The sequence below is a fragment of the Microtus oregoni genome, unplaced genomic scaffold (genome assembly GCF_018167655.1).
Source record: "Microtus oregoni isolate MIOR12 unplaced genomic scaffold, Mior012 000013F_ref0000133, whole genome shotgun sequence".
In the NCBI taxonomy this organism is placed as follows: domain Eukaryota; kingdom Metazoa; phylum Chordata; class Mammalia; order Rodentia; family Cricetidae; genus Microtus; species Microtus oregoni.
Genome location: NW_024543072.1, coordinates 42,719,776 through 42,968,878, shown reverse-complemented (window position 1 = coordinate 42,968,878; position 249,103 = coordinate 42,719,776). Strand labels below are relative to the sequence as shown.

Sequence of the window (249,103 nt, the reverse complement as noted above, 5' to 3'; positions counted from 1 at the left end):
GCAGGAGCGGCCGTGACGTCGCTCTCCGCAGGGAAGCCCGCCCTCCAGCTTGTCCTCCCAACCTGGCAGCCGGCTGCAGACCCTCGGCTGACCAGAGTCGGGGGCGTTGGGGGTGGGGAAGTCCAGTAGCCCCGAGTGCGTTCGGAGGCGCTGGAGGGCGGGGCCGATCGCGGCGGGGCGGGGCCTCGCAGCCCCTCCCCCACCCCACCGTGCGGGCTCGCGCCCCGGTGTAAATACTGCGGCGGGCTGGGCCCAGGCAGCAGGTGGTCCCGGAGCTCGGCTTCCGCCCCTCGCAGGTTTCTGCGGGGTTTCGGGGATTCCCCGCTAGTCCTCAGCATCCTTCCTGTAGGATTCAGGGGAGAGGCGGGATGGGGTAGGGCCCCGCGGACCCTCGGTTGGAGCTCTGGGTTCCCGGCTTCTCCACCCGACCGAGCGTGTTCTGTAGCTGGATGATTCCACACATCCTCCACTTTTTTTTTTTTTCTTTTTCCTGGCCCATTCCTTTCCGGCCAGTACTAACCAGACCCTGCTCCCTCTCCCCCGCGTCCGGCTGAGGCTGGGCCAGGGACAGCCTGTACTCGGCCGGGAACGCGCGAGTCACGCAGCGGGCGGCCGCGGGGCCGGGTGCCGGAAGGCGACCTGGGCCGCGCCTGGAGGTGGCGGGGCACGCGGGTCTCCGTGGGCTCCCACTCTGGCCCCGGTCTCCGTCGCAGTTGGCACTCTCACCGCCCAGGGTCCAGTCCTGACCCCACCCTCCCCGCGGCGGGGCCTGGGTCTCCAGGCCGCTTCCACCCAGATCGGCCTTCTACTAGCTCCCAGAGACCGCTCAGCGGAGCCGGCTGCAACCGCGGGCGCTTTGAACTATTCCCGGCCACGTGTGCGCGGGGCAGAAGCGTGCACACGGCCCCCTGGGGCTGACCATCGAAAGGCGTGCGTTGCTATTATATTTACAAGACATACGAACACACACCCGCGCGCGCACATACACACACACACACACACACACACACACACACACACACACACACACGAATGTGCGCGCTGAAAGCCAATTCTCCTATGTTTATTCCCGGAGGAAATAAAGCAAGGATCAACGAAGTCTCTTCGAAGTCGCTAGCACTTTTCCAGACACTCGACGCCTCCTGACCGTGGGCGTGGGAAACCCACCGCGTCAGTCACCTCGACACCACCTTTTCTAATTTAGTATTTAGTTACCGGACTAGAAGTCAGATGGGTCTTTCCAGCCTAATGAGATCCCTCATGGGCCAGAACGGGGACTCATAATCTTCCTGGGAATTTTCTTTTAAAAAACTATTGGTGTTTTAGGGTTGGTGCTTGAGGAGGAACGTAGAGCTGTAAGAGGAGGGCGTGGCTGTGCCTGCTACTCAGTCTCCAGTGACTTCTGTGGGTGCTGGCATTAACTAGTGTCCTGTCTTGCTGTCTCCACAAATTTAGAGAAAAACTGCAAGGGGGTGGGGAGGCAAAGCACCTGGTGATATTTAAATGTTTACCAAAATGTTTTGTATAAACATGTACCTGGTAAATAAATGCGGTGAGATGCCAGCTTCATTAGCAACCAACACAGGGAAAACAAAGCAGTGTGGTCCACACCCCTCCCCCTTTTTAAATCGGTTTGTTTGTTAAATGACCACCTGGGAGGAAATTGGGAATTATTTGGTAAGGGTGTTTGTAAGTAGTTCTCTCACGGATACTGCTGGTGTCTTTATGAACTCTTAATATCCGTTTGGAAAGAAATTTAGGGATATTTATCACATCCATAAAGTTTTCCTATTTTTGAGTGTTTAATCCATAAAAGTAACCTAGAGTATTTTTAAAGGTTCATACATGAAAATGTCTATGACAGCATGATAGTTGGGAAGGGAAAATGACCTAAATACCCAACAGAAGAAAATAAGTTGGAAAAGTATCTTAAGTAATCGTTGAAATTAATTATAAAGTCCAGCAACATGGGAATGCTGTAACACCCGGTAAAAAGTTAATTAGAAAAGTAGGAGTAACATCCATTATTGGTGCGGGTGTGAAGAACATGGGGTGGGGGGAACCCTAGTGGAAATATAAATGTCTTCTAAGATCATTTTGACAATAGTTGTTTTGCACAGTTGGGGATAGAATGCAGGGCGTTGCACCTGCTGGGAAGTAAGCATGGGCTCTACCATGGACCTATATCCCTAGCCTAGGGCAGGACGTACCCTAAAAATGCCATGCATACAGAAATGTATTCAAAGAACATGATTAACAATGTTATGGACACATAGTTACAAGCCATTTGCACTTTAAAAAATTATATAGGGATTGAGAGTATAGCTCAGTCATAGGTGGTAGAAGACACAGGATTTGATTTCCAGGAAAAGAAAAAAGAGGAAAGGAGGGGAGAAAGAAAGTGGAAGAAAGAGACACGGGGAGTGATTTATCCAACACTATAGGCTTACTGGATAAATTAAAGCAAACTGAATGCTAAGAAGTCACTAGAAATAATAAAAGAATACCTGGTAATGTAGAAAATGTTGGCTCTATATTAGAAAATGGGGAAAGAGTTTATAAAGCAGTATGAATTTAAGAAATGTAAAAATCCTAACTAGAAAAATATGCTAAAATATAAAAGTGATTATCTCTATAGCAGATAGTTTTTTATTCTTTTTTGCCTTCTTAAAAGTTTTCTCAATAAGTGCATTACTTTACAAAGCAGGAAAAACTGATAAAATTGCTTTTAAAAAACAGGGGGGAAACCAGAAAGAAATATATCAAAATACTATTCAAAAAGTGTTTTCAGAGTAGATTAGAGAAATATATATGAAACAATATTTTTACTTTATAGATTTTCTGTTATGTCGCTATATTTTTCCAGTAATATCATAAAGGATATCCTATGCAATGAAATATACAACAAATATTCCTAACATGTGCAGGATGTCATGTAACCAGGACTGACCATGTTCCTGCTATGCAGCTGAAAATGACTTTGAATTCTTGATCCTCCTGCCTCTCACCTTCTAAGTGTTGACTTTATAGGTGCTCACCCCAATTCTTCAATCCATTCCCACCCCTACCCCCCACCTCTGAGACAGTGTCTCACTTGGCAGCCCAAGCTGGCCCAGAGTTACACTATGTAGCTCAGGCTAGTCTAGACTTGTGGAAATCCTCCTGCTTTCAGCCTTCTGTGTAATTATAATATAAAATTATACTTTAAGATGGGCAGTGTTGGCACATGCTTTAAATCCCAGCACTCAGGAGGCAGAGGCAGGTGGATCTCTGAGTTTGAGATGAGCTTGGTCTACAAAATGAGTACCAGGACAGCCAGGGTTACACAGGGGAATCCTGTCTCAAAATACCCAAAATAAATAAAATAATATTTTAAATCATCCTCTACAAGTCTTGTCCCCCTCTGGTATGAACTGCCTGGGCACTGCCTACTGCTCATTTGCAGGGTACTGGTCAGTCACTAAGGAGGGGATAAAGAGTTCTGGTGCTGGGATAGGGATTCTCTTGTCCTGGCACTAATGTAGGGAATGCCATTGTCATGTCTGTCCCTTGACAGAGATCTTGAACCTGTGGACAGCAGTCTCTCAATGCCGCCGGCACCCCCAAACCTACCCATAATGTACCTCAAGCCAATAAATACTCTCTTCCTGGGCATTTGTCCCTGGTACGAGCTGGGTCTTGTTCCCAAGGTTATTACATTTCACTTCCCTTTGGGAGGCCTCCGCTTTTGCGTCTGCCAATAGGGAAACATTAGTTAAAAGCTTTCCTTAAACTGAATGTTTAGCATCTAGTGCAGATGGCAGTGGCAATAACAACTGGTATTTATTGAAAGTTTACAACTGTACCACGCACCATGGTAAGTACTTCCACCTGCATACTGCCGAGTTTCCCCACCACAAGCCAAGACGTGGTACTTGGTGGCTGAACACACAGGCCAAGAGGGTCTAAGCAGCCTCTCAATGCCCTGTCCAGATGGGAGAATAGTCAACTCCTGCAGAGCCCCAATATGGAGAAGGGCCCAGAAAACCCTGGGTAGGACTCAGAATTTAGGCCTCCATTTTACTTTTTCTCACCAAGCACCCAGGCTGGACGGTGGTCACTCAGGAACAACACTCCTTAGAGCCAGCCACCTACTCTCAGACCCTAACTTTGGGCAAGGACTAGGTAATGGTGGCGTGGCTTTCGTGGGTCCGTCAGAGAAGTTAGTCGGCACAAAGAATCTAGTACTTTCTAGACATTTAAACAATACATTTCTGGGAACCAAATCTAACATGTCAGTGGGTCCGATTCCAAGGGGGGAGAAATCCAATTTGGGAGAACGATGATAGCTTGCAATTTGTCTAGCACTTACATTTTACAAAGGTCCTCCGTGTAGTTTATCTCATTTGATCTTCAACATTACGCTCGGACGTGGGTATGATTATCAGGCATCAGAGAGGTTAAGTGGTTTGCCTGAGGTCACATAGCTAATAAGCTGCAGAGCAGACTGGAAATTAAATCCAGCCTTTTGACTCCCAATCCGGTGCCCTTCAGTTTTAGGAGTTTCGTGGAGTGGGCAGGCTCACCCTTCACAGCTAGGAATCCTAGCAGTTTTCTCCACCGAGAAAAAGAATGGCGCTGCCCCTGCTCCCCGTCACCCATCTCGAATCATCTCCTTGTCCTCATTCCTCTTAAGCACTTTTATCATTTGCATTTTGAAACTGTTTCCTTAATTATTCTGCTGTAGCAAACCTGCTCTCCCCGGCTTTGTGGCATCCTTTGATTTATCTCTGTCTGGATAACAGCTCCCCAATTCTCCTCAGGGAATTCAATTTTCATTCATTTTTCTGTAGGACTAGATTGATATAGACCCTCTGCCCCGGTCCATATTACTCATCCCGGCAGAGAGAACCAGGGAGACCAACCCTCAGTCCAGCCCCCAGGGAGCGTCTGTCTTGTTCTGGGAGTTGTGAGGAGTCCTCCAATAAAAGGACAGGGGCCTTTGCTCTTCCGCATCTGTCCACCCAGTCCTTCCAGTCATTTGTCACTGGCCCTTTTGTGGACCCACCACTTTGTCATTTGTCTCCTTCTCTTCCCAGAACCTCAGCGGGATCTCTCCCAGCCAGGATGCTGAGCAGAAGGCCAGCCCTGCTCCTCGTAAACCTGCCCCATGTCCTTGACAAAGAAAGTTAAGGGACGTGGGAAAGACACAGCCCTGCATTTGGACATATAATTCTTACTCAGTAAGTAACCGAGAAGCAGGACAGGGACCCTAGGTTTCTTTGCGGAAACAGGAAAGCAGCAATTGTCAAGTTGTACGGTGTGTCCCTCTCTGCCGCTTATTTAATCCTCACAGATCTTCCCAGGCAGACTGTTGTCACCTGTCTTACAGACAAGTGACAGGGAGCACAGAAATCAAGGGACGTCCTTCAGGTTTACACAGGTGGTGAGCATATATATCCAGGTAGGCAGGCTCCATCCTTACCAGCCACCAAAGAAGTCTCTTTTGAGGATCACTGGGCATGGATCCATGCAGGGCACAGGACTCCACAAGGCTAGGGCTTCTAAGAACCATCTCTGCAGCCATCTTACCCTATGGACCCAGTACAGGCAGGGACTGGGCAGTGAATCTGGGCATTGGCCTTGTTCTACTGTCCAAGTTTATCATTTATATGTCTGTTCAGAAAATTAGATTACTAGATCATTCTCTTGGGCATTCACTGGACACCTGCCCTCTGCCAGACCCATGGTTGGCCCCGGAACGCAGGGACCTGTGGTGCCCAGTCCATAGCTTCTTTGAGAGCATGGAAGTCCATAGCTTACTCAGAGCACACCTGTGCACTGAGGCCTGCAAAGATCTCCTGAGCCTTCTGCCTTCTTTGCCTCCGATGGAATCAGAACTGGATTAAGTAGCAGGTTGTGATTCTCAACATTCAAATCTCAATTTAAATATTAGCCACCCTAGGGAAATTGATAGAAAGTTCCTGGCTTTTCTGACTTTTCATTGGCTAACTAGGAATAAAAGAACTCTCCTTGTGTAGCTATCCGGACCATGGAGGAGCACCTCCAGAAATATCAGTTAACATCACAATTGGACCCCTCTCTAGTATCTCCCCACCCCCAATTTTTCTTATCCTTGCTTTTGAGAGACATTAGAGGACAAGAAATTCTTTAGATTTTTAAAAATTATTATTTTATTTTCTTTTATGTGCATTGGTGTTTTGCCTGCATGTATGTCTGTGTGAGGCTGTCAGGTGCCCTGGAACTGGAGTTACAGACAGTTGTGAGCTTCTATGTGGGTGCTGGGAATTGAACTCAGGTCCTTTGGAAGAGCAGTCAGTGCTGTTAACCACTGAGGCATCTCTCCAGTCTCATGGACTTTTAAATTTTTTTAACAGGATCACGATTATACCAGGCTGGCTTAGAACTTGCTATGCAGCTGAGGATGACTTTGAACTTCTGGTCCTGCTGCCTCCACCTCCCCAGTGGAGAGATTACAGATTGTGTGCTCAATACATAGTTTACTCAATGCTGGGGAGTCACCCTGGGACACTGTGCATGCCGGGCAAGCACTCGGTCAATTGAGCTACATGTCTAGCCCTCCTATATGTTCCTGACTGAAGACTAGAATTTGGGAGATCACGGAGTTGACCCCACGGTCATGAACATTTTTGTCTTTCTCCTTTGGAGGTAGAGACTTGTTCTTTCCATTCATCCCATGGTCAGTGTGCCCAAATTCCTCCTTGGGTAAGCTCCTGCCTCACCATAAAACTGCCACTTTTACCTTTGCTTGATACAAAGGGAACAAGAAAATAGAGTTGGGCAGTGCATCTCCTCTCCAGGGTCTGTTGTGCTCTCTCTGTTGTGTGTTTTCTGAGTTACTTCATGCCCAGGTTTACTTGAAAATTTAGGGGCTACAGATACCTTCAGCTGAGCCTTCGTCCCCCTCTTTATCCCCCTCTTCACCCTCTGGGACTCAGAGACTCCTGAACTCAAGAACAATTCAAGGAACCAATTTGCGAAGAGCCCTTGCTCCTCTTTCCTTTCCTTTTTTTCTTCCATAGGGTGGTACAATTCTTTCTAAAGAGTCCGAAACTCAAGAAGGCCGGGGTATCGACCCGGAGGTGGGTCACAGAGGTTCTAAGGGCCGGATCCAGTTCCTCAGCTCCTGGAGAGGACACTGCCCATGGGGAGGAAGAGGAGAGGAGGCCCAGTCTGGCTGAATTTGAAATAGCTGCAGGTGTCAAAGCTAATCTATAAAACAAGCCCTTCATCATCTTGGAGAAAGATTTTTTACTGAAGGAGCTTAACTCAGCAGTTTCCTCTTAGGAGCTGACTTACAACCAAAAAGTGTAGATGTGTTTGATGTGCGCAGAGGTAACAGGAAAAGGCCCAACCAAAAAGTGTAGATGTGTTTGATGTGCGCAGAGGTAACAGGAAAAGGCCCAACCAAAAAGTGTAGATGTGTTTGATGTGTGCAGAGGTAACAGGAAAAGGCCCAGGAGGTCTGTGAGAGGAGAGACATGAGGCAGAAACCAGATTCCTGACACCAGAACTGGTTGGATTTCAGTGTTGATGCCAATTCAGCTCACTGCTGGAGGGTCAGTCACGCTGAGCCTTTACTTACCTGCTTGTGAAATGGGATTGTCATAATTCTAATCTGAGAATATCAACAAAGGGGGGCAGGCCTGCTAGGGCTACCCCTGCTCCCCTGTGGACAAAGGCAACTATCTTTGGTGTCCAAGAACAGGGAACAAAGCTGTCTCGTGACTTGGCCACCACTTTGCACGGCTCTGACTTGCTATGACAGGCTTGCTCTAGTTCACTAATATGGCTGCTTGAAAAGCCAGTCAGCAGAGAAGGGACCAGGACTGGGGTCTGTTGTAACCCTGGACAACCAAGGAGGAAATGTTGAGAGTCTAGGGGTAGGGGTAGGGGTAGGGAAGGGACATTAATCTTGGCTCTACTCATAGCTGAGTTTTGTGGGTGTGGAGAGTTAAACTCTCTAAGCCTGGCTTCCTGTGCTTAAACAGGTTAATACTCAGGAAAACCTAACTGTTAGGGAACTCACACATGATCCTGTATGAGAACATTCTAGCATCCGTATCCCTAATATGCCCTTCAGACATCCCTACTTCTGTAATCACATGGGGGGTAATTTAAATACTATGGATTCTGGCTTAGTAGAATTCTGTGATTCTAATGGCTTTCTGGGTGATGCTAGTGCTGCTGGCTCCCGGGTCACACCGAACGCATCCTCCTTGAGGACTCTGCCACACTGTCCAGTGGACACTGACCACATGTGGCCATGGAGCGCTGCAACGTGGCTGGTCAGAGCAAAGACGTATTACACATGTAAGTTATGCATGGGATTCTGAGGGCTTAATAAAGAAAAAGAATGAAGAACGGTTCATTAAGATTTTTTTTAAATGTGTGAATTGCAACAATTTTAGATATATTGTGTTAAGTAACATCTGCTGTTAACATTAATTGCATTTGTTTCTTCTTTTAGCATGGCCGATAAGGAATATAAAATGACTACATGGCTGGCATTTCCTTTGGGCAGTGCTGTTCTAGGCCTTTCTGACTTGCAAGGGGCTGTACACACTCATGTACACACTCATGTACACCCAACGCATACACAGGCATGGAGCCGTCTCTCTCCTCTCAGCACCTAACCCAGCCTCTAGCAATCAGTTAAGGACCAACTAAGCATTCACAGGGACAGATGAAGGGGGAGGATACCTACAAATGCTGCCCCAGGAGCAGGGGGGCCCACACATTGAGCAGAGACCCCAGCTGCACAAGATTGCCGCAGGAGCCGAGCAGGTGGCCAGCCTGAGGAATGACTGTCTCCCCTTTGCAGCTGACCCTGACCCATTCCCCATCCATTCTGTCGTCCTCAGTCCCACCCTCTGCTCTTTTCAAGGTTTTGACAGCAGAGAAATAGGAATTCCGGTGCTCTCACCCCAGAGCGACTAGATAAAGGGCACAGGCTAGAGAGGACCCTCTAGGACCGCTGGAGGGGAGGGTGCAGCTGCACCCTTGCCTCCCTGAAACCCACACCCCTCAGCTAACCCCAGGACCCTGCCCCTCTCTTCTGTTCTCTCTCCCAGGTCACATCATCCTCTGGGCTTTTCTCTGTGGTCCTGAGCCTCATCCTTGTCGTGACTAGGGGTTCAGGCCAGTGGGGACCTGCCCGGAACTCTACGATCCTGTCACTCAAGAGGTGGGGCTGCAAAAGGGAGCTCAAGCGAAGGACGAGGAGACTTCTGAAGATGACCCCGTGCACATCTAAACTGGGGTCCCCACACCTTCTGAGACTCACGGAGACCCAGGGTACCACAGTGGGGTCAGAAGTAGGGGACTTTGTCATAGGGACAGTTAACCTCAAGAGCAGCTCTGGTGAGCCAGAGGACCCCCAGGGCTCTGGGCAGCTGGATCACATCCCAAACCGCAGATCTCTGAGACGATCTCTGTCCCCTCCACTGAGGATGTGTGGGCCACACCCTCCCATCGCCATGTCTTCCACACCCCTTCCTGACCATTGTGGTCCCAAGCCTTTCTCACTCAGCAGGACAAAGGGAATTCTGGACCCACGTGAACTTACCAGAGGTCAAGGGAAGGATCTGTCTCCATGGCGTGGACTGGGGACCCTGATGGGAGCAGCTGTTCTCCCTGCTGTGGAAGGGAGCCAGAATCAGGAGAGGGGAGTGGGATCCCCATCCAGGGAGGGATGTGGGGGTGCTCACGTAGCGGGACAGAGCACAGAGGAGCCCTCTCCTCTTTCTCTGGTAGAAGGCTCTCTGCTCCCCCTCATAAGCTGGGAAAGTCTGGTCTGCCAAGGGGGAGGGTAGCAGAGGGACGGGACTGCCTCAGAGAAAATTAAATTGCACTTGAGGGCAAATTCTATTAGGGAATAGAGCCTGTCTCTCAACAGCCTGTGTCCATTTAGGTGATTAGCTAGTCCCGGCACCTCCACCTAGGGCTAGGCCAACTCAGTCCCTCTGCCTGGGGTACCAGGTGGGTGGCCTCTGGGGACCCAGCATCCTTGTCTCCAGCGCCCCAGCCTGCTCTGTGAGTACCCCTCCCTCACCACGTCCAGTGCCACAGGACCTTTTGAAGGTAGTGAAGAGTTCTAGAATGCTGACTGCCTGGCTGCCTGGAGGGGGACATGGAGCACATGCAACGACAGGCACATCAGAGGGACTGAGCAGGGTTTCCATGGCAGGTTTCCAACAGGGACCCGGGAGGACAGAGGTTTCTAGGGAGACAGTAAAGATGTGGAAAAGTAGAGAAAGTCATTGGTGGAGCAGGGTGGAGGGCAGGTATAGAAACAAGGAGGTGGATAAGAGTCAGAATCTGAGTCAGTAGGAATGGGAACCACGGAGCCAGCGGGGAGGACCACGAAGCTGGTGGTTGAAGAATATCAAATACAAAGGTAAATTAATTAATGAAATATAACAGCAGATGGTAAAACAAATTTTCTCTAAAATAAGTTTTATAACAGCACCATACACCTGTTATCTTTGGTAAAATTTCTTTCATGTACAAGGGATTCACAAACCCTGGGTCAGTAACTACTGAGTGTTGACTGTATACACACGCGCTTCTCGCTGTGATTTGGCCCAAGAGTCCAGAATTGACGTCCATTCTACATCTCTGGCCCCTGGGGCTCCTGAGGTTGAACTCTCTTAGCCATCTATGAAGAGATAGCTCTTCCTCTCCATATGACTGGTGAAAGAATCTTGCTTGGTGTGCTTGAAGTTCTGGTTATAAAATCATTCCTCCACTTAGCAAAACTTCATTTTGCACCTGCAGCGTGTTCTGAGAAGACGAGCTCCCAAGGCTCTAGAACAAGGAGAAATGGGCACAGACAAAATACAACGAGTTCTGAGAATATGTAACGATACACAAAGCATGGTCTTGGGGCTGGAGAGACGGCTTGGGGGTTAACAGCATTTCTTGCTCTTTTAGAGGACCTGAGTTCAAGTCTCAGCACCCATAAGGCAGATCACAACCATCTGTAACTCCAGCTCTGGGGGTGTTTGATGTCTCTGCCTTTGAGGGCATCTGCACTCACAAGCTCATATTACACATTATTAAAAATAATAAGAATAACATCTTTAAAAAATAAAGGATTGTCTCTGATGACTCACCCAAAGCATCTGGCTAGCGTGACTCTCTCAAGGCCACCCTGTTTCCTATCCTAAAGACACAAAATTTTGGGATGAAACCGGATTTTCTGAACATGGCGGACAATGAAGGCTGATGAGAAGCCAAGGACAATGGCACTAGGTTTTGATCCTAATACATGAACTGGCTTTGTGGGAGCCTAGCCTGTTTGGATGCTTACCTTCCTGGACCTGGATAGAAGTGGGAGGACCTTGGACTTCCCGCAGGGCAGGGAATCTGGACTGCTCTTCATTCTTGAGAGGGAGGGGGAAATGGAGTGGGGGGGAGAGGGAGAGGGGGAGGAGAGTGGGGAGAAGGGGCTGGCAATGTGTGGGAGAAGGGGGAGGGAAATGGGAAATGGGGAGGAGGTGGAAATTTTTTTTTCAACAACTAAAAAAAAAATAAACAAAAATAAATAAATAAGCAAAAACAAAAAGACACAAAATTTTAGCTTCAAGGATTAAGCCAAGTATTTATTTGCCAAGATAGCTGCATTCACCCCATATCCCATGGGTTAGTATTCTGGGTGGGCATGGGTTGTCAGAAAGTGATCACCCTGGGGGAGGGAAAAGAAGTGGGTGGCATGCTGGACAAGGGTGTCCCTAGGCTGCAGGTTGGTGACTTCCAGGCTTTAGTCCAAAGGGAAAACCCCAGGTCAGCCCTGCTCTTGACCCCGCTCACGGAGTGGAAGGGATACTGTTCCTGCCTGGCACTGGACTCCAAGGAGTCGTTTCCATCACTGACCTCTGCCCAGTCCCGTGGGTTCCCGGAGCTGGCTAGCGATGCGGATAACCCGGTACTCACCCAGTGGAGGCTGTTCACTCTCCCAGGATCTGGACTCTCTACCCCAGACACACCATAGAGTTGAAGAGTCACCTATTCCCCCGAGAATACTCTCTCCCCACCCCCACCCATCCACCATTAGCAAGAGGCCAGCTCTCTTCCTGGGGTTCATTCAGCTAGCAAGAACATTTCCTTGATAGGGCTTGGGTACATCTGCCTCATTCCAGTCACCCACTCATGGGGGTTACTCGGGGTGACTTTGAGAAGCTCTTGGGGACTGTGGAGTCCCCTTAGCTTCACTTCTCAAAGCGCTCAGTGCTGTAGCCCTGGGCAGACACTCAACCAGGCAGCCGCTGCCTGTCAGCATGGAATTACTGAGCTCTGCCCACCCTTGGACACACTACAGTCCGCCACAGTACTGTTCTGGACCCTTCTCTCTCCAGTCAGCCAGCTGCTGAGGAGTTGTTGTTCACTGCTGTGTTCCCGGTCCCAAGACTGCAGTCTAGCATATTATGGCTTCTTTGTAAGTATTTGTTCTGTGACTGAAACTAAGTAACTATAGAAACCCTCCTCTACTACAGCCCAAGAGTAAGGAAAAACCCAAGCATGAGGCTGCGGAAGTGGCATCCACTCCCTGGAGGGAGTAGCTCATGGTGGCTTTGTCAGCCCTGGTTAGGTTATGGGACTGGTTATTGGGGCAGTCAGCCAGCTAGATAGTCAGAGCTGTGCCCTGTCAGGGCCCGGCTTACCTCTCATCTGTAATGGTCTCTGGCTTTTTATATACTTCCTGCAGCACTCTGAGGATTTTATTACATTCGCACATGGTCTCCTGTGGCCAGAGCTACAAAGAAAAGGACCTCAGAAAATAATGAGGAAGCTGAAGCACTGGCCTTGGGCTTTAGAACTTGGTGGAAGTGAGCCTGGGGCTTCCTGCCTAAGAGCCCTCTCGGTGAGGCCCCCAGGCTAAGATGAATGCCTGCCTGGAGGCCCCCAGGCCTGTCCTCCCTCCCTCCCTCCCTCCCTCCCTCCCTCCCTCCCTCCCTTCCTTACTGCTTTCAAACTCCTAGTCATTTCCTGAAGCCAGACTCAGGAACAGTCTCATGGATCTGTTCTCACAGACTTCTATTCTTAGGTAGGAAGGCATTTTAGAGTCTTCTTGCCAAGCATCCAGCCTTGCAGACTTCTCTCAGCAGCATTGCCCAGGGCTGGCAGGTATCAGGCGCTGCTTACAGTCTGTCAGCATCACCTATAGGTCACCTATTGTCACAGGACACCTAGCCCCACAAAGGCTTTCTCTGAATAAATTCAATAGGTAGTTTGGTTTGCCCCTGGTTATATGTTATACAAGTTGGTGGTGGTGGTGGTGGTGGTGGTGGTGGTGGTGGTGGGTGTGTGGTTTTTCGAGACAAAGTTTCTCTTCCTAGCCCTGGCTGTCCCGGGGCTTTCTCTGTAGATCAGGCTGACCTTGAACTCACTGTGTCTACCTTTTGAGTGCCGGGATTAAAGGCGCGCGCCACCACTACCCGCGTTGTACAAGCTTTACAATAAGCATTTAACCTACTGAAAATGCTTCCAAAATGACTTTGCGTGGGAGGCTACGCGGTCTTCTCTGAAACCCATGATTCACAAGCCCCTTTTCTAGAGAGTGCTGGATTTTAATGGGATTTATAAGTTCTTAAGTTCTTTATAAGTTTCTTAAGGGACAAATATGAAATTTGGTTGTCAGTGACATGACCACATCCTAAAGATTATGGGTGGGCATTCAATACTTGTGAGACTTTCACGTGGAGAAGACCCTGGCGGCTTATATGGCCTGGCAGCACTACACAGGAGCCGCCAATAGTTTGCTCCTCTACAGAACCCCCTCCTGAGTTTGCGAGTTTCACCTGTAACTTGTCTTAATTAATAAAGACATATATAGGCCAGTGAAGCGGCTCAGTAGGTCAAGGTGCTTTCTTCCAAGGTCGACGACCCACTTTAATTCCTGTACATGGTAGAAGGAGAGTCGACTCCTGCAAGTTATACACATGCATGTATACAATAAATAAATGCAAATATAAAAAGTGCTTTTTAAAAGACACACAACGTAAGTAATAAGTAACACCATATATATAGTGTGTATATTGATGTATATACATATATTTCACGTGTGTGTGTGTGTGGAGAGAGAGAGAGAGAGAGAGAGAGAGAGAGAGAACACCCTCTATTTCGGCTAAGCCTAGCCTTTAGCCTGTGCATGAGCTGAACACAGCCACGTTAATAACCCTGGCAAGAGCTGCGGAACTGCTTGCTGGCATAGAGTCATACGCAAGAAAATGAGCACAGACTGAAGCCACGGCTGGGCAGTGGTTTGTCAGAAAGTTGTCAGTAACTGCAACAGACCACAACAGCATGTGATTAGACTTGGTGGCAGAACAGGCAGTGGCTGGCAGGAGGAACAAACATTGTTTCAAAATGTCTTCGAGAACACGTGGTTTCCTTGGTCACCTTGGTGGGTGAGACAGGAAGAGAAATCCCCTCCCTGGCGTTGGGCATTTGATTGCCCAACTGTCCTTTCCCCTCGTGTCTCATTGGCTGGAAGTAGTCACATGACTCGGTCTCCTGCAAGAGCCTGGAACTGGGGATCAAACAGACTCTGCCTCTGCCAGCGTTCTTGGACTTAATGTTCGAGTTCTCAAGACCAGCCAATGCCTTCCAGTTCTTTGGGAAGCAGTAATTAGTCATGTGACGGAAGCATAAATTGTCCCCATTGCATTTTGTGATGGAAGAAATATGCATGCTTTGCAAATAACCCAACCAGAAGACTATTTTGAGGTGATGACGCCTGACCCCTGGGAGAGTGACGGGGGAGCAAGGATCTGCAATGGGGACTCGCACGCTCCACCATCCCAGGTGGAGATGGCCGAATGCGCAGATGGAGAAACAGGCAAACATCAGAGTCAAGACGGGCAACCGCCCCCCAAGGTCGCGTGGTGGTACAGTCTAAGGAGAGCGTGGGCCTCAGGCACACTCCCGCGGACAGGACCTTCTCCTAAGGATATCAGAGGCTGTGTGCTCTTCTGCTGACTCCAGCGTCCCTTTCTGCAGGATCCAGCCCACACTTCCAGGCTGTTCTTCAGGTTCATTTCCTGCCCATTTGCTCTCTCCATGTCTGCTTCCTTACCTCACCATTCACGTTAATTTATTGGTGCACGCTCTGATTTTCCTATAAGATCTCCCCATACCTCACATCTATACCCCATACCCCACTTCGATACCCCACATCCATACTCATACCCCACATCCATACCCCACATCCATACCCCATGCCCCTCATCCATACCCCATACCCCACCAACTTTCACCTATCACGGGGAGAAGGTGACTGCCCACTTCTGAAGCAACTGTCCTTCTGTTTACACTCCATTCCCAGGTGAACTGTATGGGCCTCTACAAGATGGCATCCTTCAGGACAGAGAGTCCCATAAATGTTAGCTATGAGAGTAGCCTGCCCCTTTATCTCCCTCAGGGTAGCATACCACAACTGTCCTGGGAAGCACACAGAATTTCAGGAGACGTGGTTTGTAGGTAACTGTTTATTATTTGAATTGAAGCATCTGTGGTTGTTGCTTCTCATATACTACCTTCCAAAATACACCCACAAATTCTTTGAAATTGCCCCCCTCCCGACCCTAACACACACACAACATTGATTCCATTCGTTTCAGGGACTGTGGTGACCAGAAACGTTGCTTGGGCAACAAGCTGGACAACGAAAGGAATTTTTCCAGAGAGAAACCGAATTAGCCACACTGTGCCCCGTCCCACTCGGAAGGTGACAGCTTCCTTTAGGTTGGTAATCCACCATGAAGGCCGGTTTCACACTTGAGTTCTGAAACAGGTCCACAGGGAATTGCTCCCAGGGTTGAAAATTAGAACTCGCCAGGGTAATTTGTCCGTTTTTCCACACGACTTTCTGGGCTGGGGCCAGCCAGGATGGAAACTGGTCTCTGAGTTTCAGAGCATGCTGGACCTAGCCACCCCCGGCTGCTGGCCCTGGCGTGTCATTTCTCTGCTGTGTCGTTCCAGCTCCTGTCCCTCCCAGACAGAGGCAGGGAGCGTCTCCTGCCAGGTCTACCCCAGAGCTTCCTCCTGGGTTTGTCCAGGATGACAGTAACAGTAGGGTTAAGCGTTGAAAGTATTTTCTTCCAGATTGTGTTTTCCCTTACCTTGTCTATTTCTGACAGTTGCTTACTTACCAGGCTAGGCTCAAACACACTGTGTTGCCTGGACATCCTAAAAACTCTCCATTCTCCTGCCTCAGCCCCCAGTCTGGGTCCCAGAAGCTGGGATTACAGATGTATACCACAATGCCTTGGCTTGGGAACTTAGGAACAGAAAAACAAATTCATAAGAACTAAGACAAGTACTGAGTGATCATCGTGAGCGTATCTACCTCAGTGTGACTCCTGGTACTGGAGAACGATGCCAAGAGGCCAAGAACTGGCTAACCAATTCTACTTTCGAGGGATTGCTGGTGGTGCTGAGGCCCCGCAAGGAGCAGAGGAGGTAGGGACTTAATTGGATCCCAGGTGGCCATTGGGTGCTGCAGGGCTATTGATGACATTCAGTGAATGTCTTAATAGCCTGTTTATACATTTTATTTTTCGAGATAAGATTTCATGTATCCCAAGTTGGCCTAGAACTAGACATATATTAATCTCAAACTTCTTCTGATTCTCCTGCCTCCACCTTCTGACTGTTGGAATTTTAAGTGTGTGTCACCTGTCAAATTTAATCAATTTTCCATTTGGGGCTTTATTTTAATCTTATTTTGATATTATAATTATACATCATGTAGTAAATTGGTAAATAGCTCCAATTTTTTTCCTCAAGTTGAATTCTATAAAAAGAATCATTGGATCAAAGGTTACTCATATTAAGACTTATAAAATATTTTACCAGCTTTGTGGATTGGTGTATGTTTCCCAAAGGTTCAGTTTGTTTCTGGAAGTGAATGAGACAACCCAGGGACAGACTGTATTTTTAAGGATGGCCCCACAGCACCTCTATCTCGCATGGTTTTCCAGAACATTGTCACATCCTTCAGCTGGTGGTGATCTCTGACCCTTGAACCTTTGCAGGGTGCTGCTCTTGCAGCCGGGTCAGCCAGTAGGACACCAGCAACAGCATGGTTTACCCTCTGGGCTCAGCCCTGCTTTAAGTCTACTTTAATTTGGCTTCGTTTGGAACCACAGTTCCCACCGCAGAGTGTTAGCATGCTCCTCCAGGCTTTTTCTAGACCAGCATCGACAGACAACATAAACAAGTTCACACGTTCATCAAAACATGCTCTTAGACATTTCCAGAAAAGCACAGCTTAGACTCGAGCATCGGAGCACCCAGGTGCACAAAGGAAGATGAAGGCATGGAGGTCAAGCCTCACTTCAGGGGAGGCACAGGGGCACGTGCTCTTTCAGTAGCCTCCTGAAGCGTAGGTGAATGGCTGTAGCTGTGTGGTCTACAGCTGGGACTCCACCCGTTATCCACTGCATGGGGGAACACTAGGGGATGTGAACTGTGCCTAGTGCACAGCCTGCCTCAGGGCCACTACCAGCCCTTCCACAACTTGCTGGTCGAGGGTTCCTGTGGACACACAGCCCAAGAAAGCTTAGATACTGAGACACACACAGGGCCTCGAGGAATCTCATACTTAGGTGTGTGATTCTGTTTCTGAGAGTTCAGAGGCACGCGGTTGGCACATCCTAGATCTGCAGAGTTAGGAACCGAGGACCTGGAGTTTATGTACAAGATGGTATAGAATCTTTACCACGCCAATGACATAGCCAAGAAGAATCTTCAGCTGCTGCTGCCGCTTTCCAAAGGAATGGGATTCTGGAAGGATGCGTTTGTAGGGTGGACAGAGCACCAGGACAGACCCCTCATCAGCAGCGACCTTGTAGATCACGTGTGTTCTCTAGTTGTACAGTCTGCTCTCCGCTGCTCTAGTGAATTCACTGGTGAGGAATGTGCCCAGTGATATGGTTTGTCTGCTTGCCTGTGGTGCCAGTTGTAACAGTCTTCATGAGATCTTATGGCTGACACTTCCCATGCCTACCCGTCTGCACTTGCCTCAGTGAATTCCACTTCTGGGGCTCGTGGGGTTCCCTGTCTGCAGTAGTTTCTTCGTGGTTTCTCTCTAGAATGTCTACACTCCTGAGTGAGGGTTCAGCTGCCTATTTAGAGTGAAGGATGCACCATCCTGGCAGTGTGGACATATCCAAGTTAAAATCTGTAATAAGTCTTTTTCTGTCTTGCCAGCTAGCTCCCAAATAATGACACGGAGACTTATTACTAATTATGACAGCTCAGCCTTAGCTCAGGTTTGTTCCACTGACTTCTGTGACTTAAATTAACCCATTTCTCTCCATTCACGTTCTGTCACGCACCACCCATCCTGCTGCTTCTGTGTCTTCTGGCGTCTCTCTCACGCCTAACTCTGTCTCTCTTCTGAAGTCCCACCAATACCTCCTGCCTAGCTATTGGCCATTCAGCTTTTTTGTTTTGGTTTTTTTGAGACAGGGTACCTCTATAGCTTTGGAGCCTGTCCTGGAACTAGCTCTTGTAGACCAGGCTGGTCTCAAACTCACAGAGATGCACCTGCCTCTGCCTCCCAAGTGCTGGGATTAAAGGAGTGCGCCACTACTGCCTGGCAGTTGTTAAGCTTTTTATTGCAACAATCACAGCAGATACATCTTCACATAGTGTACAAATATTCCATAGCAAAAATTATTAGAATTTATTATTATTAATTTTTTGCTAACATATGGAAAACATAATTTTAAATTGGCAAAGTAGCACAATATTCTTCCCTATATTCCACTTGAATTTATATGCATTCCTACCAGTCATGAGCTTTTTTAAAAGTTAATTTCCTGCACACGCATGTGCGCTCTCTCTCTGTCTCTCTGTCTCTCTCTCACACACATACCACAGAATGCATATGGAGGCCAGATGACAATTTTTTGGGGGGGGGGTTGGTTTTTCGAGACAGGGTTTCTCTGTGGCTTTGGAGCCTGTCCTGGAACTCGCTCTGTAGACCAGGCTGGTCTCAAACTCACAGAGATCCGCCTGCCTCTGCCTCCCAAGTGCTGGGATTAAAGGCGTGCGCCACCATCGCCCAGCCAGATGACAATTTTTTAAAATATTTATTTATTTTTAAATATTTATTTATTATGTATACAGTATTCTGTCTGTGTGTATGCCTGCTGGCCAGAAGAGGACACCAGACCTCATTACAGATGGTTGTGAGCCACCATCTGTAGTTGCTGGGAATTGAACTCAGGACCTTTGGAAGAGCAGGCAATGCTCTTAACCTCTGAGCCATCTTTCCAGCCCCCAGAGGATAATTTTTGTGAATTGATTCTTACCTCCTATCTGGTTGAGGCAGTCTTCCTGACACTGTACGGTGTACCTCCGGCTAGCTGGCCCACAAGCTTCTGGCATATTCTCCAGCCTCTAGTTCCCGTTTTGTTATGGGAATGCTGATGGAAAGACAGGTCCACGTCACTGTGACTTTCTTTTTCTTTTTTAAACTATGCTCTAGGCATAGAACCAAGGCCATTAGGCTTGCACGGCTCGCATGACAAGCTCTTCTACCTGCTCAGCCAACATCCAGCCTGAGCTTCCCAAGTTTCCACATAGACTCTGAGTAAACGCCTAACAATTCTGAGTGAATTTTCCCATGTCATGAATTGCTCCTTTCTTTATAAGTGACTTTTTTGGAGCTCTGTTCCAGTGTAATGAATAGGTCCTAGGTCAACCAAGGGTTCTTTTTCTGTAGCAAGCTCTACAGATCTGATATGGAAATATTTGCTCTTAAAAACCATACCTTCTGGTCTCCAAAGACTGAAAAACAACAACAACAACAACAGGTTTTGGCTTCTAAAGAAATTAAATTAATTAACTCTAATGCAGGAAAGATTTTTGAAAGACAGAAGGAAAGGAGAAAAGGAGAATTCCATGCCCTGGAGTCATGTCCAGACCTTCGACTTTTGGGGAAAGAGTTGCGCATATGCTGGGCTCTCTGGCACCAGGCTGAGGGCTCCCAGATGAATTCTGATTTCAGATCTCCTTGATTCTAACGCCCCCTGGCTCCTCTTGACGTTTTTGGTAACTGAGTGTGAAGGGACGGATGTTGTGGTTTTAGTCTTTAAGTACACTGTCAAGAGGGAGCTCTGCCTAAGGAGCCCCCTGATTGGTTTAATAAAGAGCTGAATAGCCAATAGCTAGGCAAGAGAGAATAGGCGGGACTTCCATGGACAGAGAAGAACTGGGGAAGAATCTGAGGCCTGTGGGATTCGCCGATGAGACATGGAGTCAGATGTACAGAGTGGAGAAGTAAAAAGTCACATGGCAGAATGTATATTAATAGAAACATGTTAATTTAAGTTATAAGAGCTAGTTGGGAACAAGCCTAAGCTAAGGCCAAGCTTTTATAATTAATGATAAGCCTCTGTGTCATTATTTGGGGGCTGGTGGTTCAAAGAAAGTATGACAAGTCCAGCTCCAGAGAGCCTATATAGCCGCTTGTGTTCGTTTCCAAGACTCCCTACACTGATCCCCTCTGGTTCTCAGGTGAGCTAGCCTGCAAGTACCCTGTAGAGCTAACTTCTGACTCTGGGACTAGGCCTGTCACTTCTGCTGGGCATTTAAAACACAGTTGCTCTTACGAATGAAGCTTTAGATAGTCCGCTGTTTGTGTGCAGCAGCCTCACACTGCTCTAAACAACCGCCGCTTCATCACCCTTGTTAACCCCACAATGACCAAGGAGGCCACAAAGGGAAGCAATGAGGCAGTTTCTAGAAAGAGACGGAGAGGTGACTGGCTGACTCTTCCAGATGAGCTAGCAGTCGTCCGGTGTCTTTTCCTCCCAGTCAATTGCAGACTCAGACTTGAATTTGCCATCGTAACCGTGCATGGTAGGTACCTGAAGTCACAGGGTTTCACACTGTTCGTTTAAAGATAAAAATTAGTGACTGCAGAATTCACACACATGATGCGTTCCTGAAGAACCCCGGAGCAGCAGAGCCTTAAGTCAGGGATCTTTGAGTCATCCCAAAGACGAGTAGGATGGTTTTCCTTCTACAGGAGCGATGGCGTGTGTGCCACCAAAGCCTGACCTTAGTTTTAGTTTTATTTTGAGACAGCCTCTCAGGAAACCTTGAGCTCACAAGCTCAGCTAGACCAGCTGGGCAGTGAGCTCAGAGGACCCCTCCTTCTCCATTTCCCCAGCACTGCGATTACAGGATGGTGCTGGGCCCGGCTTTTTTAAGGGGGAGGAGGCTCTGGAGATGAGAACTCTGGGCCTCACCTTTGCACGACAAACAGTTCCTGACTGAGCCATCTCCCCAGTCCCAATATGTACATTTTTTCTTATGGGTTTTGGATTTATTATTGTTTTGGCTGTTAAAAAAGATTTGCTTCTGTTTTTAATTACATCTATCCCTGTGGAGGGGGGGCATGTGAGGCTGCTGCTGAGCTGGGGTTCCAGGTGGTTGCGAGTCAATGTGGGTTTTGCACACTGAACTCTAGGCTCCTTCAACAGGAGTATAAGATCCTAACACGGAGCCACCTCTGCAGCCTGTTTGCCTTTTTGAGCCAGGGTTTTGGTCTGACCTTGAATTTGTTATCCTCCTACCTCTGGCCTCTTGTGTGCTACAATTACAGGCCTAAGCCTGCATCTGGCTTTGTTTTTATTTATCAATTTAGCATAATTTAAAAATCTAAAACAGTGAAATCTATAATTGTATTTTCTTTTTCCTTCTTTTTTTTCCACATTAGATTAAGATATATTTTAAACTGGGCAGTAGTGGCACACACCTTTAATCCCAGCAATCAGGAGGCAGAGGCAGGCAGAGCTCTGTGTTCAAGGCCAGCCTGGTCTACAGAGTGAGTTCCAGAACAGCCAGAGCTACACAGAAAAACCTTGTCTCAAAGAAAAAACAACAACAAAAACCCAAAACAAACAAACAAAAAAAAAACCAAAAACAAAAAAAGATGTATTTTGGTCTGTTGGGGAATATTATTTTCAGGTGTGTGACTTTTGTTCACACTGCATTTGTTTAACCCTGTGAGGCTGTGTTACTGTGCCTTTCTAAAACACCTGGTGGTCTAATAAAGAGATGAATGACCAATAACGAGGCAGGAGCAAGGATGGGAGGTGGGACTGGCAGGCAGAGAGATCAGGAGAACAAGATGCAGCAACAGAGAATAAGGAAAGGGGACATTAGAGGCCAGCCACAGAGTAAGAAGGAAAGTAAGATATACAGAAACAGAGAAAGATAAAAGCCCAGAGGCAAAAGGTAGTCGGGATAACATAAGAAACAAGCTAAGGCTGGGCATTCATAATTAAGAATAAGCCTCTGTGTGATTTATTTGGGAGTTGGGTGGGGAACCCCCCCCCAAAAAAAAATAACCAAAAGAGTAGAACATTACACTACATTAGTGTTTGGTGTTAAAACAGGCTCTCAGCTGAATTTTCCAAGTAATATGCTTAGCATCATTGAACAATTCTTTCCTCAAGGCAGAACTCTGTGGCCATCAGAAACTTTGAGATAGCTGGGAACTTGATGGAGACATTGTAAGCAAATTCAAGCTGGGTTAGTGTTCAGTCTCTCCCAAGCCTAAGGTAGGTAGCTTCTGTGGTGGATGAAGGCTAGACAGACTGCAGCAGAGGGCTAATCATGCCACAGTACTGACATGGTGGGCTAGAAAGGTTAGCTCTTCTCTAGAAGCGCCTGGCAGCCCTAGGGAAAAGTCGATTGTTCTCTGCAGAGGTGAGAACAAAGTGCCCAGCTGTCACAGGCTGGAAGTAAGTGTCTCTGAATGAGCCTCACAGATGTTTGAGTCTCGCTCATGGTCTGCCAGTGCCTTGTGGCTTTGAAGCCCTTCTGTCTGTGACCCATGACTGGTACCTCATGGTTTATAAGGCAAAGAAAACTGGACAGAGGCCAGTGAAGGTGACTAAAAAGACTGGGCCCTCAGCCACCTGCATTTCCGTTACCCTCCCTGCAGCTGTCAGCTAGCTCACTTTCCAGAGTGCGTTCTTCCAGAGAAGGCCAACGATGCGGATCAGAGTTTTCTCAAGATCTAACCTGTTCTTCCAGCAAAGCGGAAACCCTACCTTGGGCTCTGCAGCAGCCCTTCCACTGGAGGCGTTTGGCAGTATGATGTGAGGTGTGAACGGGGTCAGGATGTCGGGAAAGCCACACCTGAGGAGGTTAACGGAGGCAGATTTGTGGAGTTTCATCAGAATAAAAACAACTGGGTTGTGGGGTCCTTCAGTCAGGACAACCTTTAGGAGGATGCTGTGTGCCTGGCTGACAGACATGGCTCACTACAGGCTTTCCTTTGAGGGATAGACCCCTTTCCCACCGCAGCTCTGCTTCCCCAGCTCTGCTTCCCCAGCCACTAAAATGTGAGAAGCCCACGTGGTCCTCAGCTCTGCCCCCAGGATGCCTTGCAGCAGAGCCAAGCACATCCCCTCTTGTTTCTGTCAGGGATTTTGCCACATTGTTGAGAAGGGCAACCAGTACAGAGGGTCAACAGGACAGGGACAGTCCCTCATGCCTGCTTGCCTTGCACAACATACCACCAGCATGGGAGGACCTTGGGGAGGCCTGTGAGCAAAGCCGAGGCCTAGAAGTGGATGATCTCCGGAGGTCATGGCCACCTGCCTACTGAGCCTTCAACACATTTGACAAGAGCCCCTTTCCCATCGAGGATCCATGGGCCTGAGACAGGGCACACCTACCTCGCACTAGCAAAGAACCCTCTTCGGGAGGGTGCCCCCACATCCTGCCAACATCACATGGCACACACATGGTTACATTTGCTCTTCGGGTGGGGCTTGGGGAAGCCTGCTGAGTTTCCCTCCTTTGAAGCATGCTGATCCCTAGCTCCTGCCCCCACCTCAGTCTGTAACTCAGGGACCACATCTGTGCTCTCTTGTGCTGATTCTAGCCTAACCAGGCACAGGAGATCCTAACATAATTATAATATTAATATGGGCTTTTTGTCTTTTGTTCTATAGCAACAATTTGTTAGACTGGGTGTGTGCTTTCTCTTCAGACTGTACATTTTTGTATTTTCTTTTTTTATTTAATTTTTATGTGTATTGGTGTTTGGTTTATGTGTTTGTCTGTGTGAGGGAGTCAAATATACAGGAACTTGAGTTACAGACATTTGGGAGCTGCTATGTGGGTGCTGGGAATTGAACCTGGGCTTTTTGGAGGAGCAGCCGATGCTGTTAACCACTGAGCCATCTCTCCAAGCCCCACATTTTCATATTTTCTTTGTTGGCACTTCATCCTTCAAAGCCCAACTTGGTGGTTACTTTAAGGACACCCTGACCTCCTCAAACATGACGTGCCAGACAGGTGGGTTTCTCTGTCCCATCCAGCAGAAGGAGTCTCTGCTTCGCAGGTCTCCCCTGCCAGAGAGCATTCCAGACAAACAGCCTAGAAAGGTCCAGATGACACAGAAGGCCCCAGTCCCCCCGAAGGCTGCACAAGCAGGGCAGGGGACCAGCTGGTGGGCAGGCTTGCTTATCCAAGCCATGGACAAGAGCCCTGGGGAAATCAAGGTAAAAGGCAGTGGGGCAGGAGGCCCACCCTCCCTATCAATCAGAAGGCCCCTGGATAGGGCCAAGGGGCTCACTGTGTGGAAGGAAACCCACACCACAAAGTGTCTCAAACAGGGACCTGCCTCTACTCTTAATCCTGCCGCTGAACATCGTAGAGCAGCCTGCACCAGCATTTTCTGCAGAGCCCCAATCCTACATTTGATCTGGGGAAGTATGGTTATTGGAGGTACAGGATTTGCTAACAGAAATTTTTACTTGACATTTTATGAGCGGCCAAGTGATAAGAAACCTCTTATTTTATGAGCGGCTCATTTAGTAAGAAACCTCTGAGGTCGTGGACACTGGTCCCGGAGCCTCTTTCAGAAACCCTGCTTGATCATGTGCTGGCCTGTCAGCCTCTCAAACCCTCAAGCAGGGTTCAGCAGGGAAGGACCAGTCTAAGCCAGGAGGATGTAGTGTGGGGCTCAGACATGGAGAGGGGAAGCACCCTTGGAGCCAGGCTGCTAAAGAGGTCAAATGCCTGCCAGCTGCACCTCCCCCACCCCAGCTGGCCCAGCACAGGCGGTGTCCTTGGCATTCCACCTGCTGCGCCAATGCCGAGGCCATTCGAGCCGAGTGAAGATGTCAGAGAAAACCCCAAATCGGATTGAGGCTTCTGCTCCCCCCCCTAATGAGGTTCATTATCGGCTGCTCTGATCCCTGTAAAACCCAGCAGGCTGGATTAGGGGCAAAATCTAATCCAGGCTGACTCCTCCTGGCTGGCCAGTCAGCGCAGGCTGGCTTGACAAACAAACCTGCCAGTCCTGGAGGAAGAGCTGAAGGTGGCAGCTGCAGACAGGCTCCTCTAACAGCCAGAGAGCAGGAGGTGGCAGGGCCAGCACCAAGGCCTGGGGTCCAAGAGTGTTCTGTGGGGAGTGAGGTGAGGGCCTGCTCCTGCGCCGTTAGTATAGACCTGTAGGTCTCCAGGGAACAAGTCAAACACACTATGCGTGACTTAACAAAAATAATTTTATTCCACACCCCTCTCAGGTGGGGGGAGCGTGGGAATGAAGCTTGTGTTCTAGACTTTTCCATTTCTACCTGTCTGCAGTGGAACTCAAAGAGGAAACCCTCCCCTCACTGCTCTCAACTCAGCACCTTCCACAGCCAACATGTAGCACTGATTTCAGGGAACAAAATCAAAAGACAAGAGCCCCAGCTCAGAGAGGAGAAGGCTGCCCTCTCGCAGCTAGCACAGGACTATCTGGACCTCAGCATTACCCACCCTTTGCCCCAGCCACCAAGTAAGCACTGCACCCCACAGACCAGCCACTGTCACCCACCCAGCCTGCCAAACCACACCACCCTCAAACTACACCCTTGCAGCAGAAACTCTAGTGTGAACCTGGGAGGCCAAAATCATTTCCTGAAGCTTCCAGCTCCACCCCTGGAGCCACACCCAGCCCAGGTCTGAGGCGCTGAGGCTGGGTAGGCCAGAAATGATGCTGCCTTTTCTTCACGTTGAGAGGGAGGGAAGTAGGCAGAGCCTCAGAATGCAGTGGGTCCGCTCCAGCCCACCCAGCCCAGGTCCTCTCTTCTGGATGGAAACTCTGGACTTGTCTGCCTCAATTTAAGGCCAAGGCCAAGCAGGAAACATTGAGACTTCAGCAGGAATGGGACAGGACTTCACATAAGCTGAAAAACAGGAATTGGGTGCTAAAGCCAGGGCCTGAGCCTCCCAGAACCCCCCTGACCCTGCCTTAGGCTGCCCCTTCCCCATGCTGGTCAGACGACACTGGAACCCTGTTCCTGTCTGGTCTATGGAGCCCTTCACAGTAGACCACGGGTTCACCCAACAACTAGCTTTCTTGGACTTGCTGCTCTCCTAAGTTAGAAAAAATGGAACCAGGAGTAGAGGGGAAGCAAAGGTGCCAGGGGGCCAAAAAATCTCCATTCCTGCCCTCTTCCTGGACAGTTCAGGCTATGTGGTGACTAGCATGGCCCTTCAGGGTCCTCATTCTGGCCCGGAAGTAGGTGTACATGGCTAGTAAGCCCATGAAGGACACAGAGTAGAGCCCCACACAGAGGCTAATGTCCAGGTGGGAAAAACCCCCTCCCAGAACCTGTAACCATGGGCCTTGGCCCTGTATAGCTCGGGCCTCTGGTTCCACTTCAGGTATGCTGGCTAGCTGCTTGGGGCTGCGGCTCCCTCGCCTTAGCTCTAAAGGGCCTTGGAGGTGCTTCACCTCAGGCAGCAATAAGGCCCCAGTGTCTCTCTTGCTCAAGTGCTGCCACCCCTGGGCATGTTCCTGCGTGTCTCTCTGAAGCTCTTCCACATGCTCAGGAGGGCCCTGCCCTGCTGGAGCTCCACTCATTCTGAGGCCTGTGTATAGTTCCTGGGGGCCACTTGCTTCAGGCTTCTCAGCTGGAACATCTAGGGCAGTAGCTCCAGGGGGCTCTGCAGAAGCAGCCCGCTCATGGCCCAGCACTGAATTTCTGCTCTCCAGTTCTACTGCATCCATTACCAGCTCTGGGGTAGCTTCATGATTCTGGGGACCCCTCTGGGCTGCTGGTCCAGCTGCAGGAGAGTCCATGACAATGTTTACTGGAGAGAAGTGAGCCTTGAGAAAGTTGAAGGTGGCATCTAGGTCCCACACAGGCTCCTGTCCATTGAGTTCATTATGGCAGGCTAAACATAGTTCACGGGGTGGCCACTGCAACTTGGGGAAGTAGGGGTCCTCACTTGGAGCACCTGGGGAGGGAACACATACAGTTTGCACAAGCCTTTAGAAAGATGGAAAATAAAATACAGATACAAAACAGAAACCAAAGCTACTTGGGGATGAGGTAGAAGGACTGCACATTCAAAGCCAGTCTGGGCCTCGGCCTCAAAATAAAGAAGGCAGAGGAGATTTTGGGGACATAGTTCAGTGAGCTAGGCCCCAGGTTCAATCCCCAGCACCATCCCAAACCCAAACGACTCCTGGACTAGTCTGCACAGTCCTGGCCCACAGTGTGATACAACCATTGCAGCATTTGGTGGGAGATCTGAGGCAAGGGGATGGGGAAGAGGCCGGCAGCTGGCAGGGAAGCTAAGCACATGTTTTCTTTCTAAATGCTACTAGGAGGCTCCTGGAGAGGGAACCAAGTGCATCTGTACCCTCCAGCTCCTGCCCTAGGGCTGTCTGGGAGGTACTCCCTGCTCTCCAGATAGGTAGTATCCGGTCTACAGAACGCTTTCCTCCCAGGCTCCCATGTGCAGGGAAGGCAAATAGTGTAAATAAGGGTAATGAGGAAGACACACTCCTTGTCTCTCTCCAGCCCACTCTCTGATGAGAATGGAAACCCCTGCTCTCTCCTCCCTATTAGTAGGATAAAACTAACAGTCAGAAAGCAGTGGGGGTGGGGGAGCTAGGCAGGAGAGAGCCTAAGGAGCCAGAGAGGGTCCTGGTTGAGTGGGGTAGGAGTTCCCTCCAGACCAGGGGCTAACGGTACTGGCCTGGTTAACAGGGCTGTCACTTAGGAGATAGTGAGAATACCCCCAGAATGCCACCTCCAGCCTTGGAAGCGGCCCTCCTTACCTGAGAGGCGAGCGTTAACCCTGTTGTGGCTGGTCCAGAGCCAGAGAACGGCATTTTTGGGATTTGTTACCCGGTGCATAGAGGCAGCAGCCATCTGCTCAAAATGGTCAGCGCAGTCTCTACAGCCAAAGAAGAACCGGACATAGTTCCGCATGGCTTGGAGGACCTCCTGGCCGTCAGCTGGAGGGAAAAGAGACACCACACAAAGGCCCTTCATGTTGCCAGTCTCTGCCTCTCCATCATGGATCGCCACAGGCTGCCCTGTCCTCCTCCTCTCTTCTGGGGTCACCCTGCACAGTGCCTCGCCTACTTCTCCCCTTCAGAGGGGTCCTATTTCCTCCAAAGCTCCTAAGCTGCAGTTCTTCCTCTTCAGGCCTCATCATTACATTTTTCAGAGGGACACTTGGGGATTATGTGACGTGGCCGGAGAGCTGGAAGGGACAGAGCGCTCATTCCAGTCCTATGATCCTCCCCTCCGACCTGCTTCAGGCTCGCCAGTGGGCCCTGCCTCTATGGGATACCCTTAGAAGTCCATCCTGAACTGGAATGAGTGCTTCCTACTTTCTCTTCATGTCCCTCAGGATTCTCACTCTGCCCTCCCATATATGCTGGCCCAGCAAGGGGCTCTGTGACTCTCACTTTATTCTCCTGAAGGTATGCCTCCCTGCACTTTCTGCACCTTCCCTCTTCCAGACCCCATAGACGGCAGGGGTTGCTTCCTGCTGCTTCTAAATGTTCCCTCCTCTGCCACCTCCAACCCTTTAGAAGGCAACCTCCTACCTCCATCCACCAGGACCTCATACACAGCGCTCTCTGTCTGTCTGTCTCTCTGTCTGTTTCTCTGTCTGTCTCTGTCTCTCTGTCTCTCTGTCTCTCTCTCTGTCTCTCTCTCTCTCTCTCTCTCTCTCTCTCTCTCTCTCTCTCTCTCTCTCACCAGTTGCCCCTAATACAGGATCATTCCAATGGGCTCCCCACAGAGGAATAGGGCAGTCTGAGGCACAGGATGAGCAGGCCTGGACTCACCTGGTTCTTGTGGATAAGTTTCACTATGCCGACTTGCCTGCACAGTCAGGAAGTGGAAGAGGACCCACAGGGAGCAGGGAAAGCCCCGAAAATGTGGCTCACTGCCCTGGCAGCCAACCCAGTTCACCTTCTCAACAAGAACAGCGTCCTAAGGGGTACATGTGAACATGAGTGCACAACAGAGATGAGAAAGGGTGGAAGGAGGGGACAAGGGAGGCTTCCAGCAGCATAGAGCACTGTAGCAAGAGAGGCCTCTTCTGGGCTATCACCTCAAAGGGGCACCGCTGCCATCTTTATCCACCAGAAGATTAGCCCACCTGAGAATCCATGGCAAACACCAAGTTCTAACTTTGAAACAGCACTGCTGATCTGATCACAGAGGTCCTGCAAGCCTGGACACCTTACAAATGCATGTGGTTTTGCATGACTATTGGGTGTGGCTCGCTGATAGGTACCCTGCTGTGGGCCATACTGAGGAAGCTGCTTGGAAGCAGGCAAGAGTTATGGTTAAGACTCTGGTGTCTTGCCAGGTGGTGGTGGTGCACACCTTTAATCTCAGCACTCAGGAGGCAGAGGCAGGCGGATCTCTGTGAGTTCGAGGCCAGCCTGGTGTAGTGTCTTCAATAAATGTGGTGGCTCATTCCTATAATATTTACATTTGGGAAGCAGACACGGGTGGACTGCTGTGAGTTTCAAGGTCATAACCTTGGATACAGAGAAAGATCCTATCTTAAAATAGGACTCCATCCTTCATTTTAGTCCCAATCACTGACAGGCCCGATGGGGTCTTAGACTAGAAAAGTTAGGTAACTGCCCCAACTTGGTTTCTTCGTCTGCTAAATGAAAATCCTGAAGTATGGGGAGGGGATTCAGTGAGACATTCTACAGAGCCCCATGAAGAACAGCTTATTAGAGGTAAATGGAATGACTTAGCGCAAACTGTGGAATAATAATAAATCTCAGCAGCGTCCCTCCAGTCCCATAACTGTCAGAACATTAGTGAGAGCTTCACGTGCCTTCCAGACTCACCTCCTTCCTGTTGTCCAGAGCAGTTCTAAAGAAACTATAGGGGATCTTCTTTCTCGGCTGCTTGTGAAGCCAGTCATTTATGGAGTGCAGGAAATTCTGGACCAAAGGCCGGCCAGGGAAGTACTGCAGGTAGGAACACGTGGCAATTGGAGAGTGAACAACAATTCTACAGAGGTTTACAGTCTTACAAGAGAAGGAAACTGCATAGAAGTGGACCAATGCAGGTTTACTAGAATGTTCCCAAACCAATAGGCACCAATGTGGCTCCCTAAGGTGTATTCTGGGCAGAGAGGAAGAGACTCTGTGTCTCTTAGGTCATGTGGGTCTCTCCTGTCAAGGCTCAGGCCCTAATGCTGACCTAACCACATGCAACCACTCAGGGGAAGAGGAAGGTACAAGCAGCATACTACTCCCCAGGACTGCTGTGAGCCCTGGACACAAGTCTTCTTTTCAGGTGGCCCTCTGATGGAGCGACTGGTTGACCAGCTGGGCTCTGGTGGGGTAGGCAAGGGGTTAGACATGGGGTGACAGAGGATAACCGCAGCTGCATCCTGGTGCTGTTTTCTGATGCTCAGAGCCCATCTTTTACAGCCCAGCACCCTCAGAGCAGCAGTTGGGCTCCTCAAAAGTTGAGATCCTAGGGCACTTTTCCCATGCTCACCCACGGCCAACAACAAACACCCTGGTGAATGTGGAAGGAAAAACTGCAGGGACATCTTGAGCCATTCTCAGTAGTGATATGAAAGGAAGATGGGCTCAAGGGAAAGGACTTTACAATGACATCACAAGAGGGAGTAACCATAAAAGTCTTTAAATCCCTAAGGCAGAACCCAGTGGGCTTCTGTCTGCCTCCCTTTGGAACACCCACTGCAAGCTGCCTGGAGTGTACTCTCTGCTTTGCTTTTGCTAAGTAAACTGTTTTAACTGCCTGTGTTTCTTGGCTCATTTCTTTATTTTGAAAAGACAAGAACCAAACTGAAGAGAAACCTTCATTGGTAATAGGCTGGCAAAAGACCTTTTGTTTTCAGTCCATGGGCTGCCAATGTGGACAGGCCAGCAGGGCTTAGGGCCAAGATCCAAATCTTGATGGTAACTCCCAAGAGCCTCAGAGGAACATGAAAAGCTACTTTGACAATAAGTCAATGCAAATCTGATTAGTATCAGCACTTTAAAACCACAAGGACTCGGGGGAGGAGAGAATATGTGCATATGTGCATATATGTGCATGACCAAGTGCACATGGGGTGCGGTGGGGAGAAAAGGGAATGGATGCAGCAGGGGAGCAGGGCAGATAAAACCATAGGGAGGCGAGAGGTAGGTGGAGACGATCCTGAGAAATGTGGCGAGAGGAGCACAGGGAAAACCATCTGAGGGAGGAATCCTGGAGATAAGAACGGCACAGAAAAGTCTGCTGCCAGACCCAGTCCTCTGAGAAGACATTAGACATCCTTACCAAACCTCATGCTGGCCATGCCCCAGAGTGAAAAATGGCTGCAAAGACTTGTGCTTTAGAATGCTTCTTCCTGCTTAGCTCCTGGGAGCTCTGGGTCCACACACTGATTTACAGCCCAAAGTCAGCATTTCTCACTGACCTCCGCCTGCCATCCTGACTTGGCACCTTTCTTCTGCCTTCTAAGGCCATGCATCAGAAGGAAGGATGACTTACAGGGCTCTGGACAGCAGAGAGCAGGGAAACCTTGGTGACCATACGCCACCCAGTGGCCAGCCCTGATAGCTGCCCACATGTGATAAGGCAGGCTGACAGAGGAGCCCTTTCTTTCCCTGCTTTCCTGTTCCTGGGTGCCCAGTTGTGAAAGGCAAGAGAGGAAGGTAGATGAGATGTGAGTGTGGCTTTCTCCTTGGACAAGGTGCTTCACTTCTCTGGGCTGTCATTCCAGCTCTAAAATGCTGGGTACCCACCCAGAGTTGAGGAACGGAGAATGGGCGAGGACCAGTGCACTGTACAGTCAGTGTGAGTACCCCCCAGTGCACTGTACAGTCGGTGTGAGTACCCCCCAGTGCACTGTACAGTCGGTGTGAGTACCCCCCAGTGCACTGTACAGTCGGTGTGAATACCCCCCAGTGCACTGTACAGTCGGTGTGAGTACCCCCCAGTGCACTGTACAGTCGGTGTGAGTACCCCCCCAGTGCACTGTACAGTCGGTGTGAGTACCCCCCAGTGCACTGTACAGTCGGTGTGAGTAACCCCCCCAGTGCACTGTACAGTCGCCTGCCAGAGCTCAAGGAAAGAGAACAGCTTTGACTCTTATTCTTCAGGAAAGAAGCCCCCAGCAAAGAAGGGCAGAACGCGACAGTCTTGCAGGCAAAGGTTAAATGGGTCTCTCCACCTGTGTCCCAGCTCACACTGCTCCCCCTGTGGGACATCTGTACAGCTGGCTTCCCTCAGTCCTCTGCTTCAACACCATTCTGTCTTTTCTGAGAGACCTGGCTTCAGGCTAACGGGCCACCTCCCCCATACCATCTCCTGCCCCACTGGGAATGTGCTGTTCAGGCCTCTATCTAACGTGGGTATTTTCTGTGTCTCCTCTCACATCAACCTCACACAGCACAAACTAAATACCAGATGGCCTACAGCTGCGAACAGACACAGGCAGCATGGGAGAAACTACTGCTTCAGAGGCCTCCTTTGGAGTAGGCTGTCCTGGGCTGGGTGTCCTCACTGAGGTCTGCAGGGGTAGGGAGCACACAGCGTTCCCGCACTTCAGTGGTAGAACAGTACAGAGGATCGCTCTAGATTTGTTCCCTCTCAATGCTCACACAAATTCTCTACCATGGGAATGACTCTGCCTTGCCTGCAGCATTTCTCACAGGTCCTCTGTGTACGGACACACAGGCCACCAAGCCAGGGTCGGGATGGCAGCAGAATGGGTGAGGTAGGGAGAAACCAGGAGGTTCCCAGAGACCTGGGAAGGGCGGGCTCAGATCTGCTGGGACTGAGGGAGGCTGAGTCAGCAAGCAGGCCCAGGGGACAGGCAGTCCTGACTCAACAATGAAGCAGGCTGGTGAGGAAGGGAAGCCGGATGGGGAGGAAAGGGAAAGGCAGCTCTGTACAGCAACGCCTCAGGCCTTGGGTTTGGTCCTGCTGACTATGTCAAGTTACTTAAGCCCCTGGGCCCTTTAAATGGCAGGGCCACCACTCTGCAAAGCAGGTGAGGAGATTAAATGCTGCCAGGAATTTAACCTTTGACAACCAGGGGCTTCACCGCAGGGAGCAACTGCCTTTCTGAGAAGCCGGGAGTACAGAGCAGGGTTAGCACTGTGGGTCTGGGCTAGACTGAGAAGACAGACAGCATGCAGAAAGCACCCTCTTTCACTCTGGTGGCCCAGAGTCCACTTCCCCAGTCACCATGCCACAGACTGGGGCTTGACTGAGGTGGAGAACTCAGATAAGCAGGCAGAGTAAGTCACTGGATGGCTGGCATATTCCCAGGTATTGGGCTATCTGGCCCCGTGTCTCTCACTCCTCTCCTCTACAGGGTGGCATGGTCTCTGGCAATGTGGAGCTGGTACAGAATATGGTTATGAGAGGAGGGCAGCAGCCTATGGGGGCCTGGACAGCTATGGGTCCAGGTGTCCAGTCAGACCTGAGTTCCTCAAGAAGGGGCTGGTGTGGTATATGGTAGACACACACACACTAATTACATGGGGAAATACAGGGACAAAGGAAGGTGCGGCCCTGCTCACCTTGGCCAATACTGCCACAAACTTTTTCAGGGCCATCAGGCGATGTCCCTCCAGAACTGAGAACTTCCCCACTTCTACACGCAGGATGTAATGTAGAGAGGATTCCAGGTCGGCCATGTAGATCTTGGAGCTGAGGACAAGAGGAAGCAGAAGAGAAGGAGCATTAACAGCACAGGCGCTCGAAGGAATGAAGAGAGGCACTCCGAGTGTCACAGAAGTGCGTAGACTTGGCTCTGGCAGCGATTTGCTGAGCACCTTAGATAAACGACCTTTCTAGGTCTCCATCCCCCATCTGTATAACAGACATAACACACGGCTCACAGATAGGTTGCTGACCGAAAACAGATGGAAACCAGCTTGGTGCAGGTGGGTAGGGCCTTCTCTCCAGGTCCAGAGCTAGCCCCTTCTGTAACTCATGAACCAGGCTCATTCTGTTTTGAGCAAAAAACCCTTAGGGGCAGACAAACAGCCTGACTGCATATACACAGGCTCGCACAAGGAAAGGGAAAGGCCTGGAGTTTAGCTACTCACCAAGGCTAGGAGCAGTGATGGCAGAGAGACAGGAAAGAAAACAGGTTCTCTACTTCATGCAGGGCTCGTATGCATACTGCTTCTAGACCTGTCAGGTCTTCTACCTCTCCAGCTAGCTGTCCCATCCCAGGTCCACCATGCTTCCATGGGGTCAGCTCAGGTACTGCTAGGAACGGCATTGAATGTTGGCTACTTCCCGACCTCTGCCTCCTGACACCGGGGCTCTGGCCTCAGCATGATAGTAAGCTAGTTTTCTGAGCTTAGGTAATTCCTACTCCATGGGTTATTTCACCTGTAGAACTAACAAATCATTCTGCCTCTTGAAGGTACAGAGCCAACAAGGTCAGCTACCAAGATGGGCAGTGACTCTACTCACACTTCACTCTCAGGCAAAATCTCCACTGTGGTGTCCTCTGGCCTCAGTTTACCTACCTCGCTATTCTGATGTTCTGCCTCAAGAAGTGACCTCATTGGTCTGGAGAGAGAGCTTAGCAGTTAAGAGACTGTGCTGCTCTTCAGAGAACCTTACATCAGTTCCTGGCACCCACACCAGGTGCTTCACAACCTCCTGAAACTCCAACTCCGAGGAATCTGATCACCTCTTCTGGGTACAACACACACACACACACACACACACACACAAATAATAATAAAAATAAAACCTTAAGAAGTGGCCTTATGATAGAATGAGATGATGTAAGATGCTGGCAAGCACAGATCTTGGTATAGCTCTTACAGTAATTTGGATAATCTGAATAAAAATGGTCAATGACACCTTTGTGTGCAGGCATGGGTGTGTAGTGTACACACGTGTGCATATGTGTGCAGTTGTGGCTGCAAGTGGAGACAAGAGGCTGGCATTGGGACATCTTCCTCAATTGCTTCTCCACTTTATTTGTGGAAACAGGATTTCCCCGCACTCAACTTCGAGTTCACCACTTCAGCTAGACTGGCTGTCTATAAAGCCTGAGATCTGCCTGTCTGCACACCTCAGTACTGGGGTTAGAGCTGGTCACTACATCCAGCATTCACATGGTACCAGTGATTTGAACTCCAGGCTCATCTTTTGCACAAGAACTTTACCCACTGAGCCACCTCCCAGGTATTCATTGTCACCTCATACGTTCATTTCCTTATCACTGGGTTTACTCTTTCCACTGCACTTTACCTATAAAGTCTGCTATTAGCTAGGATGTGAGATCCTTTCTGGATCTTTCTCCCGGTTCTCTGTGCATCCTCTACTTATAAGCTATCCTTTTGAACCAGCACTGAGCTGCCTGGTCAGACATCCTTGCTTAGTACACAGTTGGGTACATACTAAGCAAGAGGTCTCCATCTCCATGGACAGCATCATGGTGTTTACTATAAAAGTGAAGCCCAGGAGCCTCATAGAACAAGCAGTTCTTTCACACTTAACACTGTGCACAGACAAGGATACCTGAAAAGGCAGAGGACTCCCTGATACTTGTAGCATTCAGATGCAGTGGGGTGACTTTCTAGAAGGGATACTTTGAAGGGGACTATAAAGTCTATGAGCAGAGACGGCATCAGCCCTGTGTAGTCAGCAAAGCCAGCCATCAAGGCTAGCATAGTGACTGCCTGTGTCTCATGCAAAGGTGTTGAGCTTCATTTTGCTCTAAGCAAAAATTGTGTAGGAGCAGAAAACCAGATGGGCAGTGCACTCACACACTGCTCTAAAAAAGCTGGTCCTCTGCAAGAGAGAAAAGCTAAGGATCTGGCAACTCACCAAGGCTGGAGAACCAGTACAGCAGAAGGGCATGGGGGGCAACATGGGCAGCAGTTTGTCTCTTTCAGAGCTGATGTGCACACAGATGCCAGACCTCGGGTCTCATACTCCACTAGACAAATTGGAACCCACAGTGGTCTAGCACATGCGTGGCCCTGACGAAACAATTGCTCAGGACAGAAATTAGTGAAGACCCTCCTAGTAACCCTCCACACTGATTCGACTTCTCCTTTCCCTTTCCTCCCTCCTTGCCTTTTTCTCGTTCACACTCTTGATTTCTCCCTGGAATTCACAGTCCTGCCGCTGTGGCCTCCTAGGTACTGGCATTACTCGTGTCCAGCCCACACCTGACTTCTACTTGCTTTTGCGTAAAGTTGAGCTTATGCAATGAGAGCAATAGCCAGCATTCCTTCAATTATGAGGAATAACGTGCAACTTTTGTTTGGCAAACCCACATCTGGCACTGAGGCCCTGGCACACAAGAGAGGCCACAGCAAGATTCCTGAGCATGGTCAGCAGTCGGGGACCCCCAAAGGCCTAGTCTGCAGCAAGGCGTTACTCAGCTCGGGATGCAGTTCAATGGGGGAGTTTCTACCTAGCATATTCAAATCTTGGGTTGGATTCCCAGTAAAGACCCAAGGCCAGTCATGCAGGGACAGATGTAGGCTATCCCTGTGACAGGAACAGTGCTCATGGAGGGGGTGTGACCGTGGCCAGAGAAGAGGTAGGAGGAGGGATGGACGTGAGAAGCTGGTGCCCTTACTGGTCTGCAAACTTCCACACTGTGGGAGCTATGTTTTCAGCAGAGACTGGCGCAGCTGTGGTCGGGGGAGCCTCCCTGGTCGGTCCGGACAGTCCCCGCAGGTAGGATGTATAGAAAGGCCTGGACTCCATCAGCCTGGGAAGAAAGCAAAGGGAAGCAGTAAGTACAAAGGGAAAATTGCACAGCTGGCCAGTGTCAGGAGCGGAAAGAGAGTGGGCCCTCCAATAGCAAGGCTTAGCAAGAAATTCGATCTAAACTTGTTCTCATCTTGTTTTTGGCCCCTTAGGTCTCACTTTAACTCATCCATTCACTGTCCATGCTATGGAAACCCTTTTATATCAGCCAGATGTGGAACTCCTAACTGAAAAAGCAACTGGGCCTGAGAATTACTTGGCCATTGTCTTTAGGCAGGTGGGCTCCACTGGGAACAGCATCCATCCTGCCAAAGATAACTGGAGATACAGTTCATCAGAAAAGCTGTTTCCTACCTACCTTGTGCAAGTTCTGGGTTGGGTCCCCCTCACCACAAAGACAAAAATCTACCAACTTCTGCCCATGACAGGAATTGCTGGGTTTGACTGTCTTCCCTATAGACTAAAAGATGACTGGTCTCAAGGCAGTCACCCTCCCACAAATGTGTTCCAGGACATCACAAGGTGACATTACTCCCTAAGGAATTCAGAGTTTGGCGTGTAATTTTAAAAATAATATCAATAGCAGAGAACCAGGTTTGTCCAAATCTTCTTGATTTCTCTCTCCTAATACTGGAGTCTTAAGGGTAGGAAATATTTCCTCAAAAAGGTCTGGCCACGATAAGCATCAGTGACAGGATGTCCTACGGGAGCCAGCATCAGTAAGCATGGCTTCCCTGCTATGCCACCCCAGCTCAGTGTCTATCAACGAGCAGATGGCCCAGGAGCAGCATCGTCACAAACAATTTTCTCCTTCACCAACCTCAAGTGAGGAAACAATGCCTCCTCTCACCTCTAGGACTGGCACTCTCTGGGCCTGCCCAGGAACTAGCCTAACATTCCCCTTATGAGCATCCTGCTCTGGACTCTAGAGGCCTGCCTCAGGACACTGGTGACCTAGGCTATGGCAATAGCAAGAGGCTGCCTAGCTTAGCCTCAGTGTAGGCTGGTACTAACGGCCGCAAGAAGCAGATTTCTGGGTAGCTAGGGTAGCCTTGCGCTCTTTGGCCCCCTGAATTTCTGCCTGCAGGGCCAGGCTGACATCAATCATCTGCCTACAGAGGGCACCAAGGCACCATCTGCTGCCATTTAACAGGCCAGTCGGCAGCAGGAGTCTGACAAAGCAGCTGAGGCTGGCTTGATTGTTTTCTCCTGACATTTTGGAATGGGCTATTGTCTGGCTCCTAATGAACTTTTCTGCAATTAGAAAAGGAAAGGGAGGGAAGGTCCAGCATGTCTGAATCCTTGCAGGTCTGCACCCTGTCAGTGAACTCTGTGGACAGAGGGGATGGGTGTCACGGCTAGGGAGTGGTGTGGATGCCTTAGAAGCATTCGGGGTGAAGGCAGAAACCCTAAGCTGCAAGGTTGGAGGTCTTGTCTCACACCGAGGACCAGACATCTGCTTCTCCTGTTTGCCTGCTCTTCCTAGTGACATCTCTAGGCAGGAAGAATGAATAGATGGGGTGGGGGGAGAGATAGGGCGACATCACACTTACACAGGTACTCTGGAGATAGAGCCATTCCGAAACAGCAGGTAGCACGAGGGAAAGTCAGTGACATCAAACTTGCTCACCACGTCGCTCTCTGTATTTAAGACCCTGCGTACTGGTACACGGCGTTGGGAGAGGTCCAGAGCTACCTGGGGAGACAGCAGGATGTGGGGGGTTTACCTAGCGGGTAGAGAGCCTGAGTACCAGGACTGCTGCTCAGCAGTTAGCAGCTAGCAGCTGTATTCTATCTAGACTTAAAACTTGCCGAGCAAATCACTGTGAGAAAGCTCATACAACCCTGAGGTTATAACTACTAAACACCACCCAAGATAAGGGCCTTGGAACTGTGCAATGTCCTATGGCAGTACCAAATAAACAGGGTAAAATGCTGTTTATTTTTATTCTTATACGTATAAAGCTTTATATATGTATCCTAGGTTAGAAAAACTATATTGATCAGACACAGTCCTTTTGTTTTTAGGGAGAAATAATGGAAAACAGTATCTCCTGTTATGTACACTATGTATTAGAATGCCACATTAATCTTCAGAATAACACTGGGACAACAGCCTGTCAGGCAGGTGCGTCCTGATGCTACAGGACCAATCTGCCCTTGACTCGACCTCCTTACCTGCAGAATGATAATGATGACAACAGTAACAAACAGAAATCTTCAAGGGCTGTTATGAAGATTGCACTGACTAAACTCATTAAAATGCTTGTAATAATGGCCAGCACGTGGTAGACATATATGTTATTTATTAAAAATATATAATTTAGGCTGGGTAGATGGACTGGACTTCAGATGCCCAGAACTCATGTAAAAGAGGGGATGGTAGCAGGCATCTGTAACCCTATGCCTATGGGGAAATGGAGGTGAAGACAGGAAAAGCCACAGAAGCACACAGGCCAGCTAGTCTGGCACATGCAGTAGTGAACGAGAGACCCTGCCTCAAGTACACTAGAAGGTAAGGACTGACGTCTGAGCTTCCCTTCTGACTTCCACGTGTGCATTGTGGCATGCAGATGCCTGTGTGAACACACACACCAGGACATGGTGGGACATACCTGTCGTCCCAGCACTTGGGAGGTGGAGGCGAGAAAGGCATGAGTTCAAGGCCTGGAGTGGTCCAGTTGGTACCAGGGAGCAGGGCACTATGCTATGACAGACCTGACCCTGTTGCTTGTTGGCAAAATGGGACTTTGGATTAGGAAAGCAGCCGAACACAATAAGCAAGGCTTAATGGGCCATACTATACTAGTAGGGACGTGGAAGGCAGTGGGGCCGAAAGCAATGTAGGTTATAATGGTCCAGCACAAGAGGGTTCAGAGAAGAATATGAGTAAGTGTCCTAGAACTATTCTTGTGAAATGTTGGCAAACAATGTGGCTGTTTTCTGCACATGTCCAAAGAATCGACCTGAGGCTAAATAAGAGTTTTGGGTTAATGACTGGCAGAGGAGATTTCAAGGCAAGCTGGTATTGACTCTGACGTGTGGCTGTTAAGGGTCACTCTCAGTCCATCTATAATAAAAAAGAACAAGCTGAGCAAGGAAAAGATACAAAACATACAGTTTGAGGAGAAAAGGAGCAACCAGGAAGTGTAATGGAGCTAAGTCCTTTGCTCAAAGAGAAGGTTAAAGAAAAGCTGGACTTTAAAAAAATAAATAAATAAATAAAGGGAATGGCCTCAGGCCAGGCCCCCACCCAGCTAAGCTTCTGAAAAGGTCCAGCTGAGTGAAAGCTGAAGCAGCTAAGGAAACCGTGGAAATAGAAAGCTGTGAAGCTGTGACTGAAGGAGGGGGTTGGTTCCAAGTCCAGCAAACAGCAGAAGGGCAGCTTCAGAGTCGAGGACATAAGAAATGGGCTGTGTGGACTCTCTCCACAGCTAAGGAAAGCCTCTGAGGCCAGGTGTGTCAGCAGAGTCCTTGTATGGAGGCCCAGAGAGACGATTTCCTGAAGCTGTGAAGCTGAAGCCTGGGTTGCCTTCAAGAGATCCCAGGATGCTGGAGTTGCCAAGAGTCATGGGATACCTGCCAAGGAGAGCTGCGAACAGGGAGTGGAACCAGCCCAAGAGAGAGAAGTGGGTTTCAGTCAACACAGGTAAAAGGAGTGGAGATCTGAAGAGCAATTTGATATCAGACATGAAGAGCGGAGTTTGGAGTTTTCCCTGATGGTTTTCAGTCTTGTTTGGTCCAGTATTTCCTCACTATGCTCCTTTTCCTCTCTTTTGGAATGGTAATGTATATCCTGTGCCATTGTATGTTGGAAGCATGTAATCTGCTTTTTTATTTTGGTTCTACAGGGGGTTACAGTTAAGAGACTGCTATGAGTCTCAGAAGAGACTTTGACCTTCAGACTTTTAAACAGTGTTGAGACTATGGGGACTTCTGAAGTTGGACTGAATGCATCTTCACATTATGATATGGCAATAAGCCTGTGAGGGCCAGGGTGTGGAGTGGAATGTGGTGGTCGGAATAAGAATGGTCCCCATAAAAAAAAAAAAACAAAACAAAAAAAAAAAAGAATGGTCCCCATAGGTTCATATATTTAAACGCTTAAGGAGTGGCATTATTTAAAAGGTTTAGGAGGTGTGGCTTTGTTGGAAGAAGTGGAGGGGGGCAGTGAGGGAGATTTGAGGTTTCAAAAGTCCAAGCCAGGCCCAGGGCTCTGTCTTCCTGCTGCCTGTGGATCAGGATATAGAATCCTTTGTTACTTCACCACTACCCTCTCTGCCTGCATGCAGCCATGCCCCTGCTATGATGACAATGGACTAAACTTCTGAACTGTAAGCCAGCCCCAATTAAATGCTTTCTTTTATAAGAGTTGCTGTGATCATGGTGTCTCTTCACAGCAATAGAACACTGACCAAGACAAGGCCAGTCTCAGTTACCTAGTGAGTCATAGGTCTGCCTGAATTATGTGGAATTCTATCTCAACAAAACCAAATCAAACCCAATGCTATTCTGTAAGTAGGACAGTAATAGTAAACAGTCCTGTTTTGTAGCTGAGGAAGCACAGTGTAGAACTGAGTGATGTAGTGTGTGGTGAAGGGAGAACTGATTCTAATCAGCATCTGTCAACCACCTGTGTTTGACAGGCCTAATCAAGACACAGATAGGGACCCCGGAGGGCCAGGCACTCTAAGAGAACTGCTGGCAGTTCCCCTAACTACACTCTGAAGAGCTGAAAGGTCCCAGAGGTCATCAGCAAGGAAAGATCTAAGATCACCCCCTCAGGTTTCTTCTCCCAGCTTAGAACATGGTCTTGGAACAGCATGGTCTTGGCACACCCACCTGGCACCAAGAAAGGCTCCCAAGCCATCTGTGGTAAGTCCGTGAACCAGCACCATAGTGGGTGCTCTCTATGGCAGGCGAAGAGGTGAATCTTTATAAAGTCCCTCTGCAAGCTGGCCACTCATTCAAGCTCTTTATCTAAATTGCCTTACTGAGCTTTCTAATATGACTAAACATAGCTACTTCTATTCAATAGCTAGGAATAAGGCTCAGAAAAAGTTGGGCAACTTGACCAAAAATATTCCTTGAACTGCTGGCCAAGGATCCAGTTTCCTCAGGAAGGACCAGGTTAATTCTCATGTATCTGCTTTCCTCTCTCCCCTCCCCCCTTTTAATCCCAATTCTATGTAGTTAGGGCAGTGAAGGAACAATACAGGTTTTGAGTCAAAATGCCCTCTTCCACATTACTAGCCGTGTGATCCCAGACATATTATCCTGCTTTCTGAAGTTTAGGGATTAGCAGATATGTGTTGGTATCTAGTCCTAGATTCAATAAACAGCAGGTACTACTTTTAGTTTCAGAGAGAGGAGAGAACAGACACTAACTTTTCAAGTGGAAAGGTAGCTACACTTCCCATATGCCCCAGCAGGGGTCAGGCAGTGCCTAGCTAACAGGTGTACAAGGACCAGCTGTCTGCCCCAGGGACTCTTCTGAGACTCAGGGAGGCTGAGTAGCTCACCTCTCTGCCCACGTAGGAGTTTTTGTCTTCAAAGATCAGGGCCAGGTACTCTGTGTTATTTTTTGCAAAGAATTCTTTGATCTCCTTCATCCTGTAAGAGATGAATGGGGTCACTTTTCCTCCATAGCCCGATAGCCCGTGGAAATGAGGTGAAGACCCCCAAGGCTGAGGACTTCCAATGCAGCACACCATAACCCTGCGGCCTCCCTCTGCCAGCCCACAGTGGAAGGACACCAAACCTTCAGTTTCAGAGGATGCCACTCATGCTACCTAATCTTCTCATTTGACCCACCTTGGGTTTTATTGTCTTATATTTTTCTTTCTGTCCCTTTTAGGAGTCAGGAGTAAACAGGAGGCAGGCTGGGGAGAAGTGGTGGGGATGCTGGCAGACCAGCTGTCTCCACGTTCTGGGTAAGGCCCAAGCTTACTGAAGACGGTTTTACTGGTTCCCTAAGAGACTGGTGATTAGAACCCATTAAATGCAAGCCCTGGTCCACGGCAAGTCATGACCAGTGGGAGAGCAACGCTTTCCTCTCTGAACAGGGAAGCAATGACCTAGAGTCCTGGGTCTGGAGAATGTAGAAGCCAATGAATCCAACCTCTTCTGCTCAAGGTGAGGAGAATGAGGCCCAGCCTTCTTGGATAGAAATGATTAAGAAGGTAAATTCTATCTCTCAACCAGAGAACTAAGCTACAGGTGTTTTTAAAAACTCAAAGAAAATTACGTCTCTTCATTCCAGTTAAAAGACAGCACCCAGCATAGGCATGAGAGGAGGTCAGGCGACAAGGCACATGGGTAAGGGGAGATGCACCTTCCTTTATTCTCACCCTGGTGTCTTACTTCCCTGCTCTTAACCAAGGACATGGAGCACATACCTCCAAACAGAAAGGGTGATGTCAGGTCAATGCTAGAATCCAACCTGTTGTCAGTATGAACGGATATGCCAGAGAGACACAAAAGAAGTTCTGTAGATAACATCAACCTCTGGGTGGCATTAGGTGGCCAGTCTCTCTGACCACATCCTCATACCTACCCTAGGCTGGCAGAGGAGCAAGTCCTCAGCCTTCTGGAAGAGGCAGTTCAAGTTTCATCACGTGTATCTGCCTATATTCTTCCTAAGGGCATCAAAAGGATCACTTTGAGACAGGTTGACAGATTTGGCCAGTTTGTTGCTTTTAAGGTTCCCAGTACAGAAAATGTACTATAAAGGACCTCTCTCTCTCTCTCTCTCTCTCTCTCTCTCTCTCTCTCTCTCTCTGTGTGTGTGTGTGTGTGTGTGAATGTGTGTGTGTGTATATGGGTGTGGGTGTGGGTGTGTGTAAGAGAATGAGACAGAGACACAGCCATGAGGAAATGGAAAAAAGGAATGGGGTACAGGCTACTGTGCATTTTCTAGAGGGATGACGTTATGGCTTGGATATGAAATGTCCCCAGAAAAGATTCATGCATTGAAGGCTTAGTTCTCTGCCAGTGGTCCAATCACTGAGGTTCATGAGGGTTCTGATCAGTAGATCACCCAGCGTATGGCTTTGTATTTGATGGCAGAATCAGGAGGTAGGATCTAGTTGGAATAAATACACAACACAACTGTGCACATGTCCCTGGGGGTTATATTGTCCTGAACTCTTTTTTTTTTTTTTTGTTCTTGCTTGGCTGCCATGAGACGTGCAGCTCTGGCTACCATGATATTCTGTATCATCTCAGACCCCAAATAATGGCTCTTGTCACATGTGTTGAAACTTCTAAAATAATGAGTCAAAACAAATCCTCCCTTCTTTTAAAATGTTTATCTGGGGGGGCAACAGTCACCACAGATGGAGTCTAACCTACATTAGGAATATATACTTGGCCCAAGGTCTCTATAAGACCTTCCAGGAAGATAAGGAATTGGGGAAGATGATAAAGGAGTCAATACCAGCTGACCAGTTGACCATTTTCAGTTTACAAACAGGGCTTTACTCTTCTGAACATCCTAGCCTTTTCTTCCAAATCTGATCTCCTCTGTCCTCTCACTTGCCAGTGGCCTTCCCTGGACTAGGCCAGAGAAAACATCCTACACTCACAAACACTCCTGAGGATCCGACAGGAGCAGCAGCAGCATGATCTGGAGAACTCCATCACACACTTTTCTTCAGGCCCCTCAACCCTCAGCCAGCCCTCAAAGGAAGAAGTCACTACCAGCTGCTCTGCAGTATGTCTGGCATGTTGGTGTATCTACCCATGGGTAAAGGGCACAGGAAGAGTCAACGCGGGTCCTCTGCCCGTGGCTCCCAACACCTTCTCCATGCTAGGGCCCCTGGCCGATACTACTCTAAGCCTGCCCCAACCCAAAATACTTGGCAGGATGCAGAGGCGGACAGGCTGAGGGCCATTTGTCACGGTGGGACTCCAGAGCATCAATGAGCCTCCTACGTAGCATATGCACGTTAGCACCAGCCACTACAAATGAGAACAGAAAGAGGGCATCAGAACAGAACAGACTCCTGTATCCTTGTCAGTTTCACTCACAAACAAGGTTCCCCAAACCAATTCCAAGAAGAAGCACATGCCAGCCCTCCTCTGAGAAGAGGGTGGGGTGAGGGCTCTTGTGGCCTAAAGCAAAGCAAGAAGCCCCATCCCTGCCCATCGCACTGGGAGCTAACTAGTTAGCAAAGACACGTCACCGACGGAGGCCATCTGAAGATCAAGGTGACTCTTTGACACGTGTCAGCTTGCCCATGTGCCCCTGCTCCTTTTCCTGGAAATAGGTCTCTGAGGCTGGTGTCTCCTCAGTGAGAACTCCCAGCCTGTCATGGCACTCAGCCAAGGGTCAAGGATCCTGAGGACAGAATGATGTCCCTTAGAATTGGCTGCCAGTTTAGGGCTATTCTGGGAAGATGGTGTCCCACCCACAAACCCAGGACTTTGGAGGTCACACTTGAAGGGCTGCTCAAATGGGCTTTGCTGAGGCATCTCCCGGGCTGACTAAGGAGACATATGTGGGAAAACAGACTTCTCTTGGGGACCTCTTTACCTTTGTGAAGGGTTTCCTTGACCCCCTAAGGACCCAGGTAAAAGCAGAAGGGCTAGAGAGAAGATACTGGTAATGCCAACACAGCAGCCAGAGTCAGAGCACCCACCTTGCAATGTTGTTCCAGAACTATTCTTGGAGAAGGCCTTAAAAAACTGCAAACAAACAGACAAGAGTCAGCGGTGATGTCAGGTGGGCCTGTGTTTAAATTGGGTGACTTTGGACAGACTACTTATCTTTTTTCAGTCCCACCTTCTTCACCTGTAAGTGAGATCATTGAGATTTTGTTCTGGGACCTTATCTAGTGTCCTCACATTCAATCCCCCTCCAGTGCCAGAGCACTCTTCAAACCCGAGGCAGCAGCTCGGAAACTTCACTAGAGACCAGCTCCATGAAGCACTGGTACCTGCACATTGCTATGTAAGCTATTCAGTGAGAGAAAAGTCACCGATGGCCTTCATGCAGGCCATCTGAAGAAGAAAGTGACTCCTTGGCACATGTTAGCTTTCCATGTACCCATCTGTCCTTCTGCCTTTTCCTAGAAATGGGTCTCTGAGGCCAGTGTGTCCTCATTGAGACTCCCAGCCGTCATGGCACTAGGCCAAGGGTCAAGAATCCAGGACAGAACCTACAGAGTAGTGGACCTGTGCCCCAGAAAAACAAGACTGCAGCACATGGACCCCTTTCGACATCATGTTGTCCTCTTTCCCCATATGTGTGACAGTCTGTTGTCAGAGTGAGAGGGCAGAGAGAGCACTAGGCAACTTACAACCTGGGCTTCTGCCCAAGGGACAAGATGGCTGCAGGGCTCTTGCCTATGTCCACAAAGTGCATGATAAAGGAAGTTCTGTGCCATGACCACGTGGCCTTCTCAGCATTCAGAAGCTTCCTATCCACCTTCAGGACAGTATTATCCTCTGAGAAAGCGGCCTCCACACCTCTAATGTCTTTCTCATTACACCCTTTCTCTACCAGCTCCTCTCCTAGGCTATAAAGAGATCTTAAGAAGGCTCATGCAAACTGTAGCACAGAAGGGAAGAAGGGCGGGACAACAGGCAGGCCTTCCTTCTTTCTCCAGTCACTGCATTTCCTGTTCTCCTGCACTGCCAAATCTCTTCTGCTCCCCAAATCTCTCCCCACTCCTCAGAGCCCACCACTCAGCTGAAATCACTCAGGAAAGCTGTGTGGTGACTCTCCCTAGCCGGTCCCAAGCACCCCAGGCACTGCCTGTTCGCTGCTTCCCACCTCCCTGCCTCGCTTTGTTTCTAATGCACATTTTCTTGAAACTATCTCTTTCCTGTCTTCCTTCCTTCTTCTTTTCTCCCTCCCTTCTTCCTTCCCCCTCCCTCTCTTTTTCATGTTGCCACCCTCCCTGGTTGTTAGCCCTTCTTGGCTCTTAGCCCTTGTCCTAACTTTGCCCCTGGCTACTCTCCTGGGTCACTGTCATTACCACCAGCTTCTCTTAGTCTTTCTCCTGCTGCTACACATCAAATCATGTCATTCTTCATTTAAAAAGCCCTCAAAGGCCCCATCAGGAAGACGGGCTCAGTTTATACTTTCAAATGAATGAATGGAAGAATTAAAAACAAAGCTGCTGTTTCTCTACTGCCAAGTAGTTCACTTTGCTCAGCTGACTGACTATCTGAGCCTGTGTCTCAGGTCCTTACCTGTCCTAGACTTCTGGTTCCTCCTGGTAAACTCCACAGAGGTGTCAAGGCACCCCTACCCACACACCAACCTACTTCTGCACCTGTGTTTTATCTCGCCCAGCAATCAGTACTCCTCCCTGCTTCCCAAACTAGCGTGTCCCTTCCCTACAACCCCCATCCATCTAGTCATCTGGCGAGTCTTGTGCCTCTGCCTTGGGGATACCTCTTCAACAGCATTGTCACCTGCCAACAAAACCTCTCATCTTGTCTAGACCAGGGCCAATAAGTGAAAACTTAGTTCCTGATCTATTACATTAGTCCCTGTTTGCTTTCTCTTCATGAGTCAGAGATGTCAATCCTCAGCCAGCGAGGTGGCTCAATAGGCAAAGGAGCTCACAGCCAACTTTGACTGCCCAAGTTCAATCCCAGAATCTACATGGTAGGAGAGAACTGACTCCTGAAAGTACACACACACACACACACACACACACACACAGAGAGAGAGAGAGAGAGAGAGAGAGAGAGAGAGAGAGAGAGAGCGCCTCTCAATCTTGTATTCAATTGTCTTCCTCCTTGCCACTGTTTCCTTCTCTAAGGAATAATTATGGGATTCCTCTTCCCATTGCCATACGTCTACATGGGCTATGAGTAAGATCCAAACTCAATACATTTAAGGCATTTCTTTCCAGATTTGAACCCAAACTGACCTTCCACCATGCCATACACTTCAACCACAATGACCTTCTACCTGAACTTAGGTCTAGTAACTCACTGTGGTGGTTTGAATAAGAATGTCTTCCACAGGCTCATATGTATGAATGCTTAGTCAACAGAGACTGACATTATTTGAGAAGGATTAGAAGGTGTGGCCTTGTTGTCATGGGGATGGGGGAGGTGGGTGAGGAGGTGGGGATGGGCTTTGAGGTTTCAAAAGCCCATGCCAGGCCCAGTGTCTGTCTCCTCACCTCCCACAGGCTGCAGAGCAAGACATAGCCCTCAACTACTTTCCCAGCAGTGTGCCTGCCTACATGTCACCATGATGATGATGAACTAGCCCTCTGAAACTGTAAGCAAGGCCCAGTTAAATCTCTGTAAGAGTTGCCTGGTCATAGTGTCTCTTCAGAGCAACAGAACAGTGACTAAGGCGCCCACCCACCTGCCTGACTTGGGTAGTGCTAACAGCTTATACATCACTGCAAGCCCCACTGTGCCTGGTATAGTGTCTAGCATCCTAGCTGTCCAGTCCAGCAGCCATAGCCCTTTCATCATCTCGAAAGCTCAAGAGGAAATCTAGTCAGGGCACATTTTTGTCCTCTTAGGAAAATACATCCTTGTTAAGTCAGCCACTGGAGGTGTGTGCCTACTGAGGTCAATTACCCCTGAAAAGATGACAACAGGCAGCAGTTCATTTGTTCAGGGTCTCCCCCCGCCGCCCCGCCCCAATTTATGTTATGCGTATGTGTGTTTTCCCGCATGTATGTATATATACCATGCATGTGTTTGACACTTGCATTAGTCAGAAAAGGGCATTGGATACCCTGGGGCTAAGGGTGGTTTTAAGTCACCATGGAGGTAATGAGAGCTGAACCCGGGTCCTCTGTAAAAGCAACAAGGCTTTTAATCATTGAGGCATCTCTCCAGCCCTGAGACAGGAAGGCACTTCTGTCTCCCTAGACTTGCTGCTATGGTCTTTCCACAATAGCATGACAATTGTTAGCACAATACAAGACAACAGCTAAACAGAGTTCCAGGAAGACTGGTGATGGCACTGGAGTCAAGCATATAGGACCAGTTTTCAGAAACATAATCAAGTCTACAAGTATTTTATTCTGAGCTCAGAAAGACCAATTGCCTTAGCTTCTTAGCTTCTGTGCTGTGAAAGATCAGTGTAGAGGATGGCTGGATGACAGCGGAGGTAGGAGACCTGAATTCCCTCTCTCCTCCTGAAAACTCACCATCTGGCTACAGGCTTCTAGTAAGAGTTCTATAAAGCAACAGCCCAGACTCTGCACTCCACAGCGCTCCATACTCTGTCTGGCCTTCAAAGACCTGCCATTCTTGGGGTCCTACTTCCCTTGCCCTACTTCACCCCTGAACACGAGCCTCTGTGCAACATGCCACACAGTTCTGCCCATAAGAGGGGGCCATTTCTCACCTTCCCTGCCCAAGCTACTCTGTGCCTAGGATACACCCACCACACAGAAACTATCATTAGATCCAGGGGACAAGAAACAAGAAGAAAACTAACACTTACAAAGCCCCACAAAATGCCAGTACCTGGGCACTTCCACAAGTAAGGCCTTTCTTATACTTGGCGATCTTATTAATAGACAGTGTTCACCCATTTTTACAGACTGGAAATCTGAGACTCTGGTCGAGCCTGTAAGTGACTTCCTTTGCCACACACAGTGAGCAGTGGAACAGTAAGTTTGCATCTGCATTGGTGATCTTTTCAGAGACCACTAAGTAGGCCTTCACACCTAACGAGGGGCACTGCTCTGGCCTACTGCTTGTTCAGCCCAAACCCACTGCAAACTCACCTCCCTCCCCCCTGCGCCTTTCTTTTCTTCTACTCTGGCCTAATGGGGACCTGACGGAGCAAGATCCTGGCCTTCAGGGCTAGGGACTTTCTAAACTGGCTGGACCACTGGGAGACCAAAGTGTGCTCATTGGCAAGGGCCGGAGGCAGAGAAAAAGAGCACTGACCCATGTCACGCACTAGAATGGCATGTCCCACCGTGGTCCTCACCTCAGGCTCTCACAACCTGTAAGGGTAGTGAGCAAAGACAGGGCCTGGCCCCGGGAGGGCAGTAGTCAGGGCAGTAGTCAGGGCAGTAGTACCATCTGGCTGGAAGGCTGACTTTTCAAATGTGTTCTGCTTTTTAGGGAACCTGGCACTTTAGGTTTTCATAGCAAGACTGAGATCTGAAACGTGTGAGTACTGATTTAAAACATGCTAGAAACAACCTAGCAGTAAGCTGGAAAGTAGTCACTTTAGCGAGGGACAGTCATGTTTTTTTTTTTAAGTGAAACAAAAAATATCATTAAACTTTTACTTTACCAATAGTTAACACAAACCAAATTTAGGATCACAATGTAAAATACACACTTTTTTATTGATTTTATTAAGCTATATATTTTTCTCTGCTCTCCTCCCCTTCAGCCCTCTCCCATGGTCCCCATGCTCCCAATTTCCTCAGGAGATCTTGTCTTTCTACTTCCCATGTGCATTAGATCTTTGCATGTCTCTCTTAGGGTCCTCACTGTTGTCTAGGTTCCCTGGGGTTCTGAATTGTAAGCTGGTTTTCTTTGTTTTATTTCTAAAGCCATTTATGAGTGAGTACATATGATATTTGTCTTTCTGGGTCTGAGTTACCTCACTCAATATGATGTTTTCTAGCTCCATCCATTTGCTTGCAAATTTCAAGATGTCATTATTTTTTTCTGCTGTGTAGTACTCCAAATGTACCACATTTTTCTTACCTATTCTTTGGTAGAGGGACATTTAGATTGTTTCCAGGTTCTGGCTATGACAAACAAGGCTGCTATGAACATGGTTGAGCACATGTCCTTTTGTATATACCCAAAGTGGAAATGCACATTTCTTAGTGCAGGTCACAGTAGTCATTTAAAGAGGTCATCTAAAAGGCACTGCTTAGAGTATTGCAGCAGAGGCCCAGCAACAGCGTGAACCACCTGGCCATCTTCTAGAGCGCTAAGGACAGGGCACTGGGTGCTTCTTCTCAGATGAAACTAAGCAGCAGGTTCCTCAGGGAAGCAAAGCTGTGCCAAGGGAGGCCAGACAAGAGCTTAGGAAATGGACAGCTGTCTACTGAACTGGCCCAGTCAGGTGCTACCGGTCTGGAAATAAAGGAAAGCCAGAAGGACTAGGTAAGGTCCCTCCCAGGCTCTCCCACAGTCAGCTGGGCAGGTAAGGTGATTAGTCACTTAAGGCATCCAGGCTGCGTGTACTGCGTGACTTCAGTAGGTGCTGAGGAGCCTCTGAACCTGCACCTACCTGGCCTCCTCCTCACACCCTATATCTGGCCGCTCCCTGGCTGAACAGAAAGCTCCAGGTGTCAGGGCCTACTGAACCCCAACTCATGTCCTGAATGGTCTCCCTGTGAGCTATACAGTAGCTAACCCCCAGGGTTCAGGGCTCACTATGGATGATGGCTTCAGCTGCTACACTGGGGTTCCTACAGCTTCCCACTTAGTATCGCTCACTCTGGGTCTGCACAGAGCATCCCCACTGAAATACCTTGTTACACATCTTGGAGAAAAGGACAAGCAATGTCTTTGCCAGGGAGACTTTCTACTTAGAGGGGTGACTGCTAAGAGCATCCTGGGGGATGTGGCAGTAGACACTGTTTTGCCACACTGTTCCTCAAAGCAACCTGGTCTGAGAACATGGCCTGGGTCCTGATTTTAAGTGGTAACCATTTAGGAAGTGATGACTCTGGGGTGGGGAGCCTCTGAGTCCAGTGGGGGTCAGAGATGGGCACTCCTGCAGATGAAACTGCTAAGTGATCAGACTTGTAGACTGGACTGAAACTTGAGGTTCCTGAAATCAGAGATACATTGTCCCAGGGATAATATTCGGCATTTCAGCCTTCAAAGGCATCTCCTGATTACTCTTAGTGGTTATAGAGAAACTGCTTATGTAGCTGTCATTCTGTGGGCAGGGCTGAGCCCTGGGAGGACCCTTCCCCTAACTGCTACAACTGCATCATTCTGGACTTTTAAGAACCATGGTAACTGTCCAGACATTAACTTGTTGGGAGGCTGGAGAGATGGCTCAGAAGTTAAGGGCACTGGCTGCTCTTCCAGAGGACCTGGAATTCCCAGTCACACAGTAGTCCACAACTGTCTATAACTCTCTAGACTGTCTATAACTCCAGTTCTAGGGAATCAACAGCCTCACACATGCAGGCCAAACATCAAGGCACATAAAATTAAAAACTATTTTTTTCTTTTGTTTTTTTTGAGACAGGGTTTCTCTGTGTAGTCCTGGATGCCTTGGAACTCACTCTGCAGACCAGGCTGACCTTGAACCTGCCTCTGCCTCCTGAGCACTGGGATTAAAAGTGTGTGCTACCACTACCTGGATATTAAAAACTATTTTTTAAAAGAATCACTGGTCTCCTATGATCACTGACGGAGGATCATCAGAAAGCTCATGAGAATGTGTACTTCCAGAGCTGGAGTATGAGGACCCGCATGCCTTGGATGTTGGTGACTTCTGTCCCTGGAAACTCTGCCATCTGAATGAAGCACTGCACATTTCGACTATGGGGGTGAGGCGATCCCCTAAGCCACGCTGGCATATTTCTGTGTCAAAGCTTTTCCTTGATAAGGATGAAGTATCCCAGTGTCTCTGAAGAACAATAGGCCCAGAGGATGATCCTGTCTACAGAAAGGTTGTAGAGTATGATCAGGCCTCCAAGAGTGGGAGGTCAGAAGTGGGAACTGAAAATGACCTTGAGAGCTAGCAGCACTCACTAGCCTGTGTGATGACTACATTACAACACAACGCAGAAATCTTCCCACCCTAGCATTCCCACATGCCATCTCTGTCATAAAGACAGACTTTCTCAGGACGAAGAGCAAGCACCTCCTTTTCTGCCTCTCTCTAAAACAGTGCACCAGAGGGTGGACAGTACTCCAGAAGCCAGGACTTTAAAGACTCAGGCCCAGAAGCATCAGAGAGTTCATTGGAGCTCAGAAGCCCAGGGAGATAGCAGGGAATGCAGAGCAGGGGCTATCTGCTCAGCTGGAGCCATCCCCAGCTCCCCTCTTCGCCACATACCCTCACAGTAGGGAAGCCAGCGATGTTGAAGTCTCGGCAGACATCATTATTGGTCTCATCAGCACAGTCCAGGACAGCAAGATTCAGTACTGGCCTCCAGTCTGAAAGGACAGATAATTCCAGTAAGTGAGAGAAGCTAGCTCTTCCATCTAAAACCCCACAGCCATTAATCCCCCCAAACTCCTCTGAGGAAGGGCATATTCTCTTCAAAAACTGACCTCTGAGACAGTTCCCTCAGTCTTCATTTAGGCAGAGCCTCACGAGAAAGGCCCTAGACCTAGGATGCAGTTAAATAGCATGGTATGTTGCCTGGTAAAGGCATCTATGCTCCCTTTGTGCTTAGTGGGTGTGGCATGGGGCTGGAGGAGCTAAGAAAGACAAATAAGGAGTGTGGCCCCCAGGAAAGGCCCTAGTACTGCCTTTGTCCCTGAAGAGTCACCTAAGATGGGGATCAGCTCCCAAAAGTAGAACATACCTTGGGAGCTTATATTCCCCAGCAAGCTACCCCAAAACAGAGGCACAAATTCCAGAAAGAAATTTGTGGGGAGAAAGAAAGCAGGAGATCCAGGAACCCCAGGAGAGGAAGCCGCAGGGCAACCAACAGTCAGGAAGACTGGTCAAGTTTCCTCTTCAGGCCCCAGACCTAGCGACTTCTCCCTGAGAAGTAACTAGCAGAGCAAATAATGGCACAGACCAGAAACTGACAGAAAATCAATTCATACTAACAGCTCCCCGAGCTCTAACTCAGGTCAGGGGTGCCAGGTCTATTCCAGCACAGAGCAGAACACATATCCATGAGACCACATAAACCTTGGGGAAGCTGTGGTCAGTGTCAAATTATATAGCACAGACCTCCAAGCTTTGAGGCATTAAAGAGATTAGTCCTGTGGGTCAAGCCTCGCCCTACTGCTGGTAGGAACAGTCAATAGCCTGTCCACAGGGATTTGCTCACCTGACTCCAAATCCTGTCTACACTCCCTCCTGAGTATCTTCCCCTACTCGAGCCATCACTTCCTTGTCCTGCTCTAAGTGGCCTGGACACCTGATCTGGGTTCTTTACTCATTTCCCTTCTAAGCTACCCTCCACACCCAGTGAGCTGGTACTGCATCTCCCACAGGGCTCTTGGAATAACCACATACAACTTACTTCTAATGTGGTTCTGCATCACCAGCCTCTCCAGCTGCCAGTTCGTCTTTTCTCTCTGTGGTTCTAACTGTGCCACCCTCTACTCATACTCCTTGGCAGTTCTGAGGATCTTAGAAGATCTGGCCTCTTTCCACATATCTAATTCCCTCTCAGCATTACTCCAAAGCAAAGCCAAAGGTGTCCTCCCTCCCTGACAGCACGCTGCTCACATGTCTCCAGGTACTCCCTCTCTGCAGACTCCCCTGTCAGATCTGACTCAAATGGACTACTACTTTCTCCCAAGGAGAGCTGCCTCATGTGTCCAAAGTTCGGACCCACAATGACTGGTGTGTACACCTCTGTCTTTCGTTTTTTTAGACTCCTTGTTGCCAAACAACCTTTACCCAGCACACAGTAGGCACTCAACCCAGACCAGGGACCAGCTTTCAGCTCATGACTGCTCTGATCTTGGTACTTTCTCTTTATGTCCAGCCTCAATTTTATTATAGTCTAGGTAGCAGGTGAGGTTAAAGAAGTCTGTGATAATGCCTGAATTCATTCAATATTCACTCATCCTTCAAAGCAGTGGTTCTCAGCCTTCAACCCTTTAATACAGTTCCTCATGTAGTGATGACCCCCAACCATAAAATTAGTTCATTACTACTTTATTACTGTAATTTTGCTACTGTTACAAATAGTAATATAAACGTCTGTGTTTTCTGGTGACCTCAGTGAAAGGTTAAGAACCACTTCTTTACAGATAAAGGGTCACAGAAGAGCTCACCAATTGTCACCTCCAGCTTGAGTTCAGAGTTTCTCACGGAATAACAGATGATGGCACACTAAGTCCTTTCTGTGTCCCTGCCAGAGGGAGACCAAGGACTAGTGAGGTATACAGGTCATCTTCTAGGGCCATCTGGCACACTCTAAACTAGGCCCTTTTGTTCTGCCTCTAGGGAAGAACTTTGTTCTGGAGAGACTTACAGGAAAGGCCCAGCTATCCTTAAGAAATATCGGTACATACCACATAGGAAGAGGAAAGAACGGGACATTCTGTATCATCACACTCCACTGCCACCATGTGATGTGGCCACCACGCCCCCTTATCTGCAAATGAAGATAGGGACTCAGAAGCCTCCTACCTTGAGAGCCTAGGAGACTCGACAGACTTACTTGTTCCTCTGCCCACTGTACCAGGGTCAGGGCATTACCCTTATATGTATGTTCTTGCTCCAAGTATAGCCTTCTTAAGAGAAAACGGCAGAAATAGCAGAAATAGCTGTGCCTTCCAGTTAAACAGCCTCAATAACTGGCAGCAACCTGGGCTGCAGCCTTACTTGGAGGACTGTGCTATCAGCACGTGGAGTGAGTTTACTGTGTGCTCAATTTATCTAGTTCAGTGTTCTCAACAACCCGATCAGGAAGTACTAAGGCATTTATCTCCAAATCTGCTCTCCTTAACTAGAAAACAGATCAGATAACCATGCCTAAGACATGGTAAGCTAATTAGTGGTGAATCTAAAATCTGAACCCAGGATTTGAGCCTTGGAGCTAATTTCAAAAGGATTCAGACCAGAACAGACAGCTTCTACACTGGTTTTTCAATAGGGATGCAGGAAGACAAGGATGCAATGTAGATCAGAGGTGGAGGACCAAAGGGAAGATGATGCTTGGGTTGGTTGGCTTTTGTAACACCCCCCACATCCTCTTTGTAGACAGGGCCTCACTATGTAGCCTTAGCTGACCTGGAACTTGCTATGTGGACCAGTTGGCCTCTAACTCAGAGATCTGTATGCCCTTGCCTCCCAAGCGCTGAGATTAAAGGCATGTGCCACCAACTTGCCTTGCTTTCTTTATACCGTGATTAACTGTGCTCTATGAAATAAAACCAGTGCCTCTTCTGACCAGCATCAATCTCAATGGGTGGTGGAGGTGGGGGCTGGGGCAAGTTAGATGATGGTTAAGTTCTGACCAAGGGATGTGGTGTGGGAGGTTCTTCAGCCAACAGCCTTTAAGATACCAGCCCACTTGGGCATGGTTTCTTATACTGTAAATGTAGCTGTAAAGTGTGTGCTTGCTCTCTTGTTCCCGGCTCTGGCTTCCAGCTGCTAGACTCTATTCCTGTCAGTGCAGAGGACTGTTATCTAGGACAGTAATCTGTAAGTTTCCCTTAAATAAATAACCCTCTATTATTCATAAAAAAGAGAAAGAGGGTGAGCGCACGCTTTACAGCTGCATTTACAGTATAAGAGACCATGCCCAAGTGGGCTGGTATCTTAAATGCTATTAGCTGAAGGAGTGAAATGTCCCACAGCAGGAATGTTTTTCACAATGACATATACAGTTATGGTTCGCACTTTACACTAGATACTGAATGCCTGGATATTCATGATCCTAATGTGTTAAATATCATTTCCAGGAGCCCACTGGTTTGGACTGAGCTAAAGCACCAGGGGCAGGCAATAAGCCATACAAGATAGAATCAACTTATGCTTAAGTTCTAAGCTACTAAGTTGAAACCAAGTTATCGGACCTCCCAAGAGAGCAGGAAACAGATAACAGCCACATCCACAAAAGGCCAGCTTTAGCCAACATTATAATGAAGTCTAAAACAGTGGTTCTCAACCTGTGGGTCACCAACCCTTTGGGGGTCACATATAAAATACCCTGCATATTAGGTATTTATATTATGATTCATAACAATAGTAAAAATACACTTATGAAGTAAGTGCATGAAATAATTTTATGGTTGAGGGTCACCACACCATGAGGAACTGTATTAAAGGGCTGCAGCATTAGGAAGGGTGAGAACCCCTGCTCTAAAGCTTCCAAGGAAATAATTATGAAATGACCAATACATTTTTTTGGTTTGTCTTCTGTGTTCTCTTGTCCTCAGCCCTTTTGTCAGTAAGGCCACACCCTCACTCAGCTCATCAGGACTTTACAGGATTCTAGAATCACAAATAAAAGCCAATTAAGATATTTAAACTAAATTTTCTTTCTCTGGCTGTCTCATTGGTGCAGCATAGCTATGTGGTGGGACAGACAAGTACTCTGACGTCAGTGAGAGGGGCTTTCTGGTGTTTGGTTGCTCACACCCCAACTCGCTCTTGAGGAGAAGTACTCCCCACTACATTTCGACTTGGGCAGAATAATTTCTCTAGTAGCAACACAGTAAACTGGAAAATGGAGAGTAGAAAGGATGGATGGCAAGAGAAGCCAAGAGAGGTACAAATTTTGCATTGGTGGGTGAGGGGAAAACCTCCAGTGGGAACTCTGCTGTGTCCATACACAAGTGTCCTCTGGAGTCCCAGACAGAGTCACCTCCTCAGCTCCTTAGTGCAAGAAGAACACCGAGCCCAGAGGCAGAAGAATGACCCTCATAACTCCTGGCCAATGTATGTGTGCTCCATATGCCTCCTCTCCGGTACTCAGATCCGCATCGGTCGGAAGGCCAGGACCGTTGGTCTTCAATGCCCTTTGCAGCTCCAACAGAAAGTTTCCTTGCTCATGCTCTCATCTGGACTCCTGTGAGGCTTTGGTTACTGGCTGTCATGAGTGTGCTCCCACACTCTGTGGTAAGCATCACAGGGACACAAGGACAAGATGTCATCCATGCTCTCAAAGCCAGCAATGCTCACTAAAGTCAAATCTGCCAGCCTTACAAACGTCAGTTCTGTATGCGCTGCTCTCCTGCAGGGAGTCACCGCTCCTCCCGCCCAAGCTGTGAAGTCAGACACTACTAAGGCAAGAACCCACAAGGGTTGGAGAGATGGCTCAGGAGGTAAGAGCCATTGCTGTTCTTGTAAAGGGCCTGGGTTTGCTTTCCAGCACTGATATGGCAGCTCACAGCCATCTGATACTATGTCTCAGAGGACCCAATGTCCTTTTCGGTCTCCGCAGACACCAATTATACATGTGGTACACAGACACACATGCCAGGGAAACACTCACACACATAAAATAAAAACAAACAAATCTTTAAGGAGAAAAATAACCTTCCATCAGCATTTTTATAACCATACTTGCCTGCTGATTTTTTAAAGGACACATTTTTCTGTTTCTGGCTCAAACCGTAAACACTCACTCTGACCTACACTTGTGCCTTGCCAAAGACTCAAGACAATGGCCTACCCTATCTTGAATTTGAGCCTTCATAATCAAGAGCCAAAACAAATGGAGGATGTAGAGGTGAGGAATCTTCTTAGCAAAGAGCTGGCACAAGAGAAATGGGTAACAACTAGGCTGTCCTTCTGTGACTGTTCCCTCACTTCAATTCCTCCCATAAGAAATAGGTGAAGCACGCTTATCTTTTCAAACACGGTTTCATGCGTTTGCCCATTTTTCTGCTATATAGAGTTCACTGGCCCAGCTGCTATGCAATCAATGTTTTGTCATTAAACAAATATTTGCTGAATGATTAGCCAGGGAATAGTAATGAAGGTCCCAATTAGACCCAATCATTTCCTCAAACATATGGTAAGACAAGAGGATCTGCTCGGGAGCAGAAAGGGGCGAGTAAGCCCCCAGAAACAAGTGCTCTGCCCCAGGCAGTGACTTCCCAGAGACCCTCCCATCCAACTCTCTAAGAAATGAGCCCTGTCCAGTCAGAGTAAATCCTAAAGCCAGCTGGTCAGGGTTATAAATGTCTCCCCAGCTCCCATGATCTTCTACTCTCTCTGTTCCTGTTCAAAACACTTGTAGCAGCACAGGGAAGTCTGCGCCTGCCATGACTCAGAGTGGTGAGTGCAGTCCTCTGCCAGCCCACAGCCACACAGCTCAGAACACAGAAGCCAGCACTAGCTTCTCAGCAGGGAACGCCCCTCACTGTCACAGGTCAACTCCAGATTCGTCCCTTACTGATACAATCTTGCTGAAGCAATGACTTATCCCCATGGCCAAAAGAGGAGACCCCCAGTTTCCACTGAGACCTCCCTACCTCTTATTTTCCCCTGATTCATCTCCATAGACTTTGATGTCTCTGTTTCTCCTTCCATAAGTTAAGGTTTGCTTTTGGTTTTCCTTTCAGAGAAGGACTGTCTCTCCATGCAAGACCCCTTTTGGAAATGGTAACTCTCATACAGAAACAGGCTATGTCAGTATGTACCTGTATGTGCAACTCATAGGAAAACTCCGGGGCACAAGAAGCCAAACATGTGAGTCAGCTGGAAGCTAATCTTTCCTTTCAGCACACTTAAAATACAAGAATCTTCTAGAATGAGTCTATGCGCTGCCATTAGACGGCTCTTACGGACTCCACTTAGAAACCTATGGGGAGTTTTACAGTGTTTGGGTCCCGACATGACCTTCCTTCAGCTTTTCAGTTCCACAGCGCACATTCTTTCTTCCTACTGCCCTGATCAGATGTGTTGACATCATTAAAATAGTGTTAAGGGCTGCTCATGTGGATGATGGGACCAAGAGGCATGTGGGCAAGTATAAACTGGAGGTAGGGGAAAAGCTTGTAAGTGCTGTTAAAAATTGTTTTTGAAAACTCCACACCATTCCATGTGACCACTTCAGTAATGGCTTTGCCAGCTGCTCACAGGAGGGGGAGACTAAGTCTGAGAATTAACATGGATAGACAGAAGCACTATTTGCACACAGTTGGACTTATCAAGAACCACTAACCCCACAGAAGGGGGACCGCAGTTCCAGTTTGCCCATCTCTAGAAATGCCTGTTCCCTGAGATGCTTACAGTTCTCATCCATGGTTACTTCAGATGGCCAGCTTTGTGGTACCCTGCCTGGCACCACAAACCAGGGAATAGTCCACAGAGAAGCAGCAAAACCAGAAGCCAGTTACTGTCCATCACTGTGCCACTCCTGCCCCCACAGACGGCCATAACTTGGGTTAGGCAGATGCTGCTACAGCAGGGAATCTTTAAGCTTACTGTTTAAGCACTCAGTATATAATCACCATTATTACCATATCCCCTCAGCTCTAGGTCTTAAGTATTTAAATATTTTAGCATTGCTATAACACAACACACCTTAAAAAAATCTCTATGCATTTTGTAGTTTTTCTAATCCTGCTACCCCTTAGGCTGTAATTAAATGAACAGTGGGTCCCACAATTGTTATTTTAGAGTCAAAGAAACATGATCTTAATGTCCAGGACAGTGACTGGAGCACCGAGCAAGGACCAACGCCATACCACAGGCCTATGTTTAGTTTGGTTTTGTGGGATTAAAGGCTAAGGATAAGCGAGACCAGACCCAAGGGAAAGACTAATAATGATGTGGACAGGAAGCTAAAGAGCTAGAGGCAGCAGCTGGATTGGAAATGGGCAAACAGGAAAGCATCCAATTCAAAGACAGGAATGAGAAAGGAAATGTGTGTGCCAGCTATGCAAGTAGCCATGGAGGTGGAGAAAGGTGATGGGGGCGGTAGAAGGAACGTCAGCTCTTTTCTCCCCAGCACTGTGCCATCGCGACAGCTAGAGAAGTTGGCAAGAAGGGGTCCCTGCGCAAGGAAGGGTACCGCCACAAAGCCAGACTGGAGTAAGTCCTAGGGAAGAAAGAACACAGGGGACAAGGAAACTGCTCACAGCTAAGAGACAGACTTGACAGAGGACAACCCAGGAGGAGAGGACTGGGGGCTGCGAGCCCAGGAGAATTTGAAAGCTATAAATTGGGGGGAGGGGATGGGCCAGGGAAGCAGCGAGAGGAGGGGGACAGGCTAGCGGGACAGCTCGCGGGACCTGCCCAGGTGGGTCGGGGGAGGCCTCCACTTCTCACCCCGCACGTCGTTGGCTAGCTCCCTCCACGTCGGGGCGAAGGCGATGCAGTGGCCACACCAGGAGGCGAAGAACTCCACGGCCCAGGCGCTGCTAGAGCCGAGCACGGTCTGGCGCACCGTGTTCGCATCCAGCAGCGTCAGCTGGTCTGAGGACGAGTAGAGCACAGAGAGCTGGGCCGCGCCAGCGCCGGACAGCGCGAGCAGCAGCGGCTGGAGCAGCAGCAGCAGGAGCTGCGACGGCGACCCCGAGTGGCGGCCGCACCTCCACATCCTAGGCGGCTGGAACGTCCACCTCGCTCGAGTTTGTGACCAGTCTGTACCGGGAGGCCGCCGCGAACCTCCGGCCTCCGCCCGCGAGGAGGAGCTACGAGGCTCCGCCCCGAGGCCGACGCCGCCTCCCGGGCCGCCCCTGCCGGCCGCGGGCTCAGGAGAGGCGGGGCGTGAGCTGCCACCAGCCAGCCGAAGTCTCCGTGTAGGTCGGCGCCCGCCGCTCCTGCCCACAGCGGTCTAAGCCCCGGGCCGGGTCTGCTGGGGGCCTCAGGCCGCGGCTCGGGGTCGCTGCGGGGGCCGGGCGGCGTTTGGCCACTCTCGGCCCCCGTATCGGAAGGAAGCGGAGTCCGTTGGCATGGTCGTTACTGGTTTATCTTGTTCCTGGAAAGTTCCAGGGGGTCCCTCACGCAGTTTTGACAGTGTGAATTCGAAGTAGGTGGGAGAAAAAAGCCACGAGGTAGGAGATTGTGATTACCAAGGCCCACAGGAGCCAGAAGTACGCTCGCCTCGGGAGGCCACTGGCCATTCAGTATAGGGAGCTATTGCTTGAGGGTTTTCTACCCACAGTCGGCTGGGCTCCCTTGCCGCGGATGCGAGGTTTCTTTAGAGTTCACACCCCACCGCCTTCGAAGTTGTTGAGATGATTCCACTAAGGAGGGGCTCCCCACAGGCCAGACCCTGCATCTGTCTCTCTTAAGCCTATTCAGACAGTCCCATATCCCTACGCTCTCTCAAGCCTTCTGATCAACTAACCCTGTGTTCGCAGTATGGAGGTGGTAATGGGCTTTCTGTGGTCATCTTTTGTACCTCGGGTGTCTTGTGCGATATCTTGAAGGGAGGAGATGGTCCTCAAAAGATTGTCACCCTGAACATTTCCTTTTGTGTCTCTGGATGAGCCCCTCCCTGTGATCCCTTGGAGGAACTCTTGAGAATTGTTACTCATTTTCTTCGCGAGAAACTGAGTGATGTCTTGGTGCCGGACATGCACCAAGCGATAGAAGACTGAGGGGTGTGGACCTTCCACTGGGGATAAAGGATGATACGCAAGCAAATGTAGATTGGCCCATGCCAAACACTATGGGGTGCTCTCTCTGTCGGTGGTCAGGGACAGGTACATTTTGGTTTTTGCAGGGACTGAGTCAATAATACCACTGAAGACCACATATAGGTTTGTATACTTAGACAATGACAAGCCACTGAATTGGGTGAGGCGTGCCCAACCCTAGCTATTCTGCAGGCTGAGGTGGAATAAGAGGAGTTCCAGCCCCAACTTGGGCTACACAGTGTCTTTAAAAAAAAACAACCCAAAACAACCAAATTGTTATATAAAATTCCTACCCTTTTATCTTAGTCAGGTGTACCTTCATAATACTCCGGAAGGCTAATTTCTTTCTCTGGAGTTCTTGAGCTCCACTGAGATGTTTGCTCGGATGTGTTGGCTTTGAGGATAACTGGTCCCTGATCTTCTTTTTACTGTTTGCACTCCGCTGTGTTCCATTGTGAGTACAACTGTAACAGCTTTCTTTGTGTATCTGAACTTCGTACACTCGTCTACAAACTAAAGAGCCGTGACTCTTCAGAAAGAGAGACCTTGGGAAAGAGTCAGTGCAGGTGTGCGCCTAGTGCTGGCCTGTTGCTCGAAAGGCAGTGTTTTAGAGTCTCTGGTATTCAAAGCATAATTTTTCTCCAAGAAGCAGGAGCATTGGGTGGTGCACATGTTTTTATTGTTGTTGTCGTTTTGTTTTGAGACCGGGTCTCTATTTTGTAGTCCTGGCTGTCCTGGAACTCTCGCTGTAGACCAGGCTTGCCTTGAATTCACAGAGATCCTCCTGCCTTTGCCTGCCCAATGTTGGGGTTAAAGGTGTATGTTATCACCACTACTCCTGGTACACATGAGCTTCTTGCTCTGTGGAAATGAGGTAGCTAAAAGAAGACATCCCCAGGGATGGGCTTGGGGTGCCCCGATATTAAGGAAGTTCTTACAAGGAAGCATTTGAACTAAAGATTAGATTGATGTTTGGGAGGGAACTTTGTGACAGTCTGAGGTAAGATCATTCCAGGCAGAGGTCCAACAGTTGGGGCTTTTGCTTCCTTCAAGTATTAATATTCTTTGTGCATAATAATTATAACTCATAAGGAAATTCCATCACCAGTTGGTGGGAGGTGAGCTCCTCTCTAACCCTAAACCAGTTCATGTGTTGCTAATCATCCTCCCTGGGCTTCAGTCCTGTTCAGCTTTGGTGGCCCCACTTCCATCCATCCTGGCAGCTACTGGTCTTAAGGTGTCTTCTAGGAATTTTGAATTCCAGGGAACAAAAGTTCTGTAGCTGCTGGGTCAGGTGCCAGTAAAATATACCTTAGATGTCTCCACTGTTAAAAGTGTATAGTTACTTTCCCAGAGGGACGAGGATTAAAGAAACATTATGTGGAGGCCAGTCTAGTGCCTGGAAAAAAGAGGGAAGAGAGAAGCACAAAGATTGGCTTGTTTCCATATCTTAGAGAATCAGAAATGGGAAAGAATACAAAGTTTTTGAATAACGTAGAGAAAGTTTCTTGGCAGAGAGGCCAAAAAGATTAGGACTGGAGGTTATAATGTCTGAGATTTCAATTTTTTAATCTTGGAAGCCCTTCTTCAGTTTTGAAAGAACGCTTACACAGGTAACACACAGAATCACCTAGAGTAGTTCCTACTTTGTGATCTCTGGGGTTTCTTGGGGACCGTTGGTCCAGAGTTAGCAGAAAATAGGAACCATGGGTGCATGACTCAGCTGGTCAAGGTGATTGCTGTCAAGCCTGCCTACCTGACTTTAATGCCTGGTCCCCACATACTGTCACTAGAGACCCAACTTCCTTTTTTTTAATTGATATTTATTTAGCTCTACATTTTTTCTTTGCTCCCCTCCCTGCCTCTCCCCTCCCCCTTCAACCCTCCCCCAAGGTCCCCAGAGACCCAACTTTCTACAAGTTGACCTCTGACCTCCACTCCTTCACTGTGGAGTCCAAACAAATAAATAACAATATGTCACCATCTGAGCTTACTGTGCTTCCTAAGATGAACAAGTGACAGAAAAAAATCTTTCAGAAATGAGAAGTGGAGAGTGGATGGGGTGCTGTGGAAACCATTGAGAATTGGGGGGCAGTAGAAATTTCTAGGCAGGCCTCCTGTTCTCCCTCTTCACAAATCTTAGTAGAATGGGCTGAGCTGACTGAGCTGAGAATACAGACAATATTAGATATACATTTGGCACCTGTCATTCTAAGCACTGTCTCTATTATTTATTTGGTCCTCTTTCTAACTGTGAGGTTGATACGGCCCCATTTTACAGTTGAGACTAACAAGGAACCATGTTGACTTTCCTACCTATGAGTCATTCCTGTATTATGCATGAATTAAAGAGGGAATTTGGAGATCTAATAAGGTAGATGGTGAGAAGAATGCAGCTTATCCGCAAAACCAGATAATTATGGTGAGCAACTAAGGAGTGTTTGGTCAAACATGTCACCAGGTAACAGCATTAGGTGACTGTCTACTTACTCATCAGCAGGAAGGATCAGAGGGGTGTGTGCGCTAGGAGGGAGTGACAGCAACAGATAAGGCACATGTGTTTCGTCCCTTGAAACTTACCCCTAAGTCCTCCAGATGAACTTTGGGTGTTAGTGTGTTTCTTTTCTTTTGCTGAGTAGATTGTAAATTTAAAGGGAGGCATTATTTTTTGAGGGTTCTGAAGGTCCACGCTGGCCATGGCCTTCCTGCTGGCAGAATACATTAAGAAACAGGGCACACTGGTGTGCATCTGTCTCCTTTCCCTCGGGTTTTGAGGTGCTGGGGATAGCAGGGCCTTGTGCTTGGTGCTCTCCTGCAGGGCTGCAAACTCAGCCCTTAATTTTTCAAGACTACAGCCTTGGCTGTCTAGAGAGCCTCCTGTTTCTGGCCCTCCCCTCCCTTGGGTGCTGGGGGTATAGTCATTCACCATCACACTCAGTTCTCCTGCTTGTCAACTCAGAAGTCAACCATGCCTCCATCATGATGACCTTGCCCAATCCAGACCACTTCTCACAGGCCTCACCTCTTCACGCCACAGTCGGATTGTTGCCTCTCACTCTTGTTTTGTCTCACTGCTCTGATTCTGCTTCAGCCTTCTGAGTGATTCTATACAAGCATGTGCCACCCACCGTACCAGGCTAAGTTTCTGTCCTTTTAGTACTTCACAGTGGGCACTAGATTTCATCACAGGGAACATTGGGGGTATATATACTCACAGGGAACATTGGGGGTATATATACTCACAGGGAACATTGGGGGTATATATACTCACAGGGAACATTGGCGGTATATATACTCACAGGGAACATTGGCGGTATATATACTCAAACTATATTCAAACTATTTTTTTAATTTATTTATTTATTAAAGATTTCTGTCTCTTCCCAGCCACCGCCTCCCATTTCCCTCCCCCTCCCCTAATTAAGTCCCCCCCCCTCAGCCCAAAAAGCAATCAGGGTTCCCTGTCCTGTGGGAAGTCCAAGGAACCCCCCACCTCCATCCAGGTCTAGTAAGTTGAGCATCCAAACTGCCTAGGCTCCCACAAAGCCAGTACGTGCAGTAGGATCAGAAACCCAGTGCCATTGTTCTTGAGTTCTCAGTAGTCCTCATTGTCCGTTATGTTCAGAGAGTCCGGTTTTATCCCAGGCTTTTCCAGACCCAGGCCAGCTGGTCTTGGTGAGTTCCCAGTAGAACATCCCCATTGTCTCAGTGTGTGGGTGCACCCCTCATGGTCCTGAGTTCCTTGCTCGTGCTCTCTCTCCTTCTGCTCCTGATTTGGACCTTGAGAATTCAGTCCTGTGCTCCAATGTGGGTCTCTGTCTCTGTCTCCTTTCATCGCTTGCTGAAGGTTAATATTCAGGAGGATGCCTATATGTTTTTCTTTGGGTTCTCCTTATTTAGCTTCTCTAGGATCACTAATTATAGGCTCAATGTCCTTGGTTTATGGCTAGAAACCAAATATGAGTGAGTACATCCCATGTTCCTCTTTTCGTGTCTGGCTTACCTCACTCAGGATAGTGTTTTCTATTTCCATCCATTTGCATGCAAAATTCAAGAAGTCCTTGTTTCTTACTGCTGAGTAATACTCTAATATGTATATATTCCATACTTTCTTCATCCATTCTTCCATTGAAGGGCATCTAGGTTGTTTCCAGGTTCGGGCTATGACAAACAATGCTGCTATGAACATAGTAGAGCATATACTTTTGTTGTATGATAAGGCCTCTCTTGGGTATATTCCCAAGAGTGGTATTGCGGGGTCTAGGGGTAAGTTGATCCCGAATTTCCTGAGAAACCGCCACACTGCTTTCCAAAGTGGTTGCACAAGTTTGCATTCCCACCAGCAATGGATGAGTGTACCCCTTTCTCCACAACCTCTCCAACAAAGGCTATCATTGGTGTTTTTGATTTTCGCCATTCTGACAGGTGTAAGATGGTATCTTAAAGTTGTCTTGATTTGCATTTCCCTGATCGCTAAGGAAGTTGAGCATGACCTTAAGTGTCTTTTGGCCATTTGAAGTTCTTCTGTTGAGAATTCTCTGTTCAGCTCAATGCCCCATTTTATAATTGGGTTGGTTAGCCTTTTACAGTTTAGTTTCTTGAGTTGTTTATATATTTTGGAGATCAGACCTTTGTCAGTTGCGGGGTTGGTGAAGATCTTCTCCCAGTTAGTGGGTTGCCTTTGTGTCTTAGCGACAGTGTCCTTTGCTTTACAGAAGCTTCTCAGTGTCAGGAGGTCCCATTTATTCAATGAGGTCCTTAATGTCTGTGCTGCTGGGGTTGTATGTAAGAAGTGGTCTCCTGTGCCCATGTGTTGTAGAGTACTTCCCACTTTCTCTTCTATCAGGTTTAGTGTGTTCAGACTGATATTGAGGTCTTTAATCCATTTGGACTTGAGTTTTGAGCATGGTGATAGATATGGATCTATTTTCATTCTTCTACAGGTTGACATCCAGTTTTGCCAGCACAATTTGTTGAAGATGCTCTCTTTTTTCCATTGTATACTTTTAGCTCCTTTATCAAAAATCAGGTGTTCATAGGTTTGTGGGTTAATGTCAGGGTCTTCTATTCGATTCCATTGGTCGACTTCTCTGTTTTTATGCCAATACCAAGCTGTTTTCAATACTGTAGCTCTGTAGTAGAGTTTGAAGTCAGGGATGGTAATGCCTCCAGACGCTCCTTTGTTGTATAAGATTGTTTGCTATCCTGGGTTTTTTGTTTTTCCATATAAAGTTGATTATTGTCTTCTCCAGATCTGTGAAGAATTTTGATGGGATTTTGATGGGGATTGCATTGAATCTATAGATTGCTTTTGGTAGAATTGCCATTTTTACTATGTTGATCCTCCCAATCCAGGAGCAAGGAAGATCTTTCCATTTTCTGGTGTCCTCTTCAATTTCTTTCTTCAAAGACTTAAAGTTCTTGTCAAATAGATCTTTCACATCCTTGGTCAGAGTTACCCCAAGATATTTTATGCTATTTGTGGCTATCGTGAAAGGTGATGCTTCTCTAATTTCCCTCTCTGTTTCCTTATCCTTAGTGTATAGGAAGGCCACTGATTTTTTGGAGTTGATATTGTATCCTGCCACATTACTAAAGGTGTTTATCAGCTGTAGGAGTTCTTTGGTAGAGTTTTTGGGGTCGCTTATGTATACTATCATATCATCTGCAAATAACGAGAGCTTAACTTCTTCTTTTCCAATACGAATCCCCTTGATCCCTTTATGTTGTCTAATTGCAATTGCTAGAACTTCAAGCACTATATTGAAGAGGTATGGAGAGAGTGGACATCCTTGTCGTGTTCCTGATTTTAGTGGGATGGCTTTGAGTTTTTCTCCATTTAATTTAATGTTAGCTGACGGCTTGCTGTAAATAGCTTTTATTATATTTAGGTATGACCCTTGTATCCCTAATCTCTCCAAGACTTTTATCATAAAGGGGTGTTGAATTTTGTCAAATGCTTTTTCAGCATCTAATGAAATGATCATATGGTTTTTTTCTTTCAGTTGATTTATATGCTGGATTACATTGATAGATTTGCGTATGTTGAACCAGCCCTGCATCTCTGGGATGAAGCCTACTTGATCATAATGGATAATTTTTCTAATGTGTTCTTGGATTCGGTTTGCCAGTATTTTATTGAGAATTTTTGCGTCGATATTCATGAGTGAGATAGGCCTGTAATTTTCTTTCTTGGTTGGGTCTTTGTGTGGTTTTGGTATCAGGGTAACTGTAGCTTCATAAAAGGAATTTGGCAATGACTCTTCTGTTTCTATATTGTGAAATACATTAAGGAGTATAGGTATTAGCTCTTCTTGGAAGTTCTGGTAGAATTCTGCATTGAAACCATCTGGTCCTGGGCTTTTTTTGGAAGGTAGATTTTTGATAACGGTTTCTAGTTCTTCGCGACTAACAGGTCTATTTAGATCGTTCACCTGGTTTTGGTTTAGCTTTGGTATGTGGCACTTATCTAAAAACATGTCCATTTCTTTTGCATTTTCTAGTTTTGCGGCATACAGGCTTTTGTAGTAAGATCTAATGAGTCTCTGAATTTCCTCTGTGTCTGTGGTTATGTCCCCCTTTTCATTTCTGATCTTATTTATTTGCGTGTTCTCTCTCTGTCGTTTAATTAGTTTGGATAGGGGTTTGTCGATCTTGTTGATTTTCTCCAAGAACCAACTTTTTGTTTCATTGATTCTTTGGACTGTTTTCTGCGTTTCTATTTTGTTGATTTCTGCCCTCAGTTTGATTATTTCCAGTCTTCTGCTCCTCCTGGGCGTGTCTGCTTCTTTTTTTTCTAAAGCTTTTAGGTGTGCTGTTAAGTCTCCGATGTATGCTTTCTCTGTTTTCTTTAAGTGGGCACTTAGTGCTATGAACTTTCCTCTTAGCACTGCTTTCATAGTGTCCCATAGGTTTGAGTATGTTGTTTCTCTATTTTCATTGAATTCCAGGAAGACTTTAATTTCCTTCTTGATTTCTTCCTTAACCCAGGTGTGGTTCAGTAGTTGACTGTTCAGTTTCCATGAGTTTGTCGGCTTTCTGGAGGTAGGATTGTTGTTGAATTCTAACTTTAATCCGTCGTGATCTGATAAGACGCAGGTGGACACTGATATTTTTTTGTATCTGTGGAGGTTTCCTTTGTTTCCGAGTATGTGGTCAGTTTTCGAGAAGGTTCCATGGGCTGCAGAGAAGAAGGTATATTCTTTCCTATTTGGGTGGAATGTTCTATAGATGTCTGTTAAGTCCATTTGCTTCATTACCTCCAGTAGTTCTCTTACTTCTCTATTAGGTTTCTGTCTGATTGACCTGTCCATTGCTGAGAGAGGTGTATTGAAGTCTCCTACTACTAGTGTGTGTGGTTTGATATCTGCCTTGAGTTTTAGTAATATTTCTTTTACATACATGGGTGCTTTTATATTAGGGGCATAAATATTCAGGATTGAGACATCATCCTGACAAATTGTTCCTGTTATGAGTATGAAGTGTCCATCTCGATCTCTTCTGATTGATTTTAGTTTGAAGTCAGTTTTGTTAGAAATTAATATGGCCACCCCTGCTTTTTTCTTAGGACCATTTGCTTGAAAGACCTTTTCCCAACCCTTTACTCTGAGTAGATGCCTGTCTTTGTGGTTGAGATGTGTTTCTTGCAAACAGCAGAATGTTGGATCCTGTTTTCGTATCCAATCTCTTAGCCTGTGCCTTTTTATAGGTGAGTTGAGACCATTAATATTAAGTGATATTAATGACCAGTGGTTGTTCATGCTGGATATTCTTGTTGTTTTTGGAAGTAGAATTTGTGTGTCTCCCTTCTTTGAGTTGTGCTAGTGAAGGGTCGCTAGATGCCTGAGTTATTGTAGGCAGTGTTGGCAATGTTCCTTGGGTTGCGGTTTTCCTTCTATTACTTTCTGTAGGGCTGGATTCGTGGCTATGTATTGCTTAAATTTGTTCTTATCCTGGAATGTCTTGGTTTCTCCATTTATAGTGAACGAAAGCTTGGCTGGGTATAGTAGTCTGGGCTTGCATCCATGGTCTCTTAGCTTCTGCAGTACTTCTATCCAGGACCTTCTGGCTTTCATTGTTTCCATAGAGAAATCAGGTGTAAGTCTGATCGGTTTACCTTTATAAGTTACTTGGCCTTTTTCCTTTGCAGCTCTTAGTATTCTTTCTTTAACCTGTATATTTTGTGTTTTGATTATTATATGGCGAGGGGATGTTTTCCTTTGATCCAGTCTGTTTGATGTTCTGTATGCTTCTTGAATATTCAAAGGAATATCTTTCTTTAAGTTGGGAAAGTTTTCTTCCATAATTTTGTTCAAAATATTTTCTGGGCCTTTGATCTGTGACTCTTCTCCTTCTATTCCTATTATTCTTATATTTGGTCTTTTTATTGTGTCCCATAATTCCTGAATGTTTTGTGATGAGAATTTGTTGGCTTTGCAGTTTTCTTTGATCAGAGCGTTTATTTTCTCTATGGTGTCCTCAGAATCTGAGATTCTTTCTTCTATTTCTTGTGTTCTATTGATTATGCTTGTTTCTGTAGGCTGTGCTCGTTGACCTAGATTTTCCATATCCAGCTGGTCCTCAGTTTGTGTTTTCTTCCTTGCTTCCATTTCAGTTTTCAATTCTTGAACTGTTTCCATTACGTGTTTGATCGTTCTTTCTTGGTTTCCCAGGGTATTATGTACGTATTTACTCATTTCTTCAAATTTTTGGTTATACTTCTCATCCATTTCTATAAGGGCATTTTTCACATGTTGTTTAAGGGACTCTACTGCTTTCAAAAAGTCAATTTTTTCCACTTCTTCTGTGTTAGGGTGTTGGAGACCTTCTGTTGTAAGATCATTGGGTTCTGGTGTTTTTATGCTGATTTTCAGATTATTGGGTGAATTCTTTCCTTGACGCCTGCCCATCTCCTCCTATCGATGCTATCTACGGGGTCTGTTAAAACTGGTTCAGGTTTCCCTGCTGGCCAGGGGCTCCTCTTACAAAATGCCCTTGCTCTGTTTCCTGGTTCCTGCGGGGGGGGGGGGGGGGGGGGGGGCAAGATCCCTCTCACCCCTCAGACGGATCTTGGACCGGGCTCCTCCTCTGCCAGGGACCTCCCCAACCGAATGCCTACCTCTTTGGTTTAATTGTAGTGGGGCGATCTGTTCTCGGTGTTTCGCGCGGTCCCTGCAGCCTGCTTCTGCTGCTGGGATGGTTCCCGCCACCAGCAGCCTGTGTCCTCTGCTGCCGCTCCGGTCCCCGCCGGTTCCAGCCTGTCCCAGTTGGTCCCCGCCGGCTGCGCTGGGCGTCCTCAGGCCGCCTTCCGCCGCCCGGTGTCTATATTCAAACTATTGCACTTTCCACAACTGGAGGCATTTGGAATTCTATTCTGAAAGTCTCAAAAGAGTTCATGGCAGCAGAGAGAAGGTACATTCAAAACCATTACGTTAGTTTCTTGTTGCAATAACAAAACAAGAGGAAGGAAGGAAGGAAGGAAGGAAGGAAGGAAAGAAGGAAAGAAGGAAGAAAGGGAAGGTTATTCCAGGCAAGCTGCTCATGCACTTTTCTGTGGACACGGTGGGATGACCAGATGTCTGACTGGACTTAGCCACTCATTTTTTTCTTCTTCCTGGATGTGGGTTGAACAGATGTCCCAGGTGGCTGGACTCTTTTTTTTTTTTAAATACATTGTACATACACAGGTCAACCAGTTGGCCACCATTTTATGGACAACAGAGACTGATCAGTTGGCTCTGTGGATGTGGGTTGACTAGTTGGTAGCTCACAGTTTTAGGATACAGTCATGATGGGAAGATGTGGCAACAGAAGGCTTAGGCAGAGGTCACGTTTTATCTTCAGTCAGGAAGTAAGAAGAAATGAGTGTTCATGCCCACCTCCCTCCCTCCCACTTTTCTTCATTCATTCATTCATTCATTCATTCAAAGATTCCATCCTGTGGGGAGGGTGCTTTCACATTCAGGATGGGTCTTCCATCCTCAGTTAAACCTCTGTGAAAATGCCCCGACATGTACCCAACGGTATGCCTTCTAGCTAGTTCTAAGGCCAGTCGACTTGACAGTATTAGCCATCACACTTCTTGAACAGACTTATGAGAAGGACTTTACAGAGGCATAGGTGTGCAAAGAGAGCTAATTTAGAGACTAGACACGGCACACAGTCCTTTGAGCACTCTAAACCAGAGGGGAGAGAGGAAAGGTTTTACTGAGGATAACTAACAAGGGCGAGAGTCCAGCAAGAGAGGCTACCCAACTGGAATTGTAACCACAAAAGCCACTGTGGCTGGAATTAGGAGGGAGCTGGAGAGGGCTCCAGGAAAGGATGATGTCCAACCCTTTCTTCTCCAGTCTGTGCTCTCTGGCCAGCCAATCAGAAAGCAAAGAAGGTGCTTGGCTTATATAGTCCCCAGGAGCCAGGTTTCAGGGTGAGAGGCAGGAGAGGAGGGCAGGGGGTAAGGAAAACAATGTCTAGTTTAGAATCCTAAGCTTGGGTCTTTCCAAGTTTCCGAAACAGGTCTAGAAAACACAAATTCTTGAACAATAGGAGATCTGATCATATAATTATCTTTCTAGCCAGTCTTTTTCATGACTATTCTTGATTCCTTTTTTCACCTTTGTGAAGTGTCCACTGAATTTTTTGCTCCTATAAAAGGTTAGGCTGTCTTATTACTAGCATAGAAAAGTTCTATTTTTATAAATGGCTGGATGCAAGTCCTTGACAAACTCGAAACATCTCTTGGGCAACAGCCCGTGATTTTCTTAAGGCGTGTCTTCAGTGAGAAGTTCTAACCATTCCTAGGAAGTCTAATCTATCAGGGTTCCTGTCATGATTTATGTTTGTGCGTGTGTAGAAGTTTTTTTGTATACCCTAATCACATAAAGATTTTCTTATATCTGTTTTCGTCTAGGAGTTTTATGGTTTTAATTTTTACATTTAGGTCTCAATCCATTTCATGTTAATTTTTATGTAGGAAGCTAGAGGTCAGAGTTCATTTTTTTCCTTAAAAATACCAGGTGTATTAGCAATATTTGTTGAAAAGACTATCTTTTCTTTTCTTTTTTTTTCTTATATTTGGTTTTTCAAGCCAGGGTTTCTTTGTGTAGCCTTAGCTGTCCTGGAACTAGAAAAGACTATCTTTTCATATCTGAATCAACAGTTTTGTTAAAAAAAACAATTTGCCATGTATAAATCTATTTCTAAACCATTTTAAAGTGTGTGTGTGTGTGTGTGTGCACATGCATGTGTAGGTATAAGGTATTTGTGGAGGTGGTTTTCATGTCACAGATGGTGTAGAGGTCAGGAGACAACTTTGTGGAGTCATTTCTCTCCTTCCACCATTACATGGGTTCTGGGGATCAAACTCAGGCCACCAGGCTTTCTCAGTAAGTGTCTTCGCAGACTAAGCCATCCTGATGGGTCCTAGACTGCTGGCATTCTTATGACAATGGCACAATTTATAGTTTCCTGAAATTGAGATTAAAATTAATTTCCCATAATTTCATCCCTTTTAAGTATACAATTAATTTTTGTATATACTCACACAATTGACAACCACCATCACTATCTAATTCCAGTACATTTTAATGGTCGCAAAAGAACCCCATACCTACTAGCAGTCGCTTTGGTAACCCCTCCCTCTCAGGCCCTGGAAACTATTAATTTCTGCCTCGATGGACGTGGCTGTTTCATATAAATGGAATCATAAAATATGTGGTTGTTAAGTTTGGAGTCTCTCAGCAAAGTTATCTTCAGGTCTATTTATTCATCCTTTCATATAGCCGTATGGTATTGTTTGGAGGGAATATATTTTATTTCTCCATTAGTGGACATTCGGGTTCTCTATCTCCTGGCTACTATGAACATGCTGCTAGGAACATTCATGTGCAAGGGCTTCTGTTTTGTTTTGTATTTTGAGACAAGGCCTCATTATGCGTCCCAAGCTGGCCTCAGACTTACCACGTAGCCCAGGCTGCCTTCTAATTCCCCCACTTTAGCCTCCTGAGTGCTGGAATCAGAGGGCGCATGGTCAGGTGTGGTTTGCAAGCATGTGTAAGCACGCTTCAGTTCTGTCCAGTGCATCCTTGGGGTCGAATTGCTGGGTAGAGGAAACCGCTTTCTTCTGACAGTAATTGTCACGTCCCCGATGATGGATGTGCCCCACTTCTAGCTCCTTCTCTTACAGGTTCTCTTGGTTATCTAGTTCTTTTATGTCCATATGAATTTTAGGATCAGCTCTCTGGTTTTTCATCATGTTATTTTTAGGTTGATGACTTGATATGTTCAAATAGGCCTTAAACCGCACTGCACCTGGCTCAACTTGTCCGTTTTTTTTTTTTGGCAATTTTTATTATATTTTATTTCTTTACCATGTATAGAGAGAGGACAGCTTTCAGGAGTTGGCCCTCTTCTTCCACCAGGTAGGTCCTGCGAATTAAACTCAGGTCATCAGACTTAGCAGCAGGCACCTTTACCCACTAAACTATTTTGTTGGCTCTAGACTCGTCTGTATTTAAAAATTATAAATATTTCAAACCTGATAAGATTTTGTTTGGGATTGTACTATGTGCATTAATTTGATTTTCTACATTTTAAAGTGAGCTTATTTGTTATAAGTTCTCTGGGAGTTTTTTTTAATTAATTTATTTATTAAAGATTTCTGCCTCCTCCCCACCACCACCTCCCATTTCCCTCCCCCTCCCCCGATCAAGTCCCCCTCCCTCATCAGCTAGAAGAGCAAGCAGGGTTCCCTGAAGTGTGGGAAGTCCAAGGACCACCCACCTCCATCCAGGTCTAGTAAGGTGAGCATCCAAACTGCCTAGGCTCCCACAAAGCCAGTATGTGCAGTAGGATCAAAAACCCATTGCCATTATTCTTGAGTTCTCAGTAGTCCTCATTGTCCACTATGTTCAGCAAGTCCGGTTTTATCCCATGCTTTTTCAGACCCAGGCCAGCTGGCCTTGGTGAGTTCCCGATAGAACATCCCCATTGTCTCAGTGTGTGGGTACACCCCTCGCGGTTCTGAGTTCCTTGCTCATGCTCTCTCTCCTTCTGCTCCTGCTTTGAACCTTGAGACTTCAGTCCGGTGCTCCAATGTGGGTCTCTGTCTCTGTCTCCTTTCATCACCTGATGAAGGTTAATATTCAGGAGGATGCATATATGTTTTGTAAATTGTGTTTCAACCATATTTATACACACACCCTAAAATTGGTAATTTTAAAAAGAAAGCTGTTCATGCAGTCTCAGACTCATAGGAAGGAAGCGAGGAACCCAGGAGGGATTGCTTAAAGCTTTTGCTTCATCTTTAGGATTCGAATGAAGCAATTTCAAGATAACTTCTGCAGACTAGCTGAAGGATTCCATATGTCTGTGTTTTAGACTTATGGTATTTATTTCCTGGCTGTGGCCTTTAGAGCTTTAGCTAAGCCCTTAAAGTTGGCTAAAAATGTAGCCTACTCTCTGAGTAAGGCTTTGATAGGTCCAGAACCGAGCTGAAGCCAGTGTGTTGGAATAGCTCTAGAAGAAAGAGAATTTCAAGACTGATGTCAAAATTTGGGGTATCAGATCTGAGCCTGGTGGTAAGTTTGGCTGCTTCCAGAGGTTAGAACTCAGGTTCGAATGCTTTCAACTAAGATCAGGGAGAAAAGACAATTTCTCTCCTAACCCTACTTAGAAATTTGCTGCGGGAAGACTGAGGCCAGCCTGGGACACAGGAGTCACGGTTGGCTCTCTCCAGACAACTGACAGCCCCAACCCAAACCACACGGTTACTGAAGAAGGACAGTTTCCCAAGAAAAGGGAAAATTGTAACCAGTGACAAAGATCCGCGGCTGTGCAAACAAAGCAGACAGTGGCCACCATTGACAGACTGCAGGGAGCAAGGAGGAAAGGCGAAAGGAGCACCTAGACAGAGGGACGAGGGATGGAGAGGTGACGTGCGAGCAGGTCACGAGCTGTTCATTCATTCTCAGTGGCGTGTGTGTGTGTGTGTGTGTGTGTGTGTGTGTGGCTATGGATGAGATGTGTGGGCTTTGGCCTTAAAAAGCAAAATAGTTTGGCTGTGATGTACCCAGAAGCAGTTTTCTTCATTTTTATCAGATATCTTACTAGGTTAGAATAAAGGATAGAACTTTAGCCTAGGATATGAAACGCCCTGGATCCAGTATCAAAATGTGTGTATGTCTTCCAGCGTAGTTAGGAAGTCGTGATTGCTCAACTTTTATCTTCCATTTCTCCTGTTAGCCCAGTTACAAGTGTGCTTATTTATAGGACTGTCTTCTGAGCCAGACTACCACCGTCTTCAGTTCAGCTGGCCTGAGCATAAACTGTCACAGCTGAGACTGTGAAAGAGGGGGAGGAGTCATGAGACCTTCATCTGAATAGCCAGCCACCCCTGCAGGTCAGGTACACCTAAGCAATTCTTCCCTAATTGTGTGTGCTCTCTAGGTCTCTGGGAGGGGTTAGGAAGGGGTAGGGGAGGAGTCTCGTCTAGCCACAGCCAGTATTTCCTGGGGAAGACCCATCCCTGCTGTGAGTGTGGATTTTCCAGGGTGTTTCCTTTAAGGTCACCTATGTGCCTGAGTCCTTACACATTGCTCTGTAAGTAACGCGAAAAAGCTCCCTAGTTCCCTCGGGATGAAATTGAATTCTGGTTTGTCATTGGGACCTTGTGTTTGGAAGAATGTTGCCCAGCCCCGCCCCAGCCTTCACATCCCCCTCCATGTGTCCCCTCCCCATCCACTGCATCCCCTTCCATGTTCTTTGAAACTCTAATCTACTTTTTTCCCCTTAAATTTTGTTTCCATATTTGTTCTTAGATTAATTTCTGTTGGTCCACCTTCATAGTCATGGAATTTTCCTCAGTTATCTCCATTCTATTAAGCCCATTTCCTAATTAATATATTTTAGATATTATACTTTTGTTTTTCGAGACAGGGTTTCTCTGTGTAATAGCCCTGGCTGTTTTGAAACTCTCTTTGTAGACCAGGCTGGCCTTGAACTCACAGAGATCCGCCTACCTCTGCCTTCTGAGTGCTGGGACTAAAGATGTGTGCTACTACTGCCTGGCTGATGTTATACTTTTAATTTATGTTATTATAGATAATGTAATTTTTAGTTCTAGAATTTCCATTTATTTTAAAAATAATTTCTGTTTTTCCTTTGCAATTCCCTGCTTTTTCACTCATGAAACTCACAGCTCTGTCTGGTCACTCTTTTCTGGGATTCTCCCCTCGTTTTCCAATGGCATTGAGCCCCTTAAAATCTAACCTGTGGTCTTCAGGCCAGAAAACATTGCTGATTTTCTAATAGAAAAACTGAAACTGAACTCTTACAGAGCTTTAGCTGCTCTATAACGTGACGTGCACAGTGACGACCGCAGCACTTTCCCACTGTCATAGAAACAGGCATCCCGTCAGCTTTCCCACTGTTAGAGAAACAGGCATCCCATCAGCCTTCCCACGGTCATAGAAAAAGGCATCCCATCAGCCTTCCCACTGTTAGAGAAACAGGCATCCCGTCAGCCTTCCCACTGTCATAGAAACAGGCATCCCATCAGCCTTCCCACGGTCATAGAAACAGGCCATCCCGTCAGCCTTCCCACTGTCATAGAAACAGGCATCCCATCAGCCTTCCCACGGTCATAGAAACAGGCCATCCCGTCAGCCTTCCCACTGTCATAGAAACAGGCCATCCCATCAGCCTTCCCACCGTCATAGAAACAGGCATCCCGTCAGCCTTCCCACGGTCATAGAAACAGGCATCCCATCAGCCTTCCCACCGTCATAGAAACAGGCATCCCGTCAGCCTTCCCACGGTCATAGAAACAGGCATCCCGTCAGCCTTCCCACGGTCATAGAAACAGGCATCCCGTCAGCCTTCCCACGGTCATAGAAACAGGCCGTCCCGTCAGCCTTCCCACGGTCATAGAAACAGGCCGTCCCGTCAGCCTTCCCACGGTCATAGAAACAGGCATCCCGTCAGCCTTCCCACGGTCATAGAAACAGGCCGTCCCGTCAGCTGCTGTTTGCCCTCCAGAGCCTTTCCTGTGCGAAACTTCAGTGTTTGCCCGCGGCTCTTTAATGTACCTGCACCGAGATTGCAGCTCTTATAAGTAATACGATGAACCCCTAGGAGCTTACTAGTCATAGTGGGACGGATCTCCAGCTTTAAACATCTTAAAATTTGTAATTCTATGATTGAGACTATAGCAATAAATAGAGCTTTAAATGAACTAATTTATCACAGTGATCTTTTTTAATTTGTCTGTATTCTATTCAGTATTTCATTGTTATTTATATCAGTTATTAACATTGTTAATAATAGACATTCTGCTTGCGTAACACTATAAACAGTTGTGTGGTAGAATCTTATTGTTATTTATTTTTTAAAAGATTTATTTGTTTATTTTATGAATATTTGATTGCATGCATTTGTGTGCATGTGTGTGCCTATTGGGGTCCTGGAACTTAGATTACGGCTGATGACTAGCCACCATGTGGTTGTTGGGAATTGAACCCAGGTCCTCAGCAAAAACAACAATTACTTTTAACCACTGAGCCATCTTTCCAGCCCCTATTTAGGTTGAGACAAGCTGTCACTATGTAGTACAGGGTTGGATTACAGATGAGTGCCACCATGCCTAGCTTAGGAAATGTTTAACAGCCTGCTCTTTGGCAGTGGGAGCGCTGCCTGACTGGTAGTATTTGCTAGTTTCCCCAGTACAAACAACCCAACTGTTTGGTTTTATGTTACTGGCAGAACATCATTGACTGCTAGCCTGGAAAAATACATACAATCAGGTCCTAGAAGCCAGTGTGAACTGGCTCTACACACACACACCACTAATTATAGTGGCTGTATCATATTCCATCATATGAATGGCTAACAGTATACTCAGTTATTGCGAAACCTTGAATATTATGCTTGCTTTAGTGTTTTACATCATAAACACTCACATGGTTTTAGTGTTTGTATCTTATTCCCTCCAAAAGTTCATTGGTCTAAACTGCTCAAGATACCAGTACTTTCCTAAAGTACTGTACCAATGCATTTGCTCACAGCTGTATATAAATGTCCAAACTTTAACATACTGTTCCCGTGCATATGCCCACAGCTGTGTATAAATGTCTGGGCTAGAGAGATGGCTCAGAGGTTAAGATCACTGGCTGCTCTTCCAGAGGCCCTGAGTTCAATTCCCAACAAACCATATGGTGGCTCGCAACCATCTGCAATGAGATCTGGCGCCCACTTCTGACCTGCAGGCATATATGTAGGCAGAACACTGTATACGTAAATAGATAGATAGATAGATAGATAGATAGATAGATAGAGATAGATGATAGAGATAGATAGATAGATAGATAGATAGGATAGATAGAGATAGATGATAGATATAGATAGAGAAAATAATGTTCAAGCTTTAAAGTACTGTACCAATGCTTGTGCCCATAGTTATATATAAATGTCCAAACTTTTTTTCTTTTCATTATTATTTTTTTTTAATATTCCTGAAGCTCATGTAATGGGAATTGAAGCCAGGGCCTCACCCATGGTAGGCAAGCCCTCTATCGTGAGCAACATCCCAAGCTCCAACTGTTATTTTAAAAGGGCACTGATACTTACTCTCAGGGGTCACTGTGAATATAAAGAAGTACTATCAGTACCTCCTCTCCCCATTTCTTTGTGTAGATTCTCACAGAAATACTTTATATCAGAGGAGAAGGTCTGGGGTCAGTGATTGTCTGGCCTTCTCTAGCTTTTTTTGAGAACTCGGCACTGAACAACCTCGTGAGGTCATCAGGTGCCTTGCAGCCAGCCTGCCAGTGTGGTAAATAACAGAAGTGTCTGGGGAGGTCTGCCTCTCTCTAGCCTTCAGCCCTGCTTTGTTCTGCTTCTCTTCTCCATCAGTTGGATGTTTCTCTGACTTAAAGGAGTTCTGTCTGTCCCACTTTCATTCCCTAGTAACTTTATTTTGTCTCTTGCATCCCATTTTTTGATAAAATGTAATAGCCACTATTGTTTTCTTTGGTCCTTCTGTTCTCCATGATAAAGACCAAATGCTAAACTCAACATGACTTCAAGCAGAATTTGTGTACTTCCTATTGACTTCTGATTGTCAGGGCTTAGTCCCGGAAAGCCTCTGAGTCCATTCAACCTGAAAGATTGAGTCCTGGTAAGCAAGCACTCGGTAAACATCCCCCGCTCTCTTCCTAGAAGCGGGCAGACTGACTGGAAGAGGCAGGGTTGTATGGGAGGAAAAAACAAGAACTCGTTGCTGCCGGACTCTTCAGTGACCTGTCTCTCCCCTGGGCAGATTCCTCAAGCAAGGTCTTTGATTCCTGTTTTCCAAAGGGAAATTCCCATCTCTGTTTGATCACAGTGAAGCATATTTAACTAAGTGTTGTAAGGTTGTTCTTTCCCAAACCACCCACACAGGAAGGCCCAATTCACCTGATGGTTTTTGCAGAAACCCTAAGTGGAGAGACTTTGTCCCTTGTAAGGTAACTCTGAAGACAGAGACATTCAGCAGGAGAAAAGGCAGAGGCTGGCCCTGGGTTTCCTCTCCCTCATGTGGTCGGGAGACAGCTACACCTGCTGTACTTGGAAGCAGCACCCACAGAGAGTGAGCCTAATGCTGAAGTTTGTTGCCTTTGCTCCTGGAGTTGGGTGAAGCTGTATTTCTCAGGCCCTATGGGGACAGAGTGGAGGTGGAAGGGAAAGGCCATAGCTTGGAAGGGTGTGATTTTCCACTGTAGAATCTGCTGCTGGACACAGGGCTCAGCCCCCACACTCATCCCCAGCCTTCTGGGAGCGCTCCACCTTTCTTGATCAGGTGTAAGAGGATGGAAAGAACCATGACTTCCACAGGGACGGTGCTTGACAGTTCTAGAGGCACCGTAACTCACATGATCACTGGAGCAGGAAGAACAATCCTGCTTGAAATGATAAAGCTGAAGAAACTGAGTTCCAGGAGGCTAAGAAAGTTGCACTGGGTCATACACCTAGTAACCAGAACCAGGTCCAGTCCCACCCATGGGAAGTGGAGAGAGACCGCAAACACCACTTCTTTCCTAGAGCCCTTCCTGGAGCATCGCAGCTTCGTGCTGGTGCTGGGCTGCTTCTCATGCTCCATTGCACACTCTTCCTTGTCTCTCTTGTGCCCTTAACACAAGGCATCAGAACAGAAGCCACCAGCCAGGGACTTTCTTCCCCTACCCCACTACAAGCTGTCTTGTGCCTGCATCACTCAGCTGTTGTTTTTGTCCAGCACCTTTATCTCAGTACCCACCTCCCTGAGCGTGTGCTGGCTGGCTCCCAGGACCCTGGTCTCTCAAGGACTTTGTGCCTGATCCCAACCCTATGCCCCACAAGAACAAACCTTTCAGCAAACATGCATGCTGTCTCCAACCAGAAAAGCAGAATTCCTGGCTGAACTTCCCACCTCTTCTGGGGACTGTCCCATCTTCTTCCTTCCCTCACCACATCAGAGCCGTTTTTGAAGACTGTATCTACTTCCTTGTTTCTCACCCCACTCTAATCTGCCTTCTGACCTCACTACCCCCACTGACACTGCTTGTTAGGGGTGATGGTAGGGGGTGGTGGCCTCAGCCTCCAGACCTCTTCCATATCCCTCCACTTTCTCCTCAAACAGTCCTATCCAGCTCTATACTTTGTAAATGCCATCCGCAAGCCAGGTCTCATAGTACCGTAATCTCAGCTATTTGGAGGACTGTGGAAAAAGTTCAAGGAAACCTAGTGAGATCCTATGTCATAGTAAAAAATGGAGGTCTGGCACAGTGGTGAAATAGTTGCCTAGCATGTGCAAGGTCCCGAGTTCAAGCCCCAGTGCTGCAAAGTAAAACCTGAGTTCCTAAATTTATACTTTTAGCCTTAACTGCAACGAGGTCAAGATTCACACATCTGACACTATCACATGTTATTGTCACTCTGTTCTTAACATGTCCAAACAAGTAGTGTTAGCCTTACTTAGAAATGTTAAGAATTCAGAACCCCAGGCTCTGATCTACTCAAGCAAACCTAGAACAAGATCCCCAATGGTAGACATACGAGATTTTGGCAGGTGCTTGGTTGGTCCCTCTTTTCCTTCCTGTTGACTGCGTTTATGGTACACTGGCCTTCTGCTCCTCATGTCAAACCCACAGACCTTAGATCCCTTGCAGGAGCTTATTTTCATTACTAATGTCACCTCCTCAGAGGGGTCTTCTTTGACCATCCTATTGAAAGTAGTTCTTCACCTGTCCCCAACCTGTCCCCACCTGTCCCCAGCATGTCCCCACCCGTCCTCGCCTCTGTTGCTTTATCTACTTCTTCATTTATTAAACACCTTCCTTCCCTGCCCAGACAGGAAGAGATGGAAGAAGACAGGCCTTGTCTCTCTTGCCCACTCACATTACCAGAGTCTAGAAAATGTCTACCCAGCTAAGTGTAGTGCCTCATGCCCATAATCCCAGCGCTTGGAAGTCTTGAGGCAGAAGGCTCAAGAGTTCAAGGCTAGGATGAGCCATGTAGCAGGACCCTACCTAAAAAGTGGGAGAGATGATTGAGACAAGAAACTACTTGCCCAGTGAACTTTACAAATGATTGGCAGCAAATGCCACTCTCTTCCTTTTCCTCCCTCCTGTTCCTTGCCCACCCCCCTTCCCATAGTTTCTGTTATTACACACTCTGGTCTATGGAGAGAATTCTCTAAGCCTGTAGGAATAGCTCTGCCATCACCAGTCAGGAAGTGTTTTCACATGCAGCCTGTTAACAACTGGAGATGCCTGACTAATCCCAAGAAATAGTCACACTTAATTGCTGGTATTTATATAACACTTACTGTTTGCCAGGCACTGTTCTAGGTACCTTAACCATGGTGAATAAGCTCACTTATTCCCCTGCTCCTCCTGACTGCAATTATCTCAATTTTACACATGAAGAAAGCAAGACACAGACAGATTAATTAACAAGCTCAAAGTTTCATAATAAGGAACTGGTGACATCAACATCCTTAGGCCCACACTGAGGGGCCCCTAGCACAGGGCCCAAGCTTCAGAAGACCCTATTCCAGTTCTTCTCTGACAGCCCCTCCCCTAAGGATCGAGGAGGAGCTGGTGGCATTCTCTAGAACATGCCTGGCATTGCGGCTGTAGAATCCCTGAGACAAATCTGCCTTCAGAGCTGCTTCTCACTGCCCGTTTTCCTTTGGGTGGATGGTGCTACTTGCATGGGCCCCAACAGTGGCCCAAGGCAGCTTTGTATGAAAGGTGTGAGCAGAGCGTAAATATTTAAGTTCAGTGTCCATACTGTAGGAGTCCCTGAGGGGGAGGAGCAAGGAGATGTGAAGAGAAGGGTTATGTCATGAGCAGGAGCCCACTCTTTCGCACCCTTCTTTGACATTCTAGTTTCAAACCCAGACTTCCTTGTCACTCTCGAGATTTATGTTTCCGGGTAGAAGGATAAACATATTTGACTTAATAGTTTACTAGTTTGGTAACTTTTAGGTACAATATTTAGACAAAGGGTGTGTGAGCTCCATTTATCTTCCTGCCCAGAGTCCCATAGGTGTGAGGATAGGCTGGGTGGCAGAGCTAGGGTGTGGGCCTAGGTGACCTGTCTGAGGCTTGCTAGCCAAACGGTATTGGGAGATGTTTGTGTTCTGGGGCCTAGACCATTCCAGCAGAGGTGTGTTCTGCATGGTGGCTGTGCTTTCCTGCCTTCTGGTTGCCCCTCTACCGTAGCTCCAATATCCGTTAACTCCAGAATCACTTCCATTAGGGTCTTTGCTGATGTCCATCAACTGTCCACCACTGAGTCCACAGAGTGGTTCAAAGTGCCCCATCTTAGTAGCTGTGCAACAGGGGCAAATTACTTAATCTCTTAACCTGTTTTGTGTCCTAACTTCAAGTATTAAGGGGAACGTGTGCCCACCCAATAAGTGGATGAATGTTTCTTACCGGCACCATACCCTCTAGAGTTTGCTTGGGGAAAATGCCCTTCAACACAGTTGTCTCAGGGAAGCACAGGGTGGGCAAAAATAGGGACCAAATAAAGAGTAATAGACATCTCTAATGGTCGGTACCAGTTTGTAGGTAGAGGTGAGCTAAAAGGGACAGGTTGGCAGTTTTTCCTGTTAGTGCTCAAAGCCGGATTCTCTGTGCAGCCCTGAAACTTGGTTGGTCAAGCACTGTTCCCCTTCTCTCTAAAATTCTGCCTGTGACCTGTGCCAGTCCGCTGCCTACCAACGGCTGTTACTAGATACACACAGACATGCAGACTGTTTCTTGTTGGGTTCTTTGTGATGGCTAAATATAGGCCATTCCTTGGCAAGAGTTGAATTCCTCACATTGAGAAATCAAGGCTGCCTTTCAGCTCATTGTGACAGTCATCTTAAGCAAGATGCTACTCTAGGTGGAGCTGAAGAAAGCCCCAGGGGTTTCTAAAGGACTGGTATCAAGATTGCCATTCTTTCTGTGCTCTAGTTGCGCATATGTGGGCGAGTCAGAATTAGCGTGGTGGAACTGAATCCACATGGTTTATCCTGGGCTAGTGGCCCTCGCCAGTGTAACTGTGGCCTGTTGACTTGTTTTCTCTTCCCTGCTGTGACATCAAAAAGTCAGGCCTAATAGTCCATTTTCCACAGAAACAATCCAAATTTGGGATTCAAGCCTCTCTATATGAGTGCTGGGGCCTAATGGTGGTGGGCTGTATATATATGGATAGTCACAATATTATAGTTCTTGATCTGATTATGTGAATTCAAATCCTCTATCATCTACGAGCTAATAATCTCAGCAAGTTAATTATCTTCCTATGCCTCAGTCACCGCATCTGCTAAACAGGCGACTAATAGTATCTGTTTCATGGGGTAATTGTGGGCTAAGTGAATGAATACGTAAAACACTTAGGGCTGTGACTAGCAAGATAAATACTCATGTCACTTAACATCTTATTAGTCACCTCAAAGGAAGCAGGCCAGAGGCTGGGGAAAATGGTGCTACCACATGGTCATTTTTAATAGCCTCCAAGTGGTCCTGATGCTGGCCTGGGCATAGGTATGTGATGAGGACACAGCCCAGGCCGTTCAGCATGTGCTCAGGGGTTTGCCTCTCTTCTGGACAAATGGAGAAGCATCTGCAGATTGTAGGAATCTTGGGATCTTAGCTAGAATTTTGTGGTTTGGAAACTGAGGTTACCCATAGGGTTAATTCAGAAAAGGTGAACTCTGTTCTCGAAGAGAAATGACAACGACCACAGGTAAACACAGTATAGAGACTTCTGGGGAAGAGCTTGGCTTTGTGGGCCAGAGTGATACAGATGAATCCAGTTTTGTTGCGAGGTCTATAGCATTCTAAACTTCAGTTTCATCCTCCTGTAAATTAGTGTTTGTAGTAAGGACTAAGTATATAGTGAATACTAAATGTTCAGTGATCATAGTCTAGGGCTCAGTGTGAAGCCCTACCTCCTGATAAACTTCTGAAGAATCTGAGAAGCACCAGTCGTCTGCGATAAGGGACAGTACTGCCCAGGGGAGAGCTGAATAGAGCAATGGGGACAGGAACAACCCAAGTGTAAGACGGCACCTACACCTCTAGGAGAACCAATACTTAACAGTTTCTTTTCCTCTTCTTTCTTTTCTTCCTCCCTTTGTCTGTTTTTTGAGACAGGGTTTCTCTGTGTAGCCCTGGCTGTCCTGGAATTCTCTCTGTAGCCCAGGCTGGCCTTGAACTTGGAGATTCACCTGCCTCTGCCTCTCAAGTGCTGGGATTAAAGGTATGTGCCACCAAGGCCCAGTACTTTACAGTTTCTGAACTCATAGGGACTGAGAACATTCCCTGGCTTATGATTAATTGCCTCAAGTAGCAATGAGGCCTCATGACAGGAGCCAGTAGACCTGCTGAAGCACCAACCTCCTGCCATCTGGAGGTCCATACCTGTCATCACAATGGCCACCACCTAGTTGCCAAAGGACTGTCATGAGAAATAATTTATTTAATGAGGTTTTAAAATATCCATAGTGTGATCTTACCATCTCTTCCTATCTCTGCTTCTTTCTACAAGTCCTTCAGATGGCTTGTAGCTTCTCTTCACACAGGACGTCCTCCTGTGCCTCTCAAGGTTTCTCAAGTGCTGTAGGACTTAACTGTCCTTCCGGTCTATCAATAATCTGGGTCTTTCTTTAAAAACCATGGGCAATGTGCTGGTTTAAAAGGAAATGATCCCCTGTCGAGGTCTAGACCCGACATAGATTATTTCTCGAACCAAGTGGAGGTGTGGGAATAAAGACACAACTCACATGACTTTATCGGAAGGGAATTTTCAGGGATCCTTTATGAAATCCTGAGTTCACATCCTGAAAATCACCCACGTTTATTCTCCAAACAGCTTTTATACCAAAACATAAACTGAGGGGGAAATTCTTTGCCTTCTGTTTCCTAGGTAACCAGGAGAATGGCTGTGATCACGTCCGCACCTTTCTATGCCCATGTTGCCGTCTTCCTGCCTATGCCTGCTCTGTATGTCTACTCTGTCAGGTAGACTGAATTAACACCTCTTCCCCAGGGGACCTTCCAAATTACAAAGAAGGAGCAGAGCAACATTGCCAGATTCTGACCCTTTGTTAGAATGGCATCAGTTTGTCTCAAAAGGCTAGGTGACCACCTTCTGTGTGGCAGGTGCAAATTGTGCCACCATACAATGTAGAAATATGGGCCTTATAATACAGTCCCTATAGTCCCCAAAGGGAGTGACACTATTGAGAGAGAGAGAGAGAGAGAGAGAGAGAGAGAGAGAGAGAGAGAGAGATTGATTCATTAAGTTCTTTGTCTCTAGAGAACCCTAACACAGGTGTCTAGTTCAGAGTCTAGGGGTCTAGGGGTTGTGGTGGCACGGGCAGAGCCAACCAGATTAGGCTGAAGTGGGACCAGGGCTAGATCTAGTGATAGGGAAGGGTTTGTGGAGGGGAGAGTCAGATTCACCAGGCTGAGCCCTACCTAGTACAAGATGTGCAGGACTGTGCCGGACAGAGAAACTCAACGTGGTATCTGGGAGGGATGAAGTCAGGTGGTAAGCCTCCACCTTAGGTTTTTGAGACAGGGTCTCTGGCTGAACTTGAAGCTTACTATCTGGGCTAGATTGACTGGTCAGTGAGTCACTGGGATCTGTCCATCTTCTCCACTCCCATGTCCAGTGGTTATAGGTGCCCACTACCATGCCTGACTTTTACATGGATACTAGGGATCAGAATTCAGATCCCCATGATTGCATAGAAATCAGGAAACCCACTGAACCATCTCTCCTATATTTGAAGGTTTTAAAATACTTTTTCCTGTCCTGTTCATTGTCGTGCAAGCAGAATTCTTTGTCCTTTCTGATTTAGTCTGTCATATTGGTGGCTCCCCTCAGTGTCTGAAAGTGGCTGTCTGTCTGTCTGCCGGTGTGTGATGTGATGATACTTTGATGAGCAACTCAGCTTTTGACTGAACTCCCTGGAAGAGGATCTGGTAGCGGCTGTTTTCTCTGTAGACTTCCTCATGCCAGGTCACTCTTCTGAGGACATCTTGTTTTCCTAGAATTTAGCTCTTCCTCTTTCTGGCACGGAGTTGTGATAAGTTTGCTAGGTGACTCTGTTCAATATTCAGACCTTAGCTCAACCCTGGTTTTGAGTTGCTTGCCTCCCTTGCAGGCTTTCTGGTGTCTAGAGTCCTCATGATCTGACTCTCTGGTTCAGTTTCTTGAGAGAATAAATTATCTCTCTTCTTCATAGTCAGTGCCCTCATGTTTCTACATCATGAGCTATGTAACTAAACTTAGGGGTTGCAAATATTTTGACAATAGTAAAATGTTCCTGAACACACAATAACCAGAATATTAGTTCAAAATTAAATGCAGGTGAATCTGATGTATTTCCGGCAATGTCCGCCAGTGTTGAGCTCTGCCGCTTCCCCTAGTTCTGAACACACGAGAGGCCCGCTCTGCACTGCACTCCGCCATCCCACACTGCTAAGAACACAGCTGGAACATATCCACTCAGATCTGAGGCTGTTTTATGCTGGCAATTGAAGTGTTGAATACATTTATAAAACTTCTGCTTTTTTGTTGCGGGAGGTCCTCCCACTCCTCCCACCTATCCTCTAACCAAATAAAATGGGCCAGGGCAGTGCCTTTATTAGCCAATGACCTTCCTCCATCACTTTTTGTTTTTGAAAATTGTTTTATTGAGCTATATATTTTTCTCCCCTTCCCTCCCTTCCTCTCCCCTCCTCTTCTATCCTCTCCCATGGTCCCCCTGCTTCCAATTTACTCAGGAGATCTTGTCTTTTTCTACTTCCCATGTAGAGTAGATCCATGTATGTCTCTCTTAGGGTCCTCATTGCTATCTAGGTTCTCTTGGATTGTAAATTGTAAGCTGGTTTTCCTGACTTTTTGTCTAAAAGCCACTTATGAGTGAGTACATATTATATCTGTCTTTCTGGGTCTGGGTTACCTCACTCGATATGATGTTTTCTAGCACCATCCATTTGCCCATTTGTCTTGAAAATGTTCAAGACAGCATTTTTTCTGCTGTGTACTACTCCATTGTGTAAATGTACCATATTTCCCTTACCCATTCTTTGGTATAGGGGCATTTAGGTCACTTCCATGTTCTGGCTATGACAAATAATGCTATGAACATAGTTGAGCAAATGCCCTTATGGTATGATTGATATACCCAAAAGTGGTATTGCTGGGTCTTGAGGAAAGTTTTTTCCTAATTTTCTGAGAAATCGCCACACCGATTTCCAAAAGGGCTGTACCAGTTTGTACTCCCACCAGCAATGGAGGTGTGTTCCCTTTACCCCACAACCTCTCCAGCATAAGTTGTCATCAGAGTTTTTGATCTTGGTCATTCTTACAGGTTTAAGTTGGAATCTCAGAGTTGTTTTGATTTGCATTTCTCTGGTGACTAAGGATATTGAGCATTTCCTTAGGTATCTTTCAGCCATTTGAGATTCCACTATTGAAAGTTCTCTGTTTAGGTCTGTACCCCATTTTTTATTGGATTATTTGTTCTTTTGATGACCAATTTCTTGAGTTTTTTGTACATTTTGAAGATCAGCCCTCTGTCTGATGTGGGATTGGTAAAGATCTTTTCCCGTTCTGTAGGCTGCCGTTTTGTCTTGTTGTCTGTGTCCTTTGCTTTATAGAAGCTTTTCAGTTTCAGGAGGTCCCATTTATTAATTATTTCTCTTAGTGTCTGTGATACTGGGGTTATATTTAGGAAGTAGTCTCCTGTGCCAATGTATTCAAGTGTAATTCCCACTTTCTCTTCTATGAGGTTCAGTGTGGTTGGTTTTATGTGAAGGTCTTCGATTCATTTGTACTTGAGTTTTGTGCATGGTGATAGATATTAATCTATTTTCATTCTTCTAGATGTTGATATCCAGTTATGCCAGCACCATTTGTTGAATATGCTTTCTTTTTTTATTTTATATTTTTTACTTCTTTTTCAAAAATCAGGTGTTTGTAGGTGTGTGAATTGATATCCGGGTCTTTGATTCAGTTCCATTGGTCCTCCTGTCTGTTTTTATGCCAATACCAGGCTGTTTTCAGTACTGTAGCTCTGTAGTAGAGTTCGAAGTCAGGGATTGTGATGCCTCCAGAAGTTCCTTTATTGTACAGGATTGTTTGGGCTATTCTGGTTTTTTTGCTTTTCCATATAAAGTTGAATACCGTTCTTTCAAGGTCTGTGAAGAATTTTGCTCGGATTCTGATGGGCATTGCATTGTAGATTGCTTTTGGTAAGACTGCCATTTTTACTGTTAATTCCACCTACCCAAGAGCATGGGAGATTTTTCCATTTGCTGGTGTCTTCTTCAATTTCTTTCTTCAAAGATTTAAAGTTCTTGTTATACAAGTCTTTCACTTGTTTGGTTAGTTACTCCAAGATATTTTATGTTATTTGTGGCTATTGTGAAGGATGATGTTTCTCTGATTTCTTTCTCAGCCCAAAACTTCTGCTCATATAAAAACAGTTTTCCTACTCTTTCTAGGGCCCAATCCCTGAATCTCTATCCTTACACATTTTTTTTTATTCTCCAGGTTCACAGGGAGATTCTCAGTGTCCCGGTTTTGTCTTTAAGCAAGACAAATTATAGAAGAAAAGACTTCTAATAGTTTTCTGTTATCGCCCTTCAGTGTCTAAGTATTGAGTTCATACTTATTTGGATTGTATTAGAAGCCTTGATTTAAACAGTTGCTATTTGAGAGACTGGAGAGATGGCTCAGTGGTTAAGAACACTGGCTGCTCTTCCAGACAACCATGTGGCAGCTCACAGCCCTTTGTTAACTCCAGTTCCTGGGGATCTGATCCCTCCTCTTGGCCTCTTTGTGCTCCAGGCATGCATGCGGTAGACAGAAATACATGCAGGCAAAATATCCATCCACATAAAATAATAATAAAACAATTTTAATTGCTATTTGAGTTGCTGACTTGAATTTCACTTATAAAATCACAAAGAGGTTGCAAGTAGACAAAGCTTACAATCCCCAAACTGCTCCCTAACTTCCTCTGTTTCTCTACATTCATTCTTGTGGGGAAGGCAGTCGTGTTCAGCTTCCTGTCCATGCTGGGGAACATTAGATAAAATCCCTTTGCAAGGTCCTACAGCTGGTACTGACCTAATCGCATGAGGGTTTATCTCCCACTGCTGTAGGTCAGCAGAACTGTTTGTTCTACTTGTTCTCATGTCAGTGGCTCCAAGCATGCCTCCAGCTTTCTGCTGGAGCAGGGCCAAGGTGAGTCTTCCACTGCAGCCAATTGCTCGGACTAGCTCCAAAATGAATCTTTTGGCCATGGAGGATCAAGGCATTTCAAGGAACTCTATCTAGTGCAGGGTCTCTTCTCTGGCTGTAAATAAATGCTTTAAGAGTGCCGCCCCTCTCTACCCCCACCCCACCCTGTCTCCCGTGTGTTGTCTTACCCTGGATGACTTCAAATCGTGCATTGGTCTCTTCCTTGGCAAACATCATTTATCACTCTTATTATTGCCTCTAATGAAGAGCCCTTAGAAAAGAGGTGGGCGATGAGATGACTTAGAAAATAATAAAGGTGTTTGCTGTCAAGTCTGGAGGAGCTCTATTCATGGAGCTAAAGAAAAGCTGGAGGGTGAGAACGGATTCCAAAAATCAGTTCTTCTCTGAGCGCCAAATGCATGCTGTGACATGTGTGCCCCTTTCTTACACCATATACTCACACAAATGCACACTGTGACATGTGTGCCCCTTTCTTACACCATATACTCACACAAATGCACGCTGTGACATGTGTGCCCCTTACACCATACACTCACACAACAAAAATGAAATTTTTTTTTTAAAGTAGAACTAGCCAGGCAGTGGTGGTGGCACACACCTTTAATCCCAGCACTCAGGAGACAGAGGCAGGTGGATCTCTGTGAGCCTGGTCTACAGAGCAAGTACCAGGACAGCCAAAGAGAAGCCATGTCTTGAAAAACAAACAAATAAACAAAGAAGAAAAGTGGAACTGAAGGAGTGAAGGATGGCGCTGCAGTAAAGGGTGCTCGCTGCTCTTGCAGAGGACAGGAGTTGATTCCCAGTATCCGGATGGGGTGGCAATGGCGGTGGTGTGGTGGCTTAAATTACCAGTGACTCTAGCTTCAGGGCCTCTGACACCCTCTTCTGGCCTTCAAAGGATCTGCATACACTTGATCATACTGAGCACATGTACTCCCACCTCCACACAGGTATTATAAAGCTTAACAAAGGTGGGTTTAAAGCTTAATTTTAAAAGAAATGGAACTGAAAAGCTAATCTAACTTGTACTCGGTAAATTGCTGTGACTCTCTGGCCCACCACAAAACAAAAAGTTCACCTTTATATAAAATGAGCCAAATCATAACAACTGATTCCCCTTCCCTATAACCCAAGGAAATCCTAGATACAACACAACTGTGTGGCTATTGCCAGCAAGCCCTGGCCATACTGTATGGCTACTCAGGCTATATCAAGCAGGTCATGGCCACTTTTCCATGTGAAACTCCACGTGACAGTTGCATGGGGCTGCTGGGCACAGACTACAGAGGTGCCTCACACAGCGGACACATCTGCAAATGCAAGGCCACCTTTCTATGTCATGTGGATGCAGAGATTCCACTGTGGCTTCAAACACACTTTAGTCATTTGCTTAGATAGCAAAAAAGACTCCCGTCTGAGCATGACACCACAGCCATGGTCCAAGCAATAGCACAGAGACAGGGTCATCACATGAAATGAATCTTCTGCAGTTTGTCCCGGATAATGGTGGGATGAGATCAAAAGTGTGAGGACCAAATAACTATACAGGCATTGAAAATCCTGCCTAACCAAAGCCATCTGAACATTAAACATCACTCTTGGGACAAAAGTCACTGGACATGTCAAGTTCAGTCAAGCTGTGACTTCCCGCCACCATTTGTCTGGTTGGGATAAAAAGGTTTGGCTCAAGGAGCAGGGGCAGTGGGTCCCTATGGAAGTAGCAGACAAGAGTGTCTCCTGGAAAGCTCATGGAGGGTGTGTGTGGGGACATTTCACCTGTTCTGACAATACCTTGACAGGAACTAGTACAGCCGAAGGGAGGATTTGTCATCCCAGAAGTCCCTCTCATCCCACTCAAATTGTAAGGGCTCCCATTGTGTCTCTACACAATGACTTGGAATTTCCCAAGACAAACTGGACTCCCCAAACTAACTAGTCAGGGTGCCGAGGGACAGCACAGTCACCCTCAGTTGTCTGTTGGCAGAGCAGGGTGGCATGTGTTGACACTGGTGTGCACATAATTTGAGGAGGGAAGAAACAGTTGGAACAGATGTCTGCTCAGAGAGGATGGTTATCAGCTATACATCTGGTAGTCCCTCAACGCAAATTAAAATGGACTCATTCCTCCAGACAGTGGTGACACACACTTCTAATCCCAGCACTCCAGAGAGAGAAGCAGGCAGATCTCTGAGTTTGATGTGAGCCTGGACTATAGATAAGTTCCAGGACAACCAGGACTACACAGAGAAACAGTCTTAAAAAACAAAACACAAAAACCAGTCATATTCCAGACACATGAAATTTCTAGTTGAGTGAATATTTCTTCTTAATCTGGTTTTCCTGGTGATCCTAAGTTATCTCAAAATCAGAGGGAGGCCCTGTCTCCAAGAGGCACCCAAAGGGGAGGCTAAGCAGGCCCTATCAGACCAAGCTGCCCTCCACATTCGGAGATACTTATCCTGCTGGATGTGGTGTGTTGTGGTGGCCTTTGAGGGAGGGCTGGACTGTAGTCACATCAGTTCCCTACTGTGGGGATCACGTAAGAACACCTGAATGCTTCTCCAGCCTGTGCCGTGGGACTCTCCCACTGTAGCTCTGGTGTCTGGCTCTCAGCACACCCCCAGATCTTTGTCTTTCATCGTCAAATGGGGAGGGATGAAGGGAGTCTTTCGTGACAGCCTGAGCAGGGTGCTGGCAGTTGACCTCATCCACGCTGGCTCCATTTGTAGGTCTGCTGGCCATGGGGTGGGCGTGGCTGAGAAATTGCAGGGGCTGTAAGAAAACAAGTGTCATACTCACGCCTGGTGTGTCTTGTTTATTTTGGGTGACTTTGAATCAGGCACTGGCAGGTACTTTATCTGCCTGCTGATCTCGGCCACAGAGCCCAGCCACCTGCGAGAGACGCAATCTCTGGGCCTTGTCCACTGTTCTGAGCAACCAGCACTCGCGCTGATCTCTGGAGTTCCTGTCTGTGAGCTCTCACCATTTTTGGCTCTGCTATGTTGCCATCCTCTCATCTCATGTTTTGATTCAAGATTACAGCAATCCAGTCTCTCCCCGCCCCCAAGCATGTCCTTAGCACCAGTCACATTATCTGGCACACAGTGTGAGTGTGTGGTTATTTTTAATGAGTTCAACAATATCTTAGTCTGTTGCCATTTGGGGTCAGTGTTTTCTGAAGTCCTTAATGAGGCAAGGGGCTGAAAGCAGAGCAGACTTTGCCATCAGGAGGAAGTGGAATGTAGTGAGGATGGTGGGTAATGAGGGTCATATACTTCCATCATCGGAGTTGATTCTTCTGCATACCCAGCTCCATTCTGCACCAAGCTCTTATTTCCAGAAATAAATTACACCCTCCACACCCAGTCATTTTTGTGGCCCACTTTTAATTATGTGTGGCTTTATGTGCTATTTTTCAGGGTTGAGCAAGACCCAAATCATCTGGGAGAAATGGCATTTACCGTGAATTGAAGGAAGCCCATCAATGTTCAAGACAAACATAGAAGCCAGATATGGTGTCATGCTTGAATCCTATCTACAGAGGAAGCTGAAGTAAGAGGGCTGGCTGAACATGTTCAAAGTTTGAGGCCAGCTTGGATTACATAGTGAGATCTCATGTCAAAAAACAAAATCCAGTTAAGATTTATCAGGGAACTAACTCTCTCCTGACCCAGCCCTACCATTTTAACCCATTCCTCCCTGAGCTCTTTGGCAGTTTGACATGCACTGGTTTTCGGAAAGCTTTTGACAAGGTTTCTCTGTAGCTTGGAGTCTGTCCTGGAACTAGCTCTAGTCTGGCCTGCTTCTGCCTCCCGAGTGCTGGGATTAAAGGCGTGTGCCACCACCGCCTGGCCAGAAAGTATTTTTTTGATGATCTTGTTCACTAGACTTTAAGCTCGTCTCACCATTGGTCTCACAATGGTAAGAACACAGTGGTGCTTAGTGATGACCTGAGGAACTAACAAGCAGCTAGAGCCAGGTGTTCTTAGCTTCCTGTGCTGGTCTCCTGGGCACAGCGTCAACAGCTTTTATAAACAGCTCCCCGTACTCTACGAACAAGTATCCTGGAACAAAACAAGAAATCAGAAACAAGTCAATTTCATGAGAACTCCTTTTCTAAACTTGGCTAATGAATGGACAAACTCACACCTGACATGAAATTAATTTATAAATCAATTTATTTACAGATTTCATCTTAAAGTACATTTTAGTTAACAAATCTATTTACACAGCTATACATGGGAATCCATCCCAGTTATTTTACAGATTACTTACAAACCACACCCTTAGTCTTCTGTGCAGACTGCACGGGTGTGACTATTGGCTGAAATGGCCTGATGACCAGGCTATTTACACACACACAGTAAACGGGTTTCTTTTCCATGTCTGCACAGTACAGTACACACAAGGAGGCTGAGCCCCCTAGAGAATGCTTTGCAATGTGTAACCAAGAAGGCTTTGCAAAGTCCAGAAGGAAAAGCTTTTAAACATAGGTTAATTAAAATGACAGTACCTCCTTTACACCAGTTTACATTTTTCTTCACATTTTTATAATACAAAGATTTTATTGAATTGCTGCACAACCAGTTTAAGATGATTTGTAAACATGTAAATTCCTACAATTTGCATTAAACATCATTGTAGTTTCTATCACTTGCTCTTTGAATTATGTTTTATTCACTAGTATTCTTAAGGTAGTAAAAGGAAGATGTAAGTTTGAATTTCTTGCAGAAGTTATGAGTCTCTAATGCTGTGCTACAGAAATTCTTTTGCAAGTACACACTTTATTCAAGTATTGCAAAAAGCTAAGGCCACTTTTTTTCAAGACAAGAAAGTGAACAAAATTGTTTTTATCAATAGGCCACAACACTCTTATGAGCAATGCAATCTCTTTTGAAAGGTAATTTCTCAGAGACCTGTAGTCACAGAAGGAATTCCCCTTCCTTATTAACTACTTTTTGAGCTCTTCCCACTTTTCCCTAGAGAAAAATTCCTGTTTAGACCTGAAGAGGGGATTGATACCCTGTACTTGTTTAACCCAGAGGTAACTGCCCTGGGTAGCACAAATTGTTTTGGACTCAGAAGTAAATCTGAAGCCTGCATGGTGGTTTACTACTAGGTTCTGACAGTGCTATTTTAAACGGTGTTACTGCTGATGCAAATATCTTCGAGAGGAGTTATGCAGAGAGACAGAAGGGACAGGTGTGGGAGAGGAAGCGAAGATTAGAAGAGGGAAGAGTAGGTTCTTGGTTAGGAGGCAGGGCTTCATTAAAAAGATCCCAGTATGGAGTGGCTGGGTATCCACATTTATCATTCCTGATCCTATCAACAAACCATCTCAGTTAGATCCAAATAGTTAAAACAGTAAGAAATCCTAGATTCTTTTGATTTTTGCTATCAAACTGTAGATATGATTGCTAGCAAAGGATGAGACTGGCCTATTCCTATCTTTTCTGGAACGCGGGATTCTGGGATAGTGAAGACAGCTGGAGGAGGTTACGATGGTCACTGCCACGGTCCAGCAGTGTCCAGATTTCTGAGTCCATGGACTTATTTCAGTATGTTTTTCCTTTTCTGGCATTTTAATGTAAAGAGTAAAGATACACCTTATTAAAAATTAACTTTAGGTCCAAATAATGAAGAGTGGAAAACAACCTATATTCCTATTATAATTTGATTTTCATTTGTAAAAAAGTATAGCAGCTGTAAAGTTCAGTATCATAAAGACAATGTGATCCTACAAACAGTCAATGGATGTACACAAGATGTTTCCTGTCTTCCAAAGAACACAAATTGAAGAGAAATATCTTTGCTTTCCTTGGCCACATGCAAACACTATTTCCACACTACTGGTAAACAGCCCCAAGAACCTTTGCTTCTCTTAGTCAGGTTGCTCGTTATGGCTAAAGACGACAGCTCAACAGCAAATGCACGAGGAGATGCTGATGAGACCCCACCTGAGCATTCAGGAGACCCAGCTGTAACATTTCAGTGCTTTCCTGTTGTCAAGAGCTAGCACACCAGTCACTGTGCAAAATGCAAATATCCCAATGATGATTTCAGCAAATCTCATGTAATGACAGAATGAAACTGAAGAGAAATGAAGTGTGCATAGTGAAATATCTGAGACGCAAAGGCAAGTCTGGAAGAGAGATGCAGAAAACAACAAACGTGCACACTTAAGGGTTACGCTGTCTTTGGGTTTTCTAATGTCTTTTGAAGAAGCCGTAAAGTCCAGGGTATCTGTAAGTGTGAACCTGGTGGATGTCTTACCATGCTGCTCTAGTCTGAATTGTAAGGTTAAGGCATTTCCATTCACGCCTAAGATCATCCACATTCTCCGGGATTACTTGAAGGACAGGACTGATGGAGAAACCAGTCTGGAAGGCAAGTGCTCAGGGTGAGCACCGAGTGCTCGGATGCAGCAGCTGGAGTCTGGAGACTTTTCTCAGGTACAATTGTGAGACGCAAGGGAGGCAGGAGTAAACTTTCAGGTCCCCTCCTGCTCCTGCTGTCACAGGCGACGCTGTAAATGCCTGTCATCGTTCTGATGAACTCAACTGATTCCTCAGTGTGTGTACACATTTATTATAACTGCATCTTTCTTTCCTGCGCGAAGACTAAACTCTAGAAACTTCGAGACAGAGGTTTGCTATTATGAGAATTTCACTTCTCAATAGGGACACACATCTTCAACTTAATAATTTATCTTAAAATAAATTAAAAAATGTTCTACAGAGCAAAACAAGCACGCAGACTATAGACAATATCTTCTTGTCTTTGGTGCACACACTCATTTCCTAAATCATTCAAGTAACAGCATCTGACTTCTGGGGAGAGATGGGAATTCAAAGTTTGAAGGCCAAAATGAACTCTTTCCACTTTTGCCATGCTTGGATGCCTGAGATGGTCCTGAGTGTCTACGATTCTGAGAGCAGCTGGTAGAGGTTAGGGCAAGTGAGGAAAGAGTAGGGAGGGACAGGCAGAGGAACCAGCCCATGGCAGTCCTGGAGCCTCATCTTCAGTGGGGCATTTGTTTTTCGCCCAGACAGGAAAATTAAACACAATGCAACGGGTTAGAGTTGTTTAGGTGGTGCCCAGACAGCAAAGCACCGCTTCTTTCTGATGTCCACGTGGTGCTGCTCAGCTTCAGGATGGAAGGAACGGGTCTTCAGGAAATAATAAACTCCAGAATGTAAATAGGCAGAGAATCTTGAATTTGCCTATTTTAGAAGTGGTTATGGGTTTAATACTGTTCACAGACTACAATGTCCATTTATGACTTTCTTTATACAGACCAGTATTATATTTTGATTAACTTATTTACCTCTCTTTCCTGATAAGACTCAAGGAAGTGATGGCCTTGTCTAACCTCAGAGGTAAGTCTGGTGTTCTCGGCCCTCATCTGAGCCCTAGTAGGGTGCTAAGAAGGTGAATGATGATACCAAATCTCAACATCAGGAGTGTAACCCTGCCCACAGGAAAGAATCACGCACTCCTGTGGGCAGTCTGTAAAGGCAAAGGCTGTAATACCAGATATACCACATTGTCCCATGAACTCCAAACCAGCAGTCCACAACAACAGGTGCGAGGTCCAGAAGCATCCTTGCTATGGTGGAGACGGGTGTGTATCGGGAGGCAGAAAGGCCCAGGACTCGTGTTAGCACTCAGTGTTCGATTTATTTGCAAGATGTCACACAAGTAGCATTCTCCCCTGGTTTTCACTGATCTGATTGAGAACATCAATAGTATCTTTGATCAAGGTCTCAAAGATCCCATCAGCCAGCTGCATCTTCACACACAACTCATCCTCATCATAGTTAACCCACTGTGCCTCCTCCTCGTGGAGCTCCTGGACCTAGACATTAGAAGGCAGTAAGTTAGCAAATCTGTCCCACAAGAGCTTGGAAACATCTCCCATGTTATAGTCCCATCCACAATAATATGTCCCAAAGAAATAATGTCAATACACCTTTAAAACTGACATCTAAACTAAAAATAGCTGTGAAACTACATTTCAATATGACAGTCCAGCACTTTGGAGACACTAAGAATTATATGTCCACTGTCTGTGTTAACATAAAGGAATGCATATAGGAGCTTACGGGAAAGAAAACCAACAAGTTTAGATGCATGCACTGTGATGAAAAACCGCTCATCCAACAAATGCTGGCTATGGTTCCAGAGTATTCTAAAAACATGAACGCCAGCCATGGTGGTGCATAGCTGTGAGCCTAACTCTCAGGAGGCTGAGGCAGAAGAAGACAAGTTCAAGGTCAACAAAGACTATATAGGCTACCTCTCAAAATAACTTCTAACATTTTTACAAATGTAACACTGCTTAAACATAGTTTTTAAATTGTTATGACTTGCTTTTTTTGTATTTTAGAATTTTTGGGATTCCTAGGCAAATGAAAACTAATCAAATCAGAAGTAACTCTTTAAGGTTTACTGCTTGCTTATAATTTTAAATAACTATACTCCAAAGACACTGGCCTCCTTACAATTATAGTGGGATGGAAGCCAGGTTTGGAAAAGCCCTGACCTAGTTCCAAATTCATCAAATTAGCTACAGTTACAGGGTCATTCTAGTCTAACAACAAAAAAAGCCAAGTAAAGGTTTCAGTTGTCCTGGTTTTGGTGTTATCTGGGAGAAGCAGAGTAGATGGGGGAACTACTTAGTGCTTGAGCTCCTTTATGAAGCAGTAACATGGCAAAGACCCCAGCGTGGAGGTGGACAGGAGGGAGAGCAACACATTCCATGTTTACACACTTACGGTTGGGTTTGACACATCAAAAGGAAGCAGCCTTCTCTTTTCCTTTGAAGGAAGGCTTGCAGGCCTTACAAATATCCAACCCTCTGTTCCCTAATTTATACTCTGTGGAATAGATGGCTATTGAAGAAGGGTCTACAACCAAGTAAATCTAAGGGAACTCATTCTCAATGTATACAATGAATGTAGTATATTAAAGAGAAGTACGCCCTTAAATTAGTTTAATTCAGTTTCTTCTCTCTACTAGGCCACAGAATCCCGCCAACATAGAAGATATGGATTCAACCTAGCAAGGAACTGGTATGAAGGCCAGCCTACCACTGTATGGTGTTGGAGAACAACCATGCTCTGGGAAAGCTAACAAGTAGGTCTGCCTAAGAGACTTCACATTCTCAATTTAAACTGCAGTTTTCCTTTTTGTAAAGAAGATTTCATCTTTAATATTAAATCTTTTAATCAAATATCTCTTTGCCAAAAACAGAATTTTAGAAAATGCTATCCTATAAAAATCTTTTTTATACTTGCAACAGAAATAGTTCATGACGGTATTATCTCTTCAGTGTAGTGTGGATGCACCCCCCACCCCAAGCAAATGCACCGTTTTAACAGACCAGCTACCAACACTAACTATTGCTTTCTTCCTCAAAGGGCAGCGGCTAAGTGGAGCTCAGTGGGCACAGCACAGCCAGCAGGCCATGAAGCCCCAAGCCCAGTTTCCCAGGACTACAAACCAGGAACCACTCTGCCCCTTCCTTTTTGTCTGACTCTCAGATCAAAGCCCACCTTGGTACCACAATGACAATAGATCCATCTCGATTATTTCCTTCTAGTTTTCAGAGTCTGTTATATCCTATTTCACATATATCCCTGCAGATGTATGTGTGCCTTTGTGTAAAGTATATAAACAAATTCTTTAAATTAGGAATAAAAGTCTAACATTAACCACCCCCCAACACAAACTGGGCAGCTGTAGACTAGAACAGTTTCTTAAAAGTGGTATCACATGTGTGTAAACACACACACACACACAACAATAGTATAAGACTTCTGAATATGCAATGATCAAATATCAAATACATAATAGTTTAGACGTGTTTCTGTTAGTAGTCACATGTTATATCACTGCAGCCTTGGTTCAAAACATACATGTACACTGTGTGACATCATGCCTGCTACACCATCAAAAGGTGTCCCAAACAGCTGTTTAGATTGATACCACTGTATGAGCTAATGTTTTCTGATCTTACAGAAAACGTGATTAATTATAGAAAACAGAATTTCAGTGTTTCCCTACAGTTAACTCCTCAGCATGTTATTAAACTAGTTAGTTACCCTTTGGACTGTACTGTAATTTGTTGACTTGAGTTTCATATAAAAAAATTAAATGAATTTTGGCTTGGAATTACAACAGAATTTCCAATGATTTCTGATATAATTCAAAATATACTTCTGTCACTTTGCACTATATAAAAGTGATGTTTTCAGCATTGATGACTATGAAATCAAACCAACTCTGAAAAATGTTGGAGATGCTCTGTCCTGCAGTATAATATATTCAGCCAAGATTTGATTCTTTATGTGAAAACAAATGAGCACATCTGTCTCATTAGCATGCAGATGTGCTTTAATCTCAATCAATGTTCATTTATATCTGTGTACCAAAGCAATGCCTTAAGATCTTTGATTTATTATCAGTAAATGTTTGATTGTTATACTTATTTATATGCCTGAGGCTGCATGAAAATTTCTCAGACAAAAAAGGGCAACAAAGGAAAAAAGTTTAACCTGTGCTGGTGCAATGTGAAGAGATGGTGGCCAGGGTTGTCTCCCACAACTGGCCTGTTCCCAGCAGAGGCAGCTAAGCTGCACTGTGACTAAAGGACAGCTATCTATCTGGAAGGAATCTCTCCCTTCTGCTTTGCTGATGTGGAAGACCCTTTGAACTTCCATTCCGCTCTCTCCCCTGATCAACCACACTGTGCATGGCTGTGAGCTTCCAGGGACCTTCTGGGTTGTGATTAGCATGGTGTAAAGAGAAGGTATTTGGTCAGTGTCTGGAATGGATCTTTTTAATGATTGGAGAATGTTGGCTTTGCAAATTCATGGTTTTGGGTTTTCTGTGATGGGCCTCACACTGTAGTCCTGGTAGGATTCAAACTCATAGTAATCTTCCTGCCTCAGCTTTCCGAGTGCTGGGATTACAAGCGTGAACGACCATGCCTAGTGCAGTTCATGGTTTCAAACAATGACTTAGATGAGGTAGGCATATCAATTGCAGGTAATAAAACCTAGGCAATACAGTAGACATTTATGAAGAAAGAACCAACAAATATGATAATCTGGAATGATGGCCATATTTCACAAGTCTGCAGGCTTGTAATAGTATGGGGGCGATGGAGCCAGGAGGGCCTTCATACTGTGATTCTAGCCACTCCAACAACTCAGAAGTGCCTGGAAGCTTATCCTGGGCTCATCTCTTGGAGTCCAGCCTTCGAGGTCAAAGTGGAAGGGGGAAGAAGAGGAGAGCCCCCTTCAGCAGATGCTAACGGGCTTTGATTTGAACATTTACAGTATAACCTCCGGCCTTTCCTGCTTCCCTGCCAAGGGCGTTATATTGCTGCCAGCTCTTGCCTTCATCTCTTCACATTTCTCTCCAGGTGCCAGGCAAAATCTTGACTTCCTTTCTTCCCTACTCCTGGCTGTTATATTAATTGAACTTCCAATGTACTTTTAGGATCCTCTAGGTAGGCCTACCGGACAGGTGCCTCAACCCAGCAGACAAGTCAGGTTTGATTGTCACTCCAACTTCCAACATGGCACTTATGGTCACTCTGGAGGGGATAGCAGCACTGGAAGGCAGCTCAAGGCAGGTACCTGGAAGTACCCTGAGGCAGCAGTTCCAGAAATGGCCTTGTCTCTCTGGTCAGACACTGCCAGGAAAGAGTGCTGGCTTCTCATCTCCTCCCAAACATGCATCCCTGACTGTAGGTTACACATGGGGGAACTAAAAACTCTAATCCAAGCCTTAACCCCTTCTGGTGAACAGCTCTGGATAGCAGCGGGTTATGTCTAGCTATTTTCTAGTCTCAGCTCATTTCCTAAACAATTTTAAGGTTACATCTTCAGGGTGGGGAATGTAACAGCAAAGAACGAAATCTCCCTCTAGGTAGAGACACACCTCAACTCTCTTCCTTAAGTTTACTCAACTGGAGATGAAGGCCTTGGCTAACAGACCATCCCAAGGAAGGTAATTCATCTTAAGACCACGTTCTTTTCCTTCCTAGAAGTCTTACCCCCTAGGCTCAGTCCCTACCAGCTGCCATGAAGTTGGTTGGGTTTCCTTGCCTTTCTTAGTCCTGAGGCTGACCTCTATGCAGGCTTATCTCAAACAAACAGCACAGTTTTTCCTTCTTTTTGTTTTCTCCAGTCCTCCCCTGGGAAGCCCTGAGAATCACAGGTTGCCTGTCCTGGGTGGAGGGGTATTTTAAATTCTAATGCCATTAGCTTTTATTTAAAGCTTTTAAAGGAGGGAGTGCTGAAAAGATGGCTCAATGTGATATTAATACCTATGTAAAGCAGGATAACAGTGCTAACAGAGGTAAAGACAGCCAGGCCAGTCACTCAGTGAGCTCCAGGTCCAATTTGATGAGACTCTTTAAAAGAGTAAGGTGGGTAGCAACAGGGGAAGAAGCCGATGTCAGTGTCTGGCTCTACAAGTCTGGAAGAGAGCATCTGGATACACATGCCCCACCCAGACACAGCTGGAAGAGAGCATCTGGATACACATGCCCCACCCAGACATAGCTGGAGGTTTGGACTTGGGGATTCACTAAGCTCCTGTAACATAATGACCAATGAACTAGGATACACAACAAGAAAAGGATATCTCTTCAATAAATGATGCTAAGAAAACTAGATATACGTATTTACAGAGGATAAAATTGGATCCTTCTACTGTATACAAGTATGGATTAAAGGCAAACGTAAGACCTGAAACTATTAAACTAGAAAGAAATGGGAAAATATGACAGTGGAGTGGAAATGGTTTTTTGGGGTTTTTTCTTTTTTCTTTTATAGGATACAAAGCAAAAAACAAGTGGGATCAAATCAAACTAAAGAGTTACACAACCAAGTGAGCACAGCACACAGACGGGAGAAAATATTTACACAGACGCAGTCTGGTAAGGGATTAAAATCCCAAATATTTAAGCTCAAACAATTCACAGCAAGAAAACAAATAACCCAACTTTAAAAGTGGGCAAAGGCCAGGTATGCTGTGTTAAGGAAGTAGGATCATCATGTCAGCTTTGGCTAAACAAAGAAGGCAAAGGGTCAGAACAGATATTTCAAAGTGATGCAAATGAATAACAAGTGCATGAGAAAATGTACCAGTAGACAGTAAAAACTCAATCCAGAGATACCTAAATTCATGCTGGTTGGAGCACAAAAATCATTGTTGGTGGGAATGTAAATTGCTGTAGCCACCTAAACACTATGAAGTACCTCAAAAGAATGAAACCATAATATCCTTATGAATCCAAAGAAACAGACGTTGTCAGTGGGATTTCTGCATCATGCATTCCATGATCACAATAGCCAAAATATGAAACCAACAGAAGGGCTGATCATGGGTGAACAGACAAAGAAAATGTGACACGATGAGAAAACATCAAAACCTATTTGTCATAGAGCAAACGAACCTAGAATAAGGAAAGACAAATATATATACTTATGTGTGATCATATTTCTGCAGCACAGGAGGAGAAAGTAGAATGTTGGTCAAAGGGTACATGTCAGACAGGAGAAGTACATTTTGAGATCTACTGTACAGTAGCATATCTGGAGTAAAAAAGAAATGTTTTATGCTCTAAAATAGTACAGTAAAATTTTAATGTCTCACCATAAAAAAATAGCTATTCCATGCTACAGATATAAATTATCTCGATTTATTCATTCCCCACTGTAAACATCAAAATTACCCCCCCCCCATTGTGTGAATTTCATATTCCATCTACTCTGGGATACTGTAATCTTCTCCCCCTAGAACATCACATTTCCTCTACTGAATCCTGCCTATTAGCACTCCAGGAATGAATTCTCTCAAATTAACACAACTGTTCTAATCATTACTTCCGCCTTCATTTTTCTATTTACAACATAATTTTTTCTGCATGTTTGCTTTGGCATTTCCAAATCTGTCTCTCATGAAACTCACACCAAGTTTATCCATTTATGCTTCCAAAACTACATTGAGGTCAAGAATTAGTTCCTATTAAAGTCAGTGGTCATCTTTGAGTTCCTAGTTTACTTGGCCTTTAGAAACCTTTGTGAACCATAGATCCCACCCTCTCCCGGAAGCACTCCCCCAGGGAGAGCCCTTCTACCCAGCTGATTGCTCCTCCTCACCTACACAACTCTGGGATCTGCTCATGGACTCCTGTCTACTCACCCACATGGTAGTACACGATTGTCTATAAATCCAGTTTCAAGAGTTCTGACACCCTCACACAGACATAACAATGAACAGAAAAAATAAAAATAAGTCATTAAAAGGGAAAAGTTTGTTTAAAAAACAATAGAATTCTTGGACTCTATCAAAAAACAATTTATTCTAAAAAAAGACTACGGGGGGTGGGGTTGGAGTGTGTGGTTAGAGGTGCAGGCCTAACAGCCTCAGTTTGCTCTCCAGAACCCTCAAGATCAAAGGATGAACTGACTCTTGAGCCGTCCTCTCCTTACACACATTCCCCTCCCCCCAAGTAAGTAGAAAAAGACTAACTGGATGTGATGATGTCTTAGTCACTGTTCTATTGCTGTGAAGAGACACCATGACTAAGGAAAAGCATTTAACTGGGGCTGGCTTCTAGTCTCAAAGATCAGTCCATTATCATTGTGGAAGGGAGCACATACTGACCTGCAAGCAGCAGGCAGAGACAGAGACACTGGGCCTGGCTTGGCCACCCAAAACCTCTGAAAGACACCCCCCCCCCCCCCCGCCCAGCTTATTAAACAACTTAGCACTGGTAACGCCATTTTACAAGGCTTGTACTGAATATTCAGGGTTTGAACAAAGGGCAGTTTAAAAGCTGCCAAAACGAGCTAGAGACACCTGTGGCTGGGCCGGGGGAGGAACGGGAATACCGAGAATATGGCTAGGCACCGTCTGTCCCAGGCGGGGAGGAACGGTGAAGTCTGCCCTAGATAAGAGCCAAGGCAGCCCATATCTGAATTCTCGGGAACTAGAGACCTTGTCCCGACCTGAACTCGGCCACATTCAAACTGACCAATGAAAACCTTGTAACTATGCTTCTCGCTTCTGTACTGCGCTTTTTGCTCCCCAAAACATATATAAACCCATTACCCCGACCTGGAGGGGCACAAGTCCTCTGAGAGACTTTGTCGCCCCAGGTACCTGTGTATCTGAATAAACCTCTTGCTGTTTGCATCCGTACAAGTGGTCTCGCTGTTCCTTGGGAAGGGTCTCCCCAGAGGAAAGACACTCTTGGAGGGTCTTTCACCTCAAAGTCCAGTTACACAGCGCCTCCCAATCCCTTCCAAACAGTCCACCAACTGGGGACCAACCATGCAAATATGTGAGCTTATAGGGGCTATTCACATCCAAACAACATGACGATGCACACCTATAATCCCAACACTGGGAAGGTAAGGCTGGAGGAATGGGGTATAGTAAGAATAAGCTCAGCCTGGGAGACAACCTCTCTAACACACACTAAAACTAGCTATCAAGAATGCCAGATCCAAAACATGACCAGGCACAGCGGTTCAAAACTAGAATCCCAGAACTCAAGAGGCAGAGGCAGGAGGAATAAGAGATCAATGCCAGCCTGGGTTACATCATAATAAGATCTAGCCTCAAAACACACACACACACACACACACACACACACACACACACACACACAAACACGGATAGGGTAATTCAGCTCACGCCCAAGGCCAGGGATCAGCAGCAGCAGCAGCAACAAAAAGCAAGAATTGAAACAGACAGTTGAAGTAAAGACCAAGAGTCTGAAAACCCAAAATTAATGGAACCCTAAAGTTTGAACTTTAGGATTAGGGCAACTGAACTCAGATGGAATGAGAACTACAGAAACAAAGGTCTTATGCTACTGTCTGTTCTTTTCCAGAACTTTGAAATATTTTTCTAATTAAACATGTTAAAGATTTAGAAAAACTGACAAGAAGGGGCTTTAATTTACATACAGCCAAATAAATTCTTAGTGAAGCTTTTCAAAAACTGGTAAGAGATACACTTTTATAGCTGGTACCCACACACTCTATAAATGATACACACTAACAGCTCCTCATTTTTACTAATTTGTCCTAAGGACATTACCAGAAAAATGTGCAAAAAAATACCATAAAATGTTCATTACAGCAGAGGAATGGTTAAATAAATTACAATGTATCTAGGAGTGATTACTATACTTCCATACAAAAATAAAATGGTCAGAAGTAATAGAAATTAGCTTTTGGCAAAGGCAGCCAAAATGACAAACACAAAGGGAAAGGGGAAAGGCACCTGCTTTTAGGCTTTTTAGGAAACAAAGAGTTGTTCCTTTGGGCATAGTCATGCAAGTTAACAAAAAGGGTGCTATAGATATCAAGGGGGAATTAAAAAAGGAATGCCTCAGGCCTGTCAGCATGGCAGAACTAGAAGAGTCAACACACCACCCAGCATGTTGTTGGCGATGTTGTAAACAAGCAAATTAAGGACAAGATTCCTGCCAAGAGAATTAATGTACACACTGCGCACATTGAGTACTTACTGTAAGAGCTGAGATGGCTTCTGAAATGGGTGAGGGAAGCCAAGAGGGCACCTGAGCACTCAGCCACCAGCCTGCCTCACCTGAGAAGCACACTTTGTGAAAACTAATGGGAGGGAGCTGTGCTCAATGCACAGAAAAGGTCTATACTGTTAAATAAAGACATCTGCGGCACAGAAAACACCTACATTTTATTAAATAAAACAATCATTCCAAAAAGGAACTATAGTCTCCATTTAGGAAATTCTCTTTACAAAAATTTAAAATCTACATATATTGAAATACTGAGTTATTTAAGTGGCAGTATTTTTGATTAATTAGAACTTTCTAAATTTTCTAAAATAAGCATGAGTATAATAAATTTTTAAGCTTTCAAAAATTCTTATTTCTTCCATACTAAAATAATGATTTGTGGTTTATATCTCCTTATAAAATGTAAAACCATCAGTTTTTGCAAATCCTAGATTGTCTAATAGAGAAACTAGTTTACTTAGATTTTTATTAAATTCTAGTTAGTTCAAGAAATTAATATTATCATTTCATTATACATTAAGAAGAACAAACTCATATAAAAAGCTACACACATGTAAAAATATGACCAGCAAAGAGGACATTCATATAATACATTTTTCTTATTTTATTTATTTCTTATTTATATCTTAAATTCTTTTTTTTCTGGCAGATGTGTGGTGCACATCTTTAATCCCTGTATGCAGGAGGCAGAGGCAGGTGGATCCCTTTGAGTTCAAGACCAGCCTGTTCTACAGAGTTTCAGGCCAGTCAGAGTTACATAGTGAGATCCTGCCTCAAAAATATAATATAAAGAGTAAGTAAAGAATTCTGTTTTCTCTGAGAGAAGGTCTTATTAGATGGCTCAGGTTAGTCTTGAACTCTCAATCTTCCTCTTTCAGCCTCCTGAGTGCTGGGATTACAGGCATGCACCATGATGTCTGAAAGTCTCTTCAATTCTTAGAATGCAGATGTACATCACCCATACTCAAGCTAAAATAATCTTCATTTCAAGTGAAACATCTTATTTCATATTTGAGAATTTTCTGCTAACAGACGGAGAGATTCCTCTGCTTAAACGGTTAGGTGTGGCACCTAGTGTGAGCCTCTGCTGTTGGGATAAGCCTCATAAAACACTTCAGATTAGTCTGTTTATTATAATTTATTTACTACTGATTATCAGTTTGAGCCTGAAGATGGCTCCAAATCACAATGTCTTCATAATCTTTGATGTTGAAGTCTGTCTATGCCTATTTCCTGAGTTCTTTCACAATACTTAAAACACATATCTAAGATTGATGTGGGATTCCCCTATGTATGCTGTGAATACCATTGGTGAATAAAGAAACTGCCTTGGCCTGTTGACAGGGCAGAATTTAGGTAGGTGGGGAAAATTAAACTGAATGCTGGGAGAAAGAAGAGTGGAGTCAAGGAAAAGTCAAGGAGCTGCTGCCAAAGACAGACATGCTGAAACCTTGCCAGTAGGCCATGAGCCTTGTGGTAAAATATAAAATAATGGAGATGGGTCAATTCTTGATGTAAGAGCTGGCTAGCAATAGGCTTAAGTAATTGGCCAAGCAGTGATTTAATTAATACAGTTACTGTGTGATTATTTCGGGGCTAAGCAGCCAAGAACTAACTAGCAGCCTTCCTCCAATATAAGACATCTTGCTTAACACACTAGAGAAACTATCTTTCACTATCATATTATCTAGCTGTCTCTTCCTCCATGCTCATTTCAAGTGATCCTCCATGATTTCTTAAAATTATAAATCTAATTAATCATAAAGTTTTCCCTCCTTAAAGTCCTTGCTTCAAAAACAAAATCCAAATCTTTACCACTGCTTTAAAAATATTGCAAGCCAAACACTGCCTTTCCAGCTGATCTCAGAACAGCTCCTCCCCAGTCTCTAATCCCCTGACATTCCAGGTCCCTACATTATTCTTCTCTCTCCCATATCTCAGTACTCTAAGATCCCAACCTAATGTCACCTCCTTAGAAGCCGCTTCGTTATATGGGCTTCTACTCACTGACACCTGTACCACATTTCCTATTCTGTTTTAATTGCCCAATCATGCTCTATGTCCTGCCAGGAAAGCGGGAACCTATGAAGCACAGGCTTATCATTTCACAGTCAGTCCTTAATGCAATCCTTGACTGAATGTCTTTTAAATTTTTTCCCTTAATTTCTAAGAAGTGAAGGAATTGAAATTTTGATTATAAGAAATTCTACACTTGCAAAACAGTATACAATCAGTTCTTTTCCCCCCATATAATGGTTGTAAAGACCAAATAAGGCAGTGGTTCTCAGCCTTCTTAATGCTACAACCTTTCAATACAGTTCATGACTGTAATTTTGCTACTGTTATGTATTGTAATGTAAATATTTGATAGGTATATGACAACAAAACAGTCAAGACCCACAGGTTGAGAACCATTAAAATAAGGTATGAGAAAGAATAATAAAATATTAAACAAATATCTCCTCACACACTTATTACTGAGTAAATGAGACAATGAATATATAATGATAAATTATACCATTATACTTTTTTCATTATTAAAATGTTAATATAGGAAATATAGAAAAGTTTAGAATAAAATGAAATTCAATTTAGAGGTAAATCTGAGCTAATATGAGTTTTCTAATATTTGCTTCTACTACACATTCAATTTTTAGGGACAAACATACAGATTTTTTTTTCTTTTTTGGATAAATATTTCCTTTTTTTTTTTTTCTTTTTGCTGGGGATCAAACTCAGCCTCATGCCTGCAAGGAGAGAATTCTACCAGCTGAGCTATATCCCCAGACCTGGTCAACATTTTGCTAATGTTAGAGAAATGTATGATAAAACCAAATAAATCTTCTCCAGCTAATGTTCTGGACAATGGCGATAATACTGACAGAACAGAAACAGCTAATATTCACTGAGTTACTTGGGGAAAATGTTCTGAGTGTTTTATATATTTAGTCATGTGCTACACAAAGACACTTTGATCAGTAACAGGCTACATAGAGAACTGAAAATGAAAAATTCCTATCTCCTAGTGACATGGTACCCATCACAAAGTCCTAGTCAATCCCTTACTCATGTGTTTGGAGTAATGATAAAATGGCCTGATGCTAGCATATAAGCAGATAGTAACATAGGCCATGCCTGTAATGGCAGCACCTGAAAGGCTGAAACAGAATGACTGAGTCAGAGATCAGCCTGGGCAATGCAGTGAGACCCTGTCTCAAAAACAAACAAACAAACAACAACAAAAAAAAAACCCCCAAAAAACAGTGCCTACAATTAGGCATTGTACTTGATAATGGTAATAAGTGACTATTACTGCTTTGTGTATATCTTGGCCTATACTTTCAATTATTTTAAAGTATATTCCTACTTATAAGTAAAAGTTTACTGAAAAACAGTACAGCAGCTTCATCCATGTGATATTTGCCTCATCTCCTAAAAGTATAAAGTGGCCATGTCATATGGCTGACCTATACCTTCTAGGTTTGTCTAAATACTATCATGTTTGAATTACAATTTACCCCCAATGTATTCCCACCTAAGCAACACATGCCTGAAAATAAATACATATTTAATTCTCTTAACAATTTGATCAGGTATGGAGCTATTATCACCTTCATTTTGCAGACCAAGAACGAAGACTTGACAGATCTATAAACTTGGCAGAGCTAAATGTGGGCAGTCTGGCTCCAGGGTCCAGCTGCGCAGTACTTTCCTATTGTTACATTACCTTCAACTGTGATTCACTCAAGTTTTGGTTTCTCCAAATCTCCACAAATTTCTATTGGTTAAATTAAATATTTGCTCAAGAGAACAAAACAAAGCCATTCCTACACCTGAGGGGTTGAGTTTCAGTCTCATCAACTTAAAATGTAGACAGAGTTCAAAAGGAAAGTGTGTGTGACCAAAATAAAAACAGTTTTGTTGTGAGCACTAACCAGGATGTGATCTACTCGATCTCTCTTCTTTCTTCCAAATTTCATCATTTTTTGCCAATCTGTTTTGTGGTTTGGCTCCTTCTTAAGACTAAACAACTTGAGTACTTCGGCTGTTATGAAGCGCTGTTGAAATGAGAGGGAAGAAGAAAACACAACCGTAGATATCCTCAGACTCGTGTGCTCATAACTCCAGAAACACATTTATGCCTATACAATATTTCTAGTAGAAGACCATATATTTCTTCTACTTAGTTCCATTTAGCAATATAGAGGGAAAACATCTCAAATACTCAAATTTTATTCACTTAACAAATTTTATTTTTATAGAACATATAAAAATAAAACCACAGAGAAATTACTTTAGAGTGACGTTTTAAAAGAACCACTATTAACTAATAAAAAATATTCTACTTATGTGCATATGTGTGCACGCATGAGTGTGTCCTTTGCAAGAATAGCACAAATGTTTAACTGCAGAGTCACCACTCCAGCACCTCATCAGCTAGCTTTAAAGCACAAACTCTATCTCAGAACTGGAGAAATCCCACATCAATAGTTGGGAGCAGTATTATATGAGAAAAGCACAAAGTTCATTTGAAACACCAACAACACTTCAATAGGAAAGACATGCTGAAGTTCTCTGCTTTATTTTTTTTGAGACAGAGTATTACTTTATAGCCCAGGCCGGTGTCAAACTCATCATAACCCCCTGCCTCAGTCTCCTACATGCTAGGATTATAGGCATGTAGTAATTGGAGCGGCGGGGCTGCGTCCCCAGCACCCCGGCCACCTGCTAGCTTATGCCCCGAAATAATTACATGGACACTGTATTCTTTTAAACACTGCTTAGCCCATTAACTCTAACCCTTACAGGCTAATTCTCATATCCCGATCAACCCATCTCTAATAATCTGTGTAGCATCAGTCTTACCGGGAAAGATTCTAGCCTACGTCCATCCTGGGTTCATCGCGTGTGTCTCAGAGAGCAGAGCTATCGCGTCTGCCCGGGGGAAGGGGAACATGGTGTCTCTGAGCTCACTTCCTCTTCCTCCCAGCATTCTGTTCTGTTTACCCCACGCACCTATGTTCTAACCTATCAGGGCAAGCAGTTTCTTTATTTAATTAACCAATGACCTTCCTCCATCATAGGCACACACCCACACGCCACTATGTGCATCTGTAGCATGACAATTTAACTATTTAACAGTATCTAATCAATCATCCTTAAAATCCTTTTTAAAATTAAAAAAATAAAAAACTTAATATTAAAATGCACATGCAGTATCTAGTCTATGCTGAGTGTGTAGACAAATGCACTTGATGATGGCATATATATCTTTGTCTTAATTTAGCTTATTTGTTCTGTTAGTAACAATTTATGTTTTTATTACTTTTAAAGGTGTTCATCAATCAACAATGATCTCAGTGGAGGAGCAGGACACATTTATCAATCAGAATCATCAGACAAGATTCTCAAACTGTCAATGTGTGCCTCAAACTCCACTACTCCCCATTTATAGACAGGCACACAATGTACACAGAGATTCATTTCTGTGGAATAAACTTATTCCTTCTCTGGAAGGAATAGAGGGTGGAAAAAAAAAAACCCACATTTTGAAAACCTGATAACTTTAAACCAGAGACTGGACCTTTTCTGTAAAGGGTCAAATATAAGTAGTTTAGTTTAATCCAGAGACTGGACCTTTTCTGTAGAGGGTCAGATATAAGTAGTTTAAGTTTGTGGTCATATGGTCTGTGATAACTATCTAACTCCATTGTTAGAACAGGAAAGCAATAAGCACAAACTAGTCTGGCTGTGGTCCAACAAGACATGATCTGTAAAAGCTCATGGCTAGATTTGGCCCATGGCCCATGGTTTGCCAATCCCTGACCACGCATAACACAACTTATAAACTGGTGTCTGCAAGCATAAAATCTTTGTCAAGGGTTTCTAAGATGAAGTTTGAAAAACTCAACTCTTAAACCTCACTGCTCATAAACACTGGAATCAACAGTATTAGCAACTGCACACCTGAGAGCAGAATGTCAGGGTCCTACCTCAGCAGTTCCATCTAACAAGCACTCCAGATGGTTTCTATGTACAGTAACGCTGAGAAGCTGCTCTGAAAAGGAAGCTACCACAGTCAGGCCTAGTGACTGAGGCTATTTATTATCTCAGCACTTGGAGTTCAAGGTCAGCACGGACCAAACAAAACAGAACAACAACAACTTGCTGAGTAAGGAGAATAGACAGAATGGACTGCACCAGTGTGCATGCAGGACCTATAAATTCCGGGGTCACATTCCCTTTCACCATACCGTCTACTCACGGATCCTGTCACAAGTACTTATGGCATATATAGACAAGTGCCGGCTCCTACGTCATTTATAGATCTGTATAAACAAACAACCAGTGGAGATAACTGATAGTGTGCAGTTTACCTTGATTTCATTAAGGTTATTTGGATTTTTCACACGACGAAAATAATTAGAATTGACTCTACATGGCTTCATCCACACAGGCTGATTCAAGTTGGGATCCTCGGCAAATATTTCCTCAAAAATCTCTTTTGTTAAATCAAAAACCGCCTTAAGAGAGAAAAAAAGACCAATAAAAAAGAAAACATCAGTAAGAAAATGGCTGAGAATCCAAATTTCAGAAAATGGGCAAGAAACTCCAGAACAAGGATCTTTTTCTCTTACCTGTTTGTAGACTCGTTTGCTGGTGCTTTCTATGTCCAGACCCTTACTGGCACAGCCCAGCAGCTTTGTAGGGACATGAAGGCTGTGAAGGTCCTGACCCAATTCTTTCCATTTCCAAAGCTCCTCTGCTGCGTTATGCACAAGGCTTTCCACTTCTTCTGCCGTGTGGGGAACTGCCAATAATGTTTCACATGGTTTCTGGGACGCTCTCTTAGGTTCTGCCATTAGAGGTACAATTGTTTCTTCTGCCTTACTCTTTTGAATCTTGTGAGAAGAGCTCAAACCAAAATCTTCATCAAACCAGTCTTGGTCATCTAATGTGCTCAGAAACTCACGGCTGATCTCAAGTTCAGCAAGTCTCTTAGCTAGCTCTTCCTGCCCACTGGCACCAAACACTGGGCTCTCCTATAGAAATAAAACATTCAAATAAAGGACTATTTAGTGACTTCACCTTATTTAATAGCTTTGAAAAGACAAAGCATACCTATTACTTATGTGTTTGATATCTATATGTATGAACAAGAAAAAACTATCCTCTTTCTACTATTCTGTTTATATAAACCTAATCATTAAAATTTATAATAAAGTATTTATTCATTAGTTTGTTTCCTCTTGTAAATCATTAATCATTCTATTTCTGAAGAACTATCACTGGGATTCTGAAATAGGAAATGAAAATTCTTACCTTTGGTGATTATCTGGATCAAATTATACAAAATCATTACTTTTCCTTAGTTATCCATGGGCAGCCTAAACAAGCTGATGGTCTGAGTCTATGTCATAGAGGATATATTTCAGTTTCATCAGAATCAATATCACAACTAGTAATCTCTGTAGGGCACCATAACTGAACAGACAGGTGAAAGAGACTTGGATTGAGAACCACTGCAAAGTTCCAAAGAATCTGGAAGGAGATCTAATGTGTGGACTGTTACAGGGGCCATCAATGTAGTAGTTTAAAAGATGCTTCAGATCCTACAACCTGACAGGGTTCATGACAACCCTATAATGACTACTCATGACATAACAGAGGGCGATTATACTTCTGACAGAAAAATGGCTACAAGTCCTTTAAACACATAGCGATCTGTATCTAATGAGCAGGGGGTTGGGGACCATGCCCACCTCAAGCCACAGAAGGAAAGGTAACCAGACTCTCCTCTAGATAAGATACTCACAGGTCTGGGACACATATCTGGAGAAGAGAGCTCTTCTTTTTCTTCTTCCAACTCAGGTCTTAAAAAGCAACTTGGAACACTGGGTGGTTGTTCCTCAATATTTTGGGGTGGGTCTTGGGGCAGTCCTTCCTTTTGGTGGAGAAACTCCTCATTGCTGACCTGGATCTTCTCATTCCTAGCCTTTCTGATTTGATGTAGTTGGCTCACTGTGTCTTTCACAAAATCTCTCAGTAAGCTGTCTGTTAGTAAGCTGACTGTTTCTAGCTGTTGCTCTGATTTTTTTTCACTTACTGATGACTTCAGCTGAGCTTCTAATTGATTTTTTTCTCGTGTTAGAAGATCCAGAAGTGGGGTAGAAGGCTTTTCTGAAACTTGGGAATACGAGTTCTCTTCCTTCTCTGTAAGCTGCTGCAGCTTTGACTCTTCAGAAAATGTGCTGTCTGGAGTAGCACCTGCAGCATCGGGAACATTTTCTGTGGTGTCAGAAATAAGGGCTTTGTTCTCCTGACAAGAAATCAGGGGATCTACTGAAGATTGTTGGTCAACATGGACGTCTAGAGTCCCAGAAATGTCCAATTTATTATCTGTTTCTATGTTAAGGCTTCTATCTGTGTCCACTGAGGCTTCTATATTATGCATACTAGGTAGCAATTTCTCACAAAAATATTCAGCTATATCATCTTCTCTGTCTTTTAGACATTTTATATCTTTCTGCTCTTGATTATAGTATTGATAATGTTCATCAGAATAAGATTCCTCATCTTCATTTATGTCTATATAGTCATTAAAGTTTTCTAGAATGTGAGATATTTTTTGAGGAGGAGCAAAAATACCATGCTTGTCTTTGCACACAAAATATACAATGCCATCATATGTTCCATTGTTATTTCCTTCAGGTTTATCTAGTTCTACTCCAGCCCAAAATCCTTTAGCGAAATTAGTTTCACCTTTAAATCGAAGAGTGCCTGGCTGAACATTGCCAATCAACACCCTATCCCCAATGTGGAAGTCCAGCAACTCATCTGCCGCAGAAACTGCAGCCAGGGAAAGGGAGTCCGTAACGCCCTGCTCGTGTCCAACGTCACTGCGCTCCTTACTTTTCATCAGCTCAGTCGGGGACTTGAGCTCTAGCAGCCTTTCGGAGTGGACACTGCTATGAATGGAAAGGCTCTTTTCACTGAGGCACTCGCTGATTTCATCCTCACTACCAGAGCCAGGGGCCCTACTTCTAGGGCTCCTTGCTGTCTGAGACTTATCTCTGTAAGACTGTGAGTCTTCCCTGAGTGACGGCGACAACACCTCGGAGTCATCGTTGTTCACCTCTTCAGCAGAAATCCCTTTCTTGAAAGAAGACACTTCAAAATCTTCAGAATATGATGAGTCTTTAGGAGCAAGGAGTCCTGACAAGGCCGAGTCCCCTTGCTCTCTGCATTTCTGCTCGTGGACATCGCTTGCTGACTGGAGGTCTTGACTGGGATCTACACTTTGCTCAGAATGATTCAATACTTCCTCTTTTTCATGAAAAGCTTCAATGGTTGGTTTAACTAAATCTTTCTGAAGATTTGTAGAGTCCGAAGGAAGCTCTTTATTTGAAAGGATTTCAGAGGTCAGGTCTAGTCTCAGTAAGACTTCGGATCTCCCCGACTGCTTCGAACAGGAGTCTCCGGCCTCACTCCTCTCCTGTTCCGGGTATTCTAGTTCTTGTATTTCTGATTTTTGACTAGAATCTTCAGCCTTCGCCTCTGACAGGTCATAAATCCTAGTAGGTGCAGTTAATTCCTTGAGAGGAGGTAATGAAGGTGCACTTTTGAGAGAGTCTCCGGGTTCTTCCTGTGTTCTTCTCGAGGACAGAACTGGAGACGAGGCCTGTAAGCCTTCTTCTGTCCTGTTGTCCAACTCAACCACTCTCTTTGCGTGTGCAGGTAATGACCTTTCTGATATGGTTCTCTCAGAACATGATAATGAAGAATCTTTAAAAAAGTCACATAAAATTATTTAATCACAATCTTTCAAATCTGAGACCCAAAATTTAAATAAAAGCTAAGTCTCAGTTAAGAAAAACTCTGGTTAGTAAACATGGCTTATTCTGGTTATCCTATAATGTTTTCTTTTCTTTTAAGAAAATATACTATATTGAAATAGAGAGAATTAAAATTTTTTAAGTTTGGAATAATTTATAAAGTACCAGGGACTGTTTCTGACACCATGTTTAACAGGATAGTTTCAAACCATGGGAAAACAGGCTGTGCAGAGAATGTTATAGTCTTCAAGCAGAACCTGAAGCTGGAATATACTTCTAGTGTTCTTTTAAAGAATGGATTTTTGGTGACTAGAGAGATGGCTCCACAGTTAGGAGAACCTGCTGTTCTTGCAGCAGACCCAGGTCCATCCCCAGCACCTACATTGGCAGCTCCAGTTCCAGGGAATCTGATGCCCTCTTCTGGCCTCCTCGGGCACCAGGCACACATTTGGTAAACAGACATACATGTAGGTAAAACACCCATACACATACAATAACATTTTTTACAATTTCAATGAACTTTTTTGTAGACCCTAAGTTTTCTGGTGTGTGTGTGTGTATGTGTGAGAGAAAAAAACGGGGAGGAAAGGAGGAAGGCAGAGGACAGAGAAAGAGAGAATATGAAAATATAAGATTATTATATCTGCAAATCTATGACCTTAAGGGATAAAGTGGCAAACTAAGAAGAAAATATGACATAATGAGCTAACAGGATTTGTTCAAATCTCCACTTTATCATTAATGGTAGGAAGGTAGCTTTTATTTGTCCCAGCTTAGTTTCCAATGTTTTGTTTTCAGTAATAATTTTCTAATAATTGTTATCTTTGAGTTAAATCAAAAAATAAAACTACAATCATCTATCATATAATAGATATACAATCTGATTAAGGAGGAATTTAGAGATGATAATAGTAAGCAGCTATATGGTTTTCATGCCTACTTTATCAGAAATATGGGGCAATGAAAACTGATTTAAAAGAACTGAGTGCTGGGACAAAACAGTCACTTGGGAGTCTAAGGCAGAAGGATAACGTGAGCCCAATAGTCCCAATCAGAGTAAGCAACAATCCAGACCCTGTCAGAAATAAAACACCAAGATAAAATCCAAACAATGTAAAATGTTAAATAATTGAGGAAATGAACTCCTTTAAATTAAAAATTTTGTCTGTATGTTTGCCACGTGTGTGAGTGCCCATGGAGTCCAGAAGAGGGAGTCAGGGCCTCTGGAGCTGGGGTTAGTGACGGTTATACCAGTCTGAGGTAGGTGCTGGGAACACTCTTAATTGCTCAGCCATCTCTGAAGCCCCAGATATTCACCTTTATAATTTATTTATTTTTAGTATTTTATGTACATTGATGTTTTGCCTGCACCGGTGAAGGTATCAGATCTTGGAATTAGACATTTGTTAGCTGCCATGTGGGTGGTGGGATTTAAACCTGGGTCCTCTGGAAGAACAGTCAGTGCTCTTTAATCACTGAGTCCACTCTCCAGTCCCCAGAAATTCCCTTTTGTAGAGGTGGAATTCTGTGGCCTTAATCTCTGGCTGTATAGCTTAGTTCTTTCAGGCACATACCAACGTGTTCGGCAATCGATGCCAAGGATCCTCTGGAACGCTCTGATTCTGTTACAGATTTCCAATTTTTTGCTGCTTCAGATCTGAAATGAAGAAAGTAATAGTAAGATGAAATATATGCAGACACTACAATAACTGACAATAAATATAACATTCCTAGACAAGTCTCTCCTCTTCTCTAAGGAGGTACTTCAAACAGTTGCCACCTCAGAAAGTCAAGCCGGTTTCTGGTCGGCCCTTGTCATTCTCTGTGGTTGAACTCCATGAGAAAAGTGGAGGTCACCAGGCACCAGGTCACATCACCTCACCTTTCTCCTTACACATCCATCTAGATTTCTAACCAATCAACTTCTTTTCCTCCTGCTTCCTGAGGGCAGAAGTATGTCTTTACGGGCAAAAGTCAGTCTGTCTGTCTGTCTCTGTCTCTGTCTCTGTCTCTGTCTCTGTCTCTGTCTCTCTCTCTCTCTCTCTCTCTCTCTCTCTCTCTCGGCCAGTCTTGTTCATCCCAGGCACATGCTCCACCCCCAGCCCCTCCTCGTTCTCCACTTTCCCTTTCTTTAGATCCTGTCTGACTTCTGCTTTTTGCTTATAATGACTTAAATGTTGCTGTTTAGTTTTACTACTAGATTTCCTTTTCTCTTTAAATGCATACTTTTGCAGCTTTATTTACCCTTTATATCTATGCATATATGACAATTTCAGTATCTCTCTCCTTGACACTTTATAACCCAATTTGTATGAATTACAACATCTCAAAATGAACATTTAAAGCACAAATATTAAGTTTCCCACAAAACCTTCTTTGCTGTTAGGGTAAGGAAAGCCTGGCCCAATTAACTAAGAGAAATCTAGGAGCCCTAGGTTTCCTGTTTCCCATCTAGTGCTTTAATTATATAATACCACTTCTTAAAAATTCCTAAACTATACTTTCTATTTTTTCTATTCTTATTACCGCTTCTTTGAGTTTGGCTCATACTGCTTTTCTGTTAGCTGCTAAGCTTATTTCTTCTAACCTTTCCTCAATACTGGAATACTAAATAATCTCTGTAAAAAAATACATTTTCTGATGTTGGAGACTGAATCAGGGCCACACAAAGCTAAAAACACTAGTGTTCTACTGCTGACCATAGTCCTACCTAACTCCTGGTTAAAAAGATCTCATAGCTTGATGAAGAAAATAATTCAACGAGTACTTCATAATTTACTTAGTTGTATCCCAGCCCCCCACTCCTGAGCTTGCTATGTAGAGGAGGGTGATCTTGAACTTCTGATCTTCCTGACTTTGCCTCGAGTGCTGAGATTGCAGGTGTGTATCAGCCATGCCCAGTCTGTGTGGTGCTAGGGGCCGAACCCAGGACTTCATGCACGAGGGTAAATACTCTAGGAATCTTCCTAATGCTGTGACCCTTTAATACAGTTCCATATGTTGTGATGACCCCCAAACAAAAAAATATTTTTTTGCTACTTCATAACTATAATTTTGCTATTGTTATGAATCATAATGTAAACATCTGCTATGCGACCCCTCTGGGGGTCGAGACCCACAGGTTGATAATCACTGATTTAGAGCTCAAACTAAAACTTACATTTAGAAGATAATGGAAAAGTACATAGGAACTCAAAAAAAAAAAAAAACTAAGAAAATAAATCTTGTAAAATTTGTATTTAAAAATTGTATAATAAAATTGTAAAATAGCTGACATACACTATTTGGTGATAGCTGGACATAATATGATTGTGACTGCTTTTTAAAAAGATGCTTCCCTGGAAAGTCTAATAATAAAAATGACTGGTGATTAGTGAACACATGATACTTGCTGTGTTGGAGGCCCAATTCTTTTAACTTATAACAAGCACACTAATAGTAGCAAAACCTGCTTAATAGGTATTTATAGTCCAAACAACTCAGAGAGGTTAGATAACTTACACAAAGCTAAACAGCTAGCTTATACTAAAGCCAGGTATCTAAGCTAACTGTCATGAGCATAGTTTGTGCTACTCATATATCTAACAAAATCTCAAAAACATTTTCCTTTTCTTTTTTAATTTTTTAGATTTATTTACTTATGCATATGAATGCTTTGCCTGGATATGTCTGTATACCATGTGCCTGGTGGGCGGTGGGAATCAAACCTTAGTCCTCTGCAAGAGCAGCCAAGTATTCTAAACTACAGAGCCATCTCTCCAGCCTCAATACTTTTCTTTATCTATTATTACTATTATCTTGGATTGCTAGTATGAGCACTGGGGGGTGTGTGGAGGTCAGAGGACTGCTCTGTTGAATTGATCTTCTCCTCCTACCCTTATGTGGGGTTCCAGGGAACAAACTGAAGTTATTAGATTTGCATGGCAAATACTTTACTAGCTGAGCCATCTCACATCCCTTTCTTTTTTTAAAAAAATTACAAATTTATTTTAAATTATGTGCCTCTGTGTGTGTCTTTATGTAGGTATGTTTATATGAATATAGGTGTCCAAAGAAGACAGAGGTACTGGAACTTCCTGGAGCGGAAGTTATATATGGTTGTGAGCCACCCAAAGTGGGTACTGGAAATTGAACTTGGGTCCTCTGCTGGAGCACTATGTGTTCTTAATTAATTATCATTTCTATAGCCCTAGTTTTCTTCCTTCCTTCCTGCTCTTTCTTTTTTCCCTTTCCTTTCTTAAAAAAAAAAAAAAATGTAATGTGTATTTTGCTTGTAAGTATACTTAGTCACCATGTGCATGCAATGCCTGAAAAGGCCACAAGAGGGCATTAGATCTCCTGGTACTGGGTGTAGAGACCTCTGTTGGGCCATTTGAGTGCTGGAACTGAACAGGGTCCCCTAGAAGAGCAGCCAGTACTCCTAAGTGCTGAGTCATCTCTGTAGCACCCTAGGTATGAGGCTGGATAATACAGAGTTGCACTGTGTATACCAGGGAAACCTGGAGTTCACTACATAGTCTAGGTTGATCTAAAACTCATGATCCTTAACCTCCTGGGTGTTGGGATGACAGGCAGGCAACACTATACTCAGGGAAGCATTTTGGCTTTGTGTAGGTATGTTTACATGAAATTGGAACTTCCTGTTTTCTTATAGCAATGGGGATAAAAGTCTTGTGCATGGTAGGCAAGTGCTCTATCATTACGCTCAAGATACTTTAAAGCAACCTTAAAGGCCCGTATCATCTCACAGTAAAAATAAGTGAGGAATAGAATAAGAGGCGACTCCACAGAGCAGCCCTCTAACCTCCACGCACTTCCCCAGTAAAGCTAGCACAATGTGGCTTTTACTTAGTTTTTTCAGTCTCTCCTAACTCCAGCAATATCCTATCATATTTACCTTTTATGATCTGTCCACCTGTTCTTTCTTTCTCTCCTCATCATTCACAAATGCTATTCTCTTTCACATATCCTTGTTTCTCAGATGCACTCACTGGCCTCTTACCCACTGTCCAAACCATTTGAATGTTATGACTTGACTTTTTATCTAGTATACCGTAGTCTACTATTGCTACCTAAACCATTTACTGGGTGTATGATGTCCTATTACCTGAATGGGACCATAATTTACTGAGATATTTCACTCATTTTTTTGAATTGAAGATTATTTCCAATGTCTTATGCCTATAAATAGATATTACAATAAACACAAAGGATACTATAATAAATATATTCATGCAAACAGAGCTTTTGGTACTATATATCTTATCAAGCTTATTTTTTTAGACATGAGGTTACAGATACTTTTGCTTTCTAAAACATTGCCTGTTTTTCCAAAGATCTACAACTAATTCTACTGCTACTGCCAACAATGCTGAGATATGGTTTGCACCGCACCCACCAGGCTGCAGGTTAAAAACACACATTTCCTATCTGTACCTTATGCATTTAGTTTGTACTGCTCATATGCAACACTTTACGTCTGTAAAAAACAACAGTATTTTTACTTGTATAACTCACTGTCACTTAAAAGATAACTTCTACTAAAAACCTTTCCTTATTGCTTCTTCAATAAAGCAGAATACATGTAACTTAAGTTCCTACCTGTGTAGTGGATGGGGCTTGATTTTGGGTTTTTCAGAAACAGAGGAGAGACATTTAATTTGAAGTTTGGATGTTGGTGATGTGTCCAAATCTTGGCTAAGCTCACCTTCAGTTTTCTTAATGAATTCATCATAAGTCTAAGTTTGGAAAAGTTAGAGGAGTTATTACACAGAATGTTTTATTTTAAATCATTAAGGCTTTAAATTTTTTAAATAGCATAATTTAACCAGTAAACCAGTAAAAAGACAGAACATAAAGATTTCCCTCCCTGCTCCCTACCACATCTTCAGCACTGCAAAAAAGGAGAAAGAAATGATAAATTTCAATACAAAGCTAAGTATTTATGAAATGGCAATACAAACCCAGACACATTAGCCTTAAACCTGTTACATGTTATTTTCTAATATTTTGTGTTTTTGTTTGTTTGTTTTTTGCAGATGGGTAGGTTGAGGTAAGGTCTCACTATGTAGCCTTAGCTGACTTGGAATTCTCTATGTAGAGCAGACTGCTCTTGAACTCACAGAGCTCTGTCTACCAGTCCCTGTCTTCTAGTGCTGGGACTAAAGGCATGAGCTACCACCTTGTGCGTTTGTTTTTTTCCCTGAGTTTCAATGGCAGTAAACTTCTTAAGAAATAGTACTTGGGAGAAATTGAGTGTAATCAGTCAGGTGGTCAGAATTACTAAAACGGCTGTCTGGTTATTAAAATACCCATTTTCAATTGTTACCAGAACTTTGCTGCTTTGTAACTATCATTAGTATGGCATCCAAAGGGGCTCTCTATCAATCATGTCTTTCCTTCATTTGGAAGGCTAAACTCACTTGTACAACTGTATTTGATGTAATAGCTGAAAACAAAGTTAAGCACTTTTTATCCAGGATGTACTTAGGTCTGGCCTAAACTAGATTGTTAATAAATGTTTATAGAATAAAAGAGAGATTTATGGATCTTTTTTAATTGCTACATATTCTTGACATCTGGACTAAGACCCCTACATTTAAAACTCTTACCATATTATCTTCACCTGAATTATCTATCAATGCTTGATAAATTCTGATATTAATCACTAACATACATAGCCAGATGGCCCATCTAGCTAAGTCTACATAGAAGGGATAGTTACTCAGATCTGAAAGCATCTGAAAGTTTAGTTCAGTTATTAAATAGGTGACCAATAAAGTCCACTAGGTCTTTTTCCATATACGTTGACATATATATTTCTCTATGGCATAATTTCAAGACCTAAATACATAACTCTTTCATTTTTGTTTAGCCACTTAGCGAAATGCTGAGTGAGATGGCTCACAGCACTATTCTAGAGACTGTCTATCAATGTAGATCTTTTAAACTTTAAAAGTTCTTTTAAGACAGGATTTTGGATTTTGGCTGGATTCAAACCTGAGATCCTCCTGCTTCATGTTCCGAGTAATAGAATCATATTATTGCACATTTTTAGCAACACTGTTTATTCTTAATTTATTTCCAGTATTACTTTAATGGCTCAGAGTTGTATGACCAATCAGATAAAACCCAGACTCCTTAGTTTAACCTCTAATTTTCTGAGTGTCACCTTCATTTTTGAACTTGTTTTCCCACTGCTTTCCAATACAAACACCCAGCACGGCCACTGTGTCTCTGCTGCTGTGGGTCAGGTTAAATCTGAACTCCTATTTCTACTTCAGTCTCCTAAAGCTAACTATAGGAATGTCTGGCTAACCTGGACCTGGTCATTTATTATAACCACTTTTCTAACTTTGAAACACCACGTAAGTTCTGATGCCGGCTATCTCCAAGTGATGTACCTGTGCAAATGTTTATTCCACATTTATCAACAGGCCTATTTTCATGGAAAGATATAAAATTCAGAATTAGAAATAAAATCCTGCCTTTATCATCTATGGGTTGTGTGTCCCTGGATAGGTCCTTAATCTTATTTAAACTCAGTTTTCTTATCTGTGAAACAGTGGTAACAACTTATCACTATGAGGATTAAATAAAAATACATTCAATTACCTGAGTTTCCCACATACAAAAATAGTCATCTAAATACAGGAAGAATTGTGTTAAACAACAAAGATCAATAGGTAAACATTAAAAGGAAGGAAAATTTGTGGCTCAACACAATGCACGTTCTCCCATTGGTTAACTTAAAGGCCAAACAGTTTCAACTGCTGTGAAAATGTGAAAGCGAGCAGATCTGGACAGTTCTCTCCGGCAGGGGCCCGAGAACAGATTCTTGTGAGTTAGGAGGTTCAGCTGGATGCCATGATAAATACTACGACTCAGAACAATAGGCTGGCACAGCAAGGGACAGGTGGGGAGGAAGGAACACACCAACTTCAAAGGGAGAGACACAGAGGGACACAGAGAGACTGACATTTGTAGAAAATCACCAGAGGAAGTCATAACTAAGAGACTATACAGATAATACAGGTAAGAGGGCTTAAAATTCCTAGCTAGAACCCTAGACTACAGCAACAGGAATAGAAGGAAACCAAAAGGAACTGGTAAAAGAGCAATCAGTGGGAACTGGGCTGCAGAAGAAACAGAAGGAAGACATCAGCAGAAGCATATTTCTAGTGTCAGGTAGAATATGGAAGGGTGCTAGAGCTTAGGAAGAAATTCAACTAACAGCTGTTATTTAGGAACTGTCCTAAATTAGCTCAAGGATTTTAATAATTGTGTGGCCTACTTGCAAGAAAAAAAGATGACAACAATTTTAATACCTAGATCTGTTTATCTTTTTCATCCTAATATTTTTAAGAGAATATGAGTAATCTTTATCACAACTATAATCTTTATCAGAAGTGTACTTTAGTATTCAATATTTTAATATTTAGCTTAACATTTTGGATATCTTCAGATTCATTTTTAAAGATGATAAAATATTACAGTACATGACTACTGAAAAATCCCATCCACTACTTTATTAAGAGCACTGCAGATACTTGAGCTTCACCTGTGAACTAACCTTGGCAGCTGGCCCACTCCCCATCTCACCTCCAGCTGTCTGATCAGACTGGCTTCCTGGGCTTTTAGCCTCTCCTTTTGTCTTTTCCTCTGCTCCTTCTTCAGCTGCTCCACAACTGATCTCCTTTTCCGCAGCTCATCCTTCAGAGCTCTGATCCTACCTTCAATGTCACTCTGGTCAGATGGAGTTTCTGAAAGATAGGAAATATTTTCATTAATCTAAACAAAGATCAGTAACTAATAAAGAAAAGTTGTAATACTTAAAGTCAATATTTAGGGGCTGGAGAGATGGCTCAGCGGTTAAGAACTCTGACTGTTCTTCCAGAGGACCTGGGTTCAATTCCCAGCAACCACACAGCAACTCAAACTATCTGAAAATCCAGTTCCAGGGGATCTGACATCTTCACACCAATTCACATAAAATAAAGTTAAATAAATCATAAAAAATTCTTTGTAAAAAAAATAAAGTCAATATTTAAAATTTAAAAAGTTGAGCTTCTGAAAAATGTTATTAATAAAATGTGAGTGTAGTTTTCCATAGTCTTTTTTCTTTAGTTTTCCTCATTATTTTCTAATTTCTAATATTATTATTTGTTTATTTATAATTTACTTTATTCTTGTGAAAAATGTGTATGTGTGTGTATATATAATTTGTGTGCATGAGTTTGGGTACACATATGGAAGCCAGGGAACAACTTTTGGGAGTTGGTTCTCTCCTTCCATTGTGGTGGGTTCCTAGGATTGAACTCAGGTTGTCAGCCTTGTGAAGAAAGCATTCTTAACCCAGTAAACTCGTCAGCTCAGGATTTGAAACTATAAATAGATGCTGAAAAACCCTATCTTTGCAAGATACATAGTTTAAGTTTAAATTTGTATGTTAGTGAAATTTGAACCTTCTGTAAAAATTTACTTCTGGTAGCAAAACATTCATACAATTATCCTTAGATATTAAAGCATGCTGTCATATTTTTAAAGCCAAATTAGGATAAAACTAAATTTTATTTTTATTTTCAAATTGTGACTCATTAGCTGAGTTTTATTATAACATAAAAAAAGAGAAAAATATACCCTATTTTAATTTTTCTTTGAAAGCTTTTAAAATTACTAAAATGAAGCTAGTTACATTTTTTTCTCCCCAGTAGTTTACATCCACACATGAGAGATGCAGTCATGGCAACATCATAAGAAAGCACTCATTATAACGTGTCCTACATAGGGATGACAACAAACAGGCACCACTGCTTACTTCACTGCTCAGAAATCACAGTGACTGACTATTTCTTCTCATACCTCTTGAGTCACACGCTGATTGCATCTCCACACACAAAATAACCTTGCAAAAACAACACTATCAGACAGAAACCTCAAGATTAAGATGCATACTGTTCTACCTTGAGGCTAGGTTTCTATCAGGTACTTCAGATTAAGTTACCCAAGAACAACAGAGCTCACTGAAATGCAAATGATCACTGTCTCTTTAAAATGGTGTGATCCAAATATCTGGGCTACAAAGAAAAGCTAAGTTCCTGTGATTTCTTTACTGACTTCACACTGTACTAAAAAGGAAGCAGTGATAAGTAGTAGTGGTAAGCACCTTCTTCAGATGCTTTCTCTTAATTTTGAAAGAAATGAACTGGTTTTAGGTTGGAAACTCTAAGTGCTTGGGGCTAGGTTTATACTCCTTCAATCAATGGTTCTAGTGTGGAGCCCTACAGTCTCGGTTTTAAAAACACCATCTTTCCTAAAATCAAATATAAACTTCTAATCCTCTAGTCTGATGAGCTGCATGCGTCCTAACCAAGAATGATGGCACACACCCGTAGCCCCAATTTCAGGAAGTGGAACTAGGCAGCCAGCCTGAGCTACAGGACATCCTGTCTGAAAAACCAAGACCTACATGCCCTTGAAGCCTGAGATGTTGTCTTGTGAAGTGTAGGAGACCACACTTAAACTTTGCTCTCCAGATGATTTTAGATCAATGTATTTTTAAAACAGACTGTCAGTTCTGATGCTATAATAAAATTAATTTTATAGTCTATGGTTATGAAGAATTAATAACAACTGATAAAAAAAACCTGGGAGTTTTTAGATGAAAAAACTTGAAAAGTATTTGTATTTTCAACTACTGAAAAAAACTAAAGGAAAACAAATACGTGGCAATAAGAGGCTGATGGGGATGGGGTACACTACAGAGCTGCCTTCAGCTACCTCAACACACAGTCCTTACCAACAAGATAATCTTTCTAGAGATTTTTTTTGAAACCAGGCAACTCTCTATGTGAATATTATTTTCATGAAACGCTCTGCCATAAACATTTTTTGAGAAGAGAAGGGATGAGAAGAGGCAGGCAAATGACACTTGAATTTGTCAAGATAAGTAAAGTGTGGACAGAGCAGTTTGCTGAGGTTTCTGACTCCCTCTCAGAGGCTGACTATATTGACTTGGTTGGTAACAGGGTTCCCCTTCACTCACTGGCATTACTTAACCCCACCACATTAAAATGGACCACATCTTCAAATACTGTTTATCATAATTTCCTCATGAAGCACTACATCTCATCTATAATTCAGAAATCTCAGCTTTTTTTCTAAAATTACCTTTTCTTACTTAAGTGCTAACAATAAACTATCTCATAAATATCACTGATCTTTAGCAAATAACTCATGCAAAGATGTCATCTTGTTGCTTCCAGTGGAAAAGATAATCTAGTATGGGAAACACACTTGAAGCACATATCAGTAAGGAGCAGATCCAAAGCAGGAACCCATGTTTCCAAGTGCACACCAAGTTTATGTCTACTGACTGTATTCTACCAGAGTACACCAGTACTGTCTGCATTAGAACATATAAAAAACGGATACAAATATTAATAGCTGGCCGGGTGGTGGTGGTGCACGCCTTTAATCCCAGCACTCGGGAGGCAGAGGCAGGCGGATCTCTGTGAGTTCGAGGCCAGCCTGGTCTAGAAGAGCTAGCTCCAGAACAAGAACCAAAAAGCTACGGAGAAACCCTGTCTTGAAAATCAAAAAAAAAAAAAAATTAATAGCTGCACAAAAATAACATAAAAGATAATTTCAACTGTTTGACCTGATAATTCGATTACTATCAATCTATCAGATTTCAAAAATATTGTATATATTTCTTAAAACATTATTTACAATTGTGAAAAATTTAAGAAAATCTAGAAAACCATCATCAGGAAAACAGCTGAAGTATGGTACATCATCTACCCTTTAAACATGTATGTGTGTGGGTAACACTGCATGTGTTTGTGGAGGCCAAGGGTCCACCTTGGGTATTTTTCTTCAGGATCTGCCTATTTCCACTTCCCAGAGCCAGTATTACTGCCACTTACCACCATGCCCATTTCCTGGGTTCTAGGAACTGAACTGAGGTCTTCACACTTGCAACAAGTACGTCCCTGACTAAACTACTTCCTTAGCTCACCTTCTCTCACAACAACTAAACCATTTCTACTAAAAAAATAAACATCTACTCGAATGACCTCAAATGGTAATATATATGTTTATTAATATAATTAATATGGCAATACTCAATACTGCATTAATTTTCCTCATAATTCTCATACACACAGCATCGTTTCCCCTTTAGATATGTTTCCTATGGCCAACAAACTTCTGAAGCCTTGCAGGGTAGAAGCTCTTCAGTCTTTCAAAATAGTATCCAACAGAGACATGAACAGGAAAAGGCGTAAGAAAACAGTTATTCCTTCTCTACGCTGCTCCTTTGAGATTTGTGCCATCCTTTCCCACAACTTTCTATCTTCATGGTTTATCAATAACTCGTTGAAAAAATCAATAAATACCCTCCGCATGAAATAAACAGTGCCCATGAGGCCCTGGTGTTACAACCTGCTCCCCAGTTCCATCCCGGCCTGGTGGGCCAAGCCCAGCTACCAGCTATGCTGCACAAGTACGACACACTGAAAACACAAAGGCGGTGTCGGACACAGAAAAAAGGAAAGAAATTTTGATGAAATAAATGTTTATTAACACAAGAGAAGTTAGTGGAATTAAGGATATAATTATCAACTATAATCCCTGAGCAAGAAAAAGCCTATACAAATGCAACCAAGGATAACATAAAGTTTCTTAAAGGAGAACTCAGAAATAACAACAAAAAAAGAAACTCACAGCACCCTTACCTGACTGTGTCACAGACGGTGATTCATCTGACCAACTGTAACAGGGCTGATGAGACTTGACAGAAAGGCGACAGTGTGCTTCGGTCCTATGACTTCCTTTGCTAGACTCTTGCTTTGACACAGATAAACAACTTCTGGGAGGAGACTGTTCAAACAGAAAACCAAACAGGAATTATTCTGTCATACAACTGTGAACTTATATTTAAAATACATTCTATAACACTTCATATCAAATGAACATGAAATTTAGTGATATACATAATAGACTGAATATATTAAATTTTAACACAACTTTATATAATTTCACAAAAGGTTAAAAAAAAGCTTACTAATTCTACTCAAGACCTTTTCTCTTTCTTCAACTCAATTCCTTTCTTTCAAAAAATTATTGATTAACGCAAGCCTTTAATTCCAGCACTTGGGAGGCAGAGGCAGGTAGATCTCTGTGAGTTCGAGGCCAGCCTCGTCTATAAGAGCGAGGTCCAGGACAGGCTCAATAATACAGCAAAACCCTGTCTCAACAAACAAACAGACAAACAAATCCCAGCACTAGGGAGGTGGAGACAGGAGAGATATGGCTGGACAGAGAGAGGAAACTGGAGCTCAGTGCAGTCGGAGGAGGCAGTCTGAGGACAGGATCGCCCTGTCTTTGAGCAGTGGTAGAGGTGAAAGGTCTCTCTAGTGTCTGGCCACACTGCTTCTCTGATCCTTCAGCTTTCACCCTGATATCTGACTCTATGTTTAATTTATTAAGGCTAATTAGAATTAATGCTACAACTTTAACTCAATTTTTGATAAGCTTAAAAATAATGGGTTTCATTATATTTTCATACCTTAAGCCAGGTTCTCTCTCCGAAGCTCAGGTGGCCTAGAGATCACTATGTAGCCCATACTGGCCTAACTTGTGCCAATCACCCTGCCTTGCATCTGAGTGCTGGAATACAGTCATGAACAACCACACCTGGCTAATTTTACTTTCATGTTTTGTTTTGTTTGGGGCGGGGGGTAGGGAGGTAGGGTGGGAATCTAATTTTTCTTAACGACAGAAAACAAGTTATGAAATAACATGCTTTAAGCAATTATAGTAAACTACAAATGGCTAAGATGTTAGTGATATTTACTCTCCTTATCCATTTAATTAAAAATTACTAAATATGTACTATTTTTATGGGAGGATAGAACAAAATGGTGTGAGACTGTCCACAAAGTATAGACAATTTTACTTTCCAAAAAAGGCAAAGTTCCTGCCCTGCCATCAAGGGGGAGTGAAAATAGCTGACCTGAGTCCTGTCACCACCACTTTCTATCCCTAGGACTTTGGACAAGTCTTTATAAGAAAATATTGTTTTTAGATTTGATTATTTAATTTTCTGTGTATGAGTGTTCCACTGTGTATGTAAATGCATCACTGTGTACCTTGTGCCTGCAAAGGCAGAGGACATCAAATCTCCTGCAACTGGAGTTACCATGGGGTGCTGGGAACTAAGCTCAAGTCTCTGTAAGCGCCCTCAACCACTGAGCCATCTCTCCAGACCCTCACAATAGTTTTAACCTGCTGATCTTCAGAACGGGGATTTACAGTGTCTCCTACTTTCTAAAGTTGTTGTGAGGATTAACTGAGGTCATTCATGTCAGGTACTTAGCATACTACCTGTACCTGATACATATAAATGCTACTTTTTAGTATAAAAATCTACCTTAGTACATCACTTGTTTTAATTTCCTTTACACATTTTCTTCAGAAAGAAAAATACCCAATTTTTAGTATTCAATTAATTTTGTGGTTAAAAGGTAGAAGCTAACACATTTATAGAACTTAGAAATTAATAAAACTGTGTTCAAATGCAGTTCAGTTCCACAAGTATTATGCTATAAGTAAATTACCTATATAATAAGCTTATTATCACCATACAATAATTTCAAAAACATTAGCATAAAAATGAGAAGTCTTCTGTACTCTAAAAGCATTTTCTAAGTCTGTGCAAAAGAATATTAGCAATGTAGTATTTTCAGCATAACATGGAATCAGCTCTGCATTAACGATCAAAAATTTTTCTGCTAAATCTTTCAGGTGCAATAATGTTATACACGAGAATCTGACTAACCTTTCAATAGGGAATCATACAACTAATTCTTCACATACATACTAAAAATGAGGATTTTGAGCTGGAGAGATGGCTCGGGGATTAAGAACACTGGCTGTTCTTGCATAGGACCTAGGTTCAATACCCAGTAGCCACAGCAGCTTCTGACTGTCTGTAACTCCAGTTTCAGTAGCCAATGTCCTTTTCTGGCTTCCTTGAATACCAGGCATACAAATGGTACAGACATATCTGCCAGCAAAACATCCACACACATAAAATAATAATTTAAAGACAAAATTCTAACTATACATATCCCTACCCATATTTTTAAACAAAATGAGGTTTTAACATGGGCCAGTAAGATGGCTCAGCAAATAAAAGCACTTATTGCCAATCCTACAACCTGAGTTCAACTGCTGGAACCCACATACGTGGTTTACAGGAGAAAACTGACTTCTACAAGTTGTCTTCTGGTTTTCACATGCAGACATACACACAAGTATATATGTAACTTTCTTTCTCAATAAAGAAGCATTTGTTAGTATTTCATATTGTTATGCTGATGTCTTAATCTCCCAGAAATCAATCTGAAAAGCAGCGGAGTTTCTTTCTTGAATTTTTAACTTTCCATTAAGTAAAATCTTAAAACATACCTAAGTGTCTTTGCTATACTTTAGTTAATAATTGCTAATTCATAGTCAGAATAAGAGTGATCATTTTATGTCTTTAAAATATCTGAAATGAACAGTTTTCACTTACTATATTGGGCATTACATTTTCTGTATTTTCTTTTATTCTATACTTAACCCAACAAAGAAAGTATTCCCTGATTCAGCAAGGCTTGCAGACTTTGGAAACTGTTGCTTTCATCTGTAATTTCACTTGTGCAGTAACAGCACAACAGGTGCTATCTCCCTATTACCATGCATTTTCATGTAATGTGTACATGGAATCTCATGATTACATCTCAATCTTATGGACACATATATCTGTGGATGATCAGAAAGATGACTTTTCATTTAGTTATATAATTTTAATGTACAGAATATATACTGGGACATGCTTCATAACTAAATGTATTTGTCCCATGAGAACTGTGGACACTTAAAGGCCTGCCCTGTTCCTTTTGCTCAGACTAACTGCACAATTAGCTCACGTAGTTCAAACTACACTAAAGGTTTTTGTAAATAGCTCTTAAGTTTAAAACTTTACAGCTGTGCACAAGGTCAGATCACAGATGTCCAGCCAAGGTTGCTATACAAGCACCCAAAGAAAAGCATGCCAGTTCTTCACTTGCCAGTCTGCTGACAATAGACCTATGTCTCATGTCCCTCCACCCCTCCACCCCCGGTCTGGTCACATCTGGTCATGGTCTCACTCTGTAACCTTGGAACCTTGTGTTGCCATGGCAATGGCTCTGCTCCCTATTGCTCACCCTATGAATGTGCTTTTGACCAATGAGGTAACTCTTGTGATTTTATTGCTTCAAGGCTCCTGTAAGGACTAGAGAAGAAGAAGCTGGAAGAAGCTAGGAGAAATTAGAAGTAGGGCAGGATAATTAGAATAGAAAGTAGAACAATAAAGAAACTGATTCAGAAAAGCACATGTGAGAAAGTTCATTCACCCTTAGAAAAAGTCCTTTTCACTTGCTATGCATCCATTCTGAACCTGGAAGAGAATCTTGGAGTTGGACCCCAAAGACTCTCGGTACTCATAATGTTCCCACAAATAATCTTCATTACTCTGTGTGTGTGTGTGTGTGTGTATGGGTGTGTGTGTGTGTATGGGTGTGTGTGTATGGATGTGTGTGTGTGTATGTGTGTGTGTATGGGTGTACGTGTGTGTATGTGTGTGTGTGTATGTGTGTGTGTATGGGTGTACGTGTGTGTATGTGTGTGTGTATGGGTGTACGTGTGTGTATATGTGTGTACGTGTGTGTATGTGTGTGTGTATGGGTGTACATGTGTGTGTATGTGTGTGTGTATGGGTATACGTGTGTGTATGTGTACGTGTGTGTGTGCATGTGTGTGTGTGTGCATGTGTATGTGTGTGCATGCGTGCGTGTGTGTGCATGCGTGCGTGTGTGTGCATGCGTGCGTGCATGTGTGTACGTGTGTGTATTGTGTGTACATGTGTGTGCATTGTGTATGTGTGTGTACGTGTGTGCGTGCATGTGTGTGCATTGTGCATGTGTGTATATGTGTGTGTGCATGTGTGTGCGCATGTGTGTGTGCATGTGTGCGTGTGTGTGTGCGTGTGTGTATGTGTGTGTGCACATGTGTGCATGTGTGTGTATGTACGTGTGTGTGCATGTGTGCGTGCATGTGTGTACGTGTATTATGTGTACATGTGTGTGTATGTGTGTGCGTATGTGTGTGCATGTGTGTGTACGTGTATGTGTGTATGTGTGTGTGCATGTGTGTGTGCATGTGTGTGAGTGTGTGTGTGTGTGTGCATGTGAGTGTGTGTGTGCATGTGTGTGTGTGTGTTCTTGAATGTGCACGCGTGCATGCACATGTGCCATGTGCTGGTCAGAAAAAATTTTGCAGGAGTCAGTTCTCTCCTTCCACCTTGAAGGTAAGAATCAAGCTCAGGTCATCAAACTTGGCAGCTAACGCCTTCTTTCCCACTGAGCCATCTCTCTGTACCTATTAGACGTTAGAAATTTCTATCTATGCTGACTAGTTGAATCTGGCACACGCTAGAGTCATCTGAGAGAAGGAAACCTCCTTAAGACTGGACTGTATGGAAGCCTGTAGGGTACTTCCTTAATTAGTGATTGATGGGGGCCAGCTCACTGTTCGGTACCACCCTGGGCTGATGGTCCTGGGTTTGGAAAAAAAAATAGGTGGAGCAAGCCAGTAAGCAGCTCTCCTCCATGGCCTCTGCGTCAGCTCCTGCCTCCAGGTTCCTGCCCTGACTTTCTCAGATGATGAACAATGACGTGGAATTATAAGCAAAATAAATTCTTTCCTCCCCAACTGGTTATGATGCTCTGTCACAGAAACAATAATGCTAACTAAGTCACTATCTCTTTAATATTATTAGACTTGATAATGCGTAATTTCAACTGCTACTAAAGCTAAATTCATATACTTATAAAGATAAGCTTACTAAAAGTTTTATTTCTCTTCAAATATTAAACTCTGTATGTTACAAGTATGGTGATAATCAACGTTGCCATTATAACTATTAGTAGCACCTTTTAGACAGATTTTTTTTCCAAAGGAATTTTAAGGTACAAATAGGTACTGGGTGGTGGTGGCGCACACCTTTAATTCCAATACACAGAAGGTAGAGGCAGGCAGATCTCTGTGAGTTCGAAACCAGCCTGGTATACACAGAAAGTTCCAGGACAACCAGGACTGTTACAATGAAAAACACTTTCTCAAAGGACCAAAAAAAACAAAACAACAAAAAACAAACAAACAAAAAGATATAAATAGGCATCAACTTACATGTTTACTAGGAGAGGTAGATTCCAGTTCCTGTGAAAAAACCATTTCCTCAGTAAGTATACTGAGATCTGGACTCCCAGGCTGTACTTGTACCATAGATTCAGAAGGTAAACAGAGGACAGAAGGGCTGCCTAACTCTTCTGGAATACAATTTTCACTGTTTCTGTGAGAGTAGGAAGGTATCAGAGACTCCTCTTCACTTGTAAGTCCTGAAAACACAGGGTGAAAATGTCCAATCTTGGTCAATGAAGAAGTTAAATTTGTTACACTTTAGACTAGTTTCCGGCATAGAACCACAATACTTAATTAACATTTACTACTAAAGTCTGTTCATTAACAATTTTGGCTGACACCATTTGAGAGCAGATATTAACCAGTGATGATGACTGGCAACCTAAGTACGAGGGTATAGAACAATTATGATCCACAAACATACCCCCTTTGCAATGAAAACTGCTTCAGTCATTCATTGAAAATCATTTAGTACCTGGTTGGTACAGACCTTCAATGTCATCAGGTGTGGACCCAACACCTCACTGTTTCCTCCCATTAACAGTATTGGAGAGTTCCTTTCTCTATAGTCGGCAAAGTTGATGGTGTCATGTCAACTTCCCATAAATGTATGGGTCTTTCTTGGGTTATCTGTTCATAGTCTATTAATTACACACAATGGAGTTCACTATATTCTCATACACATATATAACACATCAGATTCACCTATATCTTCTCTTGCTCTCTTCCTACTCTCACTGATCTTTTCTCTTCCCAACTAATTCTCCCACTTTCAAAATTTTTTACAAAAGTATTTTTTAAAAAAATTATTTTTATTTATGTGTACGTCTGTGTCTGTGTGAATGTGTCATGTCTGTGTGGGTACACAAGGAAGCCAGAGTAGGGCACTGGAGCCCTTGAAGCTGGAGTTAGTCAGTCGTAAGACACCTGACAGGTGCCAGCAACAAAGCTTCAGTCCTGTGAAGGGCGGGAAGCGCTCTGAGACACAGAGCCGTCTCTCTAGCACTGCTCCTGCCCTGTCCCTTTAAAAGTGATTCCATTAATATAATCAAGGCTGCATGTAGGAGCATCACCAAGTAGGGTTTTGTTGATTTATTTGGTTAGTGTTGAGTCAAGGTTTCATATAGCCCAAGCTGGCTTCAAACTTACTGTGAAGCAGAAACTGACCTTGAACTTCTGATTATCCTGCCTACACTTCGGAGGCAGTCTTGTGCCATCAAATCTAGGTGCTGGGGGAGGAACCCAAGGCTTTATTCTAGGCAAACATTCTAGCAGCTGAGTTACATCTTCAGCCCACAACTGAGTTTCATTTTTTTGGATTTCCTAATCAATGATCTTGCTAAAGTCACTCATTATTCTAATAAAGTGGAAAATCCTGGTTTTGTGTGTGTTTGTGCATAGCACATGTGCATCCGTGTGTGAGTGTGTAAAGGGGTACATATGCACATGCATGTGCAGTTATATACGCCTGTGCACTCATGTGTGGAAACTAGGAAAGGTCAGGTGTCCTCTATCACTCTCTGCCTCATTTCTTTGAGGCAAGGTCTCACACTGAATCTGGAGCTAGCAGAGTCTCTGCTCCCCCCCCCCCCCATTCCGGGATTACAAGCAAACATGGATGCATGCCCAGCTTTTTACATGGGTACTTAGATACAAACTTAGGTTCTTAAGCTTATGAGACAAGCACTCTTACCCAATGCATCATCTCTCCAGAATCAAATTCTGGATTTCTATGTGCATACCTTTATTAACTGTAAATAATTAGAATTTTGCATCTTCCACCCAGTCCATACTTAATTATCCAAACTTTAATTGTTTTTCAGGCCCTACTGAAATACTTAGAACATTCATACAATGCTTCATAAACATTTTCAAGGAGAAAAATTTTCTGTTTTAACACTAAATATTGTGCCGGGCGGTGGAGGCAGAAGCAGGCGGATCTCTGTGAGTTCGAGGCCAGCCTGGTCTACAAGAGCTAGTTCCAGGACAGGAACCAAAAGCTACGGAGAAACCCTGTCTTGAAAAATCAAATCAAAACAAAACAAAACAAAACAAAACAAAACAAAAAAACCATTAAATATTGTATCTGTTTTAAGTCTGAGGTTTTTATTTTGTTTTGCATTAATACTATTTTCTTCCGTCAAGACAGCTCTTTTCCATATGTATTTTTATCTGAGGTTTATGTACGTGATCCGAAGTCTTTTTCTGAATCTATGAAAGTGATCAAGTTATTTTTCCTCTTTAGATTAGATCTGTATGCATAGTATTTAGGACAGAGAAGAACAGTTTTTTTCCTTTCATGTTATTATTTTATGGATTTAGAATTGAAGTTATAAATTAATGTCATAAAGTGAGTTGAAAATGTCTATCATTTTTATATTCTGTGGAAAGTAAAGAATTATACACCTGGGTTTTCCCTTTTTGAATGTCTACTAAGCTTTGGCAAGCTGAACATAAATGTTTATACTGGCAATAAGTCACTTATATTTTCCTTAAAAGAGCACACCATTTGTAACTGCGTTGCCTTCTTCACTGTGAATTATTTCTATCAAAAAGAAATAAATATGTTACACTTTAGTTTGTATTTATTACCTTTCTGTTCTGTTCTTTGGTTCTCCAGTTCTTTCTTAGGAGTTTTGGGTTTTATTAGTTCTTTGTCCCAGGCAGCCAAAGCTTGTTTTTCCATTTGTCTAATTTCTGCTTCTTCTGCATCTAAACGCCGCTTCCATTCCAGGAGCTCCTCCGCATGTTGTCGTCGTTGCATTAGTTTTTGTTCCCGCTTTGTCAGAAACCTATAGTTACACCATGAAGAACAGTTAGAAAACTACACAGAGGCAGAGGTCACTTTAAAAGTCATTCATGCCTCACCAACAAGCTGTGCAGAAGCAGGGCATTCACACCCCTCTCTCCCTGAGAAAAGTTTGAAACGACAAAAGTACGATGAGCCAACTTACTGTTTTTAAATATGAGATTAGTGTTTCCTTATAAGAGGATGTCAGGGTAGTGAAGGAAAACTAGTGTAAATTCAGAAAAAAAAATCTAATGCAGATTTCAACAAACTTGACTGGTAATGTTATTAAGTGACTTACATACTCGTTTTCATAGGGGGTTCTTTTTCACAAAATAGTATGTAAGGAATTTATTCTAAAAAGCTCAGATTAGAAAACACACAAAACTCACAACAATAAAGACCAAAAGGAACTATAAAAACAAACCCCAAGTTTCCCAAATATGCAAGCAAGCAAGCAAACAAAAATGGTTATGTCTCCTTTTGATTTATATTTTGAAATTTGGGCTCTGCTTTTACCCAAGAAATGCAATGACCAGTGACAGATCTTTTGTGTATGCAATAGTGAGCACCATTTGGATGCCACATGCATATCAACTATTGGCTCACTAAGTAAGAGGATGCATTAACTCCCTTGAGTCTCTCAATTTAACCTGATTTTTGACATTAGACCTTATTTTGGGCCTAAAGGATTTGGAGAAATTATTGATTTAGGAAAACCACTTTGGTCAGATGGGAGGCTACTAATTAACTGTCCACAAACAGATGCTGTGCCTAGTGAACGGGCTGTTTTTATTACTGACATTAGATCTGCAATGACAGCTAACCAAGGAAAAGAATTCACACATCCAACAAGCAATAAAAGGCCAAGTGGAACCGACGCCTCCTCCTCAAATAATCATCATGTCATTTGTGTAGAAATAGTAGGATAAAGTCCATATGACATCGGACCAGGCCTCCAGCCTTCTATTAAACAAACAAAAAGAAAAAGCAAACAAAACAAACAAAAAGAACAGAGCATGCTCTATCGAAGAGTGCACTGAAAAAGGTGCAAAGTTACCTGACCAACTGGTTGTAGATATACAGCTGGAATTTGGGATGAAGGTTGGGAAAACAGACACTGAGAGAGGCCCAGTGGTGAGACGTAAAGACAGAGAAGAAGTAGTGAACAGGAGAGCAGTGTCTACAAAATAAGGAGGCAGATTTTAAAATCAAGAGATCAAGAGGCAGGAAGAATGAGAAAGGGAAAGCAAAAGAGTCTAATGAAGTCGTTCTGAATATTATTTGCTACTCAGAAAAGCAAATCCTTTTGTGTTTCACACACAAACACATGTATTTATAGATCTTATCAATGAATTCCAAGTAAATGTGTCTTCTTAAACATTGCTTAGCCATTGAGACAGGATTTCTCTGTGTAACAGTCCTGTCTTGGAACTTGTTTGGTAGACCAGGTTGGCCTTGAACTCACTTGAGATCCACCTGCCTCTGCCTCCCAAGTGCTGGGATTAAAGGAATGCACCACCACTGCCTGGCAAGCAACTGACTTTTTTACCTGTACCTTATTGTGTACTTTAAGCTAAAGTACTGCGTTTGTCTTATTTAACCTTACCATTATGATCTAGCTTAAAAATAAAATAAAATTCAGTAATCCAATTTACAGAATAACATCTTAACTCTGACAACATAAACTACTAACAATATACTGGACATATCTTGCTTTAGGTCTAACACAGGGCTACTTAAATAATAATATAGAAAATCAATACCCATTCTTTGAAATATCTGGATGCCCAATTAGGAATAAACTGAGGTAGTCTTAATAAATGCTGTCAGCAAAGAATGTTATGAACAGTTCAATCCTAAGGCTAAGGATAAGAAAATTCCATATGTTAAAAGTCTTCCATGCAGAGGAAACTCGTGTTTCTTCTTTTGTAGTAGTAAACAGATCACACACATAGATACAGGACAAATGAGTCCAGTGATGGTTGGAAAGGCTAATTCTCTTTGACAGAGCATGCTCCTGTTCACATGCACACAACAGTGACTTGCAGAAAAGGCAACATTTCATTATTGCCTTGGAAGGGCAAGGATTAATATCAGTATGTCCCGGAAGTGAGAAAATCTAGGTGTAGATCCAGCCATGGATTCTTTTTTGAAGGCAGATACACCTTGTTCATACATGCCTTAGACAAAAGACTGTCTTTTTTCTCCAAAAGATTTTTTTTTTATGTATATGGTATTCTGCCTGCAGGTCACAAGAAGGAATCAATTCTCATTATAGATGGTTGTGAGCCATCATGTGGTTGCTAGGAATTGAACTCAGGACCTCTGGAGGAGCAGCCAGTGCTCCTACCCTCTGAGCTGTCTCTCCAGCCCCCTGAAGACTGTCTTAACATTTGTTCTCCACAGACAGCATTTCCTCACCCTATTCATCTATGCATACACATACAGTGCTCTTATATCTGGATTGCCTTGATTTTCTACACAGAACTTTAAGGATAAACATTCCTATAAATGTCAGAGAGACACTGCAACATCCCTTGCCCTTCTTTATGAATGTACAACAAACTTTGATGCTAATTAAAAAACATTACGCAAAATGAAATGCATTTTGGTTAAGGTTAAAAATTATACCATAATGTTCAAATATCACCCACCCTTTTAAATGTAAATCTGATAACTGAATGTAAGACCTAGCATAGAAATTAAAATAGTATTGGAACACATAAAACAAGCTTTTTAAAAATGTATAGGTAAAAATATTTTTGTCCAACCCTTTAGAGAAAACAATTTTTCACTATCAGAACAAGAACTGATTTTTGTCAATTATAAAGATCAAACATATTCAAAATCTCTGTTAAAAATGAAGAACAAGAGAAATGACTAACATAAAATGAACAGTTTACAAAGAATGTAAGACATTATATTGAAACATCTCTCCAGAAATATATTTCCTTATTTAATATAAATATATAACTAAAAGTGACCTTTACAACCTGGAAAAACCTTGGGATAATAAGACAGAGTACTTCACATTAGAGTTAATAATCCTTCAGGATGTGAAACAGGTAATTGTATGGGAATGATGAAAATGCATTGCTCTGAATTTAAGGCCAGCTTGGGTTACATAATTAGCTTTTTTTTAAAAAAAGAAAAAAAGGCTCAAGAAAAGTCATTTATTAGAAATATAAATTTTACCAAGGGCATTACTATCAGTGAAACATTAAAGACAAAACTCTTTCATTGTAGCCCAAAGTATTATCATCACTTCAGAAAAATGTCATAAAAATCAATTCAGAAGGCTGACAGTTAGCAAGTCTAATCTTAAGTTTGTTACTAGGGCTTTAAACTGTTAATCTAACCTAAATTTACCAGAGTAGACACAGACTAAGCTCATACACAAACTAGCACTTATTCTCCAGATGTTTATTGTGTTTAGAGACTGTCAAGAGAGCTCTTAACTGACAGAGTGCAGGATCAATGAAGAACTTGCACCTGAAACTGTCTTCTTCCCAGCATGCACCAGTCAAAGGCATTTGGAAGAAGACAGAATGGGAGAAGGATGAGTGTGCTGGGTAGTGTCTGTCGACTTGATACACTAATGTCTGAGAAGAGAAAGCCTCAACTAAGCAGATGCCTCCGTCAGACTGATGGGCAAATCCATGGGACATTGTCTTGATGGGTGACTGAAGTGGAAGAGCACAGCCCATTACGAGCAGTGACACCACCAGGCAGGTGTTCCCGGGTTATATAAAAAACAAGGTGAGGAAGCCATGGAGAACAAGCAGTGTTCCCCCATGGTCTCTGCTTCATCTGTTCCTGCCTGAAATCCCTGCACCGACTTTCCTTTACGATAGACTATAAGCTGCAAGATGAGATAAACACTTTCCTGTAAGAGTTGCTTTGGTCATGGAATTTATCATAGCAAAAGAATGAAAACTAGGAAAGCAATACAAAATTATTTCAACTTTGAAATCAAATGATTCCCTGAACAACGCAGCATGTTTCCATGCAGGAACATGGAATAATAATAAATCTTTATTATTAAAGGAATTGTTGTGGTTTGAATGTGCAGTATCCATACGCTTGTGTTTTCAATGCTCTTTTGAAGGCTATAGAGTCTACCTGGAAGAAGATGGTCACAACTTTTGAAGGTTATACCTGCCTCTGGCTCACCTCTTCTTCCTTTCTGCCACGTGTAAACAGCTGCCTCATGTTCCAGCCACCCCAGACAAGGTCACATATTTTGCCTATGATAATGAACTAAAATTTCTGACGGCATGAACCCAAACAAGCCTTTCTTCCCTTACGTTATCTCTACCGGGTATTTTGTCACTGTGATGAGAAAAGTATTTTTCAGGAAGCATAAAAAATTCTTTGAAAAATTCTCCCCAGTGTTAGGGAATCAAACATGGGGCCTTCTACATTCTACCTCTGAGTTATATACTCTCTGCCTATATTTGAGACAGAGTCTTCGGTAGCCCACACTGGTTATGAACTTTTAATCCTTTGGCAGCATCTCCCAAGTGGTGGATAAAAGGCATGCAAAACCATACCCAGCCGAATAAATTCTTATCAAGTTATTCCATGATAATCAAGAGATATTCACATATATGTAGCATTCAAATACTCAGTTTACACTGCCTTTGTCTGTGTAGGTTGGCAGTGTGTGCAGAGGCGTCTCTATCACTCTCTGCTATATATCCTTGAGACAGAGTCTCTCAATGACTCTGAACTAGGTTATCAGCCAGCAGGCCCCAGCAGTTCTCTTGTCTGTTTCTCACAGCACTAGGGTTACAGGTATGTGAACGACATTTTTATGTGGGTTCTAGGGATTTGAACTTAGGTCCTCATGCTTACATAACAAGCACTATGACCTGCAGAGTTATTACCTAGCCCTTTACTTTAGCTTTAATTATAAAATTTTGTTTTAAGCAGGGAAAATTAAGAGACATAGGAATGAAAAGAAGTCCCTTATTCCTGCTAAAAATTGAGATAAATTTCACCAACAAGGTTATGAAGTAGGTTTATATTTTTACATTTGTTTATATAATGTTTATATGTTTACATCTATACCTCTTGTGACCTATTTTACATAAAAATTCCTATCTTTTTTGACTTATGTTTTTATTTTAGTAGTTCATGAACATATTAACGTCTCATAAATAACCATCTCAATTCATTTACCAAAGAAAAATCTTTGAAATAAAAATTAAATGTACCAAGTCAGGGATGGTAGTACATGCCTTTAATGCCAGCACTTGGGAGGCAGAGGCAGGTAGACTTCTGTGAGATGGAAGTCAACCTAGTCTCTGCTACAGAGTGAGTTCAAGGACAGCCAAAGCTACACAGCAAGACCCTATTTCCAAAACAAAACTAAAATATAAAAATATTCTTACTTAACCTTTTGAACAATTTAATGTAAGCCACCAAAATCATTTATATAGTTGAAACTCTTGAACTTACACACATGTGAATATGTTTCTTTCAATAGGGTGCTATCCATCCTTGTCTTGGTTACATACAACTTAAGCCACAAATCGACCTTTTCTCGTCTGTCTCTTCTATTCTCTTACCCATGCTTTTTAATAAGCTCTAACTTTGCTTCTAAAAGAAACTTGTATTTATTTGTTTATCTATTTATTTGAAGACATTTTAGTATAAGCCAGGCTGGCCTGGATTTTACTGTGCGCCCAAACTGACCTTGACCCTACTGTGTGCCCAGACTGACCTTGAACTATTTTGTTGCTTTAGCCTCCCTAATGCAGGGATCAGGTATGTGCCACCCACATCACATTCTTTAAACATTTTCATACTCAGTTTAAATAGTCCAAAATTATGAACTGGCTTTCTTGTAATATGGGATGCAAGGGCTCCACTAGAATCGTTTTACTACTGCTTAACTAGAGGATAGATGTATGTCATATGTCATATACATCAAAATGACAAGTGAAATCCTTCCTTAGTTCAAAGTATTAACTTAAAATGCCACTCATCAAAAATCTATTTTCCTACCCATACTTAGTATGTTTCAAGAAAGGTAGATATGGGATAGACACTTACTGGGAAAGGAACTATTTTATAACTATATTTAATAAAAATAACATTGAAAGAGTAACAATCAATAAATATACTTTATATGCTCAGAGCTTATGTGAGCATATAAACTGAACTACATCTAAATAGGAATTTTCTTTAAAGAGGAATTCTTTTTTTTTGTTTTTTTTGAGACAGGGTTTCTCTGTGGTTTTGGAGCCTGTCCTGGATCTAGCTTTTGTAGACCAGGCTGGTCTCGAACTCACAGAGATTCGCCTGCCTCTGCCTCCCAAGTGCTGGGATTAAAGACGTGCACCACCACCGCCCGGCTAAAGAGGAATTCTTAAAGCTGACTGTGGTGGGGTATACTTGTCATCACATTCAGCACCCATGACGCTGGGCAGGAGGATCAGGACTAATGCCCAGCCTGTGCGCACAGTAAGCTCCAGATCAAGTTAAGCTGCATTGGAAAATCTGTCTGGGGTGCAGCAGCTTCATAAGACTGCCCCTTCCAAGAATCATTCAGAAGAGTGTAACTTCTTTTGTTCTTGGATCTGTTTTCTAAGTAGGCTTAACACTTTGGGTTTCTCTTAGCATTTAGGGCTTCCTTACTCTTCCTCTAAAGCTCCCATACTGCCTGTGGCTGCTTCTCAGCCATGTGTCTGGCTTCCATGCCAGCTTCAAGTGTATGTCCCTTCTCTTTTCCATTCTCCAGGCAGCTGTTGGGATTTACATCTTGCCTGTTCTGGAGGCTTTTTTGTTTTGTTTTTAATTCTAATAAAATTCTTTGAACTCGGGGGCTGGAGAAATGGCTCAGTGGTTAAGAGCACTGCCTGCTCTTCCAAAGGTCCTGAGTTCAATTCCCAGCAACCACATGGTGGCTCACAACCATCTGTAAGGAGATCTGGTGCCCTCTTCTGGCCTGCAGGCACACATGCGAACAGAATAGTGACAATACTGTATACACAATAAATAAATAAATCTTAAAAAAAAAAATTCTTTGAACTTTTGGTTCATGGGTGGGGAAGGCCCATGAGACGGCTCATTGGGAAACGGTACTTGTTGCCAAGCCTGAAGACCTCAGTTTGATATCTCAGATGGGTAGAAGAAGAGAACTCACTCCTATAGACTGTCCTCTGACTGCCACACACATGCCATTGCTCACTGACATCATCCTCCCAACAAACACACTAAAAAGTGTTCTAAAACCTTTAAAATGTTATAGGGCAGGCCGGGTTGCTCAGTGGACAACACTCTTGTGATACAAACATAAGGACCTGAGTTTAAATGCCTAGAATCCATGTAAAAATCTGGATTTGGTATCACAAGTGTCTATAGCCCCAGCACGCCCACAGGAAGATGTGAGGTGGGGACATGAGAAATGAAGGAAACTTCTGGGGCACCTACCCTTGCATATGCAGTGGTAAACAAGAGACTTATCTCAAACAAGACGGAAGGGTGACTGCTGAGTCCTACACATGCATGATGGCACATGTGTAATTTTACTAACACAGACACACATATACACACACACAGATTTAAAAAATATCTTTTAGGGAGGTGGGTATGGTGCCACACACTTTTAATCCTAGCACTTGGGAGGCAGAGGAAGGTGGATCTCTTCTGAGTTTGCAGCCAGCCTGGTCTACACAGCAAGCTGGACACCAGCCAGGACTATATGGGAAACAATGTCTTAAAATAAAAGAAAGAAAAACATGTTTTAGGAGCTGGGAAGATGGCAGAGTAAAGTGTTTGTCGCACGGGCATGAGGACCTGGGTTTGGTTCTCAGCACTACATAAAAATCAAGAATGGTGGTATGCATCAGCACCCTAGTGCTGGAAGAATAGAATGGAGACAGGGGACTCCTCAGGGCCTGCTGGCCAGCCCATCTCACTGAAATAGGGAGCTCACAGTTCAGTGACACACACATACGTATTAGAAGAATGTAAAAATATCAAAACACCTGCATGGTGGCTCACATCTGTAATCTTAGCACTCTGGAGACTAAGAAGGACTTCCACAAGTTTCAGGCCAAAGCTATAAGTGAGTTCTAGGTCAGCCTGTGCTATAGCGTTTGTCTCAAACAAACAAAGACAAGGCATTGACCCAAGAGAATCCTAGCCTCTGGTTTCAGCTAAGAACTCATACCTGCTCACAAGACTAAAATTGTACTTCTTAGTCTGAGAGGTGTCACTGAGACAACAATGAGATATCAGGATATAACACTTTCCCAAGTAAGTACATTTAACCTTTCTTTTACTAAAAGAATGGAGAAAATATTATCATGAATATATATATATATATATGACTACTACTTTGTTTTTTTTTCTTTTAAATAAAAATCTGTATTAAAATGAGAAAAATTGTTCTATAAAGAAGATGCATAGTTAATTGACTATTAGGTAATCAATTAATTCTGCTAAAATATTTTATTCTCTCCATCTAGTCTGATGAAGTAAGTATAATAAATATTACCCACTGATACTTTCAATGTGATTAGATTAAATAGGAGGCACACAAAATGAATTACTTTTCATCCATGCGGCTTCTCATGTTCTTCAGTTTCTGCATGATGCTGCTGGTTTCACTGCTGGAAATAGATATTGGGGAAGGACTGCGGGTCTCCAAACCAGTCGGACCAGGACTAGCTGCCTTATTATCCTTTGTATCATCATCACTATGAGAGCCCTGCAAACAACACAGAACAAATGCCACTGGCTTTCAAAGATCTCAAGGAAATCTTAAACACAATCAATTACGCTTAATCTATAATAACTGAAATAAAGGTATTAACTACTTATAAAACAGAAATAGATCACATAATTAAAAACAGAATAGTAAAATTGCCAGATGTGGTGGTATACAGCGATAATTCCTGCACTAAGGACGCAGATGCAGAAGGATCAGGAATTTGACACCAGCTTGGGTTACCCATGTGAATTTATGGCCAGCCTGGTATACACAGTGAGACTGCCTCAAAAAAAGGTGCAAATTTTATGTTATACATGTTTTACTGCAGAAAGAAAGAGGGAGAGAAAAAGAAACATAATAGTTTTCTTTTCTTTCCTTTTTAAGAACCTGGAAATTTTCTGCCACTATACTCAAGCACCCTCTTTGATTTTTAAAAGTTGAAACACTTTAAATGAATACCATGAGCAATGGTGTAGTGCAGTGGGAGAGTGCTTGCTTAGCAAGTATGAGGCCCAAGGTTTAATTCCTAACATGGCTTTAAAATAAGAATTTAAAAAAGGGAATGCAATAGACACTATAACTATATAAAACATGCATATACACAAAGAATGAACAAATGATATAAACCAGGAAAACACATTTTTTAAATTTCTTGTGGGAAACAGTATGTTCACAGAGTTTAAAATAGTTTTCTGGGAAAACATGGAGGAATTACTGGCTTAACCAGCACTTTACTTCCGAGGAACAAAAAGGAAAACTTGAAGCCAGGTATGGCGGTGCGTGCCTACACTCTCAGCACTCAGGAGGCTGATGTTGACTGCTAGCCTTTCATGGCTAACTTGAGCTACAGAGCAAGTCGCAGGCTAGCCACTTGGGGCTATAAAGCAAGATCTTGTCTTGAAAAAAAAAATACCAAAACAAAAACCAAAATAAACAAAAATTTGCACACAACATAGTGAAGTTAAAAATAGTAATTTAGACTCATTGATCCAGAAGAGATGGGTACAGATCCCTTCTCCTTTCCTTCCCCATCCTGAACAAATGAATACTACAGTCATTAGGAAGAGCATCACGCTTCCACCAAGTGAGAGGAAAAAGGGAGAGCAGGGCAAGCAAACATCTAATACAGGAGTGTGGCCTATGTGGAGAATCAGAGTAAAGGGGGCAACCTGAAAGTTCATGCGGAAGTAAGTGGTCAGCACCAAGTCATGAGCACAAACATGGTGAGCGGTAATAATGGCCTTCCCACAGAGAATTTTCTGTCCAAGGCGTCACAGTCCAAAGGGAAAGAATAGATAGGGAAAGAGGAAATGAGTAGGTGTGGTGGCTGGAGTGAAAAGGCTCCCATAGGCTCCTATTTGAATACTTAGTTTCCAGTTGGTGGCACTGTTTGCAAATGATTAGGAGGAAGTGTGTCACAGCAGGCAGTCTTTGAGGTTTCAAAAGAATTGTGCCCTTCTCAGTGTGCTCTCTGTGTCCTGTTTGTGGATGGAAATGTTGGCTCTCAGCTGCTCCAGCCAACATGCCTGCTACTTGCTGCCATGATGCAATGCCATGATGGACTCTTAGCCTTCTGATACTGACAACCCAACTGAATGCTTCCTTTTATAAGTTTCTGTGGTGGTATTATTTTGTCATAGCAATAGAAAAGTAACTAATGCATTAAGACAATAAAGTCTAGTATATATCATATTAATCAAGTAACTGAGGTACAATTATCAATAATGGAATCAATCAAAATCAAGTTCAAACTATTGATGGCAACAAAAATACAGCATCACTTACATGATACTCCTACCACAGATAAACGACCTGAACCTAATGTCAAGGGAACACTACACAAATCCCAGTTAGGGGATGTTCTACAAAATGACTGGCAACTATTCCTCTCATATAGCAAAGTCAAGGAACTATTCTAGAATGAAGGAGGAAAAAAAAAAAAACCAGACACAAAAACTGAAAGCTAGTAGTTTTCTGCCCTAGTTATTTCTTATAAAAAACACCCTTTTGACAAGGGAGAAACTGAAAAGACTTTAAGTTAAATAGTAATAATAAAATAATATAATAATTTTAATTTGTTGGCTACTTATTGTCATGCAACTCAGAAAAATAAATTATTATGTGCTTAATTTTTCTGTTAACTTAAGAATATTACAAAAATCAAAATTGAGAATTATCCTGGATTTACAGTTATAATATCCTGAGTTTTCCAACACAGTACTGATACTTCACAGTATCTTAGAATAGATCCAAATTTTGCTCTTGCCTTAATATCTTTGAATCCTATATCAATATAAAATTAAATCTGGATATGAGTACCATACAATGAGCAACAGACTCTCTCTATTCAAGAGAAGAAATGACAGAAGGATCAGCAAATCCAAAGATTCTGTCCCACTTTAGTTCATAAGAGGAAAGAACTTAAAGGTAATGAGAGAATCATGTGTTCTTTCCAAAACAAGCACATGCCACGTGAAGGTGTTCTCCCACTGTATAAAACAGCAGGCACACAGGACTTTAGCCTAGTTATTATTACACCATACTGAACAAACATACCGATCATTTCAGAATACAAAGTGAGCTAAGATTAGCAAGCAATATAGGCAGAAAATAAATTAATAAAAAATTCACTTAAATTACCAATTTATTCTCCCCTGCAGACTTCAACTTCTCCTGAAGTTTTATGGTGGTCTGCCGGATCCTTTCTATCTCTTCCTGCTGCTTAAGAATCAGTTGCCTTTCCTTCCGAGCTGCTTTATTGGCTTCTTGAAGACGTTTTATTTCTGCCTAATATTTAAAGAGTTAGGAAAAGAAATTGAAATTTGAAGGAGACAAGTTCAAAGGAGCATATAAAAAAAGAATCAAATCATTATATGTCACAGATATAATGTACTTCTAGACAACAATACTAAAACACTCAAATTAGTGAGGGAGGAAAATATTAAAAATAACACCATCATTCTAAAACAATGTAAGATGATCTCTTAGCTTAAAAAACTGTAGTTAAAGATGCTGGCAAATTCAGTCTTTTCTAAATCTAAAATATCTTTTATATTGTCCCACAATGTTACCGTATCTTTACATTTACCCACTTAATAGATGAACATCAGCAAATCAATTAGTGTAACCACTATTCTACTATTAAATTCTTAGACACAAACATTTCTCACTATCCAAAATAATGCTTTAACCTTAACTGTTTCATGTTATAAACTAGGCGTCTCTAAGAGGCCCTAAAAGTAGGAAAAGCAAGTCACTGAATCAGTCTACTGCCCTCAATACCGATTTAAAAGTGCTTTCAACCCGAGCATGCTGGTGGACACCTGGGAGGCTGAGGCAGGAACAACAGGAATCTGAGGCCTGCTTACTCTACACAGAAAATTCCAGACCAGCAAAAGTTACAAAGATCTTCTCAAAAATAAACCAACAAAAACCACCTGCTTTCAAAAGAAAACAAGAAGAGTATTCACCACTTACAATATACCAGAAACACTTAGTACTACACTGTAGCCAGCATTTGTCACGTAGTGTTGGCAGCTAATTTAGTGGGAAAAAAATTCACTGCTAATAATTGTTAACAATTATCAGAAACATCCTTTCTCATTAAAAAAAAAATCATTTACCAATGAGATAAGCACAATAAAGATACTAAAAATCTGCTACTTTTATTATTTTAATTATGTTTGAGAGCTATTTTTTAATTATTAGCAATCCAAAAAGTTAATAGTTTGTCAGTACTTGGGATTCCAAGAATGCAGCAAAGTGCAAGATAAATATCTACATTTACAAATCCTTGTCAATAATTGTTAGAATTCTGGTAGAAGAGTCAGTGGGTGGAAGTGCTTGTCCTGCAAGCTGGAAGACCTCAGTTTCATCCCTAGAACTCAAGGGTAGAGAGCTCTGACCTACACACACATGCCATGGTACACATGTGCTTGTGCACACACATACATCACACACACACATACAACAGTAATAACAAATACAATTAAATTTTTAAACAATCTGTTAAAATTCAGTATTTCTCCTAATTTCACTTATAATGAAGTGTCATATAATAAGAGCAGAAATGAAACACTAGAGAAAAGTAGTCTACCACTTGGCATTACCACTCCTCATAAGTAACCTTCAGCATGTATTCGGTATATATCCTTTTAGCTTATTCCTTTAAAATCTTTCACAAGTAGTTGTACCTACTTGCAAAAACTAGACTGTTTAGTTTGTGTTTTAAGACATTTTACAAATAACATCATAAGTATATATTTGCAGTTCAATTCCACTTAGTATTACTTCTGAGATACTGCCTGTGTGTGTGTGCATGTGTGTACATACAAATGTTCTACAGGGAATCAAACCCAGGACCTTACACACTCTAGGCTAGCGCTCTACCACTTAGCTACACCCCAGTCTAGACATTGCTTTTGATACTTCTCCATGTTAACTAATACATTCTAATGTTGCATAAAATACCTATTCAAACAATGCTCAATGAAGTTATCTGTTTGGTCTCCATGTGAACGGATAAGACTTTCTCTGGAGTACAGGATCTCAAATGTTCACGAGTTCCTAGGCTCTCCAGGGCCCTTTTAGGTAACTTACTACCAAACTACTTTTATGATATAAAGACAACATTTGTTCTACTCCAAGTTATTCTCTCTTGAGTATGAAATAACTTTGTTGTATTTTTAAGGAAGTCACTATATAAATTATAAAAAATTAATGACAACAATGACATATACAGCAAGTTTTATTTGATTTTTTTTCAATATAATATATTGGTCAGTTGGAAAATGTAATTTTAATGCTTAATGTGCATTCTAAATGTTCACATTTTATTATACAAAAATACGGGGCTGGAGAGGTGGCTCAGAGGTTAAGAGCACTGACTGCTCTTCCAGAGGTCCTGAGTTCAATTCCCAGCAACCACTTGGTGGCTCACAACCATCTGTAAGGAGATCTGGTGCCCTCTTCTGGCCTGCAGGCAGACATGCAGGCAGAATACTGTATACATAATAAATAAGTAAATCTCTAAAAAAATAAAAAATATTATTATATTTTTATCTCAAAAGAAAAATTATTTAGTAAGTAGCAGATAAAAGTTTTATCTTCCTCTTAAAAACTTGATCTTCAGTAACAATAAAGAGCATCCTTTGTTTTCTTTGATGTCACAACCATACCTTTTTTAAAGAGTGTATGGGTGTTTTGCTGTATGTATGTCTCTGTATCATGTGCTTAGAATGCCTAAGGTCAGAAGTGGGCATGGGTCCCCTGGAACTGGAGGTACTGATGATTGTGATTTGCTATGTGGGTGGTGGGAACTGAACCCAGGTACTCTGCAGGAGTAATCAGTGTTCTTAACTGCTGAGGATATGAATAAGCCTAGTTTGTCTGTCAATAATTCTTTTAAGTAAAAGTAGTATTCCAGAGTGGGATTGTGTGGCTAGTTTACAATAAGGAAATGCAAATTAAAAGAATACTTAAACTCCATTTAACCTCGATCAGAATGACTATCATCAAGAAAACAAAGGACAAGAAATGCTGATGAGGACACAGAGAAGGAGAAAACGTGTATATTACTGGTAGGAATGTAAACTGGCATAGCCACTAAGGAAAGCAGTATGGGCTTTCTCTAAAATAACAAAAATAAAAATGTCAGATGACCTAGTTGTACCACCAGGGCATGCCCGAACAGGATTATAGTAAGTCAGGACTGTCAATCATCACACCACAAACATAATTTGCACACCTGTGCTTACTGTTGCACTATTCACAACAGCCAAAGCATGGAACAAGCCCCACAGGTCTATCAACACATGACTGAGTAAAAAGGTGTAGTACATATACACCAGGGTAGTTTATTCAACTGTAGAGAATGAAATTATGATATTCAAAGGAAAATAGGTAGAACTGGAATTATTATATTAAGTAAAATAAGCCAGACTCAATTAATTATCACAGTCTAACTCATATGCAGAATCTGGATTTAGGTTTGTGTGTGGGTACTTAAGTGCGTGTGTGTGTGTAGGACATGAAAGTAAAAAAGAGATTAATAACAGGAGGAAAGGGTATAATGGGGGGAAACAGAAAATGATAGAATGTATGTGGCATGAAGACAAAGGGAGAGACCATTTGTGGAAAACAAGGGGACAGCAAAAGGAAATGGGGGTGAGCACAATATAGAACTGTGGAAGGTGGCTATGAATAAAGTATAATAATAAAGGTATACAAAAATATCACAATGAAATCTATTACTTGGGATGTTAATTTTAAGCCTATAAAGGAATACCCAAACAAAAAAGACAAAACTACTTGGCTAGTTCAATTTCCAATCAAATAACTGTACAAATATTTTCCTTGTACTAATCACTGTAGTCAGATGGCCAAAACAGAGCCTGTTAAGCACAGTAAGAAAACACAGATATGCAAGGGTCACAATCCTAAGATTATCGTTTTATCATGTAATTAGGGCTTTATTAATCAAAACATGCTTTTTAAAAACTGTATATACATGAAAACAAAGAATTTGACTACAATGTAATCTAATGCCCCCAATTTGTGCAAGGGCACTGGTTATGCTTGAATTTCTAAAGCAAATAATGTACAAATTCACTCAATGACTGTTCCGGAGAACAGTCATCCAAGGGGCAAGGGATGCAAATCTTCTACTATCACTGGTAAGTTTCTCCAAAAGGCCCACGTATTAGAAGACTAGTCTCCAGTTTGCTGAGGATTTAGGTGGTGTTATGCTTTTGAGAAGAGCTTACACTGGGGTGATGCCTAGTCCCTTCTTCTCTCTCTCTCTCTCCTACTTCCCATCCCTCACCCCCTTGTAATTCTGCCATGATATACTGCCTAACTACAGGCTCAAAAGCAACTGGACCAACTACCTGTGTACTGAAACCTCTCAAATATAATCAGAATAAACCCTTTCTTCACCACCAGTTACTGGGTGAAGGTTCTATGATGACAATTAGAGTGGTCATCAGTCGAAAACAAGGCCAGTTCAGAGCCTGAGTTCTCAATCATCATGCACTGTGCTGCTTCTCCAGAATTCAAAGCCAACGTCCTTCTAAGTCCCGAAGCCAAAAAACTAGTCAATATGTAACTAATGTCATGAAAATCTACTCGGGGAAAGAATGACTAAATATTAACCCACATCTGCATATATTTTAATTTTTAAATTTTGCATTTTAAAGGACTACATTATTCTCTGTAGTATATGAAGGCAGATTTATTGTCTAGCATTAAAACAGTTTTAAAATAAGAGAAGTAGGTGAAACTAGCAAGAAATGCCTATGATTATTGTACTATAGGTGTAAACAGTAGTTTCAACAAAATCTTACAGTGATAGTAACAAAATGTGATTAGACAAAGTAATTCAACATACAAACTTCCCTGTGACAAATGATGTCACATAGGTGCTATTCCCACACACCTTTTCTTGCTGCAGTCTTAAAAGCAGACCACGCTGTTTCTTCCGGAGCGGGGGCATCTTATCATCCTCTCCTTTGTCTCGTAGATGTCTGTAAGGAATATTCTTTCATTAATACAAATATTAAATTTATAAGTAAAAAATTCTTAAGTACTATAAAGCCTATAAACTGATTTAATATCTTCCTATGTGGAAAGCAACTGTTACAAGTAACAATTCAAGTTACACTAAGTGTTTTACTGAGTGTATAATACATTCAAGGCCTGGACTCCATCCTTTAAGGATAGCAATACAGCACTCGAGAGAACTGACAACCTATAATGAGTTGGATGGAGTGATCTAAGAGAAATAAAAATATCAACCAGTAGGAAAATTATTTTGCAAGTAACACAAATCAAAGATTACTGCCACTATTTCTAACTTGAGAACTGTGTTGATAAAATTCCATCGGATGAGACAGGTTGAAAACACAGCTCACAGTTAGCACAAGTTTAGCATTCACCAAACCAGGGTTTGATTCCCCAACACCAAAATCAAACAAAAATATCTTAAGACATGAAGCATTTCTTATTTCAAAAGAAACTGACTAGTAAAATCTACATTTATTGGAAGAACTTGCTTTTTTTGATGTTCTAGCCAGGCTAATTCAGCCTTTGTCTTCTCCTTCAGGGCCTTTTCTCGAAGACGCAGAAGTGAGGACTGGTGAGCGGCACGCATTTCCTCTTCTTTCATATACTGTCGGACCATCTCCATGGTGAACTTAGAAAAGCTGTCCTGTCCTCCCGAGAATGGCATGCTCAGCTCCTAAAGCATACAGTTTATTTCAAAATTAACACCTTCTAAATCTTTTGGTATTTAACTTCATTTAAAAACTTATGAACTTATAAAAAGTTAATTACAAAAGATAGGAGTGGGGTCATGCGTCTTTAGTTTCAGAGTCTGAGATAGGATTACATGAGTTTGTGAGACTAGACTGAGCAACACAGTGAGATCTCATCTCAGAAAGAAAAAAAGTATAGAAAATAAAAAAAAGCAAACAAGCATCTCATAAAACTGTCTATAATATAAGAAAATATCACTCAGAAAGATATAAGAGGGACTGAAATTCAGTCAAAAAAAAAAAAATCTTGATGAACAATTACCACAAGCCATGTACTGTCCCAGGGAAGCAAAGCAGGGAAAAAGCTGTTCCTGTTTTCTAAAAAGCATACAATTTGGAAAGAAATGTCTACTTTCAGATGGATGAGGTGAAAAAGCTGCAAGCAATACTGACTGAGATCCTTTAAAGGTGTTATTATAACTAACGTTTATATTCTATTTCATCTGAATAACCAAGCTAGATTTTACATGTATAATATAAATTTGATCTCTTGAAAAATATTTCTGATATTTGCCTGGTACTTATATAAAATGCATTCTCATATCTGTGGGAAGCTATGACCTCCTAAGTAGACACACCTTGGCAGAAGACAGTACAGGCTTATCTGGGGAAGCATCTTCATCGGAGTCATCATGATGGCCTCTTTTCTTTTCCATGTTAAATCTACGATGACTCTCAGAAGGTAGTAAAGATCGAAATGATTTTTCTTCTATTTCATCTTCTGTCATAGATTCATCAAATTTCAGGGAGTATTCTGTTGCAATAGAAGTCGAGTCTAATAGGATGAAGAGGAGGAATGCTACAACCATCCAATTTTACAATTACAAATAAATGTAAAAACAGTCTAGACAATGCTAAAATTTGATTTTTTTAAACTTGTAAATTTCTAATTGAAGAGAGAAGTGGGGGAGGGAGTAGCCCCACCTTCTGAAATAGAACAGCTTTGGCACCTTGGCCTGATTTGACAGTGGCAGCCCTGCTGATCTGTCATTCTTCTCCCTTTTGAAGAACACACATGTTCACAGCTTGAGACAGTCTAGTGACCCTTCCCACAGAATTCTACAAGTCTGTTCTTTCTCTATTTTATCCAACCTACTCTAGTTTAGACCGGCATTCTTTCTGCTGGTAATCACATTTATTTTTGGCTTCTGTTATAAAGGCTGACCAAATCCATGGCTAGTCTTTATGTCCAGGCACACTCTTAGCATTCTCTCCAAAATATGTTTGCTTTCTTCATCTTTCTCCCACTGCACCTCCCTTCTTAAACTATGGTTCAATGGGGCTGGAGACATGGACGAGTGGTCAAAAACAGCTGCATTTCTTCCAGAGACCACCACATAACAGCTCACAACCATCTACAATTCCAGTTCCAGGGGATCCACTGTTCGTTTCCAGTCTCTGCTGGCACGAAGCACACATGTGGTGCATAGATATACATGCAGGAGAAACAGTCTCACACACACACACACACACACACACACACACACACACACAACACACGACACAGTCCAAAGCTACACAGAGAAACCCTGCCTTGAGGGGCTGGAAAGATGGCTAAGAGGTTAAGAGCATTGCCTGCTCTTCCAAAGGTCCTGAGTTCAATTCCCAGCAACCACATGGTGGCTCACAACCATCTGTAATGCAGTCTGATGCCCTCTTCTGGCCTGCAGGCATATACACAGACAGAATATTGTATATATAATAAATAAATAAATATTAAAAAAAAAAAGAAACCCTGTCTTGAAAGAAAAAAAAAAGAATAGGCTGAGAATTTTCTAAACCTTCAAGATCTGGCTCCTTTTTTCTTAATAATTTCTTCAATTTACTGGATGCAGTAAAGAGAAACAACACTTTGGAAGGAATCTCTTAAGTTAAATACGTTAAGTCTATCACTTTTAACTACTATTTTCCAAATAAACTACAAAACTGGAGAGCATAGCTCCTCAGCAAAGGTCTTGCCTGGCATGCATAAGACCCTGAGTTCAAATTTCAGCATCACAAAAAAGCAAGTGAGTCAATATGTGAGTTTTGTGGACTCCCAAGGATCACTATTCCTTCCTCCAGTTCCCACATTTGTGTACAAGGAAATGTGCATGTGTGTAAAGGAAATGCACATGTGTACAAGGAAAGTTACCTTTCTCATCAGGAAGAGATGGAATACTATCACTTCGTAGAGAATCATCTGCAGCAGTCTGAAGTTGTTCATCAATTGAACTCTCCATCTTTTCATTGTGGAATTTCTTCTCATCTTCCTTACAAGATGGAACTAAAGGGCTTGCTTGACGACTGCTCCCACTACTACTTCTGTTTATATAGATATTATAAAAACAAACATACAAAAAATAAATTAAGGATCATAACTTCAAAGCAAACTTATCTGAACAAAAGGCTTTACTTTATAATCAAGGCATAAATGGAAGACAGAAAGATAGACAGACATACTATAAAATATAACTGGAAAGAAGAGAATTTTACTTGGAAATACACAGACAACCACTACTCTCAAGTTATCACTCCGCTATTTCATTTCACAGTCAAATTTCTGGTTAAAGGGAGGCTTCTGCTCACTACTTCCATTTTCTTTCATCAGTACATAACTGTGCTACTAGAACTGTTCTTGACAAACTATCTATAAACTTCTAAATGTCAAATTCATAAACTGCTTTTGCCTCTGTGAAAGCACCAGGCAGTACTTATCTCTTCGTATTAGACAAGATCTCAAGTAGCTCAGGCTGGCCTTATACTAGATATGTAGCTAAGGCTGACCTTGAACTGCGGCTCTACACAACTGCATCCCATGTACTAAGCCTACCAGCAGGAGCCTTCACATTTGGTTTATGTGGTGTTAGGGATTGAGCCCAGAGTCTTGTGCATGTGAGGTAAACTGCACCAGGTCATTACAGCCTCTGGACCGTCTTTAAAAGCTCTACTTGCTTTAAAATAAATAAGCAGATAGGCAGGCAGGCAGGTAGGTAGGTAGAGAGAGAGAGAGAGTAAAAATATCAACATTTGGATACTATGAATGAAAGATATTTAAGGACTTTATATTATTCTTGGTACATTTCTGAAAGCCTGAATTTATATCAAAATTAAATATCAAATAAAACCTCTCTTTTCTTATATTCCATGATTCTATTCTTAATATTTTTCTTTCTACCTTTAGAGCTAAATTTTCCTGTATTTATTTCACTGGCTTTTAAGTTTTGCCTTTCCTTAAACTCCCGCCATCACCTATGGTGAATGTGGGAGCTGCAAGTGCACATGGTCAGCCCTGCATGACTGCAGACAGAGGAGGGCCTAGTCTGCATGAGGATGTGAGAAAACTGCACACTCCTGGGGAAAAGCCCTGAGGCTTTGGAAAACAGTTTGGCAATTCTTGAAAAAGTTTCAGTCTTTCAAAACCAAAACAAAAACATGTATCACATAGTTCAGTAATTCCTAAATATGTACTCATGAAACATGAAAATATATAACCACACAAGAACTTGAACATTAATGATGTTCACAACATAATTATTCATGATACCACAAAAGCAGAAACAACCCAAATGGCTACCAACTAACAAAATATAAGTGTGCACAAGAAATGATTTGATGATATAATGGTGATATACACTAACATAGATGAGCTCTAAAAACATGTGAAGTAAAAATCGTCACAAGAAACCTAAATGACCTGGGAAAACTTTCAAACATGTGAATAGCTGAATTGGGTGCAAGCTTTAGAAAAATCACCCTGGTTATCACATGGCTGAGTAAGAAACCTACTAACAATCCGTTATAGTAACTAACCCAAAAGCCAAAATGAAATATCAGTGATGGTAACTCCCATTAACGTTAAAAAGGAATCACATGGTTTAACATAAGAAGTAATCAATAACTGTTGTACTCATCACATATTACTTTTCACGCTTTTAGTTCCTTTTTCCTTAGTTAAGGTTTTATTTTACTTGATGATGTGGGATTTTTGGTTTTTTTGTTGTTGTTGTTGTTGTTGTTGTTGTTGCTGGTTTGAGACAGGATTTCTCTGTGTAGCTTTGGAGCCTGTCCTGGAACTTGCTCTATAGTCCAGGCTGGCCTCGAATGCACAGAGATCCGCCAATCCCTGCCCAACTGCTGGGATTTAAGGTGTGCACCACCACCACCTGGCAAATGATGATGTGGTTATTTATTGTACCACTAGAAATGCTAGAGAGAAGCCTGCCAGAGGATGAAACAATAACTGAGAAATACAGATATTAATACTGTCCCTGTATAAATGGCAAACTATTCAATAGCATTCATAATAATAGTACATATGCAAACACCAACAGATAGGAACAAAGGCGTTCATGATGACACATGCTTGTAAACCCAATTATAGCTACTCAAGAGTAACATAGTGAAACCATAATCTCAAAGGAGAAGGAAAAGGAAGAGAGGAGGAGGGAAAGAGAGAAAAAGATAAGAAAGAAGAGAGCAGGAACAATGGGGGAGGGGGAAGAGAAGATAAGAAAAAAAAGACGTCAGTATGGAAATATGCAATAAACCCAGGCTTTAGAACCAGATAAATCAAGGTTCAAATCCTTAACGAGTCACTACTTATGTGTGTATAAGCATGTGTCTATGTGTATATGTAGAAATGTTTTGTGAGAACTCATAATTTCTTTAGGGGGGTCTCAATTCCCTTCTTTAATCTAGCCATATTATTGTCTGACTTGAAAGATTGCTCTGAAAGTTGCATGTAGAAGGAACAGCCTATGCAATGTTTATATTACTATACCCTCAAGGAATAATAGTACATCATTACACGGACAAATATTTTTTACATTTGCTAATCAAAAGGGGAAGCTGGCACTTTAAAACCAGACATTACTCAGTTTATACCAAAAAAAAAAATTAAGAAAGAAAAAGCAATGTTTAAATCATTTATCAGAATTCATCAAACTTTACTGAAACAAACTTTCTTCACCTTCGATCATGATTCTTGTACCTTGAAGACTCAGAATAACTGTCATATGAAGGGGAATATTTCTGACGCTTTGAGTCCAGAGCTCCTTCTTTATTCTGAGAGAGCGACACAGACTGACTTATCCTAAAAACAAAAGACTTGATTAAATATTAGGTCTCCAGTAAAGATTTTAAATACTGTTTAATAGTAATTGGAGATAAAATGTTAAATGCATAAAAATGACAAAGTGTTAGAAAGTATTTTAGAATTCACACATAGAAAAGGACATACAACATATAAAGAACACCATCTCTATTTACTCCTAGTTTCTATGAATTAGAGACAGTCAAAATATTATTTAAGAAATAAAACCCACAAAGCAAGCCAGGCAGTGGTGGCACACGCCTTTAATCCCAGCTCTGCAGAGACAGTGGCAGGAGGAGCTCTGAGTTAAAGGCCAATCTGCTCTACAGAGTGAGTTCTAGGACAGCCAGAGCTACATCATGAGACTCTGTCTCAGAAAACCAAACCAAAATAAAACAACTACAAAAAAAAAAAAAAAGAAAGAAAAAGAAAAAGAAAGAACAAAAGAACCCCCAAAGCTTGGAGCAACGGCACTCACTTGTAGTACTGACACTTAGGAGAACAAAGGGAACAAAACCAGAGGACTGCCACAAGTTTAAGGCAGCATGGGCTGCACAGTAAGTTCTAGGCTATACTGACTTCCATTGTGAGACCCTGATAAAACAAAACAAAAAAAAAAAAAACCAAAACCTCCCCAAAGAAAAACCACATTTACCCACAGTATAACTGGGCATAGTGACATACAGCTTTATCTAATCCCAACACTTGGGAAGCAGGTCTCTTTGAGTCTGATGCCAGTCTAGTCTACATAGTAAGTTCCAGGCCAGGCAGGGCTACAAAGTAAGACCCTGTCCTAAAACTTCTTAAATGACTTTTCATGTTTCTAAAGTAAAGTCCAAAATGCTAACATCTGCAAGGTCCTACCCTCACCAGCTTCCAAACAAGAAGCTCTCTCAGCATCAACAAGTCTAGAGTGACCAACGGCTGTCCCTCACCCTACCACATACTCCAAGAACCTATCTATGTTTAAGTCAATAAGAAAGCAAGGAGTACAAATCCCAATCTCATAACCTCTATGACTTTCTCAATTAGATATTAGTAAATTTATTATATAACTTTGTCAAAGTTAAATTATAGACTAACTTCTATATATCTTATATGGCTAACCCCTTTCAACTAGGCTTATAAGATACCACATCACCCATTATAGAAGAACTAATAAACTTTCACGATCATACCCTAATAATTGCTTTCCTTATTAGCTCTTTAGTATTTGACATTGTACACTTATATTTATTACCAAATAAACCCACACTAGCACAGTAGATGCCCAAAAAGTCTAAATAATTTGAACAATTCTACTTGCTGTTACCTTAATCCTCACCACCCTATCTTCCCTTCGTATTCTTTATCCTTTATATAATAGATGACATTAACAACCCTATCCTAACAGTAAAAACTATAGGACACCAATGATACTGAAGCTATGACTACGTAGATTTTGAAGACCTATGTTTTGACACCTACATAGTACCAACAACTGATCTTAAACCAATTCCATACCATTTTCCTCTTTGCTCTCTTCTTCCATTACACTGACCTTTCCTGTTTTCATTTCCCCTTAGATATGTTGTAGACCTTTAATCTGCCTATTTCCCTCCTTTATATCAATTAATCCTTATATACTATATCCTCTGAGATGTGTGCTTTTTTAGAACACTTATCTAAGTTTATAAAGCATCTTTCACTTAGCTGAGTAGTTGCCAAATGTTTCTCTTTCCACTGGACTGTATGCCCTTAATTGTATTCTCAATACCCTAAATAGTGCATGGGATAGAAAAGATACCTCATTACATATTTTTGAATGGCTGAATACTTACCTATCTGTTTCAGCTTTGGTCCTCAGTTGTTTCATAAAGTCTGGAAGATGCTGCCGCTGGTGGTCATACAGTGCTGTTAGGGAAACTCCAGAAGCACCAATGGCATCGGAGATTTGTGTCCGAGTTAGTTCTGCCATCTGAATGTGAACACACAAAATAGCACAAGTAGATTTTAGAAGATAGTATCAGAGGACACCTGAAAAGGAGAACGTCCTGAAAAAAATCACTGAACTGGGGCCAGCAAGATGTCCTCAGACAATGGCTGCCAAACTTGAGGACCCGAGTTGGCTCTCCAGGACCCATACGTAGCAGAAGAGAAGCACCTCCTTCAAGTTGTCCTCTGACCTCAACGTCTGAACTCACCTACCTCTGCCATGTAAATAAGCAAATAAACATAATTTTAAAAAAGATCACTGAACTGAAATCAAAATAAATTCTGCCTCTGATAAACTACTACAATCAAGTCATTTAGCTTCTTTAAGTCATAACAGGTTCATCTTAGGAAAATGAATTAAAGAGCTGGGAAGAAGTTAGGCAATTAAGAATACCAGCTGCTCTACAGAGAAACTGGTTCAGTTCCCGGCACACACATGGAGGCTCATAACCATCTGTTACTCTAGTTCCAGGGGGTCCGATGTCCTCTACTGGTCCCCACAGGCACCAGGCATGCATACAGTAAAGTAACATACATGCAGGCACTCACACATACACACAAACAAAAATGAATAAATCTTAGGGAAAAAAGTTGAATTCAATAATTTCTAAAGTTTTACCCACTATAACAATTTATTAGTCATATAGGAAACATCTTCAAATCATATAATAAGCAACAGTAAACCAAAAATTAGTCTTCCCTTGAGAATAAGTCCAGCCCCTGCTTACTTTCTAAATATTTTGTACCATAAAGTACATTTACCTATCCCTTACGCCCTTATTATAACTGTTAACATATTATTTATTTGATCATTTTTCAATTACAGTTTTAAGCTATTCCTTCATTTGATGACTTAATAGTACTTTTAAAAATCTTTTGTTAATGTTTTCTACTAAGTTAAAGTTTTACTAAGAGGTGCTGGAGAGGTGATACAGTGTTTAAGACTGCATACTGATCTTGTATGGGACCTAAGTTCAGTTCCCAGCACCTACTTTGTGGTTTAAAACCATGTGTAATTCCAGTTGCAAGAGATCCAATGATCTCTTCTGACTCTTGGGGCACCCACACTCACACACACATACACACACCCATACACACATTTTTTAGTTTATTTTTTGTTTTTTTTTTTTCAAAACAGGATTTATCTGTGTAGCCCTGGCTGTCCTAGAACTCACTCTGTAGACCAGGCTAGCCTCAAACTCACAGAGATCCATCTTCCTCTGCCTCCAAGAACTGAGATTAAAGGTGTGCACCACCATGCCCAGCACACAGATTTTTTAAAAATTTTATTTATTCTCTGTGTTTTTTATATCATGTATCTTGATCCCATTATTTCCCCATCTCTTCTAATCTACCCCACCCCCAAATAAAACAAAATTTAAGAGAAAAATGGGGAAAAAAGGGAAAACATTAAAAATCTCATCATGGAAGCTGCAGTGTGACACAGTGAGTCATGCCATAAACCCTTTTATCCACACATCTTTACTTGCAAGTGTTCATTGCAGAGTCATTGGTCTGGTTCGAGGCCTCTGGTTTCTACTACACTATAGATGCTAGGCCCTCATTAGGACTCTTCGTGCGTATCCTGTTGTTACCCTGTGTTGTGGAGATCCTGCAGGTTATGTTCCTTCACGTGCTCTAGCAGGCCATGGATGGGGTAGATGATGGGGCTGGCCAAGTCATAACCCTGGGTCTGGGCCTGGGCAGCTGTAGGGTCTGGTCCACCAGATGGGAAATGGGGATAGCTCTCCCATGGCTTACAACTTTGGGCATGGCTCACCCAATCCTGCACTAACAGGATCAGCTCTGTTGGTGCTGCCCTGGTGGGGTGCAGGGCCTGCTCTCCCAAGTGTTGCAGCTGGTGGAGGCAGGGACAGCTTCCCTGCTCTTATGGCCACAGGGCAGTTCTCCCACCTGCCCGCAGGTGTTGATTGAAAGGCAGGTAGGAGGGCAACTGTTCCCAGCCCACTACTCGGACTGGCTCACCCACACCTCTACCAACAGGGTTGAGTTTATTGTGTTGCTCAGGTAAGGTGCAGGGTCTGTTCTCTGGCTCTCCCATCAGCCTCAGGTGTTGTTGGTGGTGGGGTTATCTTCCCCTACCCATGCTGCCATGGGACAGATGAGCAATGGGGCAGCTCTCCCATGCTCACAACTTCAGGGATGACTTGTCCACACCTTCACTAATAGGGTAGGCTCTATTTGTGCTGCCCTGGAGAGATGCAGGGCCTGCTCTCCCACGTGCTGCAGCTTACTAGGTATGTGGTGGGGGGAGGGGCAGGGACAGCTCTCCCACTCTTACTATCTTAGGGTCAACTCTCTCACCTGCCTTAGTCGTTGGTGGATGGGGGCAGAGGCAAGGCAACTCTCTCCAGCCTATGCTGCCATGTGGCAGGTGGGGGTTGGGGCTAGGTCTCTCATGCTCATGTTCTCAGGGTTGGCTCACACCCAACACATAGATTTTTTAAAAATAAATACCTTTTAAAATTTTTGCTTAAGAAACAAGACTAACTTTATATTTATTTAAGTTCACAATATCCTACATAGATTCACAGATACATGGTTTTTGTTTGTTTGTTTGTTTGTTTGTTTGTTTTTTCCAAGACAGGGTTTCTCTGTGTTGCTCTGGCTGTCCTGGAAACCTACTCTGTAGAACAGGCTGGCCTCAAACTTGAGATCCACCTGCCTCTCCCTCCTAAGTACTAGGATTAAAGGTGCTGACACGTAGAATTTTTTTAATGGCAGTCATTTCACAAATACTTCTAATTTTCAGAATTGCTAAAAATCAAACTCTATCCATAGATGATAATATCCTTTTCATGGAGAAAGAAATAAAATTATTTCTGGCTTTACCATTGGTATGGCAAAAGAAAAGATACTGAAGGACTGGAGAGTAGGCTCAGAGGTTAAAAGCACTGACTGTTTACTCTTCCAGAGGATCCTGATTCAATTCCCAGCACCCACATACTAGCTCACAATTGTCTGTGACTCCAGTTCCAGGGAATTTAAAGCCCTTTTCTGGCCTCCATGAGCACCACGTAGTATACAAACATACATGCAGATAAAACACCTATACAAATAAAATATTTTTAAAAGATAATGACTAATCTCACTATGGGTTAAAAACAAAAACATGTAAACCAAGAGAGTGGCTTACACTTCTCACTCTGGCACTTGGAAGATTAGAAGAGAATCAGGAGTTCAAGGTCATCCTTAGCTACATAGCATTCTTGAGGCCAGCCTAGATTTCATGAGATCCTGCCTTTAAAAAAAATCAAATAAAATAAAGACACAGTCATAAAGCTCCCCTGATGCCAAGACTGGGGACTAACTGTAAAGAGGCATGAAAAAGGGGAATGATAGGCATATTCTATTTCTGACTGTACTAGTATTTTAGAGAGATATATACTATGTATTCAACATAATATATTATACTATTTATAAATTATGTATCAATAGTTAAGACTTCCATAAAAAGCTTGCCAGAAGGTAGAGATTTAGAGTTCTCTATCTTTGTTCTAACTTTCATACGTACAATACATTACCAATGTATATGTCAACCTTATTTTAATGGGGCCTCACTAAAACTCACTAAGTCTAAGTGTGCATCTTTTAAGAGTTAGATACCCATCTCTTGCAAAATCTAAGTTATTCAGAATGACGTAGAAGAAGAAGGAGGGCTCCAGTGCCTCTTACCTCACAGATCTGCCGAGCTGCATCTGTGGTGAGGCGAGCAGTCTCTGTCTGCTGAGCTGCTATTTTACAAGTTGCTTCCTGGAGGACTTCAGTCACTTCTCTTTGAGACTTAACCACCTGCTGTAAGGATTCTGCATGGACCTATAAATAAATAAAATGGAGTGAAAAGCTTAGGTTTTAGTCTTCCTTCTGTGTAACTTAGTTTTAATTTATAAATTTGTCTCGTGGACCAAATAATTTATGAAAACTAGGCTTGACTATAACCTGGATTTCATAGTTGAAGGGTCTGTGGTGATCAATCACAATGCACAGTGGCTGCCACCGCTCTAAATGAGGACCGAGTCTTGACTGCTTATTTTAAAGGACTGCTAGATGACTCAAATGTCACGAATTATGACACATAAAGTACTAAAATATTTACAACCCAACCTTTCATTTTTATTCTTATATACTTAAGGAGTTCTACAGTGAAATTTCTAAATATAAAATTTTAGGTTTAAAGAATCAATACCCGCCACAAAAAAAATCACCTGAGCTGTTTTGTTCCGGGTTTCTTCTAGCTGCCTCTGGCACTCCAGAGCTTCCTGCTCAGCTTTTAGCTTCAGTAAGGCCAAATCTCTTTCATGGCGCTGTTGCTGTGCCTTTAAATTAAAGTGATGAAATATTAATTCTGCAGCATTAAGCTGTTTTGATACAATGGCTACAGTTAATACATCCCTTTCTTTCCTATCTATTTTCTTCAAACAGGTCCTTTATGGATCAAGCTGCCTCAGCTTACTGCATGTACAGCTAGGATTGCAAAAGTGAGCACCACACGAGACTCACACAGCTCTACAGCAAACAACTAGAGTCTAAAGGAAAGGTAGTACACCCAAAAGTCATCAGATACTTTACTCTCTCTTTCTTCCTCCCTCCCTTTCTTTCTTCTTTGAGACAGGGTTTCCTCTATATGAAGTCTTACTATGCTGGAACTTGCCATATAGAACAGGAGATTGAACCTGAACTCACAGAGATACTCTTGCCTCTGCCTGCTGAGTGCTGGGATTAAAGGCGTGCACCAGCATGCTTGGCCTGAAAGTTTACTTTCTTCAAACAAACAAAACTCATTAAGAGTACTTCCAAACACAGAGAAAAGAGGAAACCATGGGGAAAAAAATTAAGAAAAAATTCAACTGATACCTTTATGATCTGAGCCAGAGATACACTCTCCTGCTGAGCAAGAGAAATGCCTCTAACTCGCTCCACGTCTGACAGCTGACGCACTGACTCCTCAATGGCACTCAGGTAACTGAGCTCTGCAGCCATGCGATGCTGAAGACCAGCAGGAGAAAAACGCTTAGAACCTGGGGGACAGAAGAATTGTTAAATCAAACAGTTCATATGAATGACAATGACTCATTTTATGAGCGCGTAACAAATCTACCCTTCCCTTGAACTAAAGACAGCGACTTATTAATATATTGTATTTTAACAGTTACTTCTTTTCTTGTTTTATGTGTGTATATATGTGAACATATATATTACATGTCTACAAACAGAATATATTATTTTGGGGATGAATTTTAACTAATACTGACAACATGGGGAAAGGTGTTGAATTTCTTATGCTTTTCAATACTTAATTTTCTATACAACTTTTGTTTAATACTTCAAAGAGCAATCACATAAACTTGAAATATTTCCCTATCACTTAATTGGGAAAAAAAGAATTTTCAGGGGAAAAAAGTAAATAGTAACTTATTTTTTTATTTTGGTATTTTCTTCTTCTCTTTTGAAATATGGTTCATGTAACCCAGGCTACCCTTCTAGCTCACTAGGTGGCCTAGGACAACGTTGAACTTCTGCTTCTACCTTCCAAATCCTGAGATTAAGGGTAAGGCCCACCACATCTGATTTATGTGGTGTCAGGGTTCAAATTTAGAGCATAATGCAGGCTAGCCAGCACTCTACCAGCCAAACTATACCCCAACACTGTACTTTTAAATGTCTATCTGCATGAAACTACTTGCCTGGTGTTGAAGCCGTCTCTGTTTTGTTCATATCAGTGAAAGCTGCAGTGGGCTTAAATCCAGTGGTAGTTGAAGGAACTATGACTGAGGACTTAGATCTTTCTAAAGAAGTCCCAGGAAGGTCAAACTGTAACAATTTCTGCGAACTTGGAGATAGGGGAGAAGTTGGAGTCTTCTGAGATCTTCCCTTGTCTGATGAGCCACTAGAAATTTTTTTGCATAAAGACATTAGAAAAACTACTCCAAGAAGCAACTAATCAATAACATTTTTCTTCTTTACCAACATTATTTAGCTTTACTAATTATGACGTAGGCATTCACTCAATGGAGTCGCTACTCTGATTAGATGTGTATGAATACGTCTCTAGTTGCTAGATAAGAGTTAAAACTGAGAAGCTTCTGTAAAGCAAAGGACGCTGTCACTAAGACAAAAAGGCAACCTACTGACTGGGAGAAGATCTTCACCAACCAACCCCGCAACAGACAAAGGTCTGATCTCCAAAATATATAGAGAACTCAAGAAACTAGACTTTAAAATGCTAATTAATCCAATTAAAAAATGGGGCACTGAACTGAACAGAGAATTCTCAACAGAAGAAGTTCAAATGGCCAAAAGACACTTAAGGTCATACTCAACCTCCTTTAGCGATCAGGGAAATGCAAATCAAAACAACTTTGAGATATCATCATACACCTGTCAGAATGGCTAAAATCAAAAACACCAATGATAGCCTTTGCTGGAGAAGTTGTGGAGGAAGGGGTACCCTCATCCATTGCTGGTGGGAATGCAAACTTGTGCAACCACTTTGGAAATCAGTGTGGCGGTTTCTCAGGAAATTCGGGATCAACCTACCCCTGGACCCAGCAATACCACTCTTGGGAATATACCCAAGAGATGCACTATCATATGACAACAGCATTTGTTTAACTATGTTCACAGCAGTATTATTTGTAATAGCCAGAACCTGGAAACAACCTAGATGTCCTTCAATGGAAGAATGGATGAAGAAAGTATGGAATATATACACATTAGAGTACTATGCTGCGGTAAAAAAACAATGACTTCTCGAATTTTGCATGCAAATGGATGGAAATAGAAAACACTATCCTGAGTGAGGTAACCCAGACCCAAAAAGATGAACATGGGATGTACTCACTCATAATTGGTTTCTAGCCATAAATAAAGGTCATGGAGTCTATAATTGGTGGTCCTAAAGAAGCTAAATAAGAAGGTGAACCCAAAGAAAAACATATAGTTATCCTCCTGGCCATGGAAAGTAGACAAAATTGCAGGGGAAAAAATTGGGATCTTGGGGGTGGGGTGGGATGGGGATAAGGGGAGATGGGGAGAGAAAACTGAGAAGGGGAGGATGGGGGGAACTTGGGGAAACAGGATGATTGGGATAAAGGAAGGTTGGATAGGGGAGCAGGGAAGCACAAATCTTAGTTAAGGGAGCCACCTTAAGGTTGGCAAGAGACTTGAACCTAGAGTGGCTCCCAGGAGCCCAAGGTGATGTCCCCAGTTAGTTCCTTGGGCAGCTGAGGATAGGGAACCTGAAATGACCCTATCCTATAGCAATACTAACGAATATCTTGCATATCACCATAGAACCTTCATCTGGTGATGGACGGAGATAGAGACAGAGACCCACACTGGAGCACTGGACTGAGCTCCCAAGGTCCCAATGAGGAGTAGAAGGAGGGAGAACATGAGCAAGGAAGTCAGGACCACGAGGGGTGCACCCACCCACTGAGACAGTGGGGCTGATCTATTGGGAGCTCACCAAGGCCAGCTGGACTGTGACTGAAAAAGCATGGGATAAAACCGGACTCTCTGAACATGGCGAACAATTAGGGCTGATGTGATGTCAAGGACAATGGCACGGGGTTTTAATCCTATTTCATGTTCTGGCTTTGTGGGAGCCTAGCCAGTTTGGATGTTCACCTTCCTAAACATGGACGGAGGGGTGAGGACCTTGGACTTTCCACAGGGCAGGGAACCCTGACTGCTCTTTGGACTGGAGAGGGAGGGGAAGAGGAGTGGGGGGAGGGCAAGAAAGGTGGGAGGAGGGGAAGGGAAATGGGAGGCTCGGAGGAGGCGGAAACTTTTTTTTTTCTTTTTCTCAATAAAAAATTAAAAAAAAAAGAGTTTTGAACAAGCTAGGTAAAAACCATCCTAAATAAAATAGTAAAATAGGTTACTGACTAAACTACTACTTAATCACATATATCACAATTCATTCATTGTATTAGGAAGCAAAATCTAAGATAGTCATTATACACTAATAAAAATATAACCATATGTAAAAAAGCATTAGAAACAAATATTAAAACGTCTCTCAAGTAAAATATCGTTTTGTGTTTAAATTTTTTTTAAAGAGCCATGATTCTTTCAACATTTTCTGTTAAACCAAAGACCACCAAAAATTAATTTCATATTGTCATCTCCAATATTTTATACATAGCATTTTTTCTTTTGGCTTTGGTTTTTTGAGACAGGGTTTCTCTGTATAACAGACCTAGCTATCCTGAAACTTGCTTTGTAGACCTGGCTAGCCTTAACTCAGAGATCCACCTGCCTCTCCCTCCCAAGTGGAGATTAAAGGTATGTTCCACCACCGCCCAGCTCCTAATTCTTTTTTTTCCCCTCAGAATAGGAAAATTTATTACTGTGCTTCCACTGTCAAAATTTAGGATCTTGGTCTTTCCTTCTTGCCTTTGTACAGGGCCAAAAGGGACACATTGGCGACTTTAACAACCTTAAAGCGGACTCCAGGAACATCACCTACAGCATTACTCTTTCGACCAAATCCAGCAACCAGAACTTCATCGTTTTCCTCAATGAAGTTCAAGCAACCATCATTAAGGACGAAAGCTGTGATCTTCTTGCCGTTCTTGATGAGCTGCACCCTGACACACTTCCTGATAGCAGAATTTGACTGCTTGGCTTCAACTCCTACTTTTTCCAGCACGATTCCCTTGGCATGAGAGGTACCTCTAAAAGGACTGGCCTTCAGGGCTGTGCCCAAGTGGGCTTTCTTGTATTGTTTGTATGCCACTTCTGGTCCCGTCGGTGGCTACGGAGCTTCCTGGCAGTACGGAGACCACGACACTTGCCCATCTTGCCGACGCCATGGGCCTGAGAGCTCCTAATTCTTAATACTATAACACTTTCTGAGCTTTTTCTTAACTAACGTCACATAACTGATTGTAACAATTCTTAAGGCACTTAATTTTACATAAAAAAAACCCGTAACAAGCCGGGCGGTAGTGGCGCACGCCTTTAATCCCAACAATCGGGAGGCAGAGGCAGGAGGATCTCTGTGAGTTCGAGGCCAGCCTGGTCTACAAGAGCTAGTTCCAGGATAGGAACCAAAAGCTACGGAGATACCCTGTCTTGAAAAATCAAAAAAAAAAAAAAACCCGTAACATTCATGTTATCTTGCACCAAATATTTGTTAAATAAAGAGACACTCTATAAAATATTTAGCACAATAAACATATTTCTAATATACTAAGTTTGTTTTTATATTCTGAAAAAAAACATGAATTTCAGAGACAAAAATTATAACTGGCTTGAGTATTTGAATAAAAGTAGTTTTGAAAAGCAGTTACTGGCTTACAAAGGTCTTTAACTGAGGACTTAGGGAGTGTAACAGTAGTGCCTCTCCATAGGCATGGGGAATATGTTCCAAGACCTCCAATGGACACCTGAAACCTTAGGCAGCACCAAAGCCTGACACACACACACACATGCGCGCATGCACACAATTAACACAATTAATGCCTTTCTGTGTATTAAAAAATATTCATTTTACGTGTATGTGCCTCAGTGTATGTCTCTATCAACATGATCTGTGCAGGAGCCCAAGGAGGCCAGAAGAGGGCAATGGATTCCCTAGAACTGGAGTTATAGGTGGTTGAGAGTTACAATATGGGTGCTGAGAACCAAACCCAGGTCCTCTGTAGAGCAGTAAGTGCTCTTATACACTGAACTCTCTCCAGCCTAACTCTGCCACCTGTGGCTACAAGCTTTCCAGTCTGAGGTCAAACTACTATGACTTTCTTCTATTCTCCTCCCAGCTTCGGGGATAAAAGGTTTATTCACAGTAGAGCTTCATAACTTCAGCATACAATCTTTTCCTTCCCTTTTCATGTCAAAATATTTACCTTTCACTTAAAGGAAGCACTTTGTAGAGTCTCGTTAGCATGTACAAATTAGCACTATTACTGCCCTTTAGACTGGAATCCATTATTAAGCAAAATAAGGTTTAATTGAACTCAAACATAAAAACAGTACTAGACAAAGGGATAAGTCATATGAAAGATGGGCCTGACTGGTATGTGATTATTTAGATCAGTATTACCTTAAAGAAAGATATCATATATTTCTACAACTTTCCATGTGCTATTTTACAACTTTAATTGAACCATAGAAAGCAAAACCCTATATAAGAAACTAAAATTAAATTCATTTACAGTACCTAAAAGGAATTCTCATTTTAAATTCTATAACATTAAACAAAAGGGCTCTATAATTCACTGTATGTTTTTATAAAATAAATTATATTTGCTTTGCAGAGAAGATTCCGTTAGACTATCATTTCAAAAATATAAGTTTTCAGTGTTTTTATTGTTGTTTTGTTTTGTTTTTTCGAGACAGGGTTTCTCCGTAGCCTTTTGGTTCCTGTCCTGGAACTAGCTCTTGTAGACCAGGCTGGCCTTAAACTCACAGAGCTCCGCCTGCCTTTGCCTCCTGAGTACTGGGATTAAAGGTGTGCTCAGTTTTCAGTGTTTTTAAATAAGTTTTTAATTTTAAAGTAACAACTTTGTACCAGTTCAAACATGAATAGGGAACTGCCATGCTGAAATTTACCAAATTCACTAAATGCCAAGATTCTACTTCAATGATATTCAAACTGCAGCAAAAAGAATATATATATATATATATATATATATATATATATATATATACTGTTTTACCTCACAGAATGACCAGAAAGTTCTTCCAAAGTGCTCTCAGTGTCCAGAGTCTGCTCAAAGTCTCTAACAGCAAGTTTACTGCCTGTTCCAAGTTTCTTTCCTTGATGGGAACCACGTTCTGAGTCAGACGGTACTTTCTCCTCATCAATAAGTGAGCTCTGAGAATTCCCAGTGAATGACTCCAACCCTGGAAAATAAATTGTAGTAAGCAAATTTCCAACATTAGACTGTGTGGTGGCATTTCATTTGTATTTTAATAAATAAAGTTTGCCTGAGGATCAGAAGAGTAAAATATCCACACTGAAGAAGGTTACAGACCTGACAACAATAAGACACACCCTTTTTTTCCCCCATTATTTTTATTGATTTTTATTGAGCTCTACATTTTTCTCTGCTCCCCTGCCTATCTCTTCCCTCCCCTTCAACCCTCTCGCATGGTCCCCATGCTCCCAATTATTCAGGAAATTTTGTCTTTTTTACTTCCCATATAGGTAAGATCCATGTATGACTCATTGTTGTCTAGGTTCTCTGGGATTGTGATTTCTAGGCTGGTTTTCTTTGTTTTATGTTTAAAAACCACTTATGAGAGAATATATGTGATAATTGTCTTTCTGGGTCTGGGTTACCTCACTCAAAATGATGTTTTCTAGCTCCATCCATTTGCCTACAAATTTCAAGATGTCATTTTTTCTGCTGTGTAGTACTCCATTCATAACACACACCTTTAATCCCAGTAGCCATACTAGCTTGCCATAGAAACCAGGTGGTAGTGGTGCACGCCTTTAATCCCAGAACTAGAGAGGATTATAAAACAGGGGAGACAGCTCTCAGTCTCAGTCTCATTCTGACATTTCTGGAGGCACGATCGCCATTTCGGATTGAGGATTTTCTGATCTTTAGGTTGAACCCCAATTTCTGTCTCTGAGTTTTTATTCATGCTTCATTGTTGAGAGAGTTGATAAATTTTTTTCAGTAATAAAAGAACAGATCAGAGTATTAAAATTAGTTTTTATTTAAAACTTATTTTCCATATCTAAAATAAAAAGCAGTTCATTCTTCTGCCTCCATTTAAGAAAATGCTGGTCATGGTACATGGCTGTAACTCCAGAGTCTAATATTCTTCTTGTCTGAAGTACCTAAATTAGTCAAACTTATTCAAGTCCAGAAGCTACCAATGGCTGGGGAGGGAAGAGTGGATGCACAGTGGTGATGTTTACAATGATACAAATGTAGACTTAATGTCACTCAACTATACCACTTGAAAAAGATTTAAATGACTGGGTTTTTCTTGTTGTTTCTTGCTTTTTTTTAAAAGATGGTATCTTGTGTAGTCTATGCTGACCTCTATTTCACTATGCAGCTAAGGAAGACCTTGAATTTCTGATCTTCCTGTTTCTACCTCCGGAATACTGGAATTACAGTAATGCATCATCATACCACGTATGTAATGTGGGGATCAAACCCAGGGTTATTTTTAGACAAGGACACGTATGCTACCAATTGAGTCACTTTCCCAGCCTAATAAAATTTTATTGTGTATTATAATTATTATTATTTGTTTTTCTGAGACAGAGAATCTCTACATAGCCCTAGCTGTCCTGGAACTCACTATATAGACCAGGCTGGCCTCGAACTCACAAAGATCCATCTACCTCTGCCTCAGGAGTGCTGGGATTAAGAGCATATCCCAACACACCCAGCTGTGTGTATTATTTTACCATAATGAAGTTGTAAAATATTAGCACTGGTCATTTTAAACATAGAAAATGAAGGTAATTAAAGCTTATTCAAATATACTTTCCTATACCGACCAGTTAGTTTCTTCCTGCACCCCATTCCACCTCACATTTGTCAACTCGACAAACAGTTTGTCTTTTCAATTAGAAAAAAAAATGTAAAAGAAAGAAAGATCACTCACAAGCTTGAACCATTTTGTGCGCTTAAGTTTTGGCATGACCACTATATAGCCCTAGTTGTAGGTCTACACAACAAATATGGGCTGGAGAAATCGCTCACTGCGTAAAGTGCTTTCTGCAAAACCATGAAGACCAAGCATGGTAGCATGCCTGTAATCCCAGAGTGTAAACAGTGTGATGGAAGAAGAGAATCCTCAGAAGCTCATGGGCCAGCTAGCTTGCTGTACTCACTGTCAAACATCAAGAGAATCTGTCTCAAGGTGGAAGGGAGAACAAACCCAAGGCTGTATACTGACTTTCACACAAAGACATATATCATACACACATACATTAGTGCTATTGTTGTTTTTTTAATAGAGTACAACTATAGACACTGGCAGGTATCTCAATCACTCAAAATATTTACTGAGTGCTAACAGGGGCAACTACTATGCTAAATACTGTGACACACACATAGTAATTTCTCATGTTCTTCAAAATCACCATAGGAACTCTTGTCTGCTTTACTGAGGAAGACCACGCTTGATAATGCTTAGACATGTACATGATATACTACCAAGTTATTTGTTTGTTTGTTTTAACACAGTTGCAAAGAAATATTATTTGAATAAAGGTGTGTATGGCGTCATGTATATATTGGAAAAAGTCATCAAAGATTATAATAGCAGTTACCTCTGAACAGAAGGATTAAGCATGACTTCTATTTATTTTTTGCTCTTATTTTATTTATTAGTGTGAGAGAGAATGTGCACCCATACAAGAGTGCCACAGTTCATATACAGACGTCAGAGGACAACTTCATTCTCTTCATTTACCTTTACATGGGTTCATGAGATCAAACTCATGTGTCAGGATTATACAGCAGGTATTTTTATCCACTAAGTCATCTCCATATTTTGCTGGCCCTGATTTATATTTCTTTTTTTTTTTTAAGATTTATTTATTTATTATGTATACAACTTTCCTTCCCTGTATGCTTGCATGCCAGAAGAGGGCACCAGATCTCATTATAGATGGCTGTGAGCCACCATGTGGTTGCTGGGAATTGAACTCAGGACCTCTGTAAGAGCAGTCAGTGCTCTTAACCTTTGAGCCATCTCTCCAACCCTGATTTATATTTCTTGAATGAATATCTATAATTCTTAATTTTTAATTATGTATTTCATTTGTATTAAAAAAATAAAAATGAATATAAAAATAAAAAACAAAATGAAAGAATATAAAATATATTAAAAGGTTTGACAAAAGATACTATAATTACAAATGTGAAAGTTAGGACATTATAATAAATAAATTCATCTACTGCTTATAGAACCAAACCATAACTTTAGGTCACTACCACAAAACCACTGAGAAGAGAAAAAGTCATCAAGCAGAATTCTACTTACATTCTGTCTTTTCCTTTTTCCCTTTCTTTCCTTTAGAGGCAGATGAACGAGATGATACAGCAGACTGAGCCCCTGAGGAGTGCTGAGAGGAAGCGTCCACAGAAGAAAGATCATAGACAGACTTTCTGCTGGAATGGTCCTCCTGTATGCCTAAGTTGCTACCACCAATTCTGTCAAGGATAAAGTAACAGGAGTTAAAGAAAAAATTAAAAATCTGAGGTTACAAATTCTATTTCAAAGGAGCTCTGAATATGTCAAGTAGATGCCACAAGCAAAGCTTACCCTCTTGAGTTGAAAAAGCAACAATAAGAACAGACATATAGCAAAAGGTACACAAATTAAATAGTGACAGACATGCCCAACAAATAGTGTAAATATCAGGTCTCTTCATCAATTTTAAAAGGTTCCCTATGGCTCAGTTTACATCTCAGAAAATTTCAGATGAGCTGTTTAATGAAGTGAAACCAAAGAAGGTCAAGTTTCGGGCCTGGAGATGCAGCTCAGTTGACAGTGTCTGCCTAGCACACACAAAGGCCTGGAGATGAAGGCTGGTTGACAGTGTCTGCCTGGCATACATGAAGGCCTGGAGATGAAGGTCAGCTGGCAGTGTCTGCCTAGCACACACAAAGGCCTGGAGATGAAGGCTGGTTGACAGTGTCTGCCTGGCATATATGAAGGCCTGGGTTTGGTCCATAGAACCTCCCAAAGACTAGGAAAGTAGAAATAGGAGGACCAAAAGTTCAAGGTCAATTTGAGCAACACAAAGCCTATCTTAAAAAAATAAAAAATGAAAAAAAAAATTTCAGATATATATAAGAAAAATGACTATAGGAAAATCTGTCCTCAATTTCTACTCAAATTTATCACTTTTATAAAGCATAATTATTTTTCCTCTGATACTCTTAGAGAACAATTTAATATATTCTACCTTAACAGTAAAATGCATCAAATTGTATTGGTTGATGATATCAATCTCACTACAATTAATCCTTAAAAGCCTTAATTTAAAAATTTAATCTTTTCTTCGGGTTCAAATAAAACTTTTTTTTTCTGAAGATTTATTTATTCATGTATGTGTGTGCTATTTCCCTGCACACCACGAGAGTCAGATCCCACTACAGATGGCTTTGAGCCACCGTGTAGTTGCTGTGAATTGAACTCAGGATCTCTAAAAGAGCAAGCAGTCAGTGCTCTTAACTGCTGAGCAATCTCTCCAGCCCCATTGGGTTCAAATTTTAAACTACAATTTTGCTATTATACTTTTTTTTTTTTTTTTTTTTTTTTTTTTTTTAGTTTTTCGAGACAGGGGTTCTCTGTGGTTTTGGAGCCTGTCCTGGAACTAGCTCTTGTAGACCAGGCTGGTCTCGAACTCACAGAGATCCGCCTGCCTCTGCCTCCCGAGTGCTGGGATTAAAGTCGTGCGCCACCACCGCCCGGCTTTTTTTTGCTGTTATACTTTTATGAATATTCATTTCTATTACTCCAGATAATAGAAAGTTAGTAGAACTAATTTTTATAAGGTTATTTAATAACTTTATGGGGGCTATACTTTATGATACATAAAAGATAATGAATAAGAAAAAATATAAATTTATATGGTAATAAAATTTAGAAAATGAAACTCTAAAAAAGTCAAATTCATCTTATGATTTTGTACAATTTAACCTCTGTTCTTCGGTTTCCTCTCTAAAACAGGTCTATTCTATGAAGCTCCACCGGGAGCAGAAGCCAGGAGCAAATCCAGTCCCGGAAGCCAACACAGTTCTGGGACACTGGCAGTCCAGGATTGAGCCAGTGACCTGACTCAGAGTCAGCGATCTCCACCAGAACTGGAGTGGGACTGAACCAGTTACCTGAGACACAGAACAAGCTCCACCAGGAGCAGAAGCCAGGAGCAAACCCAGTCCCAGGACACGGGCAGATCAGGATTGACCCAGCGACCAGATCTAGAGTCAGCGATCTCCACTGGAACAGGTACAGGGGAGTAACTGCTAGGCAAGTGAGCCAGAGCCAGAGCCCGCTAAGGGTCCGGACGTGAATCTGGAACCTTCAAGGGAGTAGACCTAAGCCAGGACCCAGATGGGTCTGGGCGTGAGTCTAGGACTTCCCAGGAACTAGGCCTGAGCCAGGACCTCTGACAGTCTGGGCATGAGTGAACCTGGGACCTCCAAAGGAATAGGAAGGAACCAGAGATCTCGGTGGGGCCAGGCGTGAGTCTGGGTCCTCAGAGAGAGAAGGGCTGAGCCAGGACCTCTGTGGGTCCTGGAATTTGTCTGGGACATCAAAGGGAATAGACAGGAACCTGGAACCTCTGTGGGTCCGAGCATGAGTCTGGGACCTCTAAGGGAGTAAGCAGGTCCTCTGCGGGTCTGGGCAAACCCGAGCCTGGGACCTCTGAGGCTCTAGACCAGAGCCAGAAACCTTTCCAGGTCCAACTCCAACCCAGGGACTTCTGCAGAAGGGGTTCCAGACCAGGATTTACAGAAACAAAGCAAAGCCAGCAACCTAGGCCAAAGTAGGCCTGAGACAGCAAACTCCAAGGGAGCAGAGCAAAGCACAGGAGTGCTGAGCTATCTCCAGGAACACGGAGTAACCAACAAGGTAACTAGAACTGTGGCACTGACTGTACATGGGGAACAACCATATGAACTTTGGATTCACTGGCACCTAGAAGATTATTGAACAGAATCTCGGAAAACCCCAACCACACCTATCAGAGGAAATGAGGAGAAAAAGAACACACGCAACATCGCGAAGAGCAACACAACACCAGTAAAATCTAAAGACCCTACAACAGCAAGACCTGAACAACCAAATATGGATGAAACAGAAGAAAATGACCTAAAAAATAACTTCAAGAGAATGTTTGAAATTCGAAAAGAGGAAATGAGAAATTCCCTTAAAGAAATGGAAGAAAAAGCCGGGCAGTGGTGGCGCACGCCTTTAATCCCAGCACTCAGGAGGCAGAGGCAGGCGGATCTCTGTGAGTTCGAGACCAGCCTGGTCTACAAGAGCTAGTTCCAGGACAGGCTCCAAAACCACAGAGAAACCCTGTCTCGAAAAACCACAAAAAAAAAAGAAAAGAAATGGAAGAAAAGACAAACAAAAAATTGGAAGACATCAGCAAATCACGTAAAGAAAACCAAGAAAAAAAAATCAAACATATGAAAGAAACTATTCAGGACTTGAAAAATGAATTAGAGGCAACAAAGAAAACACAAACCGAAGGAATTATAGAAACAGAAATCATAAGAAAATGATCAGGAACCACAAACGCAAGCATGAACAGCAGAATACAAGAGATGGAAGAGATAATCTAAAACGCTGAAGATACAAGAGAGGAAATAGACTCATCAGTTAAAGAAAATATTAAATCTAACAAGAGCTTAACCCAAAATATCCAGGAAATATGGGACATCATGAAAAGGCCAAATCTAAGAATAATAGGTATAGAAGATATATATAGATATATATAGATATGTATGTATATAAAGAGAAGTTGTTCAACTCAAAAGCACAGAAAATATATTTAACAAAATCATAGAAGAAAACCTTCCCAACCTAAGGAAAGATATGCCTATAAAGATACAAGAAGCTTACAGAACACCAAATAGACTGGATCCAAAAAAAAGTCTTCTACCACATAATAATCAAAACACTAAACATACAAAGTAAAGAAAGAATATTAAGAGCTGAAAAGGAAAAAGGCCAAGTAACATATAAAGGTAGACCTATCAGAAGAATTACACCTGACTTTTCATTGGAGACAATGAAAGCTAGAAGGTCATGGTCAAGCATTATGCAGATATTAAGAGACCATAGATGCCAGCCCAGACTACTATACCCAGCAAAACTGCCAATCACCACAGAAGGACAAAACAAGATATTCCATGACAAATCTAGATTTCACCAATACCTAGCCACAAATCCAGCCCTACACAAAATACTAGAAGGAAAACTCCAACCCAAGGAAGTTGGCTACACCAACAAAAACACAAACAATTGATGGTCTCATAGCAACAAATCCCAAAGAAAAGAAAAACACACAAATTAACGTCACCAACAATGATAACTAAATTAACAGGACATAGCAATCACTGGTCATTAATATCCCTTAATGTAAATGGACTCAACTCACCTATAAAAAGGCACAGGCTAACAGACTGGATATGAAAACAGAATCCATCCTTCTTCTGCATACAAGAAACGCATCTCAACCTCAAAGACAGACATCATCTTGGAGTAATGGGTTGGGAAAAAATATACCAATCAAATGGACCTAAGAAACAAGTGGGTGTAGCTATCCTAATATCTAACAAAACAGACTTCAAGCTAAAATGAGTCAAAAGAGACAAAGAAGGTCATTTCTTATTAGTCACGGGAAAAATCCATCAAGAGTAAATTTCAATACTGAACATCTATGCCCCAAATACAAAGGCACCCTTATATGTCAAAGAAACACTTCTAAAGCTTAAGTCATATATTAAACCACACACACTAATAGTGGGAGACTTCAACACTCCCCTCTCACCACTGGACAGGTCAATCAGACAAAAAATGAACAGAGAAATAAGAGAACTAACTGATGTTATGATTCAAATGGACTTAACAGACATCTATAGAATGAATATTCCATCCAAACAGAAAAGAATATACCTTCTTCTCGGCACCTCATGGAACCTTCTCAAAAACTGACCACATACTCGGTAATAAAACAAACCTCAACAAATCAAAAAAAAAATTGGAATGACCCAATGTACCTTATCAGATTACCATGGTATAAAACTAGAAGTCAACAGCAATACTAATTCCAGAAAACCCACAAACACATGGAAATTAAACAATGCTCACCTGAATCACCAATGGGTCAAGGAAGAAATAAAGGAAGAAATTAAAGACTTCCTAAAATTCAATGAAAATGACCTTAAGTGTCTTTTGGCCATTTGAACTTCTTCTGTTGAGAATTCTCTGTTCAGCTCAGTGCCCCATTTTATAATTGGGTTGATTAGCCTTTTACGGTCTAGTTTCTTGAGTTTTTTATATATTTTGGAAATCAGACCTTTGTCAGTTGTGGGGTTGGTGAAGATCTTCTCCCAGTCAGTGGGTTGCCTTTCTGTCTTAGTGACAGTGTCCTTTGCTTTACAGAAGCTTCTCAGTCTCAGGAGGTCCCATTTATTCAATGAGGCCCTTAATGTCTGTGCTGCTGGGGTTATAAGTAGGAAGTGGTCTCCTGTGCCCATGTGTTGTAGAGTACTTCCCACTTTCTCTTCTATCAGGTTCAGTGTGTTCGGACTGATATTGAGGACAATGAGGACTACTGAGAACTCAAGATCAATGGCAATGGGTTTTTGATCCTACTGCACATACTGGCTTTGTGGGAGCCTAGGCAGTTTGGATGCTCACCTTACTAGACCTGGATGGAGGTGGGTGGTCCTTGGACTTCCCACAGGGCAGGGAACCCTGATTGCTCTTTGGGCTGACGAGGGAGGGGGACTTGATTGGGGGAGGGGGAGGGAAATGGGAGGCGGTGGCGGGGAAGAGACAGAAATCTTTAATAAATAAATAAATTTAAAAAAAAATTCAATGAAAATGACCACACAACATACCCAAATTTATGGGACACAATGAAAGCAGTGTTTAGAGGCAAGTTCATAGCACGAAAGGCCTACATAAAGAAGCTGGAAAAAATCCCACACTAGTGAATTAACAGAACATTTGAAAACTTTTTTTAAAAAAGAAGCAAATTCACCTAAGAGAACTAGATGGCAGGAAATAAACTGAGAGCTGAAATCAACAAAGTAGAAACAAAGAAAACAATACAAAAAAATCAATGAGACAAAGAGTTGGTTTTTTGAGAAAATCAACAAAATAGACAAACCTTTATCCAAACTAACCAAAAGACAGAGAGAAAATATCCAGTTAACAAAATCAGAAATGAAAAGGGGGACATAACAACAGACATGGAGGAAATATAGGATGATCAGGTCATATTTTGAAAACCTGTACTCCACAAAATTGGAAAACTTGAAGGAAATGGACAACTTTCTAGATAAATATCATTACCAAAATTAAATTAAGACCAGATAACCAAATCAAACAGACCTATAACTGCTGTAGTAATAGAAACAGTCATCAAAAGTCTCCCAACCAAAAAAAAAAAAAAAAAAGGCCAGGACCAGATAGTATCAGCTCAGAATTCTACAAGACTTTCAAAGAAGTAATACCAATACTCCTCAAATTATCCCACACAATAGAAACAAAAGGAACATTGCTAAACTCTTTTTATGAGGCTACAATTACTCAGATACCCAACCCACAGAAAGACATTACAAAGAAAGATAATTACAGACCAATATAACTCATGAACATTGATGCAAATATACTAAATAAAATACTGGCAAATCGAATCCAAGAACACATCAGAGCCATCATCCACCATGACCAAGTTGGCTTAATCCCACAGATGCAGGGATGGTTCAACATAGGAAAATCTGTCAACGTAATCCACCATATAAACAAACTAAAAAATAAAAACCACATGATCATCTCATTAGATGCCAAAAAAGCTTTTGACAAAATACAACATCCCTTCATGATAAAGGTTTTGGAGAGAGCAGGGATACATGGAACATACCTAAACATAATAAAGGCAATATACAGCAAGCCAACAGCCAACATCAAACTAAATGGAGAGAAACTCCCAGTGATTTCACTGAAATAAGGAACAAGACAAGGTTGACAACTCTCTCCATATCTATTCAGAATAGTTCTTGAGGTCCTAGCTAGAGCACTAAGACACCAAAAGGAGATCAAGGGGGTACAAATTGGAAAAGAAGAAGTCAAACTCTGTTTGCTGATGATATGATAGTTTACATAAGCGATCCCAAAAATTCTACCAAGAAACTTCTACAACTCATAAACACTTTCAGTAATGTAGCAGTATACAAGATTAACTTAAAAAAATCAGTAGCCCTGCTGTACACAGATGATAAAAGGCTGGGGAAGAAATCAGAGAATCAACACCCATTATAATAGCCACAAATAGCATAAAATATCTCAGAGTAACTCTAACCAAACAAGTGGAACACTTGTATGACAAAAACTTTAAATCTTTGAAAAAAGAAATTGAAGAAGACACCAGAAAGTGGAAAAATCTCCCATGCTCTTGGGTAGGCAGAATTAACATAGTAAAAATGGCAATCTTACCAAAAGCAATCTACAGATTCAATGCAATGCCCACCAAAATCCCAACAAAATTCTTCAAAGACCTCGAAAGGACGGTATTCAACTTCAAATGGAAAAGCAAAAAACCCCAGAATAGCCAAAACAATCCTGAACAATAAAAGAACTTCTGGAGGCATCACAATCCCTGACTTCAAACTCTACTACAGAATTACAGAACTGAAAACAGCCTGGTATTGGCATAAGAACAGACAGGAGGACCAATGGAACCAAATAGAAGACCTGGATATCAATCCACACATTTTTGAACACCTGATTTTTGACAAAGAAGTAAAAAAATATAAAATGGAAAAAAGAAAGCATATTTAACAAGTGGTGCTGCATAACTGGATATCAACATCTAGAAGAATGAAAATAGACCCATATCTATCACCATGCACAAAATTCAAGTCCAAATGGATCAAAGACCTCAACATAAAGCCAACCACACTAAACCTCATAGAAGAGAAAGTAAGAAATACACTTGAATGCACTGGCACTGGAGAACACTTCCTAAATATAACCCCAGCAGCACAGACACTGAGAGAAACAATTAATAAATGGGACCTCCTGAAACTGAAAAGCAAAGGACACAGTCAACAAGACAAAATGACAGCCTACAGAATGGGAAAAGATCTTCACTAACCCCACATAAGACAGAGGGCTAATCTCCAAAGTACACAAAGAACTCAAGAAATTAGACACCAAAAGAACACATAATTCAATTTTTTTTTAAAAAAAGTGGAATACAGACCTAAACAGAGAACTCTCAACAGAGGAATCTAAAATGGCTGAAAGACACTTAAGGAAATGTTCAATATCCTTAGCCATCAGAGAAATGCAAATCAAAACAACTCTGAGATTCCATCTTACACATGTAAGAATGGCCAAGATCAAAAACACTGATGACAACTTATGCTGGAGAGGTTGTGGGGAAAAGGTAACACTTCTGCATTGCTGGTGGGAGTGCAAGCTGGTACAACCCCTCTGGATGTCAGTGTGGCGATTTCTCAGAAAATTAGGAAACAACCTTCCTTAAGACCCAGTAATACCACTTTTGGGTATATATCCAAAGGATGCTCAATTGTGCCACAAGGACATGTGCTCAACTATGTTCATAGCAGCTTTGTTTGTCATAGCCAGTATCTGGAAACAACCTAAATGCCCCTCAACCGAAGAATGGATAAGGAAAATGTGGTACATTTACACAATGGAGTACTACACAGCAGAGAAAAATAACATCTTGAATTCTGCAGGAAAATGGAGCTAGAAAACATTATTTTGATTGAGGTAACCCAGACACAGAAAGACAATTATCACATGTACTCACTCACAGGTGGTTTTTAAACACAAAGCAAAGAAAGCCAGCCTACAAACCACAATCCCAGAGAACTTAAACAACAATGAGGACCCTAAGAGAGACTTACATAGATATAATCTACATGGGAAGTAGAAAGTAGAAAAAGACAAGATCTCCTGAGTAAATTGGGAACATGGCAACCTTGGAGGAAGGTTGATGGGGGTAGGGGAGAGGCACAGAGGGGAGCAGAGAAAAATGTCGAGCTCAATAAAAATCAATTAAAAAAAAAAACAGGTATTCTAAGAATAATATTTCCCAAATCAGGCTTCTAGAAAAATGAGCTATATAGGCAAAGTCCCTGAATCCATTCAGTGTCTTGAACCTTAAGGGTCCAATAATTATCAGTTGTCATAACCTACCTCTTCAAACCTTAGATGTTGAATGTTTATCAAAGTTTTAGATGTTTTCTTGATTTAAAAAACTGCTTAGCACAAAGTTAAATGTCTACCTAATTTTCCTCATCTACCACAGAAAACAAATTTTTACACTTCTTATATTACTATGTTGCAAGACTGTTTCCCAATGCTATCCTCTGTTGAAATTCACAGATTGACTTAAAGTCTGTAATTAGGTCCTTTTAAGTATTCTATGTTCCACTCACCAGGTGTGGTGGCACACACAGGTGAGCCCAGCACATTTGAGTACTGGAAGAAGGAGGATCAAGAATTTAAGGTCATCCTTGGCTAGATGAGACTCTATCGCAAAAAAGAAAAGAAAACTGTGTGTTTCTCTGAACATTTCTAATGACTGTGAGGTGAGCATGTTCTACTAGCTTCATCATTATGCTCAAATACAAACAAGCTTTAAAGAGTCAAGCATCAAGTCAGGAAGTCCATGTCGAGAGTCTGTGGTCTACAGCCATAAAGCTTTGATATGTATCAGTCAGTAAGCAAGATCCTACTTATACTCTGATCAGAGTCCTCATTTATATGTATTTTTCTACTCAAAACTTTATTTCATATTTGCTGTCAAATTCTTACTGAGATTCGTGAGTAGATTTTTTTTCTGTCAATGTCACACTCCCTGGCGAGGAGACAAAATCATCTTCATAGGAAATACTGCTCAGTGGGGTTGTGGTGGCATTGAAAGGCCGTGATGCTGATATTCCTCTATCTTCAAATCCTATCAAAAGAAATAATTGTGGTGTGGTTAAAAATAAAATGAAATTTAAAACTATAAGCAAGGCATTCTCCAGCATGAAGTTAGTAACATAAAAAGGGACAGCTTCAATTGCTTTTACAACTCATCTTTTTATCTTGCTTTCTTAACAGCCATATAGATTTCTTTTGTTTTTTGTTTTGTTTTTGGTTTGGTTTTGGTATTGGGTGTTTCTGAAATAGGGTTTCTCTGTGTAGCCCTAGCTGTCCTGGAACTAGCTCTGTAGACCAGGCTGTCCTCTAACTCACAGAGATCTGCCTGCCTCTGCCTCCTGAGTGTTGGACTTAAAGGTGTGGACCACTATGCCTGGCTGCTTTTCACTTCTTTTTAGAAAATTTTTTAAAATAAATAAGCATAATGAAACTACTGTATCCATTACTATGACTAATACAAAAGCAAGCTAGTTTCATTTAATTGAACAATCTATTTCTCTCTTCTGCAGTGAACCTACAGATTATTTTGAAGCAAATCCCAAATAACATATTTTATCTCCAAATATTTCATTATAACTATAAAATTTTAATAAAGATCTAATACAAGAATTTAAGAATGAAACCAATTTTCTTATTAAGAAATAAGAATATCGAGATGTAATGATGACTCAGTTAAGAACACTTACTGCTCTCCCAGAGAACCTGGGTTCCATTCTCAGCACCTAAAGGGAAGTTCACTATCATCTGTAACTCATCCCAGGGGATTCAACACTCTCTTCTGGCACCAGGCAGACGCAAAACATACATTCAGGTAAACCCACCCATACACATAAAATAAAATAATACTAAATAAGAATATTGATTTAAGCATTTTGCTTTCATCAAAAAAATTGAAAGAGCATTAGAATCAAAAGGAATTTAAAATGTAACTGTCCTTGTTTGCTTGCTGTGATAAATAACCATAATAAAAACAGCTTGGAAAGGATTTACTTCACCTCGACTTCCAGGTCACAATCCATCACTGAGGAAAATGGGGGGGGGGTGACTCAAGCAGGAGCAGAGGCAAGACCTACAGAGAAAGGTTGCTTACTGGCCTGCTCTAGTGCTCAAAGGTTCAAGTTCAACTAGTTTTTATTTTTTAATTACAGTCTAGGCCCACCCCCATAGGGATGGCACCACCCACAGGGATACTATCAGAAAAGCTGGACCTTTCTTTATCAACCAACATAATAGATAATGCTCCACAGACATACCCACTGGCCAGTCTGATCTAGGCAAATCCTCAACAGAGGCTCTCTCTTCCAGGGTGACTCTAGTTTGTATCATGTTGAAAACAAAATCTAACCAGAATAACCACCAATGTAAATAAAGTAGTTAAGCAAAAGAGAGGAATAATATATAAACTTGTCACAAGATCATAAAGTGCCCAAATGTGAATTTTAGGAAAAAGGAATAAGAGTCTAAGAACACATAGAATCAATTCATTTGTCAAATAATTTGCTCCATTTATAGAGTGAGAAAATATGGGGCTGGGAGAGATGGCTCAGCAGTTAAGAGCATTGCCTGCTCTTCCAAAGGTCCTGAGTTCAATTTCCAGCAACCACATGGTGGCTCACAATCATCTGTAATGAGGTCTGGTGCCCTCTTCTGGCCTGCAGGCATACACACAGACAGAACATTGCATACATAATAAACAAACAAACAAACAAACAAACAAACATTTTAAAAAAAAGAAAGAAAATAGCCCAGGAATTCTAAGGTTATGTTATTATACGTTGGGTAGAATTCACCTATAATAACATGAAAACAGAAATAGACATAACTGAAGGAATTAACTTCGTTACGAAAAAAGAAAGCTGTGTTATACGATTTCAGAATTGAGAGACCATGGATTAAAAGAAAAGAAAGAAAATTATGAAATAATTGTCTTACTGTAGTATAAGCCGATTTTTCTCACCTTTTCCATATAACTGATATGACTTGGTAAAAATATTAATGACACTATGTGGACTTCCCTTTGCCAGTTCTTCCCACGGTCCCTTACTTTGCGTACCGCCTATGTGGCCCAAAAGTGGCAAGAACTTCTCAGCTTCCTTCTGAAACTCTTTGATGGGTTCATAAGAATTTCTCTCTCCAGCACAGAATTCTTTTTCCTTTAAGAGTTCTGCTACCTTCAGGAGGGGCCGTGCATCCCGGCCTCCCTCTTCCTCAGAGAGACTCCCTTCACTAAGAAGAGGCCCTTCGCTGACCGAGTCTATGCTGGAACAAAGAGACCTTTTGGCTCTGTCTTGAGAACAGGCTTGTATATCAGAGCTGGAGGAGTCAGTCTGCCTCTTACACAGCTGTGCCAGCAGCCCTCCTGGTTTCGGACTAGGGGATGTCATTCTGAAGCTTGATATGGCACTCTGGGGTCTGATCATCTCAGGAAGTTTCTTAAATTCACTAAGACTGCCTACACCAGGAAGATCATCATCAAAAGTTGCATGAGATATACAGGTTCCCAGCATCTTCTGAATTCGGGCAGAGAAAACATCTTCAATGTCCTCTTTCACAGGTGGACTGACAGCTTTAGTCCAAAGCCCATTCTCTTGAGGTGCCTGCTGTACATCATGGTCATTGTTCCATACTGACCCATAGTTAATGCTGGCCCCAGCTAGTTTCTTAGCTTCACTTTCAATCCTGCTAGACAGAGAAGCAGCTGTTGCTTTCAAGGCTTCAATACGATCCAGTTTACTCTTATATTGGCTGGTACTCGGTTTTAACAAGGCATCTGGATGAGGAGCTTGTGAGGTCAGATATGGTTGAGGTGTGAAAGTTAATGGTCCTGAAGCTTTATTATGACTCTTCTTGGCTGGTAAAATAGAGTCATAGTCTTTGTGCAAAATTCCTACATGCTCAAGATGCAAGAGTTGGGAAAGTAAATTTTCAGCCGTTCCAACAAGGGGCTGTGCTTGAGAACTGTGAACTCGTGGGCTCAACCTGTCAGGCTGCATCCATGTAGGTTCCATCAAGTCTCTTCTGGTAACAGAAATCACAATGTTAGTTAATACAGTAATCCATGTGTTTTGTTGTTGTTAGCTTTGTTAGTTTTTGCAGTGCTAGCAACTGAGTCCAGAGTCTTGGTCATGCTGAGCAAGTATTCTATAAAGAGCCTAGATCCCCAGTTTAAGTTATCATTTAAAATTGGGGAAAGAAGCTCTCTGATTATAAGAATAGTATACAAACACTTCCAGAAAAAAAGGCAACAAGGTTGAGAGTGAGAGATTACTCGGAATAACCAATAAAAGGATTCATTATCTTTGGTAGTTGGCTTACAATTATATCCTTGCTAACTTTATCTATGTGTATGTTGTGGTTTTGTTATGGTGTTTCCACAAAAATGTTATTTCACTATTTATACTGTTTTGTAAACTGCTTTCTTCGAATTTATTTTTTTAAGTGGTTACTTACAACTCTGCAGACAAGCTTCCTTGGAACTATACCACTATCCAACCCTTTAAAAATAATATATAAAAGAGAAATGCTTAAGATTGTTTAATATTGGGACCCATCAAATGACTAAGCAGGTAAAGGCCTCTACCATTCAAGCCTAGAGAACCCAAATAAAGAAGGAAGGGACTACACAAAGTTACCTTTCCAACCACAGTATGTGTGCCCTAGTATAACACATGATATTTTATGAAAATGTACAATTTTAATTTAAAAAAAATTTCATTATATATTAATCCATTCATTTTGGTTTTTCGAGACAGAGTTTCTCTGTGTAGTTTTTGGCGCCTATCCTGAAACTCGCTCTGTAGACCAGGCTGACCTCAAACTCACAGAGTTCTGCCTGTCTCTGCCTCCCGAGTATGGGATTAAAGGCATGCGCCCCCAGTACCAGGTGAAAATGTACAATTTTTAACACACACACACACACACACACACACACAAATCTAAAATTTTAGGAGGAGAAGGAAGGGAATAAAAGAAATAAGTGAAAGAAGTAATGCAAAGCAACAACAAACTTGTGTTGGTTTGTTTCTTAACATTCTTTAGAATAAGAAAGGCAAAAATTGTTTGTGAACATGACACCACCATAGAAGATCTGACAATGATGAAATGTACCATATTATCTAAACAAAAATATTCATAATAAAAAATTATACCTTATGATTTAAGCTTAAAGTACATTTAGAACATTAAACAAATCATACATTTCTCTTACTAATAATAAATACACAAACTGGTTAAAAGTACTGGCTTTTAAAGTAAGATTCCAAGAGGCAGGCAGACCTCTGTGAGTGACTTCGAGGCCAGTCTGGTCTACCAAGTAAGTTTCAGGACAGCCAAGGCTACACAAAAAAAACCCTGTCTTGAAAAGCAAAACAAAACGATAAAGTCAGATTGCCTATGTTCAAACCCACTTCCACAACTTCTGTTTTGATCTTAAGAAGGTTTAATTAAAGTCTAGACTTCAATTCTCTCCTCTGTAGAACAATAATAACAATAGTGCATCAATGTGTGTCAGCACTAAATCACTACCTAAAAGGCACAAGGTATTGGGCTTCATTCTAGCACTACAAAACAAATAAAACCAAACTAAAACACAATGGTTTTTACTAGGCCTAGAAATTAAGAAATAATAAATGACACTAATATTATTGGAGGCTAGAGAGATGGCTCTGAGGCTAAAAGCATTTCTTTCGGGCTAAACAGATGGCTCAGCAGTTAAGAGCACTGGCTGATCTTCCAGAGGACCCAGGTTCAATTCCCAGCATCCACTTCAGGCACCTCAATGAGACTGACCATCTCTGCAGAAACCTGCAATGGCATGCACATATCGACATACACACATATGTGTAATCTAAAATAAAAACTAAAAAAAGGTGCTTCCTGCTTTTGCAGAGGACTCAAGTTTGGTTCCCAGCACCCACACAGTGACTCAATGACTCAACCATCAGTAATTCTAGTTTGAGGGGATCCTCTACTTTCTTCTGATCTCCATGGGTACTAGGAATATATGTAGTGTATGTATATACATGCAGGCAAAACACTCATCTAAATAAATAAATAAATAAATAAATACAAAAACCACTAAAATGTGATCAATATTATTGTCCTTTGGGTGAAAGGGGACCATGTGTATTAACTACGAATTGGAAAGAGATCTGACTTGTATTTGTGCATTCTCAAACTGCTTCAAATCTTTTTTTCTTCTCTCAATGGTTATTATTACAAAATATAATTTAGAACCATCTATATCTTTCACTGTGATTTATCCATCCAAGAAACTTTGTTTGGGTCAAAGGAGGCACGAGTGCTACCACATGCATAAGGAATTAACACTGGACAGGAATTAAAGGACAGGAAAAAACTCAAAAACCAGAGCAGAGCAGAGTGAACACAGCATACACCATATTCAGGCTTCAGTTGAAGATATTTACCAAGTTTGAAATAAGTCTTTTTTATAAAAAAGAAAGAACCTCATCTTTCATCCTCTCTCTATCCCTCTCCCCCTCTACCTTGCAAGAGGCTGTGGAGGTTCTGACAGGGACAGGTCACTGCTAGAAGATGCACTCGGAGGACGTTCTTGTACTTTGTTTTCTTTATCAGATTCTCCAGATGGTTGATACCCAGGTCTTACCTAAGAAAAAAGGATATCAAATTTATCTGATTTTGATCACAAAAATGTCTTCAAGTAGCACATAAGAAACTTATCAAGCCACTTTAACTTAAAAAAAAAGATCATAGGAACTGGAGAGATGGTTCAGCAGTTAAGAGCCCTGGCCACTCTTCCAAAGGACCTGGGTTCAATTCCCAGCACCCACACAGCAAGTTCACAACTGTCTACAACTCCAGTTCCAGTGAATCTGATATCCTCACACAGATATATATGCATGCAATGTACATAAAAAAAAAATCTTAAGCCGGGCGGTGGTGGCGCACGCCTTTAATCCCAGCACTCGGGAGGCAGAGGCAGGCGGATCTCTGTGAGTTCGAGACCAGCCTGGTCTACAAGAGCTAGTTCCAGGACAGGCTCCAAAACCACAGAGAAACCCTGTCTCGAAAAACCACAAAAAAAAAAAAAAAAAAAAAATCTTAAAAAAATCATAAAAGAGAGGTTTTTTTCCCTCCCTCAAGTAAAATCACTTTATATTTAGTTGTGGGATGTAGCTCAGTGAAATGTTTACCTATATTACACCAGGTTGTGGGCTGGATCCTGCATCACAGAAAACCAAACAAAAACAACCACTACAATTAACTGCAAAACATCATCTAAAATCCACAAGGACATTGTGATGGGTCAGTAATAATTGTCAATTCAACAGAATTTAGAACAAAACAGAAATTAGGTATGGGCCTCTAGGTAATCCTGTGAGGAATATCTTGATTGTGTTAAGTTGGGAAAACCTGCTCACTGCGTGTGCACCATTCCCTGGCTAGAACCCGTGAGTAATTAAATGGAGAAAGCAAGCTAAGGTCCAACACATGTCTATTACTGTTTGCTTTCTGATTGTAAATGTCATGTGACCACCCTGATTTCCCCTCCATGGTGGGTTATTCCCTTAAAATATGAGCAGAAACTAAACAGACATTAATATTAGCAACATGGTTAAAAAAAAATAGCATCCTTTATAAATCTCAGGTTTTTTCATCTGATAAGTAAAAAGAATATATATAACCTTCCTGGAGTTGTATTTACTGATGTTTGTAAGTAAAGCTTTTAAAACAGTATGTAATACCTGAAACACATTCAGTTACCAGTCTTAAAAACATTAGCACTGGGCAGTGGTTGCACACTCCTTTAATCCCAGCACTCAGGAGACAGAGGCAGGTGGACCTCAAGTTCAAGGCGAGTCAGGTCTACACAGAGAAACCCTGTCAACAAAAACTAAACAAAAACGGACAAACAAACAAAAAACATTAGCACAAGAGTATGTCTTCACTTCAACACTGAGCCCAAAATTAAATATTTCATTAGCATATTTTGGTTGTGTATTATATACTAAATATCTTCTCAGTACTACAATGAAAACCAGGCAGGAATATCAGAATGACAGAGATCACTAGTAACCAATGTTGCAAGCTCTTCAGCTCTTACTTTCTGTGTGTTTCTCATCATTCTTTGCATGCAATAAATTTCATGAAAGGTCTTGACTGTCACATGTTGGAGCATGTATAGTGGTAGGGATGATAATTTTCCAACATTTCCGTACAGCAAGCAAGCTTTCCTCACCATGAATTACCCACGTTGTGTTCCCAGCACTACTAGTACCTGTGTATCCTGTGTAACATGCTGATGAGCTGGCTCTTCCAGCAAAGTCTTTTCTAGTAGCAATTTGGAGTATGTTTCCTGCAGCCGCCTGGAGGATGATGGATCAGGAGGCACAGCTTTGGCTTTAGTGAAGGCTTCTCTCTGTCTCCGGTAGAGCTCCTGTAACCGTTTGTTCTTCTGCTCCGTAGCCTCCTTTTGAGCCTTCTTCTCTTCGTTCTGCTTCCTCCTCCTTTCCTCCTGCTGCCTGACAATGTACTGTCGTACCTCATCTGTGTCATAGTGGCGCTTTTTGGAGGTCACAGGGGGATCCTCGTTAGCAGTTATTTTGTCAGGCTTCCTTTTCACAGGACTGTGACTCCGAGGCGCTTGCACAGGTGCCGATGACTTCTGGTTCTGTAACTCTCCAATCTCTTGCCTCACAGTTTGAGCTGAAGAATCTAGCTGTAAGTCATCAAGAATGCCACGAATTTCAACTGGCAAAAAATCCTTGTTTAAGGCAGCGTTTTCCTCCTGCTTATTGTCTGGAAGGGATGGAGCTGATTTCACTATATTATTTTCAGACCGAGCTCTACTTCTTGACCGTTCTGAGCTTCGTGGGAGATGTTTATGCACAACATCCAACTTGGGGTCGGATTCTGCTCTTCCAATATGGCCCCCTGCAATGTACAGATTGTTAGTTATATTACAACTCCAGATTCATCCCTAAGAATAGCAGAACACAATAAATACATTATGTCAGCAAACAACCATCCTATTATCTATAATTTGCTGACATGGCTTAATGTTAGACTGAGAATATGAATGAGTTCATTTGCAAGATGAAAGAAACAAAGAAATATAACTGCTGTCTATATTGACAACAATATATTAAATCAGAGTTGATGATATTTCTTGCTTAATTATGACTCCAGGAACTCAAATAAAGTAAGGCAAATTTCTTCACTACTAAAAAGGAAATCTGGCCTGTGGGGATTCCATGTTTCATTTCCAAAAGTTAGTGTTTATGGAAAGCATAACTAGTTATTTTTTCCTTTTCCCGTGTGTGTGTGTGTGTGTGTGTGTGTGTGTGTGTGTGTGTGTGCAGGAGCATGTCTATGAGTGTGTGTATGCATGTTTGTATGTATAGGCCACATGTGTGGTTATGTGTCCATGGAGAGGGAGGTCTGTGCACGTGGAAGTCAGAGGTCGATGCCAGGAGTCATTCATTGCTCTTCCACCTTACTCCCTGAGGTAGGGTCTCTCAGTCATAACCAGAGCTCACATACAGAGCTAGTCTTGCTAGCCAGATTCCTCTAAGGACTCCTTTCTGAGGCAAGAATTATAGGTGGGCCTCTGAGGATTTGAACTACTCTGGTCCACATCAAGCACTGTAACCACTGAACCATCTCCCGAGATTCATAACTATTTTAGATAGTAGTCAATGTACTTAAAAAAAAAAAAAAGCCAAGGGCTGAGTGGTGGTGGCGCACACCTTTAATCCCAGTACTTGGGAGGCAGAGGCAGGTGGATCTCTGTGAGTCTGAGGCCAGCCTAGTCAACAGATCTAGTTCCAGGACAGGTTCCAAAGCCACACAGAGAAACCCTGTCTCAAAAACCCAAAAGGGGAAAAAAAAAAAAAAAAGAATTTTAAGATCATATTTAAGAGAACCCGAAATCTTAAAAAACAAACTTAATTATGACTATACACCTATGAGGAAGGTAACTTCTGCAGACCTATCCAGGCTCAACAAAACATTTCCTCATTTGGGGCTACAGGAACAGATTTAGTGCAGTCTTAAAGTATTTGCCGGCACATTTTACCTTCTAAGTAGCAAACAAGCAACCTTGCTTTTTGCAACAACTTTAACTATATCCTCTCACCAAATTTAGCCATTCTCTCTCTTCCACTTCTGTCACTTGATGCTGGTCTTCGCTCTTTTTGCTCCATCTTGGGTGCAGGTCCCAGAATCTTCTTTACTAATTTCTGTCCATCTCGCCAAGAAGATGTGCTTATCAAACGACTACCACCTGAAACACAGATTGCACTGCACTTAAAACATTCATTTTATCTCTAGGTATAGTTACTTGGTCATGGAAGTTTTGTAATTACCATCTGAAATACATACTGCATCACATTTAAAACTTTCATTTTATCTCTAAGAAGTATAGTTACTTGGTCATGTAGGTTTTATAACTAATTTTACATTTACCTTCAAAAGACCTGCCATTAAAAGTGGATTTTTAGAGTACAGAGAGGCTCAGCAGTTAAAAGCACTGGCTGTTCTTCCAGAGGACCTGGGTTCGATTCTCAGCACCCCAATGGAGGCTCACGGTCATCTGCAACTCCATTTCCAAGGGGTCCAACATCCTCTTTTGTCCTCTTTGAGTACTAAACACACACTAAACACACAGGCACATGTGTAGGCAAAACACTCATACACATAAATAAAATTAAAATAAATTTTATAAATTTAAGTATATTTTTAATTCTAAGTCATCAATATTAGTTAACAAGTTTGTTCAAATCTCTTTTTTTAAAAAATCACATATATTTTGGGGGTAAGGAGAATGTGCAGCAGCACACGTGGGGAGGTCAGAGAACAAGTTGGGGTCATCAGTCCAGGTCATCTTCACGTACTAGGCCATCTGGCTGTGCCCGTTTGAACCTGATTTACCTCCACATTTCAAGGAACGTAAAACACTTTTAAAATTAAGAACCAAATCACAGCGAGTCTTGAAATCCCAAGTTACTACCTGAACACAGCACATGATAAAAAATACCTGCTAGCCAAATGAAGGCTTAATCTAAACACAGGGATAAAATTCTGAAGAAACATAAAAACAAGGTAATCACTTTTATGGGGATAGCATGGTAGAGACTTTCATTTTTTTTTGTTTTGTTTTGTTTTTTGCTTTGGAAACAGGGTTTTCTCTGTAGCTTTGGAATTTGTCCTACAACTAGCTCTTGCAGACCAGGCTGGCCTTGAACTCACAAAGATCCGCCTGCCTCTGCTGGATTAAAGGAGTGCACCACCACCGCATGGCGAGATTTTCATATTTTACAGTTATATCACATAAGTAGACATTAAAATAATACAATAAACACTAATGTTTTAGACTATCCTTAATCATAAAAGTTCATAAAAATAAAGGTGTGCTGCAATAAAGTTATTTACCAAGAAGAAAAGAGTTTTCATTAGTTTCAGATATAAGAAATTCAAATAGATCATCTGAAAATAGTTACATATAAAGCAGTAAATGTTTACAAAGTGAAAAATATAAAAAAAAACCACTAAATTAAATGCAAAATAACATGGCAAGCAGGAAGGCAAGGGCGACATACAGCTTGCTTAGGATATACAGCCCTGAATTCCATTATGAATTAAAAAAAGAGGTGGGTGAAGCAGAGTGTGATGGAAGAAATCTGTCAAGGTCACCTCTAATTCCAACACCCAGGAAGTAGGAGCAAAAGGAATTGCTGGGCTCCCAAAAAAAGGAAATGGAATAACAAAGGAAATAATGAAATAGTGATTTAAAATTAATTCAATTAAAAAATACCATTTGTATGGGCAGTAGTGGTGTTGCATGACTTTAATCCCATCACTCAGGAGGCAGAGGCAGGTAAGCCTCTGTGAGTTCCAAACTGGGTCTACACAGAAAGTTCTCAGCCAATAAAGGCTACAAAGTGATACCTTTCTTCAATAAATAAATAAATTTTAAAAATAAAAAAATGGTAAGAATTTTATATATACAAAAACAGTTTAGGTGTATAATGATTAAAATTATACTAGTATGACTTTAAAACTACTGCATGGGCTAAATAAATAATACCTGTTATAAAAAAATTTAAATACCAGTCAGAACTACTTAAACTAACACTAGTACTTTTGCTTGTGTCCAAATAATAGCTTTGTTTTCTTGTATTTTTCCAGTTCTCTAGTATACTATACTATTATATTATATGAAAGACATCCCATTAAGAGTTTCTTTAAAGGAGCTCTAATTTAGTACTGTAAATGGCAATACGAGTGATAAATACATTAATTACAAAACTGAATAAAGTATGCTCTGCTTATTTTAAAATGTGTGCATATGTGTGTGTGTACTTAAGAGTATATGTGCGTGTGTGAGCATGTGTGTGTATGTACATGTGTGTATGTGTGTGTATGTGTGTGCATGTGTAGGTGTGTGAGCATGTGTGTGTACATGTGTATATGTGTTGTGTACATGTGTATATGTGTGTGAGCATGTGTGTTATGTACATGTGTATATGTGTGTGTGTACATGTGTATATATGTGAGTGCATATATGTGTGTGCATGTGTGTGAGCATGTGTGTGAGCATGTGTGTGAGCATGTGTGTGTACATGTGTGTATGTGTGTGTATGTGTGTGCACGTGTAGGTGTGTGTGCATGCATGCATAAGTGTGTATGTACGTGCGCGAACATGTGTGTGTGCTTATGTGTGTGAAGACATGCCACCATGCACATATGAAGATCAGATGAAAACTTTTGGTGTTAGTCCTCACCTATCTTGCTTGGGACAGGTTATTCTGTGTTTTTCTGTGGCATGCACCAGGCTAGTTGGCCCAGGAGCTTTTAGGTATTATCTACACCTACTACCTCCCACAGCAGCACTAGGACACAGGCTGACGCTATATGTCTAGATTTTATGGGGGTTCTGGGAATTCAACTTCAGGTCCCCATCTTTGCACAGTGAACAGTTTTTACCCACTGAATCAGTCTCTGTTTACTTTAGAAATGCTTTTATACTTTGTTATTAGCCATAAACAATGGGGCTAAAGCGTTTAAAGGGTTGTAAGCTTATTGTTCAATCTATAACAAACTTTATGCTCTTATAAAATGACAGAACAGAATTCTTTGGAATTTTACCTTAATTTTCTGACTCAAAGTTAAACAAACATGAATGCTGTGTGCTAGGGGGTAGAGAAATGGCTCAGCAGTTAAAGAGCAAGGGCTGCTCTTCAGAGGACCCAGGTTTGCTTCCCGGCACCACATGGTGATTCACAGCTGTCTGTAACTCCAATTTCAAGGGATCTGATTCCCTCTTCTGGCCTCTGAGGGCACCAGGCTGCACATAGTACACAGACAGTATTTTGTAGTACTAGACAAAATACCCAGATACATAAAATAAAAAACTAAATTGCAGCATTCTGAAATAGTCTCATAAAGTCATTTTAAGAAGATGACTCTTGCTAGTAAACTATTAATATAGTTTTATCACATATAATGTTGCTCAGTCCAGGTTAATAGCAAGTGCATACAGATGAAGCGGATTATCATAAAACTGGGCAAATACAATCTTTGTACTTCATTTCAAAGGATGCCTTGGACAGAATTACATAATATAAAAGTATTTTTATACTTAAGTAATTAACATTTAGATAACTCATTTTCTTGTAAAACAAGTTTCTTTTGTACAGAATTGCTAGTTCTATCATTATTCTATTACTGCATCTAAAGGTACTTACAAAATATGCTGTCACTCTAACGATTAGTCCATAACCAGAAAGATAAAGTCCTGACCAAAAACAGCACCTCATCACTCTTGTTCTGTTCCCCTTAAGACCTTGTAATCTCTTATCAAAGTGTGTCACACTTTGTTTCTTACTGTACCTCTCAGGAGTATTTTGCCTTGCTAACCCCTGTTATTACCTAAGCATAGCACACCACACTGCCACACACACAACTACTGCTGAGATACACAAAAATGAGGGAATGAAACTAAAGGAGTGTCCTGGAACTAAAGTGACAAGTTCTCAACCCGTCTCTACTATTTCATGGCCAAAAGTTACTTGCTGGATGACACTGCAGGACAGCGAGCCACCAGAAAGCATGTCATGCATGCGGGACATACTGCAGCATTTTCTAGTACTGATTAGTTTAGCTCTCACAACAACCCCGAGAGACAAACACCACTGATCTGATCCTCTACAAATGAGAAAACCAAGTCATATTAAAATTAACTCACATGCCAAAGAAATAAAGTTAGCTATAATATAAATTCAAGAAATCTGAATCAAGGTTGACATGCAATCACATGGAAGTAGAAATGTCTTGTTTTCCTAGTTTGACCTATTCTTTGTCTAGCTTAACCATTACTAGCAAGAACACAGGAGTTCTGATGTGTATCTTAAAGGCAATCATGACCGATCCCCTTGTAGAAAAAGATTCCTCTAGGGAAAAAAAAAAAATCACTAATTTGGTGTGTTTCTATTAAACTAGAAAACGCTCTTTTTGAGAAGATATGTGTTTTTCCTATCTTGAACATAGGATGAATCTGATATTAATCTTCACTGTAAACAACATATGACTTAGAATCACCACGGAAACACACCTCTGGTTAAGCTATGAGGGTGTTTCCAGAATGGTTTAGCACAGAAAGGAAGCCCCACCCTGCCTGTGGATGGCACCACTCTGTGAGGTGAGGGTCCCAGATGGAATAAAAAAGAGGTGAACTAAGTCACAGCTTTCATCTCTCTCTGCTTCCTGACTGAGCATGAAATACGACCATCCTCATCCTGCTCCTGCCATTGCCTTCCCTCCATCATTAACTCACCCTAAATCTGTGAGTCAAAATAAGCCCTTCCTTCCTTCAGCAAGCATTGTCAGGAATGTTTGCACAGCAGTACTAATACAATAAACAAATGTTTCCATAGATTTATACATATAAGAAAGCTTTCAAATTGTATATTCTAAATATGGACAGCAAATGCTATCAACTATACCGTAACAAAATACATGTATATAATTATGACATGTGTAACAGACTGAATTTTCATACATTCCTAACAATAAGGACATCTAGAAATATGACATAATATATCTATATAGGTTCCATCTCCATGTTATATATTTTCCAAATAAAATAAAAATTTCGTTTAAGCTGAGCAAACTACTGAAAACTAACCTGTTTTTGAGTCTGCATTTGACAATTGAGTCACCTTTTGGATTTTCCGTACTGGCTTGACCACTTTCTTGTCTTTACTTTTTTCAGCAGGCTTCTCTTTCACAGAGGTACCATCTGAAATGCATAGATATTGAAGTCTATCATTATAGTTCCCATTCTGCACCACCTCCCTCAGTGAGGAACCACAGTGCAGCAGCCTCTCCTCTCTGCAGTTTCAGTTACCCAAGGTCAATTGCAATCTAAAAACATTAAGTGGAAATTTCTAAACATAAACAATTCATGTTATAAATTGTGTAATATTCTGAATAGCATGCTGATATCTCTGCTATCTAGTTCCAGCCAGACAGACTGGGTCATGTCTTTGTCTAAAATGTGCACACCTACAGCTTCCCAACTATAAGACACAAAGTAGCCATCTCTGCTATTAGACTATTTCTTTAGGGAAATCATAGAGCTTGTTTTCAAGTAAACTCTATTTTAAAGGCCATGGAGCTCAAGAACAGTGATGCCAGCAGCAAGGTTATGCCAAGAAGAAGCTATCCAGTACAGCTACCCAGTGAAATGGCACTCTTGTCAACTCAGTGAAGAAAACTGTATGTTGAGTTTGCTAAGATGCATAGTAAGTTCATCTTTTATGCCGAGTTTATAAATTAATTCTATAACAACTTTGTGTAAGAAAGAAAAGTATAAGTAGGGTCCCATACACAAGCATCCTTTGGTGGTCTTAGAAGGAGGAGGAAAGCCTTCACTGGGGCTACTCCTAGGACCCACAAACTATCAATGTGAAGCCCTCCACTGGAAAGGGGTAAAGATCACCACTACTCCATCGTTAGCTACCAATTCTTTTTTGTTATAGCTTTTCTTTTTTGAAAACTTGTGAGAAAACTGCCTCATTTCCACAACTGAGAAGAAGCTACAACAGTCATGCCTCCAAATCACTGCATGCTTAGAATTTCAGTGAGCACTTTCTTAGATTCCTATTTTATTTAAAATTTTCAAGATAAAAACTTTACAAAATGTAAATATACTAACCATAGAAGTTCTAAATTATAGATATGAATAATGCAATTTAAAATACACACAGAGCTCTATAACTTTGAGTGAGGCTCTAAGGCAGAAGCAAATGGTATCTAAGAGTAAGCAAGGAGTCTGGTGTGAGCATGACAAAGAGGAGAACAGTAGGAACCCGGGTTGGAGATACAAATGAGAGCCAGATAAGGTGAAAGGTTCTTTAGGCTTTCTGTCTTACTCATCAGTAAAATGTAAAGTTTGTAGAACATTCTGAGCAAAGGAGTAACATAATTTAAACAAAACTTTAACAAGTTTACTCTGACAGCAATGTTGAAAGCAGACTCATTGAAGAATCAGCAGTCAGGACACCAGTTAAGAGAGTTCTTGGGGAACTCAGGCGACAGGCTGATTTAGGTAACAGTGACAAAGGTGGTAAAGGTGGTTATGCCATAGACAGAATTTAGAAAATAGAACAGAAGATATGAAAGAAACGGGGGGCATGAAAGATTACTTAAGATGTGGGTCTGAGCAAGAGTAGCTGACAGAGTGACAGCTGGAGCTAAGAGATGTCACACCCACCTTGAGTAATCTTGACTTCATACACTAAGACTGAGATATCTATAACACATTCGAGGAAGGGGTATAGTTAGCAGGTTGATAAGAGTTTGAAATCAGGAAGGAGGTCTCAACTAGACACGCAGATGTGGGGATATCAGCAAGAGAACTATTTCAGGTTGTTAAGAATACATACATTTTCCTAGTAGGTCTTTTAGATAAAGAAGAGAGGAAAGATGATAGATAGGGGGGAAAGGAAGAAAAAAAAAAAGAATAGGCAGATTTAAAAAGAAAAACATGCTTCTAGTATGCCAAGTGAAGAACTTCAAGGAAGAGATTGTTTATGGTATCAATTGCTGTTGAGCAGCGAAGATGACAGATGGACATTAAACACTGCATAGAAAGTGTATGTCGTTCATGATTGTAATAACAGCAAAACCCCAAACCCAAACAACCATGTGTGTGTAGAAGACAAATCAGAGATCATTACTATAAGGAAACTTTCTGCAGCTTTGCTCTCAACAGAAGGGGGAAACAGGGCAGTCACTGGAGAAAAATCCAGAGGGAGTCTATCATGATGACTGCTATGCTATGTGTTAAACAGTATGTTAAAGTGTAACTACACAGAGAAGGAAAGTATGATACAAGTGAATGAAAGCAAGATGGGTAATAAACTTACTCACACAACGGCAAATGTAACAGAAACACAGGTAGAGATAGATAGGTTGATTTTTCCACCATAAAAAGAGAAGGGCAGAGTGTAACAGAATAATCTCTTTAGTAGTATCTGACATATTCTCCCAGGCTATGACACTATCCTATAATGTGCAGTTATTAACATTTCTTTTTAAGATGAGGAAACCAAAGATGAAGATTATGTAGCATAACCTGATCTATATAACTAATAAATATCAAAGCCAGAAATGTAGAACCCTTTTAAGTTGACTCTAAAATAACTGCTCATAATTACTACATTGTATGTTCTCTCCACACGAGAAAAGTATTCTGAACACAGTGTTTAATAAAATTAAGAAAAAAGAACTGGACACTTAGTGCTACCAAAAAAAAAAAAAAAAGATTAGCAAACTCTTTATGGGGCTTACTAGAAAGCTGTTGGGTTTGGGAATTAAACAGTTGCTTTTGAATCCTGTCTTTAATTCTTTATGCAATCCTGGAAAAAAATATTCTTTCAGCTTTCAATTCCTCAACTGTTAAAAAACAAAACCAAGATGAAGCACCAGCATCTTGCTTAGTGCCTTACTAGATACTCAGAAAGTGGCAATATCACCATTCTCATCATCCTGTTTCCTCTTGTTGACCATAGGCTCCTCCCAGTTGTAACTCTAACACGTATTCCCTTCCTGTAACACTTATTTTGGCTTCTGCATATGCTGACTAAAATTACTGGTCACTTTAAAGACCTCTGAGCCTCGGAGAAGTAAGCCAAAATTGAACTCTGCTTCCCTAAAATCAGTCTGTCCTGGCTTTAAAAGTCCCCCAGTTTAAAAGTAGTCTTGTTTCTGTATCATTAGGCATGGGAGCTAATTTTAACCCTGGACGAGAGCCAGGGGGCTAAAAGAGTCTCATGACTTTAACCACTACTTCTCTGATATATAATACACTTAGAAAAGGGCAACACCTCAGATTTAGCCAGAGTTTCACAAGACACAGAAAGCTCTGCTCTCACCTGCGAACTGCAGTGCTAGGTCTCGGTACAGTTCTCTACTCATGTTTTGAAACTCAGCCTCTTGCCACACTTTCCCGTCGGGTGTGCGAATCTTGGTCTCTGAAGGGTTGAAACCTGATACACACCAACAAAGATGTTTTAAAAGACTGGTTTCGTTTTTAAGTCAGATATAATTAAAATAACATAAAAATTCACTCTGTTAAATCTTTTTTATTTTTTACATTTTGTGGGGGTTGGGCACATGAATGCCCAAGCATAGCTGAGGAGATCAGAGGGCAAGGAGTTGTTTCTCTCCTCCCCTCTTACGGATCCTGAGGATCACACTCCGGTCATCAGATCAGTCAGCCATCTTACCAGTTCCAAAAGTCACTCAAGTATACAAAATTAGGTGCTTTACAATATGTTTTAAGTTTCATAACTGCTGGGAGAAAAGACCTGTGTTTTGGTTATAGTCAAGCCATCTTAGTTTACAAATTAAATAAAATATTCACCTCTATAGGGCCCAGAAAACAACCCTTATCTCTCCCTGTGAGTTAAGAGTGCCTGTAGACTTGCAGACCCCAGGACCCAGAAGTAATTAGCATTCTCCTTGTTAGTAAACATTTACAGACCCTTAGTATTTCCTTATCTCTTCCTATCAGCTAGGGCTGTCTCCAGACTTGACATTCTAGTCTTTTTGCTGTATAGTGCTACTGAGAAAAATTAAAGTTGGCAGTTGATCAGAATGCAGACTTGCTGTCCGTTTCTTGTGTCTCTTGCCCCTTCGTTTCTCCCCTCCAGGGCCCAGGCTCCCGATTCGTGTCCCGTTGGTTGGGACACATAACTACCACTGAGAAAAGAAACTTTGTCCCTTTTATCAGTCACTACTCCTAAGTCCTGTCCACCTCTGGCAACTACCCATCTACTTCCTATCTTGATGGATTTGCCTATTCTAGATATTTCATATAAATGGAATCATTCAACACTGGTCATTTATGTTTAGCCTGTTTGACTTTGTAATTTTTCAAGGCTCTAGCATCATTTATCAGGCTTTTTAGTGTCAAATGATATTTCACTGAATAGATATGACATTTTACTTAGCCATATACCGACTAATAGTCACATAGGCTATTTCTACTTTCTTCTATGACCAATAATGCTGCTATAAACATTCTTGTCCAAGGTTTTGGGGAAATGCTTTCAGTTACATGTAAGAACCAACTGCTGGGTCATGGTAATGTAACTGTAAGAACTACTAAATTATTTTCTAACAGAGTAGCACAATTCTGTATTCTCACCAGCTGTACAGACAGGTTTAACTTTTCCATATTCTTGTTGATACTATCATCTGTCCTTTTTATTAAAGCCACTCTAACGGATCTATAAGATGGCGTCTTATTGTGGTCTGATGTTTCTGTGATAATTAATGTCATAATTTCTATAATATGTAATTAACTTTGTATTTCCTAAAAGAGGAATACATAATTGCTATTATAGTATATTGATGAATACCAGTTGGAAAAAAGCAGGCTTCAGTGAGATAAACATCATATATTCAGAGACTAGAAATGGAGACTCAAAAAATTAAAGATTCCAAGAATGTCAAACACTAGAAGCTGTGTCTAAACTATACCATATGCATATTTAAGAACAATAAGTATACACTCATTTAAAAAAGCATCAATCAAAATTGTGGGCTTCAGAGACATACACTACCCTTTCTTAGGATGAGAGACAAAGAATACTGAGGAAATTCAGAGAATCATAAGGACACTAAAAGCCTGTATTCCACCAAACTGGAAAATAAAAAAACAGGATATATTTTATAGATACCATTTATCAAAGTTAAATCAAGATCAAATAAGCAATGTAAACAGACTAGAAGCACTAGTGAAATAGGAGCAGTTACTAAAAGGCTGCCAACCAAACAGAGAAGATGGTGTGGGAAAGATTTCCCATGCTTGTGGAGCACTAGGAGTAACATAGTAAAATGATCATCCTACCAAAAACAATCTACAGATTCAATGCAATGCCCCTCAAAATTCCAACACAATTCTTCACAGACTTTGATAGAGCACTTCTCAACTTCATATGGAAACACAAAAATTCAGGATAGCTAAAACAATCCCGAACAATAAAAGAGCTGCTGGGGGTCTCCATCCCTGATTTCAAATTGTATTACAGAGTTATAGTAATAAAAAAATACATGGTATTGGCATAAAAACAGACATGTTAATCAACGGAATCAAACTGAAGACCCAAACATAAATCACTACACTCCTATGAACAATATTTTTTTATACAGAATCCAGAAATAGCTGGGAGGTGGTGGTACACACCTCAGGGGGAAGTGGTGGCACATGCCTCAGGAGGCAAAGGCAGGCAGACCTCTGTGAGTTCGAGGTCAGCCTGGTCTGCAGGACAGCCAAGACTACACAGAAAAACTCTGCCTCATAAAAACAAAACTCAAAAAAAGAAAGAAGGGGGAGGGAGGGAGGGAGGGAGGGAGGGAGGGAGGAAGACAGGCAGGCACACTGGAAAAAAAGACTGCTCTTTAACAAATGGGAGCTGATCAACTGGACATCAGCATGCAGAAGAATACAAATAGATCCATACCTATCACCCTGCACAAACCTCAACTTCAAATGGATCAAAGACCGCAACATAAAACCCAATACACCCAACCCAACAGAAGAGAAAGTGGGGAATAGCCTTGAACTCATTGGCACAGCAGACAGCTTTCTGAACAATCAACAATTAATAAATGGGACCTCGTGAAACTGAAAAGCTTCTATAAGGCAAAGGACATGGTCATTTGGACAAAACAGCAGCCTACAGAATGGGAAAAGATTTTTACCAACTCCACATCCAATAAAGGACTAATATCCCAAATATATAAAGAACAGACGAAAACTAGGTATCAAAAAACAAATAATCCAATTTTAAAATGGGATACATATCTAAACTGAGAATTCTCAATAGAGGAAACTCAAATGGCTGAGAAACACTTAGAGAAATGTTCAACATCCTTAGCCATCAAGGAAATGAAAACCAGAACAACTCTGAGATTGCATTTTACACCTGTCAGAATGGCTAAGATCAATAACACAGTGCCAGCTCATGCTGGCGAGGATGTGACGCGAGGACTCCTCCACGGCTAGTGGAGTCCAAACTTGTGCAGCCACTTTGGAAATCAGCTTGGCACTTTTTCAGGAAGCTGAAGATAACTCTACCTCAAGATCTAGCTGTACCACTCTTGGGCATACACCCAAAGGACTCTTCATCCTTCCACAAGGACACTTGCTCAACCATGTTCACTGTTGCTCTGTTCATAATAGTCATAGTACGTCCTTCAATAGTAGAATGGATTAAGAAAATATGGTACATTTACACAATGGTATATTACTCAGTTGTTTAAAAAAGTGCTATCATGGGGGCTGGAGAGATGGCTCAGTGGTTAAGGACACTGGCTGTTCTTCCAGAAGATCCAGGTTCAATTCCCGGCACCCACATGGCAGCTCACAATTGTCTGTAACTCCAGTTCTGGGGAATCTGACATCCTAATACAAATATATATGCAAGCAAAACACCAATGCACAATAATCAACATTTTTTAAAAATGACATCATGAAATTTGCAGACAAACAGAACTGGAAAAAAATAATACTTCACATGAAGTAACCCAAACCCAGAAAAATAAATACAGTATGTATTCACTTCTATGTGAATATTAACAATTAAATGAATGATAACCAACCTACAATCTGTAGACCCAGAAAGGTTAGGTATACAGAAAGGAAGTAGGGGGGACAAATGGGTCCCTCTGGGAGGAGGAAATAGAATAGATTTTATAGATGGACTGGAGGCAGGTAGGTATAGGAACTGGAGGATCAGGTTTGAAAAGAGAGAGATGAAAGGGTTGAGGGGGGAATGCAGGGAGAGACAACTAGAATTGACAACTAGCATTTGAGGGATGATATGGAAACCTCATGCAGTGGAAACATTCTAAAATCTATGGAGGTGATCTTAATGAAGTCTCCTACTAATGAGGGAGACAGTCCCAACTCACCATCTCTTTTCACTAAACAAGGCTTCCACTACTGAGACTGCGTTGCATCCAAATGAGTTGTTGGCCAATGGGGGTCCCATGGAAATCACCAAACAACCCAGGCTGTTGCTCTCTACAAACGGACAGCAAGGACAACACCCACACAACTTATTGAACAAGAAGTCAAGCTGGTGCCTACATGGAGTCTTCACCCCTGCATTCTAGTGTCTCTGGTGTATAGCAGGCTACCAAAAGAGAAATATAAACACCAATTTGGCCACAAAATCTTTGACCTACAATCTGTCCTGCCTGGAAGGTATGCTAGGGCAACGATAGCAAAGAACTTGTGGGAGTAGCCGACCAATGTCTGGTTTGACTTAAGGCTAACTCCATGAGATGGAAACTATACCCAACACTGCTTGGGTGACCAAGAACCAGAGACTAGATAACCTGGGGACCAAACCAAGCACTACTGGTCTTTGAAAAAAAAAGAAGGAATCAATAAAATGATTCCTAATGGTATTCTAAGCTATACTCATAGATCAGTGCCTTATTCAGTTATATTCAGAGAAGTGTTTCCCTGCAGTAGAGAGGATCAGATGTAAAGACCCATAGCCAGACATTCCTCAGAGCTCAGGGAACTTCACCAACAAGGAGGCAGAAAGAGTGGAAGAACCAGAGGAGATGAACAACACTGGGAGAGCAACTCCCTCTGAATCGACTCAGCAAGGCTCCTATGAACCACACAGACTGAAGCAGCATACACAGATACACAGCGTCTACCGAGTTCTGCACCAGATCCTCTGCATATGTATTATAGTGTCCAGCTTAGTATTTTTATGGGACTCATGAGTCTATGAATGAGTGGATCTCTGATTCTTGTGCTTGCCCTTGGGGCTCATTTCCTTCTGTTGGGTTGCCTCGACCAGCCTCAATGTGATGGAATTTGTTTTATCTTACATTTTATTTTATCATGTTTGGTTGCTATCTCTTAGAAGCCTGCTCTTTTCTAATGAGAGACAGGAAGAAATAGATCTGGAGGGAAGGGGAGATGGAGAGGAACTTGGAGGAATGGAGAGAGGGGAAACTGTACTCAGGATATACTATATGAGAAAAGAATCTATTTTCATAAAAGGGGGGGGGGGGGAGATGGGAGAAAGAGAAGAAATTCCAGAGGCACTGGAGGACTAGGAAGCAGGTCTGCTCGTGATGGTTTTTAATGTTTCCTCTCGAGTTTCTGACCTCGTTTGCAAGCCTTTGTTTTAGTAGTTGCTCTTTGATGTTATAAACCAACATGATTCTTGTTCTGTTATGAATAAGCACTGCTTCAAGTCCTTCAACTAATCCTAATGTTCCCTCTGTTACCTACAGGCATTACCATCGTCACCATCCCTAACACTATTGTCACCTAGGTTCAGAACCACTTCAATTTTTGTACCACAAACTGCAGCCTCAATAGCAATATAGTAATTTCTCTAAACCCATTTCTAAAGGCATGTTTCACACATGTAAGGCCAGAAATCTTGTTTCTTTTTCTACTGAACACAGAATTGCAGGCCAGAGGTTTGTGTCAGACATGCTCATTTCTGACCTTAGTCACATGTTCCAACTAATGCTCAAAGTACACACAGCGTCTTCAGATTAACTCATTTTGTTAAATTCATGTAAAAACCCTTCCACACTTGCATCTCTGCTCTCCACTGTTAGCATGCTTTCAACAAAGTGTTTTGAGGTCTGAGATGGCTCCAAAGGTAAAGGCATTCGTTTCCCAAACCTGAGAACTTGAGTTTGATTCCTAGGACCCACGTGGTGAAAGGAACAACTTGTCCTCTGACCTAGAGACATATGTTGTAACATGTGCATGCCAACAAATGCATATACAAATACAATCAAATGTTTAAAAATAATTTTGAAAAAAGGAAGTATCTTTATATTGACTCTTCGTCAACCTAAGAAAATCCTGAACACATGGCTTAATTAATTAATGCATACTTAAGGGATACAGTGCATAAATATTATTTTTAGTTTGGGGGTAAATTTCTTTCTTTTTTATTTCTCTATGCTGCTGAGGACTAAACCTAGAGCCTTACAAACAGTGGGTAAGGGTTTTACCATTGTGCTACACATTCTGCAAGTGCATACATAATATTCTAATGGAATTTCTGCTACAAGATGAGCAGAACAGTTGTCAAGGGATAACAAAATCCTGTCATCATCATTTAAGCCAGCTCCCTAGTAGTGAGTGTGAGCAGCTAATAATACCTGTGCCGGTAAAACCAACTTAAAAAGCTGTCTATGGTCTAGTTTTTTATTAGCACAACAGAATGGTAAGAAATTAACCTCTTTAAAACAGAGAAGGTGAATGCTTTCACTTATCACAGAAAGCTTACATGTGCCTGCTGCATTAACACATCTCAGCAATCATTCTGTCCTTGGCATCCTGAATTCCTGCAGCATCTTCCAAGCTATAGCTACTATCTTCCTGGGGCAGTATCACAAAAACAGTAATGTGCCTTGAGTATTTTTTATTTTCATGAGCAACAACTTTGGCAAACTAGTTACTGAATTTCTCTCTGGCTTTGTAGTCAAATATGGCTTTCCACCATAAATCCTAAAATAGCAATAATAATAATAGTAATAATAATAATAATAATAATAATAATAATCTTCTGATTTTTCTTAAAGTTCTCCATAGTCAAGGCTCCTTTCTAGCTCAGTTCATCATGACAGGTCTCCACAGGTTTCACAATAGCATGCCAATCAATGGTATATGTTACTGCAATGCAGACAGAGCTACTCTTAAAGATACTTGTCTTCAGCTCTACAGTCTGCTTTTCTTTTCATTAACTTCTGCTAATCACTTTGGTGACAGAACTTCACCAGGTTATCTTGTACCTCAGGTCACATTTGGTGGTCACTCCAGTCCACACCCTTCTGTAGGATATTTCACACTGAGGATTCTTGACAGTCACGCTATTGATAAACCTAAGGACTTTCTCTTTTATTCTAACGGTTACCAATAAGTGGGTCTGCAGGGCTTGTGACATTCCCAACAGAGCAGAAAATACGCATATGGCAAGAAACTCTCCCAAACCTTTGTGGGACATGATGAGGAAAGGCAACTGCTGTGTGATCTACACATACATTGTTTTATCACTGTGAGCACAATGGAGTTGGGGAATCTGGGCACACACGGTAAAGATATATCCAAACTGATGGGGCATGGTTGGGCTTTTAATCCCATGGGAGTCCGATTAAACAATATTATTCACCTGCATTTTGACTGTGACCTGCCACATGAGGTCAGGAGTGGAACTTTCCACTTACAGTGTTCTATCAGTGCTTACCATATTTCAGAATTTGGGGTATTTGGGTTTTGAATCTATTTTTCTCACTATCTTTCGGCATCATTTCTTTCCTCAGAAGCCCGTTTTTGTATTTGCATCTTCACATGTGTTAAGATTTCACTAGCAATAAATTCCTTAGTCCCCAAATCATAAACTCCTTTCTTATGTCTAATTTTCTTCTGCTTATTCAATTTTCTGAATAGAACTCTTTTTAAAATTCCTGGGGCCAGAGAGACGGCTCAGTGGTTAAGAGGTTAAGGGTGCATACTGCTTTTGAAAAGGGTCCCCAAAAAAACAAACAAACAAAAAAGGGTCCCAGTTCAGAATCTAGCACCCATATCAGACACAATTGCCTGTGGACATCCATGCATTTGTACACACATATACACACACACACTTAAAAAACAAAACAATTATATTCATGACCAAGTTGGGCTCTTGACCTTCATTGATCTTTACACCAGAAAGAAAAAAGACAGGCAAGCATTAAGTTCAACATGAGCAGGAATCATTGTGGCACACACACCATTTGTGTTTCATCAAATAATTTCCATGTCTTTAGGGTCTTGTTGTTTCTATTTTTTGATACAGAGTCTGACCTTGTAATCCCAAAATGACCTCAAATTTACAATCCTATCTCGGCTCTTTAAACACACACACACACACACACAAACAAAAGCAACTACTACCAAACATGAGGCTTTAAGTTGAAGACCTAAGAAAGAGAGAGGGAAGCAGAACAAATAACAGAAAGGGAACGATGGATCTATCAACATGCAGAATTGGTTCAGTATGATAAAAAACTATATAAAAAGAAGAAATAAACACAAGCACAAATTGCTTGCTATGCACAAACTGTCCCTGGAATGACATACAACCTGTTAACACAAGTAACCTCCAGAAACAGGTCCAGATGGTTAGGACAGAGAGCAATAAAGCTTTTAGAGTATAGACTTTAAATCTTTACCAAGTTAATTTATTATGTATTCAAGCAAATAAAATATCACTTTAGAATACAATATAATAAAGCCCATTTAATTTACACTGAATAAAAACTGCTTTGCTACCATAAAAAAATAAATCCATTAATCAGAATATTAGAAACTACATTCTGTAACAATTTTTTAAATGCCTACTAAACATTATCAACATAACCTCTCTAAAAGTTGTACTCATAAGATCATTTAATATAAAAACAAGTACATTTTTAAAAACCTACCATAAAAAAATGGTAAACCCAATGACCAACTTTTAAAAAGTTAATATTTAAGATTTCTACTTTTAGGACTCACAACTTCTAATTAAAGTATTGAGTAAAATAGCACTGGAAATAAGATATCTTAAGTTTCTTTTAGTGAGATAAACTTTGGTATCTTAGAATAGAAATATCCAGTGGCAAGAAAGGACCTACTCCCGCAACCTCATTCTCTCTCCCATACACACAATACACATGACACATCACTCAAACACATACAGAGCAAATAATTGTTAATTAATTATTTTGGTCCTAAAAAGGAAGGTTACAGTCAAAGATTTAATGACAAAACTCTAATATGAGCTAAACTAACCAATAAGTCAACCCTTTGTTACATGCATGGCCCTGGGAAAAATAACTTAAGAGACATATACATAAAAAATAGAAACCCCAAAGATAAAGAGATGACTCAATTAAGTGCACTGGCTATTCTTCCAGACAGTCCATGTAGTACAGACATACATGCAGGCAAAACACTCATACACATAAAGTAAAAATAAAAATAAATTTTAAAAATATCAGAAATCGCCGGGCGGCGGTGGCGCACGCCTTTAATCCCAGCACTCGGGAGGCAGAGGCAGGTGGATCTCTGGGAGTTCGAGGCCAGCCTGGTCTACAAGAGCTAGTTCCAGGACAGGAACCAAAAGCTACGGAGAAACCCTGTCTCGAAAAATCAAAAAAAAAAAAAAATATCGGAAATCTCTTAAGACAACCATTTTTTTTGTTTGTTTGTTTTTCGAGACAAGGTTTCTCTGTAGTTTTGGAGCCTGTCCTAGAACTAGCTCTTGTAGACCAGGCTGGCCTCAAACTCACAGAGAGCCACCTATCTCTGCCTCTGAAGTGCTGGAATTAAAGGTGTGCACCTCTACCACCTGGCTCAAAACCACCATTTGTGAAAACTTGAATTAGCTATACAAAGCAAATATATTTAAAGAACATTTCTCAGTAAAAATGTATTAATGCTAACATAAATCTATTTTAAATATTTTATTAAAATATGAGGAAATAAGCTTTGTCAAAAAGCAAAAATTAAATAGAATCCATGTCAATGTCAAAATATTATGCTGTCCTATAGTCAGTGGGAATTGGCTGATTTGTCTTTTAAGTAGGGTTTTGTCACTGTTTTTCTAGTATTGAGAATTAAACCCAGGACTTGAGTATGCTAGGCAAGCTGTCTACTACTGAGCTACATCCCTCGTTAAAACTGGACTATGTAGTTTAGACTAGCTGATTCTCTGCAGTTTGGGCTGGCCCTAAACTACCTTAGCCTCTAGAGAAGATGAAATTACAGGCATGCACCACTATAAACATACTATTATATGATTCTTGCTAATTCCAAAGCAAATTCTTTTGGTTGTCAGAAGCGGTGCCAATCCTATTTCCTATTTTGTGGAGTCTCAGCTCTGAGAATTCCCTAAGGAGCTGAGCATAGTGGCTCATGCCTGTCATCCTACACTCAGACTGCTTGGAGTCTGAGGCCTGTCTGGGTAGAAAAGGGGAAGGGACGACGGGACGAGGGAAAGAGATGAAGAGGGGAGATTTCCTAGTGGACTTGTTAACAATTCTTATTCTAGTGGCACATACCTCTAATTCCAACACTTGGGAGGCAGAGGTATATAGATCTCCATGAATTCTAGGCCAACCTGCTCTAACCTAGTGAGTTCAAGGCCATTTAGGGCTAGCAGTGAGACCCTGTCTCAAAAACAAACAAAATCTCATTCTGGATCCCATTCCCAGAATGGAATATAGGTCTAAAATTTTGGACATAGGTCTAAAATTTGTACTTTTAACATGTACCTGAAAAAAATTTTTCTCACGCAGCTAATCTGGTAATCACCCTGTTCTTTACATCCGAGCGGAACCAGAAGACATGTGGAGACAAAGGAAAATATGAAGAGCTATTACAAACCTTTATATGCCGGAGCAGGTGGTGCTGCTGCCACTTTTCTGACTTTCGTTGTCACCGAGTTGTCACCGTTGACAACCATTAATGGATGGTCAATGTGACCTGGAGTCTGGGCCTGGCCATTTATTTCTTCTGAGTGCTCCCACTGTTTCCTAATCCGCTCCTTGAGTTTTTCCAGTTTAATATCATGTTGTCGCCGCTTTGAAATATCTAATCTTTGGGAATTACAGGCACTAGTAGAAGATGGAGAAGAGTCAGACAGCAGCAACAGTTTTGGATCAACATCGTGTCCCACGTTATTAAGAGAAGGCTTTGAAGTGTTCTCACTTCCCTTTGTTCTGTTAGGCAATTCTTCCTCAGTTCTTACATGCACTCCCATTTTAATTAAACATTCAGAATTGTGCAATGCATCAATCGCTGGTCCATCATTTAAAAATCTAACAACTGTATCACTGATGACAGATGGTTGAGAGCTCTCAAAATCACAGCAATGGATGTTCCGATCTTCCCGATTGCCTACTATTTGCTTCCCACTCTCAGCTTTTTCTTCGTGAACACAATACACATGCTTCGACTCCAGATGACTGGGGCTTAAGCTGAAAAGTGTACCATGGGGTTCCCTGTGATAGAAAAGAGAAAGCTCTGTGATTAGAGTTAATAACAGAATCTGTAGACTTGAACACTGCAGGGGCTAGAGCTTAGGGGTTCTCGCCACAAAATAACAGCAAGTGTATGAGGTGCTGCATACATTGGAAATCTTGATTTGGCAATTTCACAATGTATGCATGAATCAAAACACTATGTACAGCACAAATAATTTTTGCTTATGCATTAAAAAGAGCCTGAGTAAGAGTTTAAAAACAGCAGTCAAACTGAAACCAGTCATACAACCTGAACGGAAAACTTAAAACTAATAGTAGGAGTAAAACAAACAACAACAAAAATTCCCTAGACGTTTAAAAAAGTAAAACCAGGACCTGATGGTAAGGTCCATAATCCCAGCTTTTTGAGAGTTTGAGGCAGGAGGACCACAAGTTCCAAGCCAGGCTGGGCAACTTTATACTGTCTCAAAAGGTATAGGCGTGGGTAAAAAAAGCCTAGTATGCAAGAAACCCTAAAAACTTTCTTCAAAAGTTAACCCTCTAGCAACCAGAGACATATGTGGCAGCTTTGAACTCCATAAAACTCGGTAGGCAGATGGTCAGAGTCTAAGATAAAGCACAAAGTTCACAGTCTCTGTTTATAAAAATACTAGAAATTTTTCTTCAAAGCCAACTTTAATTTACATGCTATTCCAAAAGTTTTCTTAAGAAGTTTATTAAAAGGAAGGTTAATTAAGACAAATAAAACTCAGCTGTGAATAAGACATGAAGAAGAAAAAGTATCCACTACATGCAATAATAGTTTGGACCTGCAACATCTGAAATAGTAGCTTAGCATTTTCTTCAGTGTGACTACTGAAAATGTTTAAATGACATTGTAACTAGCATTGACAATTCTATTATACAGCCTAATCTAGACCATTACATATAAAGATATAAAACCCTAAATGCCACAGAAACTCTTTTTTTTTAAGATTGACTAATTGATTATCTATACTGGGTTCTGCCTGCATGTACGCCTGCAGGCCAGAAGAGGGCACCAGATCTTATTAAAGATGTTTGTGAACCACCTTGTGGTTGTCAGTAATTGAACTCTGGATCTCTGGAAGAGCAGCCAGTGCTCTGAGCCATCTCTCCAGTCCTTCACAGAAACTCTTAATACTATGACCTTATTCAACATGGCAATCTATCTTTTATGAGTATATAACACATGCATTTTTCTACAGAGTTAGTCTACACAATTCTCATTGGGGTCTATGGCCTCTAAAACTTTAGAGCCTGTTCAGAGTAGTTGATTACTGAACAAAATAGGACTGAGAAATGAGCCCTATAGCTGCCTTCAGAAAAAAAGACTAAAAGCAATTATGTTCACTATCTTCATTAGGATTTTAACAATTATGTTAAAAATATTTAGGTCTAAAATTAGAACATGGAGAGAATAAAGCAAAATATAATGATAGTTTATAATCATCTCTCAATCTCACAAGGGAAAAGAAAATTGAGAGGGCTGGTAGATGGCTCAGTGATTAAGAGTGTTTGTTGCTTGTGGCCAGGACTGTAGTTAACATCACAACACCCTTGTCAACTCACACCTGTGTATCACTTGGGCCAGGTAATATGACACCCTCTTGTGACCTCTGTGGTAACATGCACATAAATACAAACACATGCATACACCTAAATAAAAATCAGTCTTTAAAAAAGAAAATAGACAAAAAGATAAATTTACATAATCTTTAACTCATTAAATATTTACTAAATATATACTATTCAGTACTTTTAGCTGTCTAAAAATGTTTAATTTTTCATAATAAAATATTGGTATATTCATAATTAGCAATTTTTGCTTTGAAAGGATAATATTAAAATGTGATATGAAAATGCTATAATAGAAGTTATCTAGCATTACTGAAGCACAGATTAATTTGTCTTGGAAAATGGAGCGTTATAGTGTTATGGTTTCAACAGGAAATGTTTCCCATGGGCTCTTATGTTAAATGTTTGATGACAGCACTGTGGATAACTTAGAAGGTATGGCCTAGCTAAAGGAAGTATGTAACGAGTGGATGTGCCTGATGGCTTCCCATGGGCTTTTCTCATTCTAAATCTCCCTCTCTCTCCTTCTCATCTACTATGAGGTGAATGCCCTCTCCCTCCACCATGATGCTGAAACACACAGGTCTAAATAACAGCGACTGTGCCCTTTGAAACCATGAATCCAAACAAGATGCTCTCTCTCAGCTGTCTTGGTCACTACCTTAGTAAATAACACAGCAAGAACAGATGAGGCTGTTGCTTACAGAAGATGGTAGTGTTTTTAGGGGTTGGTAATGAATCGCAGTTGACAGAGTGCCTACCTAGTATGCAGAGTTGATCCCAGCCCTATATATGTCAGGTGGTGCACACTTAAGATCTCAGTAGGAGGGAGGAGGGGGTAGACGCAAGATGATCAGAAATCTGAATTCATTCTTGGCTGGAAGCCAATCAAGCTACATGAAACTCTGTGTGTGTGTGTGTGTGTGTGTGTGTGTGTGTGTCCGCACGCACATGTGCGTGCACATGGTGAGGAAGGGGTTACATAATAAATGGAATTGCCAGGTGGAAAAGGTCATTTCATACAACTATCCCCTAGGTATTTTTTTTCCCTTTTCTTAAAAGATGTATAATTTATAAAATTTTAAAATATCATATAGTATTCTTTGCAATAACATCAGAATACAAAAGAATCAGTAACTCAATCTCAATCCTGAGAGTATCACGTTTTTAAGCAAGCTTTTCGTATTTCGGTTTTTTTTTTTTTTGCTTCGATACTAATGACAATACCCAAAGATCATTCATCTTACCTAATTTACAAATGCTTTACTATCTTCACCTATTTTTAACTTGCATCAAATACAACATATTAAATATTGAATTCATTATTTACCTTCTTTTCTAAATTCTTTATCACAAAATTAGATAGTACAAACTCATACCTAAAATTACCAAGTATCATCATGTAACTTCTTGATTTTCTGATACTTTATCCCATGAAAAATGTTTATAAATACAATAAGTACAAGGCCTAGGGCTGTCTACTTCTTATTATTTGTCATACTTAGGCCATGAATATATTTAAATAATTAGCCGGGCAGTGGTGGGACACCCCTTTAATGCCAGCACATGAGAGAGGCAGAGCCAGGTGGATCTCTGCAAGTTCAAGACCAACCTGGCCTACAGAGTGAGTTCTAGGACAGGCATGGCTACCTTGTTTCAAAAAAGCAAAGAATAAAATAAAATAAGTCATTAATGAGGTATCCTTCAAAAATATAAAATTCTCTAATTTTAGTACCTAAATGTACTGGTAACAAAAGTGTACACTATTATCTAGTCTACACTATTCTCATATTAATCTAGAACATCTAAGCTGCTACAAAGTAGAAGAACAAATAATTCATATAATCAGTAAAAAAAAAAAAAAAACTAATTTCAGGACCTAGAGAGATGGTTCAGAGTATATGCTGCTTGGCTATGAGCAACTCCTGCTCTTCTAGAGGACCAGAGTTCAGTTCCCAGAACCCCACGAGAGCCGGGAGGTGGTGGCGCACGCCTTTAATCCCAGCACTCCGGAGGCAGAGGCAGGCGGATCTCTGTGAGTTCGTGACCAGCCTGGTCTACAAGAGCTAGTTCCAGGACAGGCTCCAAAACCACAGAGAAAACCTGTCTCAAAAAAAAAAAACAAAAAAAACAAAAAACAGAACCCCACTCGGCAGCTCCCAACCAGCTCTAATTCCAGCTCCAGGGCTTTCTCGGGCACCAACACCACAGGCGGCGCACACACAACTTTACTATGTCTTCACTCTAGAGAATACAGACTGGGAATGTGGCTCGGTGGCTGAGTCTTTGACGACTCTGTGAAAGATCCTGGATTTAATATCTAGTACAACAACAACAAAAAAGACAGTAGTCAGTATTTAAAATATGAGAGGGTTGAATTGGGGGGAGGGGTTGACGGGTTTTGAGTTTTTATGTTTGGGTGAACTTTGTTTCCTTTTGAGATTATCTTTTGTGGAGAACAATAACATTTCTTTTGTGGCTCGAGTGCGAAATAGGCCCATGTGTTTGAACACTACAGGACTGGCTTGTAGCACTGTTTTCAGGTCTGTTAGAGGCACTACAGAAGGCCTTGAGATTTCATAGTCAACCCCATTTTCTTGCTCCCTCTGCTTTTTCATTGCAGGCACAGTCTGAGCAGCAGCTTCGTGGGTTGTTGCCATTCCTTTCCTGTTCTTATGGACTGCATTTCCTTACAACTGTAAACCAAAATGAGCCTGTCCATTCTCAATTTGCTTATCAGGCATTTGGCCACAGCAGTGAGAAAAGCAACAATCAGAACTTCAGAGTCAGAGCATTACAAGGACTGAGAAATCCACCATATTCCTATTGCAATTAATAGAGAATAACCCCAGATACTAACATCTTTTCCCATACCAACCTGTAAGAAACCAAAGGGTCTCGGAATTCCACACGATTGTTTTTCTTAACATTACTTTCCAGGGTGGTAGCCCTTAGAGGACTACGAGATTTCTCTTTTCGTGGTTTAGAAGATTTGGAAGTTGGAGCACTGACCCAAGAATCATCTAGATATCTACCATCTGAAGGAGAAAAGAAATCTATAAGAACAGATATTTAAAACACAACTGTCTACGAGAATAGCTTACTTAATATGTTATTTCTACCATCTCTAGTTAGATATTAGATAGACAGGAAACACCCACGGTCACTCAATTTGTAGAGGAAACTGTATTCTAAGATGTCAATGAACAATTAAAATCTATTCATGAGGTAGGAGGACTACCAGTTCATGGTCTGTCTGGGCTACAAGTGAGTTTAAGGACAGCACAGGCCACTGACCTCAAAACACAAAAGAAAATACAAATAAGGCTAAAATAAGGGCAGCAGTAGGGAACTTTCCTTGCATGTGGGGGCCTCAGTCAAATCCTCGGTAACCCTCACTCCAAACAGTAAAAAGAGAACTGGAAAACCCAGCAACTTTCAGACTAAGCAAAAAGTGTTTATTTCAACCCTGTAGCACACCAATTAAAAAACAAAAAGAAAAAAAATCAAATATCTGCATTGTGTCAATTTATTATACAGTTAACTCTATGAAAGATATTCCAATCATGACTTAAACAATTTAGCCCCCTGAAAGAAATACATATGTGTTATCAAGTCAACTAAATTTTACCTTCAAAGACTATACCTGTGAATTAAAAAAATAAGTATATATAACTTCAAACACCAAAATAAAATTCTCATTAACACATACATGTCAACTGTCAAACATGATGCGATGTTGAAAACATCATCAGCTAAGGACACATGCATACATACACACTGCACTACCAAGAAATAAATACTTAACAGAAAAAACAAAACCTGTACTAATGGGGCCAACCCCAGAAGACACATAACGGTAGAAGGAGGAAATTAATTCTATAAGGCCAGCTTCTGGCTTCCACAAGCATGGCACATGTGCACACCCCCACACAATAGTAATAATTTATTCATCTGTACTTAATCTAGCTAAATTTAATCTAGCTAAATTTTTTAAAGGAACTTTACACATACCTTTTCTACTTATTTTCCGGGTAGCACTTGCAGACTTCTTAGCATCCATCACGGAATCACTCACAGCTGTACTTGCAGGGGTTACTTCTAGTTTGTTCTCTATGTGTCTCAGCTAGAGTTTAAATACCATGAAAATACGTAAATTAACTCTGGAATAATGCAATTATCACTGGTTTACATAGCTATTTAAAGTAATATTGTCTGATATCTTTCTCTAAAGTAGAAAGAAACTCTAACACTGTCTTACAATATTAACTCTAATAGCTTACTACTTCAGCAGTAATTGTGCTTTGACACCCTAACAGTATCTTCTTCCTTTACTATTCATGTTGTTCACTGTGTAATATATACAAAATATTTGCCTTTTTCCTTTCAAGACAGTACTAAGAAAATGTTTTAATTCATCACATCATAACATGATATCAACTTTAAAACAAACAGGCAAATTTTTAAAATAGAAACTAAAACTACTTACAGCAGCCTTGGTCTGAGAAAGTGCATCCCACGATGTGGTTACATCTACTGGGAAAAAGTGACATTTACAGAATCAGAGTTCTGAAGCAGAGCTTAGACCATGAATTTTAATATGCTACCAAATGTGATCAAAGGCTTGAGAACCACTTCATAGATATAACTATTTCTTATCAGATACATTTATAACACTAAATCAAAATACACTTTTTCTCCCTATCATGAAAGCCCATGCTTCTTAAGACACAGAGTTAAAATAGCCTGATACCTATTAGTCCTCAAAACAAATGGACTATATTCTTACCAAACCTGTAGCAGGCATAAATAAAAGTAAGAAGTATACTCAATTTACAGCAATAGCCTGCACACACACACACACACACACACACACACACACCGGGGGGGGGGGGTGAGAATAAAGTAAGGTCTCACTATATGGCCCAGGCTGACCTCCAACTTAGAAGAGTGTTGCCTGAATCTCCTGAGTGTTGGATTATAGGTATCCACCAACACACCCAACCAAATATAAAACTTTGGCCTACTAAACCAAGGGGAGGCGGTGGCTGCTACGGAACCCCAGGAGGAAGAGATGCCTCAAAGACCTATTTTTTGGGGGGGTGGGGATTTGTCGAGACAGGGTTTCTCCGTAGCTTTTGGTTCCTGTCCTGGAACTAGCTCTTGTAGACCAGGCTGGCCTCAAACTCACAGAGATTCGCCTGCCTCTGCCTCCCGAGTGCTGGGATTAAAGGCGTGTGCCACCACCGCCCGGCTCTATTTAGGTTTCTTTAAAACCTCGTTAATGTCCAGACTCGAGTCCCAGATGTATGGAGCCCACCAGAAAATATCCACTGTTCGGAGTCACCTTATCAGCCATCTTCCCCCCTGGGGCCATTGATGTGAGCAACCTCCAACTGGTTCTGGACAACCAATTAAGTTTTCTGCCATCCTGTGACCGACTGGAACTTCTGGAGCTGCAGGCCCACATGGGGGGCAAAGCAGCTGCACAGTACCATTTTGAGGACGTTGGCAGGGTGCAGGGGGCTAGGGCTATGCACATATTCTATGTGCAGCCTCTCTGTTTGAAGAACTTATCCCTGAGAGGCAGCTATCAAGATGGTTCCTTTCTGGCAAGCAGCAGGTAGCTAAAGAAAACCAGCAGGTAACAAAGGTTGCCACACTACGTCAGGCCTTCCTGGCTGCCCCAGTACCAGACTGATCTCTTGCTCACTTTCAATCAGTCCCCTTAAGGACTTAAGGAAACGGTGGGAAGCTTGCGATTGGGTGTCGTCCCCCCACTTCCCCCACCCCCGACAATTAGGCTTGGGTGGGTCAAACAGAGAGATGGCTGGTTGACTCCTTCAAGGGAGCAGAAATGAGCCACAGGCTTGTTGGTCAGGGATTCCTGGTCTTCTGGGGACTAGGAAGTGTAATCTTGCAAACCTCAAGCTGGACCATTTTCTTTCTCCATCTGTCCCTTCACCCTAAGCTCTAACAGCAGGTCTCTTGGCCCTGAGAATCTGTCATGTCCACCTTGGAGCCTGGGTAACTTTGAACAACTGGTGACTAGTTTGACTCCTCACGACCCCAACATCTTTGGTCCCCAGTAAAGACAGTGGAACATAACTGCTGCTGAGGACTCAGGGACCCAGTTCTGAGAGGGGAGTTTCTTTCTGCTTCCTCCCTGGACATAAACATAAGACACCTCCTCTGTGGAAATAAACTTGCTTTATAAACAAAACAAAACAAAAAGCAAAATTTTGTGATTTTTTTTTAATCATGTTATAATGAAAAAGAATACTTTAAAAAATACTCCACACTTCACTGTACTAGTAGAAACAAATCTAGTTGGTCTTTCAAGTAACAGTCTTTCAACTACTTTAAAGCTGTGTTTTTCCCATGAGTTATCTTCTTCCAGGATAAATATTTTCATTTCCTCCAAATACTCCCTATATTAGCTTCCTCACAAACAGGAACCTCCCTCTGGATCTACTCGAGTCTGTCAGTTTCCTATTTCAAATATCATACCTTGAAGGACCTCTAACAAATAAATACCTTAAAAAGGAGAGGGTAACTTATTGTGTATTATAGATACATTATAGTCAGTGTTTCTAAAAAAAGAAAAACTAATTTTGCACATATACTTTTTAAGGAAAGATAAGTTCTTACTGTGTACCACAAGTTGGCCTTAGCCTCACAATCGTGCCTCAACCTCTTGAGTTCTGGGGTTACAGTAATGCATGACCACACCTGGCTCAACTAATTTGTGTTTTAAAGGGTACTTTTATATTAAAAAAATAATTTTTTTTATTATTTATCTAGTTTTTTATAAATGGTGGGGTTGAAGAGATGGCTCAGCAGTTGAGAGCATTGACTGCTCTTCCAGAGGACCCAGGTTCAATTTCCAGCACCCATACAGCAGTTTACAACTATCTGTAACTCAAGTTCCGAGCGATCCAACATCGTCATATAGACATATGTGCAGGTACAACACTAATGCATGGAAATTTAAAATAAAAACTTTTTAAAGGTTAATTTGCATGCTTGCAATGTGCAAGTGTGTGCCCGCCTCTATGACCACTGAATCATTTGCAAGATACACATCGTGGTTGCTAGGAACTAAACACAGGTCTTCCGCAAGATCAGTAAGTACTCTCAACCACTGAGCCACCTCACCAGCATAATCCACCATTTTGTTTTATAAATCAAGATATTCATAAATTTCATCTACTGGTTACCCAGAATTTAATATATTATTGGACCTGAAAAGGGGATTAAATTCAGTCATTAAAACAAAAAACTCATACCTTGAACAGTCTCCTTGCTTTGAGAGCTCCTTGGATTTGGTAAAGGCACCTCTTTTGACTTGCTGCTCCTCATCTTGCCAATTTACCTGCAAATTATATCATCAATAATCACTGACCGTCACTATTATTAAAAACAACAGTAAAGAAATATTCTGACTTATTCGTGAAGGTCTGAAAAAGATTGTCTTCTCTAAAATGTAGCTTCATATACTCATGGGAATCTCATAATCAATCCAGTAAATAATACAATACTTTAGAGGAACTATTATTATTATAAACACTTTTATTAATTATAGAGAACTGATTATATGGTAACAAGGCCGGGGCTATATCAGTGGTCGTGCACATGCTGCCCATACATAAGGCCCCAGTTCAAGCCCTAGCATGAAAATGAGAAGTGGGCTGGCAAGAGGGCTCAGCAACCCTAACTACCTGATTTCCATCCCTAGGGCCCACATGGTGGAGAAACAGCAAGTTGTCCTCTGACCTCATGTTGCCAAGGCATGCACATACCCCCCACACACACACACAGCTTCTCACAACACAATAAATAAATGAAAAAACAAAGTCTTCTTTCAAAATAAGTAGACAACCAATATCATATTATGTTTCATTTTCTGTATTGCAAATAACACTGTAGCCTTCAATCTCAGAACTAAGAAGGCAGAGGCAGGCAGATCTCTCAGAGTTTGAGAATAGCCTGGTCTACACAGCAAGTTCCAAGCCAGTCAGTCATTCTAACAAGATACTGTCTTAAGACAAAATGGACAACGCTGTGTGTAGTAATAAGGGTGGCGGGGCTGCTTCCTGGCACCCGGCCGCCCCCACGGCTAGCTTTACCCAAAATAATTACACGGACACTGTATTCTTTTAAACACTGCTTGGCCCTTTAGCTCTAGCACTTACAGGCTAATTCTCACATCCCGATCAACCCATCTCTAATAATCTGTGAGAACCGGTCTTACCGGGAAGATTCTAGCCTAGTCCATCCTGGGTTGGAGCTTCATGGCGTGTGTCTGCCCAGGAGCGGGGCACGGCGTCTCTCTGAGGCGTCTGCTCCCGAGAGGAGAGCTGTGGAGTCTGAGCTCACTTCCTCTTCCTCCCAGTGTTCTGTTCTGTTTACTCCTCCCACCTATCTTCTAACCAATAAAATGGGCCAAGGCAGTTCCTTTATTAGCCAATGACCTTCCTCCATCAGCTGTGTATATAAACTTTGGCTTATTTTGATTATTTGCCTAGAGTAGTAACTGCAAAATTTATCAAAACTGAGCTAAAGAATGTGAAGGACATGCTGCTGAAATCCAACATCACACTGGTTTCCAGCTTCCAGTAATTTAAGAGCCTAGACGCTTCAATACCACTTTTTAATTTTGTTTATATTCTGTAGGGGAAAAACCTGGTTGCTTGAATTTACACTTGGTAGGAGTTACCCAGATCAAATATTCTGTCACAGATCTTAACCTTAGTTTTTCATTTCTCTTTTGCTTACTTACCTACCAAGATCTTAATTTTAAAATTAATTTCATTGGTTCTTTATGTTATAAATATATTAAGTTTCATCATATTTACAAAAGTCTTTTATCCACAGACTAAATAAACAGAACAGAATTTAAAGGGGGGAGGGAGTAGCTCAGTAGGTAAAGGCACTTGCCACCAAGACTGATAACCTTAGTTCTTTCCGCAGGACCGCATGATAGAAAGAAAGAACTGAAATTCCCAATCTGTCCTCTGACCTCCATATATGTGTGTGGTGAATGCAGCCACACACATACACAATGCACACAACAGAAATGAAATGTAATAAATTATTTTATTCAGTGAGTTATTTACAAAGAAAGTAGAATATGTTATTTGCAGTGCTGAGAAATTGAACCCAGGGCTCAAACACAACAGGCAAGCACTCTGCCACTGAGATGCATTCTCAGTTCCAGTATGCTGAATACTTTTAAACCCCAAATTAGAATTAATAAAAATTTACCTAGTAAATCCAAATACGTAAAATTTTAAAGTATATTAATTTTATGGGAATTAATTTTCCTAGAAGTAGTTCATCTTGACATAAGCTTCCTAAAAACAAACTTCCAAGTTGTTCTAAAAACGAAATTCTTTTAAGGGTTAGAGATAAGGCTCAGAGAAAAAGTACATGCTTATTTAGGTGTCCTCTACTCAATTCTCACACACAACAATTCTTCATAAAATATATTTTCTTCTGAAAACGGGTAGGGAAAAAAATCAGTAAATTTACCAATAGTTTAAATTTTTCAACCATAAAAACTTTAATCACAGTTAACACTGATTGAAAAGAGAGATCAGGGGCTGAAGAGATGGCTCAGTAGATAAGAGCACCGACTACATAGTAAAAAGACATGAGTCTAGAGGTCCCAGCCACCATGCAGGGAGCTGGGCATGGCTGCACATGCCATAAGCCAGAACTGCAAAGAGCAGACATGAGTGCCAAGGAAAGACCATGTCTCTAAAGGGAATAAGGCAAAGAAGCAAGATACCTGACATCTTCACATGGACACCGCAAAAGGCCAGGTACACACACGAGCACAGTTACTCTATAGCACAAATCTCTCAATGACTTGACAAAACTGTCTTTACAAACATTTCTCGGCCTTAAAATAAAATTAAGTGCAAAAAGTAAAGTATTTTCTCAATGGAAAGGATAACTAGACTAATATTTTTTAAAACTGCATTTTAGTCCATAATTTCTATAACTAATGGCTAATAATGCTAATAAAACTAAAGCAGTGTGGATAAATGTAAAAAAAAAATGTTTCAAAATAAATGCCTAATTTACAGTCACTCTTTAATTGCAAATGACTAAATGTCACTGGACAGTGGTGGTGCACACCTTTAATCCCTGCACTTGGGTAGCAGAGACAGATAGATCTCTTGAGTTCGAGGCCAGCCTGGTCTATCAAATGAGTTCCAAGACAGCCAGAGCTACACAGACAAACCCTGTCTCAAAAACACAAAAAGAAAATACAAAACAAAACATAACCTCCAAAAAAGGGGGGGGACTGTCTTGTAGTGATATTTTGTTTGTTTTAACAAATAAAACTTTCCTGAAGATCAGAGTGCAGAGCTAAGCCTCTAGAGGATAGGCAGTGGTGGCAGACACCTTTAATCTCAGGATCTGGGAGACAGAGGCAGACAAGGCCACCCTGGGCTACACAAGATTGATCCAGTCTCTAAGAGAAACACAGTTTACACAAAGGTGATCCCAGCAACTAGGAAAATGAAGCCGGGAGTGGCATGGCTGGTGTAAAGAGGAATTAAGGGTGGGAGGAGACAGGAGCTCACTGCAGTCTGAGGTTTGGTGGAGACAGTGGCAGTCTGGAGATGCAGTCTGAGGAGGTGGTCTAAGAACACAATCATTCGTTTGATTTAGTAGAAGTAAAAGGTCTCTAGTGGCTGGATACACTGTTTCTCTGATCTCTCAGCTTTCACCCCCTAATATATGACTCCAGGTTTTTAATTAGAACAATTAGAATTTGTGCCATACTATCTAGTAAAACAATTATATAACACTGTATATACCAATTTATCATATTTTAATGACATATTTGCTATTAATGAGAATGAAATAATTAATGATAGCTCATAAAACAACGTAGTTTAGGATCACAACTCTATTATATAAGGAACACATTAATAACATATATGCCATGTAATCCTAGCATTTAACGTACAACACAAACTAAAGTTTCAGTGGTGCTGCAGTGAGGCTAATTATCACCTTGGAGTAACTGGAGAGATGACTGAGTTCAGCTTCCCAAACTGACTTAGGGGCTGGTCAATTATGGACAGTCATTCATTGATTTGGGTACCAATTTCATGGATGTGTCCAGGTTGTTCTAAGTTATGCATTCAATTGTTGTTTTCATGCATATTATATTGTATTTACATCACTTTTTTCCCTTTTTTTTTTTTTTTTTTTTGGTTTTTCAAAACAAGGTTTCTCTGTGGCTTTGGGGCCTGCCCTGGAACTAGCTCTTGTAGACCAGGCTGGCCTTGAACTCACAGAGATCCACCTGCCTCTGCCTCCTGAGTACTAGGATTAAAAGCATACACCACCACCGCCCAGCTACATCACTTTCTTATGTCTGTTTTCCAAACCCAAAACCAGGGCAACAATCTTTTCAAAATTACTTTTTCCTGATTTATGAGTTTATTTTTATGAGCGTCTTAGAAATATTTCAAAGGGCTGAAGATGTGGCTCAGCGGTTAAGACACTTGCACCTATAGAGGACCTGGGTTTGATTCCCAGCACCTATATGGTGGCTCATAACCATCTATAACTCCTGATCCAGGAGATCAGATGCCCTCTTTTAATTTTTGCCATCAACAGGCACATATGTAGTGCACAGATGTAATGCAAACAATACTCATGGACATAAAATAAATAAACTTAAAGACTTACTTAAACATTGTTTAAAATGTATCTGTCTAGAAAAGGCTAAGAAACATACTTTCAATGTACTCTTCCATTTGATGATATTACTGCAGTACTTGAACAGTTGCAGTTTCAAACTTGGATCCTGAAACTCGCACTACTCCTAAATTTAGTACACATACCTCTCCTGCTTCCTTACTTCTTGAATGATGAAGGGGTGCTCACTCTGGCAGCACATATATCAAAACTGAAGGAAGAAGTACTCTACCACAGTCCAGTACTTCAGTGGTAACATTTCCAAAAGTTCTATCCCTAAGACCTCTTCTTTTCTAGCTCCTTCTTCCCAGGAAAACACAACACATTTTTATGGCACGTGTGTATATGTCTATGTATACATTGTGTCTGTGTGCGTGTGTCTGCACGTGCATGTCTGTGTGTGTGTGCATATGCACATGGAGAGCAGAAGTCAAAGGTGGTGTGTGCCTTATTTTTTGAGACGAAGTCACTCACTGATCCCACAGCTCATTCATTCAACTAGGGTACATGGCCAGCAAGCTCCAGAATGCTGCTTTCACCTCCCTGAAGCCAGGATTGCATGCACACGCAATGCCTAGCTTTTAATGTAGGTTCTTCATGTTTGCATGGCAAGCACTTTATCAACTGAGCCAGCTCCCCAGCCCTCAATATGCTTTTCATAGCTTCAGCTATTTCCCGAGTGCTATTATAACTTGCCTAAATCCTTCTCTGAGCTCTAGATAGATATTCAGAATCCAGCTGGAAACTTCATGGTTTTAGGGAAGTGGCAGTGGTAGGTTGACCTCTAGAGGTCATGCCCACAGGCAGAGCTATATTTACTGGACCGGTAATGAAGCCCACCTACGAAATAGGCTTTAAGTCCAACTTGGTTACTCTTGAGTCTCTCTTGTCCATTACTGTTGTGCTCCATAGGCTTTAAAGCAGAAAAGACATTTCTTTGTTGACATTCCAACTTGGTTAAGAGTAATCTCACAAGCTCCCACCTCTAGATGATGCAAGCCAGTTTCAGATCAGACACATAATGCCTTCTTCTAGGCAGCTAGCAAGCTCTAGGGCGACAGATTCTGAATCAGCAGTCTGAGGCCTAAGAACTCTGGTTTACAGGGATCTTGATACACAGCCAGCTTTAAGCAGGATAGTTCTAGAGACGACCTTCAGTTCTACTTTTTGAAACCTGAACTTTAGAAAAAACTGATTATTGTATTTAAAAGAGAGCTTCATTTGTAAGAGCTAATCCTGAGAACATGTGGCTTCCAAATAAAAACTTAGCAACATCCCTTGAATTGTAGACCTTTAACACTATGGGATGTGATTATGTAGACAGTTTATAGCCACAGGCACTATGAATTTGTTTTTCCTATTAGGCAAGGGCTAGTTCTAATCTCCATCAGCTATCAGGCAAGTATCCAAATATCCGTTTTGCCTATTAAGATGAAATCAGGCACACTACAAAACTACTTCAAGGTCATTCAGCTAATAAGTACCAGAATTGTAAATTAAATCCAGACCTCTCTCAATGTTTTGAAAGCCTCTAATTTCTATAATGCCTCTTATAACACTGAAACTGCCACCCTCTAGAACATAAATATATAAGATAATCCCTCTAGCCCCCCAATCTCATCATGTTACCTTGTTCATCTACCTAAATCAAATTGTCCTTTAAATTTTTGATCTAGTAACTTCACTGCACTTTAACTTCTTTGGAAATTGCTCAATGTACCTCAACTGTTACTAAATTTTTCCCAAAGGGCAGGACTTCCTCATAAATTTCTACAGATAAAGTCCTTCATTCTCTCCTCCTATTCAGGGTGGATAAAGTGTTTTAACAAATTCCTTTGGTCCCCATTGCTACTCCAGTTATCTTCCACAGTGATGAAAATGCTTTTCGTCAGTGTAAACCCATGCCATCCATTCATTTAGCAGTGTGTGGTGAGTGTCACGCATATAGTAAGTAGGAATACAGCTAAGCAGTAGATGTATGCAGTAAAAAGAAAAGAGGAGCTTCCTGCCTTTAAATTCAAAAAGTTATTCCAAATGGAATGATAAGGAAAAACACAGCTTCTATAAGAGCATATCACAGAAACAACTCATCTAACCTAAGAAATACAAAACTGTCATTTAAGCTAGGACTTAAAGGATAGATAAGAGTTCACTAAGATCAAAAAAGAGCTTTCTAGAAAACAGGAAAAAATATGTAGACCCGTCCTAGGCAGCAAATAATATGACAAAGTCTAAGAAACCAAAACATAGTCAAGTGTGGAGGCTCTTACCCATAATCCCAGCATTCCTGAAACACAAGCAGGGAATTATGAGTTGGAGGCTAGCCTGCAATGGTATAGCAAGATGCTAGCTAGCTATCTCAACCACATCCCATATTGTTGAAGGAAACTGCCCAAAATTTAAAGTTGAAGAAGAAAGGGAGATCCTTCAGGGGCTGCAACATAACCGTAAGTTGTGGCTCTCTTTGGTAGAGAGAAGTGCTAGGGATTGAACCGGTGGGTTCAAACATGCTAAGCACCAGCTCCATACGGGTGCTTTTAAAGAATTCAATGTCGGTCACTCCTCTTTATATCCTTGACACTTCTTTAAGAAAACATCCATGATGGAGCTCGAAAACATCATATTGAGTGAGGTAACCCAGATCCAGAAAGACAATTATCACATGTACTCACTCATAAGTGGTTTTTAAACATAAAGCAAAGAAAACCAGCCCACAAATCACAATCCCAGAGAACCTAGACAACAATGAGGACCCTAAGAGAGACATACATGGATCTAATCTACATGGGAAGTAGAAAAAGACAAGATCTCCTGAGTAAATTGGGAGCATGGGGACCTTGGGAGAGGGTTGAGGGGGACGGGAGAGGCAGGGAGGGGAGCAGAGAAAAATGTAGAGCTCAATAAAAATCAAAAAAAGGAAGGAAGGAAGGAAGGAAGGAAGGAAGGAAGGAAGGAAGAAACCAACCAACCATCCAGGAAACTTTCTGGCACATTGCCTCCTTGAAATAGTACAAGCTTCTTTAACTTCCTCAAATTTATGAATCCTTTTGTGGGGGCTGGAGAGATGGCTCAGTGGTCAAAAGTACTCACTACCCTTGCACAAGACCAAGGTTTGGTTCCCACCATCCACATGGCAGCCTGCAACTGTCTGTAATTCCAAGGGATCCAACTCTCTCTTCTGCCCTCCATGGGTACCAGGCACATGTGGTGTACATACATACATGCATGCATGCATACATACATACAGGAAAAATGCTCATGTTCATCAAAGAAATAAATCTTCTTTTAAAAGAATATTATTGTTAATCAAACAGATTGGAGCAAATCTGTATGTTTTAAGACAGGATCTTGTTAATTTGCTCAGGCTTGCTTTGAACTCACTAGTCGCCCAGGCTGGCCTTGAACATGAAGCAACCCCCAACTTCAGCCTCCCAATGACTGGGTTTACAGGCATGTATCACTGGGCATGTTAAGTGTGCACACACACACACACACACACACGCACACCATTCTTAAGTGATTCAAAAGTGTTATTCCAATGTCTATTTCACAAAGAAGTTAACTGGCATCTTACAGAAAAACAAGTTGTTTCATTTAAAAGTCAAAATATATGTAAATAGTGCTTTGTTCAGACGTTAAAAAAATCAAAAGGGATTTTTAAAACACTTTTATTTAATATGATTTTATTTTGTAACATGTAAATGAAAATTCAAAATGAAAATTAACTTCCAAAAGTTAACTTAGGATGGCTACCTTGCCAACAGAAAATAGAAATATAATTTCTTTATTTTGTAATTTTGTTTTTTGAGACAGGGTTTCTCTCTGTAACAGCCCTGGTTATCCTGGAACTTGCTCTATAGACCAGGCTGGCCTCAAACTCACAGAGATCCCAGTCTCTGGCTTTCTAAGTGCTGGGATTAAAGGCATGCACCACCACCACCTAGCTGGAGATATAATTTCTTTAAAGCTACTACTAAATGACATTTTTTTAAAAAGTCTGGTTAAGCTGGGCAGGGTAGTGCATAACTGTAACTCAGTCATTGGGAGGCTGAACTAGGAGGACTGCTGAGAGTTCAAGGCCAGCCTGGGCTACACAGTGAGTTTAAGACAAGCCTGAGCAGGTTAACAAGACCTTGTTTTAAACACAAATGCAAATTAGCAAGACTCTGTCTTAAAACACACACACACACATGCAATCTGGTTAAAATCATGTACACTGATGAATGAGAATATTTTTAAATGCTTATTTGTTGACAGAAAACAAGATCTTAAGCTAACAAGGAGTCTGTATTTTCAAACATCACCAAATGTAGTGACTTGGATGAGCTGTTCCCCTTAAGTCTTGAGCACCTGAATATTTGGTCCCTGCTGGCAGCTGTTTGGGGAGGATTAGGAGGTGTGGCCTTGCTAGAGGAAGAATGTCACAGGAGGCTTTGAGGTTTTAAAAGACTTGAATCTCTTCACCATTTCAAGTTTGCTCTCAGTTTCCTGTGATATGAGCTCTCAGCTGCTGCTCAAGACACCTGCTACCTGCTATCTCGCTCTACCAGCATGGATTATTATCCCTCTGGAACTGTAAGTTAAATAAAACCTTTCTTCTATCAGTTGTATTACTCATAGTGTTTTATCACAGCAATAGAAAAGTCATTAATACAACAAACTATCTGCCTTATAAGAAAGATACAAAGACTATGCTTGGGGGTGCATTGTCGTAATCTGGAGAGTCTGATGACTAAGGTAGGGGAATGCTGCACGCTCAGTTCCAACCTAGTCTATACAGTAGACCAGGCTAGTCAGAGCTACATAATGGTCATTGTTTAAAAAAAGGGTACAAACCAGCTAGACATGGTAGTGCAGACCTATAATCCCAGCATTCAGAAGGCTGAGGCAGGAGGACTGCAGCAAATTTGAGGTCAAACTGGGCTGCGTAGGGAGTTCCAGGAAAGCCTAGGTACAGTGTGTGCCCCTATCCAAAATAAGTACAAAGACTCACACAAAACCAATAGTTAAAAAGATCTGAAGTTACCATTTAATTTAGAGTTTGTATGGGGAGAATGGAAAAACAAGCAAAGAAGGTGGATGACTCAGTGGGTAAAGGCATCTGCCACCAACCCTGACCACCTAAGCTGGACTCCCAGGTCCATCACAGAGAAGAGAGGACTGACTGCTGTAAACTGGTCTCTGGCCTCCACATCCTCTCTAGATAGTGTGTGTGCATACACACATGCACACAGATAAAATGTAATTTTAATTTTTTTTCTTACTATATAACCCCCGGTAGCTTAAATATAGAGCAGGTTGGCCTAGAAGTCACAGAGATCTGTTTGCCTCTGCCTCCTACATGATGAGACTAATGGTGTGTCCCACCATGCATGGCCTAAACTGATGATGATGATGATGATGATGATGATGATGATGATGATGATGATGATGATGATGAAAGATGTAACTTTGGGAGAAAAGTTACCATAGGAACACTTCACCTATTATTTCTAGATCTATTTACCCAGGTTCTCTCAAAAAACCTCACTATTGGCCACATTTTCCTCGCACTTTTGTCCCAATCTCCCCTCTTAAGCATTAAGTTATGCTTAATGACATCTTAAGAAATAAAAAAGTCCCTCCACCCAGCACCTCCTCACTACTGTTTTTCCTTTACAACCCTCTCAAAAATGGTGAACAGATCTGCATTAGAGGCCCTTTCGCCTGCCTCCTGAGCTGCTGCTATGTGGTTTCTGCCCTGACTTCCCCACCGCAGCAGCCCTCTCTCACCAAACCCATCTCCTCCATCGACTGGACCCTCGACAGCAGTCACCACAGCTGACGACTCTCAACATGAATCAACACTGAACAACCCCTCAGATACAGTCAACTGAAGAACTTTTCCGATATGTACAATAAAATGGAACATTATATTAATCAAACCATCAAATTAGTGAAGAGAAAACTGTCCTAGCAGATGCAGTAGAAGGAAACTGAGACCATTTTCTCCAAATGGATGAGGACACACCAATGCGGCTGAATCTGAGTTCAACATACCGTGATGAACTCTTCACAGCCTTGCAATTGTTTTACAGTTGTTTGGGATACACATGCTTGTAGGTAAAACAAGTGCCTTTACCCACAGAGTCATCTTATTGGCTCCATCTTATTTATTTATTAAGTCAACTCATATTACACAGTCTGGACCTCTCCTTGCAACACACAGTGTAGTACAACTTATTTCTCATAAACAATATTATATCATGAGCATTGTTCCATGTCAGTACATAACAGCAATAGGAAGCAGTTACAAAATGCACCCTGTGCTTACTTAGAACACAGACACTAACTCACTTGGTTCTCACAATAGTCCCATGAGGTAAGGACTATCACTATACCCACCTTATAGATGACTTTAAGTCGCTAATGGCCGCAGCTGGTATAAATGTTGCAGTTAGGATGTGAGCCTATGAGGTCTGCTGCCTTGCCAATGTGCTGAAGGACACGCTCAGCTGCTTCTCCCGAAGTAAATATAGATTCCCTAAAACCTGCTAACAACTGCGAAGTATCTTACAGCATAAATATACTCTGATTTTAACTCTTCCCTTACCAACAGGTATTTTGGACATTTTTAAATATTTCTGTTTACTTTTATTTGTAGTCATGATAAACTTCTTAATAGAGTTATTGTTGGGCTTAAAATGTATGTAACATAAACTCACAAACATTAAATGGTTATATCAAACATTACACAGACTTTAAATTTTGACAGGTAATGCCACATTTCTTCCCAGAAAGTTGTTCTACTTTAACTTATAGTCTAATTGCTATTTATTTTTAAGTTAATATGACAAGTAAGACTCATTTTGAGTTTTTAATTAACAGTGACAAAAAAACACCACTAGGTTAATAATAATCATGTTCTGATTTGACAATTATCTGGCACATAAAACAAATGTAGACCTAGAGCTGCTTAGGGGAGTCTTCTTCCAGTATGATGCCAGCTTTCCTACACAGAAAACAAGGGTACTGAACTAACTAGCCTCCAGTAGTCAAGACACCTACTACTGCGATTAACAAAGACCTAACGTTATTCCAAGTAATAATTATAGTACTAGCATAAGTTAGGGTCTTAAAGCTTTTATTTTCTTCAGATTACAGCAACTACAGAGCACCTAGGCAGATCATTAAAGTAGTCAGTTTTCAGGACCCACCTGTGGCTTATTCTCAGAGGCTGTTATTCCCCTGAGACCCAGAAAATTTGAACAGATAGTTGTAGCATAGTCCTAAGAAAAGATAAAATGTGCCTACAAACTAAGAACCAGGTTTTTGTTTTGTTTTGACTTTAAACTATTATCCTGGGACTGAGATGAACTATTATTTATTCGTTACTCTAGTATATGCTAGGAACTAAGTGCACAATAACGAACAGAGAACCTCTGACATCGCAGAACTTTCATGCCAGATGAGAAACACAAATAATAACCCAAAAATACTCAAAGGTAAAATGAGAAGTTCCACTGAGACGAACAATGACCAACAACAACAAAATTAATGCAGAAAGACACTATGCAATCTTTTCATTCTTTCACCAACATGCAACACTAAGAATTGTATGGCGGGGGGGTCAACAAGGAAACGATTTTGCAATCTAACCACACAGCAAAAGTAACAATCAATCACAACTATATAACAACACACTTAACTTTAAAATCAACTGTCCCTATAGTTATGCTACCACTGATCATGTGTCTTAAATATGTTTTACATAATCAAGAGTATAAAATGAGTAGAAAACCAAAAGCGACACAACTGAACATTCAAATAAATGAATGATAACTACAGGTGAATTTTTTGTTTTGTTCTGTTGGTGTTGCTTACACTTATTGGAGACTGAACTTTCAGCTTCATGCATGCTAGGCAAATGCTCTACCACTGAGCCACACCCCCAGATCTTATCTACAGTATCTTAAGAACTGTTCAAATAAAAAGTTCAAATAAAGAATAATGCTTCATTATGATAATTCATTATTATTAATAATAAAATTTTATAAAAATACTAACGCCCTTAGAAACTAGGAATCAACATAAGGAACAAGTGTCTTGTAAAAATGAAGGTTTGAAATAATAACAAATAGCAAAAGTATCTAAGGTAATATTTAATTTAAAATATAGCTAATTCTAGAATATTTACAGAACAGCAGCCACATAAATAACTGGCTTTGAGTGTCCATTTCTACAACTTCAAAATAAGAATATTTGTCTACTTTGCTTACAAGATTGCATGAAGACTAATTCATGTATTTGGAAGCATATACCCTTCCCCCCAAAGAGGTCAGTTATTTTCAGATAACTTCTCTTTTGCTCTCACTGTAAGTTACAGCAGTTTAACAAACTAAAGTGGTTATATAAGGACTTCACTTCCTTTCTCGTGCCCATGATATAGTGTTAAAAATAAATTTAAAAAAATGACAATCATAAGAAAAAATTTAAAAATTTTTAATTCATAAACATATTAACACCACAGATTGTTTCTATAGGTATTAATGGCCTTGAATAATACTATACACCAGTCAGAAAAATATCTTTCATATGTACAAAATTGTTTATAAATATAACTCACTATCACTATTAGCACCAAGTTCTGCTATGAAAAGACAAGATACACGTGCATTTATCCACATATACAATGTATTCTAGAAAGACATTTATATTCTGATTAAGGCATACTATGTTGAATGCAATGACAGTTCAAATTTATTGCATTAAACAGTTTACCAAAAACCTTATACTTTCATAGGCTTGAGGAAACTTCTAGTACAAGTCTAACAATCTTCCAAAGTCACAATCCCATGTTATTAGCAGCACACTGCCTTTTTAAAAAACAGTATTTTAAATTAAGACACGTTTTAATTGGAGAGCAGTTTGCAGTATTTTCATCATTGCTTCTTCAAAAATTTTCAGCCGTAAATAGATTGGCCTAGGATAGACTGTCCTTTAAAATTCTTAAAATACAAGCTAAGAGGGTTAGGTTAGCATGGCAACACTAACGACTTCTCCAAATTCAAAACAAGAATCACCAGCAAAACAATTAAGTAGACGTGATATTTTGTTTGTGCTCTGACAAATAAAGCTTGCCTGGAGATCAGATGGACACCGACCACTATTCCTAACAACCTATTCCCCCCCCCCAAAGTGAAACATTTGTTACAACATCAAAAACCCATTAAAATTTATATCTATTTGCAACTTCATAGCTTGAAAACTAAAATTTAGGCAAATTTCTGCCTGCATCTGTGCCATTGGTTAAGTGTGATTTAGCATATTGGCCTGCATTTTTAAAGAGGGGGAGGGGAGCGACAGTGACAACCTCCAACGTGTAGGGCTTGATAAATGTCACCCCCTCCCCGCCCAAAACATTTGTGAATAAGCCGGTAGAATCCATTCAACAACTGCTGGACTGGAGCTGATCAAAGTTTTCCCCATACTCCACTTGGAGAATATTACACCCAGGAAAAGGAACAGAAACTGGTCATCCCTGACACTGAAGCTAGTCCCCCGGAATTTCCCAAAATATGCTTCATCTCCAAACGAAGAAGGGACACTTCGGAGACCAAAGGTGAGAGGGTAGTTTAACTCTATGCAGACAAGAGGAGGGGCGAGGTTGGTGAGGACGACACGGGCAGGTAAGCAAAGAAATCTGGTCTTCGGTGGGCACCAGCAGGTCCAGGAGCCCAGGTCTCAGGATGACCCTCCCAGAAAAGTCTCGGAACCCAGGGAGGTTCCCCAGGAGGGCGTCAGGCAGTGCCAGGGGGCCCCGCCCCGCCTCTCTGGCCACCTCAGGGACCCGGGACCGCGGACAGAGGCAGCCGAGGCGGAGCAAGCGTCCGCAGGCTCCGCCAGGTCTTCCCGCAGCTCACCTGAGAGTGTCGCCTCCGCCCTCGGCTCCCACGGTGCATACCGCGGGGCCTGGCGGAGGGTGCAGTGACGCCGCCCCGACCGGCCCCAGGGCTGCCCGGCCGGGCCTCCCCGCTCCGGGGACGAACCGGGTGCCCGCCTCGCCCCGGTTCCTGGGTCCGCCGGGCGGCAGGGAAGGAAGGAGAGGCGCAGAGGCGGCCTCCTCTCCCCCGCCGCGATCCCCCTCCCGAGCTGCGGTTCTCCGCAGTCCTCTCCGGCGCAGGTCCGGCCCCGCTCCCCCGCCCGGGAGTCACTTCGGCAGCGGCGGCCCAGTCGCCATTACAGCTCAACAACTGACACGGAGGAGGAGCGGCGCCGGCGGCAGTGGCGGTGGCGGCGGCGGCGCGAGGCAGGGCGGGAGCAGTCGGGGAGGGGGAGGGCGGTGGGGGGGGGGGGGGAGAGAGAGACCCGCCAAACCTCGCGAGAACTGTCGGGAGACGGTTCCACAGGAATGCAACCTTGGGTTAGGGCCATATTGAGTGTGGCCGAAAGGTGAGCGTGAGATTAGCCGAGGCAAGGGAACGCGAGGAAGCCATCTTTGGTGTGGCGCGGTGGGAGCTCGGCAGGACTCGGGAGGAGCCAAAGTCTATCCGCAGAGAGACCACCCCCTTCCCTTTGACGCTAATTGGGCCTTCTGGCTGAGCGTTTCACCCCGGGCGAAAACATGCTGAGAACTTGACAAGGGTGAACCGGGAAATCGGGAACCCGCAGCTTCCTGAGAGTTGATGATGCTTCATCGATTGTTCAAATAAACTGTCACGCCGTCACTCTAGTCAGTTCAGAGTCACCGCAGCTTTGCGGCTGCTTGCTGCTGTCACGGTGGCCGTCTCATTGGCCAAGGCTTACCGTTCTGTTTAGCGTGCACGCGGATGGCATAAGATTCCAAAGCAAGCAAAACTACGTTTCCTTTCCATTCGGTATTGTGGTTTGAGAAATCCTCTGGGGTCAACGTGTTTTCTCTTAGCTTTGTCTTTTTCCAGTCTCTGCATGGTGAATTCTACCATCTGCCAAGACTTTAAAGGACACACCTTCCGTTAGGTGCTCACTGCTCATAAGCTCTTGTTACTTTCCTTCACCTCCTAGACTCCGATAGCTGCTTTGCCTAGAAATTATTTCTCATCTAAAGTGCTACGATTGTCTTAAAGGCTCCTTTTTCTATATCTACCCAGTAGGGCCTAGCATAGTATTAGAACATTGTAGGTGTTCAATAAGTGTTTGTTAAATGGACCACATCAATAATAGCAGAAGGCAAAAACTGATCCTCTCCGCAGGGAAGCCATGTCTCAACAGGAACTACGTGAATGTACAAAAGTCCTGCATACGTGTAAATGTATGCCCCTCTGCAAAGAATGCGAAATGTGGCAAGAAAAACATTTGATAAGTGAAACCGGGCAAGTGAGATGGATTAGTAAGTAAAGAGACTTGCCATCAACCTTGACAAACCTGAGGGCCATCCCTGAACCCCTAATGGTGGACCACGATAGCCGATTCCCTGACCTCCACAGGAGAGCCTTAGCGTGTTTAGGTGCACAAGAATACATGCATGCAAATATACATACATACATACATACAATAAAAAGAAAAGTGAGATTTAGCTTTTCCCCTACCTAGTTATTTTATAGACTATGTCCGATCACCTTATTAAGTAACTATACTCACTTTTTTAAAAGAAGAAATGGGTTCTGAAACACTATTTGACCAATATTACAGCATCAATAACGGGTTTAGAATCTCCTTTATTCCAAAGATTACTATACTTTTCCACCTCCCAACAGAAATGAAAAAGGATTTCTGTTTGTGTCAGCAACATTGCCCCTCTGCTATCAACCTATACTCTTCACGAGTCCCCTTTCTCCCTCTGTGTTCTCTCTCTCTCTCTCTCTCTCTCTCTCTCTCTCTCTGACAAAGCCTTGCTGGGTAGCCCAGGTTGGCCTGGAACTCACAATCCTCCTGCCTCATCCCCTAGTGCTAGGATCACAGACCTGCACTACCATGCTTAGTTAATCCCTCTTCTTTTTGATATTCTGTGGCTTCTTTTTACTCCCTTGAGAAGTATTGGCTTTCAAGTACATCGAAGTCTATACCTTTTCCTCCCAGTTTCAGGAAAGCAATTAGTCTCATTCCTAATGATTAAACAGATGATTAAAGCAGTACTTCCAGAGGTTGTCCCTGCCCTGCCTCTACCAGCCAAGGAAAGACTAGTGAAAGCTCCTGTCTCCGCTTGTGTTGTGATTGTAGGTGGGATGCTACACCCACTTGGCTTTTGGGGATCTGAGCGCCAAGCCTTAGGCTAGTACATTAAGTGCATTACCCTCTGGGCCATCTCATTAGCCAATAACTAGCATTTTTGATCATGTGTTATGTCAACTAACATCTTATCTTCTTTTTATGTATTAGTTATTTTAACTCTTATACAACTTTAATGAGCCACAGCCCTAAAGAAAACTGGCTCTCCCTTCTCCAGAAGTCATCAGCTGTCAATAGCTCCTCGTTTAGGGGTGGAGGCTCCTGGATGTCTCCCCGCTACATGCTAGAATATTATTCGTGGCCAGTGGTTCTTAACCCTGCTAATGCTGTGACCCTTTAGTACATCTCTTCATATTGTGGTGACATTATGTGATGATAGAGATTTGTCAAGGGGGTTGCAAGTCACAGGTTGAGAACTGCTGGTTTAGGTAATTTAATGTATGTCTCAGTTTCCACCTCTGAATAGTGGAAATTGTAGTGTATCTATAATTTAGGGTTGTAAAGGGGACCCAGGATTCAATTCCTTTTATTATTATTTTTTTTATTTTTCTTTTTTTTTTTTTTTTTGGTTTTTCGAGACAGGGTTTCTCTGTGGCTTTGGAGCCTGTCCTGGAACTAGCTCTGTAGACCAGGCTGGTCTCGAACTCACAGAGATCCGCCTACCTCTGCCTCCCGAGTGCTGGGATTAAAGGCATGCGCCACCATCGCCCGGCTTATTTTTTTATTTTTCGAGGCAGGGTTTCTCTGTGGCTTTGGAGCCTGTCCTGGAACTAGCTCTGTAGACCAGGCTGGTCTCGAACTCACAGAGATCCGCCTGCCTCTGCCTCCCGAGTGCTGGGATTAAAGGCGTGCGCCACCATCACCCGGCACCCAGGATTCAATTCCTATAACCCATATGATAGCTCACAACCATCTGTAACTCCAGTTCCAGAGAACCTGATGCCCTCTTCTGACTTCTGTGACACACACACACATGCACGCATGCGTGCGCACACAAATGTAATAAATATTAAAAAAGAAAAAAAGACCCAATACCCTTCCTAAATCTGATAAAGGAGAAAGTAGGAAAGACACTTGGAAACAGAGCTTATGCACACTTGAAAGAATTTCTTGAATAGGACCACATTGTTCAGGTATTAAGAGCAACAAATGATAAACAGAACCTCAAAAAACACCAGAGACTGGAGAAATGGCTCAACAGTGAAGAGCACTAGTTGTTCTTCCAGAGGACCCTGCTTCAATTCCCAGAACCTGTGTAGTGGCTCACAATCCACAACTCCAGATCCAAAGTGTCTGACGCCCTCTCCTGTGGGCACTGCATGCTTGTGCACAGACCTACAACAAGCAAAACACCCATACATATAGAATAAAGCAGAAAAAAAATTAAAGGACACCATCATTTGTGTGGCCACCTACAGAATAGGAAAGGAAATAATTACCAGCTAAATCTGATATAAAGTTAGCACCTAGATATACAAACAACTAAAAAAAAAACTACACATCAAGAAAGCAGGCAAACCAATCTAAGAAAATGAAACATGAAACTAAGAAAGTTTTCAAAAGATTAAAAACAAATGGCTAGAAAATATTTTGGTTTTTTTTAATGTTCAACATATTTTGCCATCAGAGAAATGCAAATTTGGGATTTTATCTTACTCCAGTAGAATAGCTGTGATGGAAAAAAAATGCTGGTGTGGATGGGGGAATAGCACTTATTCACTGCTGGTAGAAATGCAAATTGGTACAGCCACTATGGAAATGGGTGTGGAGGGCCCTCAGAAAGTTAGAGATATGCCACTTGACCCAGCTGTCTTATTCTCAGGCACATATTCAGATGATTCTGTGTTCTACGACAGAGATACTTGCTTATCTGTGTCCATTGCTGTTATGCTCACAACAGCGGGAACTGTAAACAACCTAGATGCCCATCAGCATTTCAAAGGATAATAAAAATGTGGTATATTTACACAATGAAATAACGTTCAGCTTCCAAAAATGAAATTATGAAATTTGCAGGTAATGAAGCTATAAACAATCATTCTGAGTGAACTAACTCAAACCCAGAAAAAAAATTACATGTTTTCTCTTTGTGGATCCTTTTTAGATATTTAGATTTGTGCGTTTCATCTGGAATACCCACGGAGGTCAAAAAACTAGTAAGGGAACAGGAGTTTCCACGAGGTGGGAAATAGAAGGCAAGGGTCTAAGGGAGAGGACGGGGAATGAGACAGGAAAGGTTAGGTGGGTGGAGTGTGAGAGAGCAGAGTGAAGGTGGGGAGGGAGCTAGTACTAAAAAACCTTTGGGGAAAGACATATGGAAACCCACTATTGTGGAGAACCTCAAAAAGCCTATGTGTACATATATTTTTTAAAAACCTTTTAGAGTTACCCTATGATAGTAACAACACCCCTACCAGACACCACAGGTGAACAAATAAAAAACCCAGTGCCAGGAGTGGGTTACCTACTCGGGGTTTATTTGGAAGTAGTGTCCCATAGACTCCCAAACATTATAGACTATTGTCATTGATCTTGGTGATCCTCCAGGACGTGACATGAAGACCTACTGCTGAAGGCAGTACATGGTTGAATCACAGAACACGGAGAAGGCAGGTAGGAGCTGACGTGAACGCCTCAGCTCTACTGACTAGCTTTCACAGTGATGGAAGGTGCAATGCACACCCCAGAGGAGAAACGTCATCACAATCTTAGCCAGCTGTAAATCTCATAAGCTACGAGAATGACCAGCTTGGCAAGATAAGTCCACCGGGGCAATAGTGACACAAATGTCAAGGGAGTAACCAACAACTTTCTGATTGGCATTAAAGCTTGCTCCATAAGATGGGACCTATGGTTAGCGTTGTTACTGAGGCCAAGAACCTGAAGCACAATAGGGCATAGGGGAGGGACTGCTGTTATTCTGCTAAATGGGCATAGTGCTAAGCTGATTGATTCTTAATGACATATTGCTATACCAACAGATTAGTGTATCTCTCAACCCTCATCAGAGAACTTTCTTTTAGCAGTAGATGGTGATTAACACAGACCCACAACTGGTCAAGGGCAGAGGATAAGAAACTGCAGAATGTGCACCCCAAAATGAGACATGTGTGCCACACCCGCTCCTCCTAAGGCTAAGAGATCACCCCAGAAGATGAGATGGAAAGATTTTAGGAACCAAATGTGGCAACTGTAAGGAAACAGTACTCTGCACTCTCGAACTCACGGCAGTTGTGACAACGGGCACAAGACCTGAAGAGGCGTGAGTCACACAAAAATCAAGCATGGAGGTGGGAGGTGGACATGAAGTCCCACCCCCAGCTAAGGAACTATTGGCAATTAATAGCTTATGGGAGAGAAACAGTCAGTTTTCTTTGAGTGTATTACCCTGGAAAGTCAACCATGCTCCAGTAGATGGCCCTACACCCAAGAATATATGTGCAGCACAAAATGAACACAGTAGGTTGTGGTTTTGGTTTGGTTTTGTTTTCCAAGACAGGGTTTCTCTGTGTAACAGTCCTGGCTGTCCTGAAACTCGCTTTGTAGACCAGGCTGACCTTGAATTCAAAGATCCACCTGTCTCTGCCTGCCAAGTGCTGAGATTAAAGGCATGAGCCACCACTGCCTGGCTATATTTTGCTTGTATGCGAATATGTGTATAAAATACCTTTAAAGAGGTACAGAAGAATGTTAACAATGGCTAAGTGTAAAAAGAAGTCAGTGGTCAGGGATAAGAGGAAGACTTAGCAGCCATTCTCCTTCGAACTTTTTATTTTTGAGGTATGTTCATTTTATTTTGTGTGTATTTTGCCTGTATGTATGTCTCTGTGTGCTTGGTGTCTGTGGAGGTCAAAAGAGGGCACCAGATACGTTAGAAGTGGAGTTATCAATAGTTGTGAACCACCATTTGGGTGCTGGAAACTGAACCCAAATCTTCTGCAAAAGCAGCAAGTGCCCTTAACTGCTGAGCCATCTCTCCACCCCTCTTTGGTACTTTTGAATTTAGGCTGTATGTGTAAGATTTTTCTTTGGGCCGCCAGCTCACAAGTAACAACACGGAGACTTAATATTAATTATGAAAGCTCAGCCTTAACTTAGGCTTGTCCTCCTGGCTCTTATAACTTATATTAACCCGTTTATATTAATCTATGTTTCACCTCATGGCATTTTACCTTTCTTTCCTGTTCTGTGTGTCTGACTCGTTTGGAGTCTCCCATCTAGATCCATTTCCTCTTTCTTTCTCCCTGGAAATCCCACTTATACCTCCTGCTTACCTATTGTTTGTTCATCTCTTTATTATACCAACCAACAAATACATTATCATACAATGTACAAATATCCCACAATACATGTGTGTATATTACATTTTGAAGAAGTTAAAAAATAAAGAGAAATAAAAAAAAATGAGTATGTTTCTTTAAAAAGCAAATCCAGGGAAGGGCCAGTGAGATATACTCAAGGAGTAAAGATACACTTGAGTTCAATCCCTGGATCCCACATGGTAGAAAGAAAGAACCAACTCCCTCGGGTTGTTCTCTGACCTCCACATGTGTGCCAGGACACACATGCATTCACAAACATATACATGTGCACACATACAATAAACAAACAAACAAAAAGTTGTTTTTAAAAGAACCCAAGAAAACCAGGCATGGTAATTCATTACTGTAAACCTAGTACCCAGGATATAGAGGCAGGAGAAACCTGGCAAGTTTGGGGGCAGACTGATGGTCTACATAGCAAGTTCCAGACCAGCCAGGGTTGCAATGCAAGATACTGTCTTTTCAAAAATCCAGAGGAAGAAAAAGAAACCTAAAGAAAAACCTTGACTCTAAACATTTCCCCAGCCTGAGGTAAACACCATCACTCTCCAGTTGTACCAAGCAGGTACCAGTGTTTTTGTACTTCAGGGCATGATAGTTTATGCTTGCCATCCCAGCACCTGGCAAGCGGAGCAGGGTGGATCAGGAGTTCAAGGTCAGTATATATCACCTGAGACAAGCAAATGTACTAGGGATGTGGCTCAGTGACAGAGTGTTTGCCAAGCATACACAGGTCCTAGGTCCAATCCTCAGTACCCACAAAAACAAACAAAAAGAATTCCTTTGAGTTCCTTCTAATAGTTCCCAGCTTTCTCCATCCCTTGCTTTAATTCCTAGGCACAGCAGAAACTAAAATCAGACATCTATAGCTAGGGAAACAGTCCAGAGAGAAAAATTAACTAACTAATTAAAAGGCAGATCACCCCTTCTCCTTAGAAGACAACATAACTTCAGGAAATGCTGACTGGGGAAGACAGTAGACTTTTGATTGAAACGTTGATTAATCTTTTAACCTAATGAGTTAACAGTTGAAAGCTAATATGATATAAGATTTTCTACTTCAGGCAGAAGATGTGGCTTAGCAATTAAGAGAGCATATTGGTTTTTCTAGGGGACTTCAGTTCAGGTCCCAGCACCCACACAAGATGAGTTATACACCTCTAAGTCCAGCACCAGGAATCTGAGACCCTCTTGCAGCCTCTGTAGGGAAACCAGCACACTCGCAATAGACCCTCACACAGATGAACATGCACACACAACTTTATTCGGAAAGATCTATTAACTGAAATTGATCAGAAAAGCCATAGTACCTGCTAGAGTCATTCAGGAGAGACTGATCTCCCTCAGGGAAGAAACCAAGAAGGGTACACTGAGAAAAGAAAATAATATAAAAGAGAAGAAATGAAATGAAAAGAGAAGAGAAAAGAAAAGAGCTTTTACTATTATATTCCTGGGCCTTATTCAGAATGCAAGAATAAGTGCTCTACCAAAGAGAGAACCAAAACAGGTGAGCCAGCTGAGTGATGAAAGAGACAGGAGTGCAGAAAGTTAGCTAAATAATAGAATCTCAAATAACATCTCACAGGACAAGAATGGAGGGATAGGATGGTGTGGTTGTTTGAATGAGAATGATCTCAATTGGCTTGTATGTTTAAATGCTTGGGCCCCAGTTAGTGGAACTGTTTGGGAAGGATTAGGAGGTGTGGCCTTGTTGGAATACCTATAGACTTGTTGGAAGAGGTGTGTCACTGGGAGTGGGTTCTGAAGTTTGAGAAACCAATGCCAGGTGCAGTGTCTGTCTATCTATCTATCTATCTATCTATCCATCTATCTATCTATCTATCTATCTATCATCTATCTATCTCTGCCTGCAGATCAGGATGTAAGCTCTCAGTCCAATGCCTGCCTGCCTACCTGTCACTGTGCTACCTGTTTCAATGATAATGAACTAACCCTCTGAAACTGTAAGCAAGCTCCCAATTAAATGATTTATTTTATGGTAATTCCCTTGGTCATGGTGTCTCTTCAGAGCAACTGAACAGTGACTAGAACAGGTGGAAAAGAGAAAAGATTTAGGTAGGGATGACCCACTTTAAGAGTGGCAATGAGGGCTGGACAGATGGCTCAGAGGTTGAGAGCACTGGCTGCTCTTCCAGAGGTCCTGAGTTCAATTCCCAGCAACCACATGGTGGCTCACAACCATCTGTAATGAGATCTGGCGCCCTGCTCTGGCGTACGGGCATACCTCGAGGCAGAATGTTGTATACATAATAAATAAATAAATCTTTAAAAAAAAAAGAGTGGCAATGAAAGGAAACGGCAAGTAAAAAACTGAAGATTAGCAGCTACCGCTAAAAACACCTAAAACTGATTGCAAAATTTGGCAAGATGTACTACACTATTAGCAATCAGAGAAAACTGAAACTGTAATAAGTGGCCGGCAGAACGGCACAGAGCCTAATAACCTGAGTTCAATTCCTGGGACCCATACGATGGAGAGGGACAACTGACTCCCATGAATTGTCCTCTGATCTGCACATGTGTGATTTTGTGGACACAGACACACACACGCAAGCAATAAATATTTAGAAATTAAACAAGGGGGCTGGAGAGATGGCTCAGTGGTTAAGAGCATTGCCTGCTCTTCCAAAGGTCCTGAGTTCAATTTCCAGCAACCACATGGTGGCTCACAACCATCTGTAATGAGGTCTGGTGCCCTCTTCTGGCCTGCAGGCATACACACAGACAGAACATTGTATACATAATAAATAAATGAATATATATAAAAAAAGAAAGAAATTAAACAAGTTCATACCCACTGAATTGCCAAAAAATGAAAAAACAAACTTACTCACTTTGGATCGATGTGTCACTTTGTGCGACTCTGGAGATCGATGTGGAGGCATGAGGTAAAGTTGACACCCTGATTCTGGTTCAACAGAATGGTCTATAGTCTCCAACTCTTTGTTACTGGACCCTAACAAGATAAGGAGCTTATTTGAGGAGGGAAATCAGCTCCATCACTAAATCAGCTACATTCGCTGTTCAAGGAAGCTGATTCCTCTCATGAAGGAAATGATGTGTTGGCTTATATCCTGACATATGTTCCTTATCTTGGTGCAGTTTTGAATTAAATAGTTCACAGCCATAAGGCTCCTTATGAGCCATAAGTTTCATAAGGAGGCAAGTATAAAATTTTTTTTAATCATTAATAATTGCAAGAATTAGAAGCACCATATCCATCAACAGGGAAATAAATAAGTAAGCCAAAGAATGTCCATACAATGAAACGCCAAGCAACAGAGTTAATAAATGGAAGGGTAAATCTCACAAATATAATTTTAAGAAATCAAAATAACTAATTCTAGCACTCTGGAAACTGGAACAGAACTGTCATAAACTTGAGGCCAGCCTGGGCTACAGAGTAACACTCTGCTTCAAAGGCAAAAACAAACAACAGATTTCAGGATACATATGGAATAAAGCCAGTTCCATAAAGCTTCAAAATGTAGACAGTAGGGGGCTGGAGACTTGACTCAGCTTGCTGCTCTTCCAGAGGACCCAGGTTCAATTCCCAGCACCCACATGGTAGCTCCCAACTGTCTGTAACTCCAGTTCCAGCAATCTGACACACGCACACAGACCAACATGCAGGTAAAACACCAAAGCACACAAAAGAAAAGAGAGTTTTAAAAAAATATAGACAATACTGGTATAGGTAATTTAGGAATGTGCATAAACATAGTAAGTTTTTCCCTTAGTTTTGGGACAGTCTCCTGTATTCTAGTTGGGCTGTAAATGCACAACGTGACTCGGACTGACTTTGAACTCCTGATCCTCCTGCCTCTGCCTCCTGAGGCTTAACCACCGGCATGAGTCACTATACTTGAAGAGTAAAATATTTTTAAATGCTAGGGAGTAAGGAAAGACTGAATTCAAAAAGGTGAGAAGCTCTAAGGTAGTAGAAGGGAAATTAATATAAGTGTGAACACAGTGCAGGCTGATTGAGCCTCGTACAAGCACACTACCAACTAAGCTGCATCCGCCAACCCTCAACTGCATGGATCTTCAACCAGTGATAAATACACAAAAGCCTTGGTTTTGGTTTTGGTTTTTGACAGCTTCTTAGTTTCTAAGCTATTAAATTATATATTAAAAATAAATAAAAAAATTTTTAGAGACAGCATCTCGTACAGTAGCTCAGGGTGTCCTACAATTCACTGTGCTGTCCAGGTTGGTCTTTAGCTTGTGATAACTTTCTTGCCCTGGTCTCCCAAGGGTTGATATTACAGCCAGGCATGACCCACTCAATTTGGATCTAAACATAAGAATTATAAAATATGTCCAGGGAATGGGAGGAAAAATAGCCAAGATGGAAAAATGGAACAGAAGAATGTAACTTCAGTTAAGGCTTTTCAGTTTCCTAACACTG

The 249,103-nt window shown here is 42.1% G+C and overlaps 2 protein-coding genes and 2 pseudogenes across 7 annotated transcripts; 1 reads left to right on the top strand and 3 right to left on the bottom strand.

Annotated features, from left to right (window-relative positions):
• Nucleotides 1-25,553: 25,553 nt before the first annotated feature.
• Qsox1 (quiescin sulfhydryl oxidase 1) lies at nucleotides 25,554-61,261 on the bottom strand. Of its 2 annotated transcripts, XM_041662840.1 has the most exons (13): nucleotides 60,913-61,252; nucleotides 53,047-53,147; nucleotides 45,698-45,743; nucleotides 44,915-45,017; nucleotides 42,578-42,668; nucleotides 38,609-38,751; nucleotides 36,922-37,056; nucleotides 33,881-34,010; nucleotides 30,176-30,298; nucleotides 29,147-29,294; nucleotides 28,124-28,303; nucleotides 27,068-27,294; nucleotides 25,554-26,237 (listed from the first exon to the last, which is right to left on the bottom strand). In XM_041662840.1, the coding sequence occupies exons 1-13, from the start codon at nucleotides 61,181-61,183 to the stop codon at nucleotides 26,229-26,231; spliced, it is 1,707 nt and encodes a 568-aa protein (XP_041518774.1). In that variant the 5' UTR covers nucleotides 61,184-61,252; the 3' UTR covers nucleotides 25,554-26,228. The 2 variants fall into 2 exon arrangements, with proteins under 2 accessions (XP_041518774.1, XP_041518773.1); XM_041662839.1 differs by lacking the exon at nucleotides 25,554-26,237 and having other exon boundaries at nucleotides 26,253-27,294; nucleotides 60,913-61,261.
• Nucleotides 61,262-95,190: 33,929 nt separating this feature from the next.
• On the bottom strand, nucleotides 95,191-238,196 carry Cep350 (centrosomal protein 350). Of its 5 annotated transcripts, none has more exons than XM_041662290.1 (39): nucleotides 238,066-238,196; nucleotides 223,726-223,811; nucleotides 220,926-220,972; nucleotides 220,451-220,562; nucleotides 219,315-219,474; nucleotides 214,242-214,858; nucleotides 203,704-203,817; nucleotides 200,451-200,564; nucleotides 195,402-195,548; nucleotides 193,542-194,197; nucleotides 191,788-191,909; nucleotides 188,241-189,301; nucleotides 186,173-186,314; nucleotides 176,612-176,781; nucleotides 173,308-173,494; nucleotides 168,325-168,527; nucleotides 167,495-167,658; nucleotides 166,846-166,956; nucleotides 166,316-166,456; nucleotides 162,466-162,602; nucleotides 160,523-160,645; nucleotides 157,706-157,875; nucleotides 156,150-156,346; nucleotides 155,311-155,495; nucleotides 154,695-154,782; nucleotides 149,900-150,046; nucleotides 147,099-147,256; nucleotides 139,592-139,714; nucleotides 138,336-138,535; nucleotides 135,732-135,940; nucleotides 130,190-130,334; nucleotides 126,054-126,214; nucleotides 123,054-123,190; nucleotides 119,027-119,109; nucleotides 115,433-117,402; nucleotides 114,255-114,659; nucleotides 113,994-114,140; nucleotides 111,552-111,674; nucleotides 95,191-98,880 (listed from the first exon to the last, which is right to left on the bottom strand). In XM_041662290.1, the coding sequence occupies exons 2-39, from the start codon at nucleotides 223,796-223,798 to the stop codon at nucleotides 98,716-98,718; spliced, it is 9,414 nt and encodes a 3,137-aa protein (XP_041518224.1). In that variant the 5' UTR covers nucleotides 223,799-223,811; nucleotides 238,066-238,196; the 3' UTR covers nucleotides 95,191-98,715. The 5 variants fall into 5 exon arrangements, with proteins under 5 accessions (XP_041518224.1, XP_041518226.1, XP_041518225.1 ...); XM_041662292.1 differs by having other exon boundaries at nucleotides 156,150-156,325; XM_041662291.1 differs by having other exon boundaries at nucleotides 220,926-220,969.
• LOC121454910 lies at nucleotides 170,973-171,445 on the bottom strand (annotated as a pseudogene).
• On the top strand, nucleotides 221,746-222,528 carry LOC121454909 (annotated as a pseudogene).
• Nucleotides 238,197-249,103: the final 10,907 nt, after the last annotated feature.

Bases quoted from the DNA above. Each gene is read 5' to 3' on its own strand.
- Qsox1 (XM_041662839.1), bottom strand. From the start codon at position 61,183: ATGTGGAGGTGCGGCCGCCACTCGGGGTCGCCGTCGCAGCTCCTGCTG. The intron at 53,148-60,912 runs GTGAGAAGTGGA...CTGTCCTTTCAG, and splicing joins GCTAGCCAACGACGTGCGGG to ACTGGAGGCCAGTACTGAAT. The intron at 34,011-36,921 runs GTAAGGGCACCA...TCTTGTCCTCAG, and splicing joins GTGTGGAAGTTTGCAGACCA to CTCCAAGATCTACATGGCCG.
- Cep350 (XM_041662290.1), bottom strand. From the start codon at position 223,798: ATGAGGAGCAGCAAGTCAAAAGAGGTGCCTTTACCAAATCCAAGGAGC. The intron at 166,457-166,845 runs GTGATTTTTTTT...ATTTATTTATAG, and splicing joins CCCGGAACAAAACAGCTCAG to GTCCATGCAGAATCCTTACA. The intron at 154,783-155,310 runs GCAAGTTCTTCC...TATTCCTTACAG, and splicing joins TGGCTAGAACATCAAAAAAA to ACATCTACGAGACAAAGGAG.